The sequence below is a fragment of the Paramisgurnus dabryanus genome, chromosome 5 (genome assembly GCF_030506205.2).
Source record: "Paramisgurnus dabryanus chromosome 5, PD_genome_1.1, whole genome shotgun sequence".
NCBI classification, from domain to species: Eukaryota; Metazoa; Chordata; class Actinopteri; order Cypriniformes; family Cobitidae; genus Paramisgurnus; species Paramisgurnus dabryanus.
This window is the reverse complement of record NC_133341.1, coordinates 39,963,388-40,249,223: the sequence shown is the minus strand read 5'-3', so window position 1 is coordinate 40,249,223 and position 285,836 is coordinate 39,963,388. Positions and strand designations below refer to the sequence as shown.

Here is a 285,836-nt window from a genome sequence, read left to right as displayed (position 1 = left end):
TCATGGGTTTGATCTCCAGCGTACACTTTGTGTTCCATTGACTTCCATTCATACACCTGAGAATGCTCGTGACTGGAAACACAAGCTCATGCAAAGATATTTTGCATTTAGCTGCATACCAAAGTTCAAGTCTGGTGAACTCTGACCTGCGAATTGGTATCACGTGGAGAGATGAAACCAGTTGAATATCGGTGACCTTTCTCTACTGAAAAGCAAAGGAGTGCTCTCCATCCATATTCGCAGCGACAAAGTCTAGTGTGACCTTAAAGAGTTCTAAAGAGTGCCGTTGGAAGAAAAATCGAAAACATTGTTTTCTATGAGTATATGCACACCGGCGCCGCAGATATGACTCAGGAAGTTGCTCAAATCCGTCGCGCCACAGAGCGCCACTCACATAGTTTAACATTAAATAACATCATATTTGTCCCAAATCATGTACGGTTAACTGGTTGCTAACGTATATTAAGCATTTTGAAGTACACGCTATCTGACTAAGCTTGCGCTATTTAATGTGCACTACGGTGTACGATACCTCGGAGTTGTCCTAGACGCGACGTGACGTGCGCTGCTTGTCCTGTGTGCGACCCCCTTAAGAGTGCCAGCAAAATGCATAAGTGTAATTGTGAGAAAACTGTCATTTGTGAATTTAATTAATTGCAACTTATATAAAATCCCAACATGATGTGATGTCATCAATCACACGGACAAAAATAAAGTTATTTTACAGTATGTACAATGATCTTTGTAAACACTTAGTTGTTCGCTCAAAACACTCTGTACCATATTTAAGGTCATTGGTTTGTTTAAAGGGATAGTTCGGCCAAAAATGATATTAAACCCATGATTTACTCACCCCCAAGCTGTCCGAGTTGCATATGTCCATCGTTTTTCAGACAAACACATTTTCGGATATTTTAAAAAATGTTTTAGATCTTTCAGTTGATTAAATGTAATGTTACCGGGTCCACCCATAGTCCACGACCTTCAAGTCCAAAAAAAGTGCATCCATCCTTCACAAATTAAATCCAAACGGCTCCAGGATGATAAACAGAGGTCTTCTGAGGGTAATCCGCTAGGTGTTGTTGTAGAAATATCCATATTTAAAACTTTATTAACGAAAATAAATACCTTCCAGTAGCGCCGCCATCTTAGACTCATCTGTATTCAGGAGAGAGTATTAGCGTTGTGTACGCACTTTTCTTGGTGACGTATGACAAATTCGAAGGGCGGGGGCACAGAGCGGCAGCAGAGTAGCCTCCGTAGGCTGCGTAAGCTCTCATCCTGAATGCTGATGGGACTAAGATGGTGGCGCTACCGGAAGGTATTTATTTTCGTAAATAAAATTTTAACAAATCGGTGTTGCTTGAAATTCTAATTCATTTAAAAAAATCAAATATTGCTACATTGATGGCTCAAGAAGGTGTAATTGTTCAAATAACATATTGTTTCATTTTAAAATATAAAAAATTGTAACCCTAAAGGGCATTTCAAGTGTAATATTTGTGTTAAGGCTAGGGACAGAAAAATGTACAATTCCATAGAATGACCCAAAAATGTCCAACTTTTATCGACACCAAACCCATCAAATGCCAGGTCCTGAAATGTACCTATCTGTAGGTTAAACACCACCCCCACTGAGTTTGCGCATGACATAGTGGGAAAGTAAACACAAGTTGCGTGAAGGAAACACATTCGCTGCATAACCTTCCTTCGGATTCTGATATTAGTATTGTGTGGTTAAAGTTCATTTTTTAGAAAGTTCCAGCTCACGTGGGTCAAACATTGACCATTTGATTGCTTCATTTCACTGTGGATTCCAGATTTGCACAGAGACTGAGATTAAAAATGTATAGGGACATGAGAAGGGAACAAGACGCTGCGTCTCCCTTTCCATTCTTCCTATGTACCTGACAAGCCGTCTTCAGCAATATTTTAGATAGAGAAGGCATATTTCGCCCCTTACCTCCCACGTCACCCCGCCAATTACGTCACGTCCCACCATTGGTTGAATTTGATATACACACACGGACGCACTCACGCCCGAAGGCATTCCCAAAGGGTCACTACGGTGACGCAGCGCGAGTTCCCTTGAAACTGAACCAATGCTGTTCCGTCAATACTGGATTTGACAGTAATAGCGAAGCAATCTTATGTGAGTAAAACATTTTTATGTGTATGATAGCAGTGGCCGTTTACTTGTCAAGCCATAAAAACTGAGCGTTTCTCAGGCCTTCATCAAAACCAGGGTACAAAGTGTCATAAATTGACCTCAGACAAGAGTATAAAACAATAAAAAAGGCCAGGTCATATTTAATAGAATGGAAAATAAATGAAATGTGAATACTATAAAAAGAGTGGGATTTTAGTAAATTTACTGCACACAATTTGGGGGCTCCGCAGCATGTCCAGGGACATTCTGCTAACAATCTTTTACAACCAATCCCTTTTTGGAAAAGCATGAAGGTAAATAAATGATGAAAGGACACTATTTTCTGAAATATTCTTTTTAAAAGATTTTTCTGAGGATGCCTGGAATTTCACACTAGACCTTATTTTGAGGGCAAATTTAGAGATAACATGATTTCTTCCTCCATTATTTAACACCAATATAATATTTCCAGAGAGTGAATGTTGATCAAAGTAAATTTGTTTCTTTTTATTTACGAGAAGGTTTTGGGTGATTTTATAATCCTATTAAACTGCATGGCATGGGGGGATCTCTGAGTCTTCTCTGTTTTAAAGATGCTATCACAGGAAGGGATGTATGTATGATATTTTGTTCCTGGACACATGGTCATCTGTTGAAGGTTTCATGAGCAATGGTGATGAGTTACAATGCAGGAAGATGAGCGAGTATGTGGTGCGGAAAGCAACAGCATAACTTAAGGCAGTGGTGAATTTCTGTTGCACCGGGAAAACAAACAACACACTGGCTAAGACAAACAACACAATCGTGCATTTCAAGGAAGCCAGCTCATCTGTCTCAGTAGACACAAAAGTTTATAAAAGCAGAGACAGAGAGGAGAGTGTTGACAATCTGTCATTACCAATTCAGCACCTCTCTCCACGTCGCTCTATCTTTTCTCATTTTTATCCACCAGACTATTTCAACTTGTGTTTTGAGAAACGACTCAGAGGATATTTTCTGCCTGCAGCCATCTGACACAACATAATCACCTTAACCTTCTCCTACGGCAGGTCCATCCACATTACTTTCGGCTGTTACCCACATGTACAGTTTTTGTCCTTGTGGGAACGGTTGGAGACTGAACTACAAAAATAGCGACCCCCATAGGTTTTATGGTTGTTCTTATATTATGCATCACATTGATTTTTTCAGCATTTGTGAAATTATAAATTAGTTTGTTAAAAATGGTTTTAAATAGGGATGCTAAACAATAAACCGCGATTAATCGTTAGCAGAATAAACGTTTTTGTTTACATCACATATGTGTGTAAACTGTGTATAATAAATATGTATATATATATAAATTTGAACACATTTATGTATAATTTTAAGAAAAAAAAAGTATATATTAAGTGTTTATATTTATATAAACATTTCTAAAACATATACGTGCATGTGTGTACTTTTATTCTGCTAATGATTAATCGCGATTAATCGTTAAGCATCCCTAGTTTTAAAGATATTTGGGAGCATCTAACCCTACCACTACCATAAACCCAATCACTCCTCAACCACATAAAACACAAAACATGAGTAAAAGTACAGTCACAGGTATTTATTGCATAAATTGACCAATAAACAACAGTATAAAATAAAAGTTTTTTATACTGCTGAGTTTAGATTTAAAGCAAAACATGACTTGAATGATTCATAGTGATGGGAAGTTTGGATCATTTTAGTGATCAAAATCAGTAGTTGCCATACCCTAGCATTCAGACAAAACACCAGAAAATCAACAGGCTATAATGATGCTCATCTAAAATAATTTTAAATATTTTTAGTAGAACATATCTGAACATTGGTACATCACTAATAGGGTGTTCGACTTCGGCAGATGACATCAAAGTGCCGCGAGAGCGGTTCAAAAGCAAACTCTTCCGATGATTTCTCGCGTCACCCTCGCGGTACTTTGATGTCATCAGCATGTCATTCTTGCAGCACAGCTTAATGTCGAACACAATTTATAATAGTGGGGTTCCCTCGCAGGAGGTCTCATGATGACCGCTTCTGTTATCTTTATTTTCGCAAGTAAAATCCTTTTTTGTTTCAACATTCAAACAGACTCACGGTTCTCCCCCACACTTGCATACATTATTCCAGAAGTAATATTTTTTCTCTGTGGATAAATAAACATATTCTGTTCCACTGGGAAACTGTAGTGCAGTTGCTATGAACTGTATTGATTATTTGCGTGCATTTTTGAATATGGCCACTTGTGCAATACAAACTACAAACTGCACGACGACATAAGGTAAGACTTGTTTTTGCATTTAGCCCTGTTTTACTAAGAGTTTTATTTAGTGTTTTAGTCTTAGTTGGTTTTATTTTCCAATAAAAATTTTGCCATACCCATACCCTTTATTTTGCCATACCCTAGGTTTTCGTGAAACGCCGCCACTGATCAAAATGAAAGAATCTTTTTTCGAGTAATTTTGTTATTTTCGTTCAGTTGAACAAGATTACCTGTTACTGTGCATTCACACCAGCCGCGGAAGAGGCGGCAAGCGCGGATGATTTACATGTTAAGTCAATGCAAACACGCGATTAGGCATCCTGCGGCGCGGTACACGCGGTAGCCGCGGCGCGGATGGCGCGGAAGCCGCGGGGCGTTCCGCGCGAATTGAGCGTTGCCGCGGGAAACGCGCGAGTTCAAAAATCTGAACTTTGGTGGAATTCCGCGCCGCGTTAACCAATCAGGAGCTTGCTGTAGTAGTGACGTGATTACAGGAAGCAAGCGGAGTGGTGTAGTCTCCGCGGAGTCGCAGAAGCCCCTCCCATGACGCGGATTTCCGCGTGAATTTCTTAAATGACTAGAATTTCACCTGCGGATTTCACGCGTGAATGAAGCGAGTGAACTCAAATGTTCAAGCGTCCAACTACGCGCGAATAGCGCGTTTTTGCCGCCTCTTCCGCGGCTGGTGTGAACCATCTGTTATTCACCCAGAACGACCAGTTTTGCAAACAGTGAAGCCATTTTTACAATAAATAGATGATAATGCAGTCAAGTACAAATTATGAAAATGCTTAAGAAATCTGCACAAGAAACTCATTGAAATGTATGCTAACCTCAACCTCCTCGTGTACAAGACATTCGTGCTTCTGGCACATTACAGCCCCTTACAGGCTGTCTATACCATCAGGAAACAGAATTGATTAGTTAATGTGTCTTTACTGGCCCTTAACTCTTTCCCTGCCATTAACTCGTCAATTATTATTTTATTTTTTTTGCGGTGTTTTTTTTTTTTTATTGAACAAACATACAACATGACAAGACATCCAAATAGATAAAATGTTAAGGAATTAGGGTTTACAATACACAAAGAAAAAAATAAAAATAAATAAATAAAATAAGTAAATAATACTATTACAAAAATAAAAATGAGACAGCATAGTTCAATTTTCAATTAACTTCAATTCTTTGGCATATAACAATGTATCTCTACATTTTTTGTTATCAATACATTGGATAGACTCAATATATACATCAAAGTCAATCATGAAAACTTTCAAGCAAGGTTTTAAATTATTTCTTCTACTTTTGTGAATATGAAATTTTCCAAATAAAATCATAATATTCATCATAAATTTATTAACTCGTCAATTAAGAGAAAAAGCTTCCCTGCCAAAGACGACTATTTCTGGCTTTCTGCAATACCGCTATTATCCACCAGGTTCTTCAGCAACTTATACAACCCAGAAGTAATCATCTCGTGAATAAGAAAGAACTCCGTGTATGTTTCGAGGATCACCCTGAATGGGATCACTATCAAAAGTCCTTCACAAAAATGGAAATATCTCAGCTTTTTGCTTAAAATTTGGTGTTTTTGAAGAAAAATACCAATATTTGAGAGGTGATAAGAAGAGAACAAATCAGGGTACTGTAGGATGAAAAGTTTTTTTTGTTTGAAAGTAGAGTGTCTGTTCTTTCATTTGTTATATTGTTTGTTTATATATTTAAAGAAGAACATTTTCTGTAAGGCATTAAACTTTTGTGAAAATCATGAAATGCTGGCGCTGGCTGGCAACTTTTTTTTTAAACGCTGGCGGGGAAAGAGTTAATCTTGGATTTCACATATTTTTGTGAACAGTATGCACACAATCAAACTTTTCATTTGAATTTATTTTCATTGACCAAACAGGGAATATTATGAAAACACGCCTTGGAATTATCATAAATGCATTACAGCAAGGAAAGTTTGTTGTTCTAGGGTGTACTGGTGAAAAAATATGTTTTTTAAGAAAATGAATGTACAAGATGCATTCCACAAATCCATTTCTTAAAAAAAAAACATTTTACGCATATTATACATAATTTACCAGGTGATGAGACAAAACAGTTTGGGTTAAAGGATATTCTCAGTATCAACTGAGAGTTAGTATGCAAGTCTCACAAGGATTTCAATTTGGCTCAGCTTTGTTATTTGATCAAAACTGCTGTTGTCATGTTGCTTGTCACAATCTCAGTCATGGCAATGCTGGATCCGGTCGTGCATTGTGTAGCGGAAAGCTTGAAAACTGTGCTCATGGGCTCATGGCTTGAGGCATTGCTCAGAAGGAAATAAAGCAGAAAATACATGAATAATGTGTGACTATTTCTTTCCATGAGATCTAAAGTACCCCGCTGTTTCCATGGACCTTGTTCTGGAAAATCATATTTTTCCCCACTTCATTTGCATAATGTATTTATTTCAGATGCATGCTGTGATTAATATTAACTAACCAATGAAGTGCCACAGCTTTCTGATTGATTGCCCTTTTGCATTTCAAATTGTCTTTAATTTACTTTTTATTCTTGTTTGCATTAAAATAACATTTCACCGTTCAGATTGATCTAAGGAAGAAAGGCCTGTTTTATCAGATTTGATGTAATGGTTAAAAAATGTGGTGTGTGGCAGTGCAGACATACTGAGTCACTTCATGAACCACAAGAATTCACTTAGTAAAACTAATCTTTCTAAATTTATGCCAGATACTCGCTTAATCTCATGTGTAATCAGAGTTTATTGTTAAATTTGTGTCTTGTGTGTATTTTGTAGGGGTGTCCTCAAAATAGTCCGATAGTCGAATCATCTATGTTTGTTTGCATGGGTTGGGAGGGGGCCAGACCAGGTACAAATTGGTAACTTTTATTTTCTTTCACAAGCAGCACACATAAACAACTTTCTGATAAAGTGACCAAAACTGTCTTTCAAGTGATGAACGAAGACAAAACTGATGATGTATTTATATATATATTTTAAGGTAAAATGTAAGGCAACATTTGTTTAATTATTCCTCATAACATTTTAAAGCCACGATCTACAGAACATCACACAAAAAAAACATTTTGATAACTTAACCTAAAAAAATAACAAAGGTGATCCTGCCTTGAAAACCCCGGCTACAATTCAGTGCTTTTATTTAATTTGGAGATTTAGCGCGTCAAAGCAGTCATGACAAAAAAAACAACAAATGAGAAATGACATAAAATGTGTGATTGTTACTGTAAATGATAAAAACTAAGCTTTATATAATTAATTAAACATTAATTTAACACATGAAAAACACTGAAATTAATGATTTTATAGATACTACGCATTATTATTTAGCACAGAAATACCTGCTTGCATGCTTTGACTTTGATCATCTCTGTATTCACTTTAGATACAGAAAGACCTGATGATTCTTATATTATTTATTTCAGAAATCTCTTTTTTATAATTTGAAAGTGAACACCGACCATAACATTAAATCACAAGAAAAGTCGTGTCAGGCATAAATATAGGTTCGGTGCAGATTTTTTTGTTTCATCACCGAAATTTAAAGAAACGGCTTACCTGTTTTGTATAACCACTTGGTTTTAAATACATTTTAAAAACTTATACCCGGCAAAAAACATCAGTTTTTTAATGTTTTAATGATCAGAATTTACGTTTATAATAAATACATTTTTTATAAAATAAGGTCAGACGTAACAAGGTGCACAACAAATATGTGCAAAATGCCACAAGTGCACGGAAACAAAACACATGCCAAATAGATAAATCAGATAACCCAGAGTGATTTATAAATAAAATAAAATAAAATAAAATAAAATAAAATAAAATAAAATAAAATAAAATAAAATAAAATAAAATAAAGAAATTATTAAAATAACGAAAGTGTAGCCAGAATAGCCAGCTTTGTCTTTTAACTCTTTCACCGCCATTGACGAGATATCTCGTCAATTAAGAGAAAACGCTTCCCCGCCAATGACGAGATTTTCCGTCTTTCCGCAATACCGCTATTATCGCAACTTTTTAAACCCAGAAGTATTGCACTATGGCAAGCTGCTGCATGTCCGTGTCTGTTTTAAAGATCGCTCTGAATGGGATCTCTATGAAAAGTCCGTGACAAAAATGGAATTATCTCTGCTTTTTGCTCAAAATGTGGTGTTTTTGCAGAAACCTACACATATTCAAAAGCTGATTACAAAAGAACCACTGAAGGTAGGATGAAATGTTTTTTTTTTGTTTGAAAGCAGAGGGTCTGTTCATTTGGTATATTGTATTTTTATATATTTAAAGAAGAACATTTTCTGGAAGGCATTAAACTTTGGTGAAAATCATGAAAAACGCTGGCGCTGGCTGGCAACTTTTTTTTTAAAACGCTGGCGGTGAAAGAGTTAAAGGTAGAAACAAAGAGGCAATGGTTTATTTACATCTGCGACGATTCGTCTGTGAGATTGGTTGTCGAATCAGGCTTCTCCTATCGATGCATCGAATCTTCGACTATTCTGGGTCACCCCTAGTATTTTGTGAACGTGAGCGTCTCTTTTGTAATAAACCCTTTCGATGCGTGTGCGGCAGGCACGTATTTTGACATGACACATGATACACATAGGTTCGCATGACGCGACAAACACATATTTTGAAATGACAAGCAACACTTCGAACACATAATATGAATTTTCGCACCTCGGAAGAGCAGTCACTGCCGGCACTGCTCGACATCCAACCCAGTCTCACCCCATTTCGTCAATATTTGACGACACTTGACCATTCGTCAATATGTGACGCGGAGGGTATACCTTTCGCGTCATTTTTTGACAAACTGGGGACTTCAATACTATTACGTCCGTTGCATTCTCTTCTCCTATTTTCTTACCAATTTCGCGTCGGTTTAGGGTTAGATTTACATAATGACATCCCTACCCAAACCTAAATCTAACCCCAACGCCAGGTGACAACTGTTTCTAACCCCAACGCCAGGTGACAACTGTTTAATTTCGCGTACACTGTTTAATTTCGCGTACACGGTTTAATTTTGCGTAATCTAACCCTAAACCGACGCGAAATTGGTAAGAAAATAGGAGAAGAGAATGCAACGGACGTAATATGCTCTCACGTGATCTCAACATGGCGGCGCCCTGTGAGAATGCTGTATCTCGACTCGATAAAAAATGCACTTTATTTGCATAACGCATACATAAGAAAACTGAAACAGCACGGGAAAACGCGGCTATGCCACCGAAGAAAACAACTAGTAAAGTAGAGATGGAGAACGAGATGCCGGAAATTCGTAAGTCGCTCAATCATTTGACTGAGGAGCTGTTTAAAGTGACTCACCAGCTGACGAAGCTGATGGGACTTTTTGACGAGGTGAAACAATTGAGAGACTTGATAAAAGAAAAAGACCAAACTATCAATGAGCTTGAAATGAGGATTGATCAGCTTGAACAATACACGCGAATGGAAGACATTATCATCACAGGCTTGAGCGTCAAACCCCGCTCATATGCCAAAGCGGCAGCAGTGGGGAGAAATGTAAGTGCGGATGCTGACACCGAGGATGTGCTATCACTGGAGAGACAAGTTGTAACATTTCTGAGGGGAAAAGATATACATCTAGACGCGAATAACATCGCTGCGTGTCACACTCTGCCAAGAAAAGACACAAAACAGCCAGCAATTATTCTGCGTCTTGCAAATCGGAAACATAAAATTGACTTACTGCGACAAGGAAGGAAGTTGAAAGGAACAAATGTTTATTTAAACGAGCATCTTACAAAAAGAAATGCTGAGATCGCCCGAGAAGCCCGTATTCTAAGAAGAAATGATAAGATAAAGGCGACATGGACTCGAAATTGTAAGATCTTCATTCAGCTAAAGGCATCTACTCCGGAACAAGCCAGGGTAATACTGGTAAGACAACTTAAAGACCTTGACCAGTTTAGAAATGTTGATTGAACACAACAAATGATCAAACACATTAAAAAAAAAGAGACATGGTGCATGTTGATGACTATTATTTTATGCTATGGGTGAGAATACGTTCGTTTCAATTAGATCGGGTTCAAATGGATCTCTTTGCATTCTGTTGGAGCTATGCAAATGTGCGGACAAATTTTCAGCGTGTTGGAGAGTGGATTATCATGGACCCACTTTACATTGATTATTGTTGGACAATCTTTTCATGTATTGGACTAAATATTAGGCTTAGAAAGTGGTGGATTATGGATATTGGAGGGTTTTTTTTTTTTTTTTTTTTTGTGATTAATTTTAACACAAAATGATTGAGTGTGATTATGATTTATCAGTAGTAAATAGAGATAAAGATGGAAAAAAAAAAGAGGAAATATTGGTATAGAAGTGAACTGATTGAACATAGCTTAGAAAATCATGCATTTTCATAAAACAAATGAGTTTGGGGAAGATATAGATCCAGATAATAATTTTTATAATAATATAATAAATAAATGTAAATACTATACTGAAGAGCAAAGTAACGGTATTAATATGGAAGGAGCTTTTGGCTTGATTCATTTCAATAGTAGAAGCCTGTCTAAAAATTTTGACGATATTAAAGAATGCCTCAGTAAAATTAACAAATTTAGTGTTATTGCAGTGTCTGAGACTTGGCTGGATGGGGATAAGGCTTGTGAAGTGGAATTGGAGGGATATAAGCTCTTTACTAAGAATAGGATTAATAAAAAAGGTGGGGGAGTAGCATTATATGTGGAAAATGATCTAAGTTGTAAAATTGTCGATAGCTTGACAACTACCATTGAGGGAGTCTTAGAGTGTACTGTATATCTGTTGAAATTGCAGTTCTTAAATCTAAAAACATCATTGTTAGTTGTCTTTATAGAACACCAGGATCATGTTTAGATTTATTTAATAAAACAGTTGATCATTTGTTTGGAAATGTTAGTAAGATGCATATTGTGTGTGGTGATTTTAATATAAATCTTTTAAATCCCCAAAATAACATGAAAACAAGTGACTTCATTACAACTATGTATAGTAATAGTTTATTTCCACTTATCACTAAACCCACAAGAATCACAGCCGATACTGCAACTTTAATAGATAATATATTTACGAATAGACTTGAAACCCAAATAACTGCTGGATTGCTTATAAATGATATTACTGATCATCTTCCAGTTTTTAGTATTTTTCACAAACTTCTATATAAGGCTACTGTGTTCAAAGTAGATCAGATTAAAATTATACGTAATAGAACCCCTGAAACCATGTTTGCTTTAAAAATTGATTTGTTTAACCAGACATGGGACAAGGTCTATGCCACCTCTGATCCAAATAAGGCCTATGACACTTTTTTGTCTATACTATCAAGTCTTTATGATAAACATTGCCCACTAAAGGAATATTCTATTAAAGACAGAACCAACCTAGAGAAACCATGGATAACAAAGGGCATATCTGACGCTTGCAAAAAGAAAAAATACCTCCACAAATTATTTATAAAACATAGAACTAAAGAAGCAGAGGAGAAATATAAATCATACAAAAATAAGTTAATTAACATAATAAGATCTAATAGAAAAGTTTATTATGATAATATTTTGGAACAGCATAAAAATAACATCCATAGTACTTGGAAATTATTAAATAGTATTATTAAGAAGCAAACTAATAAAAATGATTATCCAAATTACTTTGTGAAAGATGGCCAAATCTTAAATGGAAATAAGGAAATATCAATGGCGTTTAACAATTTTTTTGTAAATGTTGGATCCACTCTAGCTAATGAAATCCCTCAACCATCAGAGGTAAAGGAAATAGATAAAAATATTATTAAAGGAAATGTGAGCTCCTTGTTTTTGAGGAGTGTGGATGAAAATGAAATTCTTCAAATTGTGAATAAATTTAAGAATAAGAGGTCAACAGACTGTTTTGAATTTGACATGATTGTAGTAAAAGAAATTATACATAGTATTGTAGCTCCACTTACATACATTTGTAATCAATCTTTTCTTACGGGCATTTTTCCGTCTAAAATGAAAACGGCCAAGGTCGTACCCATTTATAAAAGTGGAGATAAACATCTATTTACAAACTACAGGCCAATTTCACTACTTTCACAATTTTCCAAAATTTTAGAAAAGTTATATGTTACAAGACTTAATGATTATCTCAATAAATTTAACCTTATTTCAGATTATCAATTTGGGTTCAGGGCAAATAGAGCTACCTCAATGGCAGTCATTGAACTGGTTGAGGAGATATCTACAGCGTTTGATAATGGCGAGTACACTGTCGGTGTCTTTATTGATTTGAGCAAGGCATTTGATACCATTGATCACAATCACCTGTTGGCTAAAGTAGAACGATATGGTATAAGAGGCATTGCCCATGATTGGTTGAGAGATTATCTTACTGGCAGAGATCAATATGTTCATATTAACAGCTTTGACTCAGAAAGAACAAACATTACGCATGAAGTGCCGCAGGGCTCTATACTGGGGCCAAAGCTGTTCATAATGTACATAAATGATATTCCGAAGGTATTAACAAAGTTAAATTGTATCTTGTTCGCCGATGATACTAGTCTCTATTGCTCTGGACAAAATTTAGATTTTCTTTTGAAGATTGTGGAAAAAGAGCTCTCCAAATTAAAATCTTGGTTTGATCATAATAAATTATCAATGAATTTGAATAAAACCAAATATATTATTTTTGGAAATAGAAAAATTGAGGAACCAATTAAAATTAAAATTAATGATATAGAAATTGAGAGAGTCTGTAATACAAAATTTTTGGGTATTTATGTTGATGATAAACTAAATTGGAAGTTACACATAAATTATTTAAGAACAAAAATATCTAAAATTATTGGTATAATGTGTAAAATTAAATCATTGATAAATCAAAATTCATTATATTTATTATACAATTCGCTCATTCTTCCGTACTTAAACTATTGTGTGGAAATATGGGGGAATAATTATAAAACTAGTATTAAACCTATCTTTATGTTGCAGAAGAAGGCTATTAGAGTTGTTAACAGAGTTGATTATCATGCCCCAACTAACCCATTGTTTATTAAAATAAATGCACTGAAATTACAGGATTTGGTTGATCTAAGCACAGCTGTAATGATGTATAAGGTCCATAATTTTAAGCTTCCAGTTTGTATTCAGGAGAGGTTTAAGCCAAGAGAGACTCAACATAATTTGAGAGGAATCTGGGTTTATCAAAAAAATAAAGTTAGGACCAATACTAAAGCAAGGTGTTTCTCAGTTAGAGGGGTCAATCTATGGAATAGTCTGGATGACAAAATAAAACAATCTATATCAATAAAGGTGTTTAAAAAGAAATTTAAATTAAAAGTGATTGATAGTTATATCGCATTACAATGATTTTCACTAATATCCTTTTATATCGCATTACAATGATTTTTACTAATATCTTTTCTGTATGAGCTGGTAATATTCTTATTTCTATGTTTACTTTGCTGTTTTCTGTTTGTTGCCACATGTTGGGTATTTAAAAGTGGTTGTAAATAGGGTTAGGCATCAATAAGTGTTTCACTTCAGCCTAAACCCCTTCAGTCATTGTTGTACTGTAGGATTCCGTTTGTGTTTGTTATTGTGTTTGAATGACTGGAGAAAAAATAAACTACTACTACTAATAGTATTGAAGTCCCCAGTTCGTCAAAAAATGACGCGAAAGGTATACCCTCCGCGTCACATATTGACGAATGGTCAAGTGTCGTCAAATATTGACGAAATGGGGTGAGACTGTGTTACGACATCAGAACGCAACAACTTCGGGCCAATCATAACGTTTGGACACAGACGGACGCTAACGCACACTGCCTAATGTCGAGCACAAAGTTAATGTCCACATTTCTTCACCAAAGTTGTTTAAAATAGCTTACCGTCTATTTGCCGAATTGCCCAGAGCCTAAGCACATTATCTGTGGAACCTACAAATAAAACACTAAGCTCGCTTTGCGGTACTTTGATGTAACTTTCGCTTTCTCACCAAGTTTACTGCTACTTTTTGGTACTGATGTGTGAATGATGTCTTGCTGGTAAAAAGACAGAACTTCACTACGTGTGTGAACAGCACATTTCTGGATTCACTGGTAAATTCATTCTGGTAAACTTTCCCGAAATTATTGTGTGAAAGAGGCTTATGGCAAGATTTATGGTTCAACATAGCACAATATGGATCCACACACGTTTTACATATGATGTTTAGCACTAAAAATCATAAATCAAACACTAAATTCAAGAAAAAATGCTTGTTTTATGCAAAAAACCACTTAAATTTGATATTTTTGGTCTAAAAACTAGACTTATTTTCTGCGAAAAAGCTACGGATGCAAAACGCAGAAAATTGAACCTGTTCTGAATTTTTGTAAAATGGACAAAAGTTTCGGAGACAGTGTGGTTACATGATTGACACAACGCAAGTTATTGTTTTTTAATGTGTGGAAATTTTGGATGAGTATTATGGATGAGTAAGATCTTTAGACCGGTTTCAGGATTTTTTGGCCGTGTCTCTTAAAATCATGTCTAGATGACGCCCTGGAGACACCGAGCCCCTAAGTGTGCATTCACATCGCCACCGGCGAGAGAGCGTCATAGGGTCCGGAAGTCATTCATTTTTAATGAGAGCTGGCGGCGAGCTCAGGGACCAGCGGTGCGATGCATCTCGGACGGTGTGAGTGTCAAGGAGAGTTTAAATCAGCTTGACTTTATGGTAATGAGTTATGACGCGATTTGGCACCAAACAAATTGAAAGGCGGAAACGTTCGGCGGCAACCAATCAGAAAGCGGAAACCTGAGAGGATTCCACAGAATGCATTAGAGCATCAGAGCGTCTACTACACTTTTTATATAGCATCGTTGGTATGGCAGCCAGAGTGGTTTTTTATGTGAATGTACAGTAACGCAATCGCAAGGTCCGTTCAGGTCGTAGAAGTTTGAAAGCTGAAAAAGATGGCAGCTTTCTCTGGAGTTTCATTGCCAAGAGAGGGCAAACTCCTTGCGTTTGAGAGCAAAGAGTCCTGCTTTCTTTACCTAGATTTTGATAACTTATTTTATTTACCTGGTGCATGGGTTTTTTATCATTAAAATCTGGCTGGATGGTTAATAACACATTTTTCTTTTGCGTAATAAACTCAGAACACCTATTTAATATGGCTTTACGTGGACTTTAAAGCAATAGTAATACAATTTTGAGGGAACATGAAACTTCCTGATCTAATTCCCTCCCTGCAAAGGATTCTTTACATGTCTGAATAAATGTAAAGACGATTTAGTCATATTTGATTCATCATAGTTTCAAATAACGACAGCAGAAACAGGGCCATTTGTACTCTTCACATTCGTAACCAGATTTCTCTTGGGGGTGGTGTAAAGTGTTTGTGCATAAATAAATAAAGCTAACATGCTTGTTAGGACATCGAGTGGGTTATAATTAATGTCCTGAATTAATTAGCTTAATAAACAAGCGTTCTTGCCAAAAAATCTAAAAAATGATCTTCAATGTGTCCATCTAATTAAAATGATTTTATTTTTAATAAACTAAATGATTTGCTCTGAGGCATACTTATTTTTGATTACACACAGAAACATCTGCACATATATTAGCCCATATACTGGTTTATCTTCACGTTTGGATTTAGGATTAGCAATACATTTGCTACATTGTTGTCTGGCATCTGTGTGCATGCAATATTTGTGTTGAGCCACAGTCAGCTTCTGGATCTAAATCCAAATTCATGTCCTGTCACCCAACAGACAGACTTCTTCATTTTCTGACGCACACCATTCAGCTCTGTAGTCTACACAGCCAATGTTTACATCATTCCGGTCCATCTGGACCTCGCACAAGCTGCAGCCAGCACAGATTGACCAAGACATTTGTCCTGCCAGAGAGGCCATTCTCATCCGTGTCCAGGTGATGCATGTGTTTGCGCAGCTACAATGTAATCAAATGGCATCTTTGATCTAATATGAATGCCAGTAAGGATGAGATTAAGATTTTGGTGTGCTTTGAATGAGCATCACATCAAAAAGAATAGAATAATAGAAACCTATGGCACATTTATATGACAAAGATACTGTAGTACTAAAAAGGGAAATGTTCTTTTTTTGCGTTTAAAAAAATGTCATGTGCACACAACCTCAACGTTGTCAAAATGATCTTTAGACAGATCTACAAAACGACTAAAAACACTTTATTACTTTTGTCAGGACTGTAATTGGTGATGTTACTTTGTAAAATAACACCAAGAGCCAAGCGATAAAAATAATCAGGCCGACAAATACAGTACATCAAGTTTGGGTTCGTTTATTATAACAAATGACCCTGGACGACATACTGTAATAAAGCGGAAAGATTTTGTAAATTTAGTTGGAGAAGCGTTAATAAACTCTGTCTACTAAGTATCTTGAGGAGCATAAACACACTGCAAAACACGACTTTCTTATACTTGGTGTTTTGTCTTGTTTTCAATAAAAATATCTTAAAAATCTTTAATCAAGATGTATTTTCTTGATGGGCAAAATGACCTAGGAAAATAAGTCTAGTTTTTAGACAAAAATATATAAAATTTAATTGAATTAGTGCTTAAAACAAGCAAAAAAGTCTGTCAATGGAAAATAAACTTTCAATTAAAGTAAACTTATTTCAAGATTTTTTTCTTATTCCACTGAAAGACTTTTTGCTTGTTTTAAGCAACGATTTTAAAGTTTATATTTTTTGTTTACGCTGCAAAAAATACTTTCTAACTTACTATTTTGTCTTGTTTTCGGTACAAATGTCTAAAAAATCATAAATCAAGATGTATTTTTTTAATGGGCTAAATGACCTAGGAAAATAAGTCAGTTTTTAGACAATTTAGACAATTAATTCTTAAATTTGTACAATTAAAGTAAACTTATTTCAAAAAAAAAATCTTATTCCACTGAAAGACTTTTTTGCTTGTTTTAAGCACCGATTTACTTACTAAGTTTATTTTTTTGTCTACGCTGCAAAAAATTACTTTCTAACGTAGTATTTTTGTCTTGTTTTCAGTACAAATGTCTAAAAAATCATAAATCAAGATGTATTTTCTTGATGGGCTAAATTACCTAAAAAATTGGACTAGTTTTTAGACAAAAAATATACAATTTAAGTGAATTTGTGCTTAAAACAAGCAAAAACATATGCTAATGGGGTGAGAAAATTTTGCTTGAAAAAGAAATCTTATTTCAAAAAAATTTCTCACCCTATTGGCAGATATTTTTGCTTGTTTTAAGCTCAAAGTCACTTAAATTTTATATTCTTTTTTTCTAAAAACTAGACTTATTTTCTTGGGTCATTTTGCCCATTAAGAAAATACATCTTAACTTAAGAATTGTTAGATATTTTTACTGAAAACAAGACAAAAATACGAAGTAAGAAAGTCATTTTTGCAGTCTTTTATGCCACCATTCACTGCAAAAAAATGACTTTCTTCCTTAGTATTTTTTTTCTTGTTTTGAGTACAAATATCTAAAAATTATTAAATTATCATGTGTTTAAAACAAGAAAAAAATCTGCCAATGGAGTAACAAAAAAATCTTGAAATAAGTTTTTTTTTTTCTTAAAGACTTTTTTTCCTTTGAGTTTTAACATTGTCTCGGATGCTCTCCGAAAATTTCTTAGAAGAAATAAAGACAAAACAAATGAGACAACCGTTTACATGCAATAATAATAGTGTTCCTTTATATCAGCTTGTAAGCACTGTATTAGCCATGCAAAGGTTGTGTGTTTAATTCCCAAGGAACACACATACTGTCAAAATGAAATGGACTGTAAGTTGCTTTGAATAAAAGTCTCTTCCAGATTCATTAGTGTGAATGTAAAGTGTAGAGCTTTAAAATTAACATGGATAATATGGCTCACATTGGATGAACTTCATTCATTTAAAGAATTTATTGAGAAATGTTACTGTTGAAGTTCATTAATTGAGTTTAAGAAAATGTTTGACCTTCGCAGAATTTAATATCTTGACTATCTAGAGGGTACACATGTGAGTAATTTTTCATAGGAGTTAGAAAGTGGAAGAAGAAATTTTGCAGGATTTTTACAGGATAATAAATTATAAGCAAAATCTGAATTTAAATGACCAATTACAAGCTGCTATATAAGGTCTGTTTAGATCACCCCATTAAGGTTTCACACTTACACTTGTCATTCATATTTAATGGAAAGCTACAATGTCAAGAAATTTATAAATTAAGCAAGTAATGAATTAATCAGAGTAATGCAAGACAGGTAAAAATGGCGGCATATACACAGGAAATTAAAGGGGTCCTTGACTAACTTCAGTTAGTGTGTAATGTTGCTGTTTAAGTATAAACAACATCTTCAAAGCTACAACACTCAAAATTCAATGCAAAGGTGGATTTTTCATTAACAAAAATCGCTTCTCAAAAACTACAAATGAACGGCTAGATAGACTACAAATGAGCTTCTTCCTGGTTTAGTGACATCACAAACCCCAACATTCACACAAATTATGACCCCTGAAACACACAACAAAGGGGGTGAGGCCATGTTGGTTTTATTTTTTGTGGTAGCATTTTTTTTTAGCTAAATGCTAATTCATACTTCAAAAAAAAAAACACACCAACAAATGGGCTCATAGATCTGGCAACAGAAATGTGGCTACACTCATTTTATAAAGACAAAACTGATGCCTATACAGTCTGTCACAAAAATTAGGTTTTTTTAACGAAGCATGAACACCATATAAACAAAATCAAACCCTTAAAAAATTATTTCGAAAGGATATACTTTGTAATATAACAAATGAACTGTGATAAAAAAGGTTAGCTGCAAAAGAAAGAAAAAATGATAAGAACAATTAATGCAAATTTGTATTAGGTAATAGTGATTATGACTCATCTAAGTGACACCACAGTTCAATCATGTTTATTTCTACATTTGTAAACAACACAAAGTGCTTTGAGCAAATTGCTTTACATAAGACAAGTCCATAAACAAATACAGTTCAGATTTAAAATACAATAACATGTTGTTGAATTTCATGTTAGGACATGAAAATGGAGCTGTGATTTGTTCTTTGATGAAAATGCAGGTCTAGAGGCTTGTCTTGGGTCAATCATGTGTGCATGATGTACTACAGTCAAGTATAGAAGGAAAATGAGTGCGTTTACTCACCATATTTCAAAATCAAATCACCTCATATATCATTACAACCTCACGCAACCTTACCAAAAAGTGTTTCACATAAAATATCTGCATGTTTACACTGCAAAAAAATTATTTCTTACCAAGTATTTTTGTCTTGTTTTCGGTAAAAATATCTTAAAATTCTTAATTTAAGATGTATTTTCTTCATGATCAAAATTTTATGAAAAAAGTTAACTTATTTCAAGTACATTTTTCTTATTCCATTGGCAGATTTTTTAGCTTGTTTTAAGCACTTATTTGCTTAAAGTTTATATTTTTTTGTCTAAAAACTAGACTTATATTCCTAGGTCATTTTGCTCATCAAGAAAATACATTTTAATTTAAGATTTTGTTTTATATTTTTACTGAAAACAAGACAAAATTACTAAGTAAGAAAGTCATTTATTGCATAATTTATCATATTCTTATAATAATAAATTATTTTCTTATAATAATACATTATTATTTTCAAGAAAAAAATTCTTAGTATTTTTGTCTTGTTTTCAGTAAAAATGTCTAAAAATTCTTAAATTAAGATGCTATTTCTTGAGTAAAACGACCCAAGAAATAAGGTGTAGTTTTAAGACCAAAAAATCAAATGTAAGTGATTTTGTGCATAAAACAAGCAAAAAATCTGCCAATGGGGCAAGCAAAAAAATCTTGAATATTTTTCTTAAACACTAAATTCAAGAAAAAAGATATATATTTTTTTCGCTTGTTTTATGCACAAAATCACTTAAATTTGATATGATTGGTCTAAAAACTAGACTTATTTTCTTGGGTCGTTTTGGTCATCAAGAAAAAGCATCTTAATTTAATAATTTTTTGATAATTTTACTGAAAACAAGACAAAAATACTAAGATTTTTTTTTCTTAAAAATATTTTTTTTTTTGCAGTGTAAATATAAAATCTAAGTGAATTTGTGCTTAAAACAAGAAAAAAAACAAAAACAAAAAAAACTATCTGGGGTAAGAAAAAAATCTATAAGTTTACTTTTTGCTTAAACAATTAATTCAAGAAAAATTGTCTTACCCCACTGGCCAATTTTTTACTTGTTTAAAGCACAAATTCACTTAAAATGTATTTTTTTTTACTAAACAAGCAAAAAAATCTGCAAATGGGGTAAGCTAATTTTTCTTTAGTGTTTATGAAAAAATTTAAAGATTTTGTTGCTTACCCCATTGGCAGATTTTTTTCTTATGCACAAAATCACTTATATTTGATATTTTTGGTCTAAAAACTAGACTTATTTTACTCTTATTTGCATCTTAATTTATACATTTTTAGAATTTTTTTTGAAAACAAGACAAAAATACCAAGAACATTTTTTCTTGAAAATAATTTTTTGCTGTGTGTAAGGACAGGAATCAGTGACCTGTTTAGGAAAATATGTTAAGTTTTCTGTTTTATTTTACAAACAGTTCTAAGTAATGTGAACGTCAAGTATAATTTAATATAATTTATTGCACAGCCACAACCAAGCATCAAACGTTGAGGAGTAAACCAGGAGTAACTTTACCAGGAGTAAAGTTTTTTTAGTTTTCAAGTTAAGTTGAATCTATGCAGCCGGATAGAACATAATGAAGATTGGAGACTTGCACCCTCTATGTGTTTTCACCTGTTGGAAGGGGAAGTGAAGTTGTCAATGAGAAAAGACATTCTAATATATTTAACATGCAAAACACCAGTAGGCATAAAAGATAAGATATGCTTGACCTTTATCAGACAGGGAAAGCACACTCTTAAAGATAGATAGGCTTTTTACACTTGAAAAAGTCAAACCTAGGCATAGCCAAGTCTGATGATGTGAAGGAGCCAGAGGGACGGACTGGGGAGTGCTAGCCAGGCTCTCAGAGAAGGGGGAAGAAGATTAAATCCGCCTCATCCTCCTTCCATACCCTCTTAGGACTTACCCCTGGTGCTAACATCACTCCAGGCTACCCTGTTTAAAAGTTTCCATCTTTTAAAACTTTGCTCCTGCTTGCATTGGTTTCGATTAAAAGGGTAGGGGACTGCAAGCTTTTTGGGTCAATGAACCATGCCTCCAGTTTGGGCAGACTGACTCCCATGTAACGTTTTACACTTGGAAAAGGTAAACTAGGTTATTTGAAACCGTGGATATTAGAATCCTGGGTTATCTGCTTTTTGAGATAAGAGATAACCCTAGGTATTCATAATTTCACATTTAACACTGTAATGCATTTCTATACCCTGAATTGACGTTCTTATTAGCATAATTGTGGTTTGAACAGTCGTGTTTAGATAAATAAACATGTGTTTGACTAGATTAAAATAATATATAAATAACTGACTGTCTCGCACTTCCACAAAACAGCTCCCCTTGCAAATCTTTCTTAGCTCTTGTGGTGTTCGCTTTCAGTCTGTTACCTCGACGTCACGTCAAGGGACGATGAACTGGGAATCTCGCCAGAGAGACTAATCTACTTTTTACTAATTTTTACTAATTTTTAGATATTTCTACTGAAAAGAAGATAAAAGTACTAAGAATTTTAAATGCAGTGTTGTATTTAACTTCCATTATTTTATCTAGCCAGTCAAATGAGACATTCAAGGGCTATAGTAGAATTTGGGCGCTCAAGCGTTTGGGTGGAAGCGCAAGAGTTTGATACCGTGTCTCCGCCTCTGTCTCCACGGACAACTCATTTTTACATAACATGGCAGCGCACATGGTCGGACATTTTTGCCTTTACTTCATTACAATGGAAGGAAGCAACGTTGCGTCATCCATCTTTTTTTACAGTCTATGATTGCAACTCCACTTCATTTCACAATGTACACGTTTGCCACCCAATCAATCATTCAGTCAAAGGTTCATAACTCTTTCCCCGCCAGCAAGTTGCCAGCCACCCCCAGCATTTTTCACGATTTTCACAAAAGTTTAATGCTTTCCAGAAAAATGTTCTTCTTTAAATATATAAACATACAATATATCAAATGAAAGAACAGACCATCTGCTTTCAAATTTCTTTTAATCCTACCTTGATAAGTTATTTTCTTATCACCTCTAAAAATGGGTAGGTTTCTTCAAAAACACCAAATTTTGAGCAAAGAGCTGAGATCATTTCATTTTTGTGAAGGATAGAGATCAGATTCAGAGCGATCCTCAAAACATACACAGAGTTCTTACTCTTTCATGTGAGGCGTTGCTTCAGGGTTGTTTAAGTTACGCCACGTGGTGGATAATAGCGGAGTTAACTCGTCAATGGCAGGGAAAGAGTTGAAAGTCAATGGCGGGGAAAGAGTTAAAAGCCTTTTTATTGTTTCTAGAACACTTTTCTACAAAAAGATTCTTTGGATGTCAAAGTATTGATTGCAGTGCTCACTGAGATGGGTTGAATGCAGAGGTGACATTTTGAGTATGGGCTAGCATACTTGACAGTCACTTTCACTTCACATTAAACCATACAGACAAAAAATTGTTATTCCATGGCATTGCCTAGTACCGTTTTTTTGTTAATTGTGGGACTAAAACCGATCATTTACACTGTAAGTGAAAACATAAAGAGATTGTGCTACTACACAAGATTTAATGCACTGATAACTCATCTCCGGAACCTCGGGCAGAGCCACCTTCAGGGACCACAGAGCTCCGTCCCATCTTTTATAAAGCTGTTGTTTACTTCACTTTAATTCATGGCAGCTTTTAAACTTCCTTTCCTGAGCTCCTCAGAAGTTTATCGAAGGTCCCTGGACTTTCATTTTGTTGAAGGATATACGATTAGCCCTCCAAGGCTATAATGACATTCGGAGGAGGCAGGTGGCTCATACTGTTGAATTATCGAGTAATTTACAGCTGACTTAGACCAGCAATAACACACCCAAAGTCTTTAAATAGAAACAGATAAAGAGACTTGGATGGACCAATGGCTCATGAAACAAATATCCTTAATGGAGGAGTGAAAGGTAACGTCTGATAATAAACATATTCATTATTATGCAGTAGAAAAGTAATCTGTCACCAGAAGTGGTTTAAACAGAATGTATTGGCATTGACGTTCGAAATTGCAGGTAAGATTGGATGTTCCCAAGAGAGGGGAAAATAGTCTGTCTGCGACTAAAGAAGTGGTTTACACTGCAAAATAATTTGTTTTTTGTTATTAGTATGAGGTGAAAAAGAGATGTCACAACTTGATTGACTTTGATAACAGCATTTCAATTGTATTTGCAAATACAAGACATGATCTCTCGAACCTAAGTTATTTCACACCCACAATTGTGCTGTTGTAGCAAATATCAACATGATACACGATCTTGCTATACGATTATATTGTAGCGATTTTTGTGAGAGCATATCAGGGAACCACTCGGTGAGTTTCACGTCTTTGTAAACGAAAGTTTAATGCATTTTAGGAAGGATTGTTCCAGTGCACCTTTGCAGCCATTGTAGAGGTGGGAGGTGATACAACAAACACACAAAAATTCTCGAGCCAGCATCATATGTCCACATTTCAGTCAAAACCATTCTATTTCATCATACAGTAAACAATCTGAAAACAGGGCTTTAAGTGTAAAATAACTAACTTGTCCTTTAAAGCAACACTAAACAGTTTTTGCTCTTTGCTTCCCCTACAGGTTGGAAGTGGAATTGTTCATTAACACTGTCGTAAATAATTTAGCCTACTGCAGCAAAGCTGGCTCTGATTGGATTGTAGGTCTGCTGTAAAGCAAGTTTTTGTAGTTTTCACTCGAACTACAGGACCGCAACCCGATGGTTGAAAATTTCTTTAGTGCGGTTTTGGCCAATAGAGGGCAAAGGGAATGTGAATGTGCCGTTCACCCTGTTTCAAGTGGATGAACGACCGAAACTTTTTTGGAAACGTTATTTTAAGGTAAAAAAACTTCTTTGGTGTTGCTTTAAATACAACTCATTTTGTCGGTGTGAAATAACACAGAAATCGAAAATGAGTAGTTAAGTTATATCTTCAACCTCAGATGAGATCTCTATCTTCGCTTAGAGTATCTGTCAAATGTCAATCATAACGACATGCCCTGTTATTTCTTTAGCATCAAATTACCAGAGGACCAAAACCATCTTTCGGAAACTTTTAGTATAAATATAATAAAGTATAATTTGGTTTTGGACCCGAGTCCTGTTCATTTACATTGAGAGGGCGGGGTTTATGACTTGTACTGCATCCAGCCACCAGGGGGCGATCAAAGAGCCAGCAGCTTCACTTTTCAGGATTTCTGGGGCACACCCGGCGTTTACAGACTTGGGCTGTTTCTCAATGTCAAGGATACTTCCTTGGCAGGACTGGTCTCTCCAAGTCACTTCCTTCAGAGACTAGACGAGGCTCCTCTTAAGCATTCAGAGAACACGTTAATGGTACAGGTTAGCAAGTGCACGTCATTGCGTCATTACGTCAATGAAATGGTGTACTTTCGTCACTGCGCGCATAGGATTGTGGGTGATTTCAGAGCGTGAAGAGTGCGAAGGATACACATATGCATCCTTTTCCTGTATATGGGATATTTCTCGAACGAAGGACTCAGTCCTTGGTTGAAATTCCGAGGATCCTCAACATTGGAACAGTCCTTCGACCGATGTCGATGACGTAGCATCCTCGAAATTCTGGCTTCTGAGGATCCTTCCTTGACATTGAGAGACAGCTTTGGTCACATGTCCGGAGTATACAACTGTAGCCTCTTCTTTATCTGTAAACCCAATATTTGTCTTATTCTGTGTTTTTTCAAATGACAGCTCTCAAAATAATGAATGACCGAGAAAATGTGACTCAATCCAAATTGCTTTACTCTGTCAAACCTGAGAAAAAACAAACACGTCCCACATGCACCATCCAGGCCACTCACTCACTGAGCTATGATGAAAAAACTCATTAACACTGAACATTGAGTCTTTTTAAAATGCTGCGCGCCCACTGCATGTCATTCAGTTACATGTCATTTTTCAGAATAATTTATTATGATAATTATAAGAGCATTACCCAAACTATAATAAAGCAGTGATACTTAAAGCACCTGCATTAATAAACCCTCTCCCCCATACAGATAAGAGCTAATTCAATTATGCATAAAACGTACGTGAAGTGAAATCACTAAGAGCTGTATTTGCTTGTTTTTATGCATGCACTGTCTACTGCATGTTTGATTTATAAATCCCAATTATGCAAGTCTACAAATTCAGCTCTGAATGCAATTTGCATGCCAACATTTGTCATTTTGCAGGTCAGTTCGGAGAAGTCCAGCAGACTGTATCACCACACTTTACTGCTGCAATAATCCAGGCACATGAATCGGCTCATTGAAATTCCAACAGTGGCTGTGGTGCATGGATATATGTCCAGATAAAACGCTCCTCATTAAATGATTCTCCAGCATCTGATGATCATTTAATCACATCTGCCACGATAAACAATCATGAATATGGTGCTATACATCTATATTCTTTGCACAATAAAAGCGTGGCATTAACTGAGTTTTATGAATACAGGGCCATTTACATTTGAAATATACATTAAATTTGTTTGTGTACATAAACAGGGATTTTAAAGCACCCTCTAATGGCTGCCTAGATGTTCCAAGGAGCAATTTGGTAAACTCCAAATACTTTTTCATTTGTAAATGTGGTACATCTAAATTCACTGGGTCTAGACCAGCATGATCTCACCGGAATTTGTGCATATTTTATGAGTTGTCTAATTCTTATGAAGTCCACCTTATAATTATTATTCAACATAATAATGAGACCCCTCCCACCTGCCCATAATCTCAGCATCACAGGGGTGACAGCACATTGCACAAAAATGTGGTTATAAGAATTAACATGAATTAGCCACCTCGTTAAATACACTCACCTAAAGGATTATGTGGAACACCTGTTAAATTTCTCATTAATGCAATTATCTAATCGACCAATCACATGGCAATTACTTTAATTTTGAAGTGGCATGGTTGTTGGTGCCAGACGGGCCGGTCTGAGTATTTCACAATCTGCTCAGTTACTGGGATTTTCATGCACAACCATTTCTAGGGTTTACAAAGAATGGTGTGAAAAGGGAAAAACATCCAGTATGCAGCAGTCCTGTGGGCGAAAACGGCTTGTTGATGCTAAAGGTCATCAGAGGAAAATGGGCCGACTGATTCAAGCTGATAGAAGAGCAACTTTGACTGAAATAACCACTTGTTACAACTGAGGTATGCAGCAAAGCATTTGTGAAGCCACAACACGCACAACCTTGAGGCGGATGGGCTACAACAGCAGAAGACCCCACCGGGTACCACTCATCTCCACTACAAATAGGAAAAAGAGGCTACAATTTGCACGAGCTCACCAAAATTGGACAGTTGAATGTTGCCTGGTCTGATGAGTCTCGATTTCTTTTGAGCTATCAGAGTCAGAATTTGGCGTAAACAGAATGAGAACATGGATCCATCATGCCTTACTGTTACTGTGCAGGCTGGTGGTGGTGGTGTAATGGTGTGGGGGATGTTTTCTTGGCACACTTTAGGCCCCTTAGTGAAAATTGGGAATCGTTTAAATGCCACTGCCTACCTAAGCATTGTTTCTGACCATGTCCATCCTCTGATGGCTACTTCTAGCAGGATAATGCACCAGGTCACAAAGCTCGAATCATTTTAAATTGGTTTCTTGAACATGACAATGAGTTCACTTTACTAAAATGGTCACCAGATCTCATCCCAATAGAGCATCTTTGGGATGTGGTGGAACGGGAGCTTCGTGCCCTGGATCTGCATCCCACAAATCTCCATCAACTGCAAGATGCTATCATATCAATATGGGCTAACATTTCTAAAGAATGCTTTCAGCACCTTGTTGAATCAATGCCATGTAGATTTCATACCATTTAGGTATAACATATATATCTTTGAACTACCAATATGTACCTTTGAAGGACTAATATGCACTCTTTGCGTACAAAGGTGTACCTTTTTGAAAGGGTACTGTCCCAGTGATAACTTTTGTTCCTTTATTTCTGAAAGTGTACCTAACAACATAATGCAACAAGAACAAAAGTATTTCCTAATGAATTGCTTAGTGGTTTTCTTCATTTTTATGTTTCTTTGAATAAAAACATCTGCTAGATTTACAGTATATATAAAATTACCATGACTGGGTAAATAATAGATGGAACAAACTGTTGGGTTATGAATATGAATATGAATAAACAGCCCAGCATAGATTTATTTAAACCCAACATTTGGTATTGTCTTATATTTGCCCAACTATTTGTTAAACCAACCCAATATCTTTAGAATCCATATTACCACTTTTTAAGCTAATTAAACACTTTTGTGAGTAGGAGTTTTTATGTCTTTTGAGGTGTCAGTCATGGCCTTGCAGTAATTTGTACTTTGTGCCAAGAACCTACGCAGAGAGTCGGTAAAAAAAGTTCAATTAATGGACAGAAAAGCTTGGAAAACTTCTTGATTCCTGACTTTTATTTACTGTCATATAGTCACAAATACACATTGAAAGACTTTATTGATATTTTGAAAGGTTTATTATACTGTATTTCAAAAAGTCACTAATCACTTATAATAAAGACCACAACAGCAAACTGTTTGTGGACAGCAGCAAGAAGCGCAGGGATTTCTTGGAAAGTAAATGTTTGCATTTGTTGAACAAAATATTGCTGCAGCATTGACACCTGAAAAGACAAATAACACAATGCACAGATAATATCTAATGTAGTGCAGTTGGTTAGTAGCCTTATTTTTCTGAGGTTTTAATTGCACAGAATTCATGATAAATTAATGTATTTTATAAAATGTCATAAAGCTGGGGCCCCGCTGGCACAATCTCGTGGCCCCAGGTTTGGAAACCACTGCTTTAAAGACATAGCATTCCAAATGTAACAAACTTAAAAACTTTGTAACATCTTAGCCATTACATAACAACCACAAACTATTTTAAATTTCTCTCCAACATATTTTCAATGGAAGCGCCATTTTTTGTGCAATTTTTATTTTATTTGACATGGTGGGAAGAGGGATAAGGACCTCGAGCTGAGAATCGAATTCAAATTGCTGAAAGCGCATCTGCCCCAGCACTACACCATCAGCTAAGATGAAGCGACGCCAGCAGTTGGCAATTTTTTCCATGCTCAGTGCTAAGTGCCGAGAGTTGAAAAATGTTAAACATTTGGGTGAAATGCTGATATCTTCAATGTCATTTATTTCACGTCGTCCAATCACAGTGGAGGGGGGTGGGACAAATATAAAGTCAAACCTCTAAATTCAACTGTATTGCATTTGGATAGATTTTCATTTCTGCTTATTCATTTTAAGATACACATCCAAGACAAAGTTCAGTCCCTCCAGAAAAACGTTATTATGCGATTGCATGATTCGACGCATACGTTTCCGCATAAGTCCGCATATTTATGCAGTGGGACGCATTTTTTCAAATAAGCAGCACTTTCGCAGCATAAATTGCAGATTTCCGTGCGGTTATACGATTTCATAATCCCAGCATTTTCGTAGCAAAAATCCCATATATCAGGGCTCTATGCTAACCTGATAAAAATTTAGGAGCACACAAAGAAATATAGGAGCACAGTGAAAAAAGTTGATAAAACTGCTCAATTCATATGGATTAGTTTTATGATCTTTTTATGAACTTTTTTAATGACACAGACTTAAGTAGGTTAATTGAGGTTACTGTCTCTTTAAGACCAAATAAGCATGGACTGTTTTCTCTACATACACTTAAGACATAAGCAAATGTTTATATAAAAAAAAGATTACTGTGGAGATAATTTTGTCTGTATGTACCCTGTCAAGAATAGAAAGATTATGTGCCCTATTTTAACGATCTTTTTAACATTTAACCTCGAATACACATAAAAAATCTTTGATCACTATAATACCACATGCCCATCCTTGATAGCATTATGTCATAGACCCTGTCCCAAATGACACCCTTTGCCCTCGCAACACCTTGACGCATTGGCTGATGGGTAATGGTCCTCTGCAAAGTCCATAGCAGTGCAACGGCCGCAAAGGGGTGCTTGTGAGTGTCCTTCTGAAACATAAAGTGACAAATGAGAAACCCTATGGTATCGTGGACTCCCCAGACAGGCACGATCAAAGGTCACAAGTCCACATCAAGTGTGCAATTTGGGAAAGGGCCATAAACTTTATACATCTCCATCTACCGGAAAGAATGGGATTTTAGCTCGGCTGAACAATTGATTCCCACACTATTCCCTTGGCCACCCCACCGCGTTATTGCTGTAACACATCCATTAACCTTGGCACTTTTCTGCTTAACCTATAAAGGAAGATAAGGAAAGTCACGACTTGAATTTCGTCAATCATTAACGGTGTATTTAAAAACTTTTATGGTTCAATTTTTCAAAAATAACAAATAAAAATTGGGGTATACAGTAAAGTTAATGCCTTCTAGACCACTCAGCCTGGATGAAGAAATGTCACCGTAAACTCAACCTTGGCATAACTCAACTATTGGTGATCCTTGTCAACCAATCAAACAACTGCCTTTCACCCCTTTTTCATAGTAACCTTCCCATGCACTCTAAAAATTAATCAGTAGCTATGTAAATTTCCCAAAAATAAATTAATAGCTATATTAACTTTATAAAATCTCTTAATATTACTTAAGTGTTTTTTTTAGCTGGAAAATCTAAATAAATGCCCCAAAAATTAAACAGTTTATAAGTGTGTGTAAAATGTACATCAAATATTTAAACATTGTGTGGTGTTCTTGTCTGTGGTACCAATTTTTGCGGCCGCTGACTTTTTCGAGGGCGCACGATGCGAAGTTCCTCACAACATGTATGTAGCCCGTCATGTGTGTGGTTCGTCATTTCAAAATATGTGTTCAACGCGTCAAGTAAACCTATGTGCATCATGCGTCTTGTCAAAATAAGTGCCTGCTTCAGATGTGTCTAAAGGGTTTATGTTAAGACACGCTCACGTTAAATGCCTGCCAGAAAATGGCCAATCTGAACAACGGATACATGTTACGTAAAATGCATCTCACTGCCCCCCCACTCTCATTCAATTCCCTTCCCTTCAAAATAATTTGCATACATCCGGTCTTCAGATTATAGAAATGATTCTTTAAAAAAACTTTGACTAAATGGTTCTTTGTGGAACCAAAAAAGGTTCATCACTGTGAAGCAGCACCTCTATTTTTTTTAAGGGTGTACAATTGGTTGCTCAATGTTGTAGACAGGATTCATTATAGTATAAGTGTTATGTTTATAGTTGTTTATTTACTGGTTGTGTTTTCCAATGGCATATTTTTCTATCCATTCTTTTTTCATGTGGCTGACATCAGTTTTATCACTTTTCTACATCTCTGATGAGGAGGCATCAATTATCTGTGCTATTTCTTCCCACACGTGTAAATCCCTGTTTCCTCTTATAGGTAAGTGATTTCAACCTGGTGTTAATTTATTTTACAATCTCCTGCACATGATGATCCCCTCGGCACTAGCTAGTCCTCAAAACATATTAATACAGATTCGTGCCTGCTGGAGTGTGTGTGGGGAGGAGTGGCTGGAACGGGGGGCTGATATGGGAGTCGGGGCATTATTAATGTTCTTTTTGTTTAAGGTTTAAATCTGTATGCACATTTAAATGGATGTCTATTAAATTAAACCAGATGGTTTAACACAAGCAATCCAAATAGCACAAAGATTAGAATACCATATTTTAAAACAGAAAGTTAATAGTTTGTGCCACAGAGGATAAAGTTTTAATTAGCACAAATACTGATGATACCACCAAACAATACATCTCAGCTATGATATTATTTCATTTTAAGCCAGGGGAGAGTTTATTTTTTCTCAGTTGTTGCTCTCATAACACAGATGGAATGCAAATTTATGTTTCATTTTAAGTATCAATTTTATGTCTTAAGAAATAAAAATATTCAAATGAGATTGTTGTTGGCATACCTTGAGGGTACGAAGCCATAAAATAAATGTGCTTAGCATAGCGCAGATCATTTGGACTAAAATGTTTGAGTTGACATTGAAATCTGTGACTTTTTGATATCTTGGAGAATACATTTTGTCTTTGAACTATGTGAGCTCACCAGGGTATTTTTCTAAAATCTAAAAAAAAAAATGGATGTAATCTCATTACCCCTCAGGAAAAGTTTGATCTGCAGTATTAAAGAAATCTGATATGAATGTGAAAATCCAGTGCACCATGTGGCTTTACAATGCTGTTGCAGTCCACTTTAGATGAATAAAGATTGAGAACAACTCTTTCCTTTCTCATGGAAATACACTCACCGAAAGGATTATTATGAACACCTGTTCAATTTCTCATTAATGCTATCAAGGGCGTAGGAACCGGGGGGGACGGGGGGGACGTGTCCCCTCCAATATTGGAGACAGTTTCATTTGTCCCCCCCAAAAATAATTTGAAAAATATTTGATTTTAAAATCTTTAACTCGCATGCTTTTATTTTGAAAGCGCAACACAGCGTCTTTTCACCGGCCCGCCCCACCCCCTCAACGGCTAGTGGGGTCTGAAACTGACGACAGGTCGTCTGAGGTTAATATGAAGAGACAGCAGCAGCTCAGTTTAAATGATTTCTTTCTACTGGGGAAGAAAAGAAAGAAAGGAAATGTGAGTTGGTATAAATTTTGTCCAGGAGGATAATTATATTTTATGTCTAACGTAAGCCATGGAGTTCTTCGTCAATTGCAAAATTTTTAAATTCACTTTTCATAAAGACGACGTGTATTCCCCTTGCTAAGCGGGATTTGATCAAAGCCTGGAGTGGAGCGAAAGCATGCATTCTTCTCTCGACTGTAAGCATTCTGTAATCACTTCGCTCCGGGTTTTCAGACTGTAGTGTGTTAAGCTGGTAAAATTGGTGTCTTTGCACTGTATGCCTAGGGATTTGTCCCGTTACATGACCACTCGCGTCCCGTTTTTTAACTGATACGCTGATCTAATCAGTGACTGGTAAATTTGTTAAACTTCATGTGGCGTCACAAGAACCTAGAGGCAGATGACATCAAAATCCTGTCAGAGGGATTCAAGAAAACATACGAGGAGACTGCTATCGAAATGCTTTTACGGTACTTTGATGTCATCCGCCTGTCGGTTCCAGCACCGCTGCCCGAAGTCGAACCCGCAGCATAAGCAGCAGTGCTGCTGATCACGGCACATGATAATGATCACCGACACCTGTCATTCAATCACAGACCCCGTCCCGTCGAGTGTACATTACAGGGGTGATATACGATTTCATATTTTCTTTTAATAAAGTGGGTAATTTACTGTAGCTGTTTCGCCTCAATCTGAAATGCCCCAAAAGTATTTCCAACTTTGCTTGGACATTCTCGTGCGTGAGTCACAGCCTGTACGCGTGTTTTAAATAGCTAAATCTATTTAAGATGTTTTTTTAGTTTGTCACAAAAATTAACATGAAGGGGATAACGTTTTTTTAACCCTTAGTGCAGGAGTCACAAGTTTGCTTTAGACATATAGTAAAGGGAATGGTTCAATTAAAGGACTGTGTTAAAAGTAAAGCTGTAAATTAACAAACTATTAATAAACCTACCATATGTTGTAGGCATAAAAGTTATAAATTAGGAGATTAACTATCATTTTGACAAATGGCTTAAAACAGTACAATGTATATTCACACAAAACCATACTTGCACTGCTGCTGTAGCCCACCTTTGGTCCTGTATTTTATAGTGACAGTTGGCAACCCTATATATGCCACATGAGACTTCAATATTGCATTAATAGCAAAAAAAGTGGTAGCTTACTATTTATCAGAAGAAAATAAAATATAAACATGCACTGAAAGTGTATTTACTGAAGTAAATACTGAAGTATATTTCAGAGATTAAAAGTGGCATTTAAAATATGCAAACTGACAATTTTAAAGCAGTTTAAAACATCTCTCCTTAAAATGCTATTGGTCTCACCTATTTACATAAAGTGTCAGTTCGCAAGACTTTTTTAAGATGTCAAATGTCAAATCTTTTGTGTCCCCAGAGAACATGTGAAGTTCTAGCTCAAAATACCATATAGATAATTTGTCATGTTAAAATTGCCACGTTGTGATTTTTTTTTCACTTTAACCCATGTCTTAGACTTGTTGATATTAAGCTGATGTTGTGATTCAACATCTAACTAGTAACGCTACACTCTTGCTAGGTAAACGTTGTTACTATTAACCTTACTAGCCAACGAAGGCTGGCGAAAATATGGCAGACTTTCCAGTAATGTAATGGAGAAAAGCGATTTGACACTAAAAACAGTATTTAGGATGATGATTGTAAAAGAACATGATGAGTTAGTCTGTCTGTGTGTTTTTGCTTGTTCATGACATTCCCATCAGTATTTTTCTATACCTTGTCCATTTCCACTACTTTCATATAGAGATCAGATGAAGTTCAGCTGGAAACTAACAGTGGTGACACTGGTGAGGGTAATGCAGGGAGAGCTAGCACTGAGCTCCAGGTAGGTGTTATATGAAGGGTGAGGTGATTTTAGATTGTTGATCATGAAAGGAAAGTTTGAACATGATTAGAAGTGAACACGTTAATTATATCATTTTAGTAGAATAAAGTATGTCGGTGAATGTTTGCAGTGTATGACATATTGCTGTTCAAATCATTAACGGATCTGTCAGGTTTCCGATATGTGTCCCCCCCAATGTTAAACTCATTCCTACGCCCCTGAATGCTATTATCTAATCAACCAATCACATGCCAGTTGCTTTAATGCATTTATGGGTGTGGTCCTGGTCAAGACAATCTCCTGAACTCCAAACTGAATGTCAGAATGGGAAAGAAAGGTGATTTAAGCCATTTTGAACGTGGCCGGTCTGAGTATTTCATAATCGGCTCAATTACTGGGATTTTCACGCACAACCATTTCTAGGGTTTACAAAGAATGGTGTGAAAAGGAAAAATCATCCAGTATGCAGCAGTCCTGTTGGCGAAAATGCCTTGTTGATGCCAGAGGTCAGAGGAGAATTGGCAGACTGATTCAAGCTGATAGAAGAGCAATTTTGACTGAAATAAACACTCGTTATAACCGAGGTATGCAGCAAAGCATTTGTGAACCCACAACACGCACAACCTTGAGGCGGATGGGCTACAACAGCAGAAGACCCCACCGGGTACCACTCATCTCCACTACAAATAGGAAAAAGAGGGGCATTGTTTAAATGCCACGGCCTACCTGAGCATTGTTTCTGACCATGTCCATCCCTTTATGGCCACCATGTACCCATCCTCTGATGGCTACTTCCAGCAGGATAATGCACCATGTCACAAAGCTCGAATCATTTCAAATTGGTTTCTTGAACATGACAATGAGTTCACTGTACTAAAATGGCCCCCACAGTCACCAGATCTCAACCCAATAGAGCATCTTTGGGATGTGGTGGAACGGGAGCTTCATGCCCTGGATGTGCATCCCACAAATCTCCATCAACTGCAAGATGCTATCCTATCAATAAGGGCCAACATTTCTAAAGAATGCTTTCAGCACCTTGTTGAATCAATGCCACGTAGAATTAAGGCAGTTGTGAAGGCGAAAGGGGGTCAAACACAGTATTAGCATGGTGTTCCTAATAATCCTTTAGGAGAGTGTAAGCAAAGTCAACAGGTGTTCAAGGTGTTTGCTTTTATTTCATTTGCATGTTTTAAGCATATATGCATCGTCTATTCTTGGACTATGGTTAGATGTCTATTAGATGTCAATTTTTTGGCAAATTGCTTGCTTGAAAGGCCCATTACAATGGCCTCATTTGTTCGCCTCTGACAACAGCCTTGTATCTCCCAAAAGAAAGCCTTACTTTAGATCCCTTTATTACTTTTCCCATAATGCCTTGGTTCCGTGGGCTATTTAAGTGCTGCTTGACTTTCAGTGCAATAGCTCGGTGTTGTTAGGGCGGTTTATTTACTTCAGCAATTGCACTGATGTCACGTAAAGCCACCACCCACCTCAAGTGCTGTCACCATTTTCTGAGTTGAATCATTGTGTGTGGTTCATTAGGTGGATAGTAACACCGTGACTTTGTACGACTGTGACCTTCAGATGGATTTTCTAACTTGAAGATGCTGTACATCTTAATATAGATACACCGTAACAAACTCTTATTTAGAGGATGGAAGTTAGTGACCTGGGTCTAAACAGCTCGTTTATTGTATGTACCCTTGAAAAGAAAAATTAAACTAAATTGTGTGGTACTATTAGGAGTGATGGTATTAAATGGTAATACTATAAAAGCCATATATACCAATAATGCTTGGTATTTTACAAATACTTAACCTGCCAAATGCACGGTTAAATTGATAACTTTTATTATTCTCTGTTAAACTTAATCCCATTTGCACATAAACAGTATATAAAAGGATAAATAACAAGTCAGTCAAGGAGACTTTCACCTCATTTCTTTTGTCTTTGAAAAGAAAAATATTACCTGTATAACCCCACAGACTTAATTTTCCACTAGAATAGGCAGACTCCAATAAATCGACGCTGCTGCCACTCTGAAGAAAACAGTACAGAAAAGAAAGCAACTTATTTTGATGGGGCAGTCAAGCAAATTATAAACATATTAATTATACATTTCCATAAAGACAATGCTCATAAAAGAAATGCAGGAATTTTAAGTAATAAAATAATAATTTAAGGGGGGGGGGGGGGGGTTAATGGGATTTTATGCATTACACAATTTAAGAGTTGGTTTCCTAATGCTAAACATAGGAAAAGTGTCAAAAATGCACTTCGCCTGGATTTGTACAAGTTTCGGAAAGTTTTTTTTAAACATGGGCACATCTTACAAATAATTTCTTTTATGGGCACTTCCCCCCGGAAAAAAACACGCCCACAAGTCACTTTTCAAAATTCACTTCTTTTGATTGTCATATTACCTCACTGATAAATGTATTTCTTATATATTTCTATAGGGTGACCATATGTGCCATTCTTCCCGGACGCATCCTGGCCAGGATTTCTGTGCGCCTTCCGGAAGTCGTATTTGTTGACGGCATAAGACATACAATCGTAGTTTCATTTTTACAAGGGCTGTCAAAATTAACGCGTTAATGCAACCAGATCTCACAAAGTTTCGTGGGATAGTCACATAATTTTTTGCTCATTTTTCCGTGGCATTCTCACAGATCTCCGCATTTTTCGCGGCCCTTCCGTGGTATTCTCGCGGATTGGTTACTCAACTGCTTTTTCCTATTTTCAAACCATTTTCGCTTCGGTTTAGGGTTAGATGTGGTGTTTGCGTTAGTATGTCACTTTAACTGTTGGTTCATAAAAATTTTTTCTGATTTATTCTTTTATATTTTCTAAACTTTAAACCATTGTCGCCTGGCATTGGGGTCAGAGTTGCGTTTGGGTAGGGATGTCATTTTATGTAAATCTAACCCTAAACCGATGTGAAAATGGTATGAAAAAAGGACAAAACAGATGAGTAACCAATCCATGAGAATGCAACGGAAAAAGACCGTCCATAGCAGGGCCACGGAAAAATGCGGAGATCCATGAGAATGCTACGGAAAAATGAGCAAAAAATTCTGTGACTTTCCCACGGAAATTCGTGAGATTAATAACGTGTTAACGCAAATTAATTTTAACGCCATTAATTTTATTAACGCGCGATTAACGCAACATGCCATTTCTGTTTGACCCAGCCCACAGCTGGATGAATTGAGATGCAGCAAGAGATCCATGCTGTCTAAATGAGTCTGAGGTTTTTATAAAAATAAGAACATTAAGCTAAATGGTCATTAAACATCTAAAATGACCTTTATCTGTACGTTTCCTGAGAGGTGTACCGTCCAAAATCCATTATCTAAAGCAAAGATGCGTCTTCATTCACTTGTTCGTATTTTGGTTTCGTTTTTAAAGCATGCAGAAATGATAGAAAATAGACTGCAGGACTTGCTTCATGTTAAAATAATTATTAAGAGAGATAAAGTTCGGGACCTCATTGATGTTAAAAGAGTTATTAAGAGTGACAAGACTCAAAAGCGATCTTCCTGACACTGACGTCTGCGTGACCCCGATATATTTAAACATCTACGCAAAATTATAGTTTTAAAAATATCTGTTTTGACAAGAATTCACGCAGGTTTGACCTATAATCTGTTATATCTGAAGTGAATGTTTGGTTAACTGTTGAGGAAAAGTATCTGTTGTGTAACATTATATTAAACCCTTGCATTATCCTACAGTATCTTAAAGCGGTCTGTCTCAATGTCAAAATTAAACAATAAAAGAAAAACATATTTAACATATATTGATATTGTTTTTGCTTTGCGTAAACAGGTGTAGTTCTGTCAGATTCCAACAAATCATGCATTGGTTTGAATTTTTTTAAACAATTTTTTTTTTTGCTCATCTCAACTCAATTTGCCAGCACAGGTCACAAATGATGCAGCAGCGAACAGAAATGGAGAAAGAAAAGGGTCTTCGAAAGGGAAAATCATATATAAAACTATGGCTGATGGTTCTGTTGAAAATGTAAACAGGCTGTTGTAAACATACATTTGCATACAGCATATATATTTGTCCAAATCCATGTTGATTAGAGGATTAAAAACTTGAAAAGTGTTAAATTTAGGTACATTTAGAACAGATAAAAACGTGAGATTAATTTTTGATTAATCGCGAGTTAACTCATGAAATCATGCGATTAATCTAGATTAAATATTTAATTGACAGCCCTAATTTCTATAACCTGCTTTTGTAATCAAGCTTTATTGATGTTATTGTTTTCACAAGCATTTTCAGTATGCTATATAAATTTATCCAAGTCTCAAGGTAGAAGCGTTCAGTCGAACATCATATTTGACCCTTCAGAGATGGTATGAATATTGTTAGTAGCTTGAGCTTTTCCAGTTACAGCGACTATAAACCACCTGAACAAATCAGCATGCTTTGATTGCTTCTCCATGCTTGTATAATGAAATGTGCACTGTAAATAAACGCTCATTTCTACAGGGAAGCCACTAGATTTGATTAGTCGTATAATGTACTCAGGAGAAGGCCGTGTGTTTATTTTTTCAATAAATAGAGTATGGAAAAATAAATTAGTAATCGCATATAAGATTGATTTAACAGATAAATGAACCAATTGCTGCATCATCAATCTCATTGTTGACTGAATATAAGAGCTCTAAGTGACATCTATACTATTGAATTTATTTCAAAATTGCATTTTTACATTCATGCAAGGGCTCACAGATTATCTCTTCCAATATGTAGTATTGATCTGACCTCATTGAGTTTTTCCATTACTTGGATTTCTCTTCGCTGGCCTTTGTTTTAAACAGACCAATATAAAGATTGCACAAACACTGGCTGGGAAAGAATCATTATAAGGTGCCATAAGCATTGTTTATGTCTCCTGCAATGTGGAGGAAACAACAGTCCTGTATCAGCCGCTAATAAGATTTAAGAGAATAAATCACGGGTTTGAATTGGTCAAGAAGGCCTTGTCCTGATAAGATGTGCGTAAATATTTTCTGTTTGCAATTACATACCATACAAACCCCGTAAGGGAGATTTAATACAAAAATATATATAAAGCTGGGACTGCTGGGAGTCTCCACTGCACTACCATTCATTTTGCAGGCTGTATTATACGGTACATTAACCTGTTTTACAACACGACACTTGGCATCTGTGTTACAATGCATTCACTCAAATGGCTTAAATGAGACCTAATGATGTTTTAATGGTTAAAAAACCAAACCCTTTAGCCTTAATGCAAATTGTGCTCATCTTATTCATGAAGTACCCAATGCATCACCCATTCAATGTGCAACAGTATTTACAGCTTTTGCTGCTAAATGTGTGAAATTCTCTGCGGCCTTAAAGCCATTTCGAATGACTGGTGTTAAGTAATCCAAAAGGCAAACAAAGCAAAAACAGTAATCCGAAAAGATCCACTTACAATGTTCATAACATGAAGCATTACGAATAAAACAATGGAATAAGGCAGATCAGACTGGCAAGACTTCACAATGTGAAATTTAATTGGCTGCATTCTGTGAATTTCGCATATGCGTCATAGCAGCGCAACGAAGGCTGTCCGATTTCTATGCGGCCTAGAAAAACGTCCATCTTTCACTGGGTCGCAAAGGATATCAAGTGGATCCTTCACAGCCAGGGGCCGACTGACCATCTGGAGCAGTCCGCCTGTCGCTCGCCTGCTGTGAGAACTCACAAAATCTGCCAATCGTGTATATCGGGGTGCAAAAAAACCTGACGCACAGCATGAGGACTCAACTTCTTTGATCGACCCTTGCGTGTCTTGTTTGCTTAACCTCTGCATGACCGCGGCCACTGTACTGTAACTCAGTTTCCGGATGTTACCAATATTCTTATAGCCTTTGCTATCTTTTTAGGGACAACTATTCTAATTCCCAAATCCTGAGAGTTCTTTGCCATGAGGTGCCATGTTTAACATCCACTCACACTATCCAAACCAAACCGCGCCCAGGAGTGTTTGACCCCAAACACCTGGGTCGTTTGAATAGTGTGATCGCATTGGGCGCGGTTTTGGTAATCACGCCCTGGCTGGCTTGCAGAGGTGGGCTCGAGCGCGGTTTACCTGGGCTGTGTGATAGGAAATCGCACCAGAGCTCGGTCCAAAAGGAGAGACGTCAAATGCGTGACCACCCATCTTCATCTGCCTTTGTTAAAACCTTCTGATGCCCGCAGCAGGGTTACGTGAATGTCTAAGCTGCACACGCGACAGACCAACTAAGCAATATGATGGCATTTGAGAGGACCGTGTCTTTGCGCTCCAAACGACTCCGGATAAAAAACACACCCTGTGTCTCAATTCGTTCCCTATCTCCCGAGGTGGTGAATCAGCATATCGTGCACGCAGGTTCAGGCACTGGTAACGCCCCATTCAGACAGCCAGCGATGATATCGCTGTGTGTCGCCCGTCTCTTTCAATGAGCCTTTTCTAAATCTGCTTGTCATAAACAAAATGAGTACCATTCACGCCACTAACTGACGAGAGAAGGATAACATGAACTCCACTGCTTCGTTCTCATTGGTAGTCGGTCCCGAAATTCGCTCGACATTTGCATAAAGTTAAACTTTTCTTAACTTTATCGCATCGCTGGAGACGCCCATACGGTCGCCAACGGTCACTTTCGCCGAAAGTCGCCAGTTTTCCATTGAAATGAATGAGATCACGTCGCTGGCTGTCTGAATGGGGCTTAAGGATTCTAGCTCACTTGACATTGTTCACTTACTGTGCATTCACACCGCCACCGGTGAGAGCGTCAATAAAAGCTCTGGCTGCCTTGCTAACGACGCTAAAGAAAAGGTGTAGTGGACCCTCATACGCTCAAATGCATTCTCTGAACTCCTCTCAGGCGGAGGTTTCCACCTTCCGATTGGTTCCTGCCTTAAAATTTTAACATACAATTTTTAAAAATTTAAAAAAATTCTGCACATGAAGGTTTCGCGTTTTAATTAATTTTTTTTTAATATTGGGTAGATTGTGCTCCCTTACTGTCGATGTGTGTTTATAATTAAAACTAAAACAAACGTTTGTCTTTATAAAGTTTTGTTCGCATTTCATGAAGTTTATTGAGTTTTCGGTTGGAGCGCTTCAGATAAAGATCACGTGATTTCCGGAAAGGGAGCATAGGGAGCATCGATGCTCACTGGGTTTTGCGTTGCATTGTGGGAATTTTTAGGGAACAAATGTTCCAGTGGCAGTGCACTGGAAGAATTTTGTGATTGAGAAAACCCTTAAAATGGTCGACTCACTGATCAGTGCCTATACTACTGAACGATGGAACTGATTGAGACACAGCCCCAAACTTAACATTACGATGGGTTCCAGTGTTAAGAGAGTGCTTTACTTCCTGCTTTCTTCAAAACAATCGCATCCTAACGACGAAAGCACGCCCGGGCTCGGATCGATAAAACTACAGTGCGAGTGCGTGCTTCTGGGGGAGTAGGGAGGGTGGACAATCTCGTTGGGGCACGGTTCGGTTTGGATAGTGTGAGTGCGCCCTTGCACTCAAAGCACCAAATTTTAATTAAGTCCTCAAATACAAGATACACACATTTGTAACATGAACATGATGAATAGGACATGTGGCTTTGCATGATTAAATGATAAACATCTATTATCACTTTCAGGGTGTGCTCACTTTTGTTGCCACCTATTTTGAGATTAATGGTTGTATGTCAAGTTATTTTCAGAGGACAGTAAATCTATACTGCTATACAAGCAGCACATTGACTATTCTAAAATATATCAAAATGTCAATTCTATAGTATTTTCCCTTGATAAGATAAAAAAATATTTGCTGAAATTATAATGGTCATACACAACAGCCATTTACAATAAAGGTTAACATGAAGGTTAGGTTTAGAGATTGGAAGGAGAAAGGAATAGAATATACAGTTTAATTTACAATTTATTGTTTTCTAGCCATTCTAAACAGGTTATGTGAGATTCATTGATTCATTTGATGGACATATCAGCAATTTCATCTGCAGGATATGTTCACCCGTCCCGTTAAAAACATGTCAAGGATCAGCTAATCCACAGAGGTAGAAGTAGGTGGTTTTGCTACGCTAACAGATGAGAGCTGTAGAACAAGAACATAACCATTGTTCTTCTGACATATCACCATGGTAACTCTTGGGTGGTGTCCTACTCGCTGACGGAAGAAAGCCCACCTCTCTCTCTGCTTGTATTAGGGTCAGCCAAAAATAGGTAACTGATGGAAATGGCTTTCAGGACCACAATATTAAAGCTGCTTTAAAGTTGCAATTTGTGAATAAACTGTAAATTGTACATTTGATTTGCTTATGTAAATTTTCTTATGTAAATCTGATTAGCATATCTGATTAGTTCTGTTTTTCTTTAATTAACAGAAAAAGGTCTCCAGGTCCCTACTTCATATTCGAGGTGCATTTAAGGATGCCCCTGGGGTTCATTTTAATATTAGTCAGCTGATGTAATTGCAAAGGCTACTTTATGAAAATAATAGATGGTTTTTGTTCCTGTTAATTAGGTATAAGCAATGCGTTCACTTCAACAGGGCAGGAAAACATGGATATTGTCCAGGATTTGCTTATGTTGTTGTGAACCTCTGAATGCCGTAGGTAGCGAGCACACCAAAGCATTTACGCCGGCGTATGTTTTGTTTTCAATAGGCTTTATGCCCAGCTGCACTACTTCCTGAACTTCAGCCAGCTCCTCCTGTCTGCCATTATTGGACAAACTGATTAATCCAGGTGTGTCTGATTATTGTTGTTGTGACTACTGAGGTCAGGCACACCTGGATTAATCAGTTTCTTTGAGACTACTGAGGTCAGGAACACTTGGAGTAATCAGTTTGTCCAATAATGGCAGACAGGAAACAAGGAGCTGGCTGAAGTTCAGGAAGTAGTGCAGCTGGGCATAAAGCCTATTGTTTCCAATGGGAACAAAAAAGCCAGCAGCTGGCGGGTTTTTCCGCGCTCAACGCTGAGCGCCAAGTGTTGAAAAATATTTAACCTTGCAGCTTGTCACTCTCACTTGGCCGTCCAATCACAGTGGAGGAAGGGTGGGACAAATATCACAAGAACCAACCGGTGCATTGTTCAATGACTCATAAACAAAGCAGAAGTATCAAAGCAACCAAAGCGCTCAGTTGAAAAAAAAGCTGTCAGTCGGTGTCCGCCTGGTGTTTTCAGCCGCGTTTTAAAGCTTTGGTGTTCATGCCAGCGGCCGAGGTATGCTTTCAATTGTTTCCAATTGAAGCGCAACGCTTATCAAAAAAGCCAGCAGCTGGCAGGTTTTGTCCACGCTGAGGTTTTTCTGCACTTAGCACTAAATGCAGAGATTTTACAAATATTTTTTGGTGTGCAAACAGTGCCGCTGCTAGCCATTTTGGTGCCCTAAGCATAATTCCATTAAAATGCCCCCCACCCCGACCTTGAGAAATTTTTTTGTTTGTTTTTGCCAGTTAAATTTTTTATTACCAAACATATAACTTAATAGCAGAAAGTAAAATCTTCACAGCTTTAGTCAACAAACACTACACATTTGAAAGTACAAACTTTTATAGAATAGCAAAATAGAAAAAAATTACCAAACTTAAATAGAATAGCAAAATAAAAAATATCAATATAATCCAGACATGTTTTTCCCAAGTACAATGTCACTTTAAATACATTACATTAAATAAACATCAATAAGTAAACAAGAATACTCAATAGGCGGAAAAACGTGCCAGTGTCACGGAAAAGACTCACAAATTTACGTGACTATAAGTACATAATTTCGTGATACAGGGTTGTCATATTAAAAGTGTATTCTGCACCTCTCCATTTTTTTTAAATGTGAGAATGGTAGAAAGATGTGTAATATTAAGCACCATATCAAGCATTTTCTGTAAGTAAACATGCTCTATTGTGTATATGCTTTTAAAAAGGCATTCACAACCAGCCATATCTCGCCATGAGAAAGATGTGTATCTATTTAAAGGTGCAGTGTGTAATTTTTAGAAGAATCCCTTGACCGAAAGCAATATAATCTACATACAGTAACTATATAATTAGTGGTGTACAAAGACCTTTCATAATGAACCATTATGTTTTTACCTTAAAATGAGACGCTTTAATCTATATACACCGAGGGTCCCCTTATATGTAAGTCACCATTTTGTGCCGCCATGTTTCTACAGAAGCCCTTAACGGACAAACTTTGTTTACTAAGTTGTCTCTGATGATGAAGCGTTTGTCATGTGGTGGCTACTGTAGCTTCTCTATGCGTTTCAAAAGTGAGGGATGAGCCGTTGGTTGCAATTTGAAACCTCACCACTAGATGCCGCTACAATTTACACACTGCACCTTTAATTGTGTCTCTCTTTGCAGGTAAGTCTACTCTAGACTGACATGTCACCATGGTAAAAGTCTAAAATGTGTTAAATAGTGATCTAGCAAATGAGCATGATTGGTATACTTGCTCAGGCATTCGGCATTATTACTATTGCTCATTAAAATTCATTGCATAGTTTGTCCAATGAATGATACTGCTGACACTGTAGTGATACTGCAAATGATGTGCATTGTTAAGAAGAGGTCATTTTTTGCATTATGGATGATAAATGAGAAAAACTTTCATAAAATCAGATCTATAAGGGTTTTGCCTAATAAAACATCCTTCACAAAATCAAATGGGCAAGACTTAGCACTTATAACAGTCCACAATGGAAGCAGGATTTGCACAAGTATAAAACATAAACACAATACAGTATTTAGGAACCTGTGATACAACAATAGATGATCAATAATGCAATGCATCATGTTGCCAAGCAACCAAGACAAGAAGATTTGTTGTTGCACGCTCTGGAAATGTTTTTCTATACTACTGACTCACTCTCTCAGGATAATCTTCTCCTACGGGGCGTCATTTAAAAAAAAACTTTTACTATGTTTAGATAAGCCCTAGGGAGCATTACACTGCATTGTTGTCTATATGTAAATCATACAACTATCTCTTATTTTCCCATGGCTATCACCATTTCAAAACACTTACAGAATGAAATAATTGATTTCAGTCCCTTGGTGTGGTTAGTGATTCAATATTAGCATGCGTATTTCTCATAGCTTTGATCTGTATGTATCCTTTCTGTTGATGCTAATAGATTTCATGGTATCATCATAAAAGCAGATCTTATAACTCAAAATAATAGCGGAGCACATTACATTTATCTTCTATATACAGTAGTGTTTGGTTTGTGCAAGATATTAATTAATCTAATCATTTAATAATTTATCTAATAAATTTAATAAATGAACATCCTTGTGAAAGCTTTTGCAGATATTAAAATTGAAATAAGCGTAAATGTTTGTGGATTTACATTAAGATAACATGGTGAGATACTGTAGGTATGAACCTCTGAATATTCACACTATTCCTGTTCCTCATTGGTAATGTGTGGTGATGACAACACCAAGATCATGGATCCAATTTCAAGGAAAACACATGATTGTTGTTTTTCGTAGATGGGTGTGTTAGGTGGCTTTTGTGGTGTGTGTTCATTGATTTTCCAGAATTCCAAACACATACCCAGCCATTTGTGGAATGTGGAAAAAGTTGGTGTTAATTGTGGTATAGTGTGATTTCAAATATCAACATTTGCTTTTAGAGATCATGGGCCCCGCCTTTAAGTACCTTACAAGAAGATAAAATAGCGGCATTTTAATTTAAAATCTTTTTTGTGTTTTTCTTTGAAGAAAGGAAGTCAAATACATCTGGCATGATGTGAAGGAGAGTAAATCATTTTCATTTCTGGTTGAACTGCTCCTTTTGTAGTGAATAAAGCAAAATGTGTAAGTGTATTATGCCCTCCAGTGGAGAAAAGGATGAATAACATCACAATGCCTTTAGGTCTGCTGACTGCATACACCATGCTGCATATTGCACACTTCTTCAGGCAATAATTAGACAGTCATAAAAGGATTGCTAATGTTACTGAAGTGACAGATATCCACAATCTGCTGCTCACCGTAGCGCAGCCAATGACTGTGTGCATGTGTGAGGGTTTGTGTAAAAGCTCGGTGGCTCTCAGTCTTTCTCTCTCTGGGGGTTTAGGAGTAATGGAGCATGGCAATGAAATCTTATAACAACTGTGAAGAAATTAGCTGAGGTCTATGGGCCCACATGCTGCTACAGCGATTTAATCTCACTTGAAAGTCCTTTGCCACTAAAGCTTAAATAGGTTCCTTTCACATGACAGATAAAGACCGATTAGGTCTAACTGGTCAGTGCGGATCATTAGAGTCTGGTTACCTCTCCAAATAGCATTTTGCCAATTATTTGACCGGATGTATTTCTGCCATGCAGATCATTTATGCTTAGTTTCAGTTTGAGTGACAGTCTGCTGCTTAGTACCTGAAATGAATTAAGGAACGTTTACGCGTGCGCATAGTTTATTCTGATTTTGTGTGTGTCAGTACTAAATATGTGCTGTATGATATAGTCTGGCAATCTCTTCTCTATATGTGGAAAGTGAAACAAGTGTGTTAAGCAGAAAAAAGGCTGTAACCAGAATGAAAGTGAAATGAAAGTGTCAGCAGCAAAGTACACATAGAAAAGATAAACACTGTGTGTGTGTGTGTGTGTGTGTGTGTGTGTGTGTGTGTGTGTGTGCGTGCGCCCGCGTGTGCATGTGTGTTGTACTGTACTTTTTAAAAATGTATATATATATATATATTAGGGATGCACAGATAGTATTTTTTTGGGCCGATACCGATACCGATTTAAACAGACAACTTCTGGCCGATATGCCGATGCCGATATTAAACACTTGTATACAACACTACATACAATACAGTTGGTCTATAAGCTGGTTTATTTTTGCATCAAATTATTTTTACTGAATATGGATTGGATCTAATTAACATTTAAATGACCAACATAATAAGAGAGACACAAATTAAGCTAAAACTAATATAATAAGACAGCATGACAACCTTAAAAGATGGTTTTTGCTATTCAGCATTTATTTTATTTACAACATTAACTCATTTTTTTTACATATAATGGATTTCTTTATGCAGTTAATTAATAAACAATCGGTATCGGCCTTTCTCATGCTATTGCCGATATGCCGATGGTTTCAAATTCATCAAGAATCGGCCGATAAATATCGGCGGCCGATACATCGGTGCATCACTAATATATATATATATATATATATATATATATATATATATATATATATATATATATTATAATATATCTGCGTACTTCTAATGGAAAAATATCAAAATTTGACGCGTAAGAACATTTTAAATTATCCATACTAGTAAAAAAGTCGGTCAAATCATGTTTCGCTATGCATCTACTAATGTCATTATGTCAACATGGAGAGAGAGAGAGAGAGAGAGAGAGAGAGAGAGAGAGAGAGAGAGAGAGAGAGAGAGAGAGAGAGAGAGAGAGAGAGAGAGAGAGAGAGAGAGAGAAATTTTCAAATATTTTTTATTTTTCACATAACAAAATGTTTTTATGACAATAAAATGTTGTTACAATAAAAATGTTTAAATTATTGATGGGCTTTTTAAATGCAAATTCCCTTAAAGTTGTCGGATATTTAATATTTTCTCTGATTTAGTGGAACTGCATGCACATCATTATTAATTTGGAAGAACCCTGGATCAAATTCAACTACACAGCAAGATCCATGTAAGGGGCAGGCTATGAAATCAAAAGCGTGTGATGCACTAACCTAGAAAGAAATCACTTATAATAACAGTTTTTAAAGGGCATAACATAATTGATTTTCAGAAATAAACGAAGAATTGATTTAAGACGTCTGTAAATATAATAACATTATTGCGAGTCTTTTGAGAAGCTGTGAAAATGACTCTTCAAGCACTGAGATTTATGTTGCTCTACTTTATTCTAAAAGGTAAGTCTGTGACTTATTTAAAAGAAAATTTAATGATGATTTTTCTAAAGCAAATGTGATACAGATTAAGAATGACAATCTATTTAAGTCAAATGCCAAAAGCCATCCCTTTTTCCTACTTTTTTCTTTTCTATCAATTCGTCTATATTTTTATCCCTCCTTTATTTCTTTACTATCAATATGATCATGATTTACTGAATTGCTATTGCTTGCCCTTGTCCTTAAATGTGAACACTGACCAACCTTAGAAAATACTACAATTATGTATGTATGTATGTATGTATGTATGTATGTATACAAACAGATACAGTGGCTTCGACCAACCTCAATGTTTTTTAACCCTTGTGCATCGTTCAAATTCACTACTATTTTTTGTTGTTCGTGGATGAAAACATCCACTACATTAAACTGCTGTAAAAATGTATCAGATGAATATCACACACGCATTTATGAACTTTAACTTAAAGAGTTAAAATCCTGGAATTTTTGTAAACATTTGGTAGTTTTGATCAGTACTGTAGTTGATGCAAAAAAATTGACCAAAATATCCATCTGATAAGCTGTTTAATGTAGCAGATGTTTTCATCCACAAACAATATGAAAGAATTTGCCCATGGTATATTGTTGAGTTTTGGAAAAATGTCAACGCATTCTCCCAAATTATGTATTACTGTACACTGTAAAAAAAATCCGTAGAAATTGCAGCTGGGCTGCCGGTAATTTACCGTAGATTTAAATTTATCTTATTTACTGGCAAAATGTTGTTAAAAGTTGAATGAACATTAAACATTTACAAGTCTTTGTCTTTACAGAGTAAAACTAAAAAAACAGCATCAAGCAAAACGTTCTGGGAAACAAAATATGAAGCAAAAAACAGAAAAATGCTTTGCATGAGACTGTTATTGTATAGTTTTATTCTGTAAAGATAAAGACTTGTTAATATTTAAAATTTATTTAACTTTGAACAAACTCTTGCCAGTAAATAACATAAATTTAAATCTACGGTAAATTACCGGCAACCCAGCTGCAATAACATTGTAATTTCTACGGATTTTTTTTACAGTGTAAGGTTTGTCACCAAATATCATCCCACAGGGAGTTGTGGCCAAATTCAGACTAAAAAACCCATAGTGGATGAAAACGTCCCCAACAACACACAAGAGTTAAGAAATGATGTCACTGAATGAGTGTTCTTTTCATTTTCAATGTCTTGCAGTCACAGCAATAACGCTGTGGTCTTCTTCTGGATTTACGATTCAAATGCCATGTCAGTATGAATTTGAGATGCATGGAAGTATCCAGCAGCTGTCCGTACAATGGAGAAGCCCCAGAAACCACCTGCTGTGTCATCTAATCAAACACAAAACATACAGCAACTGTACAACTGGATACATGGCACACTACAGCCCGGGGAATATCACTCTCATTATAGCTCAGGTGAAGAAGGAGGATTTTGGCAAGCATGTGTGCTCTGTGAGCAAACTTCACCAGTTCTCTGACTTCACCATTGAATTAAAACAGAAGGAAGGTGAGTATGGTATATTTACTAATACTGAAAATTACTCTTAAAGTTATGGCTTATGCTGAATTGGGTCAAACCCATATTACTTTCTTCTCTGGAGCTCTAAAGTAATAGAAATATCATGAAAATCAGTTTTTTTCCATGTTTAAGTGCTATTATTGGGTTCCAAGGTGCTTCTATCATCCTAGAAAATGTGTAATAGGTTAGATCAACCACCAGTAACATAGTTTTAGTAAACCATTATCTGCAAGCATGTGAAAAAATAGATCATTGATATTTGGCTCCCCTTGTGATGTCAGAAGGGGATAATATTGCCCCTTAATCTGCACTATCCAACCACAACACAACCAATATTTTTGGTGCAGAAAGCAGCTCATTTGCATACACCCAAAAACTGCAAATTTTTGCTCACACCTACAGTACAAAGTGGCAATTTCAACATGGTATTTTGAGCTAAAACTTCACATACGTACTCTGAGTACACCAACAATTTATTTGACATCTTAAATAAAAACTTGTGAAATGTCTTCTTTAAGCAAAATGAGTCCGTCATCATTTGCTTTTAGAGTTCTACACTTAAATTAAATGGTGACTGAGGCTGCCAGTCCCTAAAATTCTCACTTTTGCATGCACTTCCAATGTGCCGGGAACATCGTGTATATTATTTGGTGCAAACTTTCTTTAACTCAACAATGTCTTGTTAATATCTGTTTAGAGATCTCTGCCGAACTACCAAAAAGCAGGGTAAATCAGTCAGGTATGCAATATTTGTCAATTCACATAATACTTGATTCTTGCTCATTTTAAATTATTATTGGTAACTGATTTATTTTTTTAACTGTTATCCACAGGTTCTGCAAAGGATCATTTCTTCCTACTTGGCTGCAGTATTTTTGTATCTGTTTTTGGGTGACGCAACATGTGTCATACAATTTATGCAATCTTTGTAACACATTTAAAGCCTTTAAGAAAGACGTGTAGGATTTACTTCTGAAACTGGTGCCTGAATTCAAACACCCTTAGTAATTTAAGCAATGTTGCTTTCACACAATACCACTGGGTGGCAGTACAATCATAGGATAAATATTCATGGAGAGAAAGTAAAACTGACCAGATTATTTCCAATTCATTTGTATTCAAAAAGAGTTAAATCCAAGTGTTAAAATTTCAAATGAAATAAAATAATTTAATTCCTTCACTTATCGTAACTTTTGTGTAGGGTTTATCTATTGTCAGATCTGGAAATGTCTAAACTGTGGTTTTCGACCTCTATTAGTTCACAATTTAAAGGTGCACTGTACTAAGTGGATGTAATGTGAATAATTCAGTAATTTTGACTGGAATAAACCATTTGATGTTACGCTTTCATCCAAAGCGACTTAGAAAGCATTACAAGGTATACGTTTTTTATGTGCTCTGGACCCATGACTTTTTGTGCTGCTAACATAATGCTTTATCGCTGAGCTACAGGAGTCACATCAAGTGTTACCACAGGTTACCTGACAAAACCTGTAGCTGGTTTAGTAGCTCAGCTGGTACACTACTAAAAAAAATGATCAAAATATGTACCCCAGCTTTTTACTAGGGCAGTACCCTTTTAACTCTTTCACCGCCAGCGTTTTTAAAAAAGTCTTAAAAAGCCAGCCAGCGCCAGCGTTTTTCATGATTTTCACCAAAGTTTAATGCCTTCCAGAAAATGTTCTTCTTTAAATATATAAACATACAATATACCAAATGAAAGAACAGACCCTCTGCTTTCAAACAAAAAAAAACCCGTTTCATCCTACCTTTAGTGGTTCTTTTGCAATCAGCTTTTGAATATGGGTAGGTTTTTGCAAAAACACCATATTTTGAGCAAAAAGCAGAGATAATTCCATTTTTATGACGGACTTTTCATAGAGATCCCATTCAGAGCGATCTTTAAAACAGACACGGACATGCAGCAGCTTGCCATAGGGCAATACTTCCGGTTTTAAAAAGTTGCGGAAGGGCGCCACCTGGTGGATAATAGCCGTATTGCAGAAAGACGGAAAATCTCGTCATTGGCAGGGAAGCGTTTTCTCTTAATTGACGAGATATCTCGTCAATGGCGGGGAAAGAGTTAAAAGGTCCTACAGTATATGTACCATTAGGTACAGATATATTTAGATTTGGTACAAATGTGTACCTTTCAGATATCAGTACGTACCTTTGAGCAGTGCAAAGTTCATGGGTTCGTGCATGAGAAATGTACCAACAGATGTATTGCTTGAGTACACTGTCTGCCAACTTTGTAACTGTCAACACCGTTTGTTTATTCTGAATAAAAAGCTACTTCCTTTTTGATTGATGCATCTGTGCTGAGAATTAACCTTGGATGCGTTGTAATGACACTTCCTGACTGAGCACCCTGCAGCTCTTATCTCTACAGAGCCATTGGCTTGAATCCATTACCATACGGCAAAAAAAAGCATTTCTTTGCCCAAAAATATGTTTTAAATATATGCTAAATATTGTAGAAAGTAAAGCTTAAATTAAATATATTTTGAATTTGAAAATATATTTAGTTTTAACCTTCATATATTAACATACAGTATATTTCAAATGGTTTTCAGGGGCAACAAATATACATTTCTATTTTTACACCCCATACGGCAAAAAATATATTTTTCCCTGGCCAAAATATAAAAGTTTTTATAAAATGTATATATACAGGGGTGCTGTAAAGGGGGGGTAAACAATGACGATTCTTGGGGCCCACGAGTAAGAGGGGGCCCAGAGAAGCCCCCAAAATTGTGGTGCTAAAAAATATTTTATAGTAAAAATTATTAACTTAAAATTATTCTATTTGCTGTTTCCTGGTATCAAAAAATGTATTTGTTTAGGAAACACAAACGTCCGTGGGCCCCTTGCCCCCCTCTCAATCATCATAAAATGGTTCAGTCCGCCCCAATTTGTATAATCCAGGAAACACAGCTTGACTTCACTTATAGCATTGGCTATAAAATGCCTCAAAAATCTGGAAGTCAAAAACGGAAAGAGAAAAAAATAAGAAGTGAAAGAGGCAAAGGGTTGACATTATGTTACCCAATTTGCCTGCAAAAAAATCTTGACAATTTTTCTTAAACACTAAATTCAAGAAAAAATCAAGAAAAATTTGCTTACCCCATTGGCAGATTTTTTTTGCTTGTTTTATGCACAAAATCCCTTAAATGTAATATTTTTGGTCTTAAAACTAGACTTTTTTTCTTGGGTCGTTTTGCTTATCAAGAAAAAGCATCTTAATTTAAGAATTTTTAAATATTTTTTTTTTGAAAATCATTTTTTGCAATGCATAAGTTTAAATGTTGCGGTTAAAATGACTACTGGTGGCCGTTCTAGTGTTAAAAGTGCGTGATAAGGGAACTCAATTTTCTCCCCATGTTAGGTCAAGAAAATGCTGGAAAAAACAACAATATACAGTTTTAGTTAAAAGTTCAACACTGCAAAAAATGACTTTCTTACTTAGTATTTTTGTCTTGTTTTCAGTAGAAATATCTAAAAATTCTTAAATTAAGATGCTTTTTCTTGATGAGTAAATGAGTCTAGTTTTAAGACAAATTAATATGCAATTTAAGTGAAATTGTCCTTAAAACAAGCAAAATGATCTGCCAATGGGGTGAGAAAAAAATTGTGAAATAAGATTTCTTTTTTCTTAAACACTTAATTCAAGTAAACTTTTCTCACCCCATTGGTGGTCAAAATACCATAAAAGCGCATGGTTTTATGTAAATTAATATGAAAAAAGTCTCAGCTGTGTTGGGGGCCCCGTCAGGATTCTTTTCATGGGGCCCAAAATCCTTAGCAGCGCCCCTGTATATATAAGTATAAAATGTATAAGTATGTATAAATATAAAATTATAACTATATTTTTGCAGCTGAAATATATTTAATTTGAACCTTTTCAAACCTGTTATGCCCTGTCTATGTTTTTGTAGACAGGGCAGTACAAGGGCCTTAGGATTTCTGACCTGACATGGCTGCCATGACCTCACCCTCTCAAAGACATTTCAGCCTCGTAGTATTTAGTGCTTGACTTTTGCTATTTTAGGCAAAGCCATACAATGTATAGAAGGACAGCAATAGCCAAAAACAACATACATTTCTAACATGCATGAATGAATATATATAAAAAAGTAATGATTTCAATGTAAATAATATATAAGGGTGTTGTTTTAAATGTGCAATAATTTATTACAGTTGGAAAGGAAAGCAATGCGGTTTTCCTGTTATGATATCTAGGACGTACAGGGCTTTTTATTTAACATTTCTGCATCACAGTGTCACAGAGACAAGTGGGTGGGCTCATTTCACCCCAGCATCCGATCAGTCACTCAGGGTCATCATGAGGGTATCAAGCCACACCCCTACCAACCACTGTTGAGCAATCTAGCAACCAAAACTCAAACAAAGTTAGGCCTATATCTTCAAATGTGAATGTCAAAGAGACATGCCGGTTGGTTTATATCACCCAAACTGGCAAGATGCCTTTTGGAGTATTGTCACTGGCACATGCCAAGCAACCAAAAGGGGGTCGCACACCGGACAAGAAGCGCTGTGTCGCGTCTGACAACTTGGAGGTATCGTAGGTATCGTATAGCGCAAGTTTAGTCAGACAGCTTCTACCTCAAAATGCAAAATAGACAGAGCTAACCATGTTAATCGTTAACGATTTGGGACAAATATTATGTTATTTAATGTTAAACTATGTGAGTGGCCGTTTGTGGCACGACAGGGATTTGAGCAGCGTCCAGTGTCTTAGTGTGCGACCCCCAAAATACAGTACACTAGCAACGGAATTAACAAAGCCTCTGGATCAGAAAATCGTAGAGACATGGGAGTTGGATCGGTTCACTTGTGGTTCGTAGTATAATCACTAATGGATGTCAATTTACACCCTATAGCGACCAAACAGAGGTACCATAGAAACTGTTTAGCAAGACCTGTATCTCTGCATCAGAACAACGTAGAGACACAGTGGTTGGATCGGTTTACTTGTGGCCTGTAGCTATATTATAATAGCTATTTTATAATAAATTAGTAAAGTATTGTAAATACTGTAGTATAGTTGACTATTTACTATAGTAAGGTTCAAAAAGACTATAGAATCATCTTAACTGTCATATTGTCTAAGTTTATTGGTGTTTGTCTGATCAGTGTGAATTCACTCAATAAATAAATTACAATTTTTGTATTTTTATTAAAGACTTTCTTAAATGTGACTTATATTCCGATTTGTGCTTTGAATTATATTTCATGAGCTGTTACATAACAACCCATCAAGAAACAGTCTAACTAGGTTGAGCTCACAAAGCCAATATCTCTGCAACACCCTGCCTGATCTCACGAGAATTCATACATATTTTACGAGGTGGCTTACTAGTTTAAATTCATACGAAGTTAATCGCGCAAAAATGTATGATTCTCATAAAAAAGTAAAAACAATAACGAAACCCAACCCCAACGCCAAAGGGCTTGGAGTATAATCACTGGTGGATGTCAATTTACTCCCTAGCAACCAAACAGAGGTACCATAGCAACCTGAGACCTGTATCTCTGCATCAGAACATTGTTGGATCGGTTCACTTGTCCTATGTAGTTGTAGTATACTATAGTAAATTATAGTAATTGTATTATTTATAGTATATTATTGGTATTTTATGGTAAGTTAGCAAAGTATAGTAAATACTATAGAATAGGAATTTTATAACAGCTTACTAAAGTAAATGCTATAGTATACTACATTATTTTTTTAAGTTGAATCTAACCCATGCAAGTATTACTGAATGTTAGATTAAAAATATATATATATTTATATTTTCTAAAGATATTAAGAATAACTACATTGAAAAGCCATTTACCAAAATACTGCCACAGCACTCTTGTAAATTGATACTTTCCACCTGTGTCAACATACAAGAAACTATTGTGCACAGGAATCATCTGTCAAAAACATCTGTTCGAGACACTTGGCTAGAGATTTTTTTTAGTTTTCATACCAAATGTATGTACTTAAGCAATATTTAATGGAAAAGTGTTATGTGAGGAAAAGAAATGTGATAAATGGCACACTACTGTGTTTGTGTCGCGTTTGCTGATTGGTCCATTCCGTTCCAGCGCTTCACCATCTACAGTCAGAGCAGATCCAGAGAAGCGAGCACAAGCTGACAGAGAGATTACATCTTTAGGTTCATACTTCACATCATAGTTTTACAACAAACCTCAAACTATACAAACCTGTCATCTCAAGTGGCTATGGATTGTCGAAACGTAAGTGGAGTCCGTGTTTGTGTTTGTACAGAACTTCTGATTTACTCGCATAAAACCTCATTCATGTTTATTGCCGTTGGATTTTTTTAAACTGTTCAACTGGCAACCGTCGAGTCGTGAGGTAAATTACTTAAGATTTTGTGTAAACAAAGTAAACACTTGTCTAAGGAACGAACAATATGGAATTATAAGTAATATTTATATTAATATTCGTCAGTGTTCGCTTCAACAGTTTGCGTGGAAGACACGCGTCGTTAAATATTGGTTGAAATAAGATATAACGCGTTTTGCAGCGGGTTTTTCTTCATGAAACAGAAAATACACAGTTCCTGTTCTGTATGTCCTTCGTATAACGTTTTCAAACGGCGTTTTTACGCCCTTGAAGGGCACTTTGGGAAGGACGCATACACATGGGTGTACTGTGGGCTATTTCTTCTGAAGTGTGTGGCGATATTTTCCAATTTACCGGCTGCCCCTCACTCGAGTTTAAAATAAGTTATTAATGTCAAGTTCAAATTTGCTTTAAAATATTTTTATGCTCATTTGTCAGAGTTTATTGGCGTTTGTCTGATAAGTGTGAATTAGTTTAGTGAAACATTTACAATTTTTGTATTTTTATAAAATACTTTGTTAAATGTTACTTGTATTCGATGAGCTTTTCAGATTTGTGCGGTGTGCAATTGTATATTTCATGAGCTGTTACATAATAACCCATCAAGAACCAGTCTAACTAGGTTCAGTTCATATTTATAGGCTTCCTGGGATGGATGTGAAAGTACACTTTTACCATTAAATAAAAAATGAATAAACATTTAGAAAAATAAATGCATTACAATTAAAGAGTCAGATTAATCCGTTAAAACAACTCATTACCTTAAGTACTTGATTGAGAATAAGGGTAAGCATTATTTATTATTATTTTATATTTTTTTATATATTTTATATTTTTCAAGGTGTATACAGAGGTTGACTTTTATTGCACCAATGCTGAATTGTCATTATTTTTTATTTCTTTTGAGGAGATTTCTCAGTTTTGCACTTAGCACTTAAAATAGTAATTCTTGGAAAATGAATAATTTGTTGTTTGTGTGTGCGCATGTGTGCGTAATGCTAGGTACACACCACAAGATAATCGGGCTGATTTTGGGCCGATTTCCCCCCTTCCGACAATCCCAGCTATGTCCCGATTTTCTTGATGGTTCTACAGATTATCTTATCAGATTTTCTCTTGGTGTGAGGTGTGTTACGAGTGTCCATACCTGATCAAAAGAACGTCGGAGCCGCCCCGATCGCGAACCATGTTTAATTTTTACGATCAGAAATCCTGATGTGTGGGGATCCTTGACTGTCATACTCAAATATTTTAGCATTTTGTTAATGGACAGTCTACCCCTGAGTACCCCAATCCGATCGCGGCTCTCCCGGGATTAACTTAGTCTTATAAGGAAGAGAATGTTATTATTGCAAATTGATGTTTATTCCACAAAAATAATTATTAGATTATTTTTACAAATTTCACTTACCCATGATTAAAGCTGTTTCTCAATTTGTGTGTTTCCCATTTGAATGGTCAGCGTATGAGGTGGCTGCCTGCTACTGGCACTGGTATCTTTACTGTGCGTACACACCGCCTCAGACTTGAGCTTCATTTACAATGGAAGCTGGCTTCTCTCAGCTGCAAGAAGCGTCAAATCCGTCGGCGTTGCGTTTTGGGCGTCTTGAGCGACCTGAGCGTCATTCAGAGAGTTGAAAGAAGCTCAACTTTATGGTAATGAGCTATGACGCGGTTCAGCGGCAAGCAGCGGCAAAACGCCAGCAACCAATCGGATTATAGCCTAGACGTTCTTCGCTGGCTGATTTCGAAGAAACATACGATGTAAACTTTCGTTCTTACCAAAACATCAGTTCCGAGAAAATGATAATCGCTGTTGCTGGGTTTCCTATCATTTATGATATGACTTTATTTTCATATAGGGACCAGTTACAAAAGAACGAGGCATGGGATAAAATAGCTGGTATAGTTGGTGTCCCCGGTGAGTTTGTGAAGTGCGTGCTGATGATTTATAACATTTTACTGATAGATACTCAAATGTGTCTTGCCAGTAGGACTGCACAGTGTATCGTTTAAGAATCAATATCACGATCTACGAATCCATATAGTCACATCGCAGGAAGAATAGGTAGCTAGTTGATCCGTGATTCATGTTTCACTGTTACACAGATTAAACCAATTGCTCAGATGCAATAAAATAATAATTGTAATAATAATAATAGCTAATTATTATTTTTTCCAGACCAAATGTGACCAAAACGATTATAAAAATGCTGTCATTATAAAAGGTTTATAATGCCAATGTATTGGGGGGTTTTTCGTTACCATTTCATGGTGACACAGACTTCAGAGCGGCCAAAGCGTCAACAAGCTTCCCCATACTTTTTGACAAGCGTCCTTGACCGGGCGGCCTGAGCTTCTTTGGAAGCTTAGGTCTGCGGCGGTGTGTACGTACAGTTAAGGCTTTAGCTTAAATTTTGATTAAATAATTTTCTAATCGGTTGCATATTAAGCATGGATTTATCCCTCAAATGCATATTGCAGTCCCTTTTGTCTTGCTTTCTCAGATATTTCACCTATTTGCCAAAAATGACTTTCCTTGGGAATGTCTGACATCGGTAACAAACTTGCCAGGTGCGAATAAAGCTTGTCAGGCGTAGCAACAATAACTAAGGAGGGTGGGGCTTAGGGAGGGGGTCAATTCCAGAAGCAATTTTTCTTAGTGACATTGTTTTGTGTCTAAATATTAGGGCTGGGTATCGATTCAGATGTTCCAGATCGATTCGATTTCGATTCACAAGCTATCAAATCGATTCGATTCCGATTCTCGATTTAATTTTCGATTCTGGTTCTCGGGTAGGTTTTTATACTCGATTCTCGATTCAACTCAATGAATATAGACTTAATACAAATACTTTTATTAATAAAAAAAGAACAGTGAACAACAGCAGTTTACAAGTGGGTAATTAATAAAAAAATTAAAAGCCACAACACTAACGTTGAAGAAGACTAGTAATTAAAGTTAATCTTACGTTCAATGTTTGTGGAAATAAATATGAAAGAAAAAAATCGATTCTGCTCTTTCAGAATCGATTTTTATTAGACCACGTTTTAAAAAACGATTAATCGGAAAATCGATTTTTTTTGCCCAGCCCTACTAAATATGTATACGTTTTTTTTTTCAAGCAATGTGGTGCTAAAATGATTCTGTTTTGTTTGCATGTTTCATTTTGAAGTGGGCAATTCCAACATTATGGATGTGACATTTGCAGTCAAAACTTGTATTATTATATCTCAGACAATGCATTTATTACCAATCAACCATCTGTTTATTTTCTCATAAACCCCTGATGATAGAATCCAGGCAGAAAAATCAATCTGTGCTCATGTTTTTTTATTTTAGATGAGGGAAACATTGACATGGATGTGACATTTATCCGTTATGGACATGAAAATTGTGAAATTTGTAATTACTTTACTATGGAACATAATACAAAAATGGAGACTTTGCATCGAAATTTAAACCATCAAATATTTACATCTGAAATATCAGTATGGTTGAAAACTTTTATAAAAACTGTACTTTTCATAATAAGGTTGACATTTACATTGACTTGGCCAAGTGTCTTATACAGGTATATAAATGGGTATTTTTATAAAGGCATTACACCCACAATCTTCTGCCATGTTTACGTTCTTCAGTTAAGGGGAAATATCATGAAAATCTGACTTTTTCCATGTTTAAGTGCGTAATTGGGTCCGCAGTACTTTTATCAACCTAGAAAATGTGAAAAAGATCAACCCAGTAACTTGGTAAACAATTCTCTGCAAGCATGTGAAAAAATAGCTCATTGAAAATAGGCTCCCCTTGTGATGTCAAAAGGGGATAATACCGCCCCTTAATCTGCACTATCCAACCACAACAATGCCATTTAGTGCAGAGATCAGCTCATTTGCATTTAAAAGTGCCCACTCAAAACGGCACATTTAACATGTTTTAATAAATTATCTATATGGTACTTTTAGCAAAAACTTTACATATGTACTCTGGGACACCAAAGATTTATTTCACATCTTAAAAAGTCTTGTGAAATGTCCCCTTTAAAAGGATAGTTCTCCCAAAATGAAAATTTTGTCATGATTTATTCACCCTCAAGTTGTTCCACACCTGTATAATTTCTTTGTTCTGTTTTGTAATCAAACAGGAAACAGGAGCACCATTGCCTTCCATAGTAGGAAAAAGCTATGGATGTCAATGGTGCTCCAAAACTCTCTTCGAAATATCATCCTTTGTGTTCAGCAGAAAGAAAGAATTTCATCCAGGTGTGGAACAACTTGAGGTTGAATAAATGATGGCAGAATTTTTATTTCTGGGTGAACTTTCCCTTCAGCACTGTTGTACCTTCCTACGTGTCATCTTTAGGAGAAGCAGAAACAGTCGGAGATGTTACACAAGTCATCTTTTGCGTGGGTTCGGAGTTGTGTGTTTACAGAAATCTGGTCCAGAACTTTTTAGGAACAGCAATTATCCGTGTGTAATTTGAAGATGTGGTTGATAAGACAGATGGCCATCTGTATATACCAAACTGACAGGCCGTCTTTCTGATGAGACACTTGCAAGTAAAGTTCACGCAAGATGTTCCTTGATTGATGATTGGACATGATTGGTACCCGTCATGCTCGTCTGTTGCTAGGAACACTTTCAGACGTCTGGTTGAACGAGAGTTATGCTGCAGAAAATCATCAGTATTTTATCTTGATTTCCAGTAAAAACATCTAAACATCCTTAAAACAACTTTACATTAGAAGTATAAGACAGTTAACATTAGAAATTAAGACCACTTTACAAACCACTATAAAGGGTAGAGAAAATAAAGTGATTTGTGTCGCTTTAAATGTGGTATGGTTGTTGGTGCTAGTCTAGACAGACTGGTCTGAGTGTTTCATAAAGCTGATCTACTGGGATATCCATGCACAACCATCTGTAGCGTTTACAGAATGATCCAAAAATCTAGTGAGAATCAGTTCTGTGGATGAAAATGTCTTCTTGGCAGTGGCCACTGCTGAATAGCCAAAGTGGTTCGAACTGATGTAAAACCTTTAATAACCACTCATTACATCCAAGGTAGTCAGATGAGCATCTCTGAATCCACAGCACATCAAATCATAAAGGGATAGTTCAGCAAAAAATTTAAATTACCCCATGATAAACTTACCCTCGGAGATATATATAGATATGTTCATTATCTTTCAGGTGAACACAATTTGAGTTATTTTAGTAAATGTACTGCTTTTCTAAGCTTTATAACGGTAGAAAACAGGGTCCAAGACTTTTACAAAAAATCCAGCCTTCACAGAAGTAATCAGTTAGCGGTCACTACTCACAGTTCCTGTGCAGGTGCTGGATATTTTGGAAATATAGGCCATGCTTGCCGCTTGTAATAGATTTGGACATTGAGAGAGAAATGATCGTAAGATCGAATTAAGGATGGTTTCTACACAACATTTTATAAAGTACTGTCTGTAACGGTTGTTCATTTACATTTACATTTAGTCATTTAGCAGACGCTTTTGTCCAAAGCGACTTACAAGTGAGGTAAACAATAGAAGCAATTATGGCAACATAAGAACAGCAATACATAAGTGCACTGGAAATAGTCTCATCAAGTCCAACACAATATACATAGCCAAGGGTATGTTAGTAATTATTTTTTTTTTTTTTTTTTTAGATAAAGAGGAAGGTAGATAGAGAAAGAGATAAAGAGAAGGGTAACTAAATAAAGATAGTAAATCTGTTCAGTAGTCCAATGCGGTACAGAAACATCCGAATAATTGACTTTATATTAATAGACCTAGCCATACCATTAGTAAGACTAAACATTACATTCTTTCAATGTAAATTGTTGATTAAGTTTTTAAATGTACATTTTTAAAGAGCAAGAGACTTTTGACTACCATGCATCAATTTTTATGATTTTCACAATAGTTAAATGCCTTCCAGAAAATGTTCTTCTTTAAATATATTAACATACAAATCAAATAAAAGAACAGACCCTCTGTTTTTATATAAAAAAAAAGTTTAATCCTATCTTCATTTGTTCTCTTTTATCACCTCTCAAATAAAGATGGGTTTCTTAAAAAAAAAAAAACTGAGCAAGAAGCTGAAATATTAGACATCAGATTCACAGCGATGATCAAAACATATCGTATTTTACGGACTATAAATTGCACTTTTTTCATAGTTTGGCTGGTCCTGCGACTTCTAGTCAGGTGCGACTTATACAAAATAATTTCATATGAACCAAGTGAAACCATTACTGCCACAAGAGTGTGCTCTATGCTGCTCCTGCATTTATGTAATTCAATGGATTCAGTGATGTGGAATGACTTTGGGACCTTTTTGAACTTGATTTGGCTTGTCATGTTAATTAAGCCTATTCAGCCTCCCTGATTGTGTATCGTGTAAATAACTGTTTATGTTACTTTAACATGTACGGACACCAATTTAGCCTGCTGTTCTGTGCTATTGTTTAGTTGAATAACTTGCCTTTCCAATTAAAAGTCTGTAGCCTGGTCCAACCAGACTCTCGTACATTCATTTTATTTGTACAGAGAGTCTCGCCACGCTCCATTGCAAAGCGTTACTTCCGTTAAGGAGGGTCCATTGTTGAAGTTTAAAACTATTGGATCTGCCCAGAGTCACTCAGGATCTGCCAAAGCCAATTGCTAACGTGTGGTCGTGACATATATCATGCACCGAAACCGTCCGGAAACAACAAGTCAGAATAATCAGACAAACAAAACTTAGCAAACCTGGTTCTTGCTCCGGCTTTAACTTCTGTACAGTATATTCGACAGTTTTGCAACAACGGACCGAATAGCTTTTCTCACGTCTTTCTCCGCTGCCATTACTGAACTACAACTCAAACTGATGCACGACCTCAACGTCATCGTTCTTAGCCACCCCCATCTGTTCGCTGATTGGTCCTGCAGATTTTTGCAGGAGAAAACGAAACTCTATAGAGCCATCCCAGACGTACTGCTGAAGCGAAATGAAAATTAAGCGGAAGCACGTAGGAGGGCGGAGCCAAGCTAAAAAGTCTGTTCTTCAGCTTGGAATTTGTAAAATCATTTCTAAATAAACGGGACATATAGTCCAGTGCGACTTACATATGTTTTTTCCTCTTCAAAACGCATTTTTGACTGATGCGACTTATACTCCGTAGCGACTTATAGTCCGGAAAATACGCTACATAGAGTTTTTCCTAAGGGGTTACTTCTGGGTTTTCCAAGTTGGGTAAGAGCACCACCTGGTGGATAATAGCTGAAATACGGATTGCAGGCAAAACTTGTAATTGGCAGGGAAATGTTAACTCATCAGTGGCGGGGAAAGAGTTAAAGGTGCAGTCAGGGTGTTTTGACGGCATTTAGTGGTGAGACTGTGAATTGCAATCAACGGCTAGGTCCAAAGGTCACCCATCCTTTTCATATTCCATTTCTGTCAATAGATCCTCTTAAATCTTACACATTGCACTAGGGCTAGGTATCGATTCAGATGTTCCAGATCGATTTGATTTTGATTCACAAGCTATCAAATTGATTTGATTTCGATTCTCGATCCGATTTTTATACTCGATTCAACTCAATGAATATAGATTATATTAGGGTTGCCGCGGTGACAGAATTTTCCTACCGGTTAATCGGCGCGTCACAAACCTGGTGATCCCGGTTTCACTGGGTGGGAGGGGCTTATAAATGCGCATGCAGATGTGCACATTTTACTTTCACTTTTGAATTACGCAACTGTTTAAATGCAGTGCTTGCGTACGCTGCGTTAAATCACGTATGAATTTGCATGCAGCAGCTGGTTTAATTAAGTGCTTGAGTCAATGTGCGCAGGTAATTCTCACAGAACCCGCCAGTCCCAAGCAGAGCAACCGGCTACTTCTCCATAAAGCGCTGCTTGAATGATGGGTTTATTATTTTTCTTGATGAAAAACACAACAACAAAATGATCTCGCTTATATTAAACATCATATATGTATATTATAACAAAAACGAGTAAGCACGCGGCTTCTGTCATCATCTGGTCAGTCAGCTCGTCTCGCAAACTCTGACAGAAATAAATGAAATCTGACACCTGCTGCTCTGTGACGTGACGCGCGTTCAGCTCCGTTGAATTCAGACAACAGACACATTCAGTTGTTAGTGTTTGCTCTCTCTAACGAAACTAAATGATTTAATTACACGAAAATATCAAAACGACGGTGAAAGACGGTGTCGCGGTGGGCAAGTGAGCTAACCGGTGAGAGGCTGAAGCATCGGTTATCACCGTTTCACCGACTATGGCGGCAAGCCTAGATTATATAGAAAAAAAAACTATTAATCAAAGAATCGATTTTTTTGCCCAGCCCTACATTGCACCTTTAAATATTTTTTGTGATTAAGTGACATGCATGGACATTCAAAACAAACATGCTGATTGCTCAAGTCATTATATTGATTGACAGTACCCATCATCCTCGTCGGTTGCTAGGAACACTTTTAGACATCTGATTGAACAGGAGTTATGCAGCAGAATATCATCTGTATTTTATATTGATTTCCAGTAAAAACATCCTTAAAACAACTTTACATCAGAAGTAAAAACATGTAGGATGCCTAAGATTGTGTGTTTCTGACACATAAAGAGCTTTATGGGTTATAATCACAGGCAGCCCCAGAGTCCTTGTTTGTTGTGTAATAGATCATTGTTTATCCCCGCAAAATACTGCTGAAACCTCAGAGGACTGTCAGGTTTCCAGCCCACGCAGCTGGATCCTCGAATTGTTCGGTGGTGAAGCTTTGAATGCTTTTAGCTTCAGTCCCTTGACTATAACGCACTCCCAGCTGGCAAGAGAAATTTGTCGAGCTGTTGGAAACTTGAGTCTTGCTGGGGACCAGTGCCAGCTCGTATATCACAAGATAATGAGAATAAAAGATCACAATGATTTTTCATCTTAGAGAGAGAACTGAAAAGATTTTGGAAATATCATTTTTTTTATCAATTAAACAAGAAAATTGTATACAGTTTCTGTTTTTGTTTAATATTGCTGGTTACAAATATTATATTCTAAAATGAAACATATGATAAAAAATGATTTTGTAAAAAAAATCTTTTTAAACAGATTTTCCAGTTTAGTAAAAAAAATTTTATCTTAGAGCAGGGCCCAAACGTTTCATTCGTGACACACACAGGTCTAATATATGGAAATATAGAGAAAACACACCTTTGTTCTCTTGTAAAAGAGAGTCGTTCTTAATATCCTTGTCATTTTATGAATGAAATATATTAATTGCAATACCAAAATACCATTTGGTATATCGTATCAAAATGTTTGTAATTGCTAGTCATTACTAGACCAAACTGTTTTTGTGTCATGGGCCACAACAGCCAAGCAACCCATCTTATCCCACTGTGCTGATCCACAGTTTGAAAACTTTCATCCTATCTATATTTTGTTCTCTGATTAATAACTTTTAAATATTGGTATTTTGGTAAGGGTGGATATTACGAATCACGATATTACAGATTAACATAAAACCTCATAAGAAACACTTTTATGCAAATGTTTTCTCTTAATTGATGAGATAACTCGCTGGGAAAGAGTTAATAGCATAGACCTTAAAATATGTGTCTGACGTTCCCATAGGTTAGTGAAGTGCTTTTTAAATCACAAAGTACACTCACCTAAAGGATTATTAGGAACACCTGTTCAATTTCTCATTAATTCAATTATCTAATCAACCAATCACATGGCATTTGCTTCAATGCATTTAGGGGTGTGTTCCTGGTCAAGACAATTTCCTGAACTCCAAACTGAATGGGAAAGAAAAGCGATTTAAGCAATTTTGAGCGTGGCACAGTTGTTGGTGCCAGACGGGCCGGTCTGAGTATTTCACAATCTGCTCAGTTACTGGGATTTTCACCCACAACCATCCTTAGGGTTTACAAAGAATGGTGTGAAAAGGGAAAAACAACCAGTATGCAGCAGTCATGTGGGCGAAAATGCCTTGTTGATGCTAGAGGTCAGAGGAGAATGGGCCAACTGATTCAAGATGATAAAAGAGCAACTTTGACTGAAATAACCACTCGTTACAATCGAGGTATGCAGCAAAGCATTTGTGAAGTCACAACACGCACAACCTTGAGGCCGAGGGGCTACAACAGCAGAAGACCCCATCGAGTCCCACTCATCTCCACTACAAATAGGAAAAAGAGGCTACAATTTGCACAAGCTCACCCAAATTGGACAGTTGAAGACTGGAAAAATGTTGCCTGGTCTGATGAGTCTCGATTTCTGTTGAGACATTCAGATGGTAAAGAAACAGAATGAGAACATGGATCCATCATGCCTTGTTACCACTGTGTAGGCTGGTGGTGGTCGTGTAATGGTGTGGGGGATGTTTTCTTGACACACTTTAGGCCCTTTAGTGCCAGTTGGGCATCATTTAAATGCCACGGCCTACCTAAACATTGTTTCTGACCATGTCCATTCCTTTATGACCACCATGTACCCATCCTCTGATGGCTACTTCCAGCAGGATAATGCACCATGTCACAAAGCTTGAATCATTTCGGACATGGTGCATAATCTAAAATGGCCCCCACAGTCACCAGATCTCAACCCAATAGAGCATCTTTGGGATGTGGTGGTATACAGTATTAATATGGTGTTCACAAACAAGCTATTAGGTTGTGATTTTTGGAGGACAGTCTCAGAATTGTGTATCTGCCCTCACAACTGAAATGCTGATTATGTTATTTTCTTGTGGACCGCAGGAAGGATGCACTCAGCCACAAGATGAGGATATCATGGACATCCCCCTTGATGACCCGGCCGCAAACAAGGCTGCTGCTAAAATTCAAGCTGGATTTCGAGGTCACATGACCAGGAAGAAAATGAAGGATGACAAGCCTAGGGAAGAGGTTAGCAAAACGGGCTAAAAGAAAATTATTTCTTTATTTATGACACAAAATAGACTCTAAAAGTGTTTTTAATTACAAATCAATGTTACATTCATGTAAATATTTCTCATCCCTTGCGTCGCATACTTAATTAAATATTTTGGAATTAAAAATGTACCACCTGTGAAATCCAGGCTAAAGTCTCAAAGTTTTATTTCCATCATTTGAAATTTTAACCTTTCACATGACCTTACTCAGTCAATTTTAAAGATATCAAACAAAATGCTCTGATACATTATGTAGGATGAGTTTATACAACAACAGTAATTCACAGTTTGTAGTCTTTGAAACTAATAATTATTTTTATTAATCAAATGTTTTATTAAACATTTTAGGGCATATTTAACATTTAGGCATTTACATGTATTAATTTAGCAGAGAGTTAATCCAGTGCTCCGGCTGCTCCCCAAACCAAAAACTTCATTTTGCGACCCACTCAAATATGTTTAATCTATACCGGGACCCACCAACTTATTTTTAATAGAAATATGAGAAAAATACGCATTTACCTTTTTTATAATTGAGGGAGAGCAGAAAAAAACATAATTTTAAAAGATAATGTTTTAAACAGATATATTTTTCTGTTACACTTGTTTTCAGTAAATATGACTATGATCTTGTTAATATTTAACAGCAGACATATTTTGTCATTTATCTTTGCAAAAAATTATTAAAGTACATGTTTCAAAAGCAACTCGACAGGACAAAACCCGACAGAATTTTTTAAAAATACATTTTTTTAACAGTATTAACACTATGAAAATTAAATTAAACAAATTAGATTAATATACATTTTTAACTTAATGCATCAGTATTGGCAGCAGGACAGAAGTAAGGAACTCCTGACATTTAAACCCGATATACTTTTAATTTGAAAAACATGCAAACTTCAGGATGTGTTTGAGCACTTAATAACCTGTAGATTGATCCGTACTGTAACAATTGAAACCAGAAACACAACGCGTTATTAGAAAAAAATGACCGCTTTAGGAATTTACTTAGCATTGTTGAAAATAGCTTTCTGGACCTACACGCGTGAAACGGTGTATCAAATCTTGCTTTACGTTCTGACCGCACTGCATTACCAGGCTGTCATCAGGCTGTTAGTGCCCTTATACCACCTTGCATGTTGACATTTTTAAGGTTTCATCAATTGTTTATATACACTATAAAACAACTTTTTTTAGTTAGTAATATCCTGCTTTGAAACAGTCTGGCCTGATGTTAGTTTTAAATTGTTTAGAAAATAACATTGCAGAGTGATGTGCAACAGTAATGTTGTCAAAAATGACTTCATAGCTTTGCAGTAAAATGAACGCCCTTGGGGTTTGTGTCATCCAGTTGAATGAAGAATTCAACAATATTGTGGGAAAATATATCATGAATTTTATTTTAAAACCTTTAAAGCATTGTCTCGCTGAGAGTTAAAAGTTTCTGGAAAATTAAGGTCATAGTAAAAAAAAAACAAATTCTGAATCTGTCTTGTATTAACATGTTAAAGTATCATTTATTAGAACAGCACTTAATCACATCTTTAACTTTTATTTCCATAAAGCCAGTGTTATCACAATCACTTCTTTCTAAAATCAGTGTTTGCAAGTGGAGTACAATTTTGTTAAGCAGTATCCCAGCAATACCGCCTTAATTGCTTGTTGCTAAGCAATGATAATGATGGTACTCAGTTGATGTCATGTGAGCATCCTTCTAGGTTGTTTTGCTTAAGTATTGAAATGCTCGTAATGTGCTTTTTACATAAAAAAAATAAGCTATATAACATAATGTGGTTTAGTGTTTTCAGTGCATTTTACAAAACAAATTCATTAAATTGTCCTTTATTCATTTGTGCTCCTGTATAGCTTAGAGTGGTAGAGCGTTAATAGCACAAAAGGTCATGAGTTCAAAAAATATATATACCATTTAATGCACAGTAACTATCTTTGCATAAAAGCATCTGCCAAATGCATAAATGTACATTTTCAATAATTTATGCATTTAATGCCTTTATTTTAAACTATTAGATGGCAATGCCAAAGTCATGGATCTGATTCTGAGGGATTACATACATGAACTAAACTTGAATGGATTCGATAAAAGTGTGTAAACCAATATGTGTCTTTTTATTTTTAGAAACAACGAGAGCAGAAGTAGCTAAGAGGAGCACATCGCCACCGCCCGGACAGCCCATCACTGCAATAACCAGAGCTCTTTTGTTCAAAAAGGACCCTTCAATGTGTAAAACATCAACAGCCAAACTCCATGCATATGACTAGCAAACTCTTTTACACTTCTCTATTCTTTTTTTAACATTTGACTGGCTGTTTCTTACCTGAAATAGTCCCACAGCATGACATTTTCAATTAAATTTATATTAAAGCGATACTCTAGCCCAGTGGTTCTCAACTTCAGTCCTCGGGCCCCCCCTTCCAGAACATTTTAGATGTCTCCATATATAAAACACCTGATTCAGTTCATCAGCTTGTTAATGTGTTAATTAAGGAAACGTTTCAAACATTCTGGAAGAAGCCTAATGAGTGGAATCAGGTGTTTCATGTAAGGAGACATCTAAAACATTCTGGGAGGGGGGGCCGAGGACTGAAGTTGAGGACCACTGCTCTAGCCAAATATCAAAGTTACCCCGTGATTTACTCACCCTGAAGCAGTAAAGTCCATCATCTCTCAGACGAACACATTTGGAGTTATTTTAGTAAATGTTTTTGCACTTCCAAGCTTTATAATGGCAGAAAAAAATGCCCAAAGTGCATTTATCCATCACAGAAGTAATTCACAAGGCTCCAATGGGTTAATAAAGGCCATATGCAGGTAATCAATGCCATTTTGTTAGAAAAATATCCATATTTTAAACTTTATAAACTATAAAACCTAGCTTCCGGTATCACCGCCATCTTGGATTCACGCAATTCACGAGAACGTTTTTGCGTAGTGAGCATTGGTTGCAATGGATACGTTGCATAGTGACTCTCATGAATCGCGTAAGTCCGAGATGGCGTCATTATCGGAAGATAGGTATTATCGTTTATAAGGTTTAAAATATGGATATTTTCCTACAAAATCACATTACAAAACTATACTTTTTTTTGCTGCATTACATTTTTTTGTTGAATCAACTCAGATTTACAAGTTATTTCAACTTTAGAAATGAATTGTTATTAGTACAGATAAGTTGTTGTAACTTATAAAATATAGTTGGTAAGAAAGTCAACTTCATTTTTGAAGTTGTAGCAACTCATCTCTAGTCAAGATAAATAATAGTAAGTTGACATGACTTGTAAATCTGAGTTGATTCAACAAAAACATTTAAGGCAGCAAAGATTTTTTTATAATGTGTGGATTACTTTTGTGAAGGATTAACGCAATTTTGGGGACTTCAAAGTCATAAGTTGTTCCCTGATTCCTCTCTTCTACCATTATAAGTTTGGAAGAGCAAGGACATTTATCCCCAAAAAATTTGTTTGTCTGAAAGATGATGGACTTATGTACACTGTTGAAAACAACAACTTTGTTTTGCAAGTCCATTCAACCTACTATTTTAAGTTTTGGCTTGTAAACTTATAAAATCAAGTTGAAATTGTTTAACTTAATTTTTAAGTTAAAGTAACATAAAAATATATGTTAAAGGTATTGCAGAGGATTTTGTTTTTCCGGGTGGATCATCAAGACTATTGGTCCGCCTAGTTGTCAATCAGGAGTGTTGCGCAATTGCATTTTTTTAAAAAGTGGAGGAGGCGGTTCTTTTCTAAAATTCTAGAAAATCCTCCGCTACACCTTTAATTTGACAAAAATGATGTGTATTTTCTTACAGTGTATCTCGATTTGCTTGATGGTGAGTAAATCATGGGGTAATTTTGATATTTGGTATCGCTTTAACCTAGACATGTGTTTGTAATTTGTCAGCTTTCAAGTGTTGTGCTTGTTTCCTTAAACAAGGCAAGCCAAATACTCTGTCAGAAGGTTTGTTTCTTCGTTTTGCTCTTTTTGGCTGTACTGAATCTTTCAATATACAAGTATGCATTTACTAAAGGTCAGTGTTTTTTTCTAGCATAAATTTTGTTTATGCCTGTTTAATAAAGCTAATTAAGTTCAAAATATTGACTTTCAGTGTTCACTGAAACTTTTACAGTATGTTTGCAGTTAGTATTTAAATGTTAATAACTATGAAAAATAACTACTAAGTAGGTGGTTAATGTATAGGCAGCTGATTGTAATCGACGAAATAAGATCTGACAGTGTGATACGGATGAAACAACGGCATTTAAAAAAATTTAAATGCCGTTATATTTTATTTGCTCATTTTTAATGAAAACAGTCCTTCCATGAGGAAAAAACACATTTACTTTCAACGTTAAGACAAGATGTCAAAATGTCACGATCACACTATTTGGTTAAATCATTTTTAAATATAACGCCGGATATGTTATTAAAAGAAATATTTATATTTAATTTAGTGTAATATTAAACTGTACCTGCCAAAATGATTTGCAGCTGTTATAGTTATCTGAAAAGTCAGAATCTAGCATTTAAGAGAGACGTGTAATAAGAATAATCATTACTAATGCAGTGTGGTCAAACTCCAAACATATTATGCACAGAAAAAATATATTTCTGCATGTTTCAAATCCATGTGATTCAGGAAATAATATTCCCATTGCTTAATCAATCTTTTAAACAGTGAGACTGTAGCCATTCAAATAGCACAGATGCTCATTAAAAATGCATTGCTTGCGTGCTGCCGTGCCTGGGTTCATCTTGTGGTGCATTTGCTTTTCTCTACCTGTCTGTATGTATCAGATCATCTGTTGGTGACATTTACGCCAAGATTAGATACAACCTACTGTAATGCATCAAAGGCATGGGTTTAAATCCAAGGGAATGCAAGTACAGATTATACAAATGACTCTTTACCAGTGATGCACAGTGTTTACTTTATACTGGTCAAACAGACGTTTGACTGGCAGTTTTAGTACAACCCTATTCTTCGCATCCTTCCTACACTCTTGGTTGGAGTTCTTCCAGAACTCGTCTTTTAATTACAGTACACAACTCACAACGGACGGGGGAAAGTAGAGCACGCTGTAATTATGTCTTCTTGTCCTGTCCCCTGACAGTTTTTAGCGCATCTACTCTGCCTCCACAATGATATCTAGCAGTTAACGTAGTGGCACAAGATTTCTGCAAGCTCCGGGTGTATACAAGACACACTATACACTCAAAAATGGGGTTAATAGTGAACAGAACACACCGCTGTGTTAAAAATTACCAGGTGCTGGGTTAAAATAACAATAACATTGGGTAATTTTTAACACAGCGATGTGTCATGTCCAATATTTACACAGTCGTTCAAAACAATATTAAGTCCATTCCCATAGACCCCCATGTTAAAGGATTAGTCCATTTTCTTAAAAAAAAATCCAGATAATTTACTCACCACCATGTCATCCAAAATGTTGATGTCTTTCTTTGTTCAGTCGAGAAGAAATTATGTTTTTTGAGGAAAACATTCCAGGATTTTTCACATTTTAATGGACTTTAATGGACCCCAACGCTTAATACTTAACTCAACACTTAACAGTTTTTTTAACAGAGTTTCAAAGGACTCTAAACGATCCCAAACGAGGCATAAGGGTCTTATCTAGCAAACAATCGTCATTTTTGACAAGAAAATATCCGGTCCTGAAAAGCGCCAGTGTGACCTCACGTAAATGCATAGTGACATAGAGAGGTCACGTGTTTCATATATGAAACGCACATTTGCGGACCATTTTAAACAATAAACTGACACAAAGACATTAATTAGTATCATTCGACATACAACAACATCGGAACGGTCCTCTGTCTCCACACTTGTAAACACTGGGGCGTAGTTTCGCGTTCGTCCTCTGTGACCTCTTGACGTGATGACGTATTGCGTGAGATCGCGCTGGCGCATCACAGGACCGGAGATAGACGAGAAGACCCTTATGCCTCGTTTGGGATCGTTTAGAGTCCTTTGAAACTGTTGAAAAAAACTGTTAAGTGTTGAGTTAAGTGTTAAGTGTTGGGGTCCATTAAAGTCCATTAAAATGAGAAAAATCCTGGAACGTTTTCCTCAAAAAACATAATTTCTTCTGGACTGAACAAAGAAAGACATCAACATTTTGGATGACATGGTGGTGAGTAAATTATCTGGATTTTTTTTTAAGAAAATGGACTTTACAGAAGAAAATAATCTGTTTACAGCCTGGTACTAAACGTTTTTGGTCTGTATAGCTAATTTTGCCATTCATGGCAACTTTAAAGGGGTGAACTCTTCAAACTTTTTTACCCATTTTCGGGTATCAGCAAGGGTAAATATTTACCAGCGCTGGGTAAATATTGGACAGAACACATGCTGGGTTAATAAATAAACCTGTGCTGGGGTGTTTAAATGCAATGCTGGGTTTGAATTCGTAATTGGGTCAAATATGAACAAACCCAACTGTTGGGTTATAAAAAAAACCTTTTGCTGTGTTGTTGTTTCCCAACTATGGGTTGAACAACCTGATCTCATGAATTTCTGTGTTATAGTTACAGAATATTTTGCTAATTTATCCGTGTCATTGTCACAGATCTTCACATTTTTCCGTGTCCATACCACGGACTTTCTTTTCCGTGTCAGTTTCACTTATTGGTTACTCAAATGTTTTTGCTAACCATTTTCTAACCATTTCCGCATGGGTTTGGGGTTAGAACGACTTTCTGTAACATAAAATGACATCCTAACCCAACTCTAACCCTAATGTCAGGTGACAATTGTTAAAAATCCAGAAAAAAAAATCGTATAAACCAATAGTTAAAGTAACATCCTAACCCCAAATCTAACCCCAAACCCACACGAAAATGGTTTAAAAACAATTGAGTAACCAATACGTGAAACTGACATGGAAAAGAAAGTCTGTGGTACGGACATGGAAAAATGCGGAGATCCGTGACAATGATACGGATATATGAGCAAAATATTCTGTGGCTATACCACGGTACTTTGTGAGATCTTGTTGGGGTTGAAATAACCTCAACTGTGCGGTTTGATCATATTTGACGAAATAATGGGTCGAGAGAAGTGCAGGAAAATGAGAAATTACATGACGGTGAGAAAATGACAACTATATTTACCAGAACACACCGCTAGGTTAAAAATTACAGAATGTTGGATATTTTAGCCCATGGTTGGGTAACAACAACCCAGCACTGGGTAACTTTTCTCTCAGCGGTGTGTTTTGTTTAATATTTACCAACCTGTGGGTAAAAACCACCCAGCATTTGTTTTTCTAAATGCCTCTACAGTCTATTTTCTGTTTTTTGTATACATTATCAATGCAAAAGCTACAGTGGCACCTCAGAAATGCATGCACTATTTACATGGTAGCTCGTATGTTTGGTGCTTTGAAGGTTTGCCAACTATAAACTGTAACTGTATGAATGGTACTATTACTCCCCCACCTAAAAATGAAACATACATACAGTTGGCACCCCACCAATGTTCAAATTCAAATATATTCCTTTGAGGACTTAAAAAAAAACTCCTAAACCATTTATACCTGATCCCAGACAGTACGCCCACAAACCACCCACAGTCGCTAACCGTCTAATGCACAATCCAGACAAAACTGGAAGAGACTTTCTCAATCTTCTGAGTGTCAATCTGACTTTTCTAGGCTATACTGTAGGAAGATTTACTCAATTTATGCAAGTAAAGACATTCAAGTTGTTTTTGTACAAAAGCTTTTTATAATATATAATAAATAAATGTATCGCTATGTATTTATATTTAGTTTAATATGCTATGTCCATTAAAACAGAAGCTTAAGAACATTTACGATTTGTTTATGTCTGTTGCATTAAGACAAAAATCACAGGCAATTTAGCACAAATTTAGACTTTCTGAAAAGGAGTGTGCCATCATAATGCTATCAAGATTATGAGACATTTTCCAAAATATTAAAGGTGCCAAAGAATGCATTGAAATAATCTGTTAAAATGTTCTTTGATATTTACATAGAAGTAATGTAACTTTATTAAGTGCAAAAATGATCCAGAAACGTTATTTCATGTCCATTTAGGATTAGCCTTTAAGATGAAAGGGCCTATATTACCTTATTTGGAAGGGTCATGAATAATAATCTGGAGCTCTGCTCTGATTGGCTGTTTCTCAGAGCAGCTCCTTCAGTAGTTCTGTATGTGTGTAAACAGATCTTGGGGTGGTGTCGCGGACAGGGATTAGCTAAAGCCAGGACTAGGCCTTAGTTTAATTAGGAAATATAACTAGTTTTAACAAACATGCAGTACTGAAAACATTACTGGCGTGCATTTTGAGGCCAAACTAAGGGCACTGATGTATTTTAAGATATGTCACTGCAAGTTGTTTTCAGTTTGGACAGCTCTAACATTTATTTTAGTCTAGGACTAGTCTAATCCCTGTTCGGGAAACCACCCCCTTATGTTTCATTTCATTTATTATAGAGGAAAGGTTCAAAAGTAATATCAAGATGCAATTTAAACGGGCCGGACTCCAGCTGGTTTCCAGCAGGTTCCTGTTCTGCAGAACATAAAACAATAAACACAACTCACAACATAAAAAACACACTTTTAAACATAAGCTAAACAAATACAAGGACTAAAAACATCAATACATTCAATGCAGACAAAACTAGGACAATTTATAAACGATCAGTGAGTACAAGTGTAACTTTTCAGTAAAAATCGTTTAAGTCTGTATCAGACCAGATAATTCTCTGGTATTTTTATGCAGATTGCATGCTTTGTAAAGGTCATTTGTTTGATTCCTAGGACAAAAGCAATGTTTACAGACTCAATAAACTGTACGTCACTTAGGGCCTGTTTACATGAGAACGCTTGAGGGTGAAAACGTAAAATATTTTATCGGATGTGCCTTTAGTTTACACAGCGACGGCGTTTTGGGGGCTCAAAAACGCAAAAAAGTGAAACCACCCTCCAGAGTGGAAATCTTAAAAACGCTCTACCGTCGCATTCCCGGCTAAATGGTAAAAACGCAAAAATCTGCTCACGGTGGCTCTTGTCGCGTACGCGTTTACGTTAGGGATGCGCTGATAGGATTTTTTTGGGCCGATACCGATTTAAACAGGCAACTTCTGGCCGATACCGATATTAAACACTTGTATACAATACTATACAATTGGTCTATTAGCTAGTTTATCGTATCGGCCTTTCTCGTGCAATTGCGGATATGCCGATGGTTTCAAATTCATCAAAAATCGGCCGATTAATATCGGCGGCCGATACATCGGTGCATCACTAGTTTACGTCACATGCATGAAAACAACAAACATGTCGGATTATTTCCATACATCGGACCTTCAAGTTGCCATAGCAGCTCTGATAAATATACATTTGATAAATATATTGTTGATGCGCCAATTCGACGGAGGCAAACCAGATGGCTTTGGATGAGACCTGCGAGAACAAGGAAGAAGGTTGTACGCAGGCGTGCGGACTTGGTGTTGTTGTTTGTCAGTGCTTCACATTGCCACCTAGCCGCCTGGAGTGCATACTACATTGAATATCACACACTTTTGCATCACCATATGCACGCACATTTCCTCCTCAAAACGCTCAATGTGTGATAACACATCACCACTTTTGAGTTTTCTTTTCAGATCGTTTCAGTGTAAACATAATACGACGGTATATCGTTTTAAAGATTTCCACTCTAGAGGGTGGTTTCACTTTTTTGCGTTTTTTAGCCCCAAAAAACGCAGTCCCATTTAAACGAAAGGCACATCCGATAAAATATTTTTACGCTTTCACCCATGAGCATTCTCGTGTAAGCAGGCCCTTAATTGCAAACAAATACAAACAAACCATGGTTGATCTTATTTTATGAAAGTCATGTGGCTCTTCCTGAATAAATTGGTGCTTTTTTTACCAAATCTTGTAAGAAGTGATGATGAACTGTTGTGTGTTACTTCGTCTCTGTTAAAACCCAACAATTGCACATGTTTATCTAAAAAATACTATTTTGTGCTAAAAATACTCTTCAAGAGTCATTCTGAGAAATATGCACGTATAGGGCAAACAGTTCATATCGAAAACAAATCACAGCGCAAGGAATTCAGCATAGCAACAACACCAACATGTCTGAATCGATGGGTTGTGGCTGAATACGCACTTCTGCTCTGTGTTCGGCTTGGCTGTGGGATGAGAGCCTTAAGTTGCTTTGGAGCCGCTGAGCCCACTTTACGCCTACGTCGGCTCCCACTCGCGCTGACACGTCCAGGGACTCAGCCGGGGGTGGGAGAGTTATGAAATATGAATTTCACTCGGGTTTCCAATGGCAACACAGAGAAAATCTGCCACTCTGTTGCCTTCTGCTTCTGTAGGTTTAGATGTTTATCTTTCATCTTTGTTTTGTAATGATAGATATATGTGTCATTTACAGAAATTATTATAATTACATGCTGGTTAATGACTACACACCAACTGACTTGCATGATAGAAAATGTGATTTGTGGATTTGTGCATGTGAATTTTACATTTAAACTTCTTTATGTCAGACTTTAATCAAAGCTAGTAAATCTGGCTGTTTCCATAGGGCGACAAAATTTTGTGCATTAATTCCAGTGGAGGGCAGCATTGTATAAACATGTCCAATTATATCCACATATTTGTTTGTTTATTCCTAATGCCATTCCAGCATCTATTCCATATACAAATTAATTAATCCACACAAGTTAATCAATAGCGATAAACATGTTGGGTGGGGTCAATCTGACATTTCCAATTTACAACATGCATGTTTTTTTACAACCTGGGAGTAAACCAGATTAACAACATACATGTAAAGCAAGGGTGCAAGGAAATGCTATACATTACCTTATACCTTCGCCATACATATTATTCTAACTAATACATATATATATATATATATATATTTACACAGTTATGTCCATATATATTTCGACACTGACCCAAGTTTTGTTATTTCTACAGTTATATAATTAATATTGGTTTAAAGTAAAGACTCGCTTCACATCAATATTGATGAGTGGGTTGCTGTTTATTTTTTCTCAGAATGTACCAAATTGTGGATCTGGTATCTATTAATATTCCTCCTGTCTGACTAATAGATTTGTTGTGTTTTTAAAACCTAAATATGGTCTGTATCACTTACGTGGAGATCTCCGTGAACCACATGATGTGGGTTCAGAGCCACAGCTTCCAAATGCAAATGTCGCACTTAAAATCAACTCCAGACCTTTAACATCCTTCATTTATGAGAAAATGATTTAACAAATAGACAATACCTGTCCATAAAATAGCTTTTGAGTCAACTGTCCCATTACTTTAAAAGGGGGAGCCGCATGTTACCGCATATCAAATTTTAATGAGAATACACTCAAATTACAGCAGAGAGTTTGTAATCCAAATATATATTATATAAAAATGTTTTAGTAAACAGCTAAAATAACAAAATGTCCAAATATATATGGACCTTTATATATATATATATATATATATATATATATGGGTGATTCTCATGAAATCCAGATTTAGAAGGTGTCCAGCATCAGATTTTTTAAAAAAGCCATTGAAGCCATTTTTTTTAAGATCTGAGATATAAGATTAAGATCTGAACTTACTTTAACCATTATTTTTAGAGAATTAAAAAAATATTTCCTATAGATTTATTTTCATTTTTTAGATTATCATTATCAAAAATTATCATTACCGCAACATGATATGACATTAAATATATGCATTTACAAACTCTCGTTTCGGTAATGAGAACCAAAAAGTTGTCTAGGTACTATGACAAACAAAATTTATCTTTAGAGAAAAAATAAGAACTGCTTACCTGGTAGCCATCTTGAGTGTCACAGTCAATTCCAACAATTTTTTCTAAATGTTAGTTCCTTGAGGGCTTAAACAATGATTTAAAATTGTTGCGGAGAATGAGACAATTTTTCTTGGACACATTTATATTCCTTATTATAGTCTCTACATTTACCAATGATCACATGTTTCTTATTTTCTTGAACATTAAATGTCTGCTTTGGAAGGAATGATGTACTATTTTGCACATGATTTCAAATGACATCATACAAACCAATTTTGTTGTTTTTTTCCACATTTAAGGGGAAATTTTCATTACCGCAACGTGTCCATGACTGGATTTGGGTTCTTTGACATGGAAATATTTATAATTAAACAATAAAAACCTTCAGTGCATGCTATACTATAAACACTTACAGTAAAGAAAATGAGCGCTGTCTTTAACTCATTGCCCGCCATTCTTTTTTTTTGTTGTTGTTGTTGCCCGCCGGCATTTTTTGTGATTTTCAAAAAATGCCTTCCAGGAAAATTATCTTCTAACAAATATATAAACATACAAATATATCGAATGAAAAAACAGACTCTCTGCTTTCAAACAAACAAGAAACAAACAAACAAAACGGGGAAAAACATTTCATACTATCTATAGGTTTTTCTCTGCTTATAAACTCTAAAAAAATCTGGGTATTTTTCTTTTAAAAATAATATTTTTTTAGCAGAAAGCTGAAATAATAGCATTTTTGTGAAGGAATTTAGTTAAAGATCAGATTCAGAACAATTATAAAAACATGTTTGTATTTGCACAAAAAGCTTTAAACATTCCAAAGACAAAGGAATGCATGAAATTGCATCATATGACCCCTTTAATGTTTATTAATGATGCATATTGTTCAAGTTACTGTACGGTAGTTCATTGTGCATTAACTAATGTTAACAATTACAACATTTAATTAAAAAAAATGTGTTGGTAAATTCTGTAATTTACATGAAATAATAAATAGTAAATGCAGAAGTATTGCTCATTGTAGTTCATGTTAATGCACTGACAAATGTTAACATATACAACCTTATTGTACATTTTCAATGATCAAATTAAGCTTGGCTAAAATATATTTTACGCATAATGAATGTTTTATTTACTCAAAAGAACATTTGTGAAATACAATAAACAGTGAGGCCATGAAGCAACAACCCCCCAACACACAAACACACACATTCAATATATTCACCAACCCTCCTTCTTCACCCTTATATATCCAGACTAACTCAATGACTTACAAACATGCCATCATGATGCCATGATTGTGTGAATATCTGTACACGTGCAAGCTTGCGTGTGTGTGTGTGTGTGTGTGTGTGTGTGTGTGTGTGTGTGTGCGTGCGTGCGTGCGTGTGTGTGTGTGTCAGCAGCATAACATAGCCCAACCCTTAAGGAACCACAGTACTCTGAGTTAGGGGACGTGCTAACAAATAATGATGTTAATTGTTTGAGGAAGACTGTGAAACTTCAACCCAATATGAAGGCAGAAAACGAGGCTTTTCCTTGGGCATCGGTCACTTTAGCAGCACCAATCTTCTTAATCCTTGTAGTTCTGATTCCTTCAGGTAAGAGGAGCGAATTCAACTTATTGAATGACCGTGTTTGTATTATTGGCTTTTCCAAAAGCTTATACTTCTTTTTATATTTTTATGTTGTTCATTTTAAATGTTTTAAATGTTTACAATTGTATTTCAAATGTTTAAAGCTGTGAGCATTTTTGTAATAATGATATGGACAGCATTTTTATAGTTTTAGGGCCTATATGACTTGTTTTGGTCCGCCTTAATGTAATCCTTTTGATTCAATTCAATTTTTTTTTATTAGTTTAATGTCAATCAATTTATTTTAGCTGAGAAATAATTTTTTACAGTGTATTTAATGTTGTATATTATCTTTATGTGTATATTTTCTGTACTTCTGTATTGGTTCTTTATCTTTATTTCATTCTATATCTTACAATTCACTGCCTACAGTTTAAAAAAAAATTAAAAGAAATTTAAAAAATGTTCTCTAAAAATTCACCTTAGTGAAATAAATTGTGAATATCCAAATATGAAATATGTGTCAATATCAATATCCGCTATGCAACTATACACTGTAAAAAATCATGTGATTGATAAGTCATATCAACCTATGTTTACGTTCCTTTAACTTATCAACTTAAGATAAGCAATTTCAAGTTGTTTCGAGGTTGACAGTGTATTATTTAAAGTTTATTAATATAACAGTATTATTTAAAAAGTTTAATACTGTCCATACTGCCAGGGAACAAAGCAGCACAAAGACTGTGAGTTACAAGATGCACATTTCAGTATTTACAGCATCATGGAAACCTAGTGCTATTATGCATCGAAACTAGTCTAGAAGCTGTTTGTGTTGTACAATTGGCCAATGTTGTCATCTGTATTGTCACATAGCCCCATGTGTCACTTTTCATCTGATCACCCTGATTGTTTGTTGCTCTGTGGGTCTTTTTTGTGGCCTGCTAGGGAGGAAATTAGGCCAAACAATCCAAGCTTTTGTGTGCTCATCTCTACAGTTACCAGGGAGATGGGCGGTTTTCCTCCTGGTTTGTTGGTTAGGGAATCATTAAATCTTACATTACATTTCATTAGATTGCATTGCAATAGATCACTCTAACTTATTTCGAGATATTGCACTTATTTCTGTCACAAAATAGGTTTTCAAATTCAAAAAATATGTGACGCAGTGTAGCTGGCAACTTAAAATATTAATTTATTAAAGCAAAATATGTGCACAAATTGCACAAACAAAATGTAAATAAAACAAGCTACAAATAGAACCTGAAAGACAAGGAAGGTAACATCATTTCAAATCTGTTATGTCCTCCGAAAATAAAGACCTTAACGTTCGTTTGTGCAATCTTTTTATTATGACGTAAAGTTACGTGTAAGGGACCAGAGCCCTCTAGTGGCCAAGCACTGTATTACAATCAATGGTTACGTTTTAAGTTTTTTTTGTCTTATATGTCAGATTAGACATCGGTGGAGGCCGGTGACTTATTTTCGATGCCGCACTATGCAAAGTTCGTCAAAACATGTATTTAGCCCGTCATGTGTTTGGCTTGTTATATCAAAATATCTATTCAGTGCATCATGTGAACCTATGTGCATCATGTGTCTCTTTTATCATAAAGCCTTTCGACACGTGTGCAGCAGACATGTATTTGACATGATGTATGATGCACATAGGTTCACATGACAATCCAACACAAATCTTTTGAATTCGCGAATTTTGAATAATTAATGTTGAATAAAATACTATTAACCCTGCCGGTTTCAATTGTAAATCATATTCCAGTACATGCCATCATTGCAAAAATATACCCCAATATATATATATAATTTTATACCCATATATATTAAGTTTCACCTGCTGCCGGTAGAGTTGCTAATGGACAAACGACCAAAACAATCATATGGGTTGGAGGATAGGTTGGTTATTCCCATTGTGTCAGTACTTCTTTAAACGTGCTGTAAAGGGCTGTAAATTTTATTTACACCGACAAAGTAAATGCAGTCTTTCCTGTGTGTGTTGAAACTAAATGATAAGGGCAAAGCTAAACTACACACATGGATTGATGAATCATTGCTAATCTCTCACACCACTGTATATGGAAATGAAGCAATCAATAGTTCAGATAAACATCGGTCAACATCAAATTCTACACATCTACAAAAGTCATCACAAAAGTGTAGATGCACTCCACTTTTTTGAAAATATTTTTCAGCCCCCCCATAGAGTTAAATATTTGATTCTTACCATTTTGGAATTCATTCAGCTGATATCCGGGTCTGGCGCTTTCACTTTTAGCATAGCTTAGCATAATCCATTGAATCTGATTAGACCATTAGCAACACGCTAAAAAATAACCAAAGAGTTTCAATATTTTTCCTATTTTAAACTTGACTCTTCTGTAGTTACATCTAAGACCGACAGAAAGTAAACGAGTACACGATGTAACTACAGAAGAGTCAAGTTTTAAATAGGAAAAATATTGAAACTCTTTGGTTATTTTTTTAGCGCAATGCTAACAGTCTAATCAGATTCAATGGATTATGCTAAACTATGCTAAAAATGGTATAGCCAGACCCGGAGATCAGCTGAATGGATTCCAAAACGGTAAAAATTAAATGTTTAACTCTAGTGTCCCTTTAAATTATTATCTCATCATGATGTTGGATGGTTAAGATAATGTAGAGCTGTGGTCTAGGCAAAGGTGGTTATACTATCAGAAATAATGGTCAAAATAATGTTCCCTAGGTACACCTTTGTACATACAAAGTTCATTTTAGTACCTATTGGTACCAAAGAGTGCATATTAGCCTACCTCACTGATACATATTGATTTCAAAATGGAACATATTAATACATTTTAAAGGGTAGGGTTGTACTATGAAGATGTTCAAATACGTGATTGATTCAATAGTTCGTGTTTCATAGGATATGTTCAAGGGGTGAACATTACGAGTTTAGAGACTCTGATCAGAGGGAAAGTGGGTGGAGAAGCTCTGCTGTCCGTCCGTTACTCAAGCACCAGTCAGGATCCTCCTGTTATCAAGTGGCAGCTAAAGAGGGACAAACCCGTCACGGTGGTCCAGTCCATCAGCACTGTGATCATTGGTAACCTGCGGCCAGAATACAGAGATCGTATACTTGTGTTTGAGAACGGCACACTGCTGCTCCATAACCTCAGGCTGTCTGATGAGGGCACTTATGAAGTAGAGATCTCCATCACAGATGACATATTCCCTGGAGAGGGAAGCATCGAGCTAACAGTGGATGGTAAGATTTAAGCTTTCTCAAAAAAAGAAATATGAAAAACCTTTTTGATGAATTGATTTATAATCGGGACTAGGTGCTCATACACCTAGATACTTTAAATAAGATCTACTAATACCGATAGATACTGATAGTCTGAATTTTACACCTTGTTTTAACTATTTTCCCCATTGAAGAGTTATCTCGTCAATTAAGAGAAAACATTTGCGTGAAAAAAACATGTTGAGTTTTTATGGTTATCTGTAATATCACGATTTTCCATTAGATGGCGCACTAACCCAATAAAAAAAACTGAAGCAAAAAATATTTATATTATAATTTAATATTTATTAATTTTAAACTCTGTGTATGGTTTGATAATCGTTCTGAATCTGATCTCTAACAAAATTATTTTCACAAATATTTCAGTTTTTTACAAAACAAAATTATTTATAAGTTTATAGTTTATAAGCAGAGAAAAAAATTCATTTTGTGAAAATTTTGTGAAAATCGCAAAAAATGCTGTCGGATACAGAGCCCCTAAGGGGACATGGAGCTATCGCGCGAGCACATGAAACTAAATTTAAAAAAAATTCTGCACATGAAGGTTTTGCGTGAACACATGAAAGTTTCACGTGAGCACAGGAAATAAACTTTAGAATGTTTTACTCCAATGTCACCCAAGGGGCTCGCTCGGTAGGCGGGCAACTTTAAAAAAAAAAAGGCTGGCAGGGAATGAGTTAAAGTGTGTCATTGTGAAATCCTATAAGTGCTAAGTGTACAAATTGCAATTCTGTTGTCACTATCACCCAATTCAAAACTAAAAGTATTTTGTCATCTGCCGATACTGCTTATTGGCCGATATATCGGGACATCCCTACTTAAGCCCTTTTTGGATGGTAATTGTTTTTTGTTGGGATGTAAGGTGTTTTTATCATTTAAAAAGGGTAGTCAGTGATTTTATTGCCGAATCCAGAGGGTCAGTGTTTGCTAGTCTCATGTAGATGCGAATAAATAGCACAAAGTGTGAAAACCAAATTCCAATTTTGCATGCATATGATACGCCAGTCCTTCTCGTTCACTTAATATGGCGCCATTTTAAAATCTTTTGTTATCTGTTATCTTATGTATTGGTTTCTCGTTTTTTTTTCTGTTTTTTAAACCATTTTCACTTGGGTTAGATTTTAAATTTGCTTTAGGATGTCATATAGTATATAGGTTTCTCCATGTTTTTGTCTATTTTTAAGCCATGGATGCTTGGAGATGGGGTAAGAATTGGGGTTAGGATGTCATTTTATGTAATAAAAAGTTATTCTAACCTCAAACCCAAGCCACAATAGTAAAAAAAATTTAAAAGGACAAACCAATACATAAAATGACACAAAAAGATGTGCCGTATTAAGTGAACGGGAAGGATTGGCGTATCATATGCACTTAAAATTGGAATTTGGCGTATACACATCTCCATGACACTGGGTGTTTTCTCCTACCACCCGCGTAAAAATTCCTGAAAAAAATCCAATTTATGGTCACGCACTTTGCATTTATTCTGCAACGATGAAGCATCTTTTTTGCGAGCATAATAAGATGTACATAATTGAAATGATGAGATGTATGGGCACAATCTTTCATCGCTCTTCTATAGCGAGTGGGAGCTGATGTAAATAAAGAGAAGAAAATCATGAAAACGTTAAAAATGTCAATAATGAGCTGCAATGAGTGCTACACACAATTTTAAAATGTATTCAATTACACAACAGTATTCCATACACATATCATAAGTTGAAATGCATGATTTTTATCCCGGAGGAGACATGCACATTTATTTTTACAGACATCCTCACGGGCAACAATTACTGTCCAAATAGGGCTTTAGACATTTAACCTGCATTTAAATAAAATAAAATAAATTGTTAAAACAATGCTGCATAATCTGATTGAAACTTTTCAGAGCCAATCTCTAAACCATACGTCCAAATGGTGACCTCCACTGTTCTGGAATTGACTGAGAATTTCACGCTAAACTGCACCCATGACACCGGTACAAAGACCACCTACAGTTGGACAAAAGGTGGGAATCAATTATTGAATGAGACTCGTCTGATCCTCTCAACTGACCAGAAGGTCCTGACCATCACACGTGTACTAATGGTAGACGATGATGTCTACAGTTGTATGGTGGAAAACCCCATAGGTAGCATTCAAAGCCTACCAGTCAAACTTACAGTTTACAGTAAGATTTTCTCTTTTGAACATAATCATTTCAATACATTTACAATACGTTCACAATATAAATTTGCAGAAACGACCTCTTTTGTTTTCAGAAAGAAGCTCCCTTTATATCATACTGTCTACGGTGGGCATCTTTGTCCTTGTCACTCTTGTAACTGTGTGTGCTTGCTGGAGGCCATCAAAAAAGTAAGAAGCATTTTACTTTTCTGGCTTAGTGTAATGAAATCAATAAACTTGTAACTGCTAAATATTTGTATTAGCAGATCTAAAAAACAGAGGACAAAGACTATGATACCAAGAGCCATTCCCCAAAACCATCATATCCAGTATCATGACAAGCCAGAGGGTATGTTTTTAACAAAATGTGGTTCAGGAGTGCATTAATCGCAACTAATCGTTTGCAGAATAAAAGTTTTTGTTTACATCATATATTTGTGTGTATACTGTGTATAACTCTTTTCCTGCCATTGACGAGTTATCTCATCAATTAAGAGTAAGCATTTGCATGTAAAAAAAACGTGTCCCTAGTGAGGTTTTATGCTAATCTGTAATACCACAATTATCCACTAGATGGCAAACTTACCCAATATATAAAAACCTGAAGCAAAAAAAAATATTTACTAATTTTAAACTCTGTGTATATTTTTTGATAATTGTTCTGAATCCTCATTAACAAAATTCCTTCACAAAAATGCAATTATTTCAGCTTTTTTGCTTAATAAAATTTTTTTTATTATTATTTTTTTAAGAAAAATACGCATATTTAAAAGTTTATAAGCACATAAAAAATATAGATAGGATGAATTTTTTTGACGTGTGTTAGTTTATTGTTTGTTTGAAAGCAGAGGGTCTGTTCTTTTATTTGATATGTTTATATATTTTTAGAAGAAAATTTTCCTGGAAGGGATTTTGTGAAACTTTTGTAAAAATCACAAAAAATGCTGGCGGGCAACTTTTTAAAAAAATGAGATAATAATTATTTTATACCAATACCATTTTCATTTGGGTTTGGGGTTAGATTTGGGATTTGCTTGAGCATATCATATAATATATTGGTTTCTCCATGTTTTTTTTTTTCTATTTTTAAACCATGGTCGCTTGGAGTTGGTGTTAGAATTAATTTGGGTTTGGATGTCATTTTATGTAACAAAAAGTTGCTCTTACCCCAAACCTAAGCAACAATGGCAAAAAAATTTAATAAATTGAGAAACTAATTCATTAAACCAGTGGTTCTCAAACTGGGGGCCCGCGAGATGGTGCCAGGGGGGCCCCAGTTTTATGACATTTTATAAAATACATTAATTTATCATGAATTCCGTGTAATTAACCTAAAAAAATAAAGCTACTAACCAACAGCACTACTTTGTATAACTTAATATGTTTTTTGTTTAATTAAAATGTTACATTTTACAACAGTTTTTTGTCATAAATTTGTTTGGGGGGGCCGCGAAGGAATGCACCATACACAAGGGTGCCCGCACGCAGAAAAAGTTTGAGAACCACTGCATTAAACACAAAAAGATGTGCCGTATTAAGTGAATGGGAAGGACTGGCATATCATATGCACGCAAAATGTATGTATTGCACGAGTTTTCACACTTTGTGCTATTTATACGCATCTCCATGAGACTGGGCTCAATTATGTGTATATAAATACACACACATGTATAATTTTTAGAAAAAAATATATTAAGTATTTATATTAATAAATCATATAAAGTTGAGTGCTGGGCAAAGATTAATCGCGATTAATCGCATGATAAAAGTGATTGTGTGCATAATAAATGTGTGTGTAATTATTATGTATATTTAACCACAAACACATGATTTTTTTTTTTTTATACATCTTTTTTTAACTTATATATATACTATAGAATATATAAAAATATAAATATATACACACACACACACACATGTTTCTTAAATACATACATGAATGTGTGTGTATTTATATATACATAATAATTACACACAGCACACACTCATATATTATGCCAAAAATCACTTTTATTTTGTATGCGATTAATCGCGATTAATCTTTACCCAGCAGGCCAGCACTAATAAAAATGTATATACACATGTAAATATTGCTTAAATACGTATATACATGCATGTGTGTGTATTTGTATATACATAATTATTATACACAACACAAAAACTTTTATTCTGCAAACAATTAGTTGCGATTAATCGTCATGCAGCTCTATTTTCAATTCAATTTTGATTGTTTTATTTACAAACTGAGGGACGTGTCAAAATATATATGACAGAGTTTATCTTGTATCGTCCTGTCACTTTATTATATACAACGACATATATCATATTCAAGTAATATTTTATGGTTATCCAGATGATGTCATCCCAATAATGATTGATCATGAGCGGAGGAATCCTGTGTCACTCTACATCCTAAAAGAGAAGGTAACATCTAACACAAGCTCACCATTTAATGTGTTAAAATAGCCCATCGAGTGTATGAGTGGTCCATTACCTCAACAGAGCGGTCTGTGATTCAGAGAACAAATGTTGAACTCAACAATCTTGGGAAGGCTTTCTTTCCGTGTTTTACATTAATATTCATGTATTCACCCTATAGTCTGAACTGAAAGAGGTTATTAGATTAGCATATTTCTGCATCATAAGAATAGCCAGAAGACTGGAAGTATTACCACACGAAAGCATCCAATTAGTATGAAAGCACGTAGGCGTGTGCAGACTGTAAATGCATGCGCTTGACACCCTCAGGATCCTCCAGCTGGTGAACCAACGACAACATGTGAAACATGCACCTCCAACGGAAGCAGCCTTACAGCCTACAGCAGCTCGATTCCTCCTCCATCCGACTCTCTCGAGCCACCAGCACGCTCCTCTCGCAGATACCCTCGCACCCCGAGTAAATCCCCACCGGCTCACCGCCGCCGGAGGAAGGGACACAGCCAGAGTCCACCGGCTCCCTCTCCATCTCGCAGCCGGGGGTCGAGTCGCTCCTCACCTGTACCCTCACTTGTGAATCCATCCAGCCCTGCAAACATAGATGCTGACCTGTCCCGAGTCCATATGCGGCAAAGAGACTTTTGATATTAGTGACCTGCACAAATACTTTGAATTAATGTGTGTACATATGTAAATACACAATGTGAGTGGCCCCAAACAATGCATTTCAAGATTGTTTTCCTTTATCTTTTTATATTTGAACGCACTTTGTGAAACCAGTAGGTTCCCTACTACACTCTTATAGATGCCAGGCACTGAAATGTGATTATGTTGTGTTGACAAAATAAAAAATACTGTTATATCCTTTTGTTAAGGCTGCGTTCGAAAGCTTTAAAATTCCAAGGCAGGAAGGCATCAAGGCACTCCTAATCCAATGTTAGTTTTTTTACTGTACCAATTCAACCTGTCAGTAAAAAATACCAACACCGTATAAACCAGAATCTGCAGCAACCACTCAGAGCATCATTAAAACCAGCAGATCACTGCAGCATCAGCCTAGCAACCACTGAGGACACCCTAGCAACCACTTAACATGTAAACTTCCAAACTGTAAACTTTCAGAGAGTCTTCATTCGAAGCCAATATTTAGAGTTTGTTTTGACAAACTGTTTTTCTAGTTTCAGTGAATGTAAACAAAAAAGTTGAGATATTCTGTAAATAAAAATGTTAAGAAAAGTACAACTGAAATCTTTCACAGATGTTGTTTTGTGCCATGTTTCTCCTGATGAAAATCTGAGCGTTATGTAATGTTTCTAGCCAAAGTTCATACTGTTCCTGAATAGTGACAATGCTTGCTGATTCACACAAAAGACACAATAGGCTCCTTGTTGGGCATAAACACAGCCTTTGAGAACAAACATTGCAAAGTTTAGATGTTTTTATACCCATACATAAATGTATAAATCGGAGGAATAAAACACAAATGTTTCGGGAAACGCTAAAGTTATCGTATTAGGCAATGCCCAAAGTTTTAAAAATAGCATCTATAAATATACTAAAAATCTATTAAATATAACAATGCTAAATGTTTTAAAAAGTTTTAAAAGATCACAAATAGTAGCTTAACTGCAAACATTACCAAACAGAAAAGCCATTTTAACCCTCTGTTATATTCAAATTTTTGCAAAATGTTAAATGTTTGGGGTCAAATTGTATAGTTTAATTTAAAATAGTTATTTAAAAACTTTAAATAGTTTAATATATGCTAAATAACTTCAAATTGAAATGAAATTGTTAGGAAGTTAATTTTTTTATATACATACATTTCTATGAAAATATATTTTTTGTAGCATATATGTAGTGTTTATTTGGTAAAAAAGAGAAGCAGTGAAAATAATATATAACATTTTTTTTATTTGAGAACAGTTTTACCAGTTTTTCACATATTAATAGTAAAATTAGAGCAGTTTTACAGGAACACTATGTGTACTGTATGTACATTTATATACTTGGCAGACACTTATTCAAAGTGACTAAAGTATCTTCAAGTCAAAAAGAATCAAGGAAAAGTCCAAAAGTATATTTAAAGGTTTAAAAATACAATTAGCAAATTTTTCAGAGATGTCAAAGTAGGAGGGTTAAGTTACAAAAATTTACTTTTTTCTCATGTCCTTTTTAGAAACAGTCGTGTTTATATTAATTTTTTAACACCTATTATCGACAAAAGACTTGAGCCTGATATACATATTGTGCATTTTTGAAATTTGGAAGATTGTTATTATTTTACAACATTACAATTAACAAACAGTTTGTGTTGTAGTCGTTGATAATTTATTTAATTTTTGATGGTAATAAACACGGAACAACAATGAGCGGGCATTGTATTCCTAGCCGAACATAAAATTTAGAGCACATCAGAGGCGGGGCTCCGAGCAAACGGCCACCTGCTCACACAAAAACCCTACTGAGGGAACTCTCCAACCAGGTCTTTTACCATTGAATTTACCTGGGGGGTATTGCACAAAAGTAGAATTAAGTAAGCCAGGATAACAGAAAAGGCCCAGCTTGACCTAGTTTAATCAGCCCATCCTGGCTTAGCCTGTTGCACGATTGCTAAGCCAGGATGAGAACGGGCAGCTATGTCAAGCCAGGTTTAGCTAGCTAGGATAAGTGCACGTTCACGGAATTCTTAAACAGACCACAGGATCGATCACAGAATCACTGATGCAAAAATGGATAAAACTCATAAAAATTCATCATGAAACTGCAAACACTTAACTACTAATATGTGTATCTACAGTATTTGATGCAAAAAAAAAGTGTGCATTATCTTAAGAAAGCTATTTATTTCCTATAACAATTTATATTTGGTGGAACTAAACCAAAATCATTGAATTATTTTAAGATTTATGTACAGGATTTGACCAAATGAAGAATTTTTTAAAGCAAAATATTAGGAAAAGGCAACAATAAAAATGCCACCTCCTAAGAAGCAAACATGCTGGTTCCTCTGTAATACCAAGAAGCCCTCAATATGGGATCCTTCAGTGCATAAAAATGGATTTCAACCCCACCCCCAAACTAAAGCTTCCAAAATTACTAAATTTACTGTGATCTTCATGAAGTTTTCAAACAGTTTTATCATTGACATGCCATAATACACTAAATAGTATATTCTGGATTGTTGGTGAATAGCCATCATGTTCAAACAAGGCTGGTTTGGACTGGAATATTGGGAAGTAAGATGGTAAGTCCCTTGAGGGGGCCAAAATGACATCTGGAAGATATGTACTGTACGGTACCTAAAAGATGGGAAAAAGGAATCATGTCTTCTGAATGTATTTACTTTCATGCAGGACAATACACTATAGCATGCTGCAAAAAAAGCAACACTGACTATTTAAATATGGGCATGAAATAAGAAAAAAATTAAGGTACAGTATAAATATCCTCTGACCTTAGTCTCAGGAGTCTATGAAGCATCATTATATGAATGATCTGTGAGGTGGACAGAACTATAATTCATATTCAAACATCAACTCTGGGATGCAATACTAGCATCTTCAAGCGAAATAAAGACAGAAACTATAGACTTACAAGTTTAATAAATGGGAGAGTTAAAGTCTTGTCAAAAATATGCTCATATATTATTATGTAACCTCTGTTAAATAAATTATTTAATGTTTTTTTGTCATTATGTGTCCATGCAGCACATTTGACAGATATCTGTTTTGTGGATTATTTTAACACACTACATTTTGATAAAGTGCATTTTGCATAATAATTTGGAAAAGCATAATTTGCATATTTTTTAAGTATTAAAGTATCTTTTGACATTTTAAATATGTCAAATTATGTATTTAAATAGAATAACATGCACACTGTCATATAACTATTGAGATTAAAATACAATTTGTAAATTTACGGACTTTATTTTAAAAAACAAACAAAAATAGCATGTGCATAATAATTTGGACCATCCATCACTTTCAGAAAATCAAGATTAAGAACATTTTGCATGCTGGAGACTTGATTGCAGAAATAAATCTACACATAAGGTAGTGTCTGCTGACATATTGTATCGTCTTTACTAATTTTAACATTAAAAAAGTCATATATCTGGCACAGGGGTGCAATCCACTGCATCCATTGACAATAGGGAAAGCTGTAACACAAAATAATGCCTGTTTTACGGTTACTGCCCTAATGTAACACTATCTGTTCCTGTTACTTGCAGTCTTGTAGAAGTGATTTCAGTGCTAGACTGACATTTCTTAGATCACCTGAGAATCTGTACCTCTCAGTCAGATATTTCTCATGCCTTAATACTAGTCTACATATGTCCTTAATTGAAACCGCCTTTCAACTTCATCCGCCATTTCTTATATCAACATCTGCATTAATAAATGAATTCATCAAACCCCTGACAGCAGTCTTCATAATAACTAAAATAACAGTATGCATACTTAGATAAATTACAGTATATCTAGTATTTTAATGCAGGACCATGAAGTGACTCAAACACATTAATATCTAGTAGGATTGAAAGAGGAACTAGCTGATTAATCAGAAATGGTATAGTCTGCTATACCATGCTGTGGATGTTTTATGAGTCTGTGGTGTTTAGCATCATTTTTTATGCAGTGGTCTGTTGGGGAATTAGTATGAAGGTGGCAGACAGAAATAAACTGGACAAATTAATTAGAGGGGCTGGCTATGTACTTGGTATGGAGCTGGACTCTGTAATACTGTCAAAACTTAATTCAATTCTAAACAATCCCTTTCACTCACTACACAGGGTGCTGGCCAACCAGTGAAGTACATTTAGTCAGAGACTGATCACTGCTTACTAAGCATTTTAGAAGATCCTTTATACCTGTGGCCATTAGGCTGTATAATTCCTCTTTGTTAGTGCTGGGACAATTCACTATTGAAGTATTTACCCTTTTTTATATGGTTATAGTTTATTATTATTTTTTATTTCTTATCTATTAATTTTTTAATCATTGATGGGCATATAATTATGTTTTTATTTCTTTTCTTTTTTTCATTTCTATAATTGTAACATGAAAGCAATGTCCCCCTGGGATTAATAAAGTTCTTTGAATTGAATTAATCACTAGGATTAATCTTAGCCTGGTTGTTAGCCTGCTCTGGAGCAGGCTAGCTGCAAAGAGTAAATCTCCATAGTAACTTCATCTAGATTAATTTAGCCTTCCTTCATGCAACCGAGTCAGGTCTAAATTCAGCCAGGATAACTGGAAAATCCCAGCTTAATCCCTTATCTTGCTTTTGTGCAATACCCCTCTGGTGTCTTAGCCATGTTGTTTGTCCGAGCAAACAGAGCTTTTTATTGACGTTATTTTAGACGAATAAAATCAAAGCTTTACAAAGCAACAGCCAATGGAATTTGTTATAGGCGGGACTAAATGGATGCTAGCGTCATTGACAACCGGTATGATTTGTCTCGAGTTGAAGTTTTGACGCTATTTACATTTTAAAACGTGATATTTTGCGTCGGGCAAATACTTAATTTTGGCAAAACTTTGTTGTAGCTCGGACCTGACGACCGCTGTCTTGCCTTGTAATGTTGTCTGAACGCTTGCTGATAGTAGCAGCTATTAATACTACAGTATTTACCAGGGTGCACACATCGAGTGCTTAAAAAAATGAATCAACCACGAACAACTAAAAAAACGTGTTCGATAACACAAAGGAAGCTTGTAAAAGAAAACAAAAAGTTAAGTTCGGGAAACAACAGAAACGTCAAAAATGTGAAAGTTTTGGCAGAGAGGAACCCGGCTGTGGCAGCAGTGGGGGCTTGGGTAGAAAGCGGACATGAGTGTCAGGAACATCCCGAGGTAAGAAATTATAATACTATATGACTAGCATTTAAATTATATATGTGTTTGACTTTATGCAGCACTGCGCTGATCGATCTGTGTATGACGTCAAAACCGCACTTCTTTCGAATTACTCTCGCGGTACTCTGATGTCATACTTCGATCCGTCTGCGCAGCGCCTCAACGTCAAACAGCGTATAGTTCAGGCATTTATATGTGAGAAAATGTAAGTAACTTTATTTGTTTGACAGATGCGTGCCTTGCTCACAGAAGAGCTTTTAGAAGAAATCCGACGGGATAAAGAAGAGAATCTGCGCAGATTTCAGGATGCAGTTCGCCAACGCATATCTCAACAGGCTCATCTGCGCAAACGACAGCAGCTGCTGAAATCATATGAGACCGTAAGAAATTTGTGACTGGTTTAAATGTATTTTGGATATAAACAGCTGCCAGTTACTTTTTAAAATTTAAAATTTTAAAATATTAGATATGATATAAATAAACTATTTTTAGTCTTGACTGCATTCGTCAAAAAATATTTTAATTAGGAAATATTATTACAAAACAGTTTCATATGCATCTGCCAAATGCACAAGCTTTTTGCATACATTTTATCAGTATTCAGCCCTGTGTCTTTACTTTAGTGCTTATTTGTCACCTTTCTATACACTGTCTTGGTTATTTTAGGTTGAATGTGAGGGCAGAATATTGCAACAAACCAGTAAAGTTACCCAGCATCTTACAGCACAGAAAACTCAATTGCCTTCTTGGTCTCATGACCAGCTGGCTATCTGCAGTCCCAGCTCTCGCTGCTTCAGTGCTCAGAGGATGGACGCATCTGATCAACATACAAATGTATGAGTATTTACTGCATCAGAACATGAATCGTGTACTTCCATATGGAGTATTTTGCATGTAAGTTGCTTATTTATTTTACTTTTCAGGTCAGTAAAGTCTTAAAGCAGGTGAGACGCAGACTAGCCACGTGTCAAACGGTGCAAGAGGGAGATGAACTTTCACAGCTACCTGGTGGAATATGGAAAAAAACTTCAACAAGAGACGTGAGTCATGTTTGATGCATTTGAGCTGTTTTCTGTTTAGTGTTAAAGTATCAATGTCTTTGCTGTAAACAGAAAGCTGAATCACACATTTTGAGAGATAATGAGGATTGTACAAGTACAGAAGGTGCAAGTGATAAAGAGAAAAATGAGCAGGGCGTTAACAAAGAGGAGAAGATACCATTGGTATGGCAACATGATAAGGTTTCGAATTTACACCACCACAGAAGCAAGACCGTAACATTTCAAAATGATATGGTAAGATGATAAAACTTACAACAAATGACACTCATCATCATCATCATCAGATATATGTTGTGATATTATGTTCAATACTTACGATGACCTAGATGTTCATGTATAAATGTTTCAGGTCTACGAGAAGATGCAAGGGGAGCCAGATCAAACTTTTACAGACTTTAGAGCTTCCCAGGTCCTATGGCCTCGTGAGAATCAAGAGGAGCTGAAGAAGCAGGTATCTTATTCACATTATATACAACCATTTTTAAATAACAATAACTGCACAATAAATGCTAACTCAATTGTTTCAGAGGCAGTCTGAGTTCCTCATGTACCGCCGGCTCTTCATGGACATTGAAAGGGAACACGTGAAAGAGCACCAGAGGCACAGGAAACATCTGAAGAGGACGGCTAGGTTGAACTTTACCCCAAATTTCACGTGACCTTTTCTACCGCAATATCACATTGATATATTCCAAACTGACTGCTATTTTCATCTTTCTATTTTTCAGTCCTTTCCACATACTGTTTTTTCTTCTGCACCAGTCAGACTATGATAAATAGAAATGATAAATATAGTAACATGAATGACAAGTTAATGTAAAATAGCTTAGGACTAAAACAAGGACTATTACATTTAGAAATACAATATTTACGATTACAATATTCGAATGACTTCTACTGATACTGACATATACCATTATACCACGGGGCTGTTGAATGCTTTATTGTGATTGGTTAAGAAATGTTTCTTGGTTATGCATTATTTTTCGATAACCGCACACCTGACCTGTCAAATGTCTTATAATAACCACCAAAGCATTGTCTATGGTAAACCATGGTATAAGAGGAATAAGTGACTCCGGTCCTATGAATTATTTGAAAATAATGCACACCCACGGAGCACTTCACTTTGGCCATAATGCATTACCACCTTGCATTATTTTCGAATAATTCAACGGCCCGTCGTCAATTATTCCTTACATCGTTTTGCTTTTTACACGTTTTAATTGCAGGATATAACCTGCCCTGATCATCAGCTGTTTTTAAACAATCATCCAATAGTGAGGGAACGCTTTTATTTGCTGATACCAACTATAGGCCGATATATCGGTGCATCCATAATTAAAATATTGATTACTAATCATTTTTGCTAAATAGGCATTTCGGTGTTAAATACTCTGTGAAGGGATTGTGAAACAAAACCATTGAATTCATGGATAACTTTTTGTTGTGTGTAGGATTAAAAAAGAAAAAGAAAAACTCAGGAAAGCAGAGGAGATGAAGATGGAGAGGCAGCGACAGCAGGAGGAAGAAAGACAAGACATGGCAGAGAGGGAGCGTTTGATATTGGAGCGACTGAGATTAGATGAGGATGAGGCAGCAGAGGAGGTGAAAAGGAGAGAAAAGACAAAGAAAAGCAAAGAGACCAAAAGGTATGTATTGCTAATATTCAATTTATTTTTATTTATATAGCGCTTATCATAATTGTTTAATTTCTCCAAAGCAGGAATAAAAACAAGAGAAAAATCAGGATAACAAAAGTAGCTTAGTAAAGATTAAACCGTGCTAGTGAGCAGAGTACTAATGTAACATATAGAAGGCATTTCTAAGTTAAGCATATGTCAGCTGACTCACGAGGGGTTGAAAAAAATTCCTAGGAGAAAAACCATGTGGGGAAAAAAGCCCCTAGAGAGAGAGCCAGACAAAGCTGATCCTATAGAAGATATACTATATATTAAATACTATATTATACAATTTTATAGTTATTAAAAAAATTTGTATTAAAAAAGTAGGCAGGGCGATCCAGTAGTAAAAAATTGTGCACAGCATTAAAATTACAGTTTTAATTTACAAATGTGGTGTAAGTTGATGTCATGACGTATGCTGTAATGTTTCTGAGACAGGTACATTGATGCTTTGCGAACTCTAATGAAAGAGAAGTTGGACATGGATAAAGTAGATCTGCCACCTCTTTGTTCCTGTGGAGACACGTTCTGGGACACCCACCCTGACACCTGTGCCAATAACTGTGTCTTTTACAACAATCCAAAAGGTGATCTGCTTGCTTAGTGTGTGTATAAAGAAATCGTTAAATCATCTTTTAAAGGCAGAGTGCACAATGTTTGAAGGCCAATGTTGACATTTGAAAACACCTAAACAAACAGGCCCCTACCCCAATAGAATCTGGACCTTCTTTTGATAGCCCCGCCCCACACATACGCAACCCTGGCAAGGATGACGGTTAGTGGACACGCCCCTTACTGCTGATTGGCTACAAGTGTGTTTTGGTAGTCAGCCCGACTCCCTTTTCCAAAGCTTTTTTCCAAACATTGTGCACTCCGCCTTTAACTCATTCCCCGCCAGCCTTTTTTTTCTTAAGTTGCCCGCCAACATTTTTGTGAAGTTTCACAAAATGTCTTCCTGGAAAATGTTCTTCTATAAATGTATAAACATACAAATATATCAAATGGAAGAACAGACCGCTGCTTTCAAACAAAGAAACCAAACGGGGAAAAAAAGTTTAATCCTATCTTCATTTGTTCTCTTTTTATAACCTCAAACCACATTTTGAGCAAAAAACTTAATTGCTTAAAAACTTAAAAATTTAATTGCATTTTCAGATTCAGGATGATTATCAAAACGTACACAGAGTTTAAAATGTTAAATTAATTTTTGCTTCAATGTTTTTATTGGGCCATCTAGTGGATAATAGAGGAATTACAGATTACCGTAAAAACCTAAAGACGAGATAACTTGTCAGTGGCTGGGAAAGAGTTAAGAAACTTTATGATCTGTATTACTCTACCAGATTTCTACTGTTTTTAAGATACAAATAGTTTGTACATTATTCAGTACTTGAATTTTTGTCCAAACTACGAGTGACAATCAACTTTGTGTTTATTTCTACAGTGTTGCACTCACTATCTATGTTCACATGCAACTAAATAATCAATTTTTTAACCGAATTAATGGTTCCTATCTGAAAACATCTTAAGATTAACTTTCTTCAACCCTACTTAAACTTAATAAAGCATGAACTTGATGATAAACCCTTACCAAGAAGCGTTGTTCAGGGTTTTCAATTGGGATACTTTAAAACTGTTTCTGCAGGTTAATAATGTTAGGATTTTGTTCATTAGTTGTTAGGCTGGTTTTGTTACGCAGATCTGGCAACCCTGGCTGTGTGCTTGCCCAGACGTTTTATTTAAATTATATAGAATGTACCCGTAAATGGATATTTGAATTGGATTGCAACGATTAGGGTACATATAAACTGTACTATCGTAGTCTGCAATCAGATCGAATCCCAATGGATTTATCAAGTCTCGTTGAGCCAAAATCCTGCCCTATATGACTGTATACTAAACTAAAAATATGTTCTGACCGGCTGTTGAGGTTTTGTCATGGAGCATTTTGGACAGACAAAATCCTTACTGCTGGAATCTTGTCACATCTTGCCTAGTTAGGACACTGTATTACTCACAGTAGTATGACTTGACATTCAGTACGTGTGAGACCTCTGTCACAATGTTGACATCTTTTGTTTTTCCACTTTGCCTGATGTCATAAGCTATAAGTATTTTTACAAAACCTTGTGAAGTTTAATCATCCGATTAATGTTTTTACAAAATAGAATTAACTCTTTTTTTTTATTATAAGACAACAAGTAGTTTACACACATACCCTCTGACATTGGTACGATTCCTGCATAAATATAGGTGATCAGCCTACTTTTGAATCATTGTTATTAATGATTTATTTATTTATTTATTTATTTATTTATTTGCAGTGTACGGTCAAACTCTACAGTCTGTCATGCTGAGCTTTGATCTAAAGGAAGGAGGTTTTGGTCAATATGCTTCTACCTGGAAGACACCCTCTATGTTTTAGGATGTCTATATTTTAAGATTGGAGACAACCACATGTGTTACGTGTCAATAATTTACTGAGGTTTCATTTTTTATGATTGTAATTTATGTTTATGATTTAAGTTGGTTCTAAAATACATCAATGTGAAAAGATTTTTTACTTCACTTCTCTTACTTTTTTAAAAATAAAAATAAAGATTTTTTTATTGTACAACATTTGTTTCTGTTGGCTTTCTGACTATCGCTCTTAAAAAAAACCCAAAGTGTAAATATTGACCTGATTACAGTATCTGATACAGAAGTCAGTAAATGATTGACAGACAGACATTATTTCCGTCTGTGTAAATGAGGAAGCATTACATTTCATTCCAGACAGCACTGTCCCGAATTCCAGTCAAATGTTATTTTTAGTTAATCGTCATAGTTTTAGGTTTATTGTCTTTATTTGGCATACAGCATAACAATGTCAGCATTTGTTTATTAATATTCTTTAAAGGGATTGGAACATAATATTTTGCATAATAGATATTTATATTACATATAGTCGAAAACACACAAAAATAACTCTATAGTAACTGCCTATAAGACAATTTATACGCTAAATGTATGTATCCCTTTATGCCACAGGGATAAGGGGTATTACATGTCACATACACTGACTGCCAGATAATTAAAAAAAATTACATTTAAATCATTTTATTGTTAGTTCCAAATATATATATAATGTAATGATACATTGCACATTGTATTTTCCTAATAAATAGCTGCATAATATATCGTCCGTTACCTTACAAATGACCATTCTAAAACAAAACTGTGATGTCAAAAGTGAGACATGACATCATAGTTCCGCGAGAGCGAATCAAAAGCTGTGTTTTCAAATTGCTCTCGCGGTACTATGATGTCTACTACGACCAGACTGCGCAGCTCCGCGTGATATCCAACCCACCTAGGTTGTTTCTGAATCTGAAGGCTGCAGCATATGCAGGCTGCATACTTCCTGATTTATTTCAGATAACTGAGCATTACATTCGCAAGTCATAACCATGTTACAACAATTTACGATTAACTACGAATAATAGTGAACTTTACAAATGTTAATTTTCTGAAATAAGACAGCCTTGATGACAACAAATGTGGCTGCAGCAGTGAGCACCTTTGACTTTATATGGCGCCGCGAGAAACTACAGTTAGATGACGTCAAAGTACCGCGAGAGCGATTCTGAGAAGTCTAATTTCGACTCGCTCTCGCGGTACTTTAACGTCATCTGTCTGTCGGTTCTTGCAACATCTAATAAAGTTTGTAACATGTGAATAATTATGTGAATAAAACCTCATGTTTATGTGACATTGAACAAAATGTGTTTTGTACTTGATCTTGATATTCAATTAAAAAACCTAATAAAAGTATGTCAAACCGTCTCTCCCAACAAAGGGTTAATTTCATTCGGTGACGTCATGCTGTATCACATGTTGTTCGCACAGCATCAAATCCAGTATGCCTCAGCCCGCCTGCTTTGGAAAACAGGGGGAATATGGCGACAGGACCTTAAACAGAGTCCTACGGGCTAAAGATCAATAATGCTCATGTGATTTTTTAACACGGGTAATAATAGCAACCGGCTTTTAATCCAGACGGACCAAGCAAAGATGGAAATCTTTAGAAATTCAAAGCGTTTTAAGTTTTTTCCACACTTGGAATTAGGAAATGACAACACGTCGTAGATACTTTAAATTGAAAGGCGTCTTTTACATCTGGTTTAGGATTTCGGCGAACATGATCAAACGGACTCGTGGTTTTAACTCGTGAGAATTTTACCCGATTTTGAAAACAAGCTGATCTGAGACACAAAACGCGATTAGTCAGCTTGTTTCGCTGTATATTTTAGTTCTTGGTTTTTCGGTCGATTTTTAGTATTTGCGTTTTACACTTTTTATGGGAATGGATTTTTTTATAAATAATTTATACAGTCGATACAGTTTTTAGTAAAGCGATTTTTGCAACGGGACAAACAAAGGTACCTGTCAAAATGAAATCAATCGCACCGGGCATCAAACTCATCACCTCCTTCTCTAGAGACAGCTGGTAAGAAGGCCCATGTAAACATCACATACTTACTATGTACAACTAACATTTCTGTATTTTTTTAAGTATTTGTATATGTTTTATATTAGCAGATATGATCATTGATTTTTTTAAGACACTATAATATAAAATGACGAACCTTTCAGCAGTGATAAGAATCAGTGACTATTGATTCATTTCTTAGCACTGCTGAAAGGTTCGTCATTAATAATCAATAATGTGTAAGTTGCAGTGAAAGCAGTACAGTATGAACATTGTTATACATTTTTTTTAAATAAAATTTACTTGCATAGTAATCATAACTTAAACTCTATTAAATGAAATAAGGCTAACTTATCTCTGTCTTCAACCACAAACTGTAATCTAAACAGTTTTCACGGGTTTCTCTTTTGCTAAATGCATAGATTTACTCTGTTTGGCGTTCATCCCCTACAGGAAATGTAAAAAGTCATACAGAGGCTTCAGTGTGTGTGTGTGTGTGTGTGTGTGTGTGTGTGTGTGTGTGTGTGTGTGTGTGTTTGCAAAGTATGATTTCCTGTCAGTCACGTAATGCGGTTTCATTTCTGCTAATCTTGACTGTGGTGTTTTTGTTTAATAAACTAAACACAACTTTCCCCAAACACAACGTAACTTTTCACACCTTACTAACGTAGATACATTACTTATTTATTCAGGTACAGATTCTTCATCCTCGTGCTCACGTTTGTGTTCTACACCAGCTACCACCTCTCTCGAAAACCCATCAGTATAGTCAAGGTAATAAGAAAGTTAACTAAATGATAACTGGGTAAATCATTACACTTGATACTTTATCGATGCTTTATTTTTTTACAGGGTCAACTGCACAGAAATTGCTCTAATGTCATTTATCCGGCTGACCTCAACATCACCAACAATGACACCTGGTGTGACTGGGCACCTTTTGGTGAGTTTTAGCCTTTTTTTTGCATCCTATTGCAATGCCTATTGAGATCCTCATAAAATAAGGAATAAATGATCAATGTTGAGCAATTTTTCATTCAATTCAGACCAGAACAATTACCAGAACCTGTTTGGAGTGTTGGACAATTGCTTCCTCGTTGCATACGCAATTGGCATGTTTTTTAGGTATAGTATTGGAGTTTCTTGGTTAAAGTTGGGGATATTAAATGTTCTGCTTAAAATATAACGCTTGTTTTTTTTATTAGTGGTATTTTTGGAGAGCGATTGTCGTTGCGTTACTATCTGTGCTCAGGAATGCTTCTCAGTGGTCTTTTTACTTCTCTGTTTGGTCTGGGGTTTTACTGGAAAATCCATTCTTTGTGGTATTACTGCGTTGTTCAGGTAAGATACGTGACCTTCAGTTACCCACATTACTACTCGTCCAGATCTTTTCTGTCTGATCACGCTGTGCAGCTCCTAGTCCAAGCCTTTGTCATATCCAGACTGAAGTTGCTGACTTCTAGCAAATGCAACCAACTCATGGTCATGAGTTAACTTAGTCGCACATTTTTATCTGTTCTATATTAACCTTAATTTAACCATTTTCAAGTTTTTATACTCTAATAAACATGGGCGTGGACAAATACGGATGCTTTTTGCAAATGTATGTTTATTATTAGTGAAAGAGTCAGCAAAAATTATTTTGAAAAATTTCCAGTTAAAGATTTTTTTAAGGATCAAAAACAAAACCGCATCCATATCTTAAAATTAAAATCCAAGCTTTAAAATCTTTAAATCAGTTAAGCATTTAGGACATTACACTTCTCAGAAAATGTACAAATAAAGATAATTTTAGACGTTTGATGACAATTTACTGTGTTACTGTGGGTTTACACCAGACACGAGTTCAACGATTTGTGCGAGTAGATTACATACAAAGTCAATGCAAAGATGCGATCAGAAGCGTCCTTGCATGGGGCAATGCGAATGACGCGATATGGGCGTCTATTCGCCTCAAACGTGTCTTCGCCCAAGTTGTAAATATTCAACTCGAGCGAAGAATTCGCATGAAACGAAGTTAAATCCCGCAAGTAATCTAGAGCGAGTAACACGATGCCCCACGTTTGGTGTGTACGTAGCATAATGCATTTGGCATGCTAGGCGCGATTTCGCCTCAATTGTGCGAATGGCGCGAATTGAGCATTGCCGAGCATGTACAAACATGTACACACGTTACTCACATATTATTTTAGCACAGTTTGTGATGAGTAAAGTGTTATGTGAAATTAGCCATTAATATGTTTGTAAAGCAACTGAAAAAATACCAAATAAGCGCATGTCAGAACTTACATGACCAAAATGGTCACAAACAGGTTTATTATTATGTTATCATGTTTTTATTGTGTTTTATTGTGCTACTTCGCTGTATCTTTTAGTTATGAAGGTTTAAAATAAACTAACTGCAAAAACACTCTTCTGTTCCCTAGCTACAACTGTATTCATATGTAAATATAACTTTGTAGACTATGTCTCTTGCAATCATCGTTGAATAAATAAATGTAAATGACCCGAAATAAACCCAACACTTAGGTTGAGTCACAAGACTTTAAGGTTTGAACAAAAAAACAGAAGTGAATCTTTCTATGTGGCATATTTCTTGTCAGAAGAGAAATTTGAAGGCATTTTGTATATAATAATAAGACATTATACACAGCTGTATTATTAAATAGAGATGCATGTTGTTAAGCATAAAGTATTTCTCTTTTTATAGTCAGAGTTACTTTATAGTTATGTCTTTGTGAGTCATATGGCTAGCACATGACTGCATCAGCATTACTTTACTTCTTAAACATGTCGAGCCCATGTGCAAAGCTTGCTGATGAGCTTGTTTTTCCTCTTTTGCTTCTTTCTTACAGGTCTTAAATGGGCTGGTCCAGACTACGGGCTGGCCGGCTGTGGTAGCATGTGTTGGAAACTGGTTTGGGAAGGGAAAGTAAGTGACTGTCACGCGTTGTGATGCTTACTGTGTAGTTTTGGTGGATTTTTGTCTGCATTGACATTTTCCACAAACAATTAATGCAGATTTCCACACCTGCTGTCAGGACATGTTACTAAACTGTAGCTAATCATTACAAAACCAATATTATTAAACACAGTCCTTTAAAATCAACATTAAAAGCAGGGCTGGGCAAAAAAATCGATTTTTCGATTAATCATTTTTTTTTTATGTTGTCGATTCAGAATCGATTCTCAAAGAGCAGAATCGATTTTTTTCTTTCATATTTATTTCTGCAAACATTGAACGAAAGATTAACGTGAATCGAATTACTAGTCTTCTTTACTAGATGTCACCCTATTTTTTGCTTTGCGCGAGGTTACCAAGGAGCAAGAGGCAAGCCTGTCATTCATTAATTCAGTGCTTAAAATGCCGGTTTCAGGTGCTTCATCGATTTTAATAATTACCCACTTGGAATCGAAAATTGAATCGAGAATCGAAATCGAATCGATTTGACAGCTTGTGAATCGAAATTGAATCGATCTGGAAAATCTGAATCGATACCCAGCCCTAATTAAAAGCAATTTGCAACTAATTTCACAAATTTACTTCTGAGACAAAATATTCAATGCAAGACTTTTAGATTAGATGGTAAAGTAGTATGGATCAGACCTCAGTGTGGGTTTGCAAAAGCATTACTAGTTGATTTACATTCTCCAAAAGCCTAAATAATAAGTAAACCGAGATTATTTTGATTTCATGCTACAATAGCCTGAGTGATCAGATACATTTTAAAGGTGCCGTATAATGTAAAACTGTATTTATCTAGGCATATATAAATAATAAGAGCTCTATACATGGTAATGACACATCATGAGCCTCAAACGCGTTTGTTTTCTCGTAATGTAAAACTTGTGCATGCAAAAGACCGCTGGAAAACAGACCAATCTCAACATAACACCAACTGTGACGTCACAGTCGAGATGTACACCCCAACATTAAATTAAGTACAATGTTGTTACAATGCTAAAAACTAAGTTTTGACTGCTGAGTTAGCGCTATATGCTAGTTAATGCAATATGCTAGCGTTTAGGCTGAAGTTCTACTATTGACGATACAGTTATGGTTTGTAGGTCAATACTGAAAAAAACTAAACTTACCACTCAGAAATGTCAATTTCCAGTTACTGAATAATTGATTATTCCTCAAAATCTGTATCTTTGTCTGATACAGACTCAAACATAAGATCTGTTTACACACACACAGAGCTACTGAAGGAGCTGCTCTGTGAAACAGCCAATCAGAGCAGAGCTCAACATTATTATTCATGACCCTTTCAAATAGATGATAATAGACCATTTCATTCTAGGGACAAATCCTAGGGTTGTGAATGGACATGTAAACCATCTCTGGATCATTTTTGCACTAAATAAAGTATCAGAGAACAGTTTAACATATTGTATCAATGCATTCTCTGGCACCTTTAATGTTTCCCAAAAATATATTTTTGCTAATAAACCATAAAGATTGTTAAAGGAGATGGTTAAGTTATCAGGTTGTGCTGTAAATCTGAGTAATCCTCTTTGCATACAGGCGTGGATTCATTATGGGAATATGGAATTCTCACACCTCAGTGGGAAACATTCTGGGCTCCCTCATTGCTGGGGCTTATGTTTCGTCTGCGTGGGGATTGTCCTTCATTGTGCCCGGTATCATCATCGCCTCCACTGGAGTCCTGTGCTTTTTTTTCCTGGTTGAAAGTAGGTCACTCTTGTTATGATGGAGAAGACTATTTATGACTGGTGGTGTGCATATTGTAAAGATGTAAATGGGAACATAGAACAAACTAAATGATAGTATTTGCAAACAAAGATATAAGAGCTTACGCATAGAAGGGTGTGCTTTATTGACAGAAACATTAATGTTAGATTTATTACCGATTTTGACTTTCAGTATTATTTAAATGAAATAAATCGTTTTTAGTTTGTCATTTACATTTATGCATTTGGTTTTATCCAAAGCAATTTATAGTGCACCTGGGTTGTGGGTTTTAAGAATTGTATTGAAAGTATTGTATAAAATAAAAGCGTCTGCTTAATGCATATATTTTACAACCAGAGAAAACAAATACACAATTCAGTTCTTTTGTAAACGTGTTTTTTTTTATTGTCTATCCTAACTCGAGTATTTTTTGCCTGATGCCATGCTTTGTCTTTTACAGAACCTGAAGATGTGAACTGTTCTCCACCACAACACCACGTGAGTTATTTAACAATTTGATATTAGTTTGCTACAGTAAATGTCTGGTCACATAAAGAGTTTTAAATAGGGCCGTCAAAAGATTAATCGCGATTAATCACATACAAAATAAAAGTTTGTTTTTGCATAATATATTTGTGTTTGTAATTATTATGTATATATAAATACTAGGGGTGTGACAAGACACTTAATCCACGAGACGAGACACGAGATTAACTTTACAAGAACGAGACGAGATTTTCACATTTTTTTTAAGAAATCCTCAATGATAAAATGAATGAATGGGAATCTGAAATCACATTATTTTGAAATGCTTTAATGAATCTAGAACTGTCCCTAATAATTATTTTGCTAATTGATAATGAAGTAATTTGATATCTTTTGCTAATAAAAATAGACCCAAGTGAGCAATAACCTTTAAAATTACATAATAATGAAGATGAAATAATATTTTGGACAAATAAAGCATAAAAACAAGTAAACAAATCACAGTTCCTACGGGTCCTTGAAATCCTTGAAAGTTTGTGAATCTGGGGGAAAAATTCAAGGCCCTGGGAAGTTTTTGAAAATATTCATACATAGATACAGGTCATTGAAAGTGCTTGAATCTATTTTATGCAAGAAGTTTTCTGGAAAAAAATCCATATTATTCCCTGTGTAGTGTAGGATAATATCATAAAAATTCTAGACTTTTTCGAATTTTAATGCTTATATCTTCTGTATGTAAATGTTGATTCATACCAAAATGCGTTTTTCATAGTTGTGTTTGACACATGAAAACGTCTTGGGTTATGTATGAAACTGTTGTTCCCTGAGAAGGGAACGAGACGCTGCTTCTCCCTTGCCATACTTCCTGTGTCCCTGTAACGCCGTCTTTGGCAATATTTCATATAGTGATATACTTCCTGACTCCAGCGTCACCCTGTCTTTGTCTTTAAGCCTCACCATTGGTTGAATTTGATATACACATTCAGACGCACTTACCCCCAGAAGGCGTCCCCAAAGTGTCACCGCAGTGACGCAGCGCGAGTTCCCTCAAAAGGGAACTGTAACAATGTATCTTAAAAGATAACACGATGTAACCTTGCTCTCACTTGAAACGTGTCCTCACATTTAGTCCTTGAATTTGAGGGTATTGGACCTGGAAAGTCCTTGAAAGGTCCTTGAATTTTAAGTTAACTAAGGTGTGCGAACCCTGATCACAGTACTATGTACGCTTTGTAATGTTAACAAATGCCTGCAGGGGGCGCTAACGGACCCGCTTCTGTTACTTTCACTTTAGATGCTTACTTTAAGCCAAACAACGTTTAAATGAATTATTTAAAAATATTTTTTAATATCAAGCAGCATACGTCATCAAGCTTGGGGTTTTTTCAGTAAACTGAGCATTACATTGGCAAGTCATAAGCATATTGCAACGATTAACAAAATATAATAGTACATTTGAAAATTGTTAATATTCTGTAATAAGATTTCCATAATATTTGTTTTTCCTACTATGTGTTTATCAAAATATCTTCTTTTGTGTTTAACAAAATAAAAAAACTCATAAAGGTTTAGAAAGACACAAGGGTAAGTAAATGATGACCGAATTTTCATTTTTGGGTGAACTGTCCCTTTAACAGTCTTCCTTGCGTTTCTGTGTTTAGGAGAGTGCTGAGAAAGAACCTCTCCTGAGGAACTCGTCCAGTGTTGAGGAGATCTTCAGCAGTGAGTCCTCCACAGCTGTGGAGCCGGTGGAAGAGGATACGCAAGCCATCAGCTTCTGTGGGGCACTCAGGATTCCTGTAAGTCATTTTGTGATGATGTGAAGTTGGCCAGTAAAGTACAAGCTAATAGAAAGCAGTCACACGCACATACAATGCCTGGAAAATCACAGGCATATCATGCTTGGTGTCATTTCCATCCAGGTGTTTTTATGCAAATTTTTTGGATGTCACATTAAAACATCCTGATAATAATTTACAGAATTAATTACTAGTTAAAAAAGACAATTTTTTATGGCGAGTAATGATACTTAATCATTCTATTTTAAAGGATTACTCCACTTTCATAAAACAAATCTGATAATTTACCCCCATGTCATCCAAGATGTTTATGTTTTTCTTTGTTCAGTCGAGAAGAAATTAAGTTTTTGAGGAAAACATGCAGGATTTTTCTCCATATAGTGGACTTCAGTAGACTTCAACAGTTTACAGTTTCAATGAAGCTTCAAAGGGCTCTAAACGATCACAACCGAGACATAAGGGTCTTACGTTACGTATTACCTAATCACGTCGAAAGGTCACGCGTGACGCATGTTAAACCACTGCTCCAGCGTTTACAAGTGTGAAGAAAGAGGAGCGTTTAGGTGTTGTTGTACGTGAAATGATACCAATTAATGTCTTTGTGTCAGTTTATTGTTAAAAATGGTCCGCAAGTGTGCGTTTCACTTATGTAACGAGTGACCTTTCTGTGTGATTACATAAGCCATACAGTCACGCTGGTGCATCACATAGCTAGTGCAAGACTAGAAGTTGTAGTTTAAAACAAAATTATGATGGTTTCACACATTGCTTTCTATGAGTATACGCACACCAGCGCCGACATGTGGCGCCTGTCTGCGCCGCCCAGCTAAGACTCAGGAAGTTGCTCAAATCCCTGTCGCACCACTCGCATAGTTTAACATTAAATAACATCATATTTGTCCCAAATCATTAACGATTAACATTGGCTGCTAACGTATATTTTGCATTTTGAAGTAGACGCTATCTGACGAAGCTCGCGCTATTTAATGTCCACTTCCGGTTTACGATACCTCCGAGTTGTCCTAGATGCAGTGCGACGCTGAGCTGCGCAGACAGTGCTTCGGTTGGGATCGAGTCCTTTGAAGCTGTAATAAAACTGTAAGCTGTTGAGGTCCAATTAAGTCCACTATATGGAGAAAAATCCTGGAATGTTTTCCTCAAAAAAACTTAATTTCTTTTCAACTGCACAAAGAAAGACATAAATATATTGAGTGACATGGGGGTGAATAAATTATCAGAATTATTTTATGAAACTGAAGGAATGAATAATTAATGCTGTTTAAAGCTCAGTGGTAGAGCATTGTGTTAGCAGTGCAAAAAGTCATGGGTACTGATACTGATAAAAAAAAATGTATACCTTGTAATGCACTGCAAGTTGCTTTGAATAAAAGCATCTGCTAAATGCATAAATGTAAATGTGAACAATATACCAGTACTGAACAATTCTGGTCACTATTCTCATTTAGGTTCATCAAAAACTTGGCTAACCTGACATACTGACATACGCACACATCCAGCATCTACAGTTTTTAATACAAATGCTCTGAATAACAAGTAACTCGATGTTTTATTATAAGAACCACATTGGCTTCTCCAATGGCTAAAGTTTTCATTTTAAGCCAATTTTCCTAGGAAGGTCTGATTTTGTGGACATATGAAAGGCATCAAAATTGTAATTTTTTTATCTTGCATGCCAACTGCATGTCTTTTGTTTTAAAGTATGTTGTATTTATGTTACAGGGTGTTGTGGAGTTTTCCCTGTGTTTGCTTTTTGCCAAGTTGGTCAGCTACACCTTCCTCTACTGGCTTCCTTTATATATTGCCAATGTTGGTAAGAATCCCTAATCAAATGCTATCACAAAAATTATGGCTGCGTCTGAAATCTCCAACTTCCATACTACACAGTAAGCAAAAAGCATTAGACGAGACAAGTAGTATGTCCAAATGTATATTATTCGAAAAACAGTAGGCAAAAAGTACCCGGATGACCTACTACTTCCAGCAAGGTATCTCTCTGTTTGACCTAAGGGAATACTTTCAGGTTTTATACTGCAAGTTGGGTAAGAGCGCTACCTAGTGAATAATAGCAGAAATACTGATTGCCGGAAAAACTTGTGATTGACAGAGAAGCGTTTTCTCTTAATTGACGAGTTAACTTGTCAATTGCTGGAAAGAGTTAAACAGCTGTCCCTTGTGGTTAAATTGCACTAGTTTAACGTCATTTTTGTTAACGACTAACTTGTTTTTATGATGAAATGTATCAAGCAGAATTGGCCTCCATTCAATTCATGAATTGGAATTTGAATTGACTCCGTCCTACAGGAAGTTGAATTGGAATGACAGGAAGTGGAATTAAATTCATGGCAATTCAAAGAAATTCCACAGTCACACAACAGGAAGAATCTTACATATGGGTGATTCTCACGAAAACTTGGTTTTAAAAATGTCAAGCATGAAAATGTAAAAATTGCTTAAATTTACTTTTTTTTAGTCTGGAGTAAATGGGAACATTAATTTAAACACTTTTACTTATCATTTAACACTTTTTGTAACATAATTTAAAAAATTAGTCCTAAAAAATCTCATTACCGCAACAGTCAGAAAACATCAACACTGACATATTTTCAAAATGACATGACAAACCTGAAAGAGCATAATTTGGAGATTCTGCACATGCATTTAAAATCAAAGTATTATGCTTCTATTAATTGAATTAACATTTAATAAGCATCTGTTGCGGTAATGATAATCAAAATGTCGTGTAAGCATTCTGACAAGACAATATTTCAAATTAACTGTAAAAAAATGATCTTACCTGGTAGCCATCTTGAAGTGCCATGGTGCTTGGTCACTCAAAATCAAACTTGATTAAAATTCTGTATGTGTGCTTAAACTGTTCTCAAAAAGTGTTGCGGAGGATGAGAACATCAGGCATGGACACATCATTTTCCTAATTTGTCTTCACTATTATTATACATGAATATTCAGTAAATATTTTTTGTCATCTAAAGTAGTCTAGCAAAACATCCATTTATTTTTTATCTAAATATTTTTGTGTTAATTTGATTAAATTACAACATAACGCATGTTCAAACACAGCCGGACACATTGCGGTAATGAGAATTTCAGCAAAAAATGAGATAAAATTGACAAATGTTGAAATCACACATTGTGCAAGGTAGAACACAGTATTGTGTTAATTCTGATGCTTTTTAATATTACTATATTACACATTTTATAGCTGAAATCATTAGTGCCGTGGTGTTTCAATGGTTTCGTGAGAATCAACCATATATTCAGTGTTAGGAAAGTTACTTTGGAAAATTGTTTGGCAACCATTTAAATTACTTGGTTAAAGTAAAGCATTCTGGGAAATAAAGTCATGTTCCATTGTGTTCCATAAAATTACAATTACAAAAAAAACAAACTGAATTATTTGTTAATTCACTAAAGTTTTTAACATTAATTCCTGTTAATGTAATCTGTACAAGTAGTTCAAGCTAATAATTTATAAGATATGTAATGCAATCATATCTGCCATATAATACTGAAAGCTTCATTTTTAACACTTCACATACTGTATAATATGTATATGAATTTCTATTTAAATACAATTCTGCTTCCTTTAATTCAAATTTGAATTGTAATTCTAGATCCTGTTTTTGACATCAATTCAAGTTCATGAATTGAATTGGAATTTAGGAGTCATTCTCGATTCAATTCGGAATTGTGCACAAGCCTGCTATCAACATGGTAGATGTACTGTGTCTGAATTTATTCATACTATATAGTACCTGCTGTTTTAACGGTCAATCTCATCTAATTCAGTACCTACTGTCACAGTGTGCGATTTCGGATGCAGCCCATGATAAAAAAATACATCCAAGGAAACTGAATATTGTTCTCTTCTCAGCTCATTTCGATCCCAAACACGCTGGGGACTTGTCAACTTTGTTCGATGTCGGAGGAATTGTGGGTAAGCTCATGGTGTGGGTCAACATATTAGATATTAGATATTCAAACATGATTTCTGATGCAGATGTTAGGTAAGGTTGTGTCTTTCTCTGTTAGGTGGCATCGTGGCCGGACTGATATCTGACTACAGTGGAGGCAGAGCTACGACGTGCTGCGTCATGTTGATTGTTGCTGCTCCTATGGTGAGCTTTAGTTTTGCCACTTTGTGCCAGATGTGACATTATCCATTAACTTAATGCATATCATCACCAAATAAAGAATATCTTGCAGCTACATGCTGACTGTGGTCTGTTTGATACCGAAGTATTTGTCAGTACATGTCGAAGTTTGCTGAGAGTTTTGACAGACATCTGAATTCTTGCGCCCAGAACAGCCACAAGCTTGAGTTTACATGTGAATCTGTGCTAATGCTCATGGATGTTTGTTTTTCTTCCTCAAGCTCTTCCTGTACAATAAGATCGGGGAGAACGGCTTGCCGACGACCATCGGTGAGTGTTGACACCCTTATAGCGATTGATGTTTTTATTTTAATCCAAAAGATAAATAATCCATTCAATGAGAGATAAATTAAAAATAATATCTACAGTTCCCATGATCATTATATGTAAGGGATAATGTAGAGGCAGCCGGTAGTTATTGGGAAATAAGCCCCGACAGTGTGATCAGGACCCGACGCGAAGCGGAGGGTCTTGTATCACACTGAAGGGGCTTATTTCCCAATAACTACCGGCTGCCTCTACATTATCCCGCTTATTACACGGCTACTTGCCACATAAGAAAAAAAACTGGACATGAATATGAATTTGAAACATTTTATTGGCATATTTGTTTTAAATTAACATTTTTATCCTTCCGCGAAACTTTGCACAGATGCATAAAATGATCGTAATACCTTATTAAGATCCTCTGCTTCATACTTGTCTCCATTTTTTCTCTTTAACCAGTCTTTGAGAAGTTTTAATGCCCATTCTGTATTTTTTTGTGTGTTGGCTTCGTAGCTGTCATGCTCTATTTTGTCAAGTTCAGTCTCAGTAAGCTCTCTGTGTCTTGTCGTGGTTGTCGAGTGTTTGTCACAAGATGGCGCCAAACAGACAGTAATCTTTATTGATCTTTATTGGCGCGGAGCGATTTTACTCGTGAAAGTAGTCCGGCTATGCGTTATTATTTTGGAGCGGTTATTATTTGAAAATAACGAACCTGCAAATGTCTCAACTGACCAATCAGAATCAAGCATTCCAGAGAGCCGTGTAATAAACGTATATAATTTTATTCAAAGGTCCCACAGCATTTCCCACAGTAAATAATTCGTGTCCTCTTTTATCTTTTGTAACTGTGTTGTGTGACCTATAGGCATGTTGCTGTGGTGTGGCGCTCTCGTGAACGGACCCTACGCTCTTATCACCACTGCTGTATCAGCTGACCTAGTAAGCACTGGGCACCTTTCCACCATGTGCTCTTCACATGGCCATGTGTTTAATAAAATAATAAACAAAGGTTGGAAAGAAGATGATGACCTTTAACTCTTGCTGTCAATAAATGTCTTGTGATGTAATAAGGTTTATAGGTTGTAAATTTCATAAGGCATTTTGATCTTGCAGGGCACCCACGAGTGTCTCAGAGGAAACTCGAGAGCTCTGTCCACTGTTACGGCCATTATTGACGGCACTGGATCAATAGGTATGCAGAGAATGTCATTTAAATAAAGTTGAATGAAGTCAAAAATAAAATGCTTTTTAAAATCAGGATGTATTTGAATATTAAACATTTTCCTTTCCATTAATAATTGAAAAACACTGAAAGTTGTCAGACTAAACATTAGTGTGACAAAATAAAGTTTGCTAAACAAAGAAGAGAAATACCATACTTGAGGTTTAAGATTTGTTTGTTTTGAAAACACAAGACACTTTCTATAACTTTATGTTGTGTAATTTGTTAAATGGCCTGTAGGTGCCGCTATAGGACCTCTGTTGGCTGGGCTGATTTCTCCCACGGGTTGGAATAATGTTTTCTACATGCTCATTGCTGCTGACATACTGGCTTGTCTGGTGAGGAATTATTTTTTTTTATAATAAAATACAAATCATGGTAACACTTTACAGTAAGGTTGTATTTGTTAACATTAGTGAGTGCATTAGCTAACAATGAGCAATACTTCAATAGCATTTAGTAATCGTAGTTCATGTTTTTTTTAGTATTTACTAATATATTATTAAAAAGAAAAGTTAACGTTACTTAATGCACGTTGATCTAACTGTATCGGCACAATAAAGGGGATAGTTCGGCCAAAAATGAAAATTACTCCATGATTTACTCTTGAATTACCCTGAAGCCAAGATATTTTTGAAAATGTCCTAGCTTTTCCAATCTTTCTAATAGATGAATAAGGTGTAATCCACATGGCTCCCCATTTGCTATACATCACTGCGAAAAGTGCGTACGCTACGCTAATACTCTCCTGAATGTGGAGGAGTCTAAAGGGGATTGCACACCGGCTGCGCAGCTCAGCGTCGCGCCGAGTCACGTCTAGGACAACTCGGAGCTATTGTAAAACGGAAGTGCACATTAAATAGCGCGAGCTTCGTCAGATAGCGTCTACTTCAAAATGCAAAATATACGTTAGCAGCCAATGTTAATCGTTAATGATTTGGGACAAATATGATGTTATTTAATGTTAAACTATGTGAGTGGCGCTGTGTGGCGCGACAGGGATTTCAGCAACTTCCTGAGTCATAGCTGGGCGGAACGGACAGGCGCCACCTGGCGGCGCTGGTGTGCGTATACTCATAGAAAACAATGTGTTCAGTTGATTTAGAATGGCGCGGCCGGTGTGCGATCCCCTTAAGATGGCGGCATTATCGGAAGCTAGTTATTTTCGTTTGTACACTGCAAAAAAAATATTTTCAAGAAAGTGAAATTGAAAGTGAAGTTTTTATTTAGTCTTGTTTTCAGTAAAAATATCTAAAAATTCTTAAATGTCGATGCTTTTTCTTGATGAGCAAACTGACACAAGAAAATACGTCTAGTATATAAATCAAATTTAAGTGATTTTGTGCATAAAACAACCAAAAAAGTGGTAAGCTAATCTGAATTTTTCTTGAATTTAGTGTTTAAGAAAAATGTTCAATATGTTTTTGCTTAACCCATTGGCAGATTTTTTTTTTTGCTTGTTTTATGCACAAAATCACTTAAATTTTATATTTTTGGTCTAAAAACTACTCTTATTTTCTTTGGTCGTTTTGCTAATCAAAAAAGCATCTTAATTTAAGAATTTTTAGATATTTTTACTGAAAACAAGACGACAAATACTAAGAATTTTTTTCTTGAAAATCATTTTTTGCACTGCAGGTCTGCCGGTGCCACTTTTAGCATATTTTAGCATAATCCATTGAATCTGATTAGACCATTAGCATCGCCCTCAAAATTAACCAATGAGTTTCGATATTTTTCCTATTTTAAACTTGACTCTTCTGTAGTTATACGTGTACTAAGATCGACGGAAAATTAAAAGTTGCAATTTTCTAGGCAGATATGGCTGCAGCCATGTTACGGTCCTTGATTATTACGCCAGAATGAGAGTATAGTTTCTAGCCATATGGGCCTAGAAAATCACAACTTTTAATTTTACGTTGATCTTAGTACTAGGAAAAATATCAAAACTCTTTGGTTATTTTTTAGCACGATGCTAATGGTCTATTCAGATTCAATGGATTGTGCTAAGCTACGTTAAAAGTGGTACCGCCAGGAGATCAGCTGAATGGATTCCAAAATGGTAAAAATCTAATGTTTAACTCTAGGGGAGCTGAAAAATGAGCATATTTTTGAAAAAAGTGGAGTTTTCCTTTAACTAACATTAACTCTTTACACACAAGCGTTTTTAAAAAAGTTGCCAGTCAGCACCAGTGTTTTTTATGATTTTCACAAAAGTTTAATGCCTTCCAGAAAAAGTTCTTCTTTAAATATATAAACATGCAATATATCAAATGATACAACATACCCTCTGCTTTCAAACATGCATTTGTTCTCGTTTATCACCTTTCAAATATGGGTAGGTTTCTTCGAAAATAAAATATTTTGAGCAAAAAGCTGATAATGTGTTTTTGTGAAGGACGTTTGACAGAGATCAGATTCAGAGCGATGATCAAAACATACTCATATTCAAGTTTGAACTGTTTGCCCTAAGAGGTTGCTTCCGTGTTTTATAAGTTGGGTGAGAGCACCACCTGGTGGATAATAGTGGAAATACGGATTGCCGGAAAAACTCATCATTAGCTTCTTTCACACAGTAATTCTGCTAAATTACCGTGAATTTACTAGAATGAATCTACCAGTAAATACAAAAATGTGCTGTTCACACATGCAGTGACGTTCCGTCTTTTTACCAGTAAGACATCATTCACACATCAGTATCAAAATACCGGTAAACTCGGAGAGAAAGCGGAAGTTACCTGTGGCGTGCGGCCGGCGAGCTCCGTGTCGTATTTGTACACAATGGCGGGTTATGACTTAATATCGTCGGCCTGTTTTTTGTTGTTTTCACTTCTGTGGCAAACGGTTGCGAAGTTGCTCGTGACCAAACAACATTGCGTTAGGCGGCGTCAAACGGAACCTGCGTTTGCACGTTAGCCTTCACAGAGGGTGTGCTAAGGACGTCCGCAATTTGGCAAATAGATGGTAAGCTGTTTTAAACAAATTTGAAGAAATGTGGATGTTAACTTTAGATGTGCTCAACTTTTAAGCAGCATGTGTGTAGAAATGTCCGTAAACAGTGCGGGGGTAAACGCCATCTGTATAAAAACGTTCTGATTGGCCCAATCTGTCAGCGCGGTCTGAGGGCTGTAGTCGCTCGCTGTAGGCTTTAAAAGGCGAATCCTGTTAAAGAACATATATCGTCTGGCAATGAACTTTGACCTTTATCATTTTACAGGTATTATTATGCTATTATAGCAACATTACACACTAACTAGGGTTTAAAAAATGAGATCAGAAAGAATGTGACTTTAAATGCATTTACTAATGCTAACAAATACAACCTTATTGTATAGTTTTACCGAAATCATAATAGACATTTCAGACAATTTGAGGTTGTTTGTGTCTGTAGTTGTTGTCTAGGTTGGTCTATAAGGAGGTCAGAGGATGGTGCGGACACACTACAAGACAAAGAGGGTGAGCATCCTTAATATACACTTATTTTTTAGGATTATATAATTTTTTTTTATATTTCTTCAATATCCATAAGGTATAACATTAATTTTATAAAATCACAAATATTACATTAGTCTCACAGTCAAAATTATGTTACGTTATGTTTTTACGTTACAATTAATACGTTTTTGTTTAAATCTTTAGATGAAATAGCATGCACTTTGCCATTCCAGGTAAAAATACATAAAATTTCCATAATGTGACATCATTGAAAGATTACTTGCTTCTAACCAGTTTATAACACTGATATTTTTCACTAAGGCTGCTTGGCTTGATTGCCATTGTGTACTTGATATTAATAGCAGCCAAAAATATGACCCCTTCATGGTAGTTGGAAGTATTTTTAGCCCCACAATTATACTAAGAGGTTGTGACCTGCATTGGGATTTGTTAGCTTTCACTATATTCCCAAAGGACAGGCGGAAATCTGTGTGTTGAGGCGGAAAATGACATCTCTGACATCATCGTAATTCTCAATGAATTTGTCTCATAATCAAAATCTGAACAGCTTAAATATGAAATAATTTTCAGACTTATTAATCGACTCTTGAATGGTTGATTCATAATCTTGTGTTTTTATTTCATTGAGAGAATCTGATGTTTAATAGGAAGCGTTTAATTTCGCTCATTTGAATGTGTTTGCTGTGGTCTCATTTGGTCTTTTGTTTAGGTTCAAAGAGATCTGAGCTAGCCGTGAAACGAGACAATATCACACCTGTGGTGGAAAATAACCTGCAGCAAAACGACAAAAAGGGACCAAGGATTGAACTCTCTAAGCCTTTTTATGCCCCTAGGGTTATTTTATATGAAAATTGTAACTTGACACTTTCATCTTATACTGACAAAAGAACAAAGCTCGGCTGCCGTGTTGAAGAAGAGGAGACACACACGCCCTCATCCACACGTTTTCCTGAACCGACAAAAATAAAGAGAGAATCGCTACGCTCCTTTATTTTAATAACCGGATGTTTTAGTGCCTGATGCCTAATTTAAATGTATGCATTAAAATATGGCCATCAGTGTGAACTTGTCTCTGTGATCATTCTGGTTATCAACATAAGCAGATCTACACATGAGATACGCATCATGGTCATTCATGTGGTTGAAGTTTATGTAAAGTTTTGGGTATGAAGCATCCCAGTGGAATCTGTGTGTATTTATTGTCAAGCTTTAGGATCTGTTTCTGTCCAAATGACAAAGTGTATAAAGGACAAACTTCTGAATATTAAGTCAGACAGAATAAAAACATCTTGTAGTAAATAATTTTTGGAGACCTGCAGTCAGTTACAGTCCTGAGTTAAACCCTGCAGGTTTGTCTTAAAGATTTTTCTGCTGCGTAGTACATTTTTATTAGTTTAAAGGTGACATATTTTGAAAATCTGACTTTAAGTGCTATAATTGGGTCCTTAGTGTTTTTATTATATTAGAAAACGTGTAAAAGATCAACCCAGTAACTTAGTTTTGGTAAACCATTCTCTGCAAGCATGTGAAAAAATAGCTCAATGAAATTTGGCTCCCCTTGTGATGTCAGAAGGCGATAAACCGCCCCTTAATCTGCACTATCCAACAATGGCACTGTCATTTTGTGCAGAGATCAGCTCATTTACATTTTAAAGAACACATCCAAAAATGGCACGTTTTTGCTTACACCTACAAAGTGGCAATTTTAACATGCTATAATAAATTAATTATGGGATATTTTGAGCTAGAACTTCACATATGTACATATTTACATATGAATGAACACCAAAGATTATTTAACATCTTAAAGTCTTGTGTCTCCTTTAAAACACTATTATGGAAAAAGTGTATATTTATATAATGTTTAGTGTGTGAATGACATATTATTCAAGTCCCCAACCATGCCTGTGCTGGTCACAGGTCAGCACAATTAGTTTCAATAATTTTTTTAATCTATTTGTCTTGTTCCTACAACCATTTTAAGGCAGAATATCATCCAGAAATATTAGATAAAATGTTTTTTAAAGAAACTTTTTTGCTACAAAACTAAGTTCAGACATTATTTCAGCGTACACCTTTACATCAAAAGGCTTGGAAGGACAAGAGACGGCCGTTTGCTATTGGTTTCCTAATTATAATTTTTGCAAATGACTGGAAGACTTTGAAATTGAAGGAGATGTTACTCTAAAAGAAGTGAAATACGATTTGACTATATGGTATGGTAAACTCCTTGAGGTTATGTAAGAGTGTTTCTTTGAACTATGTTTGCCATTTTATAATCTGAAAATTTTGAACAAACCCCTTCTTGTCAGGATAACTTTGAACTTTTGGATCAACTTCAAATGCTGACTAGTGTGGATTAAATTTTATTTTACAGTAGCGTACAGTCAAGGCAAAAGTTGCAAAAGCTTTTTAATAAACCAATCTGTTTTTGTGTAGGGGAGAGCGGGGCACAATGTAATGCTTTTTGGCTATGGCTCTATCATTCAAAAAATATTTAAGTTGGATTCATCTCTGTTTTTACTCATCTCTGCTACAAATAAACACACTGTAAAAAAAAATTCCGTAGAAATTGCAGCTGGGTTGCCGGTAACTTACCGTAGATTTAAATTTATGTTTTTTACTGGCAACATTTTGTTCAAAGTATCTGCCTATAATAGATAGATATCCACACATTCATCCATCCATGGTCCTTCATCTATTCATTCTTGTATTATGCATTAATGCATATAAATAGATTCTATTCTAAGTGCTGCACAATTAAGACAAAAAAATCATAATTGTGAGTTATTTCCCCTGATATTGTATTAACAGTTAGCATTTTATTGAATAGTATTTACATTGTTTTCATTTCATTTCATAGTATAGACCGTTTCAGCAGTAACAACATAAACAAGCGGCTGTCGCAGTCCGCACGTAACTTCCGGTAAACTCCAATAAGAATAAATAACAACAAAGTTCTTTAAACGTAGTTTATTTATATAACAAGCAAAAAACAACACATAGATTACCTAGGAAACCAAAACATTTGTTATTTTCGACGAGGCATTCGTTCAAGAGATCAGTTTAGTAACTAGTCAGACCATTAAAAAAATGAAACCGGAAGTAAGGTTCGGATCCAGATGTGTATCACGTGCGTCCGATGAAACCGTCTATACCTGAGACTGTGACAACTAACCGCACTATGTAAAAATGTTTTCAATCCCAGCTATCAGTTAGGAGCTAGGAGTTGGTGACAGGTAACAGAGATTAAAATAATAAGGTTGATTTGGTGACTTACACACCCAACTCAGAAAATCGAAAAAAAAAAACATAAGATAAAGAAATTAACTTTCATGCCTTCAAACACTCTTTAACGCATCAAAACATTTCACAAACTCACAGGAGATCTTCTGACAGTATGAGAAAAAGACCAAAAGCACAGATGTGTACACCGCTCACCCCTACTGCATGCAATTGTGTAAACTTGGTGGTTTACTGGCATTATGCTTTCAGGGAAAAGATACAGCAAAATATAGAAAAATGCTTATAACTTCTTTTTATTAGATAGGTCTCATGATCATGTCAGTGAACTTTCTAGATTTGATGGGTCATACCAAATAGCCTGAGACAAAATTTGCCTGTCAGCCATTTTGAATTTAATAAAAAGTTTATTTTTCTACTTTGTCTTTAACTAACTAAATCATTGTGCAAAACAGGGTAACACTTTACAATAAGGTTGTATTAGTAAACATTAGGAAATGCATTAACTAACAACATGAACAAAATTGTTTTTCATCAAGTATTAATTCTTGATCATGTTAATTCATGGCGCATTATTTAATGTTAACAGTTACAATATCTGCTTTTATAAATGTATTAGTACATGCTAAACTAAGATTAATAAATGCTGCATTGTTGATTCATTGTTAGCTAATGCATTAACTAATTGTTAACAAATACAACCTTATTGTAAAGTGTTACCCAAAACAAACTTTGCAACTCATGACAAAAACTTTAAGTGATTCCTAAAAAAATATTTTATAGATCATGCTTGGATGCAGTTATAAAGATTGGGTTATAATAGATATGCATGTCACCTCCAAGCAGTAGATGACATGTAACACATAGTCAGCATTAATGCATTAGCCTAACAGTTCCTTGGCAACACTGGAGAGCAGGGGTGTGGGTGATAAAGAGCGGAGCTTAAAACCCCAGCATCCCTTCATCAGCATCTCTGTTAGCGGCCAGAGATTGAATGGCACCTGCTGAGGTAAGTCAGCACCTTTTATTTGCCTGCTGCTTACATCCAGTATTAATCTACACAAATGTTTTACAGCCATAAATCAAGTTCTTTGAAATTAGTAGTTGTACATAACTTGGACAGTCATTTGTATCTAAACAGATCGGAGACAGCTGAAGTATATACAGAGCAGAATAAATAAGACCATTACAATGGTATTTATAGGTATGCGTTTAAGTAAAATTATCATTTTTGTTTCACTCTGTCAACTACCGGCAATATTTTTGCAAGTTCTTAATTAACATTATGTTTTATTTGCATTTATTTACTGAGAATTTTAAATGGAGAAACTTGGTCAAAATAACAAAAATGACAATTTTTTTTCAGATTTTCAATAAAACAAGTTTAAAAACATTTCTCAACAACAAATTGCTAAGGTTTTTACATGTATTTTTGTATTTTGCATTGCTCTTGTCTTTTATATTTGCCGTTGTGTGGCTTTATGTCAAACACTGGACTAAAATGGTCCCAATCCATCTAGAAATAATGATTAAAGTCAAAACTGGAGTGGTCTCTTCATTTTGGCTGTATATTTGCTTAATTATACTTTATTTTTAAAGAGTACTTTGGTGGACCAGAACAGGACATTGGCTATAGATTGAGTATCTTGTTAAACCATCATCAACAACAGAGGTCATCATGGGGTCAAGTTCTTCATCCTATGCTCCCAAAACTATTTATCTGGATGTGGATGGAAAAGTGCAAAGAGTGAGTCTCAACTTTTTCAAATATAAAAAAGTTAGGAATATCAACTGATTTTATTTTTGTAATATGCATTCTCATAATAATAATAACAAAAAAGCATTAATTTAATTAAAGGGTTATCAGGTAGTTCATACATTTAAAATTAAATGTATTATTTTTACAAAGGCTTAAGTGTCTAAATATTTATTTGGGCCACTGTGTCACAAGTGCATAATAAATATTTGCATAATTTTTTTTAAGAATGCATGTAAATTCTCCAATATGAAATGTATTTAATAAATGAATTCAAATTTAAATGATGTCAGTAATTAAAAGTCTGCTTGTGAAATAGACAAAATGACAGGCACCTCTTTAAGACATCTACTTATGTTGAAAATATATATTGAGGGTCATTGTGGGTGACAGGTGATTTTGACACGAACAAGTACCTGTAACAGCTGCCAAGGGCAAACCGGTTGCCTTAGACCATTTATAAATTTAAGTACTGTGAACTTGAGTCATGTGCAATTATGCACTTATATTTAAGAAGTGTGAACTTAAATAAGTGCATAACTACATATGACTCAACTTGTTAAAGTTCACATTACTCAAATGTATGTGTTTTAAAACTAATGCAAACCGGTTTTACTTAAATGGTTTGAGTTGAGTTAACTTTTAGGTTTTACAGTGAACTTATTCAAGAACAAATAATACGTTTATTAACTTATTATGCAGTATTGATAAACTTTTGTGGTTTCAGGTGATTTTCAGTCGGCATTGTAGCCCGTGTGATATCAAGGAGCTTCTTTGTTCATCATCCAATATTGCCAGGTCAGCGTCCTCTCATATATAAACTTACTGTATGATGTGGCTCATCTATATTTGTGTGTGTTAAATTGTCGTTTATATCTTTCCAGAACCACAGCTATTCTTTTAATAGACAAAGAAGGAGCATTAATATCTATTGATCCCACCATGCCTGTAAACAATCCCAAGTAAGATATTAACATTATAAGGATTATAATACGAATCTGAATTATAAATTAAATTAATTGTTAATGAATAATCAAGAAACAGAATATGCATCTGCCTGCTTTTTCTTTGTTTCTAGCAACTTGTATAAAGTTGTACCCCATTCCACGAACCAGGGAGGAGGTATGGATAAAAATGATTAGTTTAGAAATATGACAATAACAGACTATATTAATAAATGCCCTTTATTCCCACTAAAGAAAAAGAAGACATGTTCCAGAACGTACTGTCGCAAGTGGCCGAGCAGTTCAGCAGGTGAGATGCTTGTCATATCCTATAACTATATGTAATTGTTGCAAAATACAGAATGAATGCGATGTGATTTCTGTTTCAGGGCCTTTAGAGTTAATGAGCTAAAGACTGAAGTGACCGACAGACTGGCCATGCTGGAAAAGAAAGTTGAATGTGAGCGATGCTGTCGTCTTATGTTGTGCATCTTTCTAAAGTGCTGCGAGCGTATAATCTGAATCTTTGTATTATAAAAGTGGAAGGACTGAAAGTGGTGGAAATTGAGAAGTGCAAGAACGATCTGAAGAAACTAAGGGATGAAATGACCTCTAGAGGAGGAGTGAGGTACAAGCACACACTGCTCCTATCATATTTGATTTACTTATTGCATTGTATTGTATTTTGCTTTATATAAAAAATAAGTACAAGTATACTAAATTAGTGAGCATTTCCCGGCTGAAGTCGTATGATTGATCAGTCATTGATTTCACATAGATTCAATCATGGCTTTACTTAGTTAAAGGAATAGTCTACTCATTTTCAATATTAAAATATGTTATTACCTTAACTAAGAAGAGTTGATACATCCCTCTATCATCTGTGTGCGTGCACGTAAGCGCTGGAGCGCGCTGGGACACTTCGATAGCATTTAGCTTAGCCCCATTCATTCAATGGTATCAAACAGAGATAAAGTTAGAAGTGACCAAACACATCAACGTTTTTCCTATTTAAGACGAGTAGTTATACGAGCAAGTTTGGTGGTACAAAATAAAACGTAGCGCTTTTCTAAGCGGATTTAATAGAGGAACTATATTGTATGGCGGAACAGCACTTTTGGGAGTACTTCAACTCGCCTGAAAAATCCGCTCCCCTTCTCCCTCTTATAATGGGAGAGGGAGGGTGTTACTGCGCCGAGTCGAAGTACTCCCAAAAGTGCTGTTCCGCCATACAATATAGTTCCTCTTTTAAATCTGCTTAGAAAATCGCTACGTTTTATTTTGAAAATGAGTAGACTATTCCTTTAATATTAAAGATATTAAGGTTATATTTTCACATAAAATGTTCTTTGAATTATGTATAGGATGAATTTACCTTAGCTGGGTTTCACAGGCAGTGTCATGTTTTATTTGAATGTGTTTTGTGTAAATACATATTGGCAATGTTAAATATCTACTGGCATATTTCTCATAACCAGAGTGAACTGCAACTGCAAATACAACTTTACAGATGATGGAAAGAAACTCTCTCCCAGACGAGACGTACCAAACTATCCAAAGGTAAAATCTTTCTGTTTTCTCAAAGCAAAATCAAATAAAATCAAGTAATCACGTTATGCATTTTCTGTTTGCAGTACACACTTTCTCAGGAGACCATAGAAACTTTAAAGAAGCCCACCTTTGATGTGTGGCATTGGGAACATAATGAGGTTTGTCATATTTTTACAGTATTTGTGTTAAATGTTGCTTTCATAAAATTATAGATTTTTATAAATTAAAGAAATAAAACGAGTGTGGACACATGAATTAGATTTTGTATTGGAATCATTTGATGTGAAATGTTTTAGTTGTAATTGAGAAGCACAAAACATCATCTGTATTATGAGAAACGATTGAGAAAAACTGCCCTTTTTTTCTATGATTTGTCTTTGTATAAAAACTTTAATAGCATAGGTTAGAGACACTAAAGTGTACACAATTACTAACTACACTGCAAAAAATGCCTTTCTTCGTACTTTTGTCCTAAAATTCTTAAATCAAGTTGCAATTTCTTGATAAGCAAAATGACCTAAAATACACCGCAAAAAATGATTTTCAAGAAAACAGGTTCTTAGTATTTTTGTCTTGATTTCAGTAAAAATATCTAAACATTCTTAAATTAAGATGCTTTCTTGATGAGAAAAACGACATAAGTCTAGTTTTTAGACCAAAAATATCAAATTTAAGTGATTTTGTGCATAAAACATTTTTCTTAAACATTAAATTCAAGAAAAAATCAAGAAAATTTAGCTTACCCTATTGGCAGATTTATTTTTTGCTTGTTTTGTGCACAAAATCGCTTAAATTTTATATTTTGGTCTAAAAACTAGACTTATTTTCTTGTGTCATTTTGCTCATCAAGAAAAAGCATCTTAATTTAATAATTTTTAGGTATTTTTACTGAAAACAAGACAAAAATACTAAGATTTTTTTTCTTGATAATCATTTTTTGCAGTGTAAGTCTAGTTTTTAGACCAAAAAAATTATGTGAATTTGTTCTTAAACACTTAATTCAAGAATTAATATTTTTTATGCTGTTGCTTGTTTTAAGCACAAATTAACATAAATTGATTATTTTTTTCTCTAATAACTAGATTTATTTTACATCTTACATCTTGATTTAATTGTTTTATATTTGTAATGAAAACAAGACAATATACTAAGTACACTGCAGAAAATGACTTTCTTACTTAGTATTTTTGTCTAGTTTTCAGTAGAAATATCTAAAAATTATTAAATCTAGATGTTTTTTCTTGATGAGCAAAATGACCTAAGAAAATAAGTCTAGTTTTTAGATAAAATGTATCAAATGTAAGTGAATTTGTGGATAAAACAAGCAACAACAAAAATCTGCCAATGGGGTAAACACATTTTTCTTGAATTTTTTTTAATTAAGTGTTTAAGAAAAAAGTTCAGGATTTTTTTACTTGTTTGATCCACAAGTTTACTTAAATTTATTTATTTGATTTTTTTGTCTTAAAACTAGACTTATGTTCTTAAGTTACTTTGCTCATCAAGAAAATGCATCTTGACTTAAACTTTTTTGTGCTTTAAACAAGACATACTAACTAAGAAACTCATTTTTTTGCATGTTTTACAGATGCTTAGCTGTTTGGAGTATATGTATCATGACCTTGGACTGGTTAAGGAGTTCAACATGAACCCAATAACTCTTAAGAGATGGCTGGTAAGAAAAAGTTGATATGCAAAAAAAAAAAAAAAAAACTGAAGTGAGTCACGTACCAATTACATTTCTCTGCTTAATAAAAGCTGGCAATTCAAGAAAATTATCGCGACAATCCCTTCCACAACTTCCGCCATTGCTTTTGTGTGAGCCAGATGATGTACGGTATGCTCCATTTGTGTAACCTTCAGGTGAGGTCACAGTGACACATTTCTGCATGCATGTTGTTAAGGATGTGCTTCTGTACGTTTGTCAGATAAACATGTTGCCTGCTTTTGTTCCCAGGAGAGGCTGACTATGACAGACATGTGTATTTTGATGACTGCAGCAGTGTGCCACGATCTGGACCACCCGGGATACAACAACACGTATGTCACTGACATATCCCACTTTACTAACCCACTTATAACACTTATTGTGTAATCACATGCAATCGTTTGACATTTTGGTTAGTTTTCTGAATAGTAGTCCCAAATAAGTTTTGGATACCTTTAAGTTCATGTTTGAATTGTAGTCCATTGATTTATGATCAAGAAACATTTATCAAGCAACACATCACAAATAAATAGATGTACCCTTTCAAATTAAGATAAATAATTAACACTTTGTAGTTGCAAAAACTTGAAACAGTAGAAACGGTAAACTTGCATCAATATAATTCATTATTTTAAAATATGATTTGTGTTGCATTTAATTTCAAACACTGTAATGGTGGACAATTTTTCCTACATTTAGGTATCAGATTAATGCTCGTACTGAGCTGGCTGTACGCTATAATGACATCTCCCCACTGGAGAACCATCATTGTGCTGTGGCCTTCCAGATCCTCTCCATGCCTGAATGCAACATATTTGCCAATGTAGAGCCGGACTCCTTCAAACAGATACGACAGGTATTTCAAACTGATTTGTCAGATCCACCTGATGTTTGTGAGATGCAGTCTTTACCCAAAGGCAAACTGTGTTGCATAAAATGATTTTTGAGAAGCAGGAGACGTCTTTGCATTTTAGTAGACAATTTTATCCAAAGACGTACAAAAGTTAGGTAACAATGAAACGATTCATACCATTGGAGGCAATTATATGTAAAGTGCTGCGATGCATTGCTTAAACAAATGTGGGGAACAAAGAAAATAGCTTTTACTATATTCTTAGCTTAACCAGAAAAAGTATTGACTTCCGTTAGGTGCTGTTGAATAACATGGTTTTGAATAACCAGCATGTAAATTAAATGTGGTAGTCTCACTTTCATCACCATTTAATGAATGGGTAATATTATAAACAGGTAAAACATTTTACAGGTTAAATAAAGTTAGATTTGATTTACATAAATGTTTGCTTTATAGTTAAAATCAACCAATCATCCATAATTGAATTTTATTAATTAATTCCGCCAAAGTTCAAATTTTTCAACTCAGGCTTCAGCCGCAAATTCCCGTAAAATGCACAAAAAGCACCATTTGCGTGTACCACGCTATGCGGTCAATTCTGTGCCGCGCCTCATTCGGGACATGAGACCTCCAGACGCGCGTCAATGCGTCTTCACATTGACTTAACATTGAAATCACTCGTGCTTCACGCCTCTACCGCGGCTGGTTGTAAACGCAGCATTAGAGTTCAAAGCAGATTAATCCAATACAAAAGTAATCCCCATGACTATATTGACATCTTGTGAAGCTAATCAATCATTTTTTGCAACAATCCCGCTCTATAATGGTGCTTAAAGGCAAAACTGCCACCAAAAATATCAGATCGCCTGAGGGTGAGTAAATAAACAGAAAATTTTCGTTTTTGGGTAAACTATTCCTTTAAAGAGACACTCCACTTGCTTATTTTTCAGCTCCCCTAGAGTTAAACATTTGATTTTTACCATTTTGGAATCCATTCAGCCAATCTCTGGGTCTAGCGGTACCACTTTTAGCATAAGCATAATAGCTTAGCATAATTCATTGAATCTGATTAGACCATTAGCATCACGCTAAAAAATAACCAAAGAGTTTCAATATTTTTCCTATTTAAAACTTTACTCTTTTGAAGTTACATGATGTACCGACGGAAAATAAAAAACGGTAAAAATCAAATGTTTAACTCTGGGGAGCTGGAAAATGAGCCTATTTTCAAAAAAAAGGGGAGTGTCTCTTTAAGTCACTTATATGAAACATATTATCCTTAACATATTTCTGTGCCTTCCTTAGGCAATCATTACTCTCATTCTGGCGACCGATATGGTCAGGCATGGAGAGATACTGGAAGCCTTCAAACAGAAAGTGGACAACTTTGACTTCACCAACGAAGAGCATGTCAAATGTGTATGTGTTTCTCATCTTTTCCTCTGGTTTACTACTTGGATTGCCTTTTAAATGCATTATTACTCATTACTCTTTACACAATTCTGTGTGGATACAGCTAAAGATGGTTATGATCAAGTGCTGTGACATCTCCAATGAAGTCAGACCTACTGAGGTGGCAGAACCATGGGTGGACTGTCTACTGGAGGAGTACTTTATGCAGGTATCTTCAGAGTGCTGTAGTAATTTAATGCGAGCCATGACAACGCTCAAGATAATTTTTTAAGCATGTTAATGGTCATCACAAGTCTTGGCAGAACTAGATGAAGACTTGCTACTGATAAAACACACATAGTGAGCATGCAAGTGATGCCACTGCAATATAATGCACAGTATTCCATAAACAGATCTAGGCAGGTGGAGCTCGGGGTGGAGGCGGGTGATTGTTAGATCTCTTTTATAGAGTTGCACCATACTGTTTACAGCGACCTAACAAGGTTTTTAAATATATATGTAGAAGAAGAATGCTTTGTCATTGGCTAAGGATATCAGTCAAAATTTTCGAAAACAGACTGTTCATGTATAAATATTAAGCAATATGACTTGACTGCTTTTTGGTTTGCTGTGGCAGAGCGACAGAGAGAAGTCAGAAGGTCTTCCCGTGGCTCCTTTTATGGATCGTGACAAAGTTACTAAGCCAACGGCACAAATTGGCTTCATTAAATTTGTCCTCATCCCAATGTTTGAGACTGTCATGAAGGTAATGAATTTAAATTATAAAGACTATACTGTGTGAGTTTTGGGGTTGGAATATGCAAGCATAACACCAAGGAGACCCTCTGCGTTAAGCTTTTTCCTCAGATTGAGGAGATCATGGTTCAGCCCTTGAGGGACTCGCGTGATCATTACGAAGAACTGAAACAAATAGATGATGCCATGTCAGAGGTAACAAGCTCTATGTGACTTAACATATGCAAAACTAACACTTCATCTCATCACGTCTAAACATCTTCTTGTTCAGAATACAAATTGGATTATTGTAGATGCTTTTGGGGCATTATTTTGGATAATGGGTTAATTGGTACTTTGCCCTCAGGCACAGAAGAAGAAAACAGAGAGCATGTCTTTGGGTGGAAAGAAGAAATAAACCATTTCTGCATCTTTTATGGTATGAGGGAATTTCACCTTATAAGTTAAACTCCTTATTCATGACCCTTTGAGACTGGGACGCTTTCGAAAATATTCATTAACCACACCATTCTAGAAGTTGTACATTATGAAACAGTAACAAACAAACCAAAATATTTAAATAGATATTTTGTATCCAATTTACTTATGTGGCAAATAAGTGTGTAATAAGGGAGATGAAGTGCAGGTTGTTATCATAAAATTAACCCAGACAGAGTGATCAGGATCCTGATGTGGAAAAGAAAGGACTTGTATCGTCCTGCCGGGGTTGAGATCAGTGTGCTTCTTTCTCACGTCACGTCGCTATCTATTGTGCTGTCATGTATAGATTTAGTGTCTTCCATTCATCACACCATTGCTGTCTTTATATACATTTGATAATTTTGTATATAACAGAAAAAATACACCAGTGTCTATATCACAACGGTTCCTAAGCCATCTCTCCTGTCCTGTTTTGTTTCCACAGGGATCTAAGGCTAATCCAACTTCCAGTTTCCTAAAACTGAGGACTTGAATTGTTTGGGTTCTCCAAGCATTCTATTTATGAAGGCGAGTGTTGGACCCCTTCCAAGGACAAGGCGAATACTTTGTTTATTTTGCTGGTGTAATTATTCTTCACTTGTATATTGGAATGAAGGATTGACTACAATTTTGAAAATGAGCTTTGAAAATGTATAGCTCGAGGATGTTGTTCAATACATGGCGTTATTTAAAACATTTTAGTTTTTTTTGTTGACATTTTTATCTTTGGAATTGTGAATTTCAGAGGAGCTTAATTAACCAACGTACGGTTTACTGTATACTAAAAACTGTATTTGCATACAGCAGTTATACTGGAGATAGAAAGGTGTTTAACCATTCTTAAAGGAATAGTCAGTTTTCTTAAAAGAAAAATCCAGATAATTTACTCACCACCATGTCATCCAAAATGTTGATGTCTTTCTTTGTTCATTCGAGAAGAAATTATGTTTTTTGAGGAAAACATTGCATTTTCATTTTAATGGACTTTAATAGACACCAACACTCAACACTTAACTCAACACTTAACAGTTTTTTTCAACAGAGTTTCAAAGGACTCTAAATGATCCCAAACGAGGCATAAGGGTCTTATCTAGCAAAACGATTGTCATTCTTGACAAGAAAAATAAAAAATATGTACTTTTAAACCACAACTTTTCGTCTAGATCCCACGCAATACGTCATGACGTCAAGAGGTCACAGAGGACGAACGCGAAACTCCGCCCCAGTGTTTACAAGTGTGTTGAAAGAGGACCGTTCCTACGTTGTTGTATGTCGAATGATACAAATTAATGTCTTTGTGTCAGTTTATTGTTTACAATGCTCCGCAAATGTGCGTTTTATATATGTAACACGTGACCTCCCTATACGTCACTATGCATTTACGTTAGGTCGCGCTGGACCGGACCTAGACAAAAAGTTGTGGTTTAAAAGAGCATATTTTTTATTTTTCTTGTCAAAAATGACAATCGTTTCGCTAGATAAGACCCGTATGCCTCGTTTGGGATCGTTTAGAGTCCTTTGAAACTCCGTTGAAAAAAACTGTTAAGTGTTGAGTTAAGTATTAAATGTTGGGCTCTATTAAAGTCCATTAAAATGAGAAAAATCCTGCAATGTTTTCCTCAAAAAACATAATTTCTTCTCGACTGAACAAAGAAAGACATCAAAATTTTGGATGACATGGTGGTGAGTAAATTCTTTTAAGAAAATGGACTATTCCTTTAAGATTCCTAAAGTGAACATAAACCATTTAAGAGCAAACCAATAAAATATATTGTAAAGTTGATGTTGCGTTCCATAATATCTTGTATTAAATTGGACATATCATGAAAATCAGATTTTTCCATGTTTAAGTGCTATAATTGGGTCCCCAGTGCTTTTATCAACCTGCAAAACATGTAACTTAGTTTTGGTAAACCATTCTCTGCAAGCATGTGAAAAAATAGCTCATTGAAATTTGGCTCCCCTTGTGATGTCAGAAGGGGATAACACCGCCCCTTAATCTGCACACCCAAAAATGGCACATTTTTGTTCACACCTATAAAGTGGCTTTTTAACGTGTTATAATAAATTATATGGAACTTCACATACTCTGAGGACACCAAAGATTTATTTGACATTTTAAAAAAGTCTTGTGAAATGTCCTCTTTAAAGGAGAATTAACTGACAGCAATATAATGAAAGCAATAAAACATTGATTTTGAAACATCTTTAAAATATGTGTTTTTGTGTGGTCAATTTAAGAAAAGCATATGTCTGAGACACCTGTATATAAGTGCACGTGTTTTTGAATGTTAAACGTCCACTGCAGGTGAGTTGTACATTGATAGTAGGACACTGCTCTCTTTACCACACAACCAGGGTTGGCCATCATTCACAAGGGCTTTAAGGGGCAGTTTTCTGGACAGGGTTTAGAAAATCCACGATTAGGCCATAGTTATATTAGGACACAGAAGTTTTTACAAACAGTCCTTAGAAAAGAAACATTACTGATGTGCATATCGAGGCAATCTGGATTTTTCACAGATTATTTTTCATCTCACAAACCAACAGAATAGAAAAAATCTTGTAAAAGCTCTTCCCACAGTGCAAATAAGCAATAAAATGTGATAATAATTAAAAAAATCATTCTAACCTTAAGTATGTTGTTAATTATAAGTACTTAAAGCCAAATAGAAAATAGGCAAATAGGTAAATGTTTACTTGAACATCACAGATGGGCTTATGCAAGCGGCTCAATGGGAACATACAGACTTGACCACGTTTACAACCCTTTTCTTCATCATGACATTCCCATACTTTATTTAGAGAGGCTTCCTTTATAATAGGGCCTAAAATAAGCTGGGTTTCAATTTACTTTTTTAATGTAATGTAAAGTAGAAATTAAATGCTATATTTCCTATTAAACTGTGAAAGAGGACATGTAACGTAACTTCATGCATAGACAAATATGGTTGGTACAAAATTAACCAATATAGTTTTAATAAAGTCTCGTAAGGGGGCGTGCACACCAAAGCTTTTACGCCGGCGGCTGGTGTATGTTTTCAATTGTTTCCAATGGAAGCGCGGCGTTCGGCGGTTTTCCCAGGGTCACCGCTAAGTGTCGAGAGTTGAAAAATATTAAAACTTTAGGTAAATATTTGGGCATTCGGCAGAAAAAAGCTGGCAGTCAAGATACGCATTTGTTGTGCAATACATGTGCCAAATTTTGCATGCATATGAAATGCCAGTCCTTCCCACTCCGCATTTTGTGTTGTTTTATGTATTGGTTTTTTAAACCATTGTCGCTTGGGTTTGGGATTTGCTTTAGGATATCATATAATATATCGCTTTCTGCATGTTTTGGTCTAATTTTAAACCATGGTCACTTGGAGTTGGGGTTAGAATTTGGGGTTTGGATGTCATTCTATGTAACAAAAAGTTGTTTTAACCCCAAACCCAAGCGACAATGGTTAAATAAAACACAAAAAATGGAATTTGGCACGTGTATTGCACACCTTTTGCTATTTATACACAAATCATGAGAATGGGCTGGCTGAACTGTGGTTACTTTAGTAAAACCATGGTTAATTTTCTTAAGGATATCTGCTTTTTGGACTCTTCAAGAACTGTGGACCGGCATTTTATGAATCACCAGAAAGCAGTTTTAGCTAAAAAAAAATCTTCTTTAATGTCCTACTGGTGAATAAAAAGTCACCTAGCCTACATCTTGGATATTCTTGTGGTAAGTAAATTAACAGCAAATTTTCATTATTCCGTAAACTTGGCTTTATTGAAGTGAGGCACTGTGTCTTTAAGATGTGGCCCCCATGCAGTGCTGGGGGAACCCGAGGCGAGAAGTTCAGAGGAAGTGACGGGAAACAAGAGGAGCGTCAAGAGTTAAGTTTAACCAACAACAAAAAATCCTTTCAAGCGCATTCCTGTTTCCCCAGTTGCTTATGTGACACATTTGGTACGAGGCGCAGATGGAAATGAAAGTCATTAGTTCTCCTAACAGGAACTTCCACTCGCTGTTCGCCGGTTTATCACTTTGAATAAATCATTCACAGCGCCGTTATGTCCCTTTGTTGTGTGAAATGATCTCGAGGGTCGTTTGTAATGTACGCAAGTTTGCCATTCCCGTCGTGTTTACGGTGTTATTATCGCTAAGCGTTTGTTCAGAGTTGAGGGTGCTCGTTCGTCTGAATGATGGGAAAATAACCGAGGAGATCTTAGAGGCAGACAGTGAGAAAGACATCATAAAAGTCGAGTTCAAACAGGGAGACGGGACTCTCATCACATTCCTGTCTGATTTCAAGCGTGTGAGTAACTTAAAAACGCAACAAAATGCAATTTAGTTGAAAAAATATGCAAAACTGAAATATAACGTGCCCAAGAATGTACAGTTTCTGCATTTTCACAATGTGTTTACAAGAACTTTTTAATGCTGTTCACGCAGAAAAAAATAGCACGGTTTTGGCAGGTTACTTCAGTATGCCATAAAAATGCTGTCATTTTAGATGAATGTATCATGATTTTGAAACATGAAAAACATTTGACTAAATTGCTTAAACTTTGACTATCAAAGTTAGTCTTGTTATCTGGTTTGATCTGGTTCAAGAACTAAGCCAAGTAAAAGTTTTTAATAAATAACACATTATAAATTAGTTATTATACCACGGGTCTGTTGAATGCTTTGTTCTGATTGGTTAAAAAATGTTCCGTAGGTGTTGATTATTTTTCTGTAAATAATTAAGGCACGCCTAACCTGTCAAATGTTTTAAAATAACCACCAAACCGTGGTATAATATACTGTAGTATATGTGTACTGTACTATAATATACACCTAAAGAATATCGGCCGATATATCGTTATCAGTCTTTTTTTACTCCCTAATATCTGTATCGGCTGAAAAAACCTACCCAGTCTCACAAAGTTTCGCGATATAGTCACTTATTTTTTTATTCTTTTTTTCGTGATATTATCATGAATTTCTGCGTTTCTTCGTGATCATATAACGAATTCCTGTTTTCGTGTGATTATCACGTTTTGGTTACTCAACTGCTTTTTCCTATTTTTAAACCATTGTCGCTTCGGTTTAGGGTTAGATTTGGTGCTTGCATTAGAATGTCACTTTATACATTGGTTTATACTATTTTTTCTGATTTATTTTTTTTATATGTCGCCTGGCGTTAGGGTAAAGAGCGATTTATAGTCGTGCGTAGGTCCTACGGCGTAGCATCGACGGCGTAGGTTCCGCATCGGTTTTCATTTATACTTGTGCGTCGCCGTCCGCGTCGACGTGCAAACACACGTAGGACCTACGCACGACTATAAATCGCCCTTTAGAGTTGGGTTTGGGTAGGGATGTCATTTTATGTAAATCTAACCCTAAACCGAAGCGACAATGGTAAGAAAATAGGACAAAACAGTTGAGTAACCAATACGTGATAATCACACGAAAACAGGAATTCGTTATACGATCACGAAAAACGCGGAAAGTCGTGATAATATCACGAAAAAAGAATCAAAAAAATACGGGACTATATAACGAAATTTCGTGAGACTGGGCTGGAAAAACGCATATCGCTCGAGCTCTAGTTTCTTAAAAGGTAACATCGCCATCTACTGACCTGACATACTTAATACAGCGGATTAGTGTAAATGCAGATCTTTTTGACAGCGTTGTTGTGTGTAAATAAATTAGTTTTTTCCATCATTGTCGTGATGTTTGTTTGTTTACACAATTAAATTAGTATATCCGTTTTAATTAATAGATAAAAAACATACACTTTAGTCTTGCAAAGTCTAATTTCTTTTACACATTGAAATGTATTGTTTCCTCATGCTTGTGTCTCTAAAGCACATCTTATTTGTTTCAAACAGCATGTGAAGATTTTTCGTGCATTGGTCCTCGGGGAGCCAGAGAGAGGTCAGATACAGTATCAGGCCCTGTGCTTCATCTCCCGATTGGATCATGGAGAGCTCATTCCCAGTCAAGCCATGGCCCGACTCAGACAGGTAAAAATTCAAATAATTTTAAAGCACAATAGACCACCATGCTGACATTCATAGACCAGCATCAATATTTACCAGAGTGCTTTATGTTGGTTAATCCTGGTTTGGTTGTGATCTAACCAGTAGATCTGGTTAAGATACTGTAATTAAGCAGCCTGGAGAGGACACCAACATATCAGCATTCTGTGCTAGGGGACCAGCATCCAAAACAGGAGTCGGCAGAGCAAAAAATTTGCTTTAATGATTTCATTTTAATTTTAATTTTGTGAACCCAACAGAAAAACCCTCATGTGGTGCGGAGTGCAGAGGAAGTGTATGGAGTGGAACGGCTCAGTATGAACGCGGTGGTCAATATGAGTATTTCATGGCACCTGAGTACTCACATCCGAAATGTCTGCAGGGAAGCACAGGACCTCGTGTACACGCGGGAGCAAGATGTCAAGCACTGGCTGGACAGAGGTCATTTTAACATAACACAGTATGCATGGTTTCTCAGTAAACAGTGGTACCGTGGCCTGTGTTTTAAACATTTGTAGCTAGGTATATTTTTATAGAAAATGTAAAATTGCCATCATTTATTTTTCCTCATGCCGTTCTTTTTAAACAATGCCTGAGCTGTTTTTTCCCAAGCAGTGGAAGTCAGTTGTAATCAAAGTTTGTTATTTTAGTTGTTCAAATATTTTCTTTTGTGTGTTTTTTTAGTAGAAGAAGGTAAGCCATATGGGTTTGAAACAGCATGAAATAACAACAACTATTTCTTTAACAGTAACACAGTAATTTCACATGAAATGCATTATTAATTCAGCACATAGTAAGTTATTATGGAGGTACACAAAGTGCATTGTTTGCTGAGGATAACCCAACAGTTGATATGCTTCGTACTGAAAAATGCATTTTGTCATTGAGTCTGTTTGCTTTACAGGGGTCGAGGGCTCAATATTTAAGGTGCTTCCACAGACTCTGGATGTCAATGGCTTACAGAGCTGCAAGTCCACAACCGACCCATGGCAGCCCTGTGCCTGCAGTTACAAGTTAAACCTGGAGTGGTTCCCGTGCCAGCTTAAGTACTGTCGGGGTCAGGGGTCAAGTCCCTACAAGTGTGGCATTAAGAGTTGCAGCAAAGGCTACCAGTTTGACTTCTACACACCTCATAAACAGTTGTGCCTTTGGGACGAAGACTCTCAGTAGTAGATATGACGAAAAGAAGATTATGTCTCAAATGGTACTTTTTAGAGGAAAAAATGGAGGTACTTAAACAGAAACAAATGTCTTTATATACAGTGTTGGGGAAAGTTACTTTTAAAAGTAATGCATTACAATATTAAGTTACTCCCAAAAAAAGTAACTAATTGCGTTACTTAGTTACTTTTCATGGAAAGTAATGCTTACGTTACTTTTGCGTTACTTTTTCTTGGCTGAGGCGTGATCTTTTTCAGCCATTGCAGGTGTTTTTATGACTGAAAAGTTTTGCATTCAGAAATTGCATATTTCATCACAAAAATGTCGAGCTCTGGCCACCCATCTTAGTTTCTGACTCAAACTGTTCTCACACAGGCATAAGTGACTACATTTAGTTTAATTCAGTACATAATTTTTTTAATCAAATTAATTAAACAAAAAAAAGTAACTTGATAGTTTCAAGTAAATGAAATATTAATGTGTACATTTATAAAGTAATGCGTTACTTTACTCGTTACTTTAGAAAAGTAACTCCCAACACTGTTTATATCTGTATTTGCTTTACAGAAAAAATACATTTGAGTTTTACATGAAAATCACACACATTTCACATGTTATTACACAAGTTTTTGTGTATGTGAAATTAAGGTGGGTTTTCTGTAAACTGTACTTAATCGCATACTGTATTTGTGAATAAAACAATGGTATTATCTCATTCCCCGCCAGCCTTTTTTTAAAACGTTGCCCGCCAGCAGTTTTTGCGATTTTTACAAAATGCCTCGCAGGAAAATGTTCTTCTATAAATATATAAACATACAAATATATCAAATGAAAGAACAGACCCTCTGCTTTCAAACAAACAAAACAGGAAAAACGTTTCATCCATCTCCATTTGTTCTCTTTTTATAACCTCTTTAATATAGGTAGGCTTCTTGAGCAAAAAGCTTTAATAATTGTATTTTTGTAAGGGAATTTTGTTAGAGATCAGATTCAGAACGATTATCAAAACATACACAGAGTTTAAAATGTTGTTGAAGTAGTGTTTGCCTTCGTTTTTTATAAATTGTGTAAGAGCGCTATCTAGTGGATAGTAGCGGAATTACAGATTACCGTAAAAACTTGCCAGGAAAGCGTCATTGGCAGGAAAATGTTTTCTCTTAATTGATGAGATAACTCGTCAATAGTGGGGAAAGACTTATAAAAGCAAAGAGATTAGATTATACAGAAATATTTACTTTGGATACAATTTGGATAAGAATATTAAAGGGACACTCCGCTTTTTTTGAAAATATGCTCATTTTCCAGCTCCCCTAGAGGTAAACAATTGATTTTTACCATTTTGGAATCCATTCAGCAGATCTCCAGGTCTGGCGCTAGCACTTTTATCATTGCTTAGCACAATTCATTGAATCTGATTAGACCATTAGCATCGTGCTAAAAATAACCAAAGAGTTTAGATATCTTCTGTAGTTACATCATCTACTAAGACCAACGGAAAATTTAAAGTTGCGATATTCTAAGCAGATAATGGCTAGGAACTATACTCTTATTCTGGCGTAATAATCAAGTACTCTTCAAAAAGGGAAAATAGTCCCCTTGGTTATTTTTGGGCATTACGCCTGCTGCAGCCATGTTACAGCAGCAAAGTCCTTGATTATTACGCCAGAATGAGAGCATAGTTTCTAGCCATATCTGCCTAGAAAATCACAACTTTTAATTTTCCGTCAGTCTGAGTACATGATGTAACTACAAAAGAGTCAAGTTTTAAATAGGAAAAATATCAAAACTCTTCAGTAATTTTTTTGCGTGATGCTAATGGTCTAATCAGATTCAATGGATTGTGCTAAGCAATGCTAAAAGTGCTAGCACCAGACCCGGAGATCAGCTGAATAGATTCCAAAACGGTAAAAATCAAATGTTTAACTCTTGGGGAGCTGGGAAATAAGCATATTTTCAAAAAAGTGAAGTGTCCCTTTAACTTGAACAAGCAACTTAACATTTTGTCTTAACAGGGAACAAACTCAGAAGTCTAACATTACCCAACAGTTTTTGTGGTTAACAGAAAGCATTTTAATATGAATGAAAGGATGTATATTTGATCTTATTTGGTCTTCTCTTTTATAGTTTTGGCCACCACCACAGTGGTACCCTAGGGCAGAACATGGTGTTGTTAAGTGGTTGAGTCATAGGTTTAGTTTTACCTTAGGGCAGCTTTGATTCTCTTTAGTTTTTACATTGTTGACTTTGACGTGAAATATTTAAATGTTAAGTTATAGCTTTCCATAGCATCCCTTATGTTAAGGATTTAATCTGTATAAAGTATTCAGATCCTAATGGTTTGAAAGGTTATTTCCTTCACAATGTGATTTCTGAATGTCTCTTGTAGTTGTACTAGTATATAAGCTTACATTTATAACGCGGTTACTTCACATTTTTATTACACGGTTCTATTATTTGCCTTTGTTTCCTAACTAAACACCAATATCTGTGTTGTGATTCTGAACACTTTTTTAAATAAATATACACATGCAATACTGTTGAACCTCTTAAAACCTATAGTAAAGTTAATGCTTTGATTGTTTACAATTACAATGTCATACACATTTTCTGAAAATGAGCACCTTAAACACTATCGCTGAACCTATTGTGATGTCTGATTATTTGTTCATCTCATTGTTTACTAGGTTGCTTTCTATAGCCATGACTAATCTAATTTACATTTCAGTTGCAATTGTTTCGGTTTGTAATGCACAATATGAACTTGGGCTCCTCCGTGGATTTTTGGATGATCCTGCTTAGTATTCATTTCATTGTTAAGGTTTAATTTGCTGCACTTTTACATAATATTTGTACTGTTTAGTAGTGACAATACATTATTTTATTTGACTGTATCACTGCCGTATCATTTTTAAATTTCTTTATTATATGTGTATTTTTGTACAAATTAGATTTTTCTTGTAGCATGTAAAAAGATTAAAACGAGTGAGAGGTTAATGTGCAGTTAATATTTTACATGTTATGATATAAATGCTCAGGGAAGATGAAATTAAACAAGCTCATTTTACTGTCAGTATTTTTAAACACATGGTATTTATTAAATAAAGTCATCCTCACACACAATTGTTTGTAAATGTTTTTTTGTGTGCCTATCTGTTTTAACCATTACTGTCTGCATACAAACCACAAATATAAGATATTGCCCTCTGGTGTACGTTTTGTGTAATGTGACAGTAAGAAAGGTAGTTTTTAGGTGTGTTCTACTACATGCGATCAAAGTACCGCGAGAACAAATGAAAAGCACAGCTTTTGAATCACTCTCGCGATACTTCGATGTCATACGTTGATCGGTCTGCGCAGCACCGCATGAAGTCGACCACTTGAAACAAGGTGGAACATCATTCGGTAACGTAATATGGATTATTTAAAAACACTACAATATTTGTTAACATTAGTAAATACATAAGCTAACATGAACTAGCAATGCCAATGTAGTAATCTTTGTTAATGCCTACATGTTAGTTCAATTAGCATTAACTAATGTTAACGGCTTCTGATTTTAAAAATGTATTGATATGATGAAATTAGCGTCAATATCTATAGACTAAATGTTAATGAAGTATTGTTTACTGTTAACCTCATTGTAGTTGTAGTGATTTTTCAATATAACCAGAAACGAACCCCATGCACGCGCTAACCGGTTATAACTTTGTACGATTCAGTTGTAGTCACAAAGCTGTAGTAGTGAAACAGACACTATAATGTGAACTTAATGAATTTTGCTAAATGCAATATTAAAGAAACCATGATTTTTAAGTTCGACATCCACGTGCCACGAAATCTTCTAAAAAGCGGGAAAAGCAGTGACCTCATGTGGCACGATCACAACTAGAAAACACAAAATTAAGTACATTAAAGGAATAGTTCACCCAAAAATTAAAATTCTATCATCATTTACTCATTCTCATGTTCTTACAAACTTGTATACATTTATTTGTTCTGATGAACACAAAGGAAGATATTTTGAGGAATGTTCATGAGCCCCATTCACTTCCATTGTATTATTTTTTCTATTATGGAAGTGAACGGACTCACGAACGTTTTGGTTACAAACATACCTCAAAATATCTTCTTTCGGGTTCATCAGAACAAAGACATTTATAAAAGGTTGTAAGAAGTATTTAACACAATAATTTTCATTTTTGGATAAACTATCACATTAATTTTAAATTAATACACATATTTTTGTATACTATATACATTAATTTAACGTAAACCAATATGACAAACCAACATGCAACGTTAGAAAGTTATTATTCTGTTCATAGAATTAATTTTATTTATTTATTATTAAAAAAATGTCATTGATTGACATAATCAAACAGCTTTTATATACTTTAATGTATACATCTAGAATTCATAAACCAGAAGACTACGCTCATAGACAGCCTTGCTGTTTATCTATCCATGAACATTTGCAAAATCCCACAGAACATTACCTCAGCTAATTTGTCAACACATCTGTTGTGCAATGAACTGTAACAATTGTAATGCCAGAATAACACCCCCGTTTCGAGAAAAGTGACTTAAAAATGACTTTTTACAACATGGTGGCACTTTGGAAAAACATATGTAAAATGACTTAAGCCTCTTTCTTTTCATAATGGATGATAACCGTAATGCTAGCATTTACATACGCATGGTGCAGTATATCTGAACGAATTCAGTTTACCATGTTGAACCAAAGACTACGCACACTAAAGTTTGCCAGTGAACACACACGTGAACACACACAGAGAGAGGCAGTGTGGCACGCATGCACTTATTCTCAAGCTTTTCGAAGTTTGCCATCTGCCTATTGTTGTTTTATGCAAAAAGTCAGAGTCTGGATAGGACGCACCAAGGGCCTTATGCAAATGATATGTCTATCGGATGGTGTGGGATACTGAAGAGGTAACTACTCCTCTACTAACCCACTTTGCTAAATGTCTAAGTATCTGTGTACCTTTGCGAGACAGGGTTTTTGAGTCAATTTCTCACAGAAGACTTTTGGAAAGCGATCGAGAACGAGGGATATAACTCTGAAAGGACGTTTACCTGTCACCAAGGTGAGTGCACTTTAAAAAGTTCATCTTAACTTTGAAAATCCTACTTGGCTTTCCAGAACCCTGTTTGTTTCTCAAGCAGGGACCGTTTTGTGGAATCATATTGTTTTGCATCGTACAGTACCTGTACACGGCACTCTATATTGACAGATTTAAATGTTTTTGACTAGAAGAGATTAGGGTGGAGAGACAGAGCGATTGTGGTGAATGGTGAATGGGGATACCCTTGGTCTTATGAATATTACAACGAGCCCTTTACATAAAGGAGACTATTTGAGTGTCGAACGCATTAGAATAAACCTCAAGATCATTTTACTGGCTGGGCCATGCCATGAATTGCACCAGTGTCTGCATAAAGTTGTGATCCTGTAGGAAAATCAGCTGTATTTATCATTACAGATATTAAGATGAGCACCGAGGCTGGCGAACACACAGATTCTCAGCACGATCAAGCTGGTAAGGCGCCTTTTCGCTTACTTTTTAAACAAATATTAAGTGGCGTGTCGATTTAAATATTATACATATAACACATGCATAATTAATCAATCAAATGTTATTTGCTGTTATCATATATTATGCAATTTGATCTCAAATGTTTTGTGCTATACATATCTTTAAAACTGGTTTTAGATTCAAAGCTGAGTTTATTTCAACTTTTTAACTAGTCTCATCATTCAGTTTACTTGAAATGAGGATCAAGAATTTCACGAACTGCCACTGGGTTTTTAAAACGGTTAGTTTGTGGTTACGACCAAAACTCTTTGTGCTAATAGGACACTGGTCTCAGGCAGATCCTCAAAAATATTATTTCCCTTATATTGGCCTTAAATTAATTGATTGATTGATTGATTCATGTTTATTGGCTTTTATCTTTGAATGTACTTTATTCCTAAATACAGAAAAGCGACCTCTCAGTTTATGTCTATTACGCAGCTGAGAGTCTAAGTGTAAGATGCGTGCCGTTTGATGGACGTGAAGTCTACCAGGATGTATGTGGCGGTTTGTTTGCAATGAAGCGCTCGTAGCCTCAGGCGATACTGAATCATGATCGAGTTACAATGGCTTTGGAAAGGAACAGTCTCGCTGAAATGAGGAACATGACCAAAATGAGGATTCGGAGAGAGCAGAGTATTGTCATTGAACAATAAATATAAATTTCATTTGTGTTCCATCGCCTCTTTGGTGTGAGGTGTTTGGGTATGGATTAGGATCCGATGTCACGTTAGGTCACGTAATTACTACAAATATTTGGATAGCGCTAAAAGTGTTGCTTGTGTTTACCAGCAATATTAATATTTGGATATGGCATTAGGCATGAAACAAAAAGTAACAAAATATTTTATAATGTAACTATACATTTTTGTAACGATAATAAGTAACGCTACTCGGCCATTACAGAACGTATTCGACCATTACATTTTTTTTTTTTTTTTGGTGTTGAATTAAAATCCGTAAAAAAAGATCAAGGTGGAGTTTGATAAAAATATATAATTTTCTTGTGTGTGAGAGAGAGATACAGAGAGTTAGAGATGCACCTGGAGGTCTGTAGGTATTCAAATGTGAAGGCCTCTAAAGGTTGCCATGGAAACCGGGTCATTTGCATGATCTGATGATTTCCATACTGGAAGTTTGGCTCAGGAGAAGGATAGATTTCCATATTGTGGGGTGAGTGAATGCTGTTCTAACCACGGCCTCATAGAGCTAAATTTGAATTTCAAATTAAGTGAGATTACCTGGCATTGACGACCTTTGAACCCCCAACTCACCGCCTTTACTTTGTGTAATGGAGCGTGGGGTTTGTTATAATAGGCCTAAACATTTTATAAAGCATTTTTTTTTGTGCTGTTGATCAACATTGGATCATTCAGTACAGGACTGACTGTGTTTTTTATTTTGTTAGATATTGAACAAAATGGGATCGACTTTACCCGACAAGTAAGTAGAAGCATTGTTTTATTATATAAATATATTCAGAGCACTAAAGGTGGAGGGGTTTCATCTCATAACAAAACCTTTTTAGTGTCAGTCATAACGAATACTCGATTTATTCTTCACATCAGCCTGTCATGTAATATGGTTTTAAGGACAGCGAAAAGTTTCATATACAGGAACTAGCTTGGGGTTTATGAGCACATTTGCATACCGTGTTGCCTGAGGCAAGGGAAGGAATGTTTGTTAAAGGCCCTCTCCTGCAGAACAAGTCAAGCAGCCTTACTGGTCTCTGAGTACACACAAAAAGCACATGTATAAACACATAAAGAGTACACGCACCGTACACACACCACCGCAGGACCAAAACACAAAAGTACACAAGTTCCTTTATTGAAATTACCCAACAACATCGTTTTGTTCTTTGCAGATAAAGACGGAGAACCTGAACGATTCACCTCACTCTGGATCATCACACAAAACATGCCATCTGACTCAGGGATCACCAGTGCCTGGTGGGCTTACTGGGGTATGGTAAACATAAAATAGACAATCTTAGTTCAGGTGAATGCGTAATCCAGATTTAATTGTCCAGCATCAGAATTTTTTTGCACATATAAGAATAAGGTCTGAACTTACTATAAACATTATTTTTAGATTTTTTCTATAGAATTATTTACATTTTTTAGATTATCATTATCAAAAATGTTCATTACCGCAACATGATATTACATTAAATATATGCATTTACAAACTCATGTTTCGGTAATGAGAACTAAAAAGTTGTCTAGGTGCTATGACAAACAAAATTTTAACTTTTATCTGGAGAGAAAAAATAAGAACTGCTTACCTGGTAGCCATCTTCAGTGTCACAGTCAATTCCAACAAATTTTTTTTGAAAATGTTAGTTTCTTGAGGGCTGAAACAATGATTGAAAATTGTTGCGGAGTATGAGAAAATTGGTCTTGGACACATTTATATTCCTTATTATTGTCTCTACATTTAGGGATGATCACCAAATACCACATGTTTCTTTACTGTAAATGTTTATAGTATAACATGCACTGAAACTTTTTATTTTTTTAGATTTTTTAACTATAAATATTTGCATGTCAAAGAACCCAAATTCAGTCATGGACACGTTGCGGTAATGAAAATTTTCCCCTTAAATGTGGAAAAAACAACAAAATTGGTTTGTATGATGACATTTGAAATCATGTGCAAAATAGTACATGAAGAGATGTTTGTAACTGTATGCTTCTTATTTTGATACTCTTACTTTTTTAACAAAATGTTTCATGACACCTCATAAGTCAAATTTCGCGAGAATCTCCCAAATAGTCAAGAACATGGTCATATTTTACCCCAAATGCAAATAAATTATATGCTGAAGCTTAACTCTTTCCCTGCCTTTGACGAGTTATTTCGTCAATTAAGAGAAAACATTGCCCTGTCAGTGACGCTTTCCTGATGAGTTTTTACGGTAATCTGTAATTCCGCTATTCTCCACTGGTTGGCTAATTTACCCAATTTATAAAAAAACTTTTTTATGATTCCGTGTATGATTTGATAATCTGTTCCCTAACAAAATGTCTTCACAAAAATGCAGTTATTTCAGCTTTTTGCTTAAAATGTTGTATTTTTTAAGAAACCAACCCATATTTAAGAGGTTATAAAAATATTTTCCTGTTTTGTTTGTTTGATTTGAAGCAGAGTGTCCTTTCTTTTATTTGATATGTTTGTATGTTTATATATTTATAAAAGAAAATTTTCCTGGAATGCATTTTGTGAAACTTTTGTGAAAATCACGGCACAAGAAATGAATGTTTGTCGAATGCAAACTGGGCATGTGCTTTGCGTGATTCACCCCATTAAAGCTTACACAAAGTTGGATATGAAAGATAAAGTCAGTAAATGGTCGTTTTTTTTATTTTTTAGGAGCTACCCTCCCTGCACCCTCTGCCCCAGCTCGTCCTGATGTCTGGATCTCACCTTTCATCTCCTTCATCATTTCTCCTTTCTCAAGCCCAATCCGGACACCAAGGTCAGTGGATGTCTCTGTCTATATCAATACACCTGACAATATTCGCTCTCTGTTTGAACTATACATCTCCGTGTTTTTAACAGCACTGCTACAGCCCAACCTGCTTTCCTTGCAATCACAGTCACAGACGGGACTCTTACCGCATCAGCCAGGTCTCGCTCTCACTCCTCAGGTACACCAAAGCCTAATGTGGGAAATGGTATCAAAGTTTAGTGATGCTATCTGATTGTTTTACACTATTGGATGCACCTCAATTTATAAATGGAATTTATTTTGGTTCGTTCACCAAACAAAGAACAAGCCTTTTGTTTTAAAGATTACAAGAAACATAAATTTAGTAAAGTCCACCGTGGGACTGATTTTGGTTGTTATATTTATTTTAATGGTATTGTTAGAATATCTACGTTTTTTGTAAAGACAAAGGGAAATGAAAAATGAACAAATACCTCAACTAAGTTGACACAAAGAAAACAATGAATGAATTTTCTTCTTGTTACTTAGATTCTGATATTTTCTCATTTTTCACAAGGCAATGGGCAGAACGGGTCTGGGTGGCTCCTCTATGGATGGACACCTAGACATGTCTCACTTACAGGTGCCTAAACATGTGGGATCACCTCAAGATGAACCCAATGACCTGGAGGAACTCGAGCAGTTTGCTAAAGCCTTTAAGCAGAGGCGCATCAAACTAGGATTTACTCAGGTAATGCTTTGTTTCTTAAAGGCAAAGTTCAACCAAAAACTTTACTTTATTCACCCTCATGTCTTTTTAAAGATGTCTTTCTTTGTTTTTGAGAACCCAAAATGTTTTTTTTTCTGGTTTCTGGTTAATATGGGAGTAAATTTTGACCACCTCGGTCACCATCTAATACCATCAGAAAACCCTTGAAGCTTCAGAACACATTTACTGCGGTACTTTCTTGTTGTGCATATTGCTGCTGTTTCAATTGCTATACATGATTTACAACTAAACATCAGCCTAAACAACAGTTCAGATGCAGAAAATGTGCACTGAAAGAGATGTAACCATTTTTAAAAGTCTGCAGAACAAAGAAAGACACTGTGTGTTCAAACGACATAATGGTAAATAAATAATGATAAAAAATGAATTTTTGGGTGAAATATCTCTTTCCATTGTGTATGACAATGTAAAAAGCGAAAGTTGTATCTACTTAAACAAATTACTTCAAGTGGTAACACTTAAAAAAATTACGCTTTTTCAACATCATTTTTTGAAAAAAATTTTTTACGATGTTACCAATTAAAGTAATTTTTACATGTTATCCAACTTTCACTTTTTGCATAGGGTATTTATTATTTATTACATTTATTCAACCCATTTTCTTTTTTACCTTTCCGTAAGTATCCTATATCTTTTCTATGACATCTTTTCATTTATTATATACAAATAGAATTTGATTTTGAATTATGGAAGTAGAAAGGGAATTATAATTGTAATTTAATTAAAAAAAAAATCATGTGTGAAATTCATTTTTGCATTTTTTAAATGATCACTTTTAGACATAAACATGGTATTATACTCAATATACTACACCATACCAAAGTTTAGAGTCAATAATTTTTTATCTTTCTAAATTTTCTAATTTACATTTAAGCATTTACAGGATGTTTTATTCAAAGCGACTTACAAAAAGTAGGAAAATACTTTCATTTTGGAATATCAGTAAACTCATCAAAACTATGGAAGTACACAAATTTAACACCAAAAATTAAACATTCCCAAATTAACCAAAACCAATGCTATATCACGAAATTTTTTTACGAGTTGGCTAATTTGTATTAATTCCTACGACCACATTCGTAAGTTTTTGTATGATTTGCCTTGACCGCTGTGACGTTGGGGTTAGACGCAGGGTTAGGGGTTTGGTTTCGTTGTTTTTTTATAAGAATCGTACGTTTTTGCATGATTAACTTCGTATTAATTCATACGAATTAGCCAACTCGTAAAATATGTACGAATTCTTGTGAGATATTTTGGCATCTTCAAAGTACTCACAGACATAATTGTGCTTGGGATTTTATCAAAACATTTCATGAGATGTCATCCTGAAATCATTTTTAAACAATATTGACCATCTATTCAGGGCAATTACAAATATCATTAATTTCAAAATGATTTTAAAACAAAATGTTTGTAGGGTAATGAAAGAAATGAATATGTTTATTTTAATATGTTTGTTTCTCCACATAACTAATTTAAAACATCTAGACATCTAAGTGTTTTTAGGATTATGAAAAACATTTCAACCAAGTAACCCTTAACTTGTGAATGGTATTGGTAACTTGTTAATGAATGGTATGTGTATAGCTCAATATTTTATATAGTCTATATACATTCTAATTTGATTTGTCAGTTTTATTTGTTTTTTTTATATTTTTCATTGTCCATGAAGAAATAATACACTATAAAAAGTTGGCTCAACTTTTAAAAAAATGACTTAAATTGGTAACACCTAAAAAAAGTTCTTAACTTACATTTTTCACTTTAAGTATTTTTCACTTAAACATAAAAGTTAAAACAACTAAATTTTGTAGTATTTTTTATCCAACTTTTCAGTTTTTACAGTGTATTATGTGCTGTATTGCACAATTATAATAACCGTATTTTCTGGAAAGTTTTTGACATTTAATTCAATTTCCAACTGAATTTTGCCTAGCCCTTATCTGGATCTCGTCCAATGTTTAACCTCATCTGTGTTGCTGTTTTAGGGTGACGTGGGCCTGGCAATGGGAAAGCTTTATGGAAATGACTTCAGTCAGACTACCATCTCACGCTTCGAGGCTCTCAATCTTAGCTTCAAAAACATGTGCAAGCTCAAACCATTGCTGGAGAAATGGCTGAGCGATGCAGGTATGTGCTTTAAAACGTATCGTTTATAGACACAACTGTTTTTATCTTCTTTGGTCAATAAATTTCACTTTACATCTCTTTCCTAAGAAAACTCCCCATCTGACTCCATGTCCAGCCCCACCACCTTACCTCCACTTATGGAAGGATACGGGAGAAAGAGGAAAAAGAGAACAAGCATTGAAACCAACATCAAGCTTACACTAGAAAAACGCTTTTTAGATGTGAGTTTATATTTTTTTTTATTACAGATACTTCTGTTTCTATCCATGATGTATGCTAAGATAGGTGAGCAGAGTTTTCTTTCTGTGTTGTATTTGCTCATCCCTTTAAAAACCCTCTGAAGGATGACTTGCTATTGTAAGTCAAATTCAGGAGTGGTTTTGGAAGACATTCTAGAGAGCATTTCATGGGTAGAAAAATTTGAATATTCCCATGATGCCATTTAAAGTTTCTTTTTATGGAAGAGAAAGGCTTTAAAAGGAAACGTAAGGAGCATATCAGCTACATGTAAATGTTGTCAAGTGGTTTGCTAATGCAGGCCGTGACCTATGTGCACTTTTTATCACTTTCTATCACAGAACCCAAAACCAAACTCGGAAGAAATCACACTGATCTCAGAGCAGTTAGCTATGGAGAAGGAAGTGGTGCGAGTGTGGTTCTGTAACCGGCGTCAGAAAGAGAAGAGAATATACTGTCCAGTATCATCCTCACCTATAAAGTCTCATGCCTACAATCCTCGTCTGGTGAGTCTAAGAAATCTGGGACCGCACATTACAGTACACTCTCAGAAAAAGGTACACGTTTGTACCTAAAAGGTGAATATTAGTACCTTAAGGGTGCACATCTGTCATTGGAGGGGCTTATGCGACTCCACTCGCTACCTATAATCACCTCACTACTAAAGCGAGCTCCTGATTGGTTAACGCGGTGCGTTTTTTCCGCCAAAGTTCACATTTTTCAACTTGCGCGTTTGCCACGGCAACGCTCAATTCGCGCCTACCGCACCGCGCTAAACGGCTCATGCAACGTAAAAACCATACGCGGGTCATCGTGTTACTCGCTCTAGATTACTCGCTGGATTTAACTTCATATCATGCAAATTTTTAACTAGAGTTGAATATTTTCAACTTGGGCGAAGACGCGTTTGAGGCAAATAGTGGTGTTTTTGCTGTAAACGCGCCGCCCATGTCATTCGCATCGTCCCATGCGAGGATACGTCTGATCGCGTCTTTGCATTGCCTTTGTATGTTATCTATTTGCGCAAATCGTTGAACTCGCGTCTGGTGTAAACCCACAGTCATTCGTGCCGCGAGATCTCCAGACGCGCGTCAACGCGTCTTTACATTGACTTAACATTGAAATCACTTGCGCTTGACGGCTCTACTGCGGCTAATCTGAATGCAGCATAAGGAAAGAGGTGGGCAAACTAGGGCTCCTGGATTTTTGTCTAGTAGGACTCATTTAATGAAATACCATCAACGTCCATACAGTAGATGTTGCTAGCGCTGAAAAGCTCGACTGTAAAATGAGCACGTCAGAGTGGCAACAAAATAGAAAAATAAACACTGAATCAGTGGTGGCTTGTGACTGCTCATCCGAGTGGCGCAAATTCAAAAGAAGTGTTCGGAGTGTCATGTGTGTTGCTCGTGTATTCAAAATATGTGTTTGTTGCATCATGTAAACCATGTGCATCGTGTGTTTTGTCAAAATAAGTGCCTGCTGCACACGCGTCAAAACCGTTTATGATAAAAGAGACGCTCACAACATAAACGCAAGACACTCCCTTAACAGTACACTCTGATTATGCATGAGATTATACGCAAACCTGGCAAACGCAAGGTGTCTTTTATCATAAACCCTTTAGACGCGTCTGCAGCAGGCACGAAAAAAGAAGTCACCAGCCGCCACTACACTGAATATTGCGTGTTTAAAACAGAATAGACAGCAAAATAGATTTTAAAAACATCCGGCAGATATTATCTGCCAATAACTTTTGCCATTTCAAAAACCAAAAATGGCTTACCTTTGTTTTTAACATATTTCATGCTGATATGTAATAATTATTTAGCAATGCACGTGAAAATAAAGCTTGCTTTAACTAGATTAAGCATAGTAATTTTTTTATTTGTTGTAACCACAAATTTACTACGGTTTCAAGGTATTTTAATTGTAGTAAAACTGTGGTAATACAAATAGCAATAAATCTGCTAGAAAATGTTACTACACTAATAACACATGGTTAATCTTTCTGTAAAATGGGAAACGATTAATCGCGACTAATTGTTTGCAGAATAAAAGTTTTTGTTTACATCATATATGTTTGTGTACTGTGTATAATAATTATTTATATATAAATACACACAGATGCAAGTATATATTTAAGAAATATTTATATGTGTATATATTGAAATATAATTTATAATTTATATAATTATGAATACTTAATATATAAATAGTTTTTTATACATGCATGTGTGTGCATTTATATATACATAATTATTATACACAGTACACAAACATATATGATGTAAACAAAAACTTTTATTCTGCAAACGATTAGTCACGATTAATCATTTACCAGCCATATTTTACTATGCTAAATATATCACTCAGACTTTAATACTATGATGTTTTCTTCAGTACTGTATATATAACTGTATGTAAACACAGGAGTAGAGATTTTTTAGAGGTTGTTTTTCAAAATATGAAACCTGATGTGGCCCTCGAGTAAGAAAAGTTTGCCCACCACTAGTTTAGAATAACCTGATGGATATGAGATTTAAATACATAAAAATTACTAAATGATAATATTCATATTTATATTAGTTTATTTTAGAATTTTTAGGTTGATCAAAAATTAATTTTATTAATTTACATTTTTACTTTTACCTATATTTATATTCTGCCCAAAAAATCTAATTTTCCACTTTAAAAAGGCAAAAGCAAATATGTATATATTTTTTATTAAAAATAAACACAATACATTTGAAATAACATATTTTTATAGCTATTAAATTATAATTAAACATATGCCTGTTGCCATATCTTTCTTATCATTATCTGTGATTTAAAAGGTTTGAGGTGATTGTTTGTTTTTCTTTGTAAAGATTAATCCACCACTTAATTTGGTTAATTTCCCTTTTCAGCCTTCAACTTCCCGATCATTCAGTCCACTTGCCTCTGGAGGTGGTAAGTATTTAGCTGGTGGGATGGGTAGATAAAACACACCATTGCTTATTTAGGGAAATTATTTTATGGCGTTGTAATAATTGTGTTTACTAAAATTATAAGTGTATATATATTTGTTTTTCAGTGTCATCAAGCTCCTCCCCCAGCAGCCCCAGTCGAGGCTCCTCCCCCAGCACTCTCTCCACCACATCCAGTCCGCTGACATCACAGGGGGTCAACCAGACGTTCAACTCTACAGGGTAAAACGCTGTCCAATACCTTTACATCCTTTTATTCATACACTTCATAAACCCTAAGAACATACAGAGTTAAGTGCATACTAAGTTTGGAAACCCTTTGCAATATTTATGCCAAAAAAAGCTATGTACAGTACTGTGCAAAAGTCTTAGGCCACCATCACCAGCTGTCCATCCATATTTATTTTTCAATGTTTTTATTAAGATACAAACAGAAATTATAGGAAATATGTACATAAAAACAAATTTTCAGAACTAAATGTCTTCTTTAGGGATCAGTCAGTATTTAGTGTGACCTCTCTTGGCACGAAACACATCTTGAGCTTTATTGAGGAGACTGAAGTCCTGAAATTAGGATTTAATTTCATTTATGTTTAAGAGATCCTGCAGCTGCTTGCGATTGCTCAAGTGGAAGGGAAATTTATCCTAAATACTTCACACTTCAGCTTATACTTTTATTGTTTTTTTAATACTACATACACATTTCATGTATTTTCTGGTTGTATTCTAATAAAGAGACTGAGAAATAATTATATATGTTATATATGTCTAATGTCTAATTATATATGTATAACAAATCTAATGGTAGCACGGTGGCTTAAGACTTTTGAACAGTAATGTATGTAGTAGTTGTAGGTATGTAGTTTCCCTTCTACAGTAAATTATCATTTACACAGATTTTACTGTTTAAAATCACCCATATGACAAAAAATATCATCTGAAAAAAAATTATTCATTCAATTTACTCAATTTTTTTAAGGTAAGTGGTCGCAATCGATTTATTTAAGCTACATTTAAACAAAAGTTTTTTGTTTTGTTTTTCTAATTATTTTTTGTTTGCTTGTTTAAATGTAGCATTTGAAATTGGTTACGACCACTTACCTTACAAAATTGAGTAAATTGAATGAATCATATATTCAAATATAATTTAAATAGGCCTATATTTCAAAATATACTATATATGTATTAAAATATATTTTAAGATTTACAAAAATTAATTTTTCACCAATATATTTTGAAATATATTTTAAAAATAAGTATATTTTAAAGGATTTATATTTTTGTCACAAATAATATATTTTCAACTACAAAATATACTTAGAATTTTACATTTTATACATATACTTTATACATTTTATACAAACATTTATACTTTGACCAGACAAAATATATTTTTGTCATATGGGTTGTAAAATTAGAAATTGATTTGTTGCCCCTGAAATACATTTTAATATATATGTTAATATATTTCAGGTTAAAACTAAATGCTTTCACATTTTAAAAATATATTTAAGCTTTAATTTCTACAAAATATATATAGAATATATTTAAAACATATTTTTGGACAAAGATTTTTTATTTTTTTTTTGCTGTAAAAGTGGTTCCTACTGTATTTTCCATCTTTTGTAATGTCTTTTGTTTGTAAAAACAAGTGTAAAAACTTGATCTCAGCATTATATAGCAACTGCACGAAAGTTGTGAAATGTAGAAGATGCTGAAATAAACAAAGAATGTACAGTTACTCAAAGATGGAGTTTCATTAGGGATGCTCCGATCAGGATTTTTGCAGCCGATACCGAATTGTTGTGCCGATACAAGTAATACCACATACGTTGCCTTTGTTATATTATTTGCAGTAATTAGGTATATTATTGTTTTAATAGAGAATCAAATAAATTAGCACAACAAATATTTCTTCTGCAAAGAGAAATTTAATATGCGTATGTCTGTTAAAAGTAATGAAAATAAAACACTTCACAGACTTTACTGTATGAATTAAATATGCACACTGTAAGCCTGGATAAGTTGAGTTTACTTAAAAAAATTAAGGTAACTCGTTGCCTTAAAAAATTTAAGTAATGATTACTTAAAAACTTTAAGTGAAGTTTACTTAAACATATAAGATGTTCTAACTGCAATTTTAAGTTGACTAGACTTAATGTTTTAATTTCTTCCAATATTCCTGCACTCTTAACTCGGATTAGTTGACATTACTAGAAATTTGTGTGGAAACCCGTTGGATATAACTTTAGTTTTTATCACGTTATATTACTTTTGATGTTATAAATGGTATTATAACACAAAATTAATGACTGACTTTAAGTCAATCATTGAATAAACCTAATTCTCTACAGAAACACACACAAAACTGTGCTTTTGACATAGAGAAATACAACAAAATCTTCTGAACAGGGTTCATGTATGGAAACACTGATCACCTGAACGGTGACTTCACAAAATTATAATTTACAACAAAACAACATCAATAATATAAAAGCTTGAACCTATATGACATTTTAATAACAAATATTTGAGTAGTGAAAGTTCTTATCAGTTTTTATTCTGTGAAAAAGCAGAAAATAATCAAAATATTCAGGCGCAAAGGATTATGGGTATTCCTCACAACATAAACTAATAATTTTAAGTTCACTTTACTTGAATGTTTTAGTTTAATGGATTTTGTAAGCTTAAAAGTTAAATCAACTTAACTTTTTAAGCTTTGGCTTCAAACCAGAAAATATTAAGTGATGTTTACTTGATTGTTTAAGTAAAGACAATATCTGGGTTAACAGTGCACGCATTCATATAAAGTACAACAGTTCTTCAGTCAAGAGCAGAGAGTGATTTTATTCAGAGATGAATTGGGTTACTGTCGCTTTAAGACGTGAGACAGATCGCTCGGGGCACGTGCACTGATGACAGGCTGCTGTGTGTGCAGCAAACAATATTTCGATATCTTGTTTGAATTTAGTTTGAGTAGATTTTAAAAGGTTGTATATGAACGTTTTCTTTCTTTTTTAGATCCTGGTATCGCTGGAACCCTACATCATACCACCACTGAGAAACAGCTTACATGCATCCTGAGGCAACAACCACTCGCTTCAAAACTTATCAAACCAGACAGTTCTCTGTGAAAGAAATTTGGAAACGTTTACAACCTGCACTGGTAGCAAAACGCAGAGAACCGTGGTTCTGTTTCTTAAGGTCTAAAGCTCGAAGGGCTTGTGAATATTGCTTACTGCAAAAGCACTAATATGCAATGGCACGTTGTTTAGATATGCAATCTTACCACGAAGAAATAACAGATTTTCTTTGCATTTTTAGCAGTAGGAACATTACTGCAGAACCTTAACCCCATTTCACTATTTCCTTGTCGGAGACGAAGGTTCAAATCCGGCCGACAACGATCGTGTCAAGCGACACGCAGCCATAAACGTCATTTTAAAGGCCATTGATATTTGTGTACATTGTTTACATTTTGCTTTATTAGAAACCTTATTTTCAATCACGTGTAATGCGATAACTTTACAATGAAGGTGTACATTAACCATTTTAGACGCTAGCATGCAGCAATCTTCTTGACGGTCACTGGTTAGCGTCAAGACTGTTAACAGCTGCTTCTGATGTGTGCAGTAATTTTAGGCAACACTTGTTTGGTAAATACGACAATACAGTTTACAGTTCTTAATATATTTTACGCATGCACCTAGTTTTGTGTTTCTTACTACTGGCATTTCACACTATTTTTATGTTACATTGTCCAAAGCATTTGAAGTTTTTTAGTTTGATGTTTTTTGCTTTTCTGTATGATTACAACATATCGTTTTGGTTGGTTTTTCTTTGCTTTTTTATGTGAATAACACTGTTGTATATTTTACTGTTTGACTATTATTAAAATTGAGCACTAATGCTAGTCACTTTTTGTTACTGTTTGATGATAACGCTCTACAGTTTGCTTTACAATTCATATACGTGTTACACGTAGTTATGAACATTTCAACAGTAATATGCTACATTGTCACATAACATCTCAATGCAATGCTACTCTAAAAATGCTGAATTGTTTCAATCCATGGTTAGGTAAAATATGGAAACTTTGGGTTAAAAATTTTTTACATTTGTGACTCTACCAGGCATAAACGTTTGATTTCAGCCATTAACTTCACATTGATTTTAATCTTTGACATGACCTTGCTCAGTCAGTATATTAAAGATATCAAAGTAATATTTTTTTACAGAATATTCTTTATATTATGTCAAAAATGACATTAGCTGGCGTTTCAAAGGCAGGATCACATTAATAGATAAGCTATAACGGTATGATTTTTTTTTTAAAGCGTGCACTTTTAAACCTGTACCGACATGAAGCCGGTGTGTGCCATTTCTGATGTGTTTACATGTGAAAAGTGACACATTGACATGCCCAAAATATTGTTTTCTCTTTTACTTCAAAAGACACATATAAACCCGCCAGAGTCATACAGATTCCTTTTTTTGATGATGGATGGGCTTCGGAAAATAAATAAATTAATTAATGCCAGTACAAAGTTAGAAAGAGTCAAGAAATTAGTTAATTTAATAAAACAAAACTAAAAATGATAAAAAAATATGTAGGCTGAGTATTTGATTCATTTTTGAAAAGAGTGTGCCTCAAAACATTTTATAAAATGCCATTGTCCCACAGCTGGGCCCCGTTTGATTTTACATATTTATAACAATCAAAACTCTAAATCTTGACAAACTATATATTGTTGGAAAGTGACAGTCATTTTGTTATAGGATTATAGAAATGCATATTAATTCTTTCATAACACTATATATCTTATAAAAATTAACACTAAATATCCTGCAAAAATGTGGGCAAACTATCTTTGGAAAGGTCTAGTAATGCTGTTGTCATATTTCAAAACCTTTCAGCAATATAAATGCAGTGACAGTAATTTATTAAATTGTGACAGGAGTGTGCAGCAAGCTGTTGACACCTAGTGGCCTTTGTTGGTAAAACCACTAAATTTGTGTACTTCAATCAAACTTTAATTACTTTAAAGAAAAATTTAACTTAAGCTAGTTTAGACTTTCTTGCGTGAAACGTTTTCATTTTTATACTTTTATGTATACAATATATACTTTATTCTAATATTTTTAAGTTAATGCAAACTGCTATAACAATTTTAATGTAATATTTTCACGGCCAGTATCTTCTTTAAGACAAGATAAGGCTTCAAAAAATGCCAGATTTATTTTAATTTGAAGGTGTATATCACCTTTTCAGCCTGCCCACCCAATTCAAAGAGGGCTGCGCCAGGTAAGGAAAACTTTAAGGTGCACATTTTTATAGTTCAATTGGTGACACCTAAAAAATTTAATCTTTTCCACTTAAATGTTTCCATATAAAGTAAGACAATTTATGTAAAAAAATCTGTTATTTAATTTAAGTAATTTTTACAGCGTTCTTACAGGTCCTTGAAATCCTTGAAAGTTTGTGAATCTGTGAAAACACTTTCAAGGCCCTGGAACATTTTTGATGAATGAACATACATAGATACAGATCATTTTTTTCTAGAAAAAAAATCCTTATTATTCCCTGTTTACCTGTGTATTGTAGGATGACGTCACGTCTAAATGGAATTTTAATCTATACCAAAATGCTTTTTTGCATAGTTGTTTTTGATACATTTGGATACATGAAAACTGTAACATCCTTGAATTTAAAGGGCAATTGAACCTGGAAAGTCTTTGAAAGGCCTTTGAGTCAATCAAACTTTCACTTTTTACATTGTAGGATGTCATTAAGGTAATTCAATTCATTTAATAAAGTAATTTTTATTTTTCAGTGAACTATTCCTTTAATTCTTAACCCTTTCTGCACTGAAAAAAAAGATTCATTCAATTTACTCGATTTTTAAGGTAAGTGGTTGCAATCAATTTATTTAAGCTACAATTAAACAAAAGTTTTTTTGTCTTGTGTTATATTCCTACTTTTTTTTTTTTTCGTTTAAATGTAGCTTAATTTAATTGATTGCAACCACTTACCTTAAAAAAATTGAGTATATTGAATAATATTTTTTTTTTCAGTGTGGATCATGAAACAAAGAATCAAGATTTGGGGCTGCTTTGAAATGAGTTTAATATTGTATCAATACGTTTTACAAGGAGAATATCATGACAGTAGTCTGTGACTTGATGCAGCAAGAAAATGACCTAAAGCTCAGTTATAAGAATTGATTCGAAATCCTGTGCTGCAGCGCCCTCTACTGCACATTTTAAAGAAGCACATGGACACACCACCTCTGTTCTTGCGGGAGACATCGCAAAAATGCAGCAGGGGGCGCTCCAGGACTGGGTTAAAAATTGGAACTTGTTAAGGAATTGTCAAGTCAGAAAATGGTATGACCTTAACCTAATGCTGAGGCATCCTGAGGGCTGTCAAGTTTATTATTAATAAACTGAGGAGAAATGGAACCTTACAAAGGCCCAAAATTTATTTAGTGTTGTGCCAATCTTTTATAAGATTGTAAAAAGTTAGGGGAAAAAATTGGTGTAACTTGTAGGTGTTTAAAGATAATCTACAAGGTATGTACTACATAACATTCAGGCTGCACTGTGATTACCTGTATGTATTTAATAAAAATTGGAGAAAAGAAATAACAGTTTGTGTGATTCATCAGATTCTTTTAACATCATAACTTTTAACATTTGTCATGTGCAGTAGTGGCAAAAAGTGATGTCCGAAGGGAATATTTGTGAAATATTTGTTATTAATGCACCCTCAGGTTAGATTAAACCATCAAATTATGTGAAAAAGATCAACCCAATAACTCAGTTTTGGTAAACCATTCTCTACAAGCATGTGAAAAAATAGGTAGTTGAAATTTGGCTCTCCTTATGATGTCATAAGGAGCTCTTATTATAATAAAACCACCCCTTAATCTGCACTATCCAACCACAGCACTGCCATTGAGTGCAGAGAGATAGAAAATAATTCACAGAACCATTGAGTTTCAAACCACCATCATTGTGATCAGTGTTTCCACTTCATCCGCTCATTTGCATTTCAAAAGGCACACCCAAAACGGCACATTTTTGCTCACCCCTATAAAGTGTCAATTTTAACATGCTACAATATATTATTTATATGGTTTTTTTGACCCAAAACTTCACATATGTGCTCTGGGGACACCAAAGATTTATTTGACAGCTTAAAAAGTGACATGGCCCCTTTAAATACCAAACATCTATTGAAAAATCTAAAAGCTCTCAGGTAATAAAACATACATTCACAACCTTTTCTGTTATTATTATTGTTGATCCTCTCTTGTGGTAATATTTTGTTGGCATTGTCCTGGGCTATATTTAGAAACTTTGCACGTGTGTCATTTTTGCCAAGGCTTCTTATATTCTTCTCAAAGCTGAGCTTCAATTTATATTCCAAACAAAACAAACACAATTTTTACTGAAATGCATCAAATATCTGAACTAAGAGCGAAGATGACTCAAAGTTTGATATCACTTTTTACCAATACTATATTTACATAACCTTCTTATATCTGAGTATAATATATTGCCTTAAAATACAGCTAATAGCACAATAAAAACATGATAATAAAAATGTTTTGACAACAATTTTATCTCTTTTTGAAACCAAACCCTTCATATGTGCTTAAAAATATCTGGGCTGATTAAAACTACAAATAGATTAAAAAAAAAACATTTAATGTAGACAACATGTAAACCTAACTAACATTATATTTTCTGGTTAATTTTCCTTGTGTCCTTGATACATATTTTAATGACACTCGCAGACAGTACTTCAAAGATGACTAACAATGTACTTTAATACAAAGTGATGTAAAGACTTAGTCATTGTCCAACTAAGAGACTCTCAATGTATGTAAGAAACAATTTATTGTGTCAGTTAGATTTTGTATAACGGATTAAGGGTGTATTTTGGGAAGGGCTAAATCCACCCAGCTAAACCAGTTTGCTGTGCCCACTGATTGGTTCAATCCAGTCTTTCCAGCCTACTTGCCTGGTTTTAACCACGGGTGAAATTTTCCCATCCTGCCGTGTCATCCCAAGCACTTCGAGACTGACCTGGACGCTTGTGAACATTATGCTGGCTGTGCTCTTCATCGTGGGGACATTGTGTCCTCTAAACTTTGCAGGTAAAAACAGATAGCGCTGAGAAACCTCATGGGTGAGGAGTTTGAAGAAAAAAATCTAAATATTAATGATATATGGCAACAAATGTGAGTAAATTCTACAACACTGCTTTTAAGTCTTGCTGATGTTGTTATTTATTTGTTAGCACTGGACATCAGCTTGCTGAATCCTCAGTCGGATGGGGTGCTGACCGGCATATTTTCAGATGCTTTTCTACTCCGTCTTCCTGACTGTACTTCTTACGGGAATAAGATGGCTAATCTGCTGTACCAGGAATTCAGTGGCAATCAAAACAGTGTGTATCATTCATTTTTAAATGGCCATGAAATACACGACTGATATATACTGCAACACCTGACATAACAGGTAAACATTTAAGCTATTAAGGATTTGATTTGTGCTACAGATACCAAATCGTTTGTGGTTCCAACGTGCAATGACACCCAGTCTAAGCAGGGTTATCTCCTGAACAACCTCAAAACTGGAACCAAATACAGGTGTGTGTACGTTTGCAATGGGGTGCAAAAGAGAGATGGGTGCGGCATTGAAACATATTGTATGTCAGTGTTTACTCTAAGTCTGATCTCAAATGGTTTTCTCTTTCAGCATGTGGTACAATATAAAAAACGACACAAGCTTACCACTGACTGATACAACTACAACTGGTAACGTTTTTTATTTGTATATCTTTATGCACTGATTGAAACCAATGAGTGAAATGAAACTGTGATGCTTTAAAGTGAATATTCTGTCATCATTTACTCATCCTCATGTTTTTCTTAATCTGTATGAATTATTTTTCTGATGAACACAAAAGAAGATATTTGAGAAATGATGGTAACACATAGCAGATAGTGACCATTGACTTCCATAGTAGGAAAAAATATTTTGGAAGTATTGTGATAAATGATGGGCACGCAGTTGATGGTACCCATTAAATTCCATCATTTTTTTATTCCTACTATGGAAGTCTATGGTCACTTTCTGCTGTGTGTTTACCATCATTTCTCAAAATGTCTTTCATTTCAAGAAATTCATACAGGTTTAGAACAACATGAGGATGAGGAAATGATAACAGAATTTTAATTTTAAAGTTATCCCTTTAAGCCATAATACAGAGTTTACTTCAATATTTATCATGTTAATTTTCATCTAATCATGACAAACAAATCATTGGAAATGTCATATTTCAAAACAGTAATTTATTAATTTGTGACAAGCGTATGCAGCAAACCGTTGACACCTAGTGGCATCTGTTGGTAAAACAACTACATTTGTGTGATTGAACTAAACTGTAATTGCTTGAAACTAAACTTTAACTTGAAATTTGCATCACAGTTATGACTTAAATTTGTTTTTCTGTCATGAAACATTTTTCTTTTTATACTTTTATGTATACAATATATACTTTATTACATTTTTTGGCAAGGCAAGTTTATTTGTATAGCACATTTTATTCATAGAGGTGATTCAAAGTGCTTAAAAATGTAAAAATACGAGGCAAACAATAAAATCACAAAAAATAAAGAAACATTAGAATTTAAAATAACAATTAAAAGAAAATAAATGTGATTTGTATTTAAAATGTGTTAAAAAGAATAAAACGGGAATAAAAATAATTGGAAAAAGTGCAGTCAGTGTGAAGCAGCACAGTAAATGATGCCTGGGTTGTTTTTGACCCATAATGGGTAAATATTGGACAGAAGACATACTGGGTTAAAAATTGACCCAATGCTGGGTTATTTTAACCCAACTGCTGGGTTATTATACCCCATGGTTGCATAACAACAACTCAACATTGGGTCATTTTTAACCCAGCATGTGTTCTGTCCAATATTTACCCATTATGGGTCAAAAACAACCCAGCCATTGTAGACACTTGACACAAACTTCATCAAGATCAAGATTAGGCTTCAAAACCAAAAAAGCCAAATTTATTTTAATTTAAAGGTGTATATCACCTTTTTATCCCCCCACCCAATTCATAAAGGCCTGCAGTGGGTAAGGGGTTAAATCTCACTCCTTTGAAACAGCAGGTCTACAAACTTTTTTCATATGAGCTGTAGATGTGGGGTTTGTTTTAATATGATATGACGCAGTGATCAGGTTTGTCTGTCTTGTTTGTTTTCCAGTGAGTGATTTTCGTCAAATTAATAATGGCCTGCAGGCTCGCAGTGGAGCCATGGTGGTCATCACAGTCATCTTGTCTTTGGCTATGGCGGTGCTCCTGGCTGGTCTTATATTTCTTCTGGCTTTTTCTTTTCATTAAATCTTTATTCTAAATCCTTAGAAATGTAACGAGGTGGGCCTACAACATAAAAGGACATTTTTAAATAAGGCCTATACATTAATGTCTAAAAATCATTTCAAAATGTTTGTGTAGTGCATTTGCGATGGTGTAGTGCATGATAAATAAACCTGTACATTGAACATGACATTGTTCGTTTTTCTGGCCAGAGCCAGTTGTCATACAGGAAAGTTGTCACAAGGCTTAGTAACAATAAAGGTCTAACATCTGTTTGTTTTCTCAAGCAGCGATTTTTACTTTTAGAGTAAATGCTCTTATATACTGTATAGCATTTATATCACAATTGTGGGTGTAATCAAGTATTTACAAAATGTATGCACTTTATAAATGGCTTTAGATAAAAAAACTGTGCTGAAAAGTATTTCGTTTACTTTTTTCTTTGAATTTTGGATGGTTTGATTTTTCTTTGTTACCTTTCCCATTATAGCAGTTTGAAGAATGTTTATGTTATTTATATTTATACTTTTTTTTTTCATTTTGATGGTAAATGAAATTTATACAGATTTCTGTAGTTACATGTATAAAGAAATTCACTTTAAACCTAGAAGGGTGGTTTCCCGGTCAGGGATTAATTTAAGCCAGGACTATTACGAGTTTTAACAAACATTCCTTACTAAAAATATGACTGCCGTGCATTTTTAGGCAAAACAAAGGGCACTGATGTATTTTAAGATATGTCGGTGCAAGTTGTTTTCAGTTTGGACAGCTCTTACATTTCCCTTTAAGAAAATTAACCACTTATTCTGTGGTAAAAGTGTAGCCCATAAAGCAAAAAAAAAAAAAAAAAAACATATAATACATTTTGTAAAAAATACAGCTTAATTAAATATATTTTTGAATTTAAAAATAAATTTAGTTTTAACCTTCAAATATTTACATACATTTCAAAACGTATTTCAGGGACAACAAATAAATTTCTAATTTTATAACCAATAGCATAAGGCAAAAAATATATGGTCAAAATATTGTATGTATAAGTATAACAAGTATTAATTATAAGTTATTAGAAAATATATTTATGTTATGTTTACAGTTTTGCGGCATACAAAGTTTTTCTTTTAATGGGAAGTATAAATGCTTTAAAATATATTTATTTTAAAAATATACAAAAATGGACAAAAAATATATATTGGTGAAAAATATTTTTTGTAAACATATATAATCGAAAAAATATATTTAAAATTATATTATAAAACCATGTTTTTGTCATTATGCTACTATTAGCAAAACCATGGTTTTACTACACTATAACATGTTTTTATTTTTATTTAACTGTAGTAAAATCATTGTTAATTTTCATTAGAGACGAGTTTTAAGTAAAACATATTCTAAATCCGAGTTGTCCGATAGCTTTATTAAAGCACTCTTGTTTGCTAATAATGAAGCAGACACTTAATGATTTCCACCTGTCATGATAATAGACAAAATAGCGATTAAGCTCTTTCTTGACCTGACTACAGCATTATTTTGTTGAATAAAAGGAAAACAGGTCTGAAATCGTAGTTTTTACTGAACCACGCACTCGACGAAATGTATTTACATCTTCAATCGAAAAGTAGATTTCACGAGCTTCATTTAACCACAGCTTTGCATGACTGGGATATGAACGAGGAAATCAAATTAACCACGACAACTGATCAATATTATCAGGGTAAAATCACTTACAAATAACAAATGATGCAGTCGAGTCAGTTTTTCAACATCGTGAGAATATGTTGTTGTGGTTTTCTAGATGAGAAACGGAGCGATCAGTATTTGGCGCAGTGGCATTACGCGAGAATCTCGAGGAGATCTTTACCAGCGACAGACGCGACGTCACATTACCCAACCAATGACAAAGGTGCGTCTACTCATTCAGACCTAAAAAACTATCAAACGTTTTAGAAGCAAATCAAACTAAACAATGAGTATGAAATGTCTTTATATAAATACATGAATTTTCAAGAAACTTTATAGATCCCTGTTTGGGTTGTGATAAAGATCTGTACGGAAATATAAAAAACAACTTCTGCTGTTTGTATTCTTATTATCCTTATATATCATTTGATCCTATCCTATTAGTATACAATATGTGACTTAATTGGGTAAAGTCTCATAGTGTGGCTTCTCAGACAGGGCTTATCCTAGTCCCAGACTAAAATGTATGTTTGAGCTGCCTTAATTTAAAGGTGCCAAAGAATGCATTGAAATAATGTTAACTCATTCCCCGCCAGCCTTTTTTTTTTTTTTAAGTTGCCCGCCAGCATTTTTGTAATTTTCACAAAATGCCTTTTAGGAAAATGTTCTTCTATAAATATATAAACATACAAATATATCAAATGAAAGAACAGACCCTCTGCTTTCAAACAAACTAAACGAAAAATTTTTATCCTATCTTCATTTGTTCTCTTTTTTTCTCTCCTCTCAAATATGTGTAGGTTTCTTCAAAAATACCAAATTTTGAGCAAAAAGCTAAAATAATTGCATTTTTGTAAAGGAATTTTGTTAGAGACCAGATTCCGAATGATTATCAAAACATACAAAGAGTTTAAAATTAATCCAATTTATTTTTGCTTCGTTTTTTTATAAATTGGATAAGAGCGCCATCTAGTGGATAATAGCAGAATAACAAATTAACATAAAAATGCGTCAGGAAAGCATAATTGTTTTCTCTTAATTGATGAGATAAATTGGGAGATATTTAAATGGTTCTCTTATATCGAAGTTGTGTGGCTTTATTAAAGGAGTACTGCACTTTAAAGATGGGGTCCATTGACTTATACTTAAATACTATGGTAAATGGGCCCCATCTTTAAAGTGGACTACTTCTTTAAGTGCAAAAATGATCCAGAGACGGTTTTCCATGTCCATATACAACCCTGCGATTCGCCTTTAGAATGAAATCGTCTATATCATTATTTGAAAGGGTCATGAATAATAATGTTGAGCTCTGCTCTGATTGGCTGTTTCTCAGAGCAGCTCCTTCAGTAGCTCTGTGTGTGTGTAAACAGATTTTATATGTTTGAGTATGAGCATCAGATGATTTTGAGGAATAATCAATTGTTTGTAGATTGTTAATGGATGTTTCTGAGTGGTAAATTTGTGGGTTTTTTCAGTATTGACCTACAAAACATAACTGTAACATCAATAGTAGAACTTCAGCCTAAACGCTAGCATATAGCATTAACTAGCATATAGAGCTAACACAGCAGTCACAACTTTGTTTTTAGCATTTTAGCTACTACGGCACCTTTAAAAACATCTTGCATTGACACATCTCTCTATATATTTATCAGTGTCATTGTTTTGTCTCAAGATGCACACCAGTAAGTTTTTTTTATTTGTAAGGTATTTTGTAAAAACTACTGAAATGTCTTAATATAACTAACGTATAGTCCTGGATTAATCTAAACCCTGTCCAGGGAACTGACCCTTTATCTAATTATGAGATTCAGAGCACCAGTCACCAATTTCAATACATACAGTAAACACAGTGTTCCTGTTGACCTTACTCAAGTCAATATTAACGATATCAAGGTTATATTTACATTATGTTAGAAGATTCTGGGGCAGTTAACTGGACAGGGTTTAGATTAAGCCAGGACTAGGCCTAGTTATATAAGGAGATTTAAAGAGCCCTTAACAAAAAAACATTACTGCTGTGCATCTTGAGACAAAACAATGGCACTGATATAGGCTATGCTATGTCGGTGCAAGCTATTTTAGTCAGGACAACTCAAACATGCATTATAGTTTGGTACTAGGCTCGAGTCCTGCCTTTAATGTAGAAAACAAAAAATAACATTAGCTGCTTAATAATTTCTTAAAATATCCTGCAAAAACAGTGCACCCATAATTAATGAAACAATGAGGTTACTCTGCTATTAAACACAGTGGTAAAGTTGAAAAATCATACATCTGTTTAAGATCACATTGAGACCAGAAAAGTTTATTATAAAAGGACTCCTTAGTGAAATGTTAATGTTCATTTCAAATGTGCTCTTCTGTCTTGTTTCTTCTAAAGAGCCTGAAATTCAACCTAACCTATGGTTGATGGTGAACCCCAGTTTAGCCTGTGCTATAAAATATCCTGACAGTTATCCAAAAGCACCAACACCCCCAAAACCAACTACTACGCTAAGATCCACCACACCCGTTCTACATCAAAGTTTGCACCCAGTGATGCTGCCTGATGAGACCTGTCTGAATGAGTCAGTACACGACACCTCCCTCTCCAGCGAGTATCAGGTATGACTAAAGGATTATCGCCGTTTTGCATTGTTCAAAATATGGCAAGCAAATGCAGTTTTGATAATCTGTATCTGGGAGAAATGCACTTTTTTTTATAAGATTCTCTGCAAATTTAGTTCTCTGTTTTCCTTCACCCAGTTAACGGATGAAGACGATGCTTCCTCTGTAGACGTGCCCGTTTGTCGTAAGGTGAAAGGTACGCAGCGGGGCAGGGCACCCAAAGGCACCACTCGCAAGATTGGTCTTATGCAGAACAGAAGACTTCAGAGAGCCCTGCAGGACAGCGTCAATCTGAAAAGTGGGGCATGGCCGAGGCCACCTGTTAACTACTGCATCCTTATTGCCATGGCGCTCAGCAGCAGTCGTACCGGGAGTCTTAACGTACAGCAGATCTACAACTTCACCAGGTCCTTAAGCTCATGTATATATTTATTATTTAGCAGTGGTTGCTTAAGCAAAACGCTACATGTGACCCTTCTGTTTAAATACCGGACACAAATAAAGACTAGAATATCACTGCTTCGGGCCCTTTTTTGGGGGCAGTAAACTACCACTCCAAATATACCAAACAATGCCATAGAATGCCTTTTTTGGCTGTATTCCCGAAAAAAAAAGAAAAAAAAAAACGCTGAAATCAGCATAAAGTGGTCTTAGCATGGTTTTGCTGATGTTGCAAGCTGGTCTAGCTGTGTCACTTTTTAGCTGGATTTTTCAATAGTTCCATAAAAAAACACAGGTCAAAGGTTAGGGAACAGTGTTGGGGGTAACACATTACAAGTAACGCGCATTACGTAATAATATTACTATCGAAGTAACAAATAAAGTAACGCATTACTTTATAAATGTACACATTAATTAAAATAATGTACTGAATTAAAGCGAACATATTAACGTAGAATTACGCGCTCTGTGCGCCTGAGCGGGAACAGTTTGAGTCAGAAACTGAGATGGCAGGCCAGAGCTTGACATTTTTGTGATCATAAAAAACACCTGCAAGGCCTGAAAAAGATCAAGCCTTAGCAAAGTAAGAAAAAGTAATGCAAAAGTAACTTAAAAGTAATGTAAGCATTACTTTCCATGAAAAGTAACTAAGTAACGCAATTAGTTACTCTTTGGGGGGAGTAACTTAAAGGTTCAGTCTTTGTTCAGTTGAGAATAAATTATGTTTTTTGAGGAAAACATTGCAGGATTTTTCTCATTTTAATGGACTTTAATGGACCCCAACACTTAACAGTTTTAGTGCAGTTTAAAATTGCAGTTTCAAAGGACTCTAAACGATCCCAAACAAGGCATAAGGGTCTTGTCTAGCGAAACGATAAAAAAATAAAAAATATGCACTTTTAAACCACAACTTCTCTTCCTCCTCAGGCTGTGACAAGCCAGCGCGACCTCACGCAATTGCATAGTGATGTAGAAAGGTCATGTGTTACATATATGAAACGCACATTTGCGGACTATTTTAAACAATAAACTGACACAAAGACATTAATTAGTTTCATTCGACATACAACAACGTCGGAACGGTCCTCTTTCTCCACACTTGTAAACACTGGGGAGTAGTTTCGATACGTCATCCGTGACCTCTTGACGTGATGACGTATTACGTGAGGCCACGCTGGTGCGTCACACAGTTGGAGGAAGACGAGAAGTTGTGGTTTATAAGTGCATTTTTTTATTTTTATAAAAATGACAATCGTTTCACTAGATAAGAACCTTATGCCTCGTTTGGGATCGGGAGTCCTTTGAAACCGTAATTATAAGCTGCATTAAAACTGTTAAGTGTTGGGGTCCATTAAAATAAGAAAAATCCTGAAATGTTTTCCTCAAAAAAGATAATTTATTCTCGACTGAACAAAGAAAGACAATTGGATGACACGGGGGTGAGTTAATATCTGGATTTTTTTATAGAAAATTGATTAATCCTTTAATATTGTAATGCATTACTTTAAAAAAATACCATTTAAAGCCATCGTTTTAATAATTTGACTGACTACTTTTCTCTGTCTCTAGAGAGCACTTCCCGTTTTTCATCACCGCTCCAGATGGTTGGAAAAACACAATCCGCCATAACCTGTGTTTCAGCAACAGTTTCAAAAAGACCCCACAGCAGGTATCTGGCGATGGGAAGAGGAAGTCGTGTCTGTGGCATCTCACCTTGGATGGCCGACAGAGACTCAAGGATGAGATCCACACTCTTACAGCGGATTCCTTCAGAATGCTGAAGAGGAGCATGAACTACCCAGGTGAGGCTTTCAATATAAAAGGTGATGCAGTTCAATATGTAAAAATCTTTACTTTGGATTATGTGCATTTTTTACAGATATGATTAAAGCATTGTTACATCTGTGATTCTGTTGACCACTGACATTTGAGATTTCATCAGGTTGGAGAAGTGAACCTCCTCGAATTTGTTTTCCACTCTGTATACTTGTAAATGCACTTTTATTTCATAATGTTATATTCTTCTTGTATGTTTTCTTTACTAAAACACTTTCTTTTCTTTGCATAAAATCTAAATAAAATGCATCAAAGTATTATTGTAGTTTTCTGTCCCAACCACAAGAGGGCAGCATAGCATAACTGTGTTTGTTTCTTCCATACAGTGTCACTGTTAGGAAAAATGACATGACTGGTAATATTTTCAATCAAATACAGTCATGTTTTCAGGTTTAACAAGTATGCTGATGTCAGTGTTTAGCAAGTCATAATACATGAGCTTTCACTCCAGTGATATTTAACCAAGTTCATTCTGAAAATCTTAAAGGGGACATACAGTAGGAAAATTTGACTTTTCATGTTTAAGTGCTATAATTGAGTCCCCAATGTTTCTATCAACCTAGAAAATTTGATAAAGATCAACCCAGTAACTTAGTTTTGGTAAACCATTCTCTGCAAGCATGTGAAAAAATAGCTCCTTGTGATGTCAGAAGGGGATAATACCGCCCTTTAATCTGCACCCTTTAATCTGCACTATCCATTCCAACCACGACAGAGGTTCAATTTTAACAAACCACCATTATGGCGATCAGTGTTTACATTTCATCAGCTCATTTGCATTTAACTATCCTATGTTTGAGGTCAAATTGACCCCAAAGCTACTTTGACATCTCTGAAAAATATGCTAATTGACTTTTTGCATTTTTTTTTCTTTTGACTTGTTCCTTTTAGTCACTTTGGATACGTGTCTGCCCTGTCAACATTTAAAGTGGATCAAAAAAGTTAATCAAAGATGTCCTAAGACAAGAACAGGTCTGGGTATTGGTTTTTAAGACCACTTGTTTTGATCCACTTCAAATGTTGACTAGTGTATATATAATGTACATACTGTAAAAATGATCTAATGAGTGATTTTTTTACTATTAATGTGTGGAAAAACTGGTAAAACTATTCTCAAATAAAATAAGTGTTATATATTATTTTCATTACTATTTTGACTTTTTTACTACACTTAATTTATGTGCTACAAAAGATGTGTTTTCACAGAAATTAATCTAAATAAATAACTTTGTAAGAAAAACATAACTATATTTTAATATACACATTTTATTTTAAATTTGAAGTTATTTAGCATATATTAAACTATTGGGTCAATTTGACCCCAAACATTAAAAGCTAACATGCTATAATAAATGATCTGTGGGGTATTTTGAGCTAAAACTTTCAATACGCACTCTGGGGACACCAAAGATTTATTTCACATCTTAAAGTCTCATACAGTACGTCTCCTTTAACCAAATTCATTCTGAATGTTACATTTTACTGTTCATTTCTCTGAGCTTATGAGAATGCTCCATTTACTCCAAAGGCCATGCCCGTTCTGTATTGTCCTGCAATGGTGCAAAAACGCTGTGATACATTTCGTAACATTCCTAAATGTAGGAAAAATATGCAACATGCATTTCCTATAATGCACTAACAGTCCTTTAACCAGAAGATTCATTCAAGATCACTGAACTTTTTTATGATACAAAAGAATCAGTCTCTTTTCAGGGATCTTCAAGGGTCGGTGCAGAAGACTATTTTACTTCCATGAAATGAGCAGCACCAACTCCAAAACTGCTGGAACCACACTGTGACAGACAGACAGACAATATTCAATCTCCTTCAACATTAAAGGGGACACATCATAAAAATCTGACTTTTCCATGTTTAAGTGCTATAGTTGGATCCCCAGTGCTTCTATCAACCTAAATGTAAGAAATAACAACAAAGTAACCTAGTTTTGGTAAACCATCCTCTGCAAGCATGTAAAAAAATAGGTCATTGAAATTTGGCTCCCCTTGTGATGTCAGAAGGGGATAACACCACCCCTTAATCTGCATTATCCAACCACGGCACTGCCATTTAGTGCAGAGATCAACTCATTTGCATTTTAAAGGATTTTAACATGTTGTAATAAATTATCTATATGGTATTTTGAGCTAAAACTTGACATATGTAATCTGGGGACACCAAAGATTTATTTGACATCTTAACAAAGCCTTGTGAAATGTCCCTTTAATACTCAAGTGCCTCAAATATTGTCAAATATTTACTTGCATTTTCATTTTGGCCGTTTTTTAAGTAACCAAAGAAAATAAAGCTTGTGAAATACAGCTTCTTCATAACCTTCAAAATCGCAACTGAACACAGACCTGCAGAGACTGAATATGATCCAGATCGTCCAGCAGGGCCACTGCTGAAACACAAACAGAGACAAACTGACGGATGCGCTGGAATGAGCGACCAGAGCTGATGAGATGTTCAGAAAAACATTGGAGATATCCTGAAATAACGTTACTCATGTTGGTTTATCATTTGCTCTTCTTGATTATGCAAATTTAAGGATACACAGAAGGCTCTGATTACTGTTGAACATTGAGACTCCAGAGAAGAATCCAGCCAATTCAACAGCAAGCAAACCCAGTGTTACAGACAGAGCCACAACAATCCTGACAGAGGGACAGATCACTATCATCAGAAAATCATATTACATATTTAACAATAATCCTCCCATATAAAAAAGAATTTGTGTGTGTATCTACCGCGTATCTTCTGTCTTGAACTGTTCTTCAGTAAACTCCAGTGGTAGACATGACTTAACATTGTTGTCCTGTAAAACAGAAAACCATGATACACTGATATCTGCATATCCCGTTACAACATCTGTGAAGTGTGTGGCGTCTCACCCGCGACCAGAATATAGTGATGATGATGACCAGGTGCGCGCTCAGCGTGAGAAACCGCGCAGGCACGAGATTCTTCAATGCAGACATTCCAGCTTGACCTGTGAACAAACCGTGTCGTTCATCTATGTCGCTAATCTCTTAAAACTTTATACCTGTCGTTATCAACTTTAAAAGCACTGTGATATTAACACTCGTGCACAGAAAGGGACGCGCTCACGCGCACTTCCCCGTTACTACAGCAACAGCTTCCTCACTACCGCACGAGCTGCGCGGCGCTGATATGATATCGCCCCCTGCCGGCGCGGAGACACACAGCGGCAGTCACAAGAATGAAATCTAGGCCACAAGCCACGACTGAATTTTGGATTTAAGAAAGACCAATGTAAAAATACTTAAAACTGTGCATAAAACAGTCCTTCAGTGAAAAGTATTTTATGCGTCGTCACATCAAAAGGTCACGGATGACGTATGCAAAACTAACACTTCAGTGTGGAGAAAGAGGACCGTTCCGACGTTGATGTATGTGAAATTATGCTAATTAATGTCAGTTTATTGTTTAAAATGGTCCACAAATGTGCGTTTCACATATGTAACGCGTGACCTTTCCGCGTGCTTACACAATGACGTGAGGTCGCGCTGGCGCATCACACAGCTAGTGCAAGACAAGAAGTTGTAATTTAAAAGTGCATATTTTTTATTTTTCTTGCTAAAAATGACAACCGTTTCGCTAGATATAATTCTAATGCACTTGTTGAGATCATTTAGAGCCATTTGAAGCCGTGTTGAAATTGCAATTTTAACCTGCACTTAAAATTTAAATTGTTGGAGTCCAATAAAGTCTATTAAAATGAGAAAAATCCTGGAATGAAAAAAAACCTAATTTCTTCTGGATTGAACAAAGAAAGACAAACATTTTGGATAACACGGTGGTGAGAATTCTTTTTTTTTTTTTTTAAAGAAAATTAAGCAAACCTTTAATAATAAAATAATAAGTAAATTTGTCTGGCTAAATCCAGGTTAAAGTCTATCATCGTCGGCCTCCAAAACAGATTTTAATCTTTGACATGGCCTTAGTCGATATTTAAGTTAATTTTCACAAATTTTCTTTACATTGTCAAATGTGATAAAAACAAACAATATTGTAATAATGACCAGGATTTAAATAAGTATTTATGAAAAATAGTATAAACAGTAGTAAAGCTGTAAAGAACAAATCGATAATCATTACCATAATAAACCAAAAGCATGTTACTGCTTAAAATGAGCATTTATGAAACATCCTGAAATAAAAATTTCATCAGGTACTTCTGACTTTGAATACAGCAGTTTGTAAATCAAATGTCACAGCACAAAACATATTTAAAACCTTTTATGTTTCTAAGCATAAACACATTTACAAGCAAAAGGATACAGAAAGACAGAAAACACACGAATAACAACAGAACTGAAACCAAAGACATCTACAACTTTAAAAGGAGCATAAAGGTGAAAAATAATACATTTAATACATAAGTTTGTTTGTTTATATCAAACAGCTCAGTCAGGATGCCAATCGAGAAGCATCATTAAATAACCGACACCACCTCGTGTTGAACAGACAGAGGATGAAGCCCTAAATCAGGCGTTTCTGACACTTATAGATGCAGAATTCTCCCTCGTGATCAGCAGATTCTGAACTGAAACAAACTGGATTCATCGTCGGGTTTGCTCGTGTCAGTGATGTGAGGCGGCCTGTGGGTTACAGACTGGGGGCAGAACTCTGCGGGAGTTTGCTTTCACCCACGGATGCTCCATTACGTTCCTGAGCGGCATACGCATGGTGGGACTGTGACGGAGCAGCTTAGATATCAGATCTCGAGCACCATCTGACACTACTTTAGGAAACTGAAGATCCACCTGTTAAAAAGCATGCATTGATTTTTGTATGAATGCATAAAGTAAAAATAATATTTTATATATACACACAATCATTGCCAAGCATGCCAAACCACAGAGGATCACACAGACCTTAGTAATTCGCTTGTATGTTTCAGTGTGGCTGGCCGTCTCAAACGGAGGATTTCCCACTAAACACTCGTAACACAGCACACCGATGCACCACAGGTCCACCTTTTCGTCATGAGTGTGACCTTCGATCATCTCAGGGGGCAGATAGTCCAGCGTGCCACACATGGTGCGCCGTCTAAAGCAAAACACAGGCTTACAGTAAACACTTTACTAGAGTCATAAAGCATTTGACTAAATAAGACGACGTTATTTACCTTAGTGATGGTGCATGGACAGACCAACCGAAGTCTGCGATTTTAAGTTCTCCTCTGAAGCCCAGCAAAAGGTTCTCTGGTTTAATATCTCTGTGAATGACTTTCTTCTCATGACAGTACTGAAGAGCATCAGCAATTTCCTCCATGTACTGCAGACAACATAACAGAGTAACCATGATGATAAATCCAATACTTGGTCATCACCCAAAAATTTTAATTCTTCTAATTTATCAAAATAACTTTTGTATTTAACAGACTAAGGGGCGGTTCACATTTCGCATCTAAATCCGTACGGAAAACACGACCGCCTGTTGGTTCTTGTAATTGGAATCCCCAAACAAAACCAAAGGGGATTTTGGGAGGACACATTAATATAAGGAGTATCTTACCAAAAATAGATCAAATTAAAAGATTGTTAACTGATTCCAACCTGGATTACATGTGTGTGACTGAAAGCTGGCTGTATCCATCCGTTCCTACAGACCTAATCAACATACCTGGCTTTAAGTGTTACAGGAGAGATAGGGACAAAAGGAGGGGTGGGGGGGTGCTATTATACATCAAAGATAAATTTAAGTGTGAGATAGTTAACATTGACTCGACATTGGAATGCCTGGGGCTAAATGTAATTCTGTCTGCAACAATGCAATTTAAATTAATCGTTATTTATAATCCACCTTCACATAGAGCAAATTTTGATGAAGATCTTAAGAGTCTCCTGTTGAATATTGATAATTGTACAGAATGTATAATAATGGGCGATTTCAATATAAATTGGCAGGAGAAAAATAACAGCAGAACAAAGCTGAAATCATTGATGGATAAGTTCAAATATAAGCAAATGATAAACAAACCTACAAGAATTACTAAACACAGCGAAACATTGATTGATTTGATTTTTGTAAATAGACCAGAAAGAATAACTAAAACTTATAATCTGATCACAGGGCTTAGTGACCATAACATGACATTAGCTGTTAGAAAGTTAACTAAAAAGCGTTTTATTAATCATAATAAAGCAGAGAATAAAATGAAAACAACAAGAATTCCCAAATCAAAAATAAATTCTTTCGAAAATGAGCTAAATCAAATTAATTGGAATAGTATTATCGCTGAGACGGATTTAAATGTGAGTGCATCCAAATTTGTCACTAAACTAAATGATGTAATAAATAAGTACACAAAAACCTGGACAAAAAAAACAAGGAAGTATTCTCTACCATGGTTTAACCACGACATTTGGCTAATGGCTAAAAAACGTGACCTTGCACTTAAAAAGTCCTTAAAATCTAGGAATAATATTGACCATCAAATCTTCACTGGTCTCAGGAACAAAGTCATAAGTGAGCTGCGTAAAGCAAAAACTAAATATTTTATAAAAATGATAGAAGATGCAAATGGAAGCAGCTCTAAACTATGGCAACATATAAATAAGTTGACAAATTCTAATAGGAAAAACCTTCAAATTATAGATTGCCTTAAAATTGATGATAATTATGTTACTGATAACCAGTTAATTGCAAATGAGCTAAACAAATACTTTGTCGAATCAGTTTACGATCTAGCTAAACCTTTCAAGGGCAAATTACCTCATGAGAATAAAGTTCAGCCTAGTAGTACAGATCTCTTACAAATCAGAGAAGTTTCGTGTGACAAAGTAAGGAAAATTATTGTCAAAATGAAAAATTCTACATCAAGAGACATACATAATCTCAATGTTTCTCTAATTAAAAAACATCTAAGCAGTTTGCTCGATCCCATTACTTATCTTATAAACCAGTCAATACAGACAAATACTTTTCCTCAGAGCTGGAAGACTGCTGTTATAACTCCAATTTATAAGTCAGGCGATAAAGATCAAGCCTGTAATTATAGGCCTATTTCCATCCTCCCTGTTGTTTCTAAAGTGCTGGAAAAAATTGTGGCGGAACAATTAATAGAACATCTTGAAAATAACAAATTGTTGCATGCCCAGCAGTTTGGGTTCAGACAAAAACACAGTACAGAAACAGCGAATTGCTTCTTGCTAGAACAGATTAAAGGCTCACTGGATAAAGGGAATGTCGTAGGCGCTGTGTTTTTAGATCTAAAGAAGGCCTTCGACACAGTGGACCACTGTATTTTATTACAGAAATTACAACATTTCCAACTTTCACCTGCAGCTCTCTCATGGTTTAAGTCATACCTGGAGGGTAGAGAACAATGTGTGAAAGTAGGAACCGTTAAATCCAACTTGAGTCTAAATGACTTAGGAGTGCCTCAAGGGTCAGTCTTAGGACCACTGTTGTTTTCAATGTATATAAATGATCTTCCAGATTGCTGTCAGGGTGTAAATTGCCAGCTTTATGCTGACGACACAGTTATCCATGTGTCAGCAAAAACAACTGCACTGGCTGGGCAGCAGTTAACACAGGCACTACATAACATCTCAAGATGGCTTCAGCTGTCTCATTTAACTTTAAACGTACAGAAAACTTTTTCAATGTGTTTTTCGATCAACCGGAGGTCCCCTGACAGCATCTTTGAGGTTCATTTAGACCAAGAACCCATTCAAGAGGTTCATGAAACTAAATATTTGGGAATTATTTTGGACAAACACTTGAAGTTTCAAAGTCAAGTAAACCATGTTTGCAAGAAAGTGAAATCAAACTTGAATTGTTTTCGTTTTATTAGAGGGCATTTGTCACATCACGCGGCTTTATTGTTTATGCATGTTATGGTTTTTTCGCATTTGTCATACTGTATTACGGCATGGTCACAGACATCAGCGTCCACTCTAAAACCAGTCACCTCTCTTTATAAACAGGCAATTAAGATATTTGATAAAAAACCTATGAGATGGCATCAGTGTGATATCATACAAAAACACAAGCTTTTTACTTTTGAAAATTTTATAAATTTTAGTGTTTTGAAATTGACTTTTAAATGTTTGAACAATTGTGTGTCACCACTGTTTTCGGGCCTCATGGAGAGGCGTCAGGGTTCTCTTAGACCCTCCACCAGAGCCTCAGCTAGTGGGGATTGTGTGCTCCCGAAGCTAAGAACATCTTTTGGACAATCTAGCTTCTCCTTTAGAGGGGCTACACTATGGAACTCTCTCCCCACTGGATTTAAACTGCAGACCAATATTAACATCTTTATCAGAGAGCTAAAACAGTGGCTTAAAACGGGCCAAAGTTGTTCTCATGTGTAACTGTGTTTGTTTAGTATACTGTGGTTTTAGTTTGTTTTTTAGTTGTAAAAGCCTCCTATGGACAGGTGTTGAAAATTAGCACACGTGCTATAACACTTAATACAATGCATCTGGTTCGTCCAATGTCTATTGCTATGTCCATATTAAATTAACTAAATAAAAAAAAATAAAAAAATAAAAAAAAAAAAAAAAAAAAAAAGTACTGAAGAGCATCAGCAATTTCCTCCATGTACTGCAGACAACATAACAGAGTAACCATGATGATAAATCCAATACTTGGTCATCACCCAAAAATTTTAATTCTTCTAATTTATCAAAATAACTTTTGTATTTAACAGACTAAGGGGCGGTTCACATTTCGCATCTAAATCCGTACGGAAAACACGACCGCCTGTTGGTTCTTGTCACATGACCTGCGGTGCGCTTGCAGCATTCTAGAAAGTTGAAATGTTTTTAACTCGATGCGGTGCGGACACGGCACACCGCTTCCATGATGAGCGTCCATACCGCATGTCTACATTTGAAATAACAAACCTGAGCACGCAAAAGATGCGAAATGTGAATCAACCCTAACGAAACTCACACAGGGTTAAAAAAACGTGAGGGTAAGCATACAGTTAATGGTACCCATTGAGTTTCATAGTAAAAAAAATGTATAATAATACTATGGCACTCAATAGGTACAGTCAACTGCATGCTTACCACCATTTATCAAAATAAACTCGTACTGGTTTAGAAATGTAAATGACATCAGAATTTTCATTTTTGGATGAGCAACCCCCTTTAACTCTACAAGAGAGACATTTGTGACATCACACATGTGCGTTTAGATCACTCACAGTAGCGGTGCGCTGGTCATCGAAACGTCCACAACGCTGAAGTTCCTTGTACATCTCTCCACGTGGAGCGTACTCCAAAACCAGATACACCCGAGAGGAATCGTGGAAATAGTTATAGAAGCGCAGAATATTTGGATGCCTGTTCACACAGATTTTTATGAATCAGTTTGAGTTGATCAAACACAGGACGATTAACAGCTTCTGAAGAGGATTACACACCTGAGATGAGATTGGATCTCAATTTCTCTTCTTAGCTGATGTTCTACGCCTTCTTTCTCCATTTGAGATTTGAACAGAACCTTTAGAGCCACGATCACCTTCAGCTTCCGCTCTCGTGCCAAGTACACATTCCCAAACTTTCCCTTTCCCAGTGGACGGCCGATGTCGAAGTCTTTAATGGTGAATTTTCTGAGGGAAGGAAAATAGAGGTTATCAAACACACTTTAACCCCATATGTAGACCATTGAATCTGAGGGTGAGGTGATGGGGTGGAGGAGAGATGCTAAAAACTGTCACAGGGCAAAGGACAGGGAAAGGTATATAGACCTCGTCAAGTTGATTACCGTGTTACCCTTAATTAGTTTAACTTTTATATAAAATAAATAAAACTTACTTTGAGTTGGACTTGACTGGAACTCTCCCAGGACCTAAAACAAATGCAAATCATTCAACATCAGCTTCTGTACAAACTTCAATATCAACTTAAAACTCAAACATCATGGTTATAGTGTCCTTTGTCCAACCGATATTTTGTATCCCGTTTTAATATATCCCGTCTCTATTGTTCACTTGTTTTGAGCGCTTCTGCCCAAAATACCTCGAGGGGATGGTCTATGGGCGATGGTCTAACCCTACATACAAATGTAAGGGCTTTCTCAGATGTTTAAAGGATTAGTCCATTTTCTTAAAAAAAATCCAGATAATTTACTCACCCCCATGTCATCCAAAATGTTGATGTCTTTCTTTGTTCAGTCGAGAAGAAATTAAGTTTTTTGAGGAAAACATTGCAGGATTTTTCTCATTTTAATGGACTTTAATAGAGCCCAACATTTAATACTCAACTCAACACTTAACAGTTTTTTTTCAACGGAGTTTCAAAGGACTATAAACGATCCCAAACGAGGCATAAGGGTCTTATCTAGCAAAACAATTGTCATTTTTCACAAGAAAAATAAAAAATATGCACTTTTAAACCACAACTTCTCGTCTAGATCCGGTTGTGATGCGCCAGCGTGACCCCACGCAATACGTCATGACGTCAAGAGGTCACAGAGGACGAACGCGAAACTACGGCCAAGTGTTTACAAGTGTTGAGAAAGAGGACCGTTCCTACGTTGTTGTATGTGAATGATGATAATTAATGTCTTTGTGTCAGTTTATTGTTTACAATGGTCCGCAAATGTGCGTTTCATATATGTAACACGTGACCTCCCTACGTCACTATGCATTTACGTTAGGTCACGCAGGAAAGGACCTAGACAAGAAGTTGTGGTTTAAAAGTGCATATTTTTTATTTTTCTTGTCAAAAATGACAATCGTTTTGCTAGATAAGACCCTAATGCCTCGTTTCGGATCATTTATAGTCCTTTGAAACTCCGTTGAAAAAAACTGTTAAGTGTTGAGTTGAGTATTAAATGTTGGGCTCTATTAAAGTCCATTAAAATGAGAAAAATCCTGCAATGTTTTCCTCAAAAAACATAATTTCTTCTCGGCTGAACAAAGAAAGACATCAACATTTTGGATGACATGGTGCGAGTAAATTATCTGGATTTTTCTTTTAAGAAAATGGAATATTCCTTTAAGAGCAATTGATGAAGTTCAAAATTTGGGAATTACAGTAGGTGTGTTTACATTAAGTTGACACCAAATGATGGTGGTATTGTAAAGCTAGAAACCACAGCAAATAAAACAAGGCACGCTTAGAAAACGGAGACATGACTGCATTTAGTTACGATTGGGCAAGTTATAAATTTACTAGCTGTGCAGCTTGTAATTGCCAAACTGAATGCTGTGCACAGAAGAAACGCAGATTTTTTTTTTGCAGGCACCAGCAGCAAGGGCATCACGACGACTTTGAGCCCCATATATGGTAAATCACATGTTCGCTATGCAAGAAATGATTCTGCAGATGCATATCCAGCTCCCATTATTCGCATTTACTCTATCGCATAAACCAGTGGTTCCCAAACTTTTTTCAGCATGTGGCCCCCCTCGTGTACGGTGGATTCCTTTGCGGCCCCCCAAAGAAAATTTGTGACAAAAACTGTTCTAAAACTCAACATTTTAATAAAAAAACATTAAATTATACAAAAAAAGTTGTGCTTTTGGTTAGTAGCCTTATTTTGTTAGGTTTAATTACACAGAATTCATGATAAATTAATGCATTTCATAAAATGTCATAAAACTGGTGCCCCCTGGCACCATCTTCCAGCCCCCAGTTTGAAAACCACTGGCATAAACCACCTCAAGTGAGCGTAATAACCTTTTTTGCAAATTAAAGGCGCTCTAAGCGAATAATGTGCGACGTCACTTCCTGTTGATGTTTGAACTGTTTTCAAACAGACAGAGCGTAGCTAACTCCTCCCTCTCCCTTCCGTGCTTTCATGAACGCGCCCAACTCCCACCCCCAAATCCTTCTTGTCGTTTATTGGCTGGAATACTTTGTTTTGTTTTGTGCTGCTAGGTTTGGCCATTTGTTGATATTGCCGTTTGTGAAGCCTGGGCTGTCTACAGAGATCGCGTTTTTTTTACAGTTTGATCAGCGGACAGGCAGCAAGCAGATAGTGAGGAGATGTTTCCGGTATGTAACAAAAAATGTTTTATGGTCTAAAACGCTTCAATTCGCTTAGAGCACCTTTAAGGGACTTGGCGTTTCCATCACTTCTTACGCGTTACTTGTTGGTGTTTCCAGAGTATGTATGTAAAGTTCTAGCTCAAAATACCATATAGATAATTTATTATAACATGTTAAAGGGACACTCCACTTTTTCTGAAAATAGGCTCATTTTTCAGCTCCCTTAGAGTTAAACATTTGATTTTTACCGTTTACACTGTAAACGGTAGCCGATCTCCGGATTTGGCGGTACCACTTTTAGCATAGTTTAGCATAATCCATTGAATCTGATTAGACCATTTACTTCACGCTCAAAAATAACCAAAGAGTTTGGATATTTTTCCCATTTAAAACTTGACTCTTCTGTAGTTACATCGTGTACGAAGACCGATGGAAAAAAAAGTTTCGATTTTCTAGGACGATATGGCTAGAAACTTTACTCTCATTCTGGCATAATAATCAAGGACTTTGCTGCCGTAACATGGCTGCAGCAGGCGCAATGATATTATGCAGTAGGGCTGCACGATGTGAGGAAAAGTTGCGATGTGCGATGACATTAAATAATGTTGCGATGACGATGCGAGTTGCGATAAACATTTTATATTTTTGCATGTTTTAGGGGCCATTCACATGTCGCGCCTAAAATGCGTGGAAAACGCTAGACACGTAGGTTATTGTCACATGACCTGCACGCTGCACTTGTGTCATTCTGAAAAGTTAAAATGTTTTTGAAAAGCCTGGAAAAACGAGCGAGTCGCACCGCGTGGGAGTCGCGACCTCGGCACTTCCAGAGCGCACATACATTTTAAATAATGAACTTGAGAGCACAATAGACGCAATATGTGAATCACCGCTTCCACAGTACCGGTGTTTGCGGCGTCATCTCTCCTAAATCCAAAATAATTCCATGATATAGCTGAAGTGCTGTTCCTTTTCACCACAAGGTTTTCGTCTGACAACACATTTTCCTCATTCTTCTCTCCTTTCTTCACCATCGTTTTTGCTAACAGGCACAGCGTCACAACTGACACCTCTCACAAATCAATCTGAGCGTAGCTGACTTGGGGGTTCCCCTGATTGGCCTAATAGCATGAACGCGCAAACCATCCGTGCGTCCCAAACTGCCTACTTCCATACTATATAGTATGCAAAGAGTACGAGAAGTAGTGCTTTTCGCCTACTATATAGTATGGAAGAATGCGGTTTGGAACGCAGGGCAAAACGTGATAGGTCAAAAGTTTATTACATGCGCTTATCGTTTTCCCTTCATTCACCGCGTCAAGGCTGTCTGTTGCGATGTGTTCATCGCGTGAGTTCATATCGCGATGACGATGAAAATTCGATGTATCGTTCAGCCCTATTATGCAGTGCCCAAAAATAGTCCCGGCTATTAAAAATGACCAAGGTGACTGACTATTTTCGGGCGCTGCCATTTTGAGCGTGATGCTAATGGTGTAACCAGATTCAATGGATTATGCTAAGCTATGCTAAAAGTGGTGCCGCCAGACCCGGAGATCAGCTGAATGGATTTCAAAACGGTAAAAATCATATGTTTAACTCTAGGGGAGCTGGAAAATTAGCATATTTTCAAAAAAGAGGAGTGTTCCTTTAAAATTGACACTTTGTAGGTGTGAGCAAAAATTAGCTGTTTTTGAGCATGTTCTAATATGCAAATGAGCTGATCTCTGCACTAAATGGCAGTGCCGTGGCTGGAGAATGCAGATTAAGGGGCGGTATTATCCCCTTCTGACACCACAAAGGGATCCAAATTTCAATTACTTTTTTGTAAACCATTCTCTGCAAGCATGTAAAACTTAAGTTACTGGGTTTATCTTTATAAAAGAATTTTAAGTTAATAGAAGCTATAGGTACCCAACATAGCACTTAAACATGGCAAGTCAGATTTTCATGATATGTCCCCTTTAAAATTTGTATCGGCAAAAAAAAAAAAAAAGGCTCTAACCAGCGTAATAAAACAGACTAGGCCAAACTAACCCAGGTTGGATTAGTCCTGTTTTGTCTACTTGAAACTTCCTTTGCAAATCAGAGTTTGTTAATATATTTTAGTGCAACTACTGATGTGTTCATACGTGAAGATGTTTTACCTGTAATGGTGTGCGTGTCTGCAGACAAATTCATCCCAACTCGAAGCGGACCAAGGCTTGATGGCTAAACAACAGCATAAACACACCATCATTACCATTACCACTACTACTAACCACATATTCATCACCACAGCGTGTGATCACTTTAAAATTACACTAAATTAGCTTGATTTAACTCTTTTATAAAAGTTACATTAATTAAAATAAATAACAATGAATGGTTAAGTTACCTGCGTGTGACCAGCTTGCGGCTGCATGTTTTCTTTATTCTGATAAAACACGTCATACTTAACATTAGTTGCGTGAACAAAACCCGTAGCTGACTGAATACTAACACAGTTAAACACAAAACAGTCGTTATAAGAGTAAAACACAAATACTAACTCAATCGGTGTACAGACATGAGGGCGATGTTCAAGCGATGTTATATATGTAAGTATCTTGCGCTACACTAAAACAACATTTGCCTTACACAATAATATATACGTATACATTTTCTCAGGATGATTAATATTGGATTATTTTACCTGCATGATGATAAATATTGTATTCCAGATACCCTACGTTTATTCTTCCGTTTCGCTCCAACCGCCTGGATTTAAAATGAAAACCCTTCTCTATTATTGGCCCAAGCGCATCACAGCGCTCGCTGATTGGCCCAAAAACACGAAGCCTGATTGGCTGAGTACTTGTCAATCACTGAGGCTCCTCCCTGTTATAGTCGCGCATGCGTTTTGACTCCAAATAATGATTGGAGCTCCTTTTTAGTTGTTGTCATTACATACTTGAATCACTTTTTTATAAGTATTTGTTATTTGTTGTTATTTGCATTATTATGAATATTCCCAGGACTAATTTCCTTGCTCATTCTGTAACTTCTTCACTATTTGTGAAGAATATAGCCCATCCATCCAGTCCAGTTGGTGGCGGTAAAGAGCTATCAACTGGTTTGACAACCGCCACCGAGTAAACATTAAAAGAAGACGCAGATGACTCTTTTGATGTCGCTGAAAATTACACAAAAGCCAAATGGGTGCATTTTACTGTGCGATCTGCAGGAAAACTGATTTTTCTGGAAAAGGACACATATTTGGGAAAAGCCACCAGAGTAAACTTAAAGTCGTGATTGTTAAATTCTTGGAGAAGGTACGTATGCTACTAAGATAACAGTGACCACAGAAAGTTTTACAATACCTTAAAGAATACCATGGTGTTTTTACGTTATGAATGTATGATGCACGCTGATTATAACATTTTAAGGGGGACATATCATGAACATGGACTTGTTTCATGTTTAAGTGCTATAATTGGGTCCCCAGTGTTTCTACCTAGAAAATGTGTAAAAGATCAACCCAGTAACTTAGTTTTGGTAAACCATTCTCTGCAAGCATGTGAAAAAATAGCTAATTGAAATTTGGTTCCCCTTGTAATGTCACAAGGGGATAAAACCGCCCCTTAATATGAACTATAAAACCACGGCACTTCCATTTAGTGCAGAGATCAACTCATTTGCATTTAACCGGACACCCAAACATGCCACATTATTGCTCACACCTACAAAGTGGCAATTTTAACAAGATGTAATAAATTATCCATTTGGTATTTTGAGCAAGAACTTCACATATTTACTCTGGGGACACCAAAGTTTTATTTGACATGTTTAAAAAGTCTTGTAATATGTCCCGTTTAATGATCATCACCACCGCAGTCATAATTTGTTTCTCACTGCCAGCCATTATGTTTATGTTCCTCATTCACCTCTGCAGGTTAAAGAAGCACGGCGTAACATTAAAAATCCTCACGTGGAGAAAAACAGTCCCGATCATGATGCTCAATTCTGGTGTTATTGTTGCGGGCTGGAGGTGCAGAAACACGTGACTGACAGTAACATCACTGTTCTGCACGCTGGACTGCTGGAGCACATGAGCACGTAAGAGAACGCATGTAAATAAAAACCTTTGAGAAACGCAAGTAAAGTTTTCAGTGAATTCACTGAATGTCTTTCTTTACAGCCCAGAACACCGGATAAACACACACAAGTTCTGGTGGGAGAATAAAGCAGACCCAAAACTGAGAGACAAGTTCATTATAACAGAAGAGGAAACTGAGAGGTAACTGAGAAGCATGAATGCTTACACAAAAGTATCAGGGGCATGCCTATATACTTCAGAAATAGTAAGAGAAGTGCTGTATACTGTGTCCCACAATGCATTTACCAGATTTGCCCTACAGTGACCCGGCTAATTTACTGTAAGACATTAGGGCTGTCTTGATTAAAATAATCGTCTCATCGTGATTGTTTGACCTCATCGCGATGATTTCAGATCACCGCAATAATTGCACATCTCTCTAAAAACACAAGGGGGAGCTGCAGCGCCTGTATAAACGAGACAGTATCAGATTACTTTTAAATATGCATTATGTGTATTAAAGCAACACTAAAGAGTTATTGCTCTTTGCTCCCCCTACAGGTTAGACGCGTAATTGTTCATTAGCACTGTCGTAAACACTGCAGCATAGCTGGCTCTGATTGGATTGTAGGTCTGCCGTAAAGCAAGTTTTTGTAGTTTTCACTCGAACTACAGGACCACTACCCGACGGTTGGAAACTTCTTTAGTGCGGTTTTGGTCGATAGAGGGCTGCAAAGCGAATGTGAAAGTGCCATTCACCCTGTTTTGAGTGGATGAACCACTGAAACTTTTTTGGAAACGTTATTTTAAGGTAAAAAAAAAAACTATTTGGTGTTGGTTTAATATTTACTGCCAGGTAAACCTGGCAAAAGATTTAATTTAAATAATCACAACAATGTGAAAATTATTACATGAGTTAAATGTCAAAGCAACAAAACCGGCAATTAATCGTCATAATCGCCACAATTTATTAGACAATTAATCGCCAGCCAAATTTCATAATCGCGACAGCCATTACATCAATGATTTAAAGGGAACATTTCGCAAGACGTTTTTAAGATGTCAAATAAATCTTTGGTGTTCCCAGAGTACATTTGCGAAGTTCTAGCTCAAAATACTCCACAGATAATAATAATAATACAGCATGTTAAAATTGCCACTTTGTAGGTGTGAGCAAAAATGTGCCGTTTTGGGTGTGTCCTTTAAAATGCAAATGAGCTGATTTCTGCACTAAATGGCAGTGCCGTGGTTGGTTAGTGCATATTAAGGGGGAGTGTTATCCCCTTCTGACATCACAACAAGTGGAGCCAAATTTCAATTACCTATTTTTTCGCATGCTTTCAGAGATTGATTTACCAAAAACTAAGTTACTGGGTTGATCTTTTAACATTTTCTATGTTGATAGAAGCACTGGGGACCCAATTATAGCACTTGAACATGGAAAAAAGTCAGATTTTCATGATATGTCCCCTGTAACATCACTTTATTGATTATTACATTCATTACATTACTTAAAATAAAGTACAGTTTGAAATTATTCAATTATGGCAACATTTTATGAATATACATTGGTATTGCCAAAGTACATTTTTGACAAGGAAATGTCCTACAGGGGAAAAACAATACATGCCCTTTGTTTTGCAGATTTAAGTCTGAGGTTGCCAAGGCTCTTGAACAGTATGAGGATAAAGAGGATGTGTTTATTAAAGAGGTATAGTATATAAGTCATTTTTGTGGACATAAAGGATTTATCCCAGCATGCTGTTTTGCATCAAAGCACAGCAATGATTTCTCTAGATAAACTTTTAAGTGCTGGCTATGTGCTGTGCATTACTTAAAATGGCATCAATAAATTGAGTTTCCCGCACAGGGATTAGACTAGTCCTAGACTAAAATAAATGTAAGAGGTGTCCAAAACTGAAAACAATTTGGACTGACATATCTTAAAATACATCGGTGTTCTTTGTTTTGCCTCAAAATGCACGCCAGTAATGTTTTTAGTAAGGCATGTTTGTTAAAACCAGTTATATTTCCTGATTTAACTATGGTTTAAGCTAATCTGGGAAACCACTCCTATATGTTTTTATTTTTAGTTTCTTTTTTACATTTAAAGTATTTTTTTAACCATAATTGAAATTTTGTTTTCTTCTGTCATCACCAGCAAGCTGCCGTCATTCGATCTCAGGAACATCACAGACTGGAAGTCCTTCAGTCATTAACAGAGGTTTGTTTTCCTGGGATGATCCATGTGTATCCATATCTCAGAACTCATTTATTGGATTTGCTTCGTGAAGAAATTAATTGTAAATTTAAAATCACCTGCTCTGTCACCGACTCTCTTTATAAAACTGTATTTGTCAAACGAATTGTCCTGTTAGTAAAGATGCTAAGTATGCATGGGCTATCATTGTTGACTTTTCCTGAATCAAACATAGCCTGATCCAGCACTTGTACAGCCTGCTGAACTGGGCCACCAAGACAACATGAAACACGCGGCCAGGTAAACCATATTATTTAGTTTACATTATTATTATGACATTTAAGGCTTTAAATAAATGATCAGTTTAGTACAGTACACAACTAAAAGCTATTTTTGGTATTGGTACCAAAATAAATCATCGCTACTCGTACCGATTATTTTTTTTTGTATTGTATTGCGCCACACTAATCTTTATGTATAATGCACCATTTTCCTACCATGTGATGTATTATTTTTGATATATTTGAATATATCCTAGATGCTGTTCCTGTATTGAGTTAGCGGCACATGGGGAACACAAATGTATATCTTGCAATGCTTTATATGAGTTTATGTTTGATAAGTTCCTACAGTTGCTCTTATGATATGGAGCCACGGCCAGGGCCAAGTCACGAGGATCTTCCCTCACACGGTCGACGGGGTGAAGCAGGACTTGGCTTAACCTTCATTGGTTATCAGGTAACTTCTCCCGCTGTATTAATGCCGTCATTATTGGATTCATGAATAAGTTTACATTTGATTTGCTTCCTTTATTTTCAGCATTCTTCCAGCCATGGCAATGTTCACACAGGTAAGTAAAACTGCTTTGGCTTATTCTTTGAGAAGACGCTGAGCAGAAGGACATGTTTGTGTTGAATTGTAGGAGCTGTACCGCCGTGGCTGCAGGAGGAACCGGATGAAGCCTCAGGAAGCGGCCAGAAGGAAATCGGCCCTTCGGTTCAACAGTTTCTTAAACACAGTATGTACTTCACTTTCATGACATCTGCAAACACTGTAGTAATACGAGGTAAAGATGTGGAGTATTGTTAGGATTCGGTTCACAATAGACTGCTAGGGTTAAAACAGCTTGAATGTAACCACACCCTTGCCTCATTTAATATACACAGATCTATGAATATGCAAACGAGTCCCCACCTCTACTCATAGATATGAATATGCAAATTATGAATTTGTAAATGGTTTGTCTTAAAGAATATAAACAAATGATTTTTACCACAGGGGGACTTTATGTATTGTGGTTATTACTTTTAGGTCATTTGGGAAATGTTGAAGTGCAGGGCATTCTGGGAAAAAGTAGGACACATTTATGTGTAATATGTTGTATAGAGATAAACTGTATATTGTGGGGTCATAAATATCCCATACATAAACCAAAATTGCATGCACAGTATATATACTGGGATAAAGCTGTATGAGAGCTTGCTGTTCTCAACATGGTCTCATTATAATAAGAGTTTTGATGTAGGGGTTGTTTCTGTTGTTCATTTAACACATCTGAAATTTTACAGAGGAACAGGAGAAACTCAAAAAACTTCCACCTAATCGCGTGGGGGCGAACTTTGATCACAGCTCGCATACTGATGCCAACTGGCTGCCATCTTTTGGGCGCGTGTGGAATAGCGGCAGGCGCTGGCAGTCTAGGTGAGCTTTTCTCTTTAACAACTTTGGTTTTATTAACTCTTTTCCCACCATTGAGGAGTTATCTCACTAGTATGCACTAGGTGGCGCTCTTACCCAATGTATAAAACAAATCCCGTAAACTCGGTGTATGTTTTGATTATTGTTCTGAATCTGATCTCTAACAAAAGTCCTTCCCAAAATGCAAATATTTCAGCTTTTTGTTCCAAAAAAATTTTTTTTTGGTAATATATATTTGAGAGGTGATAAAAAATGAAAAATTAGATAGGTTGAATTTTATTTGGTTAACTTTTTCCCCACCAGCATTTTAAGAAAAGTTGCCAGCCAGTGCCAGCATTTTTTATGATTTTCACAAAAACTTAATGCCTTCTAGAAAACAAGTCTCATTCATTAAGCATGCATACGCACAAATTTGTGCCTACTAATGTTTTCACAAACAAATCGTGATTCAACAAAAACTTTTGTGTCGAAAATTCTCCTAAATGTACGCAAAAATTCAAGAAAACCACTGTTGCACAATAATCACATACGCTAAAATCAAACACTAGGCTATAATTATAATGTTTATAATAATGTTGATATATAAAATGTACGATTATATATTATATTATAATATTTTTTGTATTATATAGTATTATACATGATCTATATTATTATTATATACATTATTATAGCCTACTTATTTTTTCCACACATATAAAGAAGATGCATGTAATGACAAATCTTCACGCTTTCCTTCCTCACTTTTTAAATCTCTATTTGAAAGCGTCTGCCTAAATGCCTAATGTGGCCTAAACGTGAGGTAAATGTAATGAGAAGTCCAAACATCAATCACTTGATCTCCTGTATGTTATATTTTAGATACAGATGTGCGTCTCTGTCATATTAATTAAATGTCATTTTTTATACATCCAATACTTCTTTAACGTTACTCCGGTTGGTGGACAGCACTGGCTTCCTCCAGCGACAGCAAAACCTCCAAATAAAAATGCAGAGCCAAACTTTACCGATAATAAATATGATCATGGATTTCTTTTCGTGCTCTTTTGCTTTTAAGACAAACTGCTCTAAACTTTTTTGTGGACCAGCGCTTGCGGAAAGCCCTTATATGGAGCTGGTTTGGACGTGTTTTGCGCAAATTACCAACCACGTAAAAAAGTGAGCGTATACGCAGTTCAAGTGTGCGTATATATATATATACGAATATCAAATCTGCGTCTGCTTTCAAACAAAGCGGAGGGTCTTGTATCACACTGAAGGGGCTTATTTCCCGATAACTACCGGCTGCCTCTACATTATCCCGCTATTACACGGCTACTTGCCACATAAGAAAAAAACTGACATGAATATGAATTTGAAACATTTTATTGGCATATTTGTTTTATCCTTCCGCGAAACTTTGCACAGATGCATAAAATTATCGTAATACCTTATTAAGATCCTCTGCTTCATACTTGTCTGTCTCCATTTTTTCTCTTTTAGCCAGTCTTTGAGAAGTTTTAATGCCCATTCTGTATTTTTTAGTGTGTTGGCTTCGTAGCTGTCATGCTCTATTTTGTCAAGTTCAGTCTCCGTAAGCTCTCTGTGTCTTGTCGTTGTTCGTTCTTCTATCCACTGTTTAAATGTTTTGTTTTTTCCGTACATGTTAAAATTAATGTCAAAATGTTGTGGTTGTCCAGTGTTTGTCACAAGATGGCGCCAAACAGTAATCTTTATTGGCGCGGAGCGATTTAAATCGTACAAGTAGTACCGGCTATGCTTTATAACTTTGGAGCGGTTATTATTTGAAAAGAACGAACCTGCAAATGTCTCAACTGACCAATCAGAATCAAGCATTCCAGAGAGCCGTGTAATAAGTCGGGTTAAAGCACCACCTGGTGGATAATAGCGGAAATACGGATTGCCGGAAAAGCTCGTCATTGGCAGGGAAGTGTTAACTTGTCAATGGCGGGGAAACATTTAAAAGCAAATGGTTTGTTCTTTCATTTGATTTATTGTATGTTTGAATATTTAAAGAAGAACATTTTCTGAAAGGCAAAAATTCTGACACTGGCTGGCAACTAAAAATATGCTGGGGGAGAAATAATGTTAATGTTTTTTATTCCCCAGGCATCAGTTCAGAGAAGAGGCAAACAACAAAAGAAAAAGAAAGGGGAGAGATGAAGGAAAAGCAACAAAGAAACAGAAAGAACTTAGCAATGGAGATATATGAAACTCATGTCCTAGCGATCTTTTTGTGGATAAGATTTTTTCTTTGCGTCTTAGACAGCATGTTACTGTGTATTTACTAAAGGAGATATATAATAGCTTTCTCTTCTTTTTGTCTAAGAAAGTATGTTACTTGTCTCATATTGAGAATCACTGGAAAGCAGAGAATTGCTGTGTAAAGACAGCAACATAGTTACATTTTAATTTGGCACCAATGTTAGTTTGAGCGTTTAAGTGTTACTTTCGGACAAATAAATGCACCACTTGTGTTTCCAGTTTATTGAATAAATTTGCTACAAATGAACTTGTGTATTTTCCTTTTTGGTCATAATCCGAAACAAAACAATCCTCAAAAGGTAAATGTGATAAAATGAAGACACAATGTGCAATATCATCTTTCCATTTTAAACAATACATAATTTCAGTCAAATTTAATAAAATCTTGTCTATTAATGTTCTCAACGGAATGCCAAGACCATAATAATAATGCTCAATATAATATAATAAAATACCTCAAATGTCTAGACAGAATAATAAAAATACAGATTACATTAATATTAAAGGATACCTTGCAGTCTTTTTTCTTCTTTTTTAGTAGTTTCTGTTAAAATAATACATGACTGAACGCTTTAGAAAGCAAAAGATGAAAAAACAAACAATCGGGTCTCTATAAAGAGATGCAGTGTTGGTCATAATACAATACATTACATTACATTACATTTAAAGTGGACCTTTACGGGTCTCTATCAAGTTCCTGCGATGAAGCGTCTCAAGAAAACGTGAAAGAGCGGTTGGGCCGAGCTGCCGGATACGAGCAACGCCGGCCCAACCCGACGACATTACAGGTCTGGTTTTCTCAAGGGCCTAAACCAGAGAAAACATTTTCAGTAGCTTTATTAAATAGACTTTAGCGAGAAAGCATGAGGAGAGAGAGTGAGAGCACAACAATCATCAGCCCATCCTCATTTATTATGATGTGTCTCAATACTAGATACTAGCGTTACACCCACCACTTCACATGTCACGTGCTTCCATAAAATGAAACATTTCAACCAATCCGATGTTAAGAAAGCTCGTGATCAAGTTAGTATTCTCCACACATTGTCCGAGCTTCATCTAAGAGTTTCAATGCCACTCACTGATGTGGATATTTGTTTAAATCCTAACACCACATGCTACTTACCATCTGGAAATCGGTCCAAAACGACCTGCTGTGCTTTCCTTAAGGCGAGATTATGCTAAACCATTATTTAATTCCAATTATTTCCGATCAGAACAAATGACCGTGATCTCTAAATTTCATGCAGGGAATGCAGAAGTTTGTCAGATCTTTGGTTTAGCTTCAGCAAGGTGCGGATAGTTCAATAATTCTCCTACCGATGGTTAACCTCACATGTGGTTGGTTGAGTGAGAGGCGATGAAACTTTCTAACGTGGCAAACTTTCCACGAAACATCTCGCTTGCATGCATATGGACAGAGATCTGAGCTCATCCTGTAAGAATCCATGTGGTGTGAATGCAAACTCCAGTTCTGTCTGTGCATTGCTGGTGTACAGCATCAGTTGTTGTGAGGACGTCACTGAAGCGTGAGGACCGCGGTGCAGCCCTACCAGTGTCTTTGTGTCTCTTGCAGCCTCAATAAAAAGAAAATAGCTCCAATTCACTAACTTTTATCTGTAAGAGGAAAAAATTAAAAATAAAACTGTTACACCGCAACATACACAAACATACGCCAATAAGAAAAGCTGTGAGCGGAAGATGCACTACCTTTGTTTTCTTCTGTGTCAGTAGCTGTTTCCTCTGATAGCCTTTGGCGTACTAGGTTATACTTAATTTCTATATCCTGAAAATAAACATTTAAGTATTACTTTGGACCACAACAAGTGTTCCCACACCTTAGTTAACTTCATATTCAAGGACCTTTCAAGGACTTTCCAGGTCCAATACCCTCAAATTCAAGGATTAAATGTGAGGACACATTTCAAGTAAGAGCAAGGTTACATTGTGTTATCTTTAAAGATACATTGTTACAGTTCCCTTTTGAGGGAACTCGTGCTGCGTCACTGCAGCGACACTCGGGGGACGCCTCCAAGGGGAAGTGTGTCTGAATCTGTATATCACATTCAACCAATGGTGAGGCTTAACGACAAAGACAGGGTGACGCGGGAGTCAGGAAGTATATCGCTATATGAAATATTGCCAAAGATGACATTACAGGGACGCAGGAAGTATGGCAAGGGAGACGCAGCGTCTCGTTCCCTTCTCAGGGTACAACAGTTACATACGTAACCAGAGACGTTTTCATGTGTCAAACACAACTATGCAAAAAAGCATTTTGGTATGAATCAACATTCGCATACAGAAGATATAAGCATTTAAAACGAACAGTTTAGCACGTGTGCTTAAAGTCTAGAAATTTTATGATATTATCCTACACTACACAGGGAATAATATGGATTTTTCCCCCCAGAAAACTTCTTGCATAAAATAGATTCAAGCACTTTCAATGACCTGTATCTATGTATGTATATTTTCAAAAACTTCTCAGGGCCTTGAATTTTTCCCCCCAGATTCACAAACTTTCAAGGAGCGGTGGGAACCCTGATACTATTGTCTCAGACTGTATTAATCAGAACTGAAAGCCCTTTTTATAGCAGTTTACATTTATTTGTAATAAATAAAAAATGCAATATAGTGTTATTTTTAATACATAAAATTATCAAAAAACTGAGGTTTGTGTTGGTTTGCTGCATACTCTTTCACAAATTACTAAATTACAGTCACTGCATTATTATTACTGCTGAAAGGTTTTGAAATATGAAAAGACCTTTCCAACAATATATAGTTTGTTGTGATAGATTAACATTTAAATCAAAAATATTGAAGTAAACTTAGGTGTCCCGCTGACTGGACAGCGGCAGTTAAAGGGTTTATAGATATAATTTTGCGGTTTTCCACGCTACTCATTTATACATTGTTAAGAAATCGTTTTTCTAACATATAAATAGCATGTAATATGTGTGTCCTACTAATGAATATTTTGTATGCGTGCTCAGTTTTCGGGTAAGATGTGATGTTACCTTCAGGTGCTGCAGGTTGGCGTGCAGTAGACGTATGTGAGTCATGATCTGTCTGTTGATGTGTGGTCCTTTGCTGCTCTGGGATGAAGAAGAGAGGAGCTTCTTCAAGTCAATGCCAGAGTCTCCTCCAGCCACTGGCTCACCATTACTGCCATGCACATCATCATCTGTGCAGCTTTCAACCGAACCTCCGTAACCCTCCAGCACCATGTAACTACCTGTGGAGAAACGGCAAGAGAAAATTATTGGATTATTGTTACATAAACAGGTGCGCTAATGCACCTGAAATGATCAAGGTCAATATTGCTATTCAGTGTATTTTACTCATTTGAGATTAACAGTGACTCCACAAGACTTATATATCCTCTCCGACCACATTCTCAGAATCATTTAGCTGCTTCTGTACAACAGGATCAACACGTACCGCAATCCTCGGACGTCTCAAAGAACCCCGTGTCTCCAGGAGGCGGTTCTGGAGGGTTCTGTCGTCTTGTCTCGTCTCTCTCTGAGCCATTCTCAACCAAGGACCCAATTGCAGTGCTGTCCTCTGGCCCCTGCCGAGAATTCGTCCTCTGTCCGTCCTCCTGTGCCTGTCTTTTCTCGATATCTCTGTCTGGGTCCTCCTGATTGGAAATGTGCCTGATCAGCAGCTGTCTCAGTGCCGCCACTAAACAACGTAAATAAGCGAGGTCGACAGACAGCAAAGTACAGAGGTACAAAATGATTAAAGAGATCATATGATGTGATTTTATTATTTCTTTGTCTGTGGATTGTTAAAAGCTATTCATGCATATAGTTTCAAAGATTAAAGTCTTAAACCCAAAGAGATGTTCTTTCCAAAAGTAAAGGCTCATCCAAACGAGCCCCCACATATCACTAGTTAGGTTTATATTAGGGATGCTAAACAATTAATCGCGATTAATCGTTAGCAGAATAAAAGTTTTTGTTTACATCACATATGTGTGTAAACTGTGTATAATAAATATGTATATATATAAATATGAACACATTCATGTATAATTTTAAGAAAAAAAATGTATATATTAAGTATTTATATTTATATATATAATAAATTATACATAATTATACAAATGTATATACACATGTAAACATTTCTAAAACATATACATGCATGTGTGTACATTTATTTATACAAAGTTATCATACACAGTTCACACACATATATGATGTAAACAAAAACTTTTATTCTGCTAACGATTAATCACGATTAATCGTTAAGCATCCCTAGTTTATATGCAAGCAAATAATCTGTTTGTAACTGTATTAATGGCTCAATCTGATTGAAAAGCCTTCATGTAAACACCTTAATCAATACAATTGATTGCAAAATTCGATTGTATTGAAAGCGGTGCTGTAGTCCGATCTGTGATCCGATCATGAGGAGAAAAGTATGCATGTAAACGCGTGAATCGTAGTATTTTTTCAATCGTATGCAAAAATACCTCGTGCACATGCACAGAAGAATTGCGCTTAAGTTTACATCTTATATATTTACTTCTGATTCACGTATCACATGATTCTTATCACAGAAACATGCAAAAGCAAGGCAATGGCAACACGCATTATTAAGGTAATGGGGCCACGCGCTGTACATTCTGTAGCATTCATGTCTTTCATAACATTACATAAAGCAATAAAATAGGATCATGCCTATCAAAAAAGTATTTTTTCATTGCCTATATCTAAAAACTTAAAATAAGATAAAGATAAAGCGTGAACTCGATGAGAGACGAGGTGCGTTGCCAAGTCCTTAGCTTTTTTGCTGACTTTCGTTTTGGGCAACTTTTTCTACAAGTTTATATTTTTCTATGGGTTAAAAGTAAAAGTTTATTAGTTTTTGGTATTTGGGCTGTGAATAGTCATTGGGATGATTTTGAGCTAGTTTTACATATCCATTGAGCTGGTTTTGATTACCGAATCTGGCAACCCTAGCTGTGTGCTTGCGCAGACATTTGGTTTGGATTGTACACTGTCAAAAATAAAGGTACAAAGCTGGGGCAGTACCCTTTAAAAAAGGTCCTAATATGTACCATTTAGGTACAAATATTTATCTTTGAACTGCCAATTTGTACCTTTGAAGTACTAATATGCACTCTTTGGGTACAAAGAAATATAAATGTGTCCAAGACCAATTTTCTCATCCTCCACAACGATGTTCAATCATTGTTTAAGCCCTTAAGGAACTAACATTTTCAAAAAAAATTGTTGGAAGGGACATAATTGACTGTGACACTCAAAATGGCTACCAGGTATGCAGTTCTCTCCAGATAAAAGTTGACATTTTGTTTGTCATAGTACCTAAACAACTTTTTAGTTCTCATTACCAAAACATGAGTTTGTAAATGCATATATTTAATGTAATATCATGTTGCGGTAAAACATTTAAGCTTTAGTCCACCTTAAATTAAAAACACCAAAAATGTGGTGCATCAAAACATAAACGTAATAAATTTTCAACTCACATGTTCTGAGAGCTTCATCAGCTCGGAGTGGCTGAAGTTCGAAGGCCTCGGCCTCATCCTCATCTATGGCGATGCCTTGCCTGGAGCGTTGCTTCAGAAACATAAGTCTGTCATTCAGATCAGCCACCACGAATGCTTCATCATCTTCACCTTCACCCTGATCTTGTAATGAGCTTTCTTCCTCCTCTTCCTCATCGGATTTGGTCTCGAACGGGTTGGTGCTCGCTGGAGGGGTTTGCGTGACCTCAGTGCTTTCTTTTTCTATAGAGAGAAACATTTGCAGTGACAAGGTTTCTATGTATATACAAAGATTGTATGCAGTTAGTCAATTCCCCAGCTTACAAGTGGAGGCCACAGTGAAACGTTTTTAATCTATACATGAGAACTATTCCTAAACAAAAGCATGGTACCTGGAGGCTGGATATTCCCCAAAGGAATGGGCTCGGAGTCTTTGTTGAGTTTCTGAACACCAGAATTAATCAACTCAACTTCTTCACGTTCACCACTGCAAAAACATCATGTCAAGTGTTATGACAGAAGCAGTAACCCGGTAAAACACTTTAATGAAATAAATCTTTAACTCACTCGGTCTGAGGTAATGGAATGATGCTGTGCAATTTGGTCTTCATGCAATCGGCTCGATGTGTGATTTGACACTGCCACCTAGTGTAAGGGAGGTCAAACAAGATTAGTTCTGTTTACGATAGGCCTGGTTTTTTTGACTGTATCCAAAGCACTTTTAATAGTATATGATAGCGAAGGACTTTATTTATCTAAGGTAGATTTTGTACACTTTAATGTGGTACGTTAAAAAGCAGCACTCACGTCCTCTGCTCAGATACGGTCTGAGCCATCAGCTCGTAGATCTGGGCTTCATTATTAGACATAGACAGCACAAAGAACGACCTGTTATCTGTAACACATGTGGTTATATACTTTAAAAAATATACTTTATAACGTCTGCAGGGTTAACACCTAATATGTTGCAAATGGCATTATCTAATATATGCAACCCATGCTGGCAAAACGAGTCTCCGACTCATATATATAAATATATATATTATATCTATGAAAAACCTTCCAAACAGTGTGTAGTTTGTTGGAATCTCACAAAAAATTACAAAGCTACACGAGTTTGAAGCTGATGAACTCAGCAAAGTCAATGTTGAGAAAAATTGAAAAAGCAGGTTCAAAAGCAAAATCACGTCTTCCATACCTTAAAATCACCGGGAAAAGATCGTTTTCATGTCTTATGGCTCTTAATAACTCGTTAAACATCAATCAGGGGCCAAACTTTCAAGTCCTGCACTTTATTTTCTCATTCCAGCATGTTTAAAACCGAAACCAAAATGTCAGAAGCGCATGTTAACGCTTTCCCCGCCACTGACGAATTATCTCGTCAATTAGGAAAATTTCCCTTCCATTGACGCTTTCCTGACGAGTTTTTATGGTAATCTGTAATTCCGCTATTATCCACTAGATGGCACTCTTACCAAATTAGTTTAGTTTATTTGTTTAAAGGGATAGTTCGGCCAAAAATGATATTAAACCCATGATTTACTCACCCCCAAGCTGTCCGAGTTGCATATGTCCATCGTTTTTCAGACAAACACATTTTCGGATATTTTAGAAAATGTTTTAGATCTTTCAGTTGATTAAATGTAATGTTACGGGGTCCACGACCTTCAAGTCCAAAAAAAGTGCGTCCATCCTTCACAAATTAAATCCAAACGGCTCCAGGATGATAAACAAAGGTCTTCTGAGGGTAATCCGCGCGGTGTTGTTGTAGAAATATCCATATTTAAAACTTAATTAACAAAAATAACTACCTTCCGGTAGCGCCGCCATCTTAGACTCCTCTGTATTCAGGAGAGAGTATTAGCGTAGTGTACGCACTTTTCTTAGTGACGTATGACAAATTCGGAGGGTGGGGGCACAGAGCAGCAGCAGAGAAACCTCCGTAGGCTGCATAAGCTCTCAACCTGCATGTGGACGCGACTAAGATGGCGGCGCTACCGGAAGGTAGTTATTTTCGTTAATAAAGTTTTAAATATGTATATTTCTACAACAACACCGCGCGGATTACCCTCACAAGACCTTTGTTTATCATCCTGGAGCCGTTTGGATTTAATTTGTGAAGGATGGACGCACTTTTTTTTTGTACTTGAAGGTCGTGGACCCCGTAACTTCACATTTAATCAACTGAAAAATCTAAAAAAATTCTAAAATATCCGAAAATGTGTTTGTCTGAAAAACGATGGACATATGCAACTCGGACAGCTTGGGGGTGAGTAAATCATGGGTTTAATATCATTTTTGGCCGAACTATCCCTTAAACAGGGACAATGCACATTAATGATCATAATTGTAAATATACCAGAATTAGGGCTATTTTTGATATGTAGCCCCGACAGAATATTAAAAAGTCACCCTAAAACCAAAAACATAGCATCATTACACATATACACATAAGATTATAAAACAAAAAAATAATTACAAAAATAAAAAATAAATTAAATAGAGACATATTTAAGAGACAAAGAGAAAGAGGGAAAATTTTTTATAAAAAACTGAAGCAAAAACTAATTTAATTATTTTTAATCTCCGTGTATGTTTTGATCATCGTTCAAAATCTGATCTCTAACTAAATTCCTTTACAAAAATGCTATCATTTCAGCTTTTTGCTCAAATTTTGGTATTTTTGAAGAAACCATATTTAAGAGGTTATAAAAAGAAAACAAATGAAGATATTTTTTCTTGTTTTGTTTGTTTGAAAGCAGAAGGTCTGTTCATTCATTTGATATATTTGTATGTTTATATATTTATAGAAGAAAATTTTACTGGAAGGCATTTTGTAAAACTTTAGTAAAAATCACAAAAATGCTGGCAGGGAATGAGTTAATGGACACGCATCTTTGTATATGTTAAACATTTAGGACGATACACCCCTCAGAAAATGTACAATGATCATTTTTAGATGTTTAATGACTATTTAGAGCATGGGGATTGCTAGATGAGGGCCAAGTGTACCCATTTTTAAAAAAAACTCAATTTCGACCAAAATCAACATTTATACTTTTATTTGCCTCTAGCTCAAAATTAGACAGTGCGCCTTCCAAATTATTTTGCCAACATGGGTTACATATTTTCTTTATATACAGAACTGTAAAGTCAGACAGAAACTTGTATAAGGGTTATTATGCCATGTTCACACTAAACATCCAGCATGCAACCGGATATGACATCACACGCTAAAGTGTGTTTAATTCACACATCATGGATTCCGACGTGCTTGCTTTTATTACTATTATTATTATAATACAAAATAGGAGTGCATTAATGTTATTTTCGATTTTCTATCAAGATCATATATTGGTCACTCATCTTCACATGATACAAATTCGCACGTCAGAGTTCACCAAGGTTTAAATGAGTCTGTGTTTCGGGTCTGCCGTATTTGCATTTGTATGAATGGAAGTCAATGGAATGACAAGTCTAGTGTGGCCGTGCCATTAAGATGGTTTTTGACATCCCATACATTTTCAACAGATCGATCAATCAATAATAACCGAAATCAGGGTTTTTATAGTGCAACGCTGCTTACCGGTGGCGACTGAGCGCACCATCACAGTGCTGAGTTTGATGATGGGGCTGAAGATGTGTTTGGTCTCTGCTGTGCCTGCCAGATTCTTGCTGTGACACTTTAAGATCAACTTCTCATCTTGCCTTTGAAGTAGCACCAAGATATCCTCCAGCAACAGCGTGTATAGCTCTGAACACACAAACACACATCTTTTAGTTATTTCAAATTATACAACAGTATCACACTTCTGATTTGATTGGGAAAGCTGCATTCAGTTTATATAACAATGTAATGCTGTTTGTCACATATGTTATAGGAGTAGATGGTTCTGACATCCAAACTGTAATGTTTGACAAAAAATGCACAACTATGCTTACAAGTACATCAAACTGTCTTGTTATTGTTTTTCTCTTGTAAGAAACTTGTTAACTGGGTTTGATCTATGATTAAGTCTATGTGACAAGCCACACCCACCAATAGTTTTGTCTTTGTTGACTTTCCAGGATAGAGGTCCTTCATGCACCATCTTTCTCTTAGTCAAGTCCAGGCTCTAGATAAAGCGACAAAACAGAGTTTAGCTGAAGTTATTTTGATAAATGAGCACACAGCTGCTGTAACCATTGACTTCCATAGTAGGAAAACAAATATTATGGAAGTATTTTGATAAATGAGATATATTTTGATAAACGATTGTAAGCACACAGCTGATGGTACCCATGGAATTCCATCGTATTTGTTTTTCCTACTATGGAAGTCAATGGTTACCATCAGCTGTGTGCTTAGCATCATCTGTCAAAATACCGTATTTTTTGTTCATCAGAAAGAAAAATTCATACAAGTTTGAACATGAGGACGGGACTCCCTTTAAAATAAAACAGTGCATTTAAATCAGGGTTCCCACACTAAGCCAAAAGTCAAATTCCCTGATATTTTCCTGACTTTCACTGGCTAAAAGGTGAATTTTTATGAGCCATGTCTTAGATGCTGTGAGCTTGGTAATGGTGTACACTGTGAGTTTATAAAAAATTTAGGGTAAAGCTCCCATAACACATAGTTTCTGCATTTCTGATGTACTAATGTACTAAGGTAATCTGGAGTACCTATTAGTATGACATCCTTTATATCTCCGAAGAGTCTTTAGTTTAATCAGATTTCTAAAAGAAAGATTAGCTTTACCGAATCTTTCCGATAACATACGAAAAAATTAAGAAGGAGGAGTTACTACCGTGGGAGGAGCAAGTACGAGTTATGCAACCCTATACAACATTTATATCATTTATGTCATTTATATAATATGCACGCGACTATTTCCTACATTAGACAGAAGTCTTACTTTCCGCATGCAACTCATGACCCGGTTGGGACTTTTTAATGAAATCCAGCGCAACAAACACAGACACAAAACTCCACTGCTACCCTGGATAATAAACTATATCCATTGTTTCCATAAGGCTGGCTTTTTTCTCCTTACATCCAAAAACACACTTCTTCTTTCGTGCCATTGTTGAGTTTTGAAATTTAACATAGATGTCACGTGATGTGATGTTTGTAAGTTCTAGCGTCTCCCGCTGATTGACGGGTGGGGGGGGGGTTTCCGGGGGAAGTGCCCATAAAAATAAGTGATAAGTATAGAAACCCCTGAAATGTCAGCTGGGCCCGTAATCGAAAGTGCATTCGGCACAGAAATACTCTGTGACAGGCCCAACTGCTTTTTTGAAACTTTGCTTACATTTAGTATGAGGAAACAACTCTATAACTTGCTGATTACATTTTGATAAATGCAAACTAAAATAAAAAAAGACAAACAAAATTCCTGATTTTCCATGACTTGGACAAAAAATAAAAATTCCCTGACTTTCAATGTTTGGTTTTGACCTTTCAAAATTTCATGATATTCCAAAAATTCCATCACCCGTGGGAACACTGTTTATATGGACCTATTTACACTGACACTGTCATCTGACAACAAAATTGAAAAACTAAACCAGTCTTACCTTAAACTCAGCGATCATGGGGTTCTCGCTCTGCTTCAGTGAGGACAGGTCCAAACGCCTCTGGTAGTCCTCCAACCTCTAGAGGCAACATAAGATCAGGGATCAATTCAGCATGGTTTAGTGATCCATTTGCGACTTAAAGAAACAGTATATGTAGGATTGTGACCAAAACTGGTATTGCAATAACAAAACTTGTGGCTAAAACTGGTACTGCAATCACACAACTGGTGGCCAATACACAAAATGACAACATAAACATCAGTTGAGGGCTGCAACTTCACTTTTTAAATGACAATATCCTGGCCAGACCACTGTTGTCAGTGATATAAGTATTTGAAATGAAAATGATTTCTTAATGTCAAGTGACATATCAGGGCCATTTTATGATTCATTGATATACATTTCTTACATACCGTTCCTTAAAAACAATTAATCTAGCAAACAACTCTAATTATAATTCAACATCCTTAACTGCTGTAATATGTCAGAAGGAAGCCCTCTGGCATTTGGGTTGTTATGACATCACAGCAGCCATGGAAGAGAAACATTCATAAGGGGCCGTTGACATGTCGCGCCTAAAACGCGTGAAAAGGGTTTTTGTCACATGACCTGCGGCATTCAGAAAAGTTAAAATGTTTTTAACTCGATGCAGTGCTGACGCGCCTGGAAAAAACGAGCGCTTCGCGGCCACATCGCTTCCGTTATGAGCGCGCATACCGTGCACCTACATTTGAAATAATGAACTTTAGCATGCAAAAGACGCGATATGCAAAATGCAAAAAATTTTGACAAGAGCGTACCTGTTTGTTTTCGGCTTCTTTCACCTCCTGGTTGACGTGACTGAGAATCTTTCGACAGCAATCGCCAGCATGTTTCACTTTACTTCTCTCCTCTGGGTCCTCTGTAGTCAAAGACATCAAGAATCATCAAACATCCACCATGGAAGGAAAACTCTCTCATACTGTTGAAGACTTTTTTTAAGATCTTTGGTGTCCCCAGAGTACATATGTGAAGTTTTACCATATAGATAATTTATTATAACATGTTAAAATTGCCACTTTGTAGGTGTGAGCAGAAATGTGTCCTTTAGAATGCAAATGAGCTGCTAAAATGCAAACACTGATCACCATAATGGTGGTTTGTTGAAAATGAATCTCAATTGTGCTGTCAGTTATTTTTTCTCTCTCTCTACACTAAATGGCAGTGTCGTGGTTGGATAGTGTAGATTAAGGGGCGGTATTATCCCCTTCTGACATCACAAGGAAAGTCAAATTTCAATGAGCTATTTTTTCACGTGCTCGCAGAGAATGGTTTACCAAAACTAAGTAACTGGGTTGTTCTTTTTCATATTTTCTTTGTTGAAAGAAGCACTGGGGACCCAATGATAGCACTTAAACATGGACAAAAGTCAGATTTTCATCATATGTCCCCTTTAACACTGAAGGTGGCTGTAGAACCTGTGTATCTGGCGATGTTCTCCAGCAGAAGCGGATACTTTGTAAGTCTCTGTGTCTCCACTGGAATGATGTCCTTCAACTGCAACCTCCGGCAATGCCGGTTACTCTCTGCCTCCTGCAATACAAACTTCTTCTTTAGACCACAGTTAACAGTGGATATAAGCTTAGGTGCTTCCTTGCATGGCCAGCCTGAGAAGATGGTACTACAATAAGGATGGCACAGGATGGTTAACTGGGAATAGTGAGATGTGTGGGTGTCTGTTACAGTTGAGTCAAAAGTTGACTGGTAGCTCACAAGTGTGACCTGACTATTGAATATTGTAACATGATTGATGAATTAAGGCTCGACAATAAGGATGACCGGGACCAGTGTGAATGATGCTCGGGCAAGCTGACAGAACTGTCACATATTGGCAGACACCATCTAAAGTGGACAAAAAATCTTGTATATTACTAATAGAACGAAGTATATCAACATACAGGGGAATAAATCTGCCATAACTCCAGACTCACATGGTGTTCCTCAAGGTTCAGTCCTAGGACCACTACTGTTTTTCATATACATATATCTACTTGGTGACATACTACACAGGCGTGGACTATAATTCCTCTTACTCACTTGCTGAATATGCAGAGGTCAAAACATTTATGATTTGGTTGATGGGAGTATCCAGCTGACCTGTATGAAAGAGTTGAAGCGTTGGTCTTTCTTCTGTTTGCTTTTGATGAGCTCCAGGGCAAACGGTTGATTGCTGCAATATGTGCCGGCTGCTCTCTTGATCTTCTCCTCCTCCTCCCCACTGAACTGTGGATAATTCAACCAACTAGAGTAAGTATATGTCCCTGATTGTGCACTACTTGGTTTTAGGTTTCTAGTTGGTCAAAGCACATCACTTTTTGAATGATCAGCTGGACTACAAATCAGCAGTACAGGTCAGCTTGGTAGACTTTAATTAACCTGGTTAGATTTAGTAAATCACTTTGGACAAGCAATAAACCAGCTACCATGGTATACTAACAGCTAGGACTTTTAATCTTTTCTTAAAGGACACTGGCACAAATTATGCAAACTCATTGAATACATGAAGGAGTGAAAAAATGAAGATTTTTGTTACAGTAGACGGAAGCCCAAGTCACATCCACGTATTACCCAGTCGTCTTGGACCAATGGCAGTCGAAAGGTGTTTAGGAGCCAGTGTTAAGTTTGCACTGCTATTTTAAATCACCCAAAAACCATTTTGGCTAAATTAAAAGCCCTCCATTCTTACCCAGGACAGCAGTTCATCTCCTATCGAGTCAATGACGGCTGCCTCATTCTTCTTTCGAACGGCTGTCATTTGTTCAGTTAATGACACTGATGTGAAAAGAGAAAGAAAGTGTTTACAAGAAACATTTGTTTTAGAAGTTGAAGGGGTTTGTGAGGTTCTTATGCGATTTACCGTGAAACTGTACGATCTCCTCGAGATTGGTGAAGATGTTTTTAATGTCTGCTGGAGGAAGGATGGTCTCTCTATTCAGCGGCTGATAAAAGACGTTATCCAGAACCTTCAGCATCCTAACATGTGCTCTCTCAGTGTAAAACAGCTCTGTACAGTCAAAAACCAAGAAAATGAGAAATTATAAACAGGCACATTCTCTCTGAGAAAAACAGAAAACTTTGCTAAACTGATAATTATATGCCAGGCCCGGTACTAGGCTTGCTGGACAGGGGGACAGTCAGGAATTTTGGGTGGGCAGCCATAACACTAAATGTAAAATATATATAAAACAGATCTGAAGGTTTAACTTTATTTGTCTGCCACTAACAGAAATTACATAATAGGGGATTATCACGCTTTCGTGTGCGGGACTTGGCAACTTTGGGCATGGCGACTTCCGGCGCACTTCATCAATGGCTGAAACAAAGTAAGTCGAACAAACAACGCCAATCCTACTTAAGTTTTCATGGATTCCTGACTTAATTGACTCTTAAGCCCGGAATACTCTGCAGGATTTTTCCCTCTTATAAGATCATTAACTTATCACGCTGTGCGACATGGATGGTTTAAATTCGGGTACGACAGGCGTGTAGACTGTACGATGATGACACGGAAGCTTCAGCGGCTGCGTCACACGTTAGTGCAACGTCACCAGCATGCGCTTGTGGTAAACAAATACAGGCGCGCAGGTCGTAGCAGCAAACACACTGTGCGGTGATCATGCCGAATTTCTGACACTGTCAGAAAACTATCGTAAGCTATCTTTGGACGCAAGACCAGGAAAACGGCCGTCTTTGAACCTCTCTCACTCTACGACATAGGACCACCGATGAAGAGCCACGATCACAGAAATCGCAACGATTGTTTCACGATGGCAATCCTTCGTCTGGGACAGCCAATAAGCGTGCAGTGTATCCTGGGCTTAAGGAAGAAGTGGATTATGTGGCACGTTTTCACACATTTTTCTGTTAAAAATACAAACATGTACATTCATGTTGCTCACATATTACTGTAGCCCAGTTTGTGCTGAATGCAGTGTTATAAGACTTTTGCCATTATTATGTTTTTAAGCAACTGAAAGAAGCACAAATGTCAGTGCCAAAATCACACAGGGACCCCAGAGTGTTTTACCAAAAACGTGGTGTTAAATTCTCACCGTTGATGACCTCCTGTCTCTTGATTTCCTGAGGGGTGAGTGTGGACAGAACGTCTCTGCTCACCAGCGTCTGCCAGTTGGGATGCTCCAGCTCAGCCTCAGCACCCTGATCATCTTCACTTTGAACTTCTCCAGAACCCAACAGCTCCATCCTTCTGCATGAGCACACCGAAACAAATGCAGAGAATGTTTTTGAGGTCTAAACTAAACTGTACACATCTCAAATCCTGGCAACCCGCTAAGAATATGCGCTAACAGTCTCCCTTTACAGTAAGTGCACATTTAAAGCTCAAAGGTCAATCTAAAGAACACATAATTAATAGACCAATATATATCACCTTGGCCATTTTGTGATTATTGGCATGCTTGCAAATGACCATGCTTTTAATTTATTTTCTGTATGCTTCATTAGCTGTATTAAAATTACCGTATTGTCTCGAATATAAGACTTTTTTACGAAAATGCCTCTAAAAATATGTTGTCTTATTTTAGAGCTCAAGACGACTACCTGTAAATCATACTGTACAGCCACAAAAATAAGGTAGGTGGCGCCAAATACACAACCAACTTCACCTGGACTTAGGCAACTACAGTCGTTTACAGTAGGGTTTTACCGCCTTCCTTTACTAAAATAAAATTATTTTTTAAATCCAGAATGAGGTCAACTAATGTAGAAGAAGGGTAGGCTACATGTATTTCCCCTTATGAAAAAAATATTAACACAAGCTATACTACAGCTAAATATATTTTTGAGAAAACAAAAATACATTGAAGAACATAATTTAGGCTTGTTAAGCGCAAATTAACAGAGCATCGGTCAAAACAGAACAGTGTCTTAAAGAAATTAAAATTAGCCAGTATTTGTGCACCTGTAAATGTAGAAAACGAATGCAATACAGAAGGCAATGCATAATAATTTAGGGCATTTTAATAATATATTAGTAGATAAATTAATGTTTATATATAAAGTATGAAAACGAATGTATCATTATTTTGGCTAAATTAAGCTGGAGAGGTAATTTTTTGTCTCACAGATTTGTCATCATTTCAGAACAAACTTAAATGCTATCTATAATAACTTACATTATATCCTGTGTCTTCCTTTGTCGAAAATATGTAGAAATATATGCGAGTAAAAAAATAAAAACCGGAAACGTTTAGCTCACGCGGAGCGAAGGAAAAGCCATTAATAAAGCAGACTCTCCGTGTATAGAGGATGTGATGAAACAGTCGAGTCGGCAGATGATCATCAATGTTTATAATGTTTCACGCATATACTGTTGATGAAAAACTTGTTAATCTAAATGTCTAGATGAAAGTCAAGTGTGCAGTCAATTCACAAAAGCAACCGCGGCGTTATATTGGCTGCATCCACGGAGCGGACGCTGCAGATGCACAAAGAAAAAACCTATAAAGGTCTTTTTTATGAGGTTTAAATGCTGGTAAGCAACCAGTTATATTTTGGCGTTTGGGTTGATCAGTTATATTAAAGTACTTTTAATCTTTAAAACTGCATCTAGAGGCAGACGACGCCACAGTTATTCTGTCATCTGTTTTACTTTATCCACACATTCACTGTATGAGTTAACGAAATATGAAGTATTACATTTTTAATTGAAATTTAAGAAAAAAACTGGCCTACTCTCTTAACTCTTGAAAATCTATTTGGCCTTTATGATATGTGTACTGTATGACGTGAAAAACAAGGCGGCAATATAGTTTCATGAATTTAACGTGAAGGCGCGGTTGTTGCGGTTGCTTTTTTTCCATGCGGTTGGGCTTGTCAGTAGCGCGGTCATGCGGTAATGCGGTTAGCGCGACAGCCCTAGTTTACAGTAAGACAGACTTCTAATAATTGGAGGTCTCATCTTATAATATTAAGGACAACACAGTAAGATAAGCAACATACATAAACATCAATATATAGGCCTTTCAAAATCCATCACTACAACAGAGACAACTCACCTCCTGTCAGGCCTGGGTGTGCCAGTGTCTTGCGTCCTGTAAGATAAATCACATTTCAATTACATTAAAGCTCTTACAATCCCATCAATCCTAAAAGTCTTGTTTTATCTGCTTTTCCCCAGTCATGAGACTTCTCTCGGCTGACTTTCATTCCCTGTCCTAAATAAGATCATTTACAGACGACACTACAAAACAAACTTTGTCTGAGACGACGAAAGTGTATTTTCACCACAGAGACAGAGGGAACATAAATCGCTGGGAGCTCTGTGCTGTGCCCGCTGGGTGATAGACTTAACTAGACTAGATTTTTTATTTTACTTTTTTTTTAACAATCCGGTTTAGATTTACATTTATGATTTTGGCAGATGCTTTTATCCAAATGCCTTAAAGTGCATTCAAGGTATGTATTTTTTATCAGTGTGTGTGTTTATGGGAATCAAACCCATGACGCAATGCTCGACTAATTGAGCAAAGAAAATGCTACAGGACAACAGAACACTACAGGAACAATATCACAGTGAAGTGGTGTATGATCATCATTTGGGATTTGGGTGACTTGTGCCGTTTTATTTTGGTGATTGTAAACGACTGTAAGCTCATAACTTCAGCTGTGGCACTATAGGTTTTGTAGTGGCACACGGACAGCCCACATCAAACTACAGTATACAAATTAGACTCCAGATTTATTTGTTGAAGTCTGAAAAATGTTGCATGTAATTTGAAATATGACAACAATTGGATATTTGGAAGTCCATGTGAACTGACTGATTCAAAAGATGGTGCACAAGGTATCTAATACACAACGTGCAACCATGAATAAAGATGGGATGGATAGATTTATAAATCCGAGGAATGCCTCCTATATCAGGAAGATATTTTGAGAAAAATGTTTGTAACCAAACTGATCAGAAGCCCCAGGACTGTGTTTGCGCTGCTCAAATGAGTTTACCAATGCTTTTCCAACAAAGTTTACACAATTCGGATGTTTTATATTTCAGGGTCACTTATAGGTAGTAATAAACGTACATCATTGTCCATCTAAATATATATATATACAAACATCTTGATTGTTTTATTTATCATTGTTTCTTTACAAAGTAACATCGCCATCTACTGGCCTGGCATAATACAGCATTTTTAGTCGTGTGAGCGGATCCATGTAACTCGGATCTTTTGACATCATTGACGTGTATACGTGAAAGATGCAAACTAGTGTTTATGTGTTTTGTATACTCACTTGTCTATCTCAGACTCCTCCTCCTGTAGATGCTCTAAGGTACAGGGGCTGAAGTCAAAATGAGTGGTTACAGGATACGAGTCCTGCAAGTCTGCCGAATTGATGCCATCTCCCAATCTGGGCAATGCTGAAGATGGAACTGCACCTAATTCACAACAAACACAGAGAGACAGGTAATGTCAAATGAAAAGATCTATAGAAATCTTTGCTGAGGAGGGCAGTCGATTTAAAGACAAACTATTTGTTGTCTTGAAAATGGGCTTTCATGTTTGGACCATCAATGTTGTGCATTTGAAGGAAAACAGGACAACTTCTAGTCAGAAGCAAATAACTAAGAGAGCATTCCAGGATGCTGAGCTCCGAACAAAGCAAAAACAAAAACATCTAAAAATAACCCAAAGAATCAGCGGAAATATGGAAGGAGGGATTGAGAGAGATGATTCAGGACAGATATCAATAAGGAGTAAGAAAACAGTGGGGAAAAGAGAGGAAACTATTCTAACATTTGAAGAAAGCGTGTGAAAGGAAAACCCATCGAACCCTCTCACCAGTGTCAGACTCTCGATAGTTGCTGTCTGTGCCCTGTGTCGCTGGGGCACTGTAAGGAGGTGACATGACCGGGGCATTGATGCCATCTGAGCCCTCACTGGACTGACTGCCCCGCACAGGGGGTGATGACGCATCTCCCTGCTCCCCTACACCCAACGGCAGCTGAGGCTTCTGAAGACGCTGCCTTAGCTCCGGAACCTTGTTCTCTGCAAACCGAGTGAGAAAGAAGGAGGATTTTTCAGTAAAATACCTATGATAATGGTTTCCAACATGGTGCCATTGGGTCACTGAGTCACAGAGGACATTTCATAAATAGGTTAATATCTATCTTCAATAAAAAAAGATCTATTTTGGTTAAGATTCAGATTTTGTTTGGCTGCGAGACAGCTGCTTTTCCTCAAAAAAAAAAAAAAAAATTACAATATATTTTTATAAAAAATAATAATAATATACATATATATTATTAAAGGGGACATTTCACAAGACTTTTTAAGATTTAAAATAAATCTTTTGTTTTCCCAGAGTACTAATGTGAAGTTTTAGCTCAATTGCCACTTTGTAGGTGTGAGCAAAAATGTGCCGTTTTTGGGTGTGTCCTTTCAAATGCAAATTAGCTGATGCAAACACAGATCACCATAATGGTAGTTTGTTGTCGCCAGAGTGTGTATATGAAGTTTTAGTTCAAAATACCCCACAGATAATTTATTACTGTATATACTAGAATATAATACGACCCCCCCTTTTTCCAGACTTATTTTGGGAAAAAAGAGATTTTATGGAAAAAATCCGGTGGTGAAAATAATTTTATAAAAATTCTAGTGATACTTTATTGAAAAAACATTTTACCACCATTCATTAAATATTTGGATTAATTTGTCACAAAATAAAGTGCACTTTGTCAATGAATGAGTACAGAAATTAATGAATGAGTGAGTGACAAAAATGAATAACCTTTCCACAAAAATCCAATAATTATGTAGGCCCATGTATGAATGTAACTGTGGTACTGTGAAGATAGACAGAAAATAACCATCTGCTTTTAATCAAACACATCTAACCTATCATGTTGGCGCTCTGTCATGTTGCCCCGTGATTTTGTCTAAATCGCGAATATAAGACGACCCTCCCAACTTCAGCCTTTTTTAGTACAAAAACCTTGTCTTATATTCGGTATATACAGTTTATCATGTTAAAAATGCCACTTTGTAGGTGCGAGCAAAAATGTGTCATTTTTGGGTGTGTCCTTTTAAATTCAAATGAGCTGATACAATGCAAACACTGATCACCATAATGGTGGTGTGTTGACATTGAAACTCAATTGTGCTGTCAATAATTTTCTCTGTGTTTCTCTGTACTAAATATCAGTGCCATGGTCGGATAGTGCAGATTAAGGGGTGGTATTATTATAATATGATCCCTTTCTGACATCACAAGGGGCCAAATTTCAACAACCTATTTTTTACATGCTTGCAGAGAAGAAGTTACTGGGTTGATCTTTTTTACATTTTCTAGGTTGATACAAGCACTGGGGACCCAATCATAGCACTAAAAGTCAGAATTTCATGATAAGTTCCCTTTAAGTGGCTGCTGCTGCAAGAAGCCATGCATGCAAAAGCTGCAAGTCTTTGGGTGTTTAAATTTTTTCCCTAAGGTTTTATTCACTCTTATACAATTGACAGGGTAATTTTCATGTCATTAATCCATTATATTTATCCATTATAAATATTTTCCCCTGTTGACCATAAAGGAAGATATTTGTAATCAAGCAGAAAGTGGAGGACCATTGACTTCCATTGTAGTAGTGGTGCTTAAAAACATTACAAACATTGCTCAACATATCTTTTTTTGTGCAGTAGAACACAAAAGGGGGTGAGAGGGTAAGTAAATGATGATTTTGGGGTGAAATACCCCTTTAAATGAGTTTCAAAATCAATCACATACGTAAGAAGGCATCAGTCCTGCTCGGTCGTCTTGGAAGGAAGACATGAATTCGTTTATTTTTAGGTTTCTCCTCGCTTCCGTCTTTCTCCACCTTTATACTCTTTATACTCTGTTAGAGGGACAGAGAGACACACTAGGTTGCTTTCACTGTTTGCCTACAGTCATTTTGAGTGAGTTAATATATGGCTGAAAATCCTTACCTTTATCTTAGGGAAAAGATTCATTAGCTTGGGCTTGTGCTTCACTTTTACGCCCAACTGCTTCATATACGACAGTATGACAAACTGAATAGTGCTACTGCAAAAGAAACAGAGAGAAATATTTACCCAGAAAGAGGCTAGTACATTCTTTTAGTGAACACCGCCCCTCCAAAACAGAATTCGGACACCCTTGCAATAAGTGACCAAAGATTGTGTATTTGAACAGATCTATCATTTCCAGCAGGGGGCGCAAGCGCTTCTTTCAGGCAACAATACTTAACAGTGCGCAGAATATTGTAGTGACAGCTATTACCCCAGCTGAGGACTTTACGAAGCTGTTCTCACAAACGCTTACAAGCCAAACAGATGACTTGAGCCATGTGTAACTGCATTCAGTGCCAGAGTAAAAATAACCCTCCCGAGCTTCTGACAGAGACTACACGAGGATCTGCTCTCTCGTGAGCCATCTGGACGAACACATACAGCCCCGGTCCCTGCTGCTGCCGCCCATATGCTGCAGTCACTACACAATACTCTTAAAGATGCAGCTAAAACTGCGACGGACGACTGTTGTTGTGATTTGTAACGGTTTACATTCTTATTATTCTCATACCTAGTCATTCTTATGAAGATAGAAAAATGTATAACAACTGCTTCACAATAGGTTACAAACAACTTGTGGTACTATGATGGTAAAAAATGCACTTCAAAGACCATGACTAAAACAATCCAATGGTCTTGATTTGGTGTGATCATTAGATTTAGAGACCGGCCAGCGTTTCAGGGGTTAAGCTGTAGTCATGTAAGGAGAAAAGCAGAGAATTCCCCTTACCACTTATCTTCCTCTGTGGCTTGTGGCGTCAACCTGAAATAAAACACAAGTCACATTGTACTTTCACTTTGACAGCTTAACAATATTTAACAAACAAATTGTTTTATAACAGTGGTACAATATGAGTCAGTTTTTGTGTGTGCTTGCATCATTCTGTGGCTTTTGTGTCATTCATTAATGTGGATAACTCATAAATAATTAACAGATTTGATGTCAGACAAATGGTAATTTCTACCTCCATAACCTTTCTATAAAGATTTCTGTCAAAATGACATCATTTGTCTTTCAGGAACCAAACTCTGCTAGAACGAGCAAATGTTTCCTCTTTTTTAAGTCATTTATGTTATTATTTGACAGCAGGGGACGAGCTTAAAGGAATAGTTCATCCAAAAATGAAAATATTCTCATTATTGACTCACCCTCATGTCGTTCCAAACTCGTAAGACCTCCGTTCATCTTCAGAACACAGTTTTAATATTTAGTCCGAGAGCTTGTTGACCCTCCATTGAAAATCTACGTACGGTATACTGTCCATGTCCAGAAAGGTAATAAAAACATCATCAAAGTAGTCCATGTGACATCAGTGGGTCAGTTAGAATGTGTTGAAGCATCAAAAATACAGTTTGGTCCAAAAATAACAAAACGTACAACTTTTTTCAGCATTGTCTTCTGATGTGAAGCGCATGCACGAGACTAAAGTCACGTGACTGCAGTGACGCGGATGACGTGTTATCCTCAGACATGTTTGCAAATTTTTTTTTCAAACTTACAGCGTGCGCCTCCCTCAGACTGTAAACGAAGCCCGGACGCACAAAAAAAACTGCTGGGGCGCACCAGATAACACGTCAGCCGCGTCACTGCAGTCACGTGACTTTAGTCTCACTCATTCGCTTCACATTAAAGCCGAAGAGTGCGGAATAAAGTTGTAATTTTTGTTATTTTTGGACCAAAATGTATTCAACACATTCTAACTGACCCACTGATATCACATGGACTTCTTTGATGATGTTTTTATTACATTTCTGGACATGGACAGTATACCGTACATAGATTTTCAATGAAGGGTCAACAAGCTCTTGGACTAAATATAAAGCATCTTAAAATGTTTTCAGAAGATGAACGGAGGTCTTATGGGTTTGGAACAACACTCGGGTGATTAATGACATTATTTTCATTTTTAGGTTAACTATTCTTTTAACTCTTTCCATGCCAGCGTTTTTTTTTTAAGTTGTAGGCAGCGCCAGCATTTTTTATGTTTTTCACAAAAGTTTGATGTCTTTCAGAAAATGTTCTTCTTAAAATATATAAAAATACAATATATATCAAATAAAAGAATAGACCCTTTGCTTTTAATCAAAAAAGCATCATCCTATCTTTATTTGTTCTCTTTTTATCACCTCTCAAATATGGTTAGGTTTCTTCGAGATAATTGCATTTTTGGAAGGACTTTTGTTAGAGATCAGATTCAGAGCGATGATCAAAACATACACAGAGTTTTTACAGTTTTTGGTTCAGTGGATTCTTCAGTGTTTTATAAGTTGGGTAAGAGCGCCACCTGGTGGATAATAGCGGAAATATGGATTGCCGTAAAAACTCATCATTGGCAGGGAAGCGTTTTCTCTTAACTGACGAGATAACTAAAGAGTTGCAATTGTTTTGAACAAAGCAGGAAGTAAAGCGCTCTCTTAACACTTTAAAGGCGTTCTAAGCGAATCTGCGAGACGTTAGTTTTTGTTGACGTTTGAATTGTTTTCAAACAGACGGAGCGTAGCTAACTCCTCCCCCTCCGCCTCCCTTCCGTGCTTTCATGAACGCGCCCAACCCCTACCCCCAAATCCTTCTTGTCGTTTATTGGCTGAAACACTTTGTTATGGTTTCTGTTTGTAGGTTTGGCCACTATGTTGTTATTGCCGTTTGTGAAGCCGGGGCTGTCTACAGAGATCGCGTTTTTTACAGTTTGATCAGCGAACAGGCAGCAAGCAGATAGTGAGGAGATGTTTGCTGTATGTAACAAAAAATGTTTTATGGTCTAAAACGCGTCAATTCGCTTAGAGCACCTTTAACCCATCCTAATGTTAAGTCTGTGGTTTTTATTCAGAGTCGTTTGATGCACGATGACACACAGCCCTCACACATGCCATCATATTGCTTAGTTGACCTGTCACGTGTGCAGCACAAAGATTCACGTAACCCTGCTGCGCACATCAGAATGTGTTTAAGAAGTCAAATCAAGGTGAGTGGTCGCGCAATTGACGTCTCTCCTTTTGAATCGCGCTTTAATTCAGAGTCGTTTGGTGCACGATGAAACACAGCCCTCACACATGCCATCATATTGCTTAGTTGACCGGTCACGTGTGCAGCACAAAGATTCACGTAACCCTGCTGCGCACATCAGAATGCGTAAAGGAAGGCAAATCAAGGTGAGTGGTCGCGCAATTGACGTCTCTCCTTTTGAATCGCACTTTAATTCAGAGTCGTTTGGTGCACGATGACACACAGCCCTCACACATGCCATCATATTGCTTAGTTGACCGGTCACGTGTGCAGCACAAAAATTTACGTAACCCTGCTGCGCACATCAGAATGTAGATAGTGTGAGTGCGCCCTAGGTACTGCTCCAGTGACAGCTTTTGTACTGTGCTTTTGTGCCCAGTGAGTAGTGAACACATGCACTGCAAGTCGTGAAAACACACACTATCCCTACCGCCCGGGGAGCAATTGAACCGGCAACTCTCTAACCACTAGGCTACAACTGCCCCTTGTCATTTGCCACTTGGTTGGATATTCTTGTACACTTACAGTACTTGCTCTATCATAGGGATGATGTGTTCTGCACAAGATCGCTCTTTCTCCAGAGCCACCCGGTCCCTCATTCTCTCAGTGTCCAGTCGGGTCAGCTCCGCTTCGGCCAGCGTCAGACCCATACTTCGCTTGTGCCTGGAAAACACAATAGCACACATAGAAGAACATTCTGGAGAATAAAAGTGTACACAGGGAACTTCATTCGCCGGGTGTAGTGAGTTTCTCACCTGAAATCTTCCAGATGTTTCTGGATGTCAGGGAGAAGCGTGTCCTGCAGGCGCTGGACGTACTCTCTATAGACGTCCTCCGAGATGGGATCCGGCCTTTTCCGTTCCGCGTTATTTGAGTGTGCGGTCCGCTCTGCATTCACACACGCATGGATAAGTATTGTGCTCTTTAGAAACATCATGTTACCCAAACCGGGCATATTTGATCCTGGGATTGATCCCGGGATGGGAGGTACAGGTAGAAAAAAGGCAGGAACGATGCCGACGTGTGCTGTAGTGTGGATGCGTGTCATTGCAGTGACAGTTATTGTTCAATTATTTGAAAAATAAAATGGATCTTAGACTATCAGTGCTTAAGCTGAAATTGTTCATCAGCTTAACAGAACGACATTAAATGAGCTAAATAAAAAAAAGCATGTTTTTTTGAGAAAGAAAATACAGATCATTTGCAAACTTAAGACAATTTCAAAAATATTTCACCAGTTTTTATGGGATCTTTACAGGATGTTTGTGAATGCACGCACAGATTCCAGAAAATCGGTGGCAATGAACCAAAATCAGACAATCCCGGGGCAAATCCAAGGACACATCATCAATGTATTTTCCAAAATTTATGTAAAAAGGGCTAAAGTTAATATAAAACAAATGTGTATGAAAGAACCTTTTATGATAGGACTGGGCTTATAAGTAGGGACAGGTTTGGCCAATGATTTGTTGACAGGATCAACAAAGAATAGATATTAGATTATATAAAGTAAAAACCAATACTGACTCATCAACCAATAAAAAGTAATTTGGGGAGAAGTTTATTATATTCATTTAGAAGTCTAAGCTTACCCAGGTCAGCTATGATGGATTCAGGTACTGTCACTTTTAAACTCTGTAAAACACATTAAAAACATGAATCTCTCAGACACCACACCAAACACAACAGGTTAAAGAAGCTGAGAAGTTAGTAAGGTTCCTCACAGCATTTTTTTCTATAATGAAGGTCTCCATGAGGATACGCCGTGTCTCTTTGGAGCTGCTCTGCTTGTAAAGTTCAGCGTAGAGGTAGCACAACTGCAATGTGAGAAGATGAAATCAGAACTGGATGTAAGAGGTATAAATAAACATTTATTTTAGGTTATATATGGGTGATCTGTCTTACCAGCGGTGCAGGGTCAAACTGAGAGACCACATGATGAATAAAAGCTGCCAGGTGAGCAGGCCGAGACTTCAGCAGCTCTATGCTCTGAAAACAGCTGCACTGGCCATTCATCTAGAGAGATAATAATCGATTATGAAATTAGTTGTCAATGAATTTCATTGCTCCCACACCATAGCATACATGTGTCCGCTTCATACAGCGCGAGCTGCGTGCTCAAAGTCAGGAACTTTTACATCATACGATGCCAGTGGTATTTTTATCAGGAGCTTTACGAATAATGTTAATTTCTTTCAAGGTCTGAAGTTGAAGATTAAAATGAGTTTTGGAGTTTGTAACAGCATGAGAGAGACACAGTACACCCCTACCTGTTCATGCTCTGTGTCAAAGTCATCATCCTCAGCACCGATGATTTGGGGGGGCACACGCAAGCAGGGGCTTCCCACATTTGACTGAGAGTCCTAAACATGAGTTTAACAATTCATGCATTCCACTTAAATAAACTCAAAATAAAGCAACAGGTAAAGAGGTCACTCACTAAGTCAGTCGTGTCTTCAGCATCTGGTGAAGGGCAGGAGTTGAGGCTGTCGCGAGGTGTGGTCTTTGGGCTGTGGCCGGGGGTTTCTCTTTGGCATGGGCTCTCTGGGAATGGACTAAGAGTGACCTGCATGGATAATATAGGAACGCTTGAACACAATAAAGAAAACACAGATCATGGAAAATATAGCAAAGGTGGTGTACTGACAGGGGTTGTTGTGCTGTTGGTCCAGGACGACTCCGTTCCAGGATCGCCGTGCCAGGAAGGGGGTCGATCCAAATCTCCCCCTCCATCCTCTAGCACTCCTTCACCTGGTCTTGGAGATAAGGAGCCATCCTACAAAATGCACACAGAAACACTGACTATGACAACATTACATATAAAGACATGCATTGTTTTGTTCATTTCTGCTTTTGACTGTAACATATAAATAGATTAACCAGAATAAAATTTGTGACAGAACTGAATGGCTCCTCCCTTTTTTGAAATAGCCAATAGCGTTTAATTTATCTTTGGAAACTGATGAGAACTTGAAGTGCAGAATGATGTCATAAAAATCATAAAATGAGAGGCTAAGTGCTTACAGTATATGTCCTTAACCGGAATGCTGTCCATTTTTTGAAGAACATACGTTTATAGATTTCCTGAATAGTTAATATCCTAAAATAATTTATAGATTTAGATAAACGAATAGTTCTTAGATATAATTTATAGCCAAACTAAATAAGTTAAAAAGCAGCAGTGTGTCGGTGTACCTGTCCGACGGTTTTGTTGAGATGCTCCGGGAGCTGTGGGATGTGCTTCTTGGTTTCCTGGATTTCCTTCAGTAGTTTAGCTGTAGGGTTCCTGCTGTAATCCTCCGTCATTGTCTGTAATTTACAGCACACAGATTTTGATTAAAAAATCGTTCTGGTTATTCACTTGCTGCTTCTGCTATAGAGGATGTGAGATTCTGCCAAAGTGTCACGTGGTTGATACATATGCACTTTTATATGTATGAGCTCAGTGCAGTCTTGACCACAAATGTGTCAGTCGATATTAATAGTGTCACTTCTGCAAATTATTCAAACAATAAAAAACTGGAAATATACTTTCCCATGAGTCATGGTTATACATATACTGTATACGTTTTATGTTTTTTTTTTTTATATCTACTATAAACCTGGAGGTGACATTAATGTCTGAGGTACTGTCTCTTTCCTTAATACAGATGTTCATCCTCTAACCAAACAATTATAAAGTAAAACACAGAATTATTTATGGCAAGAAAAAGCTGGCAAAGGGAGGATATTAGGGATGTGCATGCATGTCATTTTTTCATTTCGATTAATCCATACGTCTGAAAAACGAGTACTTGATTAACTGGGGTGGGGCAATCAAAGGGGCAGGGCATACACATCATGGTGAAAATAAAATATTTAATTATTTAACTTAATTTTGAAAAAAAAACTATGACAGAAAAATGAAAACACACTAGATTTTTGATTAATTAAATGTTCAGAAACCTCTAACTGTGTGTTTACACCAGCCGCTTTTGAGGCGTCAAACTCGCGTCTAGTTTGCCGCTTGAACATTTTAAGTTTACTCGCTTCATTCGTGCGTGAAATTCTAGTCATCGCGACATTCACAGGGAAATTCGCGTCATGGGAGGGGCTTCTGCGACTCCGCTCGCTTCCTGTAATCACGTCACTACTAGAGCAAGCTCCTGATTGGTTAACCTGGCGCGTTTTTCCGCCAAAGTTCAAATTTTTCAACTTGCGTGTTTCCCATTGCTCAACTTGCGTCATTCGCGCAAACTAGTAGGGCTGGGCAAAAAAAATCTCAAAGAGCCGAATCAATTTTTTCTTTCATATTTATTTCCGCAAACATTGAACGTGAGATTAACGTTAATCTAATTACTAGTCTTCTCCACTAGATGTCACCCTCTTTTTTGCCTTGCGCGATGTTACCAAGGAGCGAAGGGTGAACCTGTCATTCATTCATTCAGTGCTTAAAATGGCGGTTTCAGCTTCATCGAAATTGATGCCACCTTCACATAAAAAGTCAGAGGTGTTGAAGCATTTTAGATTTCACGATAGTGTTGTGGCTTTTAATTTTTTTATTAATTACCCACCTATAAACTTCTGTTCACTGTTCTTTTTTATTAATATAGTATTTGTATTAAACCTATATTCAATAAGTTGAATCGAGTATAAAAAGTGACCCGAAAACCGGAGTCGGAAATTGAATCGAGAATCGAATCGATTTAATAGCTTGTGAATCAAAATCGAATCAATTTGGAACATCTGAATCGATACCCAGCCCTACAAACTAGACGCAAAAATGAGGCGGAACATTGACTTAACATTGAAATCACTCGTGCTTGACGCCTCTACCGCGGCTGGTGTGAACGCAGCAGCATAACAGGAAAAGCTGCGTGATGAAGTGAAACTAAAGGGTTAATAAACACAAACTAAAGTGATTTCTATATGAAGCACTCTACATAATATTAAGCCTTATATACAATATAAATGTATTATACAACATGCTAATACTCGGTCAATCGATTACTCGTGCCCATCCCTACTGGATATGAAGTAGAAATTTGGGCACACATTAAGTGCAGGTGTTTAGAATGTAAAGCTTAGTTAAGGGCCTAACAAGTGAGTGATTTGAGTCATGTCAGGCCTGTTTACTGGTTATCTGCGATTAATCTCTTACCCATACAGACGGGACGGCTTTGCGCTCTGATGGGCTGGGGGATGAAGAGGAACGGTCTGGGCCAGTGGGTCCTGGGGAATGAGGGGAGTTGAGCGAGGAGAGAGACCCCTCTTCCCCCTCACCGTCCGACAGGGGGATCTGAGGCAGCCCTGGCGGTCTCCCCAACACCGTCAGAGCCACATAGGAACCCGCTGCAAACACACACGAGACATGAATTAGATGATTATAAGATGTTTGTACATCGAAACCACCGACCTGGTAGTTGTGTAGTATAACTCTTATAAAATACATAAATAATGAAAGTAAAGGATACGCTACTTACATTTTATAAGCTTTACAACTTCTACATGATTTGAATGTGTTACTAATGTCCCGTTGACCTGTAAATGAAAGACAAACATACGGTTAAAATTTATAGAAAATATCCAACATTGGGCTACATGTACCTACAACATGCTAATATTTCTGTAAATTGACTATCATATACTATTTTTTTTTGTTGCCAAAAACATATCTTATTTAGCTTGCTTATGGTAAAATTATGGCAATATTCCTCTATTCATCCAGCAGGTGGCAGATTGAGAGACCAGAGACATCCTGTTGACATCAGGTGAGTCTGTCTGCAGATTGTCTGTGTATTGTTGCCCAAGGGCTTAAAGATACAAACCCTTTTAATATTTCATAAGGTTGGTCAGACAGGCTGCACAGCTTTATTTCAAACATTTAAAAACATCTGAGCTTTGTTATGGTGGAATCTGTGATTAGGACTGTCACAATTATGACATTTCACTGACGGTTTATTGCCTATTGTGTTGTTGCTTAGACATTTATTATTCATCCTTTTTTGTTCATTAAATAATTTTCACACATTGTTGTAATTATTTGAATTAAATATTTTGCAAGGTTTACCTGGGAGTGAAAATTAATACACATATAACACATTTAAAAGTAATTATTTAATAAAAATATCTTTCGAAAACTGATAATTCTTCATAAGAAATATTATAACTGAAAATAAAAACGCAATTAAAATAAACTGACTAAACCAGAACAAGTCTTAAATTGTAGCCAATCCTACTAAGGTCATATTATTAATGGACCACATGTTTGAAAAAAATCAATTCCTTACAGATCCTTCCGAATAGCATCCTTCACTTCCCTAAATTTGAAATTGCTGTTTTGAAAAATTTATATTTTACCTGGCAGTTCATACTGCTTATCAAAGTTTTTTCCAATGTATTGAATGGCTTTGCAATGTATCGCATTGCACTGTCAGTTAAGAAACGCCATCTGATTCGGTCTAGTTTATACAGGCACTGCAGCTCCCCCTTGTGTTTTTAGAGAGATGTGCAATCATTGCGGTGATCTGAAATCATCGCAATGAGGTCAAACAATCGTGATAAGATGATCCTTTAATCATTGTGAAAGCCCCATCTGTAATGTTCATTACCTTTATGATCCGGTCACCAGTCTGAACACCAGCGCGCATGGCAGCTCCATCTACGTGAGAAAAACAAAATATCGGGATGAAAAATAAAAGTATAAACTTAATAGTTGTTTTCAGGTGCCTAGATGTAAATGCTTCATATCTGAAAGCACTACAACATCATAGTTTTTATTTTTCTATAGTACTACGAATACCAATTCTTTTAGTAATTTGAATAATCATAATATGGAAACCATTTAGTATCATAGTATAAATATCATGGCAAAACCACAGCTGTATCACAATACAGTAAAGTACTCGCACATTAGTGTTTAGTAACACTGTACTGCTGTGTTACGTAACCGCTTAATAATAGTTTAGTAAGTCAATTGTCAATCATAAGAATGATGTATGCAAGTGCACGCCAACAATAGAAATTGTGCCTGTGTATTTCATACCCTCTTTCACAAGCTGAACAAACACAGGGTTATCTCCGCTGACTGTCAGCCCAAAGCCATTCTCATCTTTCTGGATGATAACACAACGCTGCACAAGCCCTGTGGGACAAAGAGAGAGAGTTAGGGATGGAAGGAGTGCGCAGGAGAAGGGATAAGGACTCTGTAAGCACCACTCAAGAGGCTGGATATATATAGTGTGTTATTTCTAGTCACACAAAGTGGATGTGTATGTGAACCCACAAAAACTGATTTCCTAAAAGGCCTTTGGCATGCCATGAGTCACGCCATGAGTTTCGAAATGAGTTTCTTTTTCTGCTCAAAAGCATGTTTATGACCTCATAGGAAGTCTGTGTAAGAAAACTGAAAATAAAAGGCTTTTTGTAACCAAGAGCCCAACTGAAGCAAACACTGATCACCATAATGGTGGTTTTGATAAAATAATTGTGGGTGCAAAAGTGATGTTTACTACTATCTAGGTTATCTAGGAACTCACTTCCATGTGTAAGTATGTTTGTTACAAAGAGAGATTTTTGTTAGTATCAAAGTCAATACAAAAATGTTAGCTCCAGCTTATCAGCTTACACAGCGGTTTTTTATACTTAATATTGGCGCATGATTATTAAAAAATACAAAACTAGCTCTGCCCATGTTTTTTGTTGCTGATGTTTTATGTGCACATGCTCCTGTATTAATCATAAGTTTAAGGACAAAGACTTAAAGAGTTGACAAATGAAAATGTATAAGACGCATCTTGATACCAACAAAACCTGGTCTTGGTTTGGTTTTTTCAACTCGAAAAAAATCCTGTAACCCTGATTTTGTTTAACCATCTTCATGGTACAGGCCCTAGTCGTGTAGCTCATAAGCATTTCAAGGGCTCAACGCAAATAATTTTGTATACTGGCCCGGTCAGGCCAGTAGTTCAGGTTTTCACTTGCCCTGCCAAAATTTTCACTGTCCCCAATAAAAAAATGTTTGTGTCACATATTTAAAAATAATAATTCAAAAGTCAAATATAATTGTAGGCTCCCAACTTTTCTGCTTTATTCCTGTAAACTGACAGCAAATTGTGCAAAATATTGCATTGTTTCTTTCATCGTGTTTTATGCAAGTAAATGTCTGTTTCCAATATTATAAATAATATACATTGATGAAAATATATTTTATAGTAACTGAGGGTGAAACATTGGCCCGATTGGGCAAGTGACAATACTTTTTACTGGCCCGAACGTCTCTCACACTTGCCCCAGGCCACCGGGCAGTCCTTTATGTTGAGCCCTGTATTTAAATGTTATAGCTACATAGTCCATCCTTACCCATTGCTATTACTAACCAAAACACATATTTGCCTTTAAAAAAAACACAAAATATTTTGAGACTTATGGCCCAAAACTATGCTTGCTTAGGTTAGCACTTTTTAAATAACTATCACTGTAAAAAATGTTAAAACAACTTGGTTTTGCAAGTCAATTAATCATACTATTTTGAGTTTAGACACGCGATAAGTTGACATAACTTATAAAAGCAAGTTGAAATTGTAACAATAAATAATATGTCGATTTGACATTTTTATTAAGGGTAACTTAAAGGTAGAATCAAGCGATTTGCTGACAATGTGCAAACTACTAACTAACCAACTCCAAGTGGACAAAGAGAAAATGGTTAGTGAAGGGTCACCGGGTGAGTTGTAATTGGTAAACTTTGATAGTATATAAACCTTTGATAACAGCACAAGTGTATGTACATCTATCCAGAAATTGCTGTTCATAAAATTATTTTTTTTGGAAATTGGTACTGAGCATTGCATCCACAGGTGATGCTCTACCAATACTGGTTTTGGTATCAACCCCTGAACCTTTGGTTTCATCACAACCCTAGTTCAAGGCATGACATTTCTGTTCATTGTTTAAAAGCCATATGTCTGAAATGCAAGACGGTATGTAATGAGAAAAGAAGCATAAAGTCCCTTTATAGAACAGATCAAAGAGAAAGACATCATGTGAGATACTGTAACAGAAAAGTTAGGATGTGTACACAACACTGCACACCATTTTAATCATGCAAAGATCATAAATAAGTATGAATCTGATTCATTTTAATCCCGTAAGGTACGACACATCAGTGAGGAGTTTGTGCAGGTTGAGTCTGGGTGGCGGCGAGAAGATAAGCAAACACATTCACACACACCACAGCAAAACCCAGAGTACCGTTAGCGACTCTTTAACTCTTACCACACGACTCTGCTCTTCCATCCACTACTACACTTTGAACAGGCAGCTCTGATAGTAGAGAAGATGCAGTACACACACACACACACAAACAAACAGCAAAAAACAACAAAGTAAATAAAAAGATTTGTAAAACGTCATCAGAAGCAAAACTGAACACGTTCACATTGGCTTTTCTCAATTCCAAGAACGCAAAGAACGGACTTGCGTTCTCGTGGAGATCGGTCTTGCCAGGCGACCTTGGAAGAATGAACTCAAGTCGCGAGAACACAGAACGCACTTGTGAGAATTGAGATGTGTGCGTTCTTCGTGTTGGTCACCTGACCTACGTCATTTTTTTGCCGCAATGACTTCTGGGGCGTAAAGCGATTTCAGCGTGCAAGTCTGCACTCGATGCATCCTCAATATCAAGAACACATCCGGGTATTTCCATGCGTCCTCTGTATACTTGCGTTTTTGAGAATTGAACTTCGAGGGTTAATGATGACGTAGAGCGAGAACACAAGGACGCAAAATCGCTGAAGAATGCATATTGTGAAACAGCCATTGAATAAAAAATTTGTGGAATGAATGTAAACATGGTAAAATGTTGTACATTTTTGATGTATTGCAGATACTCGTTGACGGCACAAATGCATTTTCAAATTAACCAAAATAATGGAACGATGCAAATGTAAAATATTGGATAGCGATTATCTTATTCCCAGTGGTGACATATATCCGAGTGAAACGGCTTTTGAAATTAAAAAAAGGTAAGGCTGGATTTGAATTCGTCTATCGAGAACTGATTTAATCGTTTGAAGCTGCAATGAGATGCCTGTGATGTCATAAGCATCAGTTTTTCAGATTGGGCCGTTTTCTGATTGACATTTCTAAAAGAGGAATTTCTATGAGACTGAGATGTTTGGCATGTTTAGCACTTTTTGTATATTTGTGAATGCGGGTAGACTACCATTATTCAACAAAGACAAGGTAAAAATGTTTTTTCATTCTCTGTCCCCTTTAAAACAACATTATTTTGTGTATTTGGTATAATACAATGTGTTTTCGCGGTTTATGGTTAAAAAACATTATGTTCCATCTATCGTACATTTTTGTAGCTCCAGATTTCACTCTCTTCCTGAAACGCAAAGATTTTTTTACAAAACTCATCGATTTGAAAAGCTCTGTGTCCCTGATTGGCCAGCTAATCTGTACGTTGTGATTGGCCTGAATACCTCTGACGTCAGCCGAAATGTGACGCTCCTTACCATGTTTGAAAGATTCGCTCGCAATGCTAACAGGAGTTAACTTACAGTCAGAAGCGGGAGGAGTTATGATAATGTCGGTCTTTACTACATCACCAATCCCAGGAAGTAAACTGTTGCCTACAATCTGTGTGTTTGTTGTAGTCCAAGAAAAGCGATTTACATTGGAGACGATAACTCACGTCATCGTTTACTTTGGGGTTTGTATCTTTTGCATATGTACTAACACACACTTACACACCAAAGGAAAAATGGTCGGACAATAGTTGAGGGGGCAAAATTTATTATTTTCCTATAGAATTACGAATTAAGACACATTTTGTCCATGACGAGACCCTTCCTTTTCCTTCTGATTCAATTTATAAAAGCATGACTCAGACATTTCTGAGACACACCCTGTATATCCTCTGTGATGACTCGGCTAAATCCCTTACTAAAAATAAACGGCCATCCTCAAATGAGATTTCCCTCTCTGATGGCTGCACAGCTGTGCGTCTCTGAGCCGGGAAGGCAGAGAGGGATTACAGCCCTGTGACAACATCCTGCTAAAATGATGAACACCCAGTCTGCTAAAATGATTTCACATCTAAAACACTTGGAAGCATAGGGTTAAACTGCTGTACTACATGGCAACATGGGCTCTGCTGATCAATTGTAGATACCTAAAATATTAATCCCAGGCATGATTTCAGATCAGTGACGACAAACCTTGATTTTGAACCCAGATTGGTGGTGTGTTCAGTAAAGTAAAAGGCCTAAACATGCAATAATGAGGTTCAATGTGACAACATATCAAAATTAATGCATCCCTATTGACCCTTAAAAATAAATACAGAATTACAGGGCTACTATTGAGGCCCATCATCTTGATCTTGCCCAGGTCCCTCAACCACAAGCCTGCCCTTTTGGATCAGAGATGTGACTTTTCGAGTGTGCGCCATAGATTGTAAAAAAGATGGACGCTGTGGGAAACGCATGGGAAACGCGCAAACGTTCACCCCAGCCGCGGTAGAGGCATCAAGCGCGAGTTATTTAAATGTTAAGTCAATGTGAAGACACGATGAGGCATTTAACGAGGCGCGGTAGACGCGATTCCGCCTCATTTTTGTGTCTAGTTCGCGAATGACACAAATTGAGCGTTGCTGCGGAAAAAAACAAGCGAGTTGAAAGATTTGAAGTTTGTCGGAAAAACGCGCCGCGCTAACCAATCAGGAGCTTGCTCTAGTAGCGACGTGATTACAGGAAGCGAGCGGAGTCGCAGAAGCCCCTCCCATGACGCGAATTTCCAATGTCTCGATGACTAGAATTTCACGCGCGAAAAAGCAAGTAAACTTAAAACGTTCAAGCGGCAAACTAGACACGGTAGACGAGAATTTGACGCCTCAAACGCGGCTGGTGTGAACACACAGTAACGGTGCATTCACACAGGGCGTAAGCGTTAACGCTTGACGGAAGGCTTGTCTGAAGTGTGGCCAACAGCCAATCACAGTGGCCTCTGGTCTTCCATAAACGTAAGTGGCTGGCTCTGCCTAGGTTATTTGCATAAGGCAATCAGATTGGCTGACGCATGCGTTGCCGCTTGAAAAGTTGAAAAATGTTCAACTTCTGCCGCGAGCAACGGCACTGACTTGGCGCAGACGGATCCACAATTCAGTTCGGCAACGCATTACGTCAATTAAAAGTGAATGGGAAGCGTTAACGCTTATGCCCCGTGTGAATGTACCGTAAGGGTTGGAATCCTGATGTTTTGGCAAAAGTCAATGTTAAATGTTTAAAAAATGTACTAATCCAGCATTTAAATGACCACTGACATCAATGTGGCACCTCTGACGTAAAAATCATGTTAATAAAGATGCAATGCAACAGCACCTGGTCTGCATTCAATCTCTCAACTAAAAATAATCCACAACACCTCATCTTATTGGTCATTGGAAGACAATATCCCAGCTGTAACAATGCAGATCTGTGGATTTCGCTTAAAATAATCTGAATATACAATGTTGATTACTTAAGATCAACACAAACATTATTCTCCCAAATAGGAAGCCAGAAAGAATGAGAAGAAAGGAATGGAAAGGAAGCGAGAGAAGGTGAGATGCATTATTCAGAAGATGTCTTTCAAGTGAACACATTTAGTTCTTACCTGTGGGGTCAAATTCGTGCGAGGGGAGGACTGATGCCTTGTCGCTCTTAGGCTTCTTGTCTGGGGGATGGTCCTTACTGAGAATACTTCCTGTCCTGTGCACACACACAAACGGAAAGGAGTCAACATCAATGCCACATCGTGCTATTCTTAACCCACAGCACACAACAACTAGACAGGAAATGTGGATCCACTAACAAAAGGTCACACTCATGCCCATGTCCAAAAACAAGCCCAATAAGAGCAGACAAAACATTGCAACACAATGCAAACTACTGTTCTCTGTGAAACCCAATGATTTATTATAAACAGTTATCGTGACATCATAACAAGTGAGCAGAAATCTCAGCATCAAAGCATGCCAAGATGAAAACTGGTTCAAATATAAGAGGCACAGACAAACAAGAATCTTACTACATTATGAAAATACAATGTACCGTATTTTCCGCACTATAATCCAGAGCGCCTTATATATGGATCAAGGCAAACTCCGCGTCAATGTCAAAATGTTCCGGCCGGCTCGCACGAGGATAAATAAATTATTTCAAACTATGACCAAAAAAATCAACATCAACAAAACTAAAGGAGAATTAAGTCACGTGACTGCAGTGACGTGGATGACTTGTTATTTTCAGACACGTCACGGTGTGTCTCTCTCAGACTGTAAATGAAACCCAGGCCACAAAAAAAAACAGCTGGGGCGCACCAGATAACACGTCAGCCGCGTCGTAGGTCATCTGCGTCACTGCAGTCAAGTGACTTTAGTCTCGCTTCACAACAGACACGGAAGATGATGCTAAATATAGTTGTAATTTTTGGACCAAAATGTATTTTCGATGCTTCAACACATTCTAACTCACCCGCTGATTTCACATGGACTACTTTGATGATGTTTTAATACCTTTCTGGACATGGACAGTATACCGTACGTAGATTTTCAATGAAGGGTCTGACTAAATCTAAAACATCTTGAACTGTGATCAGAAGATGAACGGAGATCTTACGGGTTTGGAACGACATGAGGGTGAGTCATTACTGACATTATTTTCATTTTTGGGTGAACTATCCCTTTAAGCCTTTCTAACGTCTGTCTCACACGACTCCTTTAAAAGTTTTCACAGCGCATCAATGTGCATGTTTACTATTTTGCGTGTAACCTGAACCCTAAAAGTGTAGCTATCCATAAATCTTTACAAATCTACCTAGACCTCATGATCTTGAGTAACTTAGTCAACCTCGTAACTTAGTTTTGGCAAACCATTCTCTGCAAGCATGTGAAAAAATAGGTAATCGAAATGTAGCTCCCCTTGTGATGTCAAAAGGGGATAATACCGCCCATTAATCTGTACTATTCAACCACGACACTGCCATTTAGTGCAAAGAGAAAAAATAGTTGGCAGCACAATTTCAACAAACCACCATTTTGGCGATCAGTGTTTGCATTATCAGCTAATTTGCTTTTTAAAGGACACACCCAAAACGGCACATTTTTGCTCACACCTACAAAGTGCAATTTTAACATGATATAATAAATTATCAGTGGGGTATTTTGAGCTAAAACTTCACATACGTACTCTGGGGATTTTTTACATCTTAAAAAAAGTCTTGTGAAATGTCCCCTTTAAGATGCTGAATGATAAAATGACAAGAGAACATTTTTTCAAATTCCAAGTAAAGAGTGGCTAAAAATATAAATAAAGTGTCACTAAATTGTTGAACTGTGCTGTGTATATCTGAATATTTTTAAAATTAAAAAAATCAATGTAATAGTTCAAGCATATCAGGAGCATGCTTTGTATTGTTTTGCAGTCCTAATGTCTAATTTCAAAAGATGAATAAGGAAAGAATCTTTCATGCATTAAAAATAATGCCCAAATTTAATTTAATTGTAAAGCCTGAGATACTATAATCCAGTTTTTTTTACATTGTGTCAGTAGTTCATATCAGCAACAGCATCAGTGTTATGTCTACCCTCATCCTGCCCTTATCGCTGTCTGCAGAAGTCCACCATTAACTGTCTGTCTGGCTACGGTCCTTCTTACTTTAATAAGGGCGTTTGGGTTTGGGTTTAAATGCAGAGAGCAAAAGAAGGCACTGCACTCACCTGCTCGCTTTTTTGGGAAACCTGAAAGACAAACAAAATAGTTTTAAGAAAAGAGCTTTTTTAACTTTCAATAAAAGTTTTTAATGGCCGATAACTTTACATTATTATTTTTTTAATACTGGTTGGAGCCGAACCTTCATTTGCTCTCTTTTACTTAACACTTTAACTGCTTATATCTAGTTGTGTGTATGTGTTTAACTTTTCTTATTTATAATTCTCCCCCTAATAATTTGTTTGGTGCATCTGTTGAACTTTCAAAATACAAGACTTAAAGGCGGGGTGCATGATCTCTGAAAGCCAATGTTGATATTTGAAATCACCTAAACAACACACCCCTACCCCAATAGAATCTGGACCTTCTTTTGATAGCCCCACACATACACAACCCTAGAGATAATTTCATTTAGTAGACACGCTCCTTACTGCTGATTGGATACAAGTATGTTTTGATTGTCAGCCTGTCTCCTTTTCAAAGTGTTTTTCAAAAAGCATGCACCCCGCCTTTAAGGGTCACACACAATGGAATAAATAAGATGAGCCAAGCTTGGGCATAAGTGTCCTATGTTTGCACAATTTAATTTGTTCTCCAAATAAATAATTTCAAACATTTAGCCTTCAAATAAAATTTTTTTTTCAAATTGTGAAAATCATTACAATCGAGTGACCTTAAAGAGATAGTTTACCCAAAAATGAAAATTCTGACATTTACTCACCCTCAATTTGTTTCAAACTTATTAAAATTTTTTTAGAATATTTTAAAGATTGTTTTAAACAAAGCTGTCACCGTTGACTTACATAGTAGAAGTCAATGGTGCCTCAGATCTGTTTGGTTACAAACATCTTTCAAAATATCTTCGTGTTATGCAGAACAAAGAAATTTATACAGGTTTGGAACCACTTGAGGGTGACTAAACAATTGCAGAATTTTCATTTTGAGTGAACTATCCCTTTAAACTTCTGAACAGCAGTGTAGTTTTGTGGCACAACATTGTGCAACCTTTTCTTAAAGGAAAACGCCACCGTTTTTCAATATTTTACTATGTTCTTACATCTTAGATGAATTAATACATACCCATCTTTTTTTAATGCATGCACTTTGTGCAGCGCTTCTTGAATGTGTTAGCATTTAGCCTAGCCCCATTCATTCATAAGGTTACAAACAAAAGTTTTATTTTGTGCCACCACCATACTTACTCGTGTAACTACTCATGTAACAGTCTTTAAATAGGGAAAACATGGAAGTGTTTGGTGGCTTCTAAATGCATCCCTGTTTGGATCCTAAGGAATGAATGGCGCTAGGCTAAATGCTAACACAGTAACGACACGCTGTACAACAATTAAGTGCACGCATTGAAAAAAGATAGGTATGTATTAATTAATCTAAGCGAGGTAAGAACATAGTAAATTAGTGAAAAACAGTGGCGTTTTCCTTTAAAATACATATTAAACCTCTATTTAAAAACATTGGAAATTTTGGGGGAATACATACTGTAGCTTTAAATTTTTATTCTGGTTTTAGGTTGACAAACTGGTCAGTTTTGTTGATCAGAATGGACCGCCTATGAATTCCCAAAGTTGGTATGACTTGTTTTCCAGCAGAGATTTCTGCCCTTGGTCACAGGGTGGAAAAAATATAAACAACGGTGTGAACCGTAACACACAAGTGCGAGCAGTTCCATGCACATCAGATTCTCACGAGACGTATATTTATGAATTTGTGCGTCAGCCTGATCAAAGTGATAAACTCTACAGCCCAACACGCAATAACTGCAGTATCTCACTCTTGGGGAAGAACTAGAGGAGCCTCTTTACAGAAATAGCTCAGACATCTCGTCTTCCCTCCCTCTCAGCTCCTTCCGCGGGTGGTTTTGGTTTTTGTTGCTGTTCCTTCCCCTCCACAATAGAGCTCAGCGCGAGAACAATGGCTTTCACGTCAGAGTTGGCCCATTACACAGCAGCCCTGTAGGCCTGATTCCCGGAAACAGAAAGGGCTTCTGGCAGGGTCCCTCATTTCCTGAACGTGTGATGAGGAGGGGGCGTTTGGTATAAAGAGATGGGTCAGAGTGAAAGCAGGGGGCAGAACTGGGCTAAAATAAAATTTCTCAGGGCTTGTCTCTTTTGATTTTGCACTTTTTTAAGGAAATTTGGCTTCCAGTGGTCAAACAATAAAATCACAGTATAAATATTTTATTAGCTGCATCAAAAATCACGGACATCTCACATAGGTATGGGCACAAGTGCTCGATTGCCCGAGTACTTGAAAGGTGCATCGATGATCGATCACGAAAAACGATGATCATGTGGGTTTATTTATTTATTTATTGTGGCTATGACAGCATTTGGATGTCTGGTTAGCGTTACAAGCACCTGTGGTAATAACGACTGGGTCTGGAGATGCGTGTTTGACATTGTGTTAAACTACGCAGATCGACGTATGACATCAATGACATTACCATGCATGATTCAAAAACAAACAGATAATTTCCGTCGATCCGCACAATGCCGATCCTGTGAAGCCGGCCACACCTCACATCACTGAGGCACTATAAGGTTTAAAATAGGGATGCACCGATACCGATACTGGTATCGGCCTCGATACCACATTTTCTAAAGTACTCGTACTCGTTTAAAGTCCCCTGATACCTGGAATCGATACCACGGTCTGAGAAATGTCTATGTTTGAGGGGAGTGTAAGGGGTTAATGCTTCTTGTGTTGTCCAAAGAGGCAGAGTTTACAACAAACTGGAAAACTAGTCCTTTGTTTTTTTGTTAAATTATATGACTAAAGCTGTTACCTGTAAATTTAAATCATGTTTTTTTATTAAGTACTCGGTATCGGCAAGTACTGAAATGCAAGTACTCGTACTCGTACCCATATTCCAAAAAAGTGGTATCGGTGCATCCCTAGTTTAAAAGGATGCCATGATTTTCGGAAATACAGTCAGTCAGGTGCAAAATGTTCAGCGCCGTCAAAAGTTCAATGGGTTATCATCTCATATTTAAACATCAAATGTCAAAAGATACCAGAGAGCCATACGAGCATTAACATTACATCTTGACTGAAAACAGGCAAGAGGACAACACGACACAGCTAATCGCTAAAATGATAGCAAAAGACTTAAAGCTGCTATGAAGCTTTTGCTGTAAATGGTGCACATCAACAACGGGAGTTAAACTTTACTTGTAGGACTTTCATACTCGATTCTCGATTCAACTCAATGAATATAGATTTAATACAACTACTATATTAATAATAAAAAAACAGTGAACATAAGTTTACAAGTGGGTAATTAATAAAAAGAAATTAAAAGCCACAACACTATTGTCGTCGTCTTGCTTTGCGAAATCTAAAATGTTTCCATACCTCTGACTTTTTATGTGAAGGTGGCATCAACGTCGATGAAGCACCTAAAACCGCCATTTTAAGCACTTAATGAAAGAATAACAGGCTCCTTGGAAAAATGCGCGAGGCAAAAAGAGGGGGACATCTAGTGAAGAAGACTAGTAATTTGATTAACGTTAATTTTACGTTCAATGTATTCAGAAAAAATATGAAAAAAAAATCAATTCTGCTCTTTGAGAATCGTTTCTGAATCGACCACGTAAAAAAAGCGATTAATCGAAAAATAGATTTACTATTTACTAGTACATAAATTAGTTGAAGTCTTGCATTTTGTGCAGATTAGAAGCATGTTGTATAATACATTTATGTTGTATATAAGGCTTAATTTTTTTTATAGTGCGTCATATAGAAAGCGCTTCAGTTTGCGTTTATTAACACTTTAGTTTCACTTCATCACGCAGCTATACATGTAAGAGGTTTCTGTTAAAAAACATTTAATTCATTATTAATCTAGTATGTGTTTATTGTTCTCTTATAGTTTCTTTAAAATTAAGTTTTATTTGAGGTTTTTTAATAAAAATATTTTCATGTTCACCATGACATGTATGCCCCGCCCCTTTGATTGCCCCGCCCCCAGTTAATCGAGTACTCGTTCTTCAGACCTATGGGTTAATCGAAAAAATTTGATAAATGCACATCCCTAATCTCACATCTTTTCTGCAGTGGTGGACTGTGTTTTTTACACACAGGTGTCCTTCTTCAATTCATAACATTATGAGGCACTGCTAGAAAACTTCAATATTATACAGGACGTTGCATCACAGACAGGAATCTCCGGCAGCGAGAAAGAATTCCATATAGATTCTCGTCCGCAATGAAGGGTGTAGTAGTAGTAGTAGTAGTAGTAGTAGTAGTAGTAGTAGTAGTATACTTTATTATCCTTGAGAGGAAAATTATTTTAAATACTACTAACAATCATACTCTTATAACACAAGATGTGTGTCAGGAATTGCAGGTGTCTCGCATATGTGCAACAAGTACCTGCCATAAAAAAGTACAAATTGGATCTACTTAAATTACTTCAATCGGTAACACTTGGTTTGTCAACTAAAGTTTTCGACTTAAAGTGAGGAAAATGTAAGGCGAAAAACTTTTTAAAAATACTTAAATTGGTAACATCTAAAAAATGTAAGCTTTTAAAAAAATTACTTAAAGTGAAAAAAATTTAGTTTAAAAAAGCAACTTTTTAGGTGAAAACTTTTTTTAAATTTAACCAATTAATATAATTTAAGTGAACCCAACTTTCACTTTTTTCCGTGTGATCTCCAACACTAGAGACGAGATCACAGGCAGTAAAGCATCACACAGAACTGTCATTTTAACTAGTTGCACACTGCTGTCACAATCACGTTTTGCTGTGCAGCGTAGTGATAACAGCTGCAGTAAGCCTGAAATCTAAGAAGCAGACGCCCTTTATTTTCAGTTTACATTTCAGGCCGTTTTTTCTCTTGGTTGGCCGAGATAGTTCACCCAAAAATGAAAATTCTCTCATCATTTACTCACCCTCATGTAGAGCTGGGTGATAGAGCTAAAATGTTTATCATCGATATAACATGTTATATCATTCGATAGCAATAATTATACCATTTTATTAAGCTTTTTAAAAATGACTAGTACAGTCATAAAAGTTTTCATTAAACCACTGTATGTTTTATAAGGAAAACAATAAATCATTTTAGTTCAGCAATACAAAAAAATCTCATATTTTACAAAAATATTTAATTGGTGTTAAATAAACTCTATAGTGTAAAAAAACTCCAAATAAAATGGTACACAATCTGTGTAATGTAAATAAGGCAATTTCCCAATTGTTATCGATAAAGGTGTATCGGGAGTACATATCAATATCGTTTTGTCGCCCATCCCTACCCTCATGTTGTTACAAACCTGTATAAATGTCTTTGTTCAGATGAACAGAGAGGAAGATATTTTGAGAAATGTTTGTAACCAAACCGTTCATGGACCCCATTTATTTCCATAGTATTTTTTTCCTATACTGTGGAAGTGAATGGTGTCCACAAAACGGTATGGTTACAAACATATACAACAATATATTTAATTGTCATGAAACATCAAACATTTATGTGACACCACTTTTAAAAACTTTGTATTTTGGCCACTGATTAACAAGACATGGGCGTTTTGGGGGCCCGAAAAAGCAAATTTTTAAAAACAGGTCGTAAAAAGTTTCTAAAAAATTTACTGCTATTGTTCTTAAAAAAAAAAAAAGTGAAAACGTGTGTTTGCTTATTACATGTTTAGACATTGTAGGACATCGTCAACTAGTGTTGCGCAATATGCCGCATAGTGAGATCGTCCTATCGTCAGCCTGTGAGATTGCCGATAAATGATAGTATCGGGGGTAATAGTTTACTCATTTATTTATTTGTTCATTTTTTCACTGGATTGGTGGAAAAATAAAGCTGGCAACACTGTCATGACTGCAACCTTCTTAAACATAATGCTATTAATCCGAGTGCATCATTAATGCCTATGGAGCAGGAACAAGTCACTCACTGATTTTAAACCCCTGCGCGCATAACAACCTCTCTAGTGCAAGGAAATGCCAGAGTCGTGCGTATTACAAGCTGAGGTGCGAGGAAGAGTCAGAGACGCCAGCATTGCAAGCTCTCTCGCTCAAGGAGAAGCTCAAAGGCACGCATTTTTGCGCTCACAAGGAGAGGAATAGCACACAATGTGTGTTGGTGTCAAGTGCGGGTTATGCGGGAATGTAAACTGTAAAAAGATCCGTTTTTAGTACATTATTGTCATAAACGTCCCTAAAAAAATGGTATTTAGGTTCTTAAAAATATTTTCATTGTGATAAAAAGTTTGGCCTAAACAAGCAAGAGATCCAATGGCAGAACTGCAAAAATACTCAAATATTTTTAACATACTTCAGGCACGTAGATCTAGCCTTGATTGTCACAGAAGCATGTCCAAACTGACAAAATATACACAGACAAATGACACAAACCTGTTCAACAAGCCTTTAACAAGTGTTTGCGCAAAAATGCACATAAATCACTGCGTAAAACACATAAGACACAAGAATCAGTGGCGTCATGCATGCACATGCGTGAGTACAATCTGAGAGATAAGTCATAATATTTACCACGTATGATAACTTACAGTATAGACCCTGGCCACAATCTGTGTGAATATTCTGCAAAACATCTGTTTTTGTATTCGATACAAGGGTCATCCAGGTTTAATATCACATGACTGTGAGTAAATGGTGACGGAATTTCATTTTCCGGTGAACAATTTCTTTAATCCTCTACACTGGAAGTTACTCATGCCGTAAAACCATTTCAGATGGTTTAACTTATCATTACTGATCCCAAATCAGTCAAACAGCAAGGGGATCCCAGGCCAAATCTCTCCAAGAACTTAGTAAGCTAAAGTTGGACCAGGGAAACAATGTTAATGACTCTACAATGGCAGTAGATTTGTAATATGATGCTGTGGTAATGGAGGGAATAATGATTAAGCAAAGCCGCTCTGAGCACATTTTGCACCTCAATTCTTCCCATTTGATGGCCAACATTGGGCTTTTTGGATTTATGGGTCATTTTGCAAATTATTAGAAATGATTTGAGAGCATTTGCCCTTCTCTAAGCCCTTAAGCTTGTTGGTGCGAGTTTGGACCAAAGATGAATCATCAGTGTATCTCAGCACACAAAGTAAAACAAAAAGTAAATGGTAAACAAGAGCACAAAATCCAGATACCCCCACCCTGCTGTCATTTAATAAAATTATATAAAGAACCACTGTTTAATAGGGCTATATATCATTACATAAAATGTCAACCTTGGCTGTACATTCAAACCACCGCTGGTGAGAGCATTAAAAAAAAAACTCTCCGGCTCCCCTGCCAAGTAACTACGCTGTAAAAAAAGATTAGTGGACACTCTTACGATTAAATGTTTGGTCTTGTAAACTTTATATAAAGGGGCCGCAAAGCAAACAATCATGTTGATCTTGTGCAGACTGACCACAAGTAGTGCATAAGTTAACCTCATGAAATATTTTAAATGTTAAAGTAAGAATTTGATCGATGGAAAGAACTTGTGTGTTGTGGCTTTTGTTTTGATGGTTAAGTGGTAGTCTTATTTCAACATGCAGTTTATTGCTTGGGAAGTAATGTGGTTAGAACCAAAGTACATGACTGCGTTCTCTGGAATCCTCTCAAGCGGAAGACTTCTACATTCCGATTGATTGCTGCCGAACCGTGTCACAGCTCATTACCATAAAGTTGAGTTTATTTCAACTCTCTTTGACACTCACGCCACCCAACTTTGCGCTGACACCACCACCAGCAAGAGCATCAAAGTGGCCGTAAGTCATTCATTTTCAATGAGAGCCGCCCGGGAGGTACGGTGAGTAGTGACGCGTCTTGGACAGTGTGAGCGTCAAGGAGAGTTGAAATCAACTTAACTTTATGGTAATGAGCTATGTCGCGGTTCAGCGGAAACCAATAGGAAGGCGTAAACCAACAGCAGTCCTTGCCATACCAGAGGATTCCAGAGAATGCATTCAAGTGTAAGAGTGTCCACTACTCGTAGTCGTTGGCAGGGTTCGCCAAAGCGCTGGCAGCGGTGTGAACGCAAAGCAAGACGCGCCACAAAACGGAGCTTGAACGGTAACAGATTTTTCTATTCTGTGTATTGATGATTTTCAGTCATGTGACCTTTTACATCATTCCAGTTGCCTGCCACCATCTTGAGTACCTAGTAGGCTACTGACAAGCATTGGCTAGCTTGCTACGATTTACGGATTACGGACACATTGATTACTTTACGGACACAGTGATTACTTATCTTTTGCTGTCTATGATTTTTACGGATACAGGAAATGACTACGAAAGACAACATTTTGCACATCGACTGTCACACTTTGCCGCTGTCCACTGCTACCAAACTACCGCTATTTTTACAACACTGAGGTGGCACGACACCACATGAAGGAATCACCTGGATCTCTACACATGAACGCGAGCATTGAGAACATTGTTTGTGCACACAGTGCTTACAAAAAAAAAGGTTTTGAACAACTGACTTTGGCTGTTTTGGTGTCCGCTCGCCATCTTTGCCAGACATAAAGAATCGATTTCCGAATGAGAATGAATGAATCTCATATGAGGCTCCTTTTTCATCTAGAAGGTCAATATTGTTATTCACTTCCGCTTTTCAAACAACAAATTATCCGTGCATTTATATGAAACTATGCTTTAGGAGCTATCCATCTTTACTCTCCTCCCTCCTTACGTCGCATTCGGAGATCAATACATCTTGACTGGCAAGATGGCGGCGGGCGAACACTAAAACAACAAAGTCAGTTGTTCAAAACCTTCTTTTTAGTAAACTCTGTGTACACAAACAATGTCCTCAATGCTCGGGTTCACGTGTAGAGACACAGGTGATACTCTGGGCAAAGTATCATGTTGTGTCAAGCCTTCTTAGTGTTGTAAATATAGCGATTTTGATGCTCACAACATATTGAAGACAAAGCTTCTAGTTCTTTTGCGACCACTTCGGGTACTCAAAATGGCAGAAGACAAGTTTGAGATGTGAGTGCTGTCAGCTGATATTCATGAATAGACAGCTTCAGCAGCAACAACACAAACAGCTTTTGTGACCCAAACTTAACTTTCGTAAATTGTTGGTTTATTGTAATTTGTTTCAGTTTATTTTGTGTTAAAAAGGTTTCCTGGCATCCTGTTGGCTGACGGGTCTTTAAATAAGTATGACCACAGCGAAATATGGTTCAAAAGTATGATGGCAAGAGGGGCCACACCTTCTGCCCTATTCCCCCTCTTTCTGTCTATCACCCTCTCATAATGCTTGCAATGCATCTCCAGAGCTGTCTCTTTTTCTGCCCCAATAAACCAGATGAGAGCGACAGAACGAGTGCGCTCGTGGACGCACATTTCTTCACGCTACAATGTCATATTCACGTTTTATTACGATGAGGATGAGCTGGTGGGGGCAGGGAGAATGGGTTAGAGGAGTGCATGCATTGAAAATTGATGGAATCCCAATTTAATAGCAAGTTTCGATGTTTGTCATAATTAGCATCATCGATTTTGACAGACTTGGACAGAGTCGTGCTATATAAACGTTTGTGTTCCCGTAGCTCAATTGGTAGAGCACTGTGTAACCAGTGCAAAGGTAGTGGGTTTGTTTCCCAGGGAACAAACACATACTGACGAAAAATGCATACCTTGAATGCACCTAGTCGCTTTGAATTGTCTGTCTGTCTGTTGCAAGATTTTTATAAGGGTGGAGAAACCCTAAAAGCTGCGCAGACAGATAGAAAGAGATAGCGATCGCAGATAAACAAAACACAAAAGAAATGCAGTCATTTTAAACAGTGACCTGACAATAGTAAAGAGATCAAAAACTATGAAAGGAGAACACTTAAATCAACAGAAATATCGTTTATTTTATAAAATTCTCAGGCTTTTATCATGAATACAGATAAAGCAATGCAAATAGCTGTATTTGCTAACTATTTCTCCAAATATTTCAAAGTTATTCTAGAGTTGTTGTTTTTTTAAACAGCTGCATCCAGTCTAACGCCATAGAGAGCTAAAGCACTGATTGATTTGCGAAGGCATGACAAAAAACAAGATGTATTTTCTAGGGGGGTGACAAGAGACTTACCCCACAAGATGAAACAAGACATGAGATTGGGTTCACGAGAATAAGACAGGGCAAGATTTTTACACTTGATATTTGCTGAAATTTTTCACCTTGAGACTTCAGGACGAAGTTTTAAGAAATCTAGGGGTGCATCGATAAATGCCAATTAGGGGTGGGCGATATGACCAAAATCTTCTATCACGATAGGATTAATTTTATATCATGATAACGATATGTATCACGGTAGAGTTTTTTATGTTTTAATAAGGTTTAAATCTTTAATACCATAGAAATGTTCATAATTCTCACAAAAAACATATACAAGCATAGAAAGAAGATAAAAACAAACAAAACTCAAGCTCTCTGAAGATACACAGTCAATAAGAATGATAATAAATAATTATGCATGTATGTATAGGCCTATATATATTTTTTATTTAAGGTAGAAAAGTGATTTAATCAGGAGCAGTGAGAGATTTTTTTCTCAATGCTGTTTGATTAACACGAGTGACAGACAGGAGCAAAATTAGGTAACTTCCCCTTTAAGACCAAAGTCCGGATCCAATACACTGTTACACATGCGCTTTCTCTTTTAGCTGTTTACTTTCTCTTAAGACCTTACTGGTCGTGTTTATGATGATGCTTGCAAAGACGGGAATTTTGACGCATATGTGTATTTAAGGCCAATAAAGCGGGAAAAATGCTCACGAGCTTAATAAGCAGAGGTCGCGCGACTTGCGCGCTCCTCACAGACAGAAAGAGCAGCGGTTGCGCGACTTGTCCGCTCCTGACACACAGAAAGAACGCACGCATACAGATCTGTTGTCTGTGTTTCAATGGCTTAAAATAACTTGTTTTAAAACTGCAGTGCTTAAATACGTGTACAAACGTTACGTTTTCGCGACCACACGCACAGGAGCGTGACGTGGGCACGTAACCTCGATAGAAACGATAGTCCAAAATCTCTACCGGTTGACAAATTTCTACCAGTTAATTTTGTCTACCGGTTTATCGCCCACCCCTAATGCCAATATACACTAATAATACGGGTCCGATAACTATTCTGAATTGCACAGCCGATATTATTCACAGCTATTTCATGTACTACGGCTTTTGATCAGTAAGTCCTTATTGATCTGAAATCACTGTTAGTTTGAGTCGTTTGTAACATGCATTTGAAAAAGCAAAACACTGAATCCTTCGTTTGAAATATATCCCATATACAGGAAAGGATGCATATGTGTAGCCTTTGCGCTCTCAAATCACCCACAATCCTATGCAGGCAGTGCCGAAAGCACACCTTTTCACTGACGTAATGACGTGCACTTGCTAGCTTGTTCCATTTACGTGTTCTCCGAATGCTAAAGGGGGGCTTTGTCTAGCCTCTGAAAGGAGTGACTTGGAAGGACCCGTCCTGCCAAGGAAGTATTCTTGATATAGAGAAACACCTTGGCCGTTTTTCAATATGCTTTTTGTCTGTACTTGTGTTCTTGTGGACTTGTGAAACGTCATTAGTCGCGGACCATGTACTGTTCCAAATCAAAGTTCGCATCAAGCCCAAGTTCACATAAAATCCCCGGATGTGTTCTTGATCCGCCCATTTTATCGAGGATGCATCAGAGGAGCCTTGTTTGGACTTATGACAGCGAAGTTTCCCAGAATGCATTTCGCGTCAGGAGTTCGTTCTTCCGAGTCTGAACTTGCAAGTTCGAACAACGAAAGAAAACAAGTCCGAGTTTGGCGTACTTTGTATTGAGAAACTGCTCTTGTGTGTCATAGCTTCATGTGTATGGTTCTTCATATACAGCGCATATGGAGTTTCTGCACGAGAGCGCCATCTGGCTTTCGGATGTAGCGGCATTTTACCGTAATTCATTGAGAAGCACAGCAAGCATTATCGGCCATATATCAGGGCACCCCTACATAAATCCTTAATGATAAAATATATGTATAGAAAATAGACCTTAATTTAACTGAAATCACAAAATTTTGAAATCTTTTAACCAATCTTTTCACTAACAATTTTTTTTGTAATTGATAATAATCAAATTCTGCTATTTTTGGGAATAATAATAGACCTAAGTGGGCAAAAGCATTTAAGATGGCAATAATGATGAGACAATAATAATAATAATTAGGGATGGGTACGAGTAATCGATTGCTCGAGAACTTGAGCTCAGCGTACATCTGAGAGCGCGCATCCAGTTTGTGCAAAAGCAATGGAAACCCTCGATGGGAGGTTCGTGCTCACGCGTCATGTAATAGACTTTTGCGCAACAACAAGGTCCTCACCACTTTTTAGTCAGCAAAAATAGTGCCTTACATAAGTCTTAAATCACTTTTACCAGAAACCATGATCAAGTTCTCTAATCATACAATAGTGCCCAACAAAAAAAATTGTGTCCAGTGAAAAACTTTGGAAATCCAATAGCCACTATGGCTGGAGCAAAAATTTCATGTCAAGCCCTGTGTATATGTATACGTATATATGTATGTATATAAATATATAACGCTAACTGTGAATACAAATACTGTATGCGTTCATACTGTGATTAAAAGGAAACTCTGGCTCTTTTAGTCTAGCTTCTTAGATGCCATGGTCAACACAGGCAAACCCTGCGGTCGGAAATTTACATAAGATTCAAAGCATATCAAAACAAACAGCCTTTAAATGTACATAAAGGGATAAGCTGCTCAGAAAATAATTTTACGTACTCATTAACTACTGAATGTTGACTACAGAAAACATTTTTATCCATGCATTTTTTATTAAAACGTGAACAAGCAGAATGAGATCAATCTGTGTCAATCTTGTAGACACAGCGTAAGCCACCAAAACCGGTTTTGACGTGCCCGAAACAGTAAAGTCCTCTGACACAAGAGAAGGTGAGTCATTTACATAAACAATAACTAGACGACTAGCCAAATATTTTTCTGGATGACTAGTTGATAATTAACCATAAACACTCCTAATTTGGGGTGGAAGTCATTTGCGTCTTAATGATTTATTAAGTCAACGGATCTGCCACTTTGAGAGCTCAAACACAAATATATCCAATACAAAAGTCATCCCCATGACTCCTGTTGACATATCAATGCCTTGTGAAGCAAATTGATTGTTTTTTGCAAGAAACTGAACGTTATTTACAACATTATTAGCATTAGTGCAGAGCCTATGCCAAGCAGGAAGTGCAGTTTACGTTCGAGGTGCCATCATCATCTCATGGTGTTTGGTGGTTGTTGGCAAACCAGTCTCTCAGGGCCACCTATAGTGGGAGCGTAAATCGCACTTCCTGCGTAACAAAAGCTCTGCATTAACGCTAATAATAATTTTCTCAAAACTGAAAATTGAATGTCAACCCACCAAACAAATATTTGAATAATTTAATATTCTGGTCCAACCCTAAATGTCACAAAACCGAAACAAAAATGACAACATTGTTTCAACTATTGCAAAAATACGGCAATAGTAGCAACAAAGTATCCGTCTATATCGATTTTCACATTTGTGCATTGTTGTAAAGGCTTTACATTTAATACATGCTAGTACTGACAGCAGAAATTAAAAGATAATTAGAGATCGACCGATACTCATTTTTTCAAACCGATGCCGATAACAAATATTTTGAGGCTTATGTGCCCGATAACCGATATGCTGAACCGATTTTTATTTACTGTTATACTTCTGTTTTTGACATAATAATTACTACACTACTGAACTGAACAAACCCTTATAATAATAATCATCATCACAATCACTCCCTCTTTGCATACAAAGTCATAAATAGAGGGGTCTGAAAGAGTGAAGAATAATATTAATTAAATGAATAATGTAGAAACTATATTCCCAATACATGGACTATTCCAAACACCCCTATCATTTCGTCAGAAATGGACTGATCCAAAGTTCGCGCTGCGGTTTTCAGGTAACAGAGCGGGAGAGAGAGAAAAGTATAGCGGAGTTGGCTGCTTGTTATACATAGTTTATAGAGTAAAACAGGTGGATTAAGTGCCTTTTTTGGGATATAATATCGTTGTTTTGACCACCAACCTGTAGCCTTCAGCAATCCAACCAGTAGTTAGCAAAGAGATTTTACAAATAATATCACTGACTGCAATACTACATTCAGGAAAGTAACAATCAAAACGGCTTATATATCACTGAATTTCTAAACTGGTGACGTTATTTGATGTCAGAATAATGAATATTTTGTTGTTATGAACTGGCTGTTGACAGCGCTGTTTATCTATGCATTTACTCACGCATTAACTGTATCAAACTGTGACCGCTTGCGGAGGTAATAAATAATTAATTAATATCCACAGACATTTATTTTGATATTTTAGCAAAATAATGTTTATCTGGTAAATGTTAATAGGGTAAATCTTGTTAAAAGTGGTAGATGTGCTTTAGCCTCCGGTAAGTGATCAGCAATATGAACGTGATTTTACGATGCTAATGATAAGCATAAATAACAGAAAAACGAATTTAATTTAGCGGTTTTAATTCCACAAAGCATTAATTCATGGCTGTTTTATTCATGCAAAGCTACGTCGTTATTGGGACCGGATTTTATGGATCAGCCAGCGTGACTCTGTGAGTTCGTCTCTATTCTTGGACAAGCTGCATACATTGCTTTTAATATATCAACTTATTTAACATAACATACATTAATGCACAAATAAGCTGTGCTATAAATGCCTCATATGCAAAGTAAGTATACTCAAAGTACTTTTAATAAAGTCGCGTCACTCCGCCGTCATATTTGCTGTGCACACTGCTGCTGCTGTGAGCTCCTCTCCTCAGATGCGTCCAGCGCGCAATTTTCTTGTTTATCGGTCAATCCGATATTACAAAACAGATATCCGATCATCGGAAAATGCTCAAATATCGGGGAAAATATCGGAAAACAGATATATCGGTCGATCTCTAAAGATAATATTATGAAATTATAAAATATAAGAAATACAGTTTAACAAAAAGTACGACACATCACCTTTAAGCCAAGACTGACGGAAAAACATTGCATAGGTCAGAGGTCAAATAATCTGGAGGAACACAAGCCAAGGCAAAGGATTCACCAGCAGCTGAACGGAGCCGCTCCATGTCAAACCCGCTGCCATTGGCTGCATAGCGGTGCAGACATGAGATTCTGCCTCCAGACAACTGCATTTTTAAACTGATCACGAACAAGCCGTTCTCACACATTTCACACTTTTATCATTTTAGGAGCAAATGGAAAACTGCTCCGGGGGCTCCAAGCAAACTCATTTACACTTCAGATGATGCGGTCCAGCCATGACAGCGTGAGAATGATTTATTACGTTGCGTGCAGAAAACGTCCGTTACAGATGTGGCTGTTTTCTGAGGTCAATCCCTTTAAACCTTAATCGATTCCATAACAGCAAGCATACAGTGTTGAAAGACGCTTTATACGAGTCAAGACTTGATCTGTGTTCCCCTTATTATACAGCTCTCAATGTGTCCCAACTGATATATTATTTATCCTAAATAGTATTCGAAATTAGAATTAGTACGTCACAAATTGTATGAAGTATCAATCGTTACAGCCCTAATCATTATAAAGGTAAATAATTACCAGGGAAAGTAACTATTGTGTAAAATTCAAAAATTGTAAATAACTTGGATGCCCACAATATTAAATCTGTTAAATTAATGAAAAGGACACCTGCTGCTCGTTGAGAAGAGAGAACTATACGTGCTTTCACGTCAGTCTCCTAACACGCCAGAAAATATCGGTAGATTTGTCCTAGTCGTTTTTTTTTAAATAAAGTCTCTTAAGGGGTCTAGAAAGTTGCTAAATCTAGCGACAAAGTCACCAAGTTGGCAACAGTGAAGAAGCTGCATGGTAAATTCTTAACATCCAAAACTAAATAATATAATGCAAACTAAAAATAATTATGGGAGTTATGTTGTTAGCGGTGTTGGGGAAAGTTACTTTTAAAAGTAATGCATTACAATGTTAAGTTACTCCCCAAAAAAGTAACTAATTACTTTACTTGTTACTTTTAATGGAAAGTAATACTTATGTTACTTTTAAGTTACTTTTAAGTTACTTTTTCTTACTTTGGCTGAGGCTTGATCTCTTTCAGGACTTGCAGGTGTTTTTACGACAGAAGTTCTGCATATAAATTGCATTTTCTATCCCAAAAATGTTAAGCTTTGGCCTGCCATCTCCGTTTCTGACTCAAACTGTTTCCACTCAGGAGAGCATGCATAGAGTTTGCGTAATTCTATGTGACTATGTTCAGTTTAATTCAGTAAATTTTTTTTTTTAATCAAATTAATTCAATGGAAAAGTAACTTGCATTACTTTTTTAAAAAAGTAACTCAAATATTAATGTGAACATTTAAAAAGTAATGCGTTACTTTACTATTCAGAAAAGTAATATTATTACGTAATGCACATTACTTGTTATGCGTTACCCCACTGGTTGTTAGTAAAAAAATCCAAACCGACTGGCTAACATCAAGTTATCAATTTTAAAATCTCTGATTCACCACTGTGTTTGGTGCCCAAACATACTGCCGAAATGCACAGAAATAAGCACAAATTGTTTCACCCGTAATGGTAATCCCAATTAGTTTGTAGATTAATTATGCAGCCCTACTTGTATCTTTCTCATTACAAAGAAAGTACATACTAGTGTATAAAATAAGAAGGCAAATTGGGATACAAAATGTGGCTCTCGACACCAAGTGACAGCAATCGGGACAAAACCACGCATCAAACTCACGGTAAGGACACAATCCTTTTACAAGCTGCCGCCAAACACAAAAACATCAGATCTGCCTGTGAAGTGACATTGTTTTGAATCTTATTGGGTGTAGATTTGTTTGAAAGTCGTATCCCATGAATGTTTTATTACTGTGTGTTCCAGCGGCTTGCTGTTAGATGACCATCTGAATAAAAGACGAACTATGCAAAAGCTCCAGTGTCACACAATGGTGAATCCAATCTTTACAATCATTATGTCGTTTAGCGGTTTATTACGCGATAGCCATGTGGTTTGGACAATGAAAACAGACTTTAAAAGATATCAAGAGATTTAAAAAGATTTAGATACCAAGTAAGACCTTTGGATCCATCGAAAGCTTTTAGACCAGTTTAAGATGTCAGAATTCCTCAAAAACATTCTTTGTTCTTGTCAGCATTCTTTAAAAGTCTAAGAGCCGGTAGTCCAAAACTCCAGAAATGTCTGGGTGTATCCAGAACCCTGCTCTATTTATAGACAGTTGATTACGAAAAGAAAAAAAAGGCAAAACAATAATACTCCCATGTCCTGAATGCCAAAAATACCAGACAATTCCTGAGGGGTGATTTAAGCGCTTGCTTTTCAGAGCCTGCCGTTGGAGTCGCAGTTTTATCTATTTAATCGTAAAGCTATGTGATAAAATGTACCCTTCTTTAAGTACTAATGATAGAATACAAGCTTGGTCCATCTACTAACAGACCAATTCTAAAACACAACCCAAGCTTTGCTTTCTCAAAAACCGTCTTTATTAGCTTTGTTTCAAATTCTAAACTAGATGACATTCAAAGTCATCCTAAGGCAGGGGTGTCCAAAGTCGGTCCTGGAGGGCCGTTGTCCTGCAATGTTTAGCTAAAACTTCCCTCAACACACCTGCCTCAAAGTATCTAGTCTGCCTAGTAAGACCTTGATTAGCTGGATCAGGTGTGTTTGATTGGGGTTGGAATAAAACTTCAGAGACACCGGACCTCCAGGAGCAGGATTAGACACCCCTGTCCCAAAATAAAGATTGCTTCAAACAGCGGTGGCCACCAAAATGCTTTTAAGATGCCCTAATTTGTGTCTAAGTTGTAATGCAGCATCACATGTATTCAGTCAACCGTCTAATAGAATACATCCAATGACCATTTTTGTCCACAGATGCGTATAATCCATAAAATATAGATATATAGTCTATTGTTTACATCAAATTTCGCATAATCTTGTAAATCTCATAAAATAATCTTGAAATAGAATATAACATACAATTTACGTCGTAACACTGTATATGAGATTACACTTTAGGTTCCGCTAAACATATAAACCCGCGGTCAAACTCTGTTTATAAAAGTAGGCGGGAGTATAAAACATAATATCCAAACAGGGCTGTCAAATATCGTGACATCATTTGACTCACTCGTTCCTCTAATGACTTCATGGAAAATATTTATAGACAATTAGATAACGAATCCAACGATCTTGGTGTGGTGTTGTATTTCCAGGTGTGGAAACTGCATTTTATATGTTAACTTAAGGATAAATAATAAGAACGAACGTGTATGCATGTAAACAAAGACTTTTATTTTGGGACTGACTGGCACTTAGAAAAGGCACTAGTCTTATAAAAACCTTTGCCATTTGGGCCTATTGACCTCAAATGTGAAACATAACTTTAGGCTTATGGCCTTGGCATCATTGCATTTCTAGGTTTCACACACATATTTATCATTAAGATTTTTAGTATAAAAAAAAAAACGTTGTATTCCAAAGTACTTCAGCCTCTCTAACTTTTTTAATTTTTAACTTAAAATAATTTTGAAACCTGGAAAATGTAGCTCAAAGTGTCTTCTCTCCATTTAAGTGAAATAAGGTCTTTTCATGGTTTGGGCTTTACCACCGAGTTATACAGGAGCACAATAATCAAGAAACAAATATATATTATATTTTAACAAACAACACATACAGCGTTGCATTATGAATCATGTTCAGTTGTATGCCTTTGATATAAAGTTAGTAGCTTTCTATGGATGCAACAGAGCTCAGAATTTGAAACATAATGTTACAAAATGTCAAATTTACAGTCTTTCATGTCTCATATATTACTTCATTTTTCTCCAACACAGAACATCCAGAACCCTTTCAACAACCAATAAAACAACTGCGGCTAGATCTGAATGGATGAAAACTGAAGTATGGATGAAGAAAGAGATTTGAGCGCAGGAGAAAAGAATGCTTTCAAGACCAGATAAGCACTGCAAGCAGGAATAAAATGTCCACATTGAGTGAGAGCTATACTAAATACCACAATCTCCCAGTTCACGTCTCGCCGTAGTTTCCAGGCAACTCCCCGCCGGCCTGTCAGTAGTTTCTCTCTTCACTAGCTGATAACTGAGGGAGGTTGGCTTGTGCACTTTGTCGGGAGAACAAAAACAAAAGGCTGGGCTCAGCAGTTGCTTTTGTCACCGGTTACTTAGACAGAGCGTGTTAAAATTTCAACAGCGCTCTACACCCGGGGCCTATTCAGGTACGGTGACATACCACTGTCTCTCTCACGCTCTGCATGGTGTCATGACAGTAAACTTGTGCCTTGATCGGATGACATTTGATGGACATTTTTCCATTTGTTTTTCCAGACAGAATACTGCACTATTTCTTATTAAAATATTTGCTTTTATATGATACACCTACAATAGTAACAAAATCGCAAACCAACACAGCAGACAATACATCTAGTAATGTAAGAAAGTGGGTTCCAAGTAAAAATTTTGTTGGTCATAAAAATCTCAACCTTAATTACCCAAAAACAGATGGATTGATAGGAATGTTGTTCAAGCACCAACCTTAGCCAAACCATAACCATTAATCTAATGAACAGGATTTATTATTAGGAATTATTTCGGAATCAAACAAGAATCAGTTTCCAAAATGTATGTATAGTAAGTTATGAATTCGAATTTTAATTCCAAAGCTGCCCCTAATAAATTAGTTAAATCAGTTATCATGTGATCCCATCTGTTAAATTTACATCCTGTTTGCTGCAGCTAAACAATTACAGGGAACATAGTTCCCATCCCAATATAAAGAAGTCTCAAGAGAACCGAATCAATCGTTCTTTCAAATGTTCTTACAACAGATATACTGAATATAATAGTCATCAGTTTTCTAAATATTTGAGCTACTAGTTGGATTTATTCTTGTAGCTCAATTGGTACACAATTGTGTTAACAAAACAAAGGTCATGGTTCCGATACTTTAGGCTAGGGGTGTCACGACTCTCCAAATCCTCGATTCAATTACATTTTCAATTCTAAGGTCATGGTTCCATTTGGTTCTTGGTTTTTTACTTTTTTTTTTGAAGCACAAAAAATGCTATGCTATTTTTAGACTAGACTTTTATGAAATATAATATCTGCTCTTGAACCATCCTACTGCCAGTGGAAAAATATGGTACACGCACATACATGATAAAATGAAACTTCCTGTAAGATGAACATTCCTGTCAGTACTTTGCACCTTAAAAACCGTCAGACGAGATTGTATGACTATTCCCCAATAAGTCATGTTTAAATGCTGTTTTTAAAAACTCTTAAGCAACTGAAATAAGTTGTTGTGAAACTTAAACTTTAAGAAAAGAAATGGGATTGGGCCAGAATTTCGATCGATTTAAAATTGAAATCTTGACACCCATACCTTCAGGTCGCTTTGGATAAAAGCATCTCTCAAATATAGCTGCATGTTATAGACTTTCAGCACTAACAACATAAACAAACGGCTTTCGTAAAACAAACGTAACCGTAAGAATCATAAATGCCGCAAAAAATCTATAACAATTGAGTGCTTTAAGAGTAGTTTATTTCTGATAACAAGCTAAATAAACAAGTATATTACCACAGTTCATATTTTATGGCTAAAGGATATGAAAACCGACAATGTGCTTACGTTGCTGTGTAAAATGTGTACTATAATGTATACAATGTTAACTACAAACCGGCTGCAAAACCTCCCTTCACATAGCGGTGATCCATTATCGCCATTTTTCCCTCGTCTTCGGGAAACCAAAACATTTGTTATTTTTGATGAGGTATTTGTTACAGAGTTCAGTTTAGACACTAGTCAGTCTCTTAAACAAAGTTCCGACCAGATGTGTAACCGCAACAACACACATGCGTCCAATGAAATGGTCTATACCGAAAAAATTATTGTTATCGTTATAACAGTATATGGCACATTCACATCGTACGGAGTAAATTTGCCGTTTAGAAATGCATTCCCATGCCATACAGACCAGCATCAAAAAGATGCTCAAAACAAACCAGAAATCCAAACTAAAATTTTCCTGTTAAACCCCATGCAGTGTCCCTGAAGAAGGTCTTTGCTTTCAGTATTCTAAACGTATTTGCATTTTCTGCATCGGACCCTCTCCGATCCACTGCGGATGTCATTTCGTTGCGTTGGCAGCCAGCCAGCCTCGTCTAGCATGACGTTAAAAAGCACATGCGTGTGCTTGGCATCAAGCATCGTTGTGATCATAGCTAGTAGTTTAACTTTTGCGCACTCGCTTAATTTTTTTTTCTCCGACTGTATGTGTTTTGCACATGCGCTGCACACACGTGCATGATCTTGTTTTTCAACAATCGTTAAGTTTTATTGAGTAAATTCTTATCGACAATTAATCGAAGATCGATTAATTGTTAACATCCCTACCCATGACAGTTACGCGGATAAAGCAAAGCTCTTTCAATTCAGCTACACAGAAACAGTCTGATACCCTCAGTCATGCCAACATTTGCGAGTCCTACAGAGATGGAGGAGGCAGACGTGCTGTGTCTGGGTTCTGCGGTCGGGTTTGGTAACGGTCTGTTGGAGCAGGAAACAGACGGGCACGGTTATTGTGTGGAACGTGTAGCAGGGTGGAGTGGCCAAGCCCTTCTTATCTGGCTCTCAGGAGCAGATGTTGCCAGCTGTGTGGAGCAGAGATAGTGATCGGGGCGCGCCTCCTGTTGAGACTCGCTCCACTGGGCTGGAGAGCAGAGAGGTGGGAGAAAGCGGGATTCAGGAAAGCAGATTCACTGCAACAAGTGCAGGTGTAGTCCAGATTTACTATTAACCAATCGTACATAAATCAGTAATTAGAGGGGAGAAAACTTTTAGCTTCATAACTGTAGACTAATTTATAACTATAACGAACGTAAAAGTTAAATCGAAATTTTTAAGATGGCTACTGCACATGTACAGCTTTTTTTACAATCCATTTACCCAACTGTTGGAGATGCATTAATAAATTCATCTTAAACAAAGTCCTGTAGCCCGCCTTTTGTTTTGGTTATCCTAATTTACTGTCTACAGAACTGGTACTTCAAATGTCCATAAAATTGTCATGGAGCCTTCTGTGTTAACACAAACAATGTTCTGGGAACGCTCCTGTAAAGGGGACATATAAACATTGCCGTAACATTTACGGAAAGCATTGTGTGTGAACAAATCAGTCTTTCCAGAAAAATGCAGAGTTTTTTGTGATTGTTGCGGGCAAAAATTCTTGATCTTGCGGCATGTTTTCTTAAAAAATGCGATGCACTTCTCAGAGGTCCTCTGTGTTTTTAATCCCGTCCGAATCGGCCATGTCTGTGTTTTTCTCTGACGACCTCCGTAAGAATTCCAGAGCAATCTACCTACTGTTTTTCGCCGAACTCAGAGGTCCTCTGAGAAATTGTATCCCGTCCGGATGCAAATGTCTGTGTTTGCCCGCGATATCTTTTGAAAACGCGGTTCATTTCGTGTTTTTGCCAACGTGATCTGCCGTAAGGTCTTACTAATGCGCGTATATTGTATTTGGATTTGTATATTTTTATTTTGATTTATCAAAATTAAATTAATAAATTACATGTTCTGTCATAAAAAGGAACAGCGATCCAGGAGCTCATTACTGTCTGCGCTGAAGCTGAAAAAAATGCATCTACCAGCATAATAGAACAGCACGTCACACGCTCCTTATAATCTCATAATAAACAAAGATGCACACAAAGTTGCAGGAGTTAAAATAATGCTGCGTTCCAGGCAACCTGTAACCCGTAAATCATGACTTGAAAACCACGACTCTGAACTGGGGGTACATCGATCTAGTACGAGTTCACGGGTGGGAAGTCACGGGTTTGACTGCCGTTCCAGTGCACTTTCACAGGTAGAAGGTTGTAAAAACACGGGTTACAGGCTGCCTGGAACGCATAGAGTCGTGGTTTTGAAGTCGTAATTCACGGGCTCAAGACCCTACCTGGAACACAGCAAAAGTCACGTGTCTTTACGGGATCTTTACGGCATGTGTGTGAACGCACACACAGATTCCGGAAAATCATTGGCAGTGTGAAGGAACCAAAATCAAACAATCCCGGAAATGTTCTGTGTATTTCCATAATCTCTGTGTGAAAAGGGCTCAACAGGTGTGATTGTAAACAAAGACCATGTGCGACATCTGAAAGTGCAGCCAACAAAAACGGTCACTTATTCAAGTCCATCACCGTTTTATCGCGGAAAATTAAATAATTCGATAACGATTATTTACACTATCGCCCAGCACTACGTTTGATCATCCAGTCCACCACCAATCCACCTATGGTGTCTCTCTCCCTGAGACCTTACGGTGCCAAATGCTTTTGCCTCTTTCTGCTCTTTCAACTACAGAACATAGCAGCCAATCCTACCCAGCACTCTCCACAACTGTCACAACTTACTTTTTTGGCTTTAGCAACCTTGACATCCTAGTTTAAAGTTGCCCATCACAGCAGAGTTCCAGGTGGAGTTAAAGAGGTCTTCCCCAGATGTTTGTAGGACATGTGACCATTTTCCACTGAAAAGGTGCTTCTGGACTGTCTCTCTTACAGTTTCTGAAACCTATGGATATCAGACTAAAAACCACTAATGGCTGGTGGTGGGATGTTGTTCTCAAAAGTGACTCAGTCTGGCTAGACTGATGCAAAAAACCTAGACTGTACACCGAAACTAAATCACTCTCATTATAATCAAGTTCTACACTGGAAACTATGATGCAATGAGCCAAAAGACGTACATCACCTGAAATAAAACCTAGAGCAACTATATTTTTCCCATCTCTGTTCAATAAAATGTTTTTGAGAAATTAAAAACATTTCTTTTTCACATAAATAATGTGAGTGATCAGACTCAGTTTACTCATAACTTCCAAATCAAAAACAGATTGTGATGTCACTGAAACTGAATTAATCTGGATGTTAAAACAAGTGTAGAAGCTGTTGGGGCGGTGTCCCAGACATGGTTTAGATTAATCCAGGACCAGGCCTTAGTTATTTTAGGCCATTTAAGCAGTTTTTACAAAATACTGGTGTGGCAAAACAATGGTAATATGTTAAAATGTGTCAGTGCAAGGTGTTATCAAATGAAAGCAGCTCAAACATGCATTTTAGTCTGGGACCAGGCTAAGCCCTGTCCGGGAAACCGCCCTGTAATGTTTAATCTTATATTTATGAGTAGTATTACTGACAGTTACTGAAAAAAATCCCTCGTGCTCTGAATAACACAGGTTGGGTCCTAAATTATGCCCAAAAAAAAGACCAACCCATTGTTAACAACTAGAGACTGGTAACACTGAACACTGATCATGGCATTCCTGGGAACCCTGGTTGTCCTGTCACCGTACCCTTTTCAGTTCACCCTCTGGTTCTACATGGCTAAGGATGATCAGATTTTCCAGCAGGTACAAACGGAGGTCCATTTAGACAGGGTTGGCAGCACTGTAAGGAAGTTCGGTGACTTCTGCTGTGCTTTAAATACCACAAAGCCTGCTAGGAAGTCAACTGGAAAGAATGTAACCTACATCAACAATCATCAATGGGTACATCAACAATTTTGGGGTTGGACTGCAGGAATGTGTGTCTTGGCAATTTCACATCAGGACTCAAAATAAAGGACTGCCCAATGGCCCGTGAGAGACGCTCGGGGCCAGTTAACAGTATCGTCACTGGCCCGATCGCCCTCAGTCACTAAAATATATTTTCTGCCTGTGGTCGTTTGTCTGTATGTATGTATTTTGTCTTATGCAATGTTACATTGAGACACAATTTAAGCATCGCAAAGATTAACTTCTCAGCAATGTCATGAGGTTTGTCCTGCCTTATGGTATAGACTATCGTCTATCAGAAAAACCATAGTGCATGCGACAGCTTTTATGTCTGTGGCTGTCGTACGTTTTCAACTGTTTCCAATGGAAGCTCTGTCTTTTTCAAAAAAGCCAGCAGATGGCATTTTTTCCGCGCTGAAAGCCGACGCTCAGCTGTTTTTTCGTCGCTCAGCACAGAGAGTTGAAAAATATTCAACTTTGAGTGAAAAGCTCAGCTCGTCAATGTCAGTTCTCACTCGGGCATCCAATCATAGTGGTGGAGGGGAGGGACAAATATCACAATAACCAAACAGGAGCATCGTACAATGACTGATAAACAAAGCAGAAGCATCACAGCAAACAAAGCGCTGAGCTGAAGAAACAGCTGGCATTCGACGTCCTCCAGGCATTTTCAGCCACGTTTAAAGCTTTGGTGTGCACACCCCCTAAAAGCCGGCATACGGCGGTTTTTCTGCGCTTAGTGTGAGCAGTGTAGGGGTAACGCATAACAAGCAATGCGCATTACGTAATAATATTACTTTTCTGAAGTAACGAGTAAAGTAACGCATTACTTTATAAAAAGTACACATTAATATTTGAGTTACTTTTCAGTTAGTTAATAAAATTTTAAAATAAAATAATGTAATGAATTAAACTGAACACATTAACGTAGGATTACGCACTCTGTGCACCTGAGCGTGAACAGAGATGGCAGGCCAGAGCTTGACATTTTTGTGATCATAAAAAACACCTGCAAGGCCTGAAAGAGATCAAGCCTCAGCCAAGTAAGAAAAAGTAACGCTAAAGTAAATTTAAAGTAACGTAAGCATTACTTTCCATGAAAAGTAACTAAGTAACGCAATTAGTTACTTTTTTGGGGAGTAACTTTATATTGTAATGCATTACTTTTAAAAGTAACTTTGGCGCTGAGCACAGAGAGTTGAAATTTATTCAACTATGGGCGAAAATCTCAGCTCGTCAAATATGTCAGTTCTCACACGGCCATCCAATCACAGTGGAGAAGGGGCAGGACAAATATCACAACAACCAACCAGCGCATCATACAACGAACAAAGCAGAAGTATCACACCAACCAAAGCACTCGGTTGAAGAAAGCTGGCATTTGGCTGAAATAAAGCCGGCAGTCGACGTCCAACGGGCGTTTTCAGCCACGTTAAAAAGCTTTGGTGTGTTCGCCACTACATTAACCACTCACACAATAATTAAGAGTAACTGTTTCCAGATCAGCAATAGACAAAAAGCACCTCATACTGGACACTGAAGCGTGTCAGCTGTTTGGTGAGCCGTAGTTTCGGCAGTCATCGTGTCCTGAGGTTTGATCTAAGGATGTCCATTTCATTCCTAACTACTCTTCTGGCAGGGAAGGATGGGAAAGCTGCAGTGGCATTACTTGCAGTTTCCAAGGTGACGCAGCTGGGAGAGTCAAAGGGCTCATCACGTGTGTGTAGCACGAGGACACTGTGTGCTGTTCTGGCTCCAATAACTTCAGCCTCCAAAAGCAGACTGGCTCCCACAGCCACTTCCTACTTTTTCAACACGGGTCTTTAACCCCGTCCCTGTCTCTCACTCATTCTCGCTCTCTCTCTCTCCCAAAGCCACACTTCCTGTGGGAACTGTAGGCAGCAAAGCCATTTGAAAGATTAACATCCTATAGTTCTTTTAGTTACTGCAGTAAATAGGCCTTTCCAAACTAAAAGAACTATAGGGTGTTAATCTTTCAAATACATTTTAAATAATAAATAATTCAATTTTTTCTGATTCAAAATGACTCCTAAAGCAAAGAAAGGACTTGAAAACAAACCAAAAAAGTTTTTCCACAACTTGTACGATGTTATTTTGGAACATTATAACTCCAATGATGTTCCTCACTTGAACCGTTTGTTGTTTCAAGTGCTTCACATTTGCTTAACGTTTTTTGTGCAAAACCACATGGAAAGCGCACTTTTCTCCTTTTGAAAGCGTTTGGGCGATTGGGCATTGCTAAGTAACCTAAGATTGCATGCTTGATGTTGTGATGAGTAACCACCGGCAAAAAAGAAATCGGCACCTATGAACACGCACTTTGTTAAGAAACCTACATCTGATCCTAGGGATGTGCAATAATTCGTATGTGATTGTCATTGCGCATCTCGTCAGTAAAGCGGCATTTACTACACAAAGCCTATTTATGGCGGACGTATCGCCTGCGATATGTATGCGTTATGGCTCAGCGTGTCAGTGAACTACGGCTTTGTGTAGTAAATGCCGCTGCATTTGAAAGCAGGTGATGAAGATTTACTACTAATCAAGGAACTGGCTTTATTGACGAGATGCGCATGATATCGTATGCCAATTATTGTGCATCCCTATCTGATCCTTGTTAACATTTTTACTTTTAAAATATATGTATGCATTATATATAAGCCTATATTGCATTAATGCGCACATGCACATAGCGCGTGCACATTTGCTACCAATGATAAGCATGTAAGACAAGTTAATGGGATAAATCATAAGCACTGTTATGCTCAGTCCCAATCACATAAAATACTCAGCATATAATTTAGCCTATTTTAAATTACCACTACTGGTAAAACCATGACACTTCCTGGTGGCTGTAAGCTCCGTCCCCTGCCCTCCCCCTATGATTCTGTCCTTTGATTCATCGTAACCAGAAAGTGAGAGACTCCATTTAGCTTGATTTATTTGTCCTGTATCCTTTCTGCAGATAAAACAGGCCAACTTTCCATTTCAATTGAACCATGCTTTTATTTTTTTTTAAACACATTTGTTGTACATATCATTTGTGAATAATTCAGTCTCTTGCTACTAGGTTGTGGCTCATGATTAGGACAAACTACTATCAGTTTAGCAAGTTAGGACATGTCAGATATACAAAGAGGTGTCTTCCATTAAATCAGATGACTAACCTTTGACAAAGGCAAAACTAACAATGAAACGTTCACATATTTCTTTTCCTTTGACACCAGTGACTGTTGCTAAAACGTCTATGAATACAGGACTACGTTTACAGATCACTTACTATCTGACCTTAAATCAGTGCTAAATCACTAAACTTCAGTGCCATCTCCCATAAAAAAACTAAATGCTAAGTTTGGAACAGCAAACTACAATAGTATTAATATTTCTGCAGTATACAGTTTAGAGCTGCACAACACTGTATATAAAAACCAAGCCATATTGCAAATGTGCATATCGCAATCTGCATACCTCAATAGTTTTTAAAGGGCACCTATTATGCAATATCCACTTTTTCAAGGTGTTTGGAAAGCAGTCTCAGTAAACGTGCCGTTTTGATTCTCTTATCAATGTGAGGTCACATTGATAAAGCCCCGCCCACTATCCGAGCCAATCCCAGTCAAAATACACTTGTCCCACTGAATTGTTATAATAGTCAGGCGGTATTTAAGTAGACCTATTTAATGCGGTAGGGTTTCCCAGCTTAGGCGGCCCGCCAGAACTGCAAAGTGCTGCGGGAAACCCTACCGCCTTAAATAGGTCGTCCAGAAAAGTGCAACTCGGAGAATAGCGCCGACGCAGTTGACACCGCGAGCGGGCGCCACACTGCCGAAATGGTCCGTCAACTGTCTGGAGAACAGCCAGTTGATAAAACGTGTGTTTTTAAAGCAACCCTGTAGTTTCATTTCATCACAAAGCTATTTTCGTTATCTGTTAAAAACATTTAATTCATTAATAATCTAGTATGTGTTCATTTTCTGTCATATTTTCTTCAAAATTAAGTTTAATTTGAGTGTTTTAAATAAAAATATTTTTTGTTTTCATCATGAAGAGTACGCCCCGCCCCATTGATTGCCACGCCCTGGCCACATCCACCCGCCTAACCTTCGAATATTTTCAGCGGGAAACCCTGCATAGCACTATCAAATGTAGTGTCTGGTTAATTTACCAATGAGGTAATAACATTTTTCTATCAAGAAATCACCAATACCTAAAATAGCTTAAATCAAATAATAAATAACTGCCCAGAGCAATCCAAAAGATTGTCTCATGGTATCTAAAGAGGTCCTTACTATGACATTATTTATAGGAGAAATAGGCTATGTGTTTTTCAAGCATCTCTCAATGTGCGTGCATTTCCAGCTTAGCTAATGAAAGTGGCACATAAAATGCTGACTAGGGCTGCTGACTGTCAGCTGACCAAACAGAGAACAGCCTGCCTTATACCAACAACATCAACCTAGCTGGGAAACACCCATCCTAAGTCAATGCATCTCTACTACTGCACTACAAGACTACTGATGACAAAACAGAGCTTTAAATTCTTAATTTTTTTCAGGCAAAGACAACTGACAACTGTTATCTTAAGATCAAAAGTCTAAGGTTGAACTACAAGATGTGCATCAGACAGTGGAATGAGCACCTGTCATCGTAGCAAGATGTTCCTGATAGTATCTTTTCCATAATACTGCGTCATGTGCCAAAGATCTGAATACTGTAAAAGTCAGATCTCAGTGGGGTGTCCCTCCACTTGTCTCTCTAAAATGTTTTAGTTACAAACACTACTTATTATCTGATAAAGATCAAGACAGTGAAGGGCTAAAATGCTAAATTAAATTCAGGTTGTTTGTGAGGACAGTGATTCTTTCCAAAAAAGTGACAAATGCCAGAGATATTTTAGACTACTTGGCAAACATGCTTTATCAGTCAAACTTGCTCACATTTATGCTGCGTTTACACCAGCCGCGGTAGAGGCGGCAAGAGCAGGCGATTTACATGTAAAGTCAATGCAAAGATTCGATTATACATCCTGTGGCGCGGTACACGCGGTAAGCGCGGCGCGAATTGAGCATTGCCGTGGGAAACGTGCGAGTTGAAAAATCTGAACTTTGGCGGATTTCCGCACCGTGTTAACCAATCAGGACCTTGCTGTAGTAGTGGCGTGAATTCAGGAAGCGAGCGGAGTGCCGGAGTCTCAGAAGCCCCTCCCATTACCCAAATTTTCGCGTGAATTTCTCGAATGATTAGAATATCACGCGCGAGTGAACTCAAATGTTCAAGCGTCCAACTACGCGCCAATAGCCCATTTTTGCAGCCTCTACTGCGGCTGGTGGAAACGCAGCATTACAAAGTATAGGACCAAACCCTATTCATTCACTAATCAGACCCAATCGTTTCTCTCTTCCTCACTTACCACACAGTTGGTTTACTTGGTGGATTTGGAGTTGCAATTGTCACACAAAAGGGAGTTAAAGCGAATGCCATTTCGGAGTGACGATGCAAAATTGCTTCCGAAAAAAGGCAAGAAAATACCTCCGTTTCTCAATCCGAACGCTGCAACATCCGGTGGTTGGATATGCAGGCTTCATACATCATTAAGCCTGGTTTATTTAAGTTAACTGAGCGTTACATTTGCAAGGCATTAGCATATTACATCAATTTACAATTATACAAATAAAACTAAGAATAATAGTCAAATTTATAATTGTTAATATTTTGAAATTAGACCTTCTTGATGACGTATGCAGCTTAAAAATGCAACCTCCAGAGGCTGCAGCTTTCAGATTGAGAAACGGCCTCTATCCCCGCCACAAGTTCCCCATCAGAAAGGGTTTTTAGCACGAGGGGAACATTGTAACATGCCTGCGTTTCTCCCTGATGCCTCAAAATGTGAATTGTTTAGTGTTTTAAAGGTTTTGCGTTTTTAAAGTTTTAAGGTTGGCCAGTTTGAGTGTACAAAAGCACATGTGCTATTGATTCTAATTCTTTTTATTTATTAATGTGTCAACATTGTTTATGTTTAACAGTGAACTAATTTTAAATTTCTCATCTTAAGGGATCTAAAATAAGGAAGAGAGATTTTAAAAGACACTTTATTATAACTGAAGCACATTTAACTGTGTAGCACATTTTTTACTTGAGTGCAAAAAATGTTTTTGTTGAAAAATAAAAGAGAATCGTGTGAGAAAATCATGATCTCATTTCCTATGGGGAAAAACCGTGATTCACATTTTAGCAAAAATCGTGCAGCCCTAGTGTGCTGCATTGTTTACAGTACTTTGAACATAATTAACAGTAGACGTTTTATTAGACATAAAGTCCATTATATTGCACAAGACTTTGGAATAGGAACAAAAACATACATTTAATTCTGGCACCAAGTATTTGATCCTTTAATAAGTTATGAACAGAAACCCTAAACAAACTCAATACTATTTTCAGTAATATTTTAACAGTATTACAACAAAACTAAGACTTTTATTATATATAACCACATCTTGTCATCTGAACAACTAGTCAGTAAGTTTGTTTACGATTCATTTGTATATTCAATAAAAAAGTCATTCATTCATTGGATTACACTTTACACAGCACGTGTATGTCTACAACATATGTTTTCATTGTTAAGTACTTTGTTATGTTTGTTACATTTCATTTAAACTAAAGTATAAAATATATGTGAGCAAATATTTTGCACCTAAAACACGATAAAAACATTTCACCTTTATATCAATTGCCAGGCCAGATCAGACTTAGATGCATAATTATCCAATGCTGGTTTTGCAAGTGAAAAAAAAATTGCTTTTAAGCCTGTAATGACAACATGTATTTTGATGGCAGGCTTATTGCAAATGTGCTTTTAAAGTCGCAATGAAATTGAAATGAAAAACTATATATGTATTTTTAATAGTGTGGTATTATTAACAAATGACTTATCTGTGAGCTTCATTATTTTTTAAAAATTTGTGTGTGCTCATAATCTTTAATCAAAAATGCAAATCTCCTCCCCTCCTCAAAACGATCTCTCTTCACTTCCGGTCAAAAGTATGGCAGGTGGGCGGGGTCCGGGAGAAGATCGCAGTGATTAGCAATTAGCAACACGACCCAACTTCAAACGATCCAATCAGATCTCGATGGACAAATTCAAATCCAGCCCTGCCTTATTTCATCTCAAAAGCCGTTTCATTCGGATATACGTCACCACGGGGAAAATAAGGCAATCGCTACTTCCGTTTCATGGCGACTTTAAACATTTTTGGCAGGTTTGTATTGTATGATAGCTCCACAATCCGACTTTGTCGTATACAAATGTTTCATGACAATTTTTCTCTAAGTGAAATGCTGAAAATGCAGAATGGCCATGCCACACATAAAGTAATAAAGCAACTGCATGCTTTCCCATCATGTGCTGCTGGTGTCCGGCAGCTATGTCAGGAAGAGCTTATGGCCCGGCCTGGCAGAGATGATAGACATTGTTTATTAATGATGTCACCACTTCCAAAGAGGGCCCCGGGTTACAAAAAAAAGACCACAGATCAGCTAAATGCAGTGACAGAGTAAGCTGTATAGTACAGCCTTCAGCAAATGTTCAGTCAGTGCACATATATTTTCCACAATCTCTGTGAATCAAGACTGAAATGAACAGCACGAGGTTTAGAGGATTCATGTATATATGTTTTCTAATAATACAAATTAAATAATAAATACAATACAGGTCATGACATTACGCCATGATGCATAACCGGCTAAAATGCAGTTTTAAAAAGCTGTGCAGAACAAATGTATAACACTACTCAAGTGGCTAGTGATTCTTTTCCAATTTTGCGAGAGTAGGGATGTGCATAGACAGTTTACTGTAAATCTAATGTTAACGTAAACAGTTACTGACATGGTAAAAATTATCAAGATAAAGAGACTGAGCAAATTGCCCTGTAATGCAGGGTTCACACTAGACGCGGTAGAGGCGGCAAGCGCGAGGGATTTACATGTTAAGTCAATGCAAAGAATGGCAGCGAATGGCGCAGAACGCGTGAATGGTGCATTTCGCGTGAATTGAGCGTTGCTGCGAAAAACGTGCAAGTTAAAAAATCTGAACATTTCGCGGATTTCCACGCCGGGTTAACCAATCATGACCTTGCTGTAGTAGAGACGGGATTACAGGAAGTGAGCGGAGTCTCAGCGAGGTAGCAGAAGCCCCTCCCATGACGCAAATTTTCGCGTTAATGTCTCGAATGACTAGAACTTCACACGCGAATGAAGCGAGTAAACTCAAAATGTTCAAGCGTCCAACTTTTTGCCGCCTCTACCGCGGCTGGTGTGAATGCACCATAAGACATGACTTTATGATGTTTGTGTATAGTTATTTTGTTTTTGTGATTACTACTGTTCCAGTACTTACTACTTAGGCATCCATAGTCATTCCTAACAGTCAGTTACCCGAATAACAACACATTCAGCTCAATTTAAAAAATATTTGGGGGTACTCGCACTATGCGAATATTAATAATATTGTATCACATTGTGCAGTAAATTTCGTTTTATGGATTCCACTCGCGTTTTCAGCATCACGGAAATCATAGGGCCCCAAACATGCGACATGGCCTCTGAACCCCCAAGTCAAAACTCACAAGCCTGAACTGGCCAAATGAGGAAGGAAATCAAGCACACATTTGCAATACCTAGTCACCATCAGATCTCTCTAAACAAAGAATACGCATTTAACACTAATCTAACACTTGTTTTCCAAATAACTTGGATGTATGTTTCACATATAGGTGTTGAACTGAGAGCAGGTGACCTATACATGCCTGTAAAGGTGACCCGTCTCTCTGGTTATGAAAATTACCAACCAATCAAGACTCAGGCCTGAGATATGATGTAAACAAACTATTTTATTCTGCATTTTAATCGATTAGTCATGATTAATCGTTTTGCAGCCCTACTTTAATGATGAACATTAGTGCTTTTTGGAGTATTGGCATATTGTCTCCCATATAGTTACAGTAAGATAATAACAAGACAAACAAGATTTGTTTGTGTTTAACTGAAGAAATGTATCATTCGGATGGCTTGAGGTTGAGTTAATTGCTAGATCATTTTCATATCTGGGTTAACTATTCTTTTAACCTCTGCTGGTTGCTACATATGCATCTCACAAAGAATGATGTAATAAGATTAAGGGGTAAGTAAAAACACAGAAGTGTCTTTTTCAAACTGACCCAGCATGCTTCCGTGTTTTGTTCTTTGAAACGTGTGGATGCTAGAATATTACAGGTAACAATTCAAGAGGTGTAAAACCACAATAGGGTCAGATTCGGCCCGCTGGGTCCAGGCCAGCTGTGCTCTTAAGAACACAGCAAGCTCCCGAGTGACATACCGGCCACACGTCTAAAGGACTTCCTGTCTCAAACTGTGCACCACGACAAACAAACAAAAAGCACAAACTAAACACAAGTAACACTGTCCAGCTAACATGTCTCTCTTTTATAAATATTTGTGCTGCCAGGTCATCAAGTCACCAATCAGTTCCTCTTTTAATCCACAAATTTGTGAGACTGTACTGGATGGTAGAAAGTGAATACACTCATACTTATAGAGACAAGCAAAACAGACGATAAAAACAAACCTAATCCAATATTCAATGGTGACAACATAACTTGACATACACCATAATCTATACTCTATACATGAGGTTTGGTTTTGGTATTGAATAATAACCATACATATATAGGCTTTATCTTTCAATGTAGTATTGAATGATAATTATTATACTTGAATACTATGGTACTTACATAACCCGCAGGCTGCATAACGATAAATCGCAACTAATAATTTGCAGAATAAAAGCTTTTGTTTTCATCATATATGTGTGTGTGTGTGTGTGTGTGTGTGTACTGTGTATAATAATTATGTATATATAAATACACACACATTTAAAAAATATTTACATGTGTAAACATTTTTATATTTATACAGGGTTCCAACTCTAAGCCAAATGTCAAATTTTCTGACATTCACGAACTAAAAAAGCTGAATTTTCTGACCTATGAGGTGAGCCTGATAATGTAGTGTACACAGTACAATTTTTTTTTTAGAAAATTAAGCTTAAATGCGTGAAATGAATAAACAAATAAACGGCTGTTTAGATTGCAGTCTCACTTCAAATCAGTGGAGGCTTGGCCCAAGAAATGGTATTCCTTACGTCAAAACTTAAAGGAATATGAAAAAATGACATTTAAAAATCCTGATAATTTACTCACCCCCATGTCATCCAAAATGTTTATGTTTTTCTTTGTTCAGCTGAGAAGAAATAAGTTTTTTGAGGAAAATATTGAGACTAAGACTTTATTGGACCTCAACATTTAACAGTTTTCGATGCAGCTTCAAAGGTGCTCTAAACGATCCCAAACGAGGCATTAGGGTCATTTTCATCAAGAAAAATACAAAATATGCACTTTTAAACCACAACTTCTCTTCTTGCACCAGTGTGACCTTACGTAATATATAAGCACGTCAAAAGGTCATGCATGACGTATGCAAAACTACGACCGCAGTGTTTACAAGTGTGGAAAAAGAGGACCATTTTGATGTTGTTGTATGTGTCTTTGTGTCAGTTTATTGTTTAATATGGTCCGCAAACGTGCGTTTTACATGTGACACGTGACCTTTCAACATGCTTAGGTAATACATAAGGTCGCGCTGGGTCATCACACGACTGGAGCAAGACGAGAAGTTGTGGGGTTTTTTTCTTGCCAAAAAATTATCGTTTATAACCATTTGAAGCTGCGTTGAAACTGCAATTTTTAACACCACTGAAAAACTGTTGGGGTCCAATTAAATCCATTAAATTGAGAAAAATCCTGGAATGTTTTTACTCAAAAAACTCTTCTCAATTAAACAAAAAAAGACATAAACAACTTGGATGACATGGGGGAGAGTAAATTATTAGGATTTTTTAAGGAAAAGTGGAATATTCATTTAACAAGCGGGTTACATTTTGATAAATACAAAACTAAAATTTTAGGCGACAAACAAAATCCCTGATATCCCATGACATGCACAAAAAAATCCCTGACTTTCAGTGTTTGGAATAGACCATGATATTCCAGAAATTCCCTGCCCTGCGGAAACCCTGTTCGTATATAATTTATATAAACAGCACTGAAAAACTGTTGTTGTCCAATAACGTCCATTAAATTGAGAAAAATCCTGGAATGTTTTCCTCAAAAAACTTAATTTCTTATCGACTAAACAGAAAAAGACAAACAACTTGGATGACATGGGGGTGAGTAAAATATCAGGTTTTTTTTGAAAGTGGAATATTCATTTAACAAGCAGGTTACATTTCAATAGATATAAACTACAATTTAAGGCGACAAACAAAATCCCTGATATCCCATGACATGGACAAAAAAAAAAGTTATACATACTTGTGTGTGTTTATATATACATAATATATATGTATGTATGTATGTATGTATGTATGTATGGAATACCCAGTACACACACATATATGATGTAAACAAAAACTTTTATTCTGAAAACGATTAGTTGCGATTAATCGTTATGCAGCACTCACTGTACTTCTAGGTCATATCAATAACATATTTATACCGTGGTACTGTCAGTGAATTGATGTATGTTTTATATTCTCACATATAACTTAGTTTTACCTCAGTGTTGACAAACGGTGTCATAAAGTCCACGAGGCACCTCACTCGAAACAGTATCATATAAACATAAGTGTAAAATATGATAGAATTTACCTCTCAGCAAGCGTGGACTGTGTGCCGCTCATTGGGCTTTCCTTTCTTGATTTTCTTCAGCTCTTATCCAAATAGCATTTTATCGTGGTAAAACACCTTTGTGTTTCAAAGAAAAAAAATCATAAAAACGACAACAACCGCGTAGCACTTCCAACCCTTGATAGTTCGTCTTTATGTTTACAGGAATGTCCTATCCTCGTAAATGACAAGATGAAGATAGAAACACACAAGTTTATGTTTTATATTTCCTTGGGTTGCCCGTCTTGGTTTTTGTAGTCCGGGGGAATGCGATCGATGCTAAATGCAAACAAACATTCAGTCGTCTTTCACACTCGACCGTATTGCACATAGATGATCAATTCAAAGTAACTCTTTAGTAAGACCCTTCATCATTTTCCCAGCCAAAATCCCACCACACACATACCGACAGGCTTCACCTTGCCTCCGTCTGGTCGCTCTGTAAATCCAACCAGAGGTGAAATTAAATCCAGCGAAGCAGTAATTTATTCATATGCTGCTTTGGGTATGAAACAAATTATCCGGTTGCATTTCACGATAGTCCAAATGCTCATTGTTCATACCGCGGATATTTTACTTTGTACGTTCCGACGGTTGTCTAACGTTATCATTCCCCCACTGAAACACTTCCAATTCGGGCATTCCTAAACTAAGCTTGATCCATACGCGGAATGTTCAGTACTGTAAAAAACGTACAGAAAACCAGTAACAGCAATGGTATAGTAACAAATAAGTCAGTAAACTAAATATATATTCATGAATATATATCTCCTTTAGGCCCCCTACACGCTGAATGGAGTTTTTCTCCAAAAGAATGCAACGTTATCCTGGCCAATTCAATCTGTGGGAAGCAGTGAAAATTCAATCCACGGAATGATCAAAACGTTCACATGATCCAGTCTTTCATCGTAATTCCTTCACCTAGTCCAACTTACAAAAACGCCACATTTCTACTCCAAAATCTTCCGAACTTTTAAATCCTTTGATGTTTGGGGAGGACAACAAGCGGTGGTTCCCAATTCAGGAATTCTGTTTGGAAGAAAGCGTCGTTTTCAAGCAGCAACAAATGAAAGTAGCCTAACTTGTGCAACACAACTTTTCCTCCAGCGAACGATTCCCCTCTTGTCTGGAAACGTTTGTTTGGAAACTTTGGTTTAGTCGGGTCCTTCCCTTCTTGTCTCCATGTTTTCCGAAATTCAGTAGTTTTTAGGCTCGCTTTTTCGCCGAAATCAAAACGATATAAAATAAGTCTCGCTAAGAACGCAAAGAAAGAAACACACGTATATGTTGTCACGCGTGTCAGTTTCACACGTTGGGAATGTTTAAAAGCGATTAAAAAAGATCACAAAAAAACCTGATAATTCCTGACTTTCGGTAAAATCACATCCCGGATCCCTACGCCCGCCTGCGACGCTTCACCACTTTTTGGTGTATATCCGTCCGCAGGTTATAGGTCTCTGTAGTATTAGTGCACTGCTTACTAATCGGTGTCAGTTTTGTACAATTTTATTAAGTAAAAGTAAATGACAGATTTATTAGTATCTGAAATAGAAAACAAAATCTAATACGTGGTGTTGATGTGTTATAAAGGAGGATTACTTTAAATAATGAGTTGGGTGGTGTAAATTACCAAAATACTCCAAATAAATACATTAACCACAATTTAGTCCAGTTTAATTTAATACTCTGGACATTAGTTATAGTCATCCGTCATCATGCCTATTTCAGGAACCGAGAAGATCAGAAGACGACAGCTAGATTTAGCAGCTATAATTAATTTAGCATTTGATAAATATAAGCATACATTTAAGCCTAAACATTTATTACATCTTAATATTTTAACAAGAATAAAAATTAATAGGACTTAAAGTGAATCACATTTTGAGGAAGAAATAATAACAGATTAATGACTTTTTTGCTTTATATTTTGGGTGGATACTAATCTATTGCACCACCTAGTGGTTCGTTTAAACAATGCGTCAAAAATATTTTGAGTATAAATAATAAATATGTCTTTATTATTTGCAAGGTCTTAAATAAAGAATAGTTATTTAAGAAAATCCAGAATAAAAAACAATACGAATTTTAATGATAGTAGCTACGTTTTAATGTTACAGCTTGTATATAGGCTACTGGATGTATGTGTAAGTGTAAAGTGTTAACATTAAACTGATATTGGCAGTGCACTGGGGTATGTCATGACACAATTAAATACAAATAATTTATAAAATCATGAAAATAAATTCAAAATAAAATCATAGAAATAAATTCAAGCAAGAGTGAAAATTAAGATTTTTTTTATTTTATTTGAGAAATATATTTGTAGACATGGAGAAATCCACATGAACATAGCATACACTTTAAAAATGCTGTTAAATAGCACTAAAGTGTTTTATAGGAGAACCACTTTTTTAGAATGTAAAAAGTCAAAGTTGTATTAACTTAAAAATACTTTAATTGGTATTGCCTAAAAATAAATTCAACCAAAATGTTCTCACTTTCAGATTTTAGGCGTTACCTACTGAAGTAATTTTTTAAAGGTGCCAAAAAATGCATTGAAATAATCTGTTAAATTGTTCTTTGATATTTACATAGAAGGAATGTGGCTTTATTTAGTGCAAAAATGATCCAGAAACGGTTTGACATGTCCATTTACCAGTGATGGAGTACTCGAGTCCTGGACTCGGACTCGAGTCCGACTCTAGTCACTATTCTTTGGACTCGAGTCCGACTCAAGACTCCATTCTCTGGACTTGTGACTCGCGGATTGATGACTCGTACTTGGACTCGGACTGTGTGTTGCAAAGTGTATATGTCAAATCAGTAAATAAACTCCCTTTGCAATCGTGACAGTGGTGTCATTTTTGTTTAATGTAGAACCTCTTTAATACATTTTATCAGTTTTTTGAAGGTCCCAGAGTGGAGACATGTAGGCACTCTCAGACTCGAACACGGGACTCGAGACTCGACTCAGACTCGAACACTGGGAACTTGAGACTCGACTCGGAATCTGGTAATGGTGACTCGGACTTGGACTCGAACACTGGGACTCGAGACTCGACTCGGACTCGACAGTTGGTGACTCGACTACAACACTGCCATTTACAACCTTAGGATTTACCTTTATAAATTAAATAGTCTATTATTGCCTTATTTGGAAGGGTCATGAATAATAATGTAGAGCTCTGATTGGCTCTGCTATGCTCTGAGGCTCATGTCAGTAACTTACACTAGTAAACATTTGAACAACTTTGTACTTCATTTAATGTGTAAATTAATGTTGTGGCGTACAGGTTGACTGTGACGTCACAGTTGGTGTTACGTTGAGATTAGTCTGTTTTCCAGCGGTCTTTTGCATGCACGAGGTTTACATAAAAATGAGAAAGAATATCACAATATGTAATTACCATGTACAGAGCTCTTATTATTCATCTATGCCTAGGTAAATACAGTTTTTTTTATTCTATGGCACCTTTAATTTGATACAATTTTTACTTTTTACAGCACCTAGTTAGATCCATAAATATTTGGACAGAACCATTATTATTATTATTATTATTACATGACTGTAATTGGAATACATTTTGGTAAACCACTAAAATAACACAAAATGTACCTCTGTCCAAATATTTAGGGACTTCACTGTATGTAAAACCATGTCGTGTGTAGTTATACAAGTTGTTCACCTGTGATTATGAGCCAGTAAACCTTTTTTACGGTTTAAGATCGAATGTTTATGTTCAGTTCTGTAAAAATGAGACTTGCACTAAAAATCTTCTTCCTGTTTAAAGTAGCTACATGAGGACAATGGCAGGCAAAAGCGATTAAGAAAAGATGAAACCAAATTTTCGTTTCAAAGGCATATTACTCAAATTCACCAGAAATCATTCGGCAGCTTTAAAGTTTACGGATACATGGAAATGAATCATGCAGGAAGCTGGTGGTCTATTTGTGTGACTTAAAATCCCACATGCATCTGAATATCTTCAAGAGAAAGATGTTGGTGGTGAATTTCCATTGTGCAGTAAAAACCCCTGAGAGTATGGAGGAGGTTTAACCGTATCACACCTATTGAATAAAATAGATTGGTGGCAAAATTGGAGAATTAAAAAAAACTTCTGAATTTCCTCACTACTTCCGATGAATTATTTAAACATCAGTTTTTACAGAATTTCCATTTTCTCATCAAGTGTCGGCCTTGCAGTGATGAACAGTGATATTGTACAAGGACACATTGTCTCCTGTTCAATAGCATTAGCAGATTAGCACCATGTGTGTAATACCATTACACTGCTAAGTCTGATAGTATTATGTCAGTGGTTCTTATATATTTGATATATTTTTCACAGATTCTCAAATTCCCTAATGTACTGTTTTTGATGATGGCATTTTTAGATAAGACTTATGATACTTGACAAATGTGTTTTCCTAAAGCTTCATTTATTAATGCAATCACACTTTGTTATCTCACGGCAATTTGTGCATATTTTACCAGGTGGCTAGTTCGTATTAATTTGTACGACCACATTCATACAATTTTGTATGATTTGCCTTGACCCCTGTGTGGGGGATAATCGTACGTTTCTGCATGATTAACTTCATACGAATTCATACGAATTAGCCGACTCGTAAAAAAAAATTGTACAAATTCTCGTGAGATGCTGAGAATATTATGCTGAAAACATTTTTCAGTTTTTTGTTGTACACTATAGTAAAAATATAAATAAAATACTATTTTAAAATAAATTTTTATTTTCTTCATGTTGCACTATTTCTTTATTTTAAAATGTTTACATTTATTTTAATTTATTTTAATATAAATTAAAGGTGGTGTGTGTACATTTTAGCGGCATCTAGTGGTGAGATTGGGAATTGCAACCAACAGCTTACCCCTTAAAGGCGGGGTGCAAGATTTTTGAGAAATGCTTTGGAAAAGAGAGTGGGGCTGACTACTAAAACACACTTGTAGTCAATCAGCAGTAAGGGGTGTGTCTTCTATACGACATCATTGCCTGTGTATGTGTGGGGCGGGTCTATCAAAAGAAGGTCCAGATTGTATTGGGGTAGGGGCTTGTTTGTTTAGGTCAGTGTTTCTCAAACTTTATCAGCCCAAGGACCACTTCATCTTCCAATATTTTTCTGAGGACCACCTAACAGAATCTGACTCTAACACGCCCCCAAAAAAAAAACAAAATAGGAAGGATAAGCTAAATTTAAGTTTAATATGCAACTGTTTTAAGTCAAAAACTAATTTTTTAAACACAAATGTTCAGAAATTATTATATGAATTTTATTTAATTCCAAAGAGCCATTAATTTAAAACTGAGGTGGTGGGTATGTGAAGTTTATGGTTGTATCTCTATGGTAACAATATAATGCTGAAAAAAAATTCCCCTTAATGTCCAAAATCACTGAAATTACAGGGATTTATTTTACACATGAAACAAAAACTAGTACATTACAAAACTAATAGATCTGTGGATTTTAGCTGCTTTCAGTTTATGCTTGGCATTAAGCTTTATTCTACATTTAAATAGGTAAATAAGATCCATATCACACTCATTGAGAATTTAACTCATTTACTCACTTCAGTGCACATATCAAAAAAGTTTATAACATGGAACATAACATTGTTTCGTGCAGTTTTTTGTCAAAGCTAATTATTACAGTAGCCCTATTTCAACAACAACAGCCATCTTAATAATTGGCAAACATTAGGCTAGCTTCTAATAAGACAGAATATGTTTTTAGATTTCGCAAGAGCAGTGAAATCAGGTGTATGTTTGTCAGCACGATATGCATACAGTGGTGCAAATGAACTGTTACTCGTTTAAATTGCATTATTGTGTGAGAACGATGCTTTGAATTTTGGAAAAACGGCAGTTTCATTTATTAAGACATGTAACGTAAATGTCATTGTTGATAAGCAAGTCATAATTGAGCAGACTTATCAGACAACAATTGTCGGAAAAGGCAGTGTTTTAAAGCTGGAAATGCAACAAATAAAGTTAAAACAGCCATGAGTCCGGTCTCTTAACTCACCACAGTCAGCTAGCGCGTCTTGAGACGCGTTGAACTTGTGGACCAAAGCGTGAATATAAACACGTGACACAGCTGCTCGCACCAGTCACGTGACTCGCGCTCTGCAGCTCATGCTGTATGAAACAGACGCACGCGCATCAACTCGTAACTGTAGGGCCCGTTGTCTAACTTACTAAATTTATTCTAGAGATGTCTTTTTTACAGACTACATAAAGGAACGGATCAAATTACCTTGGGTAATGACCCGCGGGCCGCCAATTGAATAGCCCTGGTATAAACACTTGCCTAATTTATGTCATCTTTTGGCGGACCACACTTTGAGAATTACTGGTTTAGGTGATTTCAAATGTCAACATTGGCTTTCAGAGATCGTGCACCCCACCTTTAAATTCAAAATGCATATGGTAGCCGCCACAGGACAAACATGTCATCGTCGTTCATTTGGACTTTCGATCTCGTGGCCTTAAATTGCGCGTGCTTGCTTAGTCTATGGCCCTGTCCCAAATGGCACACTTCATGTGGACTTTCGGTCGTGTGGCCTTAAATTGCGCATTCTCGCTTAGTCTACGAGTCCGTAGGGTGTCCCATCTGTCATTTTTACGCTTTGAAGTGTGCTCATCAGCGCCTCCTTTGCCCCCTTGATGCGGTCTTCAGCTAAGCCCGCACTCCACAGGCTTCGCGCACTTTACCAACCCATAAGTCATTGCGAAAGGGCAATCAGACCAATCAGACGACGGAAGGGAGGAGTTCACACTGACGGGCAACATCTCTACCTATTTCCGGTGTGATGCTCGAGTCTGTCCCAAAATACGACTCCGGTGCACCCCCGTGGAGTCGCATCAAGGGTCCCTAAAGTCTGGACTACGTGATGTCATCAAAGTGTAGACTCTGAGGAGGACCACAAGTCCGGAGTGTGCCATTTGGGACAGGGCGTATGAGTCTGTTGGTTGTCCCATCTTATGCTCCGAAGTATGCTCATCAGCGCCCCCTTTGCACCCTTGACACGGTTTTCAGCAAAGCCTGCACTGCTGCAGTCTCAACCTATGTGCTATTAGGGACTTTAAGCAACCGCCTCTGGTGGAACGGCAACGGCATTCTGGCGTTGTATTGCGCATGCGCGAATTTAACTGCTACTTTGCGACGTTCTACTGTAACGGTCTACTACGGGAGAACAGCTGATTTGCCGTAGTCGCTACAACGTGAGAGATTATGTACATAAATATTATGTTTTATGGCATATGACATTGTAATTGCATCAGTTTATGATTTTACCAGTATTTTATATAATATGTGTTCGAATGTTTTAAATTTAAGCTTATTTTAATGATTTTTAAGTATTCAACATTTTCAGTATTGCTTAAATCTAGGTTTTTAGACTTATTTACATCATACAATAGTAAAAACTCTTGTTCTGACAAAATATTGTCATTTAATGCCAGCAATCCTTCTTCTCTTGCTTTTTTAAATGACATATTTTTGCATCTTAATAAATGAATTAATAGCGCGTTGCGCTGTCCTGTTTACGTTTGCTTAGTGATTTTTACGTTCTTGGCTACGGTGGTCTGACAGCTTACTTCCGGTCGCCGTAGCCGTTCCATTCCCAGCTGTTGCTTAAAGTCCCTAATGTCTTTTTGGGGGGGAGGTGAACTATGCATTTTTAGGTAATGTCCAGCCTATAAATATTTCATTACTAGAGATTGATGAGTGCAATTTCTATCAAACTGTTTTGAAAATACTTATCTAGTAAACACACAAAAATTCATCTAAATCCTGCAATTTACACATTCTTTCCTCCCACATGTTTAAAACGGCCTATTTGACCTTATCCGCATGTCCATTAGCATCATCCAGTTTTCTTTGCTCTTTCCATCGCCTGTATTTGGCTCGAGTTTTCCGACAGGCAAACCGTCCAATGTCTATCATGAAGATCCAGGAGAGCGTGTAAATAGCCACCCCGCATATTTTCACAATCAGTGATGGCTTTGGGGAAATTAACTCACAGTACAGCATTCCGCTTCCAACGCCAATCCTCACAGAGGCAAACAAAACAATGAAGAGCAGGTCCACCACGTCTCCAGCCAAACTGTCGTAGCGGCCCACCCGCTTGAGAAACCAGCGTGCTTGTAGGAGCGGGTTGGTGATCTCGCTGCCGAAGAGAACGCCGCAGGTCTCGATGCCTGACTCGCCCAGACCCAAAGCTAGCAAAATCCCGAGGATGCTCATGGTGTGGTGGGCCAGCATCACGAGACCCTCCGTACGGAAGTACACACACCAAGCCATGTCAAAGAGGAAATATCCCAGGCTGAGGACTAGAGCCAATATCTGGAGAGATGTGTTTTCTGTGCCTGGCAATAAGAGTCAGAAGTCAGATGAGATATTTATTCCTAAAGGAGAATTTAGGATAGGTTGCCCTTTCATTATCTCTTAAAAGCGATATAGACTACTGAAGAATTGGTGCACTGTGTTTGCTTATTGGATTGTGAATGGTTCTAAGTAAATTTGTTGTATGCTGATAAGTACACTGTTTTAAAAAAATGGTTCAGATATGTACCCCAGCTGTCACTGGGGCTGTAAATCTGAATTTAGTGTTTAAGAAAAATGTTCAAGTTTTTTTTGCTTACCCCATTGGCAGACGTTTTTGCTTGATTTATCATTTTTCTATCTTCATAAACCGCGTGATCAACTAACAGATATTAATTTGCATTATTAGCCCTAAAACCTTCAAAAACAAAGAAAGAAATCTTACCTGGGTGTGTTAAAGGCCATGGCCCAGCGATGAAGCCAATATAGGCAGTCAAACAGACTATCAGTATGCCATGAAACAGAGTTACCAACCTACAGTTCCACTCATTATCTCTGTCAGTATTGAAGAAACAAAGCAACACGTACAGAAAGAGCCAACCAATGAGGCTGCAAGTAGTCTCCACAATAAATAAAGGCATCTTTGCACTGAAATGTCAAAACAAATGCAAATATAAGTATGACACCCATATAGCTTATTATACAATCTCACCTGCAAATAAATTTCACTTGGACAACAACATGGTACACGTTCTAGGTTAAGTTATCTAGACACTATCTCATTCACATAAACAAATTTGCAATAGGTCACATTTACAAACCTTATACTAGTCGACATGCGTATAAATACAAACATTTTTGCATGCTGCTTGGTAAGTCCATGTTGCACTCATTGTGTCGACACATTAAATCCAAATGACGTCTCATGGCACCCGACTCATCTGCAAAATCCAACAGTCAAATCACTTTCCAGACTTTCTATATGAATGTGGCCTGATACATCAATAACACTTCTGATCACTCGCTTCCTCTTCTTCTTGTGGCCAAGCAGGTTGAGCCTCTTATAAGATTAGTTTCTTTACTCCAAATATCCCTCAGTTCAATTCCTAACAGCATTCGTCTGTCTGGCATAGCAATGGGACAGGCAAAGCATTTGTGATTGGACGGCCTGAGAACTGACATTGACGAGCTGACCTTATCACCAAAAAGTTGAATCTTTTTCAACTCTCACCGAAAAACCACAGTGCGCCGGCTTTCAGCGCAGAAAATAAATGCTAGCTGCTGGCTTTTTTGAGAAACGCCACGCTTCCTTGGAAACAATTGAAAACATACACCGGCCGCGGGCGAAAACGCTTTGGTGTGCACGCCCTCTAAGTCTTGTCCTTTAGGTGTGTCTTATGCGTTTTTTGTCACATTTCTGTGGCACTTTGTTAAAACAGATATTACAAAATGCATCAACAACTACAAAAATTCTACTATTTGAAAACTAATTTTATTTTTAATGTCTTTTCTAATGTTTATACATAAATATATTCACAAAATGTTATCACAATAGTTGTTATAAGAACAGTTGGCATCATCCAGTCAAATGAATGGTTCTCTATGGACCTCTGCTGGACAAATCAATTTCTTTCCTAACCTGTAATCCTTTTAGGTTTATCTCTAACCAGCAGATGGCAGAATTCAACACCTAACAGCTAGATCAATATCCAGAAACAAAATTTCACATGCAACCTATTGGTGTAGTTGAGGATTTTTGTGATAAATAGGTACAGAAGTATCTGCCAAAACACAGTATTGATGTATAGAGGAGAAGTAAATACATATGCAAACAGTTCTTGGGGTTGACCCTTAGTGTAAAGTGGAAACAAGGGTCTTAAGGGATTAAACATAAAAAACAATGGTAAAAAAACATTGTAAAAACAATAATAAAATGTGACATGTGATTTCTTCACTCCACAGCAAACAGAGCAATTTTGCCTTTATTGTCCCAATACTAATGTATATTTGGGGTTGGTGTGTCATTTAGTATCATATAATGATAAATGACACGGCACGCTAAAAGAATTATGAAAAGTTTTTCAAAAGATCCCCTGGGGTCAATGTGTTAGCATGACAGAAGCTTGATGCTGTTGGGAGAACAAGCATTTTTCCATCTCCCGAGTGGCTCTCACTTAAATTATTAAATGTTGATGGCTTAGGTTTCTTTCCCGTCACAGAAAACCACCACAGGTTTATCAATGCCATCAAAAGTATTGTTTAGTTTTTGTTTGTTTGAAGTACAAGATGAGGAAAATTAGGATTCTGGGTGTATTCGACGCGCCGCCATTGTTGAATAAGGCGCTGTGATTGGTTGGGGGGATTTATTGCATTCTGCAAAAGAGGGGCAGTGGCATCTTGTGTCTTGAATTGATACCAAAAATATATACAAAAACTGTAAATACTTGATGAACATAGCAAGACAAACTTACTGTATCTAAGCAGCAGCTCCACTGCTCAATGCATCTCTGGTGACGCGTCTTTATTTTTATACAGTCTGGTCTTTTTGCACCTCCATCGTGCTCCTTATCACCTTCTGCAAAACACTCTCAACACAAAAAAAGTCATCTGCAGTCGACGACAAAATGGAGATGTTTATATCTAAACTCTGGAGAAAACTGATAGTTTATTTGAGCTCTGTATATAACTAGCCATGGAATTCTTGTAATCGTTTTATGATTGGTCACTATCCCCATCCATCAAAACTTTGCTAGCTAGGCATTGGCTGGCTTCATATTAGTTTCAACCAGTCAAAACTTAAGGTGCCTAAAATGACACTCGCTTACCCAATGATGTGCTCCATGGACATTTAAAGTTCTCAAACCTTATCTGATTGGACAAAACAGAAAAAGGCGGTGTCATTTTGCTCTGAAGAAATTAACGAAGGAGGAAGACATTAAGAATTGATATTTCATTGGAAATGAACATGATCGATCATACTAACCGGAAGCGCGCATGTAAACAAAGGCGGATCTTTCGGGATTTTTTTTCATCATTTTTCGTTGTTTTGAATTAAAATGTGGGATGCATTTTAAGGATTGAACCCACTGGTGTTTCTTGGATTCGTTTGAAATGATCAGAACCATATGAGATGATATGTAAGTACTGCCAGTCATATTAATATGCGGTCTGTCTGCATCATTTCATTCACTCCGGTGTATTGATTGTAAAAAATGATCCGAACATGAACATGAAGTACAGAAACCCATAGATACGCCCATATGGCCCGCCCAGGGGCCGGTGCGGGTTACGTTTAAATGATTGTGAATGAACAGTTTCAGTTTAACTCTTTGTGCTGTGAGATTTTATTTTAAGATTTTTAAAGTGTATTTTGACACATAGATGGGTGTCTCCGGGCTAATAAACCCCAGCTATCTACTCACTTTACAAACACTCCTGGCCTGAGATAAAACTGAAAGCGTGGATGTCTCACTTTTGTTGTTTTAAGGGTTATTTGCAGTATTAATATTTTCTTAAGATTGTCTGAGATCAGCTTTATCTCTATTTGAAGTTTGCTTTTGCATACGCCACCATTTTAGGAATAGGTTGTAGTGTTTTTGTTTTTTATTTATTTATTTTGTTTTGTTTTGTTTATTTATTATTATTATTATTATTATTATTATTTTTAGGAATAGGTTGAAGTACACAGACAGTATTGCGAGAAGATGACGTACATGATGCACTCAACTGAGTCTCTCTTGAACAAAAATTCACAAATTACATCAACATTAATAATTGTCACCAGACTTTCTAATATAATTGAAACAATAATTAATTTCGATTAAACTGGATCTGTAAGTTTGTGAAAAATCGCGTAGGCCACGGCCTATTATATGTCGATGTGCATCAATATTATATGTTAATTATTTATTTAACCACTTCTTATTAATTATGCAACTTAAAGTTGAAACGGATGCGAATAATGACATTAGACACTGAAAAGCTATTGATAAACTTCTAAATAAATGTACAAAGCACATCGTTTAAATAATACGAAAAAATAAACATGTATTAAATTATTTTAATAATATATTTAATAAATAATAAATATTAAAGTAATGTATCTAATGAAATTTATCATCTTCAGCCTTTTGCCACGTACTGTATAACAGTGACGTAGTTGGCAGCGCAGCATGAGCGTGCGATCAACTAGGTCCGCTTTTATGCAAATACTTTTTGCTCCCGCTCCTGCATTTCTGATTGGTTTACAAGCTATGGCGTCACTTAATTATGCAGGCAGCTATGTGAGACTGCTATGATGTCTGTTCAGGAGACAATATCGCACCAAACTTACTAAATTTCTCAAGGTTCATGTTTAGTAGGAGGAATAGTGAAATGAAATAAAGTTTACCAAAAATAATATTAAGGATAATCTCTTTTTTTAAATATTATTTGCCCGTTTTACCTTTTATTTAAACAGTGATAGATGAGAGGACAGGGAGGAGAGAGGGGTCGCCGAAAGTGCGAAAGCACCACATGTCGGAGCGCTGCCCACTAATAACTTCATCGGCTCCGACGGATTTGAAAAAATAATGTGTTATGTGTTATTTATTTTTAGGAAATAGAAAATACAGAAAACATGTAGCCTGCAATAAAATTAACTGTTCAATAACACTCCCTCTTAAATTATTCATTTATTTACTTCTTATCACTTTTATTATTTTATTAGTAGGCTATATTATTGTCATTTGTGCTTTTAATGTAATTATTTTAGCTTACTTATATTAAGTCCGGGTTGTAGAGCTTGACATATGTGAATGTAAGTGTATTTTTTTTATGAAAATACTAATGAATGTAAAGTTACTCAGTGATTCTGTTCATGCGATTTTGGGTTTTTTAATCTTTTATGTGTGTGCGGTGTGTATTATCACAAAAGAAAAAAAAAATGCTATAAAGTTTTGAATCGAAAGTCATAATAAACAAACATTAAATGAGGTGTAATGTACATATTTTTGTGGACATAATTACACATATGTCATTTACAACATTTATACAGTTATTTAAATGCATAGCTGGTGACAATTTTACATACATTTTAATTATTCTTCTTAAAAGCTCAGACTAAAATGTTCAATGATACCCGTTTAAATCTTTAAATATTTCTCTATGTGTTTGCTACCTTAATTAATTTCGAAACATTTTAATCTTTAAAGTTTGTAAACTGATTTGTCTATAATAAAAACAAATGTTAATGTCTAAAACAGTTTGTTATGAATGAAATGCCAGAGACGGACATTTGCCGCCTTAAATGTTACATTTAAACTCATAAGAATCCAATTTTTATATAATGTTAAAACCAAGCACACTTATACAATATTAAACTTTATTTTTCGAACAAAATATATGGCGATTTATTGATTAAAGTCAACACAAATAGCAAATAATACTGAACGGGCGTGTAAATATTAAATTATAAATACGATAATATTTAAAAAGATGTGAACATTTACTTTTCAAATGTTATAACAAAATATCTAAAGGGCGCTCTATGCAAAATATGAATTCTTTTAATGTCCGTGTTTACTAAACTTAGTATTGGACTGAAGGGAATTTTATTGTTGAAGACTTTTTATCTGATATAGAAAAGATAGACAATTCCCGATATTCATAAAGCAATTATAAAAAATTATATTGGGGAATATATATATATTTATGTGTGTGTGTGTGTTTATTGTGGTTTCCATGGTTTAACTACACTTAACAATGGTTAATGTTCGTAAGGTGACGCTGTAATGCTTTGATTATTACGTCAAGTTTCAGAGGCTATAAAAGTCAGCGCGCCCTTCATTATTTCGTGGGTTTACAGTTCGGCGTGTTTTGGTGCAAGACCAAGGCGATTTCAGTGTTTTTCGTGGCTTTTTGTTTGTGTTTGTGTTTTTGTGTTGTGCGTCATGTTTCCCGTCTTTGTCATTGACAGAGGACATCGACGCTTTCCCTCAGCGGAAGAGGTTTCTGCTGTTTTGAATAGCGGGTCGACTCTCCTGTTTGTAAAGGAGAATCGGCCCGTTGTTTCAATCAGTAGACATCCTGCCCCTGAGTTCACCGAGCCCTCCGTCCCTGTTTCACAGGAGGAGGCTCTCAGTGAACCGGGCAGTCCGCAGCGTGAGGGAAACAACGTTGATGCTGAGGTTTTGGTGAGGCCTGAGGTGTCCCCGGCAGAGGAAGCCTGTAAGTTCATACATTTTCAACTCTGTATAAGTCCAACAATATCTGTGATGTTCAAACAAAAAACACTGAGTGAAATGTGTGTGTGTTAGAGATACACTGTTAGCCAAAGGCCTTTTTAATAATTAATACTATTCCCTTATGAATATTGATCGTTACATTTTAATGAACATTTTCTGAAAATAATAATTATTTGAAGTTTTGAAATGTTTTGCTGTCTTTCACCATATGACACTGAATTTCAAATTGACAATCATGGACGATATGCTGGATTAAAAGATGATCCTGGGATCTTAATTAATTCTTATCTGTTCTTTTAACTTACAGGTCCAGAGGAGAAGGCTGTGGTCGAGGTTGAAGACACTGAGGAGGAGGCATCAGGGTCTTCATCCGACCATGACCTTTCTCCAGTGTCTGGTTCAGGCTCTGACTCCAGCTCTCTTACTGAAGGGTAACATAAGACTTACACAGCATACAAACTCTTTCTGTTCTCACGTGTCTTACATCACATCTGTCCATTTGCAAGATTTTAGTTATTAAAATGTACTGACTTATTGTTTTGATATATTTGTCGGATCAGGAGTTCCTCTGTTGTGGACCACTATAGTAGAGTCGAGCCCCTCAGCATCGAACCAGTGCCGTCTCTGCCTTGGATCGGTGTGGTGGTCCCTAGAGAGGACATGAAGCCCCCTGTTCCCGTGAAAGGTGTGGACGCACTTGATTTAGTATATTTGTGAAAATTATTTTGTTGTTTCATTTAACCTCTTTGCTTTGTTCTCATAAGGTTTTCCAGTGTGGGAAGACCTAGGGGACACGGTGGACTTCAGTGCATCTCGTAAGGAGACCACACCACCATCCACAAGTGCAGCCGGCACACATCAGGTGAGATTCTGTCTGCTTGTCTCATCTTCAGAGAGTTTTTATAGAGAGGAATTATGTAATCACAAAAGTAAAACATCACATTTCAATAACAGTAACATACACATATCCTAACTGATGATCATGTGATTTCTAGGAGGACGCTCAGAGCTCCGACCTGACTCCTGCTGATGGAGGCGCCGCTCCCCCATCTCCTGCGTTGCCGACAGCAGAGGAAGCCTGTAAGTTCATACATTGTCACCTGTAATCTGTCCAACAATATTTGTGACTGATGTTCAAACAAAAAACACTGAGTGAAATGTGTGAGAGATAGAGACACTGTTAGCCAAAGGACTTTTTAATGATTAATAATATTCCCATGTGTAACCTGATCATTATTTTTGGCAGTAAATGAACATTTTTGAGGCTTTGAAGTGTTTTGTTGTCCTTCACTATATGACACTGAATCTCAGATTGACAATCCCGGACAATATGCTGGATTTAAGGATGATCCTTAATTCTTATCTGTTCTTTTCACTTACAGGTCCAGAGGAGAAGGCCATGGTTGAGGTTGAAGACACTGAGGAGGAGGTCTCAGAGACTTCATCCGACCATGAGCTTTCTCCAGTGTCTGGTTCAGGCTCAGACTCCACCTCTCTTACTGAAGGGTAACAAAAGACTTACACAGCATACAAACTCTTTCTGTACTCACGTGTCTTATATCAGAGCTGTCCATTTGCAAGATTTTAGTTTTTAGTTCTAATTTACTGACTTATTGTTTTGATATATTTGTCGGATCAGGAGTTCCTCTGTTGTGGACAGTTGCAATGGGGTTGAGCCATCCACAGAGGCAGCCGGCACATATCAGGTCAGATTCTGTCTGCTTGTCTCTCTTCAGAGAGTTTTTATAGAGAGGAATTATGTAATCACAAAAGTAAAACATCACATTTCAATAACAGTAACGTACACATAACCTAACTGATGATGATGTGATTTCTAGGAGGACGCTCACAGCTCCGACCTGACTCCTGCTGATGGAGGCGCCGCTCCCCCATCTCCTGCGTTGCCGACAGCAGAGGAAGCCTGTAAGTTCATACATTGTCACCTGTAATCTGTCCAACAATATCTGTGACTGATGTTCAAACAAAAAACACTGAGTGAAATGTGTGAGAGATAGAGACACTGTTAGCCAAAGGACTTTTTAATGATTAATGCTATTCCCTTATGAATACTGATCGTTATTTTTGGTAGTTTATGAACATTTTTGAAGTTTTGAAGTGTTTTGCTCTCCTTCACCATATGACACTGAATCTCAGATTGACAATCCTGGACAATATGTTGGATTTAAGGATGATCCTTAATTCTTATCTGTTCTTTTCACTTACAGGTCCAGAGGAGAAGGCTGTGGTCCTGGTTGAAGACACTGAGGAGGAGGCATCAGGGTCTTCATCCGACCATGAGCTTTCTCCAGTGTCTGGTTCAGGCTCTGACTCCAGCTCTCTTACTGAAGGGTAACATAAGACTTACATAGCATACAAACTCTTTCTGTACTCACGTGTCTTATTTCAGAGCTGTCCATTTGCAAGATTTTAGTTTTTAGCTCTAATTTACTGACTTATTGTTTTGATATATTTGTCGGATAAGGAGTTCCTCTGTTGTGGACAGTTGCAGTGGGGTTGAGCCATCCACAGAGGCAGCCGGCACATATCAGGTCAGATTCTGTCTGCTTGTCTCTCTTCAGAGAGTTTTTATAGAGAGGAATTATGTAATCACAAAAGTAAAACATCACATTTCAATAACAGTAACGTACACATAACCTAACTGATGATCATGTGATTTCTAGGAGGACGCTCAGAGCTCCGACCTGACTCCTGCTGATGGAGGCGCCGCTCCCCCATCTCCTGCGTTGTCGACAGCAGAGGAAGCCTGTAAGTTCATACATTGTCACCTGTTATCTGTCCAACAATTTCTGTGACTGATGTTCAAACAAAAAAGACTGAGTGAAATGTGTGAGAGATAGAGACACTGTTAGCCAAAGGACTTTTTAATGATTAATAATATTCCCATGTGTAACCTGATCATTATTTTTGGCAGTTAATGAACATTTTTGAGGCTTTGAAGTGTTTTGCTGTCCTTCACCATATGACACTGAATCTCAGATTGACAAGCCTGGACAATATGCTGGATTTAAGGATGATCCTTAATTCTTATCTGTTCTTTTCACTTACAGGTCCAGAGGAGAAGGCCATGGTTGAGGTTGAAGACACTGAGGAGGAGGCGTCAGAGACTTCATCCGACCATGAGCTTTCTCCAGTGTCTGGTTCAGGCTCTGACTCCAGCTCTCTTACTGAAGGGTAACATAAGACTTACATAGCATACAAACTCTTTCTGTACTTATGTGTCTTATTTCAGAGCTGTCCATTTGCAAGATTTTAGTTTTTAGCTCTAATTTACTGACTTATTGTTTTGATATATTTGTCGGATAAGGAGTTCCTCTGTTGTGGACAGTTGCAGTGGGGTTGAGCCATCCACAGAGGCAGCCGGCACATATCAGGTGAGATTCTGTCTGCTTGTCTCATCTTCAGAGAGTTTTTATAGAGAGGAATTATGTAATCACAAAAGTAAAACATCACATTTAAATAACAGTAACGTACACATAACCTAACTGATGATGATGTGATTTCTAGGAGGACGCTCACAGCTCCGATCTGACTCCTGCTGATGGAGGCGCCGCTCCCCCATCTCCTGCGTTGCCGACAGCAGAGGAAGCCTGTAAGTTCATACATTGTCACCTGTAATCTGTCCAACAATATTTGTGACTGATGTTCAAACAAAAAACACTGAGTGAAATGTGTGAGAGATAGAGACACTGTTAGCCAAAGGACTTTTAATGATTAATACTATTCCCGTATGAATACTGATCGTTATTTTTGGCAGTTAATGAACATTTTTTTTAAAGAATAATTATTAGAAGTGTTTTGCTGTCCTTCACCATATGACACTGAATCTCAGATTGACAATCCTGGACGATATGCTGGATTAAAGGATGATCCTGGGATCCTTAATTAATTCTTATCTGTTCTTTTCACTTACAGATCCAGAGGAGAAGGCCGTGGTCCTGGTTGAAGACACTGAGGAGGAGGCATCAGGGTCTTCATCCGACCATGACCTTTCTCCAGTGTCTGGTTCAGGCTCTGACTCTGACTCCAGCTCTCTTACTGAAGGGTAACATAAGACTTACACAGCATACAAACTCTTTCTGTACTCACGTGTCTTACATCACGTCTGTCCATTTGCAAGATTTTAGTTATTAAAATGTACTGACTTATTGTTTTTATATATTTGTCGGATCAGGAGTTCCTCTGTTGTTGATAACTGCAGTGGGGTTGAGCTGCCTACCATCCATCAGGAACCCTCTTTGCC

General features: G+C 36.4%; 14 protein-coding genes and 1 long non-coding RNA gene across 23 annotated transcripts; 11 read left to right on the top strand and 4 right to left on the bottom strand.

Moving 5' to 3' along the window:
- The first annotated feature begins 55,680 nt into the window (after positions 1 to 55,680).
- nrgna (neurogranin (protein kinase C substrate, RC3) a) lies at positions 55,681 to 71,033 on the top strand. Its single transcript, XM_065284134.2, has 3 exons — positions 55,681 to 55,867; positions 66,742 to 66,888; positions 69,055 to 71,033. The coding sequence occupies exons 1-3, from the start codon at positions 55,853 to 55,855 to the stop codon at positions 69,073 to 69,075; spliced, it is 183 nt and encodes a 60-aa protein (XP_065140206.1). The 5' UTR covers positions 55,681 to 55,852; the 3' UTR covers positions 69,076 to 71,033.
- A 9,130-nt stretch (positions 71,034 to 80,163) lies between these two features.
- Positions 80,164 to 89,900, top strand: hepacamb (hepatic and glial cell adhesion molecule b). Of its 2 annotated transcripts, none has more exons than XM_065284132.2 (7): positions 80,164 to 80,376; positions 83,276 to 83,617; positions 85,545 to 85,826; positions 85,918 to 86,011; positions 86,086 to 86,171; positions 88,176 to 88,246; positions 88,571 to 89,900. In XM_065284132.2, the coding sequence occupies exons 1-7, from the start codon at positions 80,289 to 80,291 to the stop codon at positions 88,901 to 88,903; spliced, it is 1,296 nt and encodes a 431-aa protein (XP_065140204.1). In that variant the 5' UTR covers positions 80,164 to 80,288; the 3' UTR covers positions 88,904 to 89,900. The 2 variants fall into 2 exon arrangements, with proteins under 2 accessions (XP_065140204.1, XP_065140205.1); XM_065284133.2 differs by having other exon boundaries at positions 80,166 to 80,376; positions 86,089 to 86,171; positions 88,571 to 89,899.
- A 3,745-nt stretch (positions 89,901 to 93,645) lies between these two features.
- Positions 93,646 to 99,405, top strand: ccdc15 (coiled-coil domain containing 15). Its single transcript, XM_065284131.2, has 10 exons — positions 93,646 to 94,119; positions 94,353 to 94,502; positions 94,789 to 94,956; positions 95,046 to 95,162; positions 95,235 to 95,417; positions 95,533 to 95,634; positions 95,711 to 95,814; positions 96,641 to 96,835; positions 97,307 to 97,455; positions 99,193 to 99,405. Exons 1-10 carry the CDS (start codon positions 93,928 to 93,930, stop codon positions 99,291 to 99,293), a joined length of 1,461 nt encoding a protein of 486 aa, XP_065140203.1. The 5' UTR covers positions 93,646 to 93,927; the 3' UTR covers positions 99,294 to 99,405.
- A 1,352-nt stretch (positions 99,406 to 100,757) lies between these two features.
- Positions 100,758 to 118,523, top strand: slc37a2 (solute carrier family 37 member 2). Of its 2 annotated transcripts, XM_065284129.2 has the most exons (19): positions 100,758 to 101,357; positions 102,032 to 102,113; positions 102,192 to 102,282; positions 102,386 to 102,464; positions 102,545 to 102,680; positions 104,195 to 104,271; positions 105,868 to 106,034; positions 106,496 to 106,533; positions 108,183 to 108,320; positions 110,061 to 110,151; positions 112,234 to 112,296; positions 112,392 to 112,477; positions 112,735 to 112,783; positions 113,646 to 113,719; positions 113,894 to 113,972; positions 114,243 to 114,340; positions 117,394 to 117,458; positions 117,642 to 117,670; positions 118,168 to 118,523. In XM_065284129.2, the coding sequence occupies exons 1-18, from the start codon at positions 101,302 to 101,304 to the stop codon at positions 117,643 to 117,645; spliced, it is 1,473 nt and encodes a 490-aa protein (XP_065140201.1). In that variant the 5' UTR covers positions 100,758 to 101,301; the 3' UTR covers positions 117,646 to 117,670; positions 118,168 to 118,523. The 2 variants fall into 2 exon arrangements, with proteins under 2 accessions (XP_065140201.1, XP_065140200.1); XM_065284128.2 differs by lacking the exon at positions 117,642 to 117,670 and having other exon boundaries at positions 100,759 to 101,357.
- A 3,076-nt stretch (positions 118,524 to 121,599) lies between these two features.
- On the top strand, positions 121,600 to 131,014 carry pde9ab (phosphodiesterase 9ab). Of its 2 annotated transcripts, XM_065284651.1 has the most exons (20): positions 121,600 to 121,710; positions 122,301 to 122,448; positions 123,185 to 123,255; positions 123,342 to 123,419; positions 123,536 to 123,579; positions 123,657 to 123,711; positions 123,791 to 123,861; positions 123,942 to 124,029; positions 124,880 to 124,961; positions 125,036 to 125,110; positions 126,541 to 126,627; positions 126,711 to 126,815; positions 126,910 to 126,992; positions 127,360 to 127,516; positions 128,819 to 128,932; positions 129,030 to 129,134; positions 129,543 to 129,671; positions 129,761 to 129,856; positions 130,008 to 130,079; positions 130,566 to 131,014. In XM_065284651.1, the coding sequence occupies exons 2-19, from the start codon at positions 122,380 to 122,382 to the stop codon at positions 130,056 to 130,058; spliced, it is 1,560 nt and encodes a 519-aa protein (XP_065140723.1). In that variant the 5' UTR covers positions 121,600 to 121,710; positions 122,301 to 122,379; the 3' UTR covers positions 130,059 to 130,079; positions 130,566 to 131,014. The 2 variants fall into 2 exon arrangements, with proteins under 2 accessions (XP_065140723.1, XP_065140724.1); XM_065284652.1 differs by lacking the exon at positions 130,008 to 130,079.
- Positions 131,015 to 133,967: 2,953 nt separating this feature from the next.
- oafb (OAF homolog b (Drosophila)) lies at positions 133,968 to 138,626 on the top strand. Its single transcript, XM_065284127.2, has 4 exons — positions 133,968 to 134,418; positions 135,983 to 136,117; positions 136,393 to 136,573; positions 137,037 to 138,626. The coding sequence occupies exons 1-4, from the start codon at positions 134,194 to 134,196 to the stop codon at positions 137,300 to 137,302; spliced, it is 807 nt and encodes a 268-aa protein (XP_065140199.1). The 5' UTR covers positions 133,968 to 134,193; the 3' UTR covers positions 137,303 to 138,626.
- Positions 138,627 to 139,166: 540 nt separating this feature from the next.
- Positions 139,167 to 139,933, top strand: LOC135774523 (uncharacterized). The gene is made up of 2 exons (XR_010543718.1): positions 139,167 to 139,197; positions 139,256 to 139,933. It is a non-coding gene; the product is annotated as an uncharacterized lncRNA (long non-coding RNA).
- Positions 139,934 to 142,077: 2,144 nt separating this feature from the next.
- Positions 142,078 to 156,359, top strand: pou2f3 (POU class 2 homeobox 3). Its single transcript, XM_065284650.1, has 13 exons — positions 142,078 to 142,398; positions 142,795 to 142,851; positions 144,296 to 144,330; positions 144,755 to 144,853; positions 146,263 to 146,368; positions 146,452 to 146,540; positions 146,898 to 147,071; positions 149,099 to 149,240; positions 149,328 to 149,461; positions 149,819 to 149,983; positions 152,387 to 152,429; positions 152,554 to 152,668; positions 155,468 to 156,359. The coding sequence occupies exons 2-13, from the start codon at positions 142,803 to 142,805 to the stop codon at positions 155,505 to 155,507; spliced, it is 1,191 nt and encodes a 396-aa protein (XP_065140722.1). The 5' UTR covers positions 142,078 to 142,398; positions 142,795 to 142,802; the 3' UTR covers positions 155,508 to 156,359.
- A 4,102-nt stretch (positions 156,360 to 160,461) lies between these two features.
- On the top strand, positions 160,462 to 163,069 carry upk2 (uroplakin 2). Its single transcript, XM_065284124.2, has 5 exons — positions 160,462 to 160,611; positions 160,755 to 160,904; positions 161,016 to 161,106; positions 161,216 to 161,274; positions 162,742 to 163,069. Exons 1-5 carry the CDS (start codon positions 160,560 to 160,562, stop codon positions 162,876 to 162,878), a joined length of 489 nt encoding a protein of 162 aa, XP_065140196.1. The 5' UTR covers positions 160,462 to 160,559; the 3' UTR covers positions 162,879 to 163,069.
- A 1,191-nt stretch (positions 163,070 to 164,260) lies between these two features.
- Positions 164,261 to 170,301, top strand: foxr1 (forkhead box R1). The gene is made up of 6 exons (XM_065284126.2): positions 164,261 to 164,568; positions 164,650 to 164,757; positions 166,921 to 167,144; positions 167,286 to 167,554; positions 169,158 to 169,390; positions 169,468 to 170,301. The coding sequence occupies exons 1-6, from the start codon at positions 164,448 to 164,450 to the stop codon at positions 169,494 to 169,496; spliced, it is 984 nt and encodes a 327-aa protein (XP_065140198.1). The 5' UTR covers positions 164,261 to 164,447; the 3' UTR covers positions 169,497 to 170,301.
- Positions 170,302 to 170,501: 200 nt separating this feature from the next.
- tmem107 (transmembrane protein 107) lies at positions 170,502 to 172,559 on the bottom strand. Its single transcript, XM_065284125.2, has 5 exons — positions 172,316 to 172,559; positions 172,172 to 172,239; positions 171,978 to 172,078; positions 171,782 to 171,878; positions 170,502 to 171,217 (listed from the first exon to the last, which is right to left on the bottom strand). Exons 1-5 carry the CDS (start codon positions 172,400 to 172,402, stop codon positions 171,169 to 171,171), a joined length of 402 nt encoding a protein of 133 aa, XP_065140197.1. The 5' UTR covers positions 172,403 to 172,559; the 3' UTR covers positions 170,502 to 171,168.
- Positions 172,560 to 173,671: 1,112 nt separating this feature from the next.
- aurkb (aurora kinase B) lies at positions 173,672 to 184,160 on the bottom strand. 2 transcript variants are annotated; one of them, XM_065284121.1, is made up of 9 exons: positions 184,074 to 184,160; positions 183,777 to 183,815; positions 183,547 to 183,610; positions 179,222 to 179,255; positions 178,828 to 179,016; positions 178,609 to 178,747; positions 174,577 to 174,725; positions 174,323 to 174,497; positions 173,672 to 174,211 (listed from the first exon to the last, which is right to left on the bottom strand). In XM_065284121.1, the coding sequence occupies exons 1-9, from the start codon at positions 184,077 to 184,079 to the stop codon at positions 174,029 to 174,031; spliced, it is 978 nt and encodes a 325-aa protein (XP_065140193.1). In that variant the 5' UTR covers positions 184,080 to 184,160; the 3' UTR covers positions 173,672 to 174,028. The 2 variants fall into 2 exon arrangements, with proteins under 2 accessions (XP_065140193.1, XP_065140194.1); XM_065284122.1 differs by lacking the exon at positions 184,074 to 184,160 and adding an exon at positions 183,931 to 183,997.
- A 339-nt stretch (positions 184,161 to 184,499) lies between these two features.
- On the top strand, positions 184,500 to 191,677 carry cenatac (centrosomal AT-AC splicing factor). 2 transcript variants are annotated; one of them, XM_065284120.2, is made up of 11 exons: positions 184,500 to 184,692; positions 185,313 to 185,476; positions 185,559 to 185,657; positions 187,101 to 187,167; positions 187,618 to 187,680; positions 187,892 to 187,956; positions 188,289 to 188,394; positions 188,476 to 188,506; positions 188,579 to 188,674; positions 189,225 to 189,357; positions 191,464 to 191,677. In XM_065284120.2, the coding sequence occupies exons 1-11, from the start codon at positions 184,576 to 184,578 to the stop codon at positions 191,564 to 191,566; spliced, it is 1,044 nt and encodes a 347-aa protein (XP_065140192.1). In that variant the 5' UTR covers positions 184,500 to 184,575; the 3' UTR covers positions 191,567 to 191,677. The 2 variants fall into 2 exon arrangements, with proteins under 2 accessions (XP_065140192.1, XP_065140191.1); XM_065284119.2 differs by having other exon boundaries at positions 188,280 to 188,394.
- A 149-nt stretch (positions 191,678 to 191,826) lies between these two features.
- On the bottom strand, positions 191,827 to 268,414 carry arhgef12b (Rho guanine nucleotide exchange factor (GEF) 12b). 4 transcript variants are annotated; one of them, XM_073814756.1, is made up of 40 exons: positions 266,991 to 268,414; positions 230,538 to 230,558; positions 228,434 to 228,528; positions 225,047 to 225,094; positions 222,816 to 222,914; positions 222,382 to 222,431; positions 221,254 to 221,311; positions 220,932 to 221,122; positions 218,987 to 219,100; positions 218,439 to 218,567; positions 218,232 to 218,357; positions 218,062 to 218,154; positions 217,697 to 217,807; positions 217,516 to 217,608; positions 217,384 to 217,426; positions 216,547 to 216,679; positions 216,317 to 216,454; positions 213,518 to 213,550; positions 212,686 to 212,782; positions 212,486 to 212,594; positions 210,544 to 210,750; positions 209,996 to 210,140; positions 208,759 to 208,794; positions 206,794 to 206,948; positions 205,599 to 205,745; positions 205,428 to 205,513; positions 204,839 to 204,964; positions 204,160 to 204,274; positions 203,503 to 203,603; positions 202,703 to 202,780; positions 201,183 to 201,258; positions 200,730 to 200,897; positions 197,951 to 198,038; positions 197,711 to 197,788; positions 197,536 to 197,630; positions 197,126 to 197,386; positions 195,067 to 195,309; positions 194,643 to 194,860; positions 193,330 to 193,405; positions 191,827 to 193,236 (listed from the first exon to the last, which is right to left on the bottom strand). In XM_073814756.1, the coding sequence occupies exons 1-40, from the start codon at positions 267,020 to 267,022 to the stop codon at positions 193,226 to 193,228; spliced, it is 4,323 nt and encodes a 1,440-aa protein (XP_073670857.1). In that variant the 5' UTR covers positions 267,023 to 268,414; the 3' UTR covers positions 191,827 to 193,225. The 4 variants fall into 4 exon arrangements, with proteins under 4 accessions (XP_073670857.1, XP_065140187.1, XP_073670858.1 ...); XM_065284115.1 differs by lacking the exon at positions 225,047 to 225,094; XM_073814757.1 differs by lacking the exon at positions 230,538 to 230,558.
- Positions 268,415 to 274,679: 6,265 nt separating this feature from the next.
- Positions 274,680 to 276,207, bottom strand: tlcd5b (TLC domain containing 5b). The gene is made up of 2 exons (XM_065284649.1): positions 275,797 to 276,207; positions 274,680 to 275,395 (listed from the first exon to the last, which is right to left on the bottom strand). Exons 1-2 carry the CDS (start codon positions 275,990 to 275,992, stop codon positions 274,863 to 274,865), a joined length of 729 nt encoding a protein of 242 aa, XP_065140721.1. The 5' UTR covers positions 275,993 to 276,207; the 3' UTR covers positions 274,680 to 274,862.
- Positions 276,208 to 285,836: the final 9,629 nt, after the last annotated feature.

Excerpts from the sequence above, each read along its gene's own strand:
- tlcd5b (XM_065284649.1), bottom strand. The coding sequence starts at position 275,992 with ATGCCTTTATTTATTGTGGAGACTACTTGCAGCCTCATTGGTTGGCTC. Across the intron at positions 275,396-275,796 it reads ATGGCCTTTAACACACCCAG|GCACAGAAAACACATCTCTC; the intron begins GTAAGATTTCTT and ends TCTTATTGCCAG.
- aurkb (XM_065284121.1), bottom strand. Across the intron at positions 179,256-183,546 it reads AGACACGCACACCATTACAG|GTCCTGGGAGAGTTCCAGTC; the intron begins GTAAAACATCTT and ends CATTTGTTTTAG. Across the intron at positions 178,748-178,827 it reads GAGATCCAATCTCATCTCAG|GCATCCAAATATTCTGCGCT; the intron begins GTGTGTAATCCT and ends CTGTGTGAACAG.
- tmem107 (XM_065284125.2), bottom strand. The coding sequence starts at position 172,402 with ATGTCTGCATTGAAGAATCTCGTGCCTGCGCGGTTTCTCACGCTGAGC. Across the intron at positions 172,240-172,315 it reads TCACTATATTCTGGTCGCGG|GACAACAATGTTAAGTCATG; the intron begins GTGAGACGCCAC and ends TCTGTTTTACAG. Across the intron at positions 172,079-172,171 it reads TTCAAGACAGAAGATACGCG|GATTGTTGTGGCTCTGTCTG; the intron begins GTAGATACACAC and ends TCCCTCTGTCAG.
- foxr1 (XM_065284126.2), top strand. The coding sequence starts at position 164,448 with ATGTATTTACATCTTCAATCGAAAAGTAGATTTCACGAGCTTCATTTA. Across the intron at positions 164,569-164,649 it reads AACTGATCAATATTATCAGG|ATGAGAAACGGAGCGATCAG; the intron begins GTAAAATCACTT and ends GTGGTTTTCTAG. Across the intron at positions 167,555-169,157 it reads CAGATCTACAACTTCACCAG|AGAGCACTTCCCGTTTTTCA; the intron begins GTCCTTAAGCTC and ends CTCTGTCTCTAG.
- slc37a2 (XM_065284128.2), top strand. The coding sequence starts at position 101,302 with ATGAAATCAATCGCACCGGGCATCAAACTCATCACCTCCTTCTCTAGA. Across the intron at positions 106,534-108,182 it reads GTTCTCCACCACAACACCAC|GAGAGTGCTGAGAAAGAACC; the intron begins GTGAGTTATTTA and ends TTCTGTGTTTAG. Across the intron at positions 113,720-113,893 it reads CTGCTGTATCAGCTGACCTA|GGCACCCACGAGTGTCTCAG; the intron begins GTAAGCACTGGG and ends TTGATCTTGCAG.
- nrgna (XM_065284134.2), top strand. Across the intron at positions 66,889-69,054 it reads ATGACAAGCCTAGGGAAGAG|AAACAACGAGAGCAGAAGTA; the intron begins GTTAGCAAAACG and ends TTTTATTTTTAG.
- ccdc15 (XM_065284131.2), top strand. The coding sequence starts at position 93,928 with ATGAATCAACCACGAACAACTAAAAAAACGTGTTCGATAACACAAAGG. Across the intron at positions 95,635-95,710 it reads AAGAGGAGCTGAAGAAGCAG|AGGCAGTCTGAGTTCCTCAT; the intron begins GTATCTTATTCA and ends CAATTGTTTCAG. Across the intron at positions 95,815-96,640 it reads CATCTGAAGAGGACGGCTAG|GATTAAAAAAGAAAAAGAAA; the intron begins GTTGAACTTTAC and ends TGTTGTGTGTAG.
- pou2f3 (XM_065284650.1), top strand. The coding sequence starts at position 142,803 with ATGAGCACCGAGGCTGGCGAACACACAGATTCTCAGCACGATCAAGCT. Across the intron at positions 142,852-144,295 it reads TTCTCAGCACGATCAAGCTG|ATATTGAACAAAATGGGATC; the intron begins GTAAGGCGCCTT and ends TTATTTTGTTAG. Across the intron at positions 146,541-146,897 it reads GTCTCGCTCTCACTCCTCAG|GCAATGGGCAGAACGGGTCT; the intron begins GTACACCAAAGC and ends ATTTTTCACAAG.
- hepacamb (XM_065284132.2), top strand. The coding sequence starts at position 80,289 with ATGAAGGCAGAAAACGAGGCTTTTCCTTGGGCATCGGTCACTTTAGCA. Across the intron at positions 83,618-85,544 it reads CATCGAGCTAACAGTGGATG|AGCCAATCTCTAAACCATAC; the intron begins GTAAGATTTAAG and ends GAAACTTTTCAG. Across the intron at positions 86,012-86,085 it reads TGCTGGAGGCCATCAAAAAA|CAGATCTAAAAAACAGAGGA; the intron begins GTAAGAAGCATT and ends TATTTGTATTAG.
- oafb (XM_065284127.2), top strand. The coding sequence starts at position 134,194 with ATGATCTCGAGGGTCGTTTGTAATGTACGCAAGTTTGCCATTCCCGTC. Across the intron at positions 134,419-135,982 it reads TCCTGTCTGATTTCAAGCGT|CATGTGAAGATTTTTCGTGC; the intron begins GTGAGTAACTTA and ends TGTTTCAAACAG. Across the intron at positions 136,118-136,392 it reads CCATGGCCCGACTCAGACAG|AAAAACCCTCATGTGGTGCG; the intron begins GTAAAAATTCAA and ends TGAACCCAACAG.
- arhgef12b (XM_073814756.1), bottom strand. The coding sequence starts at position 267,022 with ATGAGCGGCACACAGTCCACGCTTGCTGAGAG. Across the intron at positions 217,427-217,515 it reads TCATTATAGAAAAAAATGCT|AGTTTAAAAGTGACAGTACC; the intron begins GTGAGGAACCTT and ends TGTGTTTTACAG. Across the intron at positions 212,783-213,517 it reads GCCACAGAGGAAGATAAGTG|TAGCACTATTCAGTTTGTCA; the intron begins GTAAGGGGAATT and ends TTTCTTTTGCAG.
- pde9ab (XM_065284651.1), top strand. The coding sequence starts at position 122,380 with ATGGGGTCAAGTTCTTCATCCTATGCTCCCAAAACTATTTATCTGGAT. Across the intron at positions 122,449-123,184 it reads TGGATGGAAAAGTGCAAAGA|GTGATTTTCAGTCGGCATTG; the intron begins GTGAGTCTCAAC and ends TTGTGGTTTCAG. Across the intron at positions 129,672-129,760 it reads TGTTTGAGACTGTCATGAAG|CTTTTTCCTCAGATTGAGGA; the intron begins GTAATGAATTTA and ends CTCTGCGTTAAG.
- cenatac (XM_065284119.2), top strand. The coding sequence starts at position 184,576 with ATGGGTGCATTTTACTGTGCGATCTGCAGGAAAACTGATTTTTCTGGA. Across the intron at positions 188,395-188,475 it reads TAACCTTCATTGGTTATCAG|CATTCTTCCAGCCATGGCAA; the intron begins GTAACTTCTCCC and ends CTTTATTTTCAG. Across the intron at positions 188,507-188,578 it reads CCATGGCAATGTTCACACAG|GAGCTGTACCGCCGTGGCTG; the intron begins GTAAGTAAAACT and ends GTTGAATTGTAG.
- upk2 (XM_065284124.2), top strand. The coding sequence starts at position 160,560 with ATGCTGGCTGTGCTCTTCATCGTGGGGACATTGTGTCCTCTAAACTTT. Across the intron at positions 160,612-160,754 it reads GTGTCCTCTAAACTTTGCAG|CACTGGACATCAGCTTGCTG; the intron begins GTAAAAACAGAT and ends TTTATTTGTTAG. Across the intron at positions 161,275-162,741 it reads GACTGATACAACTACAACTG|TGAGTGATTTTCGTCAAATT; the intron begins GTAACGTTTTTT and ends TTTGTTTTCCAG.